Below are 247,133 nucleotides of genomic sequence, written 5' to 3'. Positions count from 1 at the left end.
CTGAAAAATGTAGAAAAGCTAAATCCTGCAGATGCAGGAAATCTGAAAAAAAACCTACAAAATGGCTAGACACTCTCAAAAATTCAGACAATCTGTATGAAGAACAACAGAGTTAACATTTCGGGTTAGTGATGTTTCAAAAGAACCAACCAACCCTCGACGGAACTTCACGATACTAATTTCTTCCAATTTGATAAACAACCTATCACTCTAACTCTCTAGTGATAATGGGAACTGCAGGTGCTGGAGAATCCAAGATAACGAAATGTGAGGCTGGATAAACACAGCAGGCCCAGCAGCATCTCAGGAGCACAAAAGCTGACGTTTCGGGCCTAGACCCTTCATGAGAGAGGGGGATGGGGTGTGGGTTCTGGAATAAATAGGAAGAGAGGGGGAGGTGGACCAAAGATGGAGAGAAAAGAAGATAGGTGGGGAGGACAGTATAGGTGGGGAGGTAGGGAGGGGATAGGTCAGTCCAGGGAAGACGGACAGGTCAAGGAGGTGGGATGAGGTTAGTAGGTAGGAGATGGAGGTGCGGCTTGGGGTGGGAGGAAGGGATGGGTGAGAGGAAGAACAGGTTAGGGAGGCAGAGACAGGTTGGACTGGTTTTGGGATGCAGTGGGTGGGAAGAGCTGGGCTGGTTGTGTGGTGCAGTGGGGGGAGGGGACGAACTGGGCTGGTTTTGGGATGCGGTGGGGGAAGGGGAGATTTTGAAGCTGGTGAAGTCCACATTGATACCATTGGGCTGCAGAGTTCCCAGTCGCAAACCATTTCCACTCCCCCTCCCATTCTTTAGATGACATGTCCATCATGGGCCTCCTGCAGTGCCACAATGATGCCACCTGAAGGTTGCAGGAACAGCAACTCATATCCCGCTTGGGAACTCTGCAGCCCAATGGTATCAATGTGGACTTCACCAGCTTCAAAATCTCCTCTTCCCCCACCGCATCCCAAAACCAGCCCAGCTCTTTCCCCCCACCCACTGCATCCCAAAACCAGTCCAACCTGTCTCTGCCTCCCTAACCTGTTCTTCCTCTCACCCATCCCTTCCTCCCACCCCAAGCCGCACCTCCATCTCCTACCTACTAACCTCATCCCACCTCCTTGACCTGTCTGTCTTCCCTGGACTGACCTATCCCCTCCCTACCTCCCCACCTATACTGTCCTCTCCACCTATCTTCTTTTCTCTCCCTCTTCGGTCCGCCTCCCCCTCTCTCCCTATTTATTCCAGTTCCCTCACCCCATCCCCCTCTCTGATGAAGGGTCTAGGCCCGAAACGTCAGCTTTTGTGCTCCTGAGATGCTGCTGGGCCTGCTGTGTTCATCCAGCCTCACATTTCGTACTCTAACTCTCTAACTCTGTTACAAGATCAAAGTTGGTAGCTACAACTTTGCTGCCACCTCCATTATATGGCCTTTTTGAAAAAATCTTTGAGGTTCATATACTGTACAATTAATGAAATGCTTGGCAGAGGAGCCAAGTTGTTCATAGCAGGGTCCAACAATCAGCAAAATCATTATGCTCATCTAAGTTGTTTTAAAGGTAGAGGTTGACCGATATAAGTTTAACAGGGCACCAAGTAGAACACTCCTGATCATTAAACAGTATCATGCAGTCTTTTACTAACCTGAAAGGGTTGGCACCATTTACATTCTCATTCAAAGGTTGAAACGTCTAATCATGGAGCACTGCACTGAAGGTTCTAAAGTGGGACTTGAACAAAAAGCCTTCCAAAAAGGCAAGGGAAACAGTACTGAAACTAAAAGCAACATTTTACTGATGTTGAAAATCTTAAATTTAAGACTGAAGGTGCTGTTACTATTTTACAAGGCAGGTTTCAGCATCATCATCAATAATAATCACATTGGCTTCCCGTATGGAGGCAACTTTCCTGAGCAAGATCCGTTCACTGGCATCCTTTGGATCAAGGAATGGGAAACACAAGAAGTGAACACTTCAGTTTATTTGTGGCAAACCCCATTTGTCAAATGGCTGGCTTTAAAATTGCAGCAAAGCGATCTTTGCCCAGTAGGTTCAGGACAAGCCAGCTCCCCTAGGCAACAAACCTCCACTGCTGAAGCCTCAGTGCAAACTCCTGATGAATTTAAGAAGAGAAACAAGATGAAAGTTTTGTGTTAAGACACTGGCAATCTTAGAGGAAATTTGACTCAGTGGGCTTGTGGAAGAGAGAGAACCAGTAGAAGCAGCTAATCAGTTGGTCTTGATCTTAGTAACAAAGTAATCCAAGAGGCTGTTGCACCAATAACTAAGGATGATAGAAGGCTGTTTGACCCATCTTAGCTAATTCCTTCTCTCTGTTTCCACACCCCCTTTATTTCTGTCTCCATTACCCAGTTGCCCAATTCTTACGTGCATGTATTGACCTTTGCAAAAGGAAATATGTCCTAAACACCATTAAATTTCAAAAATTGTGTATGATGCTGTAACACCTGTGATCTGTTTTGGTTTCAGTCTTAAAATCTTTATATGTTATACTTGTATACAGGAACTCAGAACTTTGTTGCATTGTGAGAAGTTTAAAATGTCTGTATGTGCCAGAAGGACTGTTTGTTTCCCTGTATCGCAGGAAATATACTTGTTGACCAACATTGACAAACAGTCTCAGTTCCTCACAGGGTGAATTGTTTAACAGGTACAAAGACAACTGCTGTTATTGGTGCTTCCAGGCCACCAAAGTATCAAGCTATCAGTATGGTAAAATACTGCAGATGTTGGAAATCTGATACAAATACAGAGGATGCTGGAGAAACTTAGCAGGTCTGACAACATCTGTGAGGAGCGAAATAGAGTTAACATTTTGAGTATGGTATGACTTCTTCTGAACTCAATTCTCTGTGTTTGGGACAAGCTATGATGCTGTGTATCAAAACTGCTTTGTTTCACAAGTACAAACTTTAAAATCAGGAAAACCTGTCAAGCAGTTTCTGTACCATGTTTGGGCCTCAGCTTTCTACAATTTATTTCCAAGGGGGCGAAGGCATATTGGCTAAATTTGCAGGTAACACAGAGATGGATAGGAAGGTATGTGGTGAAGAAGACTTGAGGAGCATTGAGATGGGTATAGCTAGGAGGAGTGAGTCGGCTAAAATCTGCTAGATGGAGTGTATTGTGGGAAAATGAAAATTTGGAAAGTGAAGTTGTGAATCTAAGTGCTCTGGTAGTCAGAAAACTTAGTATGCAGGTGCATCATGTAATCAAGGCTAATGAAATAAAACAAAGAATTATGGATGCTGAACATTTGAAACAATAGCAGAAAGTGCTGGAGAAACTCAGCAGGTCTGATAACATCTGTGGAGAGAAAGTAGAGTTAATGTTTTGAGTCCAGTGACCCTTCTTCAGGCCTGGCTAATGGAATGCTATTCTCTATCACAAAAGATATTAAATGTAAAACTAAGGATGTTACACTTCATTTACACCAAAGGTTAGTGAGGCAATATCTCAAATCCAGTGCACAGTTTTGATCTCCTTATTTATGAAAAATGTGAATGTTTTGGAGTACATTCAAGGTAAGTTTACAAGAATGATACTTTAATTGAGTGTGTTATTTTATGAGGATGGCCTGGGTAGACTGGGGTTGTTTCTACTGTCATCTAGAAGAATATTAGGGTGACTTGTTTGAAGTGTATAAGAATGGTCTTGACAAGGTGGACGTTGAAAGTGAGTGAGTGAGTCCAGAATTCAGGAGTACTGTTTCAAAATTAGAGGTCACCTTTCAGGATAGAGATGGGAAGGAATGGTTTCTTTCAGAGAGTTATGTGTCTTTGGAACTGTTTGGGTCAGAAGTTTTTTTCAATTTTTCAAGGCAGAGTTAGGTACACTCTTATTATGTAAGGGAATCAAAGGTTAACAGATAATTACGGGAATGTGGAATTCAGAACACAAACTCATCAGCCATGACCATATTGATTGATGGAGTAGACTCCAGGACCCAACAGTCGACCACTATTAATTCATATACTCTTATGTAAGTTCGAATTGCACTAGTTTGTGCTATTTTTTAATTGGAAAATACACTTGTTCTGAATTTAAAGCAAAGAGGACCTATAACGGGAGCCTACTAAATTTCATTTGTGAATCTCTGTTTTTCCAGGCAACAAGAACTAGTGGAACTCAATAATAATGAATTGCATGTATAAACTTTCCATCATACAATGGTCCAAAGTAAAAGCTGAGATAGAACTTTAAGGTGTTTCATTAGCCATACCAAAGCACTAGGGGGATTTAAAAAAAAGCCACCTACATACCTTCACACAATCCTTCAAATCCAGTGGTAATTAAGAGAAGCAGTTGAACAGCATAATCCTCTCATAAACCACATGTACACCAGTGTTGCGACAATCACAAAATAACAGCTTTATTGGACAGCTAGGAGCAGGAGTATGCCATTTGGCCCTTCAGTCGTTGCTATTCACTAAGATCATGACTGTCCTGGTTTGCTCTCAACTCCCTTTTCTGCCTGCACTGAAGACCAGTCAATATTTGTTTGAACATTAAAAACTATTCAACCTTACCTTAAATAAGTTCAATGGCCCAGTCTCCAATGTTTCCTCGGGAACAGAAAACAAATCAGTTCTCCTCTATCATAGAAAATCATCATCAATCTATGAATTTTAAGGTATCTCTCTTAGTTCTAGCCTGTCCCACCTGAGGAAACATCCTGCGAGCATCTACCTTATCAAATCCCCATAGTTTCAGTCAGATCACTCTCATTCATCTAAACTCTGATGGGTATATGCCCAATGTATTCAACCTTTTTTCACGGGCTAAACTCTTCAACACAGGAATAAGTGAAGTGAGCCTTCTCCAAACTGCTTCAAATGTAATTGTTTCTTTTTTCAAAGGTAACAGAAACTGTACACCATACTCTGGATATGCTCTCACCAGTACATTGTTAAGATGCAATAAATTTTCCCTATTTTTATATTCTATGCACTTTGCAATAAACATCAATGTTCTCTTTAGCTCATCAATTAGTGCTGTAACTGGATAGTAGCTTCTTGAGTTTCACAGATTAAGGTATCAAAATTCTTCTATACTTTCTTTATTAAATGATAAGATGTGTGCCACTGTCCAGGTCCATCCCACATTGACATTGAGAAGATAGTGGTAAGCCACCTCCCTGAGTCATTGTAGACCACGGGGTGTAGGTATGCTCAAGAGATTTTGGAAAGTGAGATGAACAATTTTATCCCAACAACAGTGAGGGGCAGCAATATAGTTCAACATCAGGATAGTGTCTGCTGCGGGGGTGGGGGGAGCTTGCAGGTGATGGGTTCCATTTAACAGCTGTCCTTATTCTAGATAGTAATGGTTGTGAGTTTTTTTTGAAGTGACTAAGCAGGCACCTTCAGACATTCCCCCAGATACTTTCCATATACTGCAGTTAACCTCTCCTCAGAAGCTGGAAGGTTTTTGATTGGTCACCCAGCTTCAAGAATCAATTCACAAACTTAAATTGGATGAGTAACCTGACCCCATAATTAAGTGCTCACTCTCATGAAAATCTTAACTTTAATCAGTTTCCCACTGGAGGCCTTTAGGACCTGAAAATAAACCAACTCCTATTTCTCACCCCTATGGGGAATTTCAGCTCATTATCTCAGAGTTCTATCAACCTTCAGTAAGAGTGGTATGGAATTATGATGCTAAATATTTCCTAGTTGTACAAGGTTTTAGATAAAATGACTGCCTAGAGAAAATGAGTCACTTCAGACTTTGGAGGCAAGCAATTTTTGCCCTACTGTTTCCAATGCATGTAGTGCCAGTATTCCTCAGGCTGGGCAAAATAACCTTCCCCTGCCCCAGGTTAGGTTATAAAATAATGAACATAGTGAATTAAGAGAAGAGTAAGCCATCTGGTCCTTCAAGATTGAACCGGCATTGAATAAGTTATTGCTGATCTGATTGTGGCCTCAAGGAAAACAAGTAGATGATTGATGCATGTTTCTTCCATGTCCTTCGATTTGCATTAGTTGAAATCATAAGACAATGTTACAGCTGAAGAGTACAGTTACGAAACTCACTTTTAAACTATTTAATATCCAAATTAATTTATTGAATTAAATAGAAATGACTGGGCAGGTGATGTTTTGCAGCTGTAGTATGTAGGAACTGGTGTATGCCACTGCCATCTGTGGTGGCCAAATCTGCAGCAAGTGTTGGCTGCGTGAGGAAATTCAATTCACAGGTGATGAGCTGGAGTCTGAGATTGCACCGCTGCAACATATCAGGGACTTGCAGAGTTACCAGGCTACTGTATTTCAGGAGGCAGTCACATATTTTAAATTAATTATATTAAAGTTATTCCATGATCAGATACAGAAGAGTCTGACTGGAAGTGAGGCAGGCCTGGGGATCCAGAATTTAGCTTTGCAGAAGCCTCCAGTAGGCATGAGGTTCTTACTCCCAGAGTGGGTAGGGCCACAGCCTGCACGGAGATAAAAGAATGTAGCAGCGAAAGGTAACAAAATAGTTAGGGAAATAGATACTATTCTCTGCCATAAAGACAGAGAGTCTTGAAGGTTGTGTAATCTACCTGGTGCCAGGGTTTAGGATATTTTTTCTGCGTCGGTAGAGACAAACGATAATCCAAGTGTGATAGAAAGGGTTAGAAAATATATACAGAAGGGTGCGCTGAAATTAGAACCAGATTAAGTAGTAATGGTTAAGATGTCAAAGGCTCTTCATCTGAATGCAGAAAGCATTGTTCAGGATGGCATGGTGGCTCAGTGGTTAATATGGCTGCCTACAGTGCCATGGACCTGGGTTCGATTCCAACCTTGGACAACTGGCTGTGTGGAGTTTGCACATCCGCTCTGTGTCCGTGTAGGTATCTTCTCACAGTCCAAAGATGTGCAGGTTAGGCAGACTGGCTATGCTAGATTGTCCATAGTGTCCAGGGATGTGCAAGCTAGGGGATAAGCCATGGGAAATGTAGGGTTTGAATGTGTAGTCCGCTGATACCTACAGGAAGATATGACACATCCAGAGACACTAATCGCCTCACCATACATTAAGGACATATCTGAAATGACCACCAGATTACTCCACCCCCGAGAATCACGGTAGCCCACAAACTGACAGCTGCACTATGACAGCTACTGACAAGAATAAAGGATCCGACAACCTCAACTAACAGAACCAACATTGTTTAAAAGATCACATGCAAAGACTTCCAAAAACATTACATAGGAAAAACCGGCAGGAAATTAGCCATCAGGATTCATGAATACCAACTAGTTATCAAGAGACATGACCAGCTATCACTCATTTCAATACACACGGCCAAAGAAGGATACTAATTTGACGGGGACAAGACAGCCATCCTAAGCCGAGCAAAGACGTGCATGCGATTCTTGCAGGCCTGGCACTTAAACCTGAACTCCATTAACAAACATATAGAGCTGGACCCCATATACCAACCACTAAGAAACAAATCTAGAAGTGATGCCAGCCACCCCAGCAAACTGAGGTACATAAATAGTAAGTGGGACACAACACCAACGCTTCACCGAAGGCAGACTGGCCATGTTATCTAGTATGGTGACGAGCCGTCTGCGAACAAATTTACCAGCTCAGCGAGCAAGTCAACAATTGCAGATAGCGGATGACCAAGATTGAGAACTCAATTTTCAAGAATATTCAGCATTCAAGAAAAATAAGACAGGAAGGAAAAAGAAGTGATTTATTTTTTAGTGTGGTCATGAGTAGTGACATTGATCATAATGTTGAATCAATCTGGGTGGAAACAACAAATAGAAAGGAAAAGAGCTAACAGATGGGTGCTTTCTGTAGGCGCATGAAGAGTTACATTACCGGACAAAGTATAAATCAGGAAATAGTGTAGATGTACAAAAAGGGCTGTACAACTGTCAAAGGTGATATCGGTCTTTGTTTTAACTGGACAAATCAGATTCAGAAGGATGATTGATCTTACAAAGGGGTGCCAATTTATAACAGAGATCAGAAGGAATTGCTTCTGTCAGAGTATTGTGAGCCTTTAGAACTCTTTGCCACAGAGAGATGTGGGGCAGAGTCTTTGTTTATATTTAAGGCTGAGATTAAAAAATTCTTGATCATGTTTTCATAGATCCTGTTCTTCCTAAACCCTGTACGCTTCAATATCCTAAAGCTGACATTTGGTCCTGACTTAGGAAATTAAAATACTGTGGGATACTAGAAATCTGAAACAAAAGCAGAAAATACTGGAAATATTAAGTTTGTCAGGCAGCAACTGTGGTGACAGAAAGGACAACTGGGATTTTCTGATTTCTTTTCAAAACATGGTGGCAGGTGCAATTAAACATGCAGAAAAACCCTGACCACCATAAGCAGGATAAGCTGAAATATCTTGTGCCTATCAGGCACCTAGGATGTTACTTGGCAGGTTTCTCAGCACGTCATTGACTGTCTCATCCTGCCTCAAGCTGCCCAGCATCAGTGGCCAACAGCTATTCTGTAGCACCAACTAGGGAAACCAATAGCCTAGTGGTATTAGTGCGAGACTATTAATCCAGAGACTCAGGTAATGTTCTGGGAATGCGCGTTCGAATCCTGGCACGGCAGATGGTAGAATTTGAATTCAATAAAACAAATCTGGAATTAAGAGTTCAATGATGACCATGAATCCATTGTCGTCAATTGTTGGAAAAACCTATCTGGTTCACTAATATCATTCAAGGAATGAAAGAAATCTGCCACCCCCACCTGGTCTGGCCTACATGAAACTCCAGACCCATAGCCAAGTGTCAGTTGCCACCTGAAATGGCCTAGCAAGCTATTCAACTGTACCAATGACTACAAAGTTTCAAATAAATGAAACTAGAAGGATTACCAGGCATTGACCTAGGCACCAGAAAAGAAAATGGCAGGAACAGCCCTGTGGACCCTATAAACTTCTCCTTGCTAAAACTTGGGGTTAGTGCCAAAACGGGGAGAACTGTCTCACAGACTAATCAAGCAACAGCCTGACATAAGTCATACTTACAGAATCATATCTCACAGACAATATCCCAGATACCACCATCACTATCCCTGGATATGTTCAGTCCTGCCAGCAGGACAGACCCAGCAGAGGTGGAAGCATAGTCTGTGGGGAGGGGAGGGGGTGGAGTTGCTCTGGAAGTCCTCAACATTGACTCCATGTCCCATGAAGTCTTGTGGCTTCAGGTTAAACATGGGAAAGGAAACTTCCTGCTGATTACCATGTACCATCCTCCCTCAACTGATGAATTGGTACTCTTCCATGTTGAATAACACTTGGCAAGGGAATGACAAGGGCACCAAATGTACTCTAGGTGGGGGAGTTCAATGTCTACCACCAAGACTGGCTCAGCAGCAGTACTACTGATCAAGCTGGTCATGTCCTAAAGGACACAGCTCCTCAACTGGGACTGCAGTAGGTTGTTACAAAACCAACAAGAGGGAACATCATACTTAACCTCATCATTACCAATCTGCCAGCCACAGATGCATCTGTCCATGGCAGTATTGATAAGACCAACCAGGGCACAGTCCTTGTGGAGATTAAGTCCTGCCTTCACATTGAGAATAACCTCCATCACGCTGTGTGGTACTATTGCGGTGCTAAATGGGACAAACTTCGCACAGATTTAGTAACTCAAGACTAGGCATACATGAGATACTATTGACCATCAAGAACAACAGAATTGTACTCCAGCATAATCGGTAACCTCATGGCCCACCATATCCCCCACTCAACCATTATCATCAAGCAAAGAGATCAATAGTGGTTCAGTGGAGAGTGCATGAAGGCATGTCAGGAACAGCACCAGGCATACCTGAAGATGAACTGTCAAACTGGTGAAGCTGCCAAACAGGACTACTTGCACAAACAGCAGAAGTCGCAAGTGATAGATAGAGCTACGCAACAACCCAACCAACGGATCAGATTTAAGCTCTGGTGTCACCAGCTAGGAACACATTTATCTGCAGCTTGAAGAGACCCCTAAGTCATCAGCAGCAGGGTGAGAGTCAAGCTTAGGCTTTCCTGCTCGGAATTTCTTTGGTGATTGAAGACAATGAATATTTCCCCAATGCTAAACTGCCCAGGTAACTTCCGTCCCACCACCTTCCCGAGCAGGTCTTGCAAAGATAAGATTCTGTTCAAGAGTTTCAACTGATAACCTCATTAAACCAACATATGAACGTTGTTTCTCTCTCCATATACTCTGGCCCACAGAGTATTTTTAGCATTTTCTGTTCTTATGTTATTGCTCAGTTAGGACACGTTTTGACCTAAGCTTGTGTTTCATATTGAACCTTAGCAACTAGAAAGTGGAACTGCCTTCAGTCATTGGGCAGGGCTGGACTTCATAATGTCAGTTTGAAATGTTTGTTTCTAATCTCCTGAACCATCTGCTAGCCATGATTGGGGTCACTAGGTTACAGTGATTCCCTTTGTATTTTGTGGAATTTAATTTTTTTCATCAATGTTTTGAAATTTTCTTCTATTCTGTCACTTCTCCATGACCACTAAAAGCCTATCATCTTGCTCAAGACATATGTTCTCAACATAAGTGTTTATTTGAACATCTTAAGTCAGGCTTATAAATAATATTTTACTTCTATTCAAATAAATTGCTCCTTAAGAAGAAAAATAATCTAAGAACAGTGACTGACCACCATGTTACCTTATTTAACCTTGTGTTTGTTTGAAATTGAAATCATTAATGCTCCAAAGTCACTTAATTTTGGGCATTTAAGGTAAGCCATTGAAAGGTCACAAACCAAAAGAAATCATGTTTGAGCAATCTGCTTCTTATTGTTGACTTCAGAGTGTTGATACTGTGAATGGGCTATTGTCTTCTTCATGTTTACATTCCACTCAGTGAGCCCAATCTATGGCCAGGACCAAAGTCTTTGAAATTGATTTTGAATGCATACCTCATTCACCAGGGGCTGGAAAGGAAAACAAATAAAAATACACTGATGGAGTCCTTGAATAAGACACAATGATTTGTGTCCTTTTCTCATTTGTCTGTTCTGTAGTTGTTTTCTTATTTGCAGCTGAAATGGGAGGTGAAGAATGCAGCTGGTGTCCAATGGAGTCCATAAAATTAAAGTGTTTCAAATATCTTTTATTAGTCAATTATCAGCATTGAGTTACTTAATTTTTTTTATCAGAAATGTAATAAATCTACAAGGGAGCATGTTTCATACCAACGAAATACTAATGGTTAATTTCAGTTTTAGCATGAACGTGGATATTATCTGGATTGTAGTGCAGAGATAAGGCATTGAGTAATTGATCAATTCTCAATCCTTCATCCCATAGTTACCAACTAAAACCTATCATTGTAGTTGATTTTGTACCTATTATGTATTTGCAGAGGGAGTCATACCAAATTTCTTTAAGTTGCTCCCTTGCTTTTCCATCCATGCAATCAGTAGAATTTAAATGCCATATAAATTTGGTATAAGCAGCCAAACCATCTCGAAAGCTCTCTGCATTCAATGTAAAGACTGTCCAGTCTGCACCTTACTAAAACAAACTGATAGACATGTAAGTAAAAGAGAGACAGTTCTTGGGCTTTCCATTTCTCTCTCTAGTAACAATGTGGTATTATTCAGAAATCAATCAAACATCACTTCTTTCCACAGGCAATTGCTGTGGGGAAGAAAAATTAATCTTCCAAGTCCTCCTTTGGAAAAGTAAAGGCAGTAGGCAGAGGTTTATGCATGTGGGTACCACCAGGCCACTTAAGAATATGAAGTGTGTTGCTTGGAAGGATGTGATAAAACTGTCACTGACTGTTAATGAAATCACACTAGGATGCAGAATAAATGTTCAATGGTCCTAATCACGACTGGCAATTACGGTAATGCATTGAGAACTTTCCTTTTCATCCCAGAGTCTCTTGACTATCTTGAAGGAATACTTCCACAGCTTTACAGTGTGCCACAAGGATCGATGCAGCGTTCAATGCTTTTTATCATTTATGATTTGGATGTGAATATAGGAGGAATGGTTAGTATGTTTGCAGATGACACCAAAAAAGGTGGCGTAGTGGACTGTGAAGAAGGTTATCTCAGAGTACAATGGGATCTTGATCAGATGGGTCGATAGGCCAAGGAGTGGCAGATGGAGTTTGATTTTGATAAATGTGAGGTGTTGCAATTTGTTTCGGCGAATCAGGGCAGTACCTATACACTTAATGGTAGGGTCCTGGGGAACGTTGCCGAACAAAAAGACCTTGGGGTGCAGGTTCATAATTCCTTGAAGGTGGCGTCACAGGTAGACAGAGTAGTGAAGAAGACACTTGGTACATTTGCCTTTATTGGCCGTAACATTGAATATAGAAGTTGGGATGTCATGTAGCAGCTGTACAAGAAATTGGTTAGGCCATTCTTGGAATACTGTGTTCAATTCTGGCCTCCCTGCTCTAGGAAAGATATTGTTAAACCTGAAAGGGTGCAGAAAATATTTACATGGGTTGGAGGGTTTGACTACAGGGAGTGGTTGAATAGGCTGAGATGACTTTTCCTGGAGTGTCAGAGGTTGAGAAATGGCCTTATATAGTATTATAAAATCATGAGGGGCATGGAGAGCAAATAGCCAAGATCTTTTTCCTAGAATGTGGGAGTCCAAAACAAGAAAGCATAAGTTTACAATGAGAGGGGAAAGATAGAGAAGGGACCTAAGGGGCAACTTTTTCACTCAGAGGGTGGTGCATGTATGGAAAGAGCTGCCGGAGGAAGTGGTGGTGGCTGGTACAATTACAAAATTTTAAAGGCATCTGAATGGGTACATGAATAGGAAAAGTTCAGAGCCAAATGCTGGCATGGATGAGTTAGACCAAAATGTCTGTTTCTGTGCTGTGTAACTGTATGACTAGATTTTACATGATTCCTCTCAGGTTGATTAAGTAATTATGCAACCCTGAAACCCCTTCCTTAATTTAACAGCCTCTTCACCCAAAATATCTTAATAGAATCATTGAATGATTACAGCACAGGCAAAGACAATATGGCCCATCCTCTCTTTATCAGCAACTCAGTTACTGCTACTCCCCTACTATTTTGCTGAAGATCTGGAAATATTTCCACTATTAATAATTGTTCAATTCCATTACAAAAACAGTAATTGAATTCCCTCCATCTCCGTCACATCTCAATCAGTGCCTTCCAGACCATTAACCATTTGTTTTGTAAAAATGAACATGAGACCCTCCAATTTTTTTTCTAAGTAACTTAAGTCCCTCATCCCTAGAGCCATTCTTGTAAATCTTTCCCATATCCTCACGCAAATTTGTCACATCTTTTCAAAAATGTAGTACCCAAAATTGAACACAATACTCCATTTGAGGCTGAACCAGACTTTTATAAAGGTAACTATAATGTCTTTGCTTTTGCACTCTGCCCAATTTGTAAATGATAGGATCTCACATGGCTTGTTACTCAATTTCTAAACCTGCCGTACCACCTTTAATAAACTGTACCCTCTCTGTTTCCACACCCACTTTTGAATTGTATCCCTTATTTTGTGTTACCTCTGCTTGTCCTTCCTATCAAAATGTGTCATTCACACTTCTGAACACTTTCCACATCTCTTGCTTCATCTCACCCTTGAAATCACCAAAGATATTTGGCTTCCATATCTCATCTGCTAGCCTTGCCCTTATTTAGTCGATCTTCATGCAGGACAGATTGAATGCTGATGCCTGCCAAAGGTGGGACATGAAAGGTGAATCAAACATTTAATGCTGTTAGCACCTTCAAAAAAAGGTCATGCCATTCACTGGTATTTACATGACTCAACTATGGGAGTTAATGAGTTGGCAATGCCGTGCATGTATCAGATTTATAACTAAGCGGCAAGATGTCAACAAAACACATTGTTTAATTATTCCATACAGACATAATCTTCCGTACGCTTTCCGTGTTCCCTTAGTCCATAAGGAATAACGTTCATTGATTTGAGTTTCCAACCTCCCTTGTATCAGGCCCACCATTGTCATTGGAGGAGAGGGATAATAGTGATGAAGAGGTGGAGCTAAATGGATGATAAGCGAAAAAACTTTTTTCCTCTTTTATTTGTTAGAACAATGATAATGGACAATGCCAACAGTTCAAATCTTAATAACAATCATTTGATGCTGCTGTCTGCCTTTGACTTGACTTTCTCAAACTCACTTTCTATACCTGTTACATCCTGTCTCCCAGGTACCAGCTGAGAGATCTTTGCCTGGAGGAACTTGGACATTTACAATGAAGATGGGATGTAAACTGACAGGAGAAATGAGGTTGAAGGGGGATATGTCACCTCTCCTTCAAGTGTTGAAAAGAAAGCTATCAATTTCTTTGGAGTGATGAAAGCCAGCAATCTGAACTTAGTTGGAGGGAAGCTTACTTGAGGAATACCTCACAGACAGCTTCCGAGGAAAAGTATGTGGGGCATCTGACAGTTGAAACTCGGACTTTTGCAACAACATCACTGAAGCTTTATTTTGAATGTATGAGTAGCAGGCTTCATGGAAAAGGCAACAGATCGCCAACTAAGTTGCAGTTAGGGACCAGTCAATACCTCCAACTCCACAGTTTTATAGACTAACGTATCAGTAATGTTTGATTATATTTGAGCATGATTTTGTTCTCAATTGCCTGAGAACTGCTTTGTTTGTCCCTTTAGAGACTGTTGGGCCGGTTGCACAATGCTCTGATCTATGGGTCAGACCAATGGAAAATTTCATTTGTGTTGGGATTCTATATAGCTAACATATAATCCTAATACAAGTATTTTATAAAGACAGTCATCTATTTGGGACAGGAATGTTAGTGATTCATTTCAAAGACATGTTGAAAATTGAGTTGGGTAAGAAGACAACAATTTTTTTTCAAAAGTCTTTGTGGCACCCCTGTTCAGACGGAAAAATAAAGTAGTAGCTGGCAAATTATTGTCAGTTTCCCAATATACAGAACATTCCTGACCAGTTTTGGAACATTTATTTTGGGAACAATTAATTATGTCATTCAGAGAACCAACCTGTCCCGCAGTCAAATAAGTGGAATTTTCCCATTTTCAGTTCAAGTGTTTTGTCTAGTGAGGTTCATGGTCTGCCATGGCTCAAAATGAATTTTCTCAACCACTTTACATCTGTTTAAATATGCAACTGGCTCCTTGAATGTCTTCCCTGGGGAATCATGCGGCTGGAAAAGTGGAAGTGCTTGCTACTTCTTTCAAGCCCAGGTCAGTACTGTGCCTCAAGTGGAAAAGAATACCAAGCTCCTGCTGTATGGAGGAAGCTAGTGAACTGTCACAGGATGCACCCTTTGCCGAGGAATCAAGGGTATGGGAAAAAGGCAGGAAAGTGGATTTGAAGATTATTAGATCAGCCTTGATGTCTGGTGGAGCAAACGTAATGGTCTGAATAGCCTACTTCTGCTCTTAGGCCTTGCGTTCTTACGGCTCAGAAACACAACTCATCTAAAAGATTCTGAGCAACATACCTGCTAATTTCAGTTTTGTCTGTGTGTACCTCCAAGATCTGCATATGTCAGTGACTTATGGGACTGAAAAGCTGTGAACAGCTTTGCCACAGGCGATTGCCATGTGTAGAACCCTCAGAGTTGCTATGCAGCCCCACAGCTTAGAGAGAAAATTGGTTCTGAGGACTTGATAGAAAAACTTTCAACTGTTATTGGGAAACTGAATTTTTGCCTCTGACCCAGTTAAATTCCCCCATCCACCTTTCTAAAAATTCTCAACCTGGAAATTCCACCCAATGACTGCAGTCTGCCTTAAAGGCACTGAACATTTTTTTAACATCTAAAGATCCAGGAGCTACTCTCTAATCTATTTGCTGTGTACTTGATTAATTTTGTGATAAGCCTAATGAGATTAATAAAATTGACAATGAAGTTTGTCTCACTAATATTGTCTGTCTGTGAAAGGAGCTGAACCACTTGGTGGATCATTTATCAGGATTGATTCATGTCAGAACAATGCATGTCTATTCCATGTCTATCAGTTCTGGTAGTACATATATGATGTATAAATTGGTTTTGGAAGTTAGAATTTTGGATAATGCAGTGCTTTCACATCTATTTTCTTATGGATTCAAAATAAAATGTCACTGATTGTACCAGGGAAGAAAAACAAAATGAATTGATAAATCTGAGAGCCACAACATTGACAATGGGTGTTGATTCATAGAATTCTAGCTTGTGAGGTCTAGTTTTCTCCATGAGTCACCTTACGTAATATCACTTTCCAAGTTTGATCCCATGTGCATTTTCCTTTCAAAAGACCAAGTTGCTTTAAAAAGTGCTTACGGACTCTGCTTCTGTAACAGTTGGTGCTAAAGAATGCCACATTCAAACTACCCACTGTACAAAGAATTTAGTTCCTAAGCAAAGGCATGAGTCAAGACTTGCACTTTTGCGGGGGCTGGAATTTACAACAGACAATAAATTTGCCTGATTGTATTTTCTGGTACTTCATAAGGTCTGGAAAATCTGCCTCTGAGTGGCAGTCATTTTTAAATCAAAGATATTGCATGGGAGGATGTAGTTGGTCCTAAATTCCATGAATTCTGCTTTTGCATTTGATTGAGCATTACTTGCATAAGTGCAATCACCAAAACCAGCTCATCGAAATCGAAGAATTTATTTAAGGAGAATATGCAGTCCAGAGCTTTTTCTGAAGTGATTTGATCAATTCTTGAGACCAACGGGGAATTAGTTGAAAAATTCTTCACCTCAAGAAGCCATCAGTTACATTAACTAATACCCACACAAATTGGGAGCTACTTTCTGAAGAGAGATTCTACTTGAAATCTCATTTTACTTGATGGAAGAGGAGCTACAAGGCTATACAGCATGGTAATTAATCAAGAAGCATTAAAGCATAGCTAAACTATTCCAACATTATCCATCCACAGATGTACTGATCTCATACACTTTCTGAGACCTTTCGTGTGAGCTGTGCCTCAGGAAGCTGCACTTCAATCATGAAGCTTTGAAAGTTCTCCATTGTTGCAGTGAGATCTACAATCAACAGGGACAGAGAAGGTTAGAGACAAAGAAACTGCAGATGCTGGACTCCAACATAGACATGCAGGAGGCTGGAAGAACGCAGCAAGCCAGGCAGCATCTGGAAGAAAGGAGCAGTGAATGTTTTGGGGATGACCCTTCATTTGGACTGGATGTGGGGGGAGGGGGGCCACAGATAAAGAGAGGGAGGAGGGATGGAGGTGGAATGGTGATGATTGGTGGATGCTGGTAGTAGGTACGGTTGTCCTAGATTACAAGACTAAATCAATCTCACTGCAATCGTCAGGTGTTTGGTGAAAACATGCCAGGATAACTGTGTGTAGTTCTCCTGACTTTGGCCTGGAAGTTTGTAAGTTCAAGTGCTACTCCAGTATTTGGTGATAAAAGAAAACTTGCCAGCCTGTATCAGTGTTTGTCATCAGTTCAATAAATGGGGATGGTGAGTCATGGGAATGGGGTCAGACTGTAAAACCACACATGCTGAGATGACGTGTTTCTCCTCATCAATAACCTTCCCTCCATCATAAGATCAGAACTACGGAAGTTTGCTAATGATTTCATAATGTTCAGCACCTTTCATCCCTCCTCAGGTGCTGAAGCAGCCCATGTCAAAACGCAATAGTATTCAAGCTTGGGTGGACAAGTGACAAGTAATATTCATGCCATACAAATGCCAGGCAAAGATCATCTCCAACAAGTGAGAATCTATCCATTGCTCCTTAACATTAAAAAGCATTACCATCTCTATCACTTACTATCAAAATCTTGGGGTTACCATTGACCAGAATCTGAATTTGATTAGCCACATAAATACAGTGCCTACAAGACTAGGTCAGAAGCTGGGAATACTGCAGTGAATAAGTCACCTCCTGTCTCTCCAAAACATGTCCAAATGGCCCAAGTCAGGACTGTGATAAAACACTCCTCATATACCTAATTGGCTGCATCCCCAACTGTATTCATGAAGCTTGACTCTCGCCAGATCAGATCAGCCTGATTGATTGGCACCATATCCACAAACATTTAGTCACTCCACCTCTGATACTCAGTAACAGCTGTGTGTACTATTAATAAGATGCATTGCAGAAATTTGTTTTGAAAATCCTTAGGCAGCACCTTCTAAGCCCACAATCACTTTGATCTATAAGGATAAGGGCAGAAGATACATGGGAACATCACCACCTGCAATTTCCAATCCCTGGCACTCACCATCCTGATTTGGAAATGTATCCTCATTCCTTCAGACATGATGAGCCGAGGGGCGATTTCTGTGGCACTGTGACTCTAAGACCCTCCCCTGTCATTACCACATGAACATTTGTCTCCTTTCTTTGCTATAAGTGCAGCATCATGGGACGACATACATTCCTCCTCTTGATGTGACAGATTTGGTCATGTACATGTGCCAAGAGTACACAGCTTTATTTTCACATTTTTCAAAGATTCCATCTCAACCTCATGTTGGAAATCACACATCACTAGGTTATAGACCAATGAGTATATTTTAAATCACAAGCTATCGGACCCTCGGTCCTTCTACAGGTGTTAATAGGAGAGTAGTATCAGTCACAGAATTTATAAGTAAAAGATCCAAAGATCAAAATAAGGGCATACTGAACAAACCTAAGATGCTGTTAAATTTTTATTCAGTTCAAAGGTTTTAATTGATTAATATGTGTATGTAAATCCCCGAATTCCTTTCAAGTCATCCTGAGAGAACCGAGTTTCACCCCACAATCAGACTTACCATGGACTACTCTTTAGAATCAGTCTCTTTCTTGGACAAATGCATTTCTATCAGGGACAGACACTTCAATATCTCACTCTACTGCAAGCCTATGTATAACCTCATGATGCTGCACTTCTCTAGCTTCCACCTGAAACACATTAAAACAGCCATCCCCTATGGATAAGCCCTACACATACATAGAATCTATTTGGATGAGGAGGAATGAGACGGGCACCTGAAGGTGTTGAAGGATGCTCTTCTAGGATAGAATATGATGCTCAACTCGTCGATCCAATGTACCACAGTGAGTAACCTCCTCAGAAGCAGAAACGGAATACTTCCAACAGAGTGCCCTTTGTCCTCCCGGGAGTGGAAAAACAATGCCATGTTCTTCACAGCCTTCAACACGTTATCGATGACAATGAACATCTCACCAAGATCTTCTCCACGCCTCCACGTCTTACCTTCAAACAACTACCAAACATTAAACAGACCATTGTTTGCACCAAACTGCCCTGCCTTCAGGACAACATTGACGATAACACTTCACAATCCTGTTATGGTAATCTCTGCAAGACATGTCAGATCTTCTATGCTGCAGGCAAGGATGCCATGAGGCATGGTACCTTGGCGAAACCATGCAGACACTACGACAATGGATGAATGGATACCGCACAACAATTGTCAGTCAGGGATGTTCCTTCCCAGTGGGGGAACACTTCAACGGGCAAGGATATTCAGCCTTGTATCTTTGGGTAAAAGTCCACCAAGGAGGACTTTAAGATACACAACAACACAGAGTCGCCGTGCAGAGGCTGATAGCCAAGTTCCATACCCATGATGATGGCCTCAACCAGGATAATGGGTTCATGTTGCACTGCGTGTGACCTCACCCCCCCCACCACACACACACACACACACACACACACACACACACACACACACACAATCCCCTTTCCCCCCTCCCAACACACACATGCTCTTTCTACTAAATTTGCATTTGCAAATACATTTTATTTTGTTCAAAAAGCACACAATTTATAGACAGTCAATATGGCGTTTTATACAATCCTACTTTAAAAATAAAACCAGTCTGACTCCAAACTAAAACACAAACAGATTCTAAACATCATCCCACACCTAAAGTGCATTGTCTGACTGAAAATGTCACCTCTCCTTTGCACTGATAAAACCTTTAGTTCTCTCACGACAGTGACTTGAAAGGAATTCGGGGATGTACACATACATATTAGGCAATTAAAATTTTCTAACTTATTAAAGATTTAACAGCATCTAGGTTTGTTCAGTACATACTTATTTTGATCTTTTGATCTTTTCCTTATAAATTCTGTGTTTGATACTACCACTCTCACTAATGTTAGAAGAAGGACTGAGGCTCCAAAAGCTTGTGATTTCAAATAAACCAATTGAACTATAACCTGGTGTCGTGTAATTTCTGATCTTGTCCAGCCCTGTCCAAACCTGGCACCTCCACAACCTCATGTGGGGCTGAGATTGTAGCAGACAACATTTCTATGGGATGAGGTGAAGAGCAGTCATGCCAAGGACTTGGACCCTTGGTGAGAAATCTCAGAACATTCCTTTCAACAAATGCTGACTGTGTGCAGAGATAATGGAAACTGAGATGCTGGAGAGTCCGAGATAAAAAAGTGTGGAGCTGGATGAACACAGCAGACCAAGCAGCATCTTAAGAGCACAAAAGTTGATGTTTCGGGCCTAGACACTTCATTATTTTTTCTGCTGAAGGGTCTAGGCCCAAAAGGTCAACTATTGTGCTCCTAAGATGCTGCTTGGCCTGCTGTGTTCATCCAGCTCTACACTTTTTTATTCCTGACTATGCTCAATTGGATGCAGCAGGGAATGAAGAAGGCAAATGGTACATTAGCCTTCATCTCAAGTGGATTTGAGTAAAGAGGTAAAAATGCCTTGCTGCAATTGTATAGAGGCTTAGTGAGACAGCATGCATATTATTGTGTACGGTTTGAAACTCCTTATCTCAGAAAAGTTGTACTTGTCATAGAGCACATGGAGCAAAAATACATGAGACTACGTCTTGGGATTTCGGGATCATCTTATGAGAAGAGATTGTGTAAAGTGAGCCCTTACATTATAGAATGCCCATGAAAGATGTGTCTAAGACTGGAAGGCATAAGTTTAAGGTGAGGAATAAGTGGTTTAGAGGGAATCTGAGGGAAACCTTTTCCAAGCAGTCGGTGGTAGAAATATAGAACATGCAGTTTGAGAGGATGGTGGAGGCAGGTATTCTCACAACAATTAATATGTGTCTGGATGAGCACTTAAAATCCCAGGACATTGTGGACCAAGTGCAGATAAATGGAATTAGTATTTGTTTGGTATTTGTTGGTTAGCATAGACATGGTGGGCTAGAGGGCCTGTTGCTATGCTAAATGACACTATGAGAGTTAAAGATTGAAAAGAGATCTCATTGACACCTACAAATATTTTTTCACTGGTTGTGTTAGGGTGAACATAGATATTTCCCTGAACCAGGGTATATAATCTCAGAATAAGGAGTAGGCTATTTTAGATTGAGTTAGGAGGAATTATGTCACCAAGGAGTGATGAATCTTTGGAATTCTCCACAGCAGAGACCTGTTGAAGCTCAGTCATTGAACACATTCAAGACAGAAAGCAGGAACCTAAAGCCATGAAAGAATATGAGGGTAGCATGTGAAAGTGATGATATAGTAAATCAATCATGATCTAATTGAATGGCACAGTGGGTTCAACAGGCTGAATAGACTACCTGACGCAATGTTCCCATATTATGGTCAAGAGTTTTCTCTCAACGTGTAAGGAGGTGAAATATTTGATAAACCAGGTCTGGGTTGATGCATCAGTTTTGTTTTAACAATATTCGAGAGCAGATCAAGTCTCTTCGATGCAGAAGTCAGGAGATTGAGAGTGACTTGCAAATCTGGTGCAGAATGGGCAAATAAAAGAGGAGGCATTTAGTACTCAAACCAGAGAGCAGCTGATCCTTGATGAAGTACATAACCACTGTCAGGAAGATTGTAAATACTACAGAAATTATCACTAAACCATGTCTAACACGGTTAAGAATTTTGAAGGTGCCTATTTTAGATCTCCCGCTCAATATTGTTGCAGTCATAAAGCATTTGCAAGATTGCAATTAATTTTCTAGGATATCCAAATCTTGGAAAACAATCCATAGATTCTCATGATTTACTTCGGGGCAGCATGGTGGCTCAGTGGTTAGCAATGCAGCCTTACAGCACCAGGGACCCTGGTTCAACTGTAACCTCGGGCAACTGCCTGTGTGGAGTTTGCACATTCTCCCAGTGTCTGCGTGGGTTTCCTCCGGGTGCTCTGGTTCCCTCCCACAGTCCAAAGATGTGCAGGTTAGCTGGATTGGCCATGCTAAATTGCCCATAGTGTTCAGTGGTGTGTGGGTTATAGGGGAATGGGTCTGGGTGGGATGCTTCAAAGGGCAGTGTGGACTTGTTGGGCCGAAGGGCCTGTTTCCACACTGTAGGGAATCTACTCTAATCTACTTCATGAAATGCTTTGGTCGGATCACAGAATGCCATGAAGAGTTTCTGGTATTATTCTTGACAATGTTTTTGGATATCTCTCTGAACAAGGACTGTGTTAGTAGTTCCTCAGGTAAGTCTAAAACCATTCTCTATCTCTGGGAGGATCCCTTCAGCCACAAGAATTTGGCAAATTCGGAGAATGTGTATCAGAATTGACCAAGCTATGAACTATTTTGGCATGATTTATCTACTGTCTTGAGGGTAGTTACAATTTGAGTACTGCTAAAAAAGGCACTTTTTTATAGTTTTTCATCTTGCACTCAGCAATACAAGTCACAAGAATACCAACTTAAGGGGAAAATCAACTTTTATACTGGATGAGAGGAGAATGCTGATTGGGTGGTAAGTGGTTTAATATGGTTTACTACATTATTGAAGATGGTTTACCTGAGACAGTAGTGGTGAGCTTTGCCTTGTCTGAACAGGGTATGTTTGTGCTGTGCCTAGTTTCGACTCAGGTATATTAGTGCTGCAGATTGTGCTAATTTGAGTGTGTTTGCATTGCAAAACTCGGCAATCTTAGCGCATTGCATTGTCTGAACTTGTAATTGTTAATGTTGTATGTTCCTTACACACAGGAATGTTCAAGGTCAAAAACCACACGATACCAGATGGGTCCAATAGGTTTATTTGAAAACACAAGCTTTCGGATTATAGACCCTTCATCAGGTGAAGTGAGAAAGAAGCACACAGAACATATCATTTATAAGCAAAAAATGAAAGAGTCATACAACTGATAGATTCTGTATTTCTGTGTGCTTCTTTCTCACTTCACCTCATGAAGGGGCTACGTTTCAAAAGCTTTTGTCTTCAAATAAACCTATACCTATTGGACTATAACCTGATGTCCTGTGATTTCTGACTTTGCCCAACCCAGTGCAACACCAGCACCTCCACATCATAGGAATGTTATGATTGGGTGCTTTTGAACTCAGAGATTTCATCATTTTACAATGTCAGCAAATACTGCCACAAATACATACTTTGACTGGAAGCAGAATTAAACATTTCCCCAATTAAATTGTATATTTTAATCATTATCCCCATTTTAAATCATTGCACTCAAGTGGTTTAGAAACAAATTATTATTTAATCTTTTCTGGCTCAATCAGAAAATTGAATCCTTTCGTAAAATCTGTTACAAATTGCATAATTATAGGAATCATGAAGTTCTAATTCTCTGCTATAATAGAAAACAAAGTAACAATTATGAGAAGGTTCTTTGCCAAGTTGACCGAAAACAATTTCAGCATCACTTCACAAAGGAAACAAAAAAATTACCCACACAGTTCAACTGCTACCCTGAAAAAAAAATGCCTGAGCAAAAATTGTGCAGAAAGGCATGAAGAAACTTTGACTAAATGGATAAGTATTTTAAAAAAAAACACAAGAAGGAGCATAATGAGCCTAGGCCTGTTAAAATTTCAGAATAATACATTTGTGATTAAAATACTTGACAAAGTAAACAAATGGAAAGTTGAAACCTCTGTATGCTTTCTGGACTTGAAAAAAGTTAACTGTGCAACAATTTTAATTCGTACATTAAATAAAACTATCCATCCATTTAGTAAATTATAATAATAATTTGCATATTGCCTCTTTAATTCTACCAGGATCTGTTCCATTTTAAATTTCTATTTCACTATTTTTGTTTCTTGTGAATCTGCATTACTGTTTCATCCCTAATATGAAAAGTTGCATGGACAAATATCATGTACCACAATTGATCATATCCCTAACAAAAAGATAATTTCTTGTTCTTATATTAGTTATACTATAAATTTATACAACTCAATGCAGCTGGTAAGCTCAACTTATTTCATGTCAGGATTCACCCTCTGCATAATTTAAAAGATATAAACAGGTTTTCAGTTTTTTTCTCAAAAATTCTATAGTTAGACCATAAAAGCTGCTGCAGTTAAGGTAAATCTGTTTCATGTTTCTAATTAAGACAACCAAACTGCTGCAAAGTTCATTTACAAAAACATTGATGAGGCTAACACCTGTACCATCCTTTCTAAGACAGCACAATATAATTAGTTGGTATTCTGAAGTGCAGAGAAACACGCCTGAACGCAATGCACGCATACATTATTTTTGAGTTAATTTTGGTATAATTTGGTATAATTTCTTAAGGTCTTTCTTGTCTGTGTTCTCTGACTTCACTCGTGTCAATTGGCTTTGCAGAACTGACTCTGGATCTTGACATCAATCTGTCCATACTCCAGAGTACCTGTATCTGATAATTCAATGATTTACGATAAAGGATGTGCTTACTTGATGTTTCAAAAATAATGGTTTGATTGAACAGAGCGACTGTGAATTTATGAAGGAGACTTTATGTTTGACAAACTTATTGTTTGAGTGTGTTAGAGTTTACGGGGGAGCTATTGGATTTTTGGACGATTTGATAAAGTTCCATACAAAAGACTAGCAAAAAAAAATTAAAGCACATGGAACTGTGAGTAATATACCAATATGGATTAAAAATTGCTTAACAGGCAGAATGCAAAGAATAGGAAATAAATATCATTCTTTGATTGGTGGGTTGTGCCCATAGGGTAACCCACTTGTTCCCCAGATGCACAATGTGTACAAAATTTGGAGGAAATGTGAGCTTTGAGAAGATAGCAAAGAGGATTGAAGAGGGTTTAGACTGGCTGAGTGAGCAGTCAAGAACATGGCAGAGGGAACAAAACGTTGATAGATGGGAAAGGCGCAGTCTATTTCTTAAATTGTGAGAGTTTGGAAAGTTTTGATGCCCTTGAAAGCTCAGATGCAGGTACATTGACAAATCAGAAATCAAACAATATGTCAACCTTTATTGCAAGAGGACTTCAGTCCAGGAGTAAAGGTGTTTTGCATCAGTTGTACAGACCTTTGGCGAGGCTACATCAAGAGTACTGTGTGCAATTCTAGTCCTATTGGTAAGGACGATAAAGGGAGTGCAGCAATGGTTTTCTGTGCATAACCCAGGGATAGTGGTCTGTACTATCAAGAGACATTGAAGAGAATGGGTTGGTATTGATACAAAGGACTGGTCGGCAGTTCTCTAATAATTAAAACCGTAACACCCAAGAGGCACACCTTGCTTCATAATCTGTTAAGGGAAATGTGAAAAGCAGTATACCTACCTCTTGCCTCCCAATCTGTTACAAAGGAGAGGCGAAATAAAATGAACGCCCGACAGTGACTCTATAATCAATAAGTAACAATTTATTTGTCTAACTCTAACAGTTAACAAATTAAGAGGGATGAACTTGGAGACGGAGATATTGGCTAGGGAGCAAGGTGGTGCATTGAAGTGGCAGGCAACAGGTAGTTCAGGGTCTTTTTTGCGAGCAGAATGTAGATGGTCTGCGAAGCAGTAGCCAAGCCTACATTTCATTTCCCCAATGTAGAGAAGACCACATTGTGAGCAGCGAATGCAGTAGACTAGATTCTGGGAAGTGCAGGTGAAGTGTTGCTTCACCTGGAAGGTATGTTTGGGCCCTTGGATACTGGGGAGGGAGGAGGTAAATGGGCAGGTGTTGCACCTTCGCCGGTTACAGGGGAAGGTGCCGTGACATCTGTTTACTCCTCCACAGATGCTGCCAGAACTGCTGAACTGTTCCAGCAACTTTGTTTTTGAACAAATTAACATAACTATTAACAAACTGAACAATTTCCCCTTGGCTACTAAATATCCCTGAATAAAACAAAACAAAATAAAACAAAATGTATTGGAATGCTATTCCATTGGATACAAGTACCATCTATTTAAAGCAAATTTTTAAAAAATTAAAGCATAATCTCTTGAAATTACAGTCAAGATAAGTCTTCTGAAATGTTCTGTGCCTTCTCCACTGTCCTCCAGTCAGGAATGCCATCCTCTGTTAAATTCTTGTCTCGGGGATATTAGCTAAGAGTGCCATAGTACCTTTACTTAGATGGTGCCTACCGTGAGACCTTAGAGATTTCTGTGACAGCCGATAGCTTTCTCTTTCTTTAAAGCTGATGGCTGTTGAGAGCTGTTCCCTTAACGGATGGCAGTTTGCTCTCATCTTGATTTTCAAATGGTTTCTTCTTTAATACCTTTAATACCCATTAATTGCTTACAATAGGATTGGTTCAAGGTTGTCAAAACTGTCAGATTTAAATTTAGTTGCTATTTGGTATCTAGGCTCTGGTCGAAATTAATTGGCTAAATTCAAAAACCTGTTGCCTCGGTAAAAATACTCCTTTCCCTGCTAACAGTATAGCCTTTTGATACAATGTTTTAATTTTAAGAACTCTCTGTGCATCTGCTGCTGCCCACAAGGATTTTTTAAAAATCTCCAAGCCTAAAAAAACACATCTTTTAAAGGGAGCATACACCCTTAACCATGCACCTCTAAATAAAATTCAAATGTTGAATTAATTTTACTTTTAATTCATACGTTAAATAAAACCATCCATTCATTTAATAAAATATAATAACAGTTTGCACATTGCCTCTTTAATTCTACCAGAATCTGTTATGTTTTAAATTTCATTTTTAAGAACAAATTCTAACATCCTTCCTTCCAATCCACATTACTATACCAACACCTCACCTGAAGAAAAAATGAACCATCATTATGAAAAGATGGCTTCATTTTTTCTCTAAATCTTAATGCTATTATTACAAAATACGTATGTCATTAATCTAGAGTTACACATTTCATACTAATTCTATACATATATATATAACATTGAACACAACTATGTCTATCCAATGTACACATTTTCCATGTAAACTTGCGAAAACGCGTCCCAACACCATTTTCACGACCGACAACATGTACAATCTATAAATTAAATGCTTGTAAATTAAGTCTCCAATGAAATAGTCTGGTTTTCTTGTCTTTGAATCTTTCCAAAAATACCAAAGTGTTGTGATCAGGGTACAAAACTATCCTTGATATATTGTTTGCAACATAAACATGAAAATGTTGCAAGACCAGCGCCAAACTCAAAAGCTCCTTTCCAACTGTTGAATATTTTCTCTGGTGGATATTGAGTTTCTTTGAAAAATAACTGATTGGCCTTTCAATTCCACAATCATCCTCCTGTAACAACACGGCTTCAACCCCTACATTACTTGCATAGATGGTGGCTTTAAAGGGTTTCATGAAGTTTGGTGTGGCTAAAACTGGGGCGGTGGTTAACACACCTTATAAATTCTCAAATGCCTCCTGGCATCGGTCTGTCCACCACAATTTTGTGTTCTTCTTCAACAAATCTGTCGGTGGCGCCACCAAACTACTAAAGTTTGGCACAAATTTCCTATAGAATCTGCTCAGTCCCAAAAATTGTGGCACTTCGTTCTTCAAGGATGGTCTTGGAAATTCCTCCACGGCCTTCATCTTCACTTTCCTTGGTGTCATCCTTCCACGTCCGATGTTGTATCCGAAGAATGTCACTTCCACCTTCGCAAATTCTGTCTTGGCCAAATTTATAACCAACTTTGCCTTCTGTAATGTCTCAAAGAGCTCAGTCAAATGTGATCTGTAAACGCATGGCTAAAGATCACTTAGTCATCTATATAGATGGCACAGTTAGTCAATTCTGCCGCAACTCTATTCATAAGTCTCTGAAATGTGGCTGGTACATTCTTCATTCTAAAGGACATCACTTTAAATTGATACAGCCCATTTGGGGTTACAAACTCAGAAACTTCTTTTGCTCTCTCTGACAAAAGTACTTGCCAGTAACCACAAATAAAGTCCAACTTTGTGATATAACTGGCTTGTCCAACTTTTCCACACAGTCCTCCAACCTTAGAATTGTTTATGAGTCTGATTTAGTCACTTCTGATAATCTACATAGAATTGTTGAGTACCGTTAGATTTGGAACCAACACGGCTAGTGAACTCTACTCACTTTGATTTGGCTCAATGATGCCTTCCAGGAGCATTCTTCATTCTGTACTTGTGCTGCTTTGAGAGGATTAAGCCTGTAAGGGTGATGTTTTATTAAAACAGCATTCCCTAAGTCAACCTCATGTACTAAAGTATCAGTCATCCCTGTTCTATTTCCACATATGTCCTGATAGTGCTGCAACAATCCTTTCAATTCAGTTCTCTGGTCCTGAGAGAGAGAGCTTACCATCCTATTCTATTCTTTAAGGACTTGCTCATTATTTAGTTTGTCCTGAGGCACATCAAAATCCACATCATCTGGATTTGATTTCTCACTCTGAGGGGAAGTAATTAATCCCTGATTCTTCAGTTCATTTTTGCTGTCATAGTAAGGTTTCAGCATGTTCACATGACATCTTGATAAATATTTTTCCTATCTGGCAGCTTTACCAGATAATTCACCTGACTTAACTTATCAATCTGTTAGGGAACACTAAACCTTGCTTTGAAGGGATGTCCTACCACTGGTAACAATACCAATACTTTATCCTCACAAGCAAATGCACAAATTTTAGATTTCTTATCTGCTCCCTGCTGGGCAACCTTTAAATGTTGTTTAGTTAATTCACCTAGTCTGTGTAATCTTTCTCTCAACTCAGATACATAATCCAATGGTGAGATCTCTGACTTCAGGCCTATCAAATTTTCCTTAAATAATTTTAAAGGCCCTCTTACTTTGTGTCCAAATATCAATTCAAATGGAGTAAACTGAGTCAATTCATTTGGATCATCTCTAACAGCAAATATAAGTGGGATACCTTTATCCTAAACATTTGGGTAATCCTGTCAATAAGCCCTCAGCATGATTTTTAGGGTCAAATGCCACCTTTCTAATGTTCCCTGGGATTCAGGATGGTACATACTTGAATTAAAGTGTTGGATGCTTAAACTATCCATGACCTCCTTAAACAGTTCTGATTGTTCTGATTGTTTCTCCCTGGATAATCCATATTGGGTAAAGAAAGCGAGGAACTCCTTCACAACCTTCTTTGCCTCGACACTCCATGATGGATTGCCTCTGGACTTCTGGTAGACACATCCATTGATGTTAGGAGGGGACCTAAGTAATCAGTCATAACCCACGTGAAAGGTTCTTCAAATGCGGGAATTGGCATCAAAGGCACTGGTTTTATTACTGTCTGTGGCTTTCCTACTATCTGACATGTATGACAGATACGGCAAAATTCAACCACATATTTATGTATTCCTGGCCAATCAAAATTCTTCTGTATCTTAGCCGGAGTCTTCCACACTCCTGGATATCCTAATATAGATAACTTGTGTGCTACCTGTAATACTTCTTGTCTGTATGCTCCCAGCAACACAATCTGGTGAACTTCCTGCCCATTTCTCCTCTTCATTAAGGGCTACGGGAAGAGTGCAGGTAAGTGGAGTTGAAATGCCCCTCAGCCATGATTAAATGGTGGAGTGGACTCGATGGGTCGAATGGCCTTACTTCCACTCCTATGACTTATGGTCTTATGGTCTTCATTAACCTGCCACAGTTTCCATTTCTGCCCTAGGGTTTTAGCCTTAATGTAATAACATTCTGGAATACATTCTTATTCCTTTTGCAAGTAAGCATTATGATACGCATCTTATATTGTCTCATCTTTTTGTTGTAACTCCATTAGTCTTTCAGAACTAAACACCTCTGCCTGATCCTCTACCTGCTGAAGTTCTTTCTTTATCATTTCATCAAACAGGATGTCAGTTAACAGGGCCTCAACTCCTTCATCTTTCTCTTTTGTTTTCTCTTCTTGCTTTAACTTATGGCTGTGAGATGTTGTCAACACACAGTCCAGAAAAAATCCAGGGTATTTTTCTTCTAACTCTTCAGTTCCATTGTTTTCTTTTGGCTTCTCCACTACAATGGGCATCACTCCCATCTTTGATCCAGCTAGGTCGTTTCCAAGAACAAACTGTATTCCTGGAATAGACACTCTTTGAATCACTTCTACTGTCACTTTCCTAGTCTTGGATGGACTTTCCAGCTTTATCTTACACAGAGTAACACTAAATCTCTCCATTTGTTCCACAGATTATCACTCTCTTGGGTAACATTTAAGAAGGAGTACAAATATTTTCATCTCATACAATTAGAGATGGCCCAGCTCCTGTGTCTTTCAATTTTGTAACTTCTTTACCTTCTCCTCCTGTTCTGCTAGAGTAAACCTTACCCACAGAGGTGAAATCTTTGAAGAGATCTGGCATTATCTTACATTCCATGCCATGACTAGGCTGCAGTCCTTGACATCTTTTGGGATTTCCTTCACTACCTCAACTAATCCCACTGGATTAGCCTCTTCTACCATATCCTTTTTACTCAGTGTTTCTCTTAAACCACCAGCACTGTGATGCTGTGTGTTCCCCTCTATTACAGTAGAAACTAAGGCCTTTCACCTCTTTTTCACTCTCTTGGGTTTCATTTCTCACATGTGGTAATCTGTTCCCAGTGTGATTTACTTTTTGTATTTCATTAAAGGATCTTCCCTCTCCCAATTTCTATCCCTCATGAAATGAAATTGCTGTCAGAAGCTAGATTTTAATTTCTATACTAATGCATATTTATCTGCCATTTCTGCAGCTATTGTCGCTGCTTTAACTTTCTGTTTCTCAACATTATCGTTTCTGGAAGTGAGATTTGAACTCCTCCAGCAGAATAATCTCTCTAAAATCCTCATATGCCTTTTCTATCTTTAATGCTCTCACCCATCTATCAAAGTAATGTTTAATTCTTTTGAACTCTATATAAGTCTGACCTGGTCCCTGTCTTAGATGTCTGAACTGTTGTCTATGCACTTCTGGTACCATTTCACAGGCACTCAATATAGTCTGTTTCACTCCTTCATTTTCTCTTGACACTTCCTGTCTACCAACTTGATCTGAATTAATGTTACCCATGTATCCGCTGGCCAGTTCACCTGTTTAACCAATTTGTCAAAGGAAATGAAAAAGGCTTCTACATCTTTTTCATCAAATTTTGCTAATGTTTTGGCATATTTATATATATATATCCCTATCAGGTCGTTGGCTGCAATGAATTTGCTCACCCACACTTCTATTTTGTACTTATCTTTCTGCCATTAGAAGTATTTTTGCTTCAAGTTCCAACTTCATCTTTTCCAACTTAAACATTCTTTCTTTTCTTTCTATTTCCCTTTCTAACCCCAATTGTCTTAGTTGCAATTTAATTTTTTTCTAACTCCACTGCATTTGCCTATTTCTCTGGTATACCTAAATTCTTGATTCACTCCTTTACAAATTACGCTGCCCTCTTATCCCTCATTAAGCTCAATTCTAGCCTGTTTGCTAAGTCTAACCTTCTACTGTCTTTCTCAATTTTCTTGGCAAATTTGGGAAGCATCTTCAAACCCCAGAGCCTCTTTAACAATGTTAAGAGCCATTTCCTCCATTTTTGATTTAACCAACCACAAGTAACCAAAATTAAACACATTTCCACTTTTCGCCTAAGTTTCATTTAAAGATTAAGGACATTAATCCCCAAGTCTGATTAAATCCATCCAAATCTGTTCAGATCCCATGCACAAATCAGCCAGATCCCATCTTGAGCCCCCAAATTGTTACAAAGGAGTGGTCAACACCTCTCTGGTAATTAAAACTAAAATACTCGGACAGGCTCACGTTGCCTCATAATCTGTTAAAGGAAATGTGAAAAGCGGTAGACCTGAAACTTACCTCCCAATCTGTTATAAAGGAGGGGTGAAATAAAATGAGCTCTTGACAGTCACTCTACAATCAACAAGTATTCAATTTAATTTTTTTCTAACTCCACCGCATTTGCCTATTTCTCTGGTATACCTAAATTCTTGATTAACTCTAATAGTTAACAAATTAACAGAACTACTAACAAATCAAACAATTCCCCCTTAACTACTAACTATTCCTGGTTAAAACAAAATTCAATTGGTATGCTGTTGAATAGATACAAGTCCCACTTATATAAACCAAATTAGTTCTAAAAATTAAAGCTTAACCTCTTGAAATTACAGCCAAGATAAGTCTTCTGGAATGTTCTTTGCCTTCTCCGCTGTCCTCCAGTCAGGAATGCCATTCTCCAATGAATTCTTGTGTCAGGAATATTAGCTAAGAGTGCTATAGTACCGTTATTGGGATTATGCTTACTCTGAGATCTTAGATATTTCTGTGGGAGCCATTGATTTTCTCTTTATTTAGAGTTGGTGCCTGTTGAGAGCTGTTCTCTAAACGAATGGCATTTTGCTCTCACCCTGATTTTCAAATGCCCTCTTCTTTTATATTCATGATGACCTATTAATTTCTTACAACTGGATTGACCCAGGATTGTCAAAAACATCAGATTTAAATTTAAGATAACAAAGTGTGAAGCTGGATGAACACAGCAGGCCAAGCAACATCTCAGGAGCACAAAAGCTGAGTTGCGGGCCAAGACCCTTCATCAGAGAGGGGGATGGGGTGAGGGTTCTGGAATAAATAGGGAGAGAGGGGGAGGTGGACCGAAGATGGAGAGAAAAGAAGATAGGTAGAGAGGAGACAAGAGAGTTGCAGTGGGAGAGAGATTCCCTGAGGTTGGTCTGGAGGGAGGAGGGTAACTTCTTCAGTTTAGGCATCCCTGGAAGGGGCTTCGCAGTGAGGTTAAAATTGTATCAGTGATAATGGGAACTGCAGATGCTGGAGAATCCAAGATAACAAAATGTGAAGCTGATGAACACAGCAGGCCAAGCAGTATCTCAGGAGCACAAAAAGCTGACATTTCGGGCCTAGGCCCTTCATTTGGCTAAATCTAAAAACCTATTGTCTTGGTGAAAATGTTGCTTTGCCTGCTATCAGAATAGCTTTTTTGTACATTGTTTCAACTTCAAGAATTCTCTGTCCATTTGCTGCTGCCTTCAGCCATTTTATTTTAAATCTCCAAGCCTAAAAAAGTACATCTTTCAAAGGGGCCATGCAATCTTCCTCCCCAATCATTTTACAAACAAATTCTAACATTCTGCCCTATAATACACAAGTACTATATCAACTTCACAACTGTATTCAGTGGAATTTAGAAGAATAAGAAGCAATCTAATAGAAACGTACATCATTTTTAAAGGGATAGACAGAATTAGATGCAGACAGGATGTTCCCCCTAGCTGTAGGGTCTAGAAATATGGGACACAGTCTAAGAATAAAAGGTAATTCATTTAAGACTGAGATGAGGGATCATTTCTTCACTCAGAAGCTGGTGAATCTTTGGAATTCTCTACTTATAGGGGGTTGTAGAAACTCAGTCATTGGGTAAGTTCAATACAGAGATTGATATGTTCTAGTTATTAATGACATCAGGGACATAGCAATAACACTGGAATATGGCATTGAGCTAGATGATTATCCACGATCTAGAATGACAAGGCATATTCGAGAAGCTGAAAGGCCTGCTCCTGCTTCTGTGCTCCTATGGTGCACACTTTTCTGGCTCATGGTATGTGGATTTGATTGATTACTGTGCACATGGTACAATCTGAATTTAAGAGCATCTCCTCATTGTCCTAATCTATTTACATCTTCTTGTATGTTTCCTGACAATTTTCCATGGCCCTAGTTTAACCTATCATTTTAAATTTAAAACTAGGAAGCTCTCATTTATGTAAGGTTTTTACAACCACTGGTCATTCACTGAGTATGAACCCCAGTGGTCTAATGGACAAGGTAAGCCAGGGGTTGTGGGTTCAAGTCCCACCTTGAGTGTTTGTTTTGGTTTCATTCAGTCTATTCAAGGTTGAGATCAGCAGAATTTTCCATGTGGCATGGTGGCTCACTGGTTGGCAGTGCTGCCTCACCGTGCTAGGGACCTGAGTTTGATCCCAGCTTGAGTGACAGTCCATGTGGAGTTTTAGTGTCCCCTCTGCATCTGTGTGGGTTTCTTTCAGGTGCTACGGTTTCCTCCCGCAGTCCAAAGACGTGCAGATTAAGGGGACTGGCCATCTAAATTGCCCTGTAGTGTCCAGAGATGTGCAGGCTAGGTATTTATCTATAGTTAATGTGGATTTATAGGAATACAATAAGGGGCTGGAGCTGGGGCACTGGCTGAGTGGGATGCTTTTCGGAGTGTCAGTGCAGACTCAGTGGGCTGAATGGTGTATTTTTGCAGTGTAGGGATTCTATAATTCCATTCAAGTCTTTCATCTATTAAGTACTTTTCAATTGTGGTTACTGTTGTAAGAATTGCAACATCCAGTTCATGCACAGCAAACACAAACTACACTATAATAGTAACCTAATAATTTTTTTGATAATGTTGATTGAAGAATAAATATTGGCTGGGACATTCCTGAATGTCGACTTAACCAACTGATGGGAGTTTTTTTGAGGTAGTAATAGAAACTGTGTATAAAGGGGAGTTGGTGCATGCACCCTATTCACATGCTCAAGAGTCATATGGAAGGTTATTACAGAAAATAAAAACTCATGGGATGATGGGTAATATATTAACATGGATAGGACTTTGGTGGACTAACGGGAAGCGGGGACATTAAACTGTCATTTTCAGATTGGTAGGATAGTAACTAGTAGTATGCTATACGATCAGTGCTGGGACCTCATTAGTTTACAATTTATATCTAAGACTTGGACGAAAATTGGAAGGTACAATTGACAATCTGCTTATTGTCACTAAAGGTAGGGAAGTAAATTATGCAGAAGACATTGTGATATAAATTAAATGTTTTCATATGATTTTTTCTAAGTTTGGGTTCTGATTATTGAGCTATATCCAACAGGTTTTCTGTGAATTTTTAAGGAATAGGTGGTTATTGCCTTGATAAGCAAAGATGTGGAAAGCTATTAGGAGTGCGGCTGCAGGAATATGGATTTAAGTTACATTAGATCAGCCATGATCTTATAAAATGATGGTTCATTCTTGCAGTGCCGAATGGCCTTCGCTGGTTCTTTTTCCTAAAACACTGAAATGAAAAGATCAAAAACGTTTGTGTCTAAAGACACTTGAAAATCTGGGAGCTACGTTCCCTCCCTCGCTCTGATGAAAAGCAACTGGAAGTACTTGATAAAAACCGAAAGAACTGCGGATGCTGTAAATCAGGAATAAAAACAAAGTTGCTGGAAAAGCTCAGCAAGTCTGGCAGCATCTGTGAAGGAAAAAGCACAGTGTTAACGTTTCGGGTCCGGTGAGTTCTGAGGAGGGGTCACCGGACCTGAAACATTAACCCTTTTTTTTCCTTCACAGAAGCTGCCAGACCTGCTGAGCTTTTCCAGCAACTTCTGTTGTGAAATGGATGTACTTGCTCTTTTAGTGGCGGAGGGTATTTGTGTTGAAGGTGTTGGTAGATATAGAAGGCGTCATGGAAACAAATTGAAGTTGCATGCAAGTGATAATGGGAACTGCAGATGCTGGAGAATCCAAGATAATAAAATGTGAGGCTGGATGAACACAGCAGGCCAAGCAGCATCTCAGGAGCACAAAAGCTGACTTTTCGGGCCTAGACCCTTCATCAGAGAGGGGGATGGGGTGAGGGTTCTGGAATAAATAGGGAGAGAGGGGGAGGCGGACTGAAGATGGAGAGAAAAGAAGATAGGTGGAGAGGAGAGTACAGGTGGGGAGGTAGGGAGGGGATAGGTCAGTCCAGGGAAGACGGGCAGGTCAAGGAGGTGGGATGAGGTTAGTAGGTAGGAGATGGAGGTGCGGCTTGGGGTGGGAGGAAGGCATGGGTGAGAGGAAGAACAGGTTAGGGAGGCAGAGACAAGTTGGACTGGTTTTGGGATGCAGTGGGTGGAGGGGAAGAGCTGGGCTGGTTGTGTGGTGCAGTGGGGGGAGGGGACGAACTGGGCTGGTTTTGGGATGCGGTGGGGGAAGGGGAGATTTTGAAGCTGGTGAAGTCCACATTGATACCATTGGGCTGCAGGGTTCCCAAGCGGAATATGAGTTGCTGTTCCTGCAACCTTCGGGTGGCATCATTGTGGCACTGCAGGAGGCCCATGATGGACATGTCATCTAAAGAATGGGAGGGGGAGTGGAAATGGAAATGGTTTGCGACTGGGAGGTGCAGTTGTTTATTGCGAACCGAGCGGAGGTGTTCTGCAAAGCGGTCCCCAAGCCTCCGCTTGGTTTCCCCAATGTAGAGGTAGCCACACCGGGTACGGTGGATGCAGTATACCACATTGGCAGATGTGCAGGTGAACCTCTGCTTAATGTGGAAAGTCATCTTGGGGCGTGTGATAGGGGTGAGGGAGGAGGTGTGGGGGCAAGTGTAGCATTTCCTGCGGTTGCAGGGGAAGGTGCCGGGTGTGGTGGGGTTGGAGGGCAGTGTGGAGCGAACAAGGGAGTCACGGAGAGAGTGGTCTCTCCAGAAAGCAGACAGGGGTGGGGATGGAAAAATGTCTTGGGTGGTGGGGTCGGATTGTAGATGGCGGAAGTGTCGGAGAATGATGCGTTGTATCCGGATGTTGGTGGGGTGGTGTGTGAGAACGAGGGGGCGGGGTGTGAGGGATGTGTTGCGGGAAATGCGGGCGACGCGGTCAAGGGCGTTCTCGACCACTGTGGGATGAAAGTTGCGGTCCTTGAAGAACTTAGACATCTGGGATGTGCGGGAGTGGAATGCCTCATCGTGGGAGCAGATGCGGCGGAGGCGGAGGAATTGGGAATAGGGGATGGAATTTTTGCAGGAGGGTGGGAACCTCGATTATACAGAGATTTGTTTTAAACTTCGTAACTATCTTGTGCTTAAGTTACAGGTATATTCGGATTGAAATACAGAAGAACCTCCAGGTCAATGATGCTTATCGTTCTGCCACGTGTGTTGTAGCTTTTCCTTTCCGATTTTCATCTGTCGTAATTTTTTGTTTCGATTGAAACTGCGTCATGTTAACAATCTGTTAACAGCAACTGACCCAGAGAGGCAGCCCCATGATACAAAAATAGCTCACATTAACATTGATTACAAACTCGGAATTGAACTAATGAAACGTGTAAATGAATTGTTGCTGGCTATCGAGCATGCTTTTCAAAAAAAGTTGTATTTATTTTCACTGGAAAGGCCTTTGTGACATGACAAGCCAGTCTGCTATTTTGCTCCATTGCCCTTGGGTATTAGAGACTTGGCTGTCAACACGAATTAGCAGTCAAGCGTTCAATTACAAATTATTGTTATAGTTCACAGTAGAATTTTTGTTTGTTAAATATAAACGACAAAATTACTGTTCAATTCAGCTGTTAATGAGAAGATTTAGGGAAAATATGACTTGCTAATTTCGCACCGACGGTAATTGGGTGCTAGTATTACCGTAGTTGTCGAAATTATGTTTTTATTTTTTAAAATATATTCATTGCACAATAACAACAATTTACTCGAATTATATACTTGCAAGATGCAGTAGGAATCACTGGCCACAAAAGATGACTATGTTAGATGAAACTGCAGTCAAAAAGTCACGAATAGCAGTGAAATAACACAGAGACAATAGGAACTGCAGATGCTGGAGAATCTGAGACAACACAGTGAGAAGCTGGATGAACACAGCAGCATCAGAGGAGCAGGAAAGCTTGACGTTTCGGGTCGGGAACCATCTGAAGAAGGGTCCCGACTCGAAACGTCAAACTTGCCTGCTCCTTTGATGCTGCTTCGCCTCTTCGTGAAATAACACAACCCAGCGACTTAAAATACATTCCGAATTTAGAGACGTTTAGAAATGAACCGCGGAAGGTGAGAGGAGGAAGATTTAAAACGGACCCGAGTGCCAACTATATGACTCTTAAGTGTAAACTCAGAATTTATTGCCGCGAGTTTCAACTAATTAATTACATCATCCTAAATTGACGCCCATATGCTATAACGTGGTTTGGTTTTGACAGATTTGGATTGCCAATTAAAACGCTTCCCGATCAGACTGTCACTTCTTTAGCTTCCTCCCCGGCACCGTATAAAATGAAGAGCTTTCCGCCCCCGCCCATAGTATCTCACACTGTCGCGGAATCGATGATTGACACAAAACTGAACCATTCGCAAAGCAGTGATCCACAGTGATGGTCGTCGCACACGGATTCCAGCCAATAACTTGCGCCTCTTGCAGCTTTGGGGCAAACGGTGATTGTTAAAGACCGAGAGAGAGGAAGTGATTGGCTTCAGATGGGGTGACACCAGCAAGCTGCTTCGCCCCGCCCCCATCAGGGGCGGACGTCCGCCACGCGGCCCTGCCTTCCTCGGGGCGATTGACAGCCGCCTCTCGTCCGCGCCCCCTTTGGAGGGATGCCCGCGGCCTGGACCTGGCCCCGCCCCCTCCGGAGGAACGACGCCCCTGGATAGGCCCCGCCCCCTTAGGAATGATGCCCGCAGCTCGGCCACGCCCCCCTCAGCCGCCGTGGAACCTCAGTCAGTTTAGCGCGCGTTCCAGTGAAATTTCAAGTGTGAAGTGTGAGTGCGCGCGCGGTGTGTTTACCGCTGTCGGCACCGAGGGTGCGAGTGATCTCCCCCCGGACGAACGGGGAATATTACACGGTAACAGCGGGAGGGAGAGTCCGAGCAGGTAACCGCTGTTAGCAGGCGCCTCATGCCGATATTGAGTACGGGTTGTCGGTTCTGGGACTATCGTACCGGCCGATGGGCGGGGGAGGGAGAGAAGGGGGAGCCCCCTTTACTCCTGCTGTCTGTCTCTCCCTCCCCACCAGCGCTGGCGCCATTTTGAGAGGAGAATCCTGATTTTTACTAATTTTTTTGTGGTTTTAATATTTTGTTACACTTTCCTCCTCCTTGCAACGTGTCATTAATGATGCCTTGTCTGGAATTGCTAGATAGTACAAGAGCGGAAAGAAATCCCCCTCAAGGTTGAGTGCCCGCCACCCAATTCCTCCATCTGATTTGTGTTTGCAGCAGGGATAGTGAGTTTCTTTTTAGTTGTTTTTCTTTCTGAGCGAATCTCTCTATTCCCTTTGCCACTGGCTGTGTAACGGTGTCTTGACAGCAGCGGCGTGTAAAGCATCCAGTCATTCCGCTTTTAAAGACCCGCGGCTAATATTCGCCTCGCCCACATTATCACGCAGAGATTTGTAGAACTTCATTTTTTTAAAACCCCCGTACAAAACAGACTTCATTTTATTGGGGACTTTTTGAATGAAGTTATTTCTCTGTCGTGCTTTTAAATTCCGCGATTACTGGTCAGACGCTTGCAACAGCTTACTTTGCAGTTTTACTGAAACTGAGGTTTTGTTTGCACAAGCCAAAAGATCGAAAATCCCTTTTTGACGGATAGTTAAGGTTTGATTGCTGCCATTAGGGAGAATGAGTGCAATGTGGTTTTGAAAATTGTGGATCCGATCTCTCGTTTTGCAGTCACTTGACTCGCGCGAATGTCATTTCGCTGTTCCCGAGCTGTGCTGCATGTCCATCAGTTTACATGCAGTTATTTAGCTCACGCAGCTGTTGCTTTAAGGTTTTGGGTTAGTCGTTCCATTATTGTACTGACCTAAGGAACCGCATTCATTTCTGTTTTGACACTTCTTTAAAAATGCTGAACCCACATTTTCTACCGTGAAGTTTTGCCACATTTCGCTTGCATTCTGCAGTACGCATCTGTTGTTAAAGCAGCTCACATTTTGATTTCAAGTGCAGTTTTGTCTATAAGATATGTGATTAATAAAAGATGCATTCGGCACAAGGTTATAACTTGTCTAAGTTTAGGAGTGCATAATTTGTGACTTTTTGCTACAAAAGTGATGCAAGAGTTTTTGTCGCTACTGCAGGGGTGTATAATATTCAGATCTATTTAGAGAGCCAATGTCCTGCCCCTTTTGCTTTTTCTTTCTCCGTTGGTTGCTCTTTAACAATCTCAACTTTTACTTCTGTAGAGGTCAACACAACGGTCATTTCACAATGGAAGTGAATGAAAAAGTTAGAAGATAGGGCACAAGGTTTGGTAACTTTTGAAGACTCTAGGAGTTGGAGAAAGATAAGGGCTTCGAAGAATTTCATAATGCAGATTTATGGCAGCAGAAAGTTCAAAAACTGATGTTGAAATTGAAGGCTTCGAGAATGGGAGCAAATAGTGCCCAGAAGCAATGATTAAGCAGATGGAGTATGGAGGGACCTGTGATTGAGAATACTTAAATGGCTCACTGAAGGAGTGGGCATGGAGAGAAGAACAACCACCTCTGGGTTTATTGGTAAGAGGCAATTGGTTGGGTTTCTCATTTGTCAGCCATTGTACCCTAAGCCCCCTACAGTGTTGTAAAGTTCTCATATATTCTAAATATGTGAAAAGGAGAATTGTGTAGGGAGTTGAGGAGAGTCAATTATGAATTGTTTCGTACAGGGATCAGCATGGACATGATAGACTGAAAAGCTTTCTGTATTGTAAAATTTCTATATATGTATTGCAAGTCATACAGTTTGTGTTGGGTAGACATTTGTGTGCAATTGAGCTTGAAATTTATGGCTGAGGAGGTGCCAGAAATAGTTTTTGCTACTGAATAGGGCATTGAAACTCAATCCTCAATCCTCAATGCCAAACGGCTCCATAGCATTTTTTGGGCTTTATTGGAACTGCCCAGAAGACCAAGGACAGATTTGGAGTGGGACATAGAATTTGCGGAATGCATTGGGGTGCTTGGAGTTAACTTTTGCTCACAGAAAGGAGGCATTCAGCAAAATGTTCACTTAATCTGCCTGTTATGACTGGGATGGGAGGAATGTGCTGGTTGTCAAGCTATGTTAGTGGTACCATAAGTATAAATGTGTTGGTTCCCTTTGGTACTCCTATCCAGAGTAAGAGACTTTCACCAGGTTTCTTTAATGAATTCAAAACTAGCCTGTTTAAGATACCACAAAACTAATTTCTTAAAACAAGTGGCAAAACTTGTTAACCTCAAGGCAATATTCTGGAGCTAGAACTATATATATCCCTTTCAATCCCAAAACACAAACACTCGACAGCACAACAAAGACTGCTGAGCAAAAGGAAAAAAACATTTATTGGCCTGGGGTCTGAAAATCAAAGGATGGAAATTAATGAATCCTTCTATTCCACTGGATTTTTGTGGACTGTGGAAATCTTGTAGCTGACAGCCATAGGCTAATGGAAGGTCTTCTTAAACAAAAAGCTACAATTTGGATGAAAAGCAAGCTGGTTTTGAGTGTTTGGAAGGTGGCCATAGGTTAGCTTCTCAGAGTTTACAAGGCAGTCAAATATTAAGATGTGGAAACGTTATTGAGTTCCCAATTATTTCAAGAGAGAGACTTGCAGCTCTGCAACAAGCTTTGGAAGTTTTCTTCCTTTTGACCCTGTACATGTTTGAAACAGAAACTAAACCCAAAAATAATTGCTGGACAACTGTTAGCTCAGGTGCCCATTGCCTGTTCCAAAGCTGGGTTTTGCAGAAAATAAGGGGTATTAACCCTATCTCTTAGCTTCTTAAAAGCTTTACATGGCTGTTTCTTCTGAAGTCATTTTGACTTTCTGGAAGCAGCAGGTGACCTAAAGCCACTTTAAGATGACCATATTTCTTAAAAAGGCAGGGGTTCCCCACTCTCTTGGTTTGTTTTTGAAAAATAGCCCCATTTCATCAAAGTGCCCAGGCAGTTCATTATCTTCCAGTTGTTTACATCATCCGTAGCTGTCGACATGTTGTCCCAATGTGTGTCTCTGATGCAGTGACATAACCATGTAAATCATAAGCTTTCTGAAAAGTGAATGGGGTGGGAGATCAGTGGTAAGGTATTGAATATCCTGAAACAAGATGGGGTAACGAAAATTCTGCTTAATAGCATAGCATGGAATCCTTGACTGAGGAATCAGTAAATTACCAATGATCATGTGCAATGATGAGTGGCAAGTAACATTTGTGCTGCACAAGTGCCAGGCAGTGATTATCTCCAACAAGAGAGAATCAAACTTTTGCCCCTTGACATTTAAAGGAATTTCCCTCCTTCAACATTGAGGGGTCACCATTGACCAGATAATGAACTGGACTGGTGGAATAAACATAATGAAGCAGGTTAGAAGCTAGTAATACTGCAGCAAGCAACTCAGCAAAGCCTTTTTGCTATCTAAAAGGCACACGTCAGATGTGTGATGTACATGCCCCACTTGCTTGGATGAGTGAAGTTCCAACACTAGTCAAGAGGTTTGACACTATTGAGGATAAAACAGCCTGCTGATTGGCACCATATCTACTCCCTCCACCCATACAGTTGAGGCAGTGTGCACCATCTACAAGGTACATTGTAAAAATTCAGCAAGGATGCTTAGACGTTGCCTTCTAAACCCATGATTGGTACCATTTAGAAGGACAAGAATAGCAGATACATGGGAAAACCACCATCAGCAAATTCCCCTCTAAGCCAGTCGCAAAAATCCAAGAACTTTCTCCCTAAAAGCATTGTGTGTCTACAACACCAAATGGCTTGCAGTGTTTCAAGAAAGCAGTTCACTTACTATCTTCTTGAGGGGAATTAGGGATGGGTAATAAATGCTGGCCAAGCCAGCAATGTCAACTTCCTCGAATGAATTGAGCATATGAGACAGGAACATGCGTAAGCCACTTGTCCGTTTCAAGCCTGTTCTACCATGTTACAAGATGATGGCTGATCTGACTTTAACCTCAACGCGACATTGCTGCATACCCAACATAATCGTTCATCCTCTTAGCCCAAAAGAATCTGCTTTCAAAATATTTAAGGATTCTGCATCCATTGCTTTTTGAGGAAGGGAATTCTAAAGGCACTTGATCCTCTAAGAGAAGAAGATGATTTCTATCGCTCTTATATGGGCAGTCACCTTTGTCACAAAAATTAAAAATCGCTGGAAGAGCTCAGCAGGTCTGACAGCATCTGTGAAGAGAAATCAGTCTTTATGTTTTGGGTCTGGTGACCCTTCCTCAGAACCACCTTTGTCCCCAAGTTCTAGATCCTTCCAGTATAGGAAACCGCCTTTCCATATGACTAATCAAATCCCCTCAGGATCTTATCCTTCAATTCAGTCACTTTTTTGACTCTTCTAAACTACAGAGGATACAGGCCTAGCCTTTCCTCATAAAACAGTCTGCTTATGTTTAGTTTGTAAAACCCTGTCTGAACTACTTCCAACTTATTAACATCCTTCTGTAATTATCCAAGATGACACTACAGCCAGAGTTTGTCACTGTCCATTTCTTTTCCTTTTCATTCTGTCATTTTCTTTCTTGTCCGTTCTTTCTTCTTGGCCTTGGACTCCCTGCTTTAGTGTGGGCCTGGACTCTCGGCCTGATGTGACAGCCCCTCAGTCCAGCTGGTGGTCTTTTGGCCTGGCATGCCTCAGCATGGAACTCTAGTCTTGAGGTGATTCCAGAGTGGTCTCCTGACCTTGAACCGTGGTGGCTCAGTGGCTAACACTGCTGCCAGCACCAGGGACGTGGATTCAGTATCTGCCTCTGGCAACTGTCTGTGTGGAGTTTGCACGTTCTGCTTGTGTCTGCGTGGGTTTCCTCCAGGTGTCCGGTGTCCGGTTTCCTCCCACTGTCCAAAAATGTGCAAGTTGGGTGGGTTGGCCATGCTAAATTGCCCATAAGTGTCAGGGATGTGTAGGTTAGGTTGATTAGTCATGGGAAAAATGCTAGGTTACGAAGGATAGGGTACAGGAAGTGAGTCTGGGTGGGATGTTCCTTGGAGAGTTGGTGTGGACTTGTTGGGCTGACTGTTTCCACAGTGTAGGGATTCTATGATTTGAGTACAAGTGACAGTAAAGCTAATTCAATTCAATTTAAGTACGGTCTCCAGTACTGTACATAGTACGTTAGATGCTGTCCTGCCAGTGCCTTGTACAACTGAAGCATAACCTCCCTACACTCGTATTGATTTCCTCTTGCCATAAATGGTAACATTCTATTAGCGTTCGCAATTTACCTTCCGTGCCAGCAGATTAACCTTTGTGATTTGTGTGCTAGGACATCCTGATTTCTCTGCATCTCGGAGCTTAGTATCCACTCTCAATTTCGATGATGTGTTTTTAGTTCTTTCTGCTAAAATGGATAATTTCACATTTTTCCACATTATAGTCCATTTGCAAGATTTTTGTTCGTTCCTTTCTATCTCCTCTGGCTACTTATGTCCTCTTCACAAATCATTTTCCGACCTATCTTTGTGTCATCAGCCAATTTATCAACCATACCTTTGATCCCTTCATCCAAATCCCTCATTTAGATTGTAGAGAGTTGAGGCCCCAGTGCTGACCCCTGTGACATACTGTCCGCTGAAAATGACTGTCTTATTCTACTCTTTGCTTCTTGTTGGTCAGGCAATCTTCTATTCATGCCAATGGGTTACCCCTGCACCATGAGCTTTTATTTTCCACGGTAACGTTTGATCTGACCCCTTATTAAATGGCTTCTGGGAATCTAAATGCAATACACCCAGTTTTGTTTATATACAGCATGTTACTTCAAGAATTCCAATAAGAGTTAAACATGATTTTACTTTGAAAAATGGTGGATCTGCCTGATACCTTGAATTTATTCAAGTGCTTTGTTATAATCTCTTCAATAATCGCTTCTAATGTTTTCCTTCTGACAGATTTTAAACTAGCAGGCCTGTAATTTCCTGAATAATGACATTACATCAGCTTATTTTCAATATGAAGGAACCTTCTTTGAATCCAATGTGTTTTGGAAAATTTGAACTAATTCCTAAACTATTTCACCAGTGACTTAAGACCCTAGGAAGAAATTCATCAGGACCTGGGGACTTGTCAACTTGCAGATTCAACAGTTTCTTCATACTGCTTCTTTGGTAATTATAATTTTCATGATTTCCTCCCTCTCTTTTCAATTCCTGATTTACAGCTATTTCTGGGATGCCAATTGTCTTTTCAGTGAAGACCAATGCAAAATATCTGTTCAGTTTGTCTGCCATCAGTTTATCCTTCATTACTAATTCCCAGACTCAGTTTCTGAAGGACAAACACTTGCCTTGTTAAATCTTCAAATATCTAGAACTGTTTGCTTATTTTGGCTAAAATTCTCTGGTACTCTAAATCTCCACTCATTCATCTTATGGTAATTTTTTGCTTTTATATTAAGGTTCTGTTTCATCTTTTAACCTGCCACTTGTCTTAACATAGTTAAATGTCTTTTCTGAGTTTGATATGATCTTTTCACTTTTTTCGTTAATCACAAATGACGAGTTGTTCCCTTAGAATTTTTCTTATTTATTGGGATGCATCTATTCTATGCTTTTTGCACTATTTCTTTTAAGTGTTTGCTACTGCATCTCTATTGACCTATTCCTTAACTTAAATTGCCAGTTCATCTTAGCTAATTCTGCTTTCATGACTTGATAATTGCCTTTTCTTAAATTCAAAATAATAATCTTAGACCCACACTTCTGTCCCTTTAAATTGAATGTAAAATTCAACCACATTATGTTTACTCCTACCCAGGGGCACTTTCATGGAGGTCAGTTGTTAATCCTGCTTCATTGGTCAAAACCAGGTCTAGGAGAGTCTGCTATCTGGTTGGTGTCATAATGTGCTTGTCGAAGAAATTGTCCAGAAAACAATTGGCGTGTTTTCATCAAGATTACTTTTATCCAACTGATTTTTCCAGTTTATATCTAGGTTAAAACCCTCCCATCATAATTGTTGCGTTTTTGCTTTTGATACTTTTGGCAATCTTTCAATATTTCTGCCTAGATACCATGCACTACTATGTGGTTAGTGTAAGGGGCAGCACACCGGTCATACAAGGAACCTCTTGCCTAATTCATCTCTATCCAGGCTGTTTCTAGATCTTGATTTTTTTTTAATTATACCTTCCTCTTTGTACTAATAGCTTTAATTAGCAGCCAATCCTCTGCCCTTTTCTAGCTTTCTGTCAAAAAAGATTGTCATGCTTCCTGCTTTTGAAGCAAATGTTATCAGTGGAAAGTGCTTCCATTCTGGAAAAAGGAGTGTTTAGAAATAAACAACTTGAAGGTATGGCAAGGGTGGAAATTTTGAGGCACCCTTGAAATTCCCTAGACCATGGTGGAAGCAGGAGATAACACTGACAGAGTTAATCAGAGTAATGGAAGGTGAATGCACGGAGTAAGAATAGAAAGAAAAATGTTCTAACAGCACAATGTAAAGGTAGGTATTACTTGGAAACAAACAGGTTGGTGCATTTTAAAATTACATGTACATTAAAATGATCTTACTCCTTGCAGCAATATTTTTGAGTTTTTTTTCCCTAGAGGACCACCTTCTGCTCGTTGAAAGAAATTTCCTCCGTTAATCTTGTCATGAATATCCAGTGGGGACCTTGCATTTGTGTTAATTAAAGGGGTCAGATCTAAATAGGTTACTTGCTGCTTCGACTGGGCAGGTCTGACAGCATCCATGGAGAGAAAACCGCTGACAATTTGAGTCCAGTGACCCTTTTTAAGAGCCAGCAGCAGCTAGGGAAAGGTGGTGTGTTCAAGGGTTGCTGTGGTTGAGGTCACCCTGTCTGTGTTTCGTCTGTGTTTCAGTGTAGAGGAGACCCTATTTTGAGCAGCGAAATGGAGGTACCTGTTGATCCTAGATGGATTTGAAACATTAAGGCTGAAACTTCAGGTGGAATTCACGTGGACCAAGTCTGAGCTGGAAGCGGTCATTGAGGAATGAGAATTGGTTATATTCGCTGCTCACCATGCAGTCTTCTCTGGGAGATAAAGCTTTGCGAAACACCTACATTCTGCCCATTAAAATAATCCTGAACTTCCAGTTGGCTGTTGCATTAACACCACTGTATTCCCATACAGTGTTTCTGTCTGAAACCTGCTGCAGTGAAGCTCAGTACAAGCTAGAGAGTCTATCACTTAGGTACCTGACAGCATTTAGGACTCAGCCTTAGGCAGTTTCTGAGAATGACCCGTTTTAAATTGCCCAACCCACAATCCCAGATCTTGTCATGAAACGGGTTGCTTTCATCACAGCCAAATCATTTTCACCTACTTAGTCCCCATTGTCACCTATCTAACTTCTCCTCTTCAGTTTTGCATGAACAATCCCTTTGTTTGCCTACCCTTTTTTTCTGTCACTCTGGGCTCTGTCCTCATCTATCTGCCCACTGCCTATCCCCACCAGCCCCTGACAAATTACTACCTTTCCCTAGCAGGCCCTACTTCTGAAGAAGGGTCACCTGGATTTGAAACATTTACTGTTTTCTGTCCCCAGATGCTGCCAATCTGCAATTTCTTTTTTGTTTGTTTCAGATCTCCCAGTATCTCTTTGATTTATTATACTTCCTGATTTGCCCTTTTAGGCTTCTAGTTATGTCCTAGGTCAGTCTTTTGCAAAGATTTTCTATTGCATGAATGAATTCTTTCTTTGGGAACAACTTTGTTCCACATACTGAACTATTTTTCTCTGCCTTGAAAACAGTCGCGGTGAACTGGTCAGCGTGTCTTTATGCATGTAGAGTGAGACCTGGGGAAGCTGCTAATAATATTAGAGAAAGGTGCTGCTCAGGAAGCATTAATTACCCTGAATTTCAGCAATCCTTCTCATATTCAACCTCTGACTCAATGTATACACAGCCTATGCTTCAAGAATGAAATTCACTTGCCCCAGCTCAGCTAGAGTCCCGACACTGAGTGTGAATAGTGATCCCTATGTATGTCAATATCACTACATTTCTTATCTTTTACTCCAGGAGTTGTTCTAGATTGCCAATTTCATCTGTTGCAATGTCTTCCTTTAGCTGCATCAGAAAGATATATACAAAGAGGAACATGTACATCATCCCAACTAATGAGAATAAGAGCACATACAAAACAAAAACAGAAGTCGGTCAGTTGGCTCCTTAAACCTAATTTCTCTACGTTTGAATTCCACATGGCCATCTACTCTGGATAACTGTTGCTCCCGTCAGACTTTGCTTTCATTGTAGACTTTCCCTGGGTCCACAGTGTCCAAACAGTGCCTTGGTGATCCTCATCACCAGCCTGGTGTGTTTGTCAGTATTAAAGAATACTATTCAGTGATTTCAAGACCAGAAGCTACATGTGAAACAAATGAGTGGGACAGGATGGTGTTCTTTGTTTTGTGCAAAAACCCAATACAGGTGCGGGCTGGAATTTCATGATCTGATTCTTTGTGCGCAAGCTTATTGGCAGGCTGCCCAATGTTCCTGTTGTTCTAGTGTATACCTATTAGCAGTTTTTGGTATGACGTCATAAACCCTCTGACGTCAATGTTGCCAGTTGCCATGACGCACTGTCTCCAGCTCACGATGACCAACACCTTGCCTTCCAAAACAGCACTTAGTCTATCACTTAGGTACCTGACAGCATTTAGGACTCAGCCTTAAGCTTGTCTTGGACTCTTGCATGCTGTGTGTAACTTTCTTCTGCAAGAAGATGGGAGTGTTTAGTAACAATCTTGGGAGTTGTTTTTTGAATAGATTGTCATAATGGAGGTGTGTGGAAGATGTGAGGTTGGGTAGGAGAGAGATTGAGGATTAGCAGCTGGATGATTGTTAGAAACTGATAAAGAAGTTATTGAAAATCATATGACTGTATGTGTGAGTTAACAGTAATTGAGATGAGAGATGTATTAACAACTGAGAACATGACTTTTTTTTTCCCTGAAATTAAAGCCAGATTGTCTGAGCTAAGTTCTCAGCAATGAGTTCCTCAATACATCAGCCAATGGGAAGAGATGATTGCCTGAACATAAAAAGACAATCAAGATCTCATGTCTTTGTGTACTTTCTGAACCACAGTTTTTGTAGTTTCTGGACCTCTCAGCCATTTTTTTAATCTCCAAATTTACTCTGATGTTTGCCCGAATGTAAATGTCATCCTTATTACCTGGCTTTCAAATATCATCAGAAAAACCTGGTACTATTTTATGCATAGCCAAAGCCCTGTTGCAATCAACTGAACATTTTGTTTTACCCCATCATTAAATCACCCATGTTTTCCAATTGTTTAATTTACATGGAAAGGGCAATGCAAGCCATCAAAGTTGAGGGGAATATAAGCAGGGAATTCAGAATCTCCTCCGTTCAGGGGACTGACTCCAAGCTGCCTGATCAGCCACAGACTGTACTGTGCACAAGTTAAAAAAGGGTGACTTAGTGATGGGATATTCACCTTTATGTAGTTATTTCACCATTGAATTCCCTTGAAACTCCTCCAATCCACTTTCTCAACACAGTTATTGATGACTAATGATAAAGACTGTTTGCGTTACTGAATCATAGGGTTATAGAGAATTGTTACGTTTGGGGAGGAGGCTGTGCATTTGACCTGTAATGTTTGTGTCAGTTCTTGCTGAGGATAAGTCAGGTGTTGCACCTGCCACCATTATCTTGTGATGTTGCAAATTCTTTCCCCTCGGGTGCTTACCCAATTTCCTTTAGAAAGTCACAATTCTGTTTCTTTGCAACACATTGAACATTGCATTCTTGATTCCATCTTTATTAAATAGAAGAAAAATCACATTTTTGCCAATAGTTCTTTGCCATTCACTTTACATTGGTGTTCTGATTTTCAAACTTTTTGCTGACTAGAATAGATTGCTCCTTATTACAAACACCTAATCAAGTCCAAATTGATCTCAGAAGAACAACTCTAGCTACTACCACGTAACTATCCCTCATCCATGATCTGTTCTACAGAGTCCCAAAAACCTTTATGACCTTCCCAATATGTGGTGCCTTGAATTGGATGCACTACTTGAGGCTGAACCAGTCTTTTGAAAAAGTTTGTACGTCATGTCTCCACTTATAAAGCTTCATATGTAGTTGGTGTTTTCTTCTCTTCTTTCAACTCTCTCTGCCCCCTTTTGATTTTATATATACATGCACCAGTGTTTCTGTGCTTTGGAATTGCAGCATTTATCTTTATAATACCAGTCCACGTTATTCCTACCAAAATGAGTTGCATCTTTGCATGAAATTTGTTCTGCTACATGACTGCCAATTCCATCATTCTTGTCTAGGCCTTCTTAAAATTTGTCCCTATTCTCCTTTCAGTTGACTTTGCTTCCAAGTTTTGTTTGCAACTTTTGACATTGTGCAGTGCACACCTATTTTGTGAACTCCTTAGTTCAGTCTTCAGTAGACTATCCAGCTTTCTGGACTTGTAGAGTGTTTTTAGAATATTCAATCTTTAGTCTGTAAATTATATGAATAAGTTTCCTGAAAGTTATTAAAAGCAGCTTCCATAAAGTTATACACCCTTGACCTTGCATGCCATCTCATCAGCATTCACATGTAGAGGATCATCAGCCGCCATTTCTGCCACCTCCAGTGAGATGTCACCACCAGAGACACGTTCTTCTTCACCACCCCCCCCCCCACCCGCTTCAGCCATTTGTCAGACCTGCTGAGCTTTTTGAGCAACTTCTGATTTGCAGAATACGCAGTTCTTAAGGTTTTTATTAAGTTATACACCGTTTATGGGATGACAAAACTATTGAATCCTGGAACCTAGATTTGATAAGACTCCAATGATGAATTAGCAGAGGTACCAGTGAAGCATCAAGTATGTTGAATTCACTGTATCTGTGTGCTTTATCTAGTGATAAATTCTTCAGAGATAAACTGTACTAATTCCAAGCAAGACAACTTAAATGTGCTGCAATCAGAAAATTATCCAATACTTATTTTTTCTTGTCCTTGCTCCTTTTGGCCTGTCTTTTGGTATACAGTGTGCCATTTAAAACATGCAGCTCTTTTGAAGTTAAGATTTTGGCAATCTTCTCTACTTGTCACTCATTTAGATAAATTAATCCAGAGGATTAGGCAGGGTGGACATGGTGATGGCTAGCACAAGGGGACATAGCTTTAAATTGAGGGGTGATAGATATAGGACAGATGTCAGAGGTAGCTTCTTTACTGAGAGAGTAGTAAGGGCATGGAGTGCCCTGCCTGCAACAGAAGTAGTCTCGCCAACTTTAAGGGCATTTAAGTGGTCATTGGATAAACATATGGATGATAATGGAATAGTGTAGGTTAGATGGGCTTCAGATTGGTTTCACAGGTCGGCGCAACATTGAGGGCTGAAGGGCCTGTCATGTTCTATGTTCTGTAATGTTAACAAATTACTTGCAATATGATGGCTCTCCTTTTGAGTTGTCTGCAACCTTTACGTGTGACTATACCTTCCAATCCAATCTAATGGTTGACCTATTAGATGGGGCTGTTTTCATTCTTGTTCTGTTCTTATTTATCTATTTGTAACTTAGAGTATCACTTGCAATGGCTTTTCTTCCCACTCCCGCACCACTAACTTTTGGTTCCCCACACTTTGTATTTATCCATTCTGTGGTTTTGAGTGGCGTGAGCTTTTGGGTGTTACTGATAAGCTGCAGCAAGCTATATTATTCTTTTATACATTGTCTTTGAGGTTGACTTGGTTGCCAAGACAGATTTTTCATTGCTCCGGAGAAGGACAAGGTGAGCTGCCACTTGTATGATGTAGCTATAGCCACAGTGGTGTCGGAAGGACAGTTCCAGGACGAGGATCCAGAAACCATGAATTAATGGCAATATGTTTCCAAGTCAAGATGGCATTGGTTTGGAGGGGAACTTGCAGATGGCAGTATTCCTGTGCATCTGCTAGATGGTAGGAATTGCACATTTTTAGGTACTAAAGGACACTTGGGATTTCCTATTTTGCACCAGGATGAAGAGATTGAATGCTTAAATAAGTGATTAGACTTGGCTGCTTGTAATGGATAATGTAGCATTCCTTCTATGTAACTTGTGCTGCATTGATTTAGGCAAATAGAGGGTGTTCCATCATCCTCCTGACTTGTGCTTTATAGATGGTGGACATGCTCTGGATAGCCTGGAAATGAGTTACCTACAGCAAAATTCTCAGCCTCTGTCCTACTCTTGCAGCCAAAGTATTTACATTTTGGTCTGCTTCAGTGTTTGGTCACATTGTAACATCCAGGATGACAATGGTGGTGATTTAGTGATGGTTATGTCATTTTATGCCAAAGGGAGATGTTTAGTTTTCTCTCATTGGAGATGGCCATTGCCTGGCACTTTGTGTGACATGAATGTTATTTCCTCCTCATCAGCCCAAGCTTAATTCATTTCCTGATCTGCATTTAATATCTGAGGAGTAAGGAATCCATGCTCGCCTGTTACTGCACAACTTTTTAAGTGATCTAACTGCTTGTCTGACATCTAATACTGGAAGAGCAGAAACTTCTTCTAGTGTAACGTTGGGAAGATTGAAGCCATTGTTTCAATTTCTGTTTTAAACTCCATTCTGGAGCAGGTTCTATGCCTCTATCTGGCAATTTTCTGAGACTAGACCAGGATGTTTGCAACTTTGTTGTCATGCTTAACTGTGAGCTGGGCTTCTTCGTGAAAAGCACAGTTTCCACGTCCAGAATATTGTCTAACCTTGTTCCCATCTCGGACTGAGTATTCCAGTGCACCCTTAACTGGTCTGTGTAAATATGAGGCCGCCCAAAACCTTACTGCTTTCTAATTTACTCCATGTCCGCCTTGCCTATTGTTCCTGTGCTTTTTGACGTACAAATGTACCAAAGGGTTTTGGGGAGGGCCTCGTGTAGGATTGGAGCAAGGAATGTTCTACGAACCCCACAAAGAAACAGGCATAACTGGGGTCCATGTAGGTACCCATGACCACATCCTTGATGTGACGGAAGTGAGAGGAGTTGAAGCTCACCCATTTTCTCCTACTCTTTGCTCTTACGGTCACTTATTCAGCTTTTTCTCTCTCCTGGTCTGCTACTCACCACCCCTGACTCCCACCACATGTCCCATCGTCTTATTAGGTACCCCCTTTGTATTGCACTCTCTCATGGCTTCATTGTCACCTATCCATTCACCTTGCCCTGACCCAAATTAGCATAAATGCATTTTCCTAGTTGCTAACAGCATTTAAGAGTTACCAGGCACTGCTGCCAGATCAGTTTAGTTTCTCCTGTAATTTCTGCTTTTGTTTCAGTTCTCTAGCATTTGCAAATTTTTGTTTTGCTTCAGAAAGTCATTGGTTTTGTTTCTGCCCTTTGTACCACCTAGAGGTAACTTGCATAGAATAGTCTACCTTTGGACAATGACAGTTAAATGCATAGGAATGGTTTGTTATACTTTGCTCTCTGAATTGCCAGAGGAAGTGGTGGATGCAAATACATTAACAGGTACAGTTTAAAAGACATTTGGATAAGTACATGAATAGCAAGGGTTTGGAGTGAAATGTACCAAATGCAAGCAGGTGAGACTAGTTTAGTCTGGGAACCTGGATGGTGTGGACTAGTTGAACTGACAGTTCTGTTTTTGTATGACTCTATCTAATTTAATGTGGCTCAGTCATGATTTGTTTCTTTTTTAAAAAAGCAAAGATGCTATGGGATGGTTTATTACGTTGAAGGGATCATCTAGTTATAGTTTCTTTGGGTTGAAAGGACATAACAACATAGATGACTGTTCATTGTAGCTTTGTGACATTTTCCTGTAGCAAGTGTCTCTGTTACAGTCTTGTTTTTGTTTCATTTATATTAGAGTTATAGTTAAATGTTTTAAGCTTCTCAGTTCAATGAGTTGTTTCCTACACTTTCTCTGACTTTCATGTTTATGTATTTTACATATCCAACATGTCCAAAAATATTGTTGGTATATTTCAGTTTCCAAAGAGTTGTATTTGCACTCTGTTAACTCTTTAGCTCTTCACCAATGCACCAGACCTGCTGAGATTCTTCAGCCATTGTTTTTTTTAATCTCAGACTGTCAGTAATGGCAGTATTTTGCTATCTTCATATTTCAGTAATATTGTTTAGGAATAATTGTTGTCTGAGTGTTAGTGATCGTATAGTTTACTCAATCTAGAATGAATGTTGAATAAGTGCCTCTAATTCAACCAAATGCAATTTATGTAAGTTGTAAACATAAAAGAAAACATCAGGGACTGGAGCAAACATGCTGTGTTGTTCAAACAGGCTTGGTGGTCTGTTACATCGTGTCTCTGGTAGAATGTCAGCTGTGGCTTAGTTGGCTCTGAATTGCAAGGTTCCAAGTTCAAATCCTACTCCAGGGCTTCACCATAAGGATTAGATGTGTGCTGAGCAAATGCTTCACTGGTAAAAATGCTGACTTTTGGATGAGAGATTTCTGAAGTCCTGTCCAGTGTTTGTTCCACTTTTTCCGAGGGTGGAGGTAGGTCTTACGAGGGGGCATAGTTTTGAAGTGAGGGGAGGTGGATATAGGGTATCAGATGTAAGTTCTTTACTAAGGGCGTGGAATGCATTGCTAGAGGGTAGTGAAGTCTGCCTCAGGGCATTTAAGCAGCTATTAGAAAGGCATATGGATGATAGTATAAGGTAGGGGTAGAGGTGAGATAGATCTTAGGTTTAGGGTAAAAGTTTGGCACAACATTGTGGGCCGAAAGGACTGAACTGAGCTGTACAGTTCTATGTTCTAACTGTTTAAAAAAAGAGATTGCTGCTGCTGCTTATGGGAGTGCTGTGCGGGTATTGTCTGTGCTTTGTGTGTAAGTGCTTTTGAGGTGTAGTCACTTAATTAGCTGTAAGTATGCTTTGGGGTATAAAAACAGCTCTCAATAGGTACATCTGTACATTTGGTGTAGTTAATCTCAACTTTTTAAATGTAGGCAATGTAAAGACTTGGAGGATGGCTATAGACTTATGAACCAAACAGTGCACGTTCACCTGCAAAGGAAACTAGTGCAAAGTATGCTTTGTAACCACCAAAGCTAGATGTGTCTTGAAAAGCAGGAAGCATGCCAAATTCAAAGGTGAATATGTAATAGCTAGTTGTTCTCTCAGAGCAATGATTCTCTTATTGGCTATCTTTCAAAGTTATTTAGCTACTACTTAAACTGAGTCTTAAAAATGGAGTTGTAAATTTGTTTGGAATGTGTCATTTGTCAGTGGGTCCCAGTTAACAACCTGAGCCATCTCCTGGTAAAATGTTAAAACAAAGTTGTAAAAGTTTGCCATTCAGAATAAATTCCTGAATTTAATGTAACAGAGTACAACACCTTAAACTATTGAAAGTATTGCACATATCTTTTGAGGTTGGAATTCCTTCCAAAATCCATTCTATTTTTCTGCAATTTTGTAACAGACATGCATTCAATGAATTGAGTTGAAAATACTTTGCATGTGTTATACTATATTGCAACAAACGTGGAGGCATGTTTGGAGTTACAAAATGATATTTTTCCATAGTTTTGATAAATCACTGTTTAATGTTTGATAACGCTGAAAATAGATGAAACGTACAGTTGTCTTTAACAGCTGCAAAGAGGAAGCCTCCATAATTTTTGCAAGTGTGATGTAATGTTGCTCTATTTATCAATAAATTGACTCGGTTATCAAATTGATGTCTGTGTAGTCTTGCTTATTTTAATGATGCATTGTCCGTTTCATTTCTGTCATTAAACTGGGCTATGGCTTTGCCAGAGTGAAATCACCTTCTACGTGAAGCTGTTGTTTTAGCAATCAGCATTTTATTCCCTTTATTTGAGGTAATGGTGAGTGATAATGTGATCTATTGACTCAGTCTTAGAGTATTGTTCTTGGACATGGATTTGAAACCCATCAGGGTAGATGGTGAAACTTTAATTCAGTAACAAACTGGAAAAACTAGTCAGTGGCAAGCTTTGGCTAAATAACCTGACTGTTGATTGAAGATTTTTTAAAAACATCATCTGGTTTGCTAATATCTTGTCTGGCCTACATGTGACTGCAGACCCACAACTATGTAGTTGAGTCTTAAGTACGCATTGAATGACAGTCATTGCTAGCCAATGCAGCACTGCCTACATCACATGAACAATAATTTTAAGAAATAAATTGATAATGCATCCACCAATGTTACCATATTTTTAAAGTGCTAATGCTGTTAGTTTCTGTTCCTGCTGTGGTTGTCTGCAGGAGACCATGTCACACTTCAGTATTGAACAGCTGTGTTGAAGCATATGTACAGAATATGGCATGAAAGAGTTGCATTTTTGCGTACAATGTACATCATATTCAACAACTTCCCACACATTCTATTTGTGACTAATGTACTTGATTGTCCCATTGAAAGTATAAACTGGCCATTGTGTTATTAGGGCTATTTGTCACACCCATTCAACTATATTTATGAAGTTCTGGAAAATGTACACTCTCAAACAGTGTGGAAAATCATCTTCAAACCAAATATGAGGTCAGGTGGCCCCTTCTGTTCTGCCAAGTTATGTGAAACCACAGAAGATTAGAAGCCAATTTGCTTGTCTGGAAAGAACATTAGAAGGCAAGCACAATTTTTTTGTTTTGGACATATACTTTGACACTTTCTCAATTAAAACAAGCCTTGCCTATGCATTTAACTGTCATTGTCCAAAAGTGGACTGTTCGTTGATACAAAGGGCAGAAACAAAGCCCATGACTTTCTGCAGCAAAATAAAACAAAAACCTGCAGATGCTGGAGATCTGAAACAAAAGCAGAACATGCTGGAGAAACTTGGCCAATTTGGCAACATCTGTGGCAGGAAAGCAAAGTTAGCATTTTGGGTCAGGTGACTCTTAACTACCAGCAGCTAGGAAAATGTTTATTCAGAATTTGGGTTGGGGAAAAGTGCATGGATAGGTGAAGATTGAGCCTAGAGAGAGAGAGATACAAAAAGGGGAGCTAAACAAGATGGTGGGGTGGGAGTTGGGGGGTGGTGGATAGCAGGCCAGGAGAGAGAAGCTGAATGACAGTAAGAGCAAAGAGTAGGAGAAAATGGGTGAGCTTCAACTCCTGTCACTTCCTTCAAAGATGTGGTCATGGGTGCCTGCACGGATCCCAGTTATGCTTGTTTCTTTGTGGGTTACATAGAACATTCCTAGTTCGATTCTTTTGCGGTGTCTCTCCCCAAAAGTCTCCAGTGCATTGACGTTATTTGTGCTGCTTTTCCCTCTCGTTCAGAACCAGAAAGAATTCAGTTTCCTTTCTAATTTCCATCCTGCTGTCAACTTCACCTGGTCCATCTGCAACTTCACCCATCCCTTTCTCAACATGCCTGCTTCCATTTCTGGGGATAGACAGGTGACTGATTATACAATGCAAACACACCAACTCCCCTGGTAACTTGACAATACATCCTTACACCCTGCTTTCTGTAAGGGGTCCATCCAAGTTTTCTTGTCTTCTGTCACATCTGTTCTGATGATGCCGCATTCTCAATCTTGTGCTGTCATGCTCTCAGAATAAATTAATGTCTATCATAAAACGAAGGGTGTTAGTTTATTTTGAAATTAATTGATTGTTCCTTTTTTTTGCAGCATACCTCTCATTCTCACTTCCCCTGCATCCTTTCCAACTTTCTTGGGCATCATGTCAACACAAGGCAAGAAGCCTTGTCCTTGCTCTGAGATTCCCAGCCTAACCGCCATAAACTAAAAGTTGGGCTATTTACCTGTGAGCTGTCACTGATATGTTTGCACATGAGACATTGTGATGTCAGCAGTGCATGCATGGATGTACCCCAAAGCCTGTTCCAGACATTTAACATCACCAGCTCTGTATGTGTCTGTGCAGAGGGTGGGTGGCTGTTTCGGCATTTGGAATAAGAACTTCTAAACTCTAAATAACTGTAGTAGTTGGTTCTTAATGGGTTTGCGGATGTCTTGCCCACAAAATGTAATTGCATAGAATGGATGTGTGAAGAGTGCCACTTAAATACAAAGATACACAAACAGATGAAACTCATAAGTCAATGCTTGTCCACAGCTAATTCATTGGGAGCCATTTGAGTAGACAGTGGAAAACGTATATTATGGCCATCTGACAGAAATCAAGTTCTCTTAAGGAAAATACATTTAACATACCTTTTAAGAGCAAAAAGTCAGTGAGTGTACAGATCCACAATAGCAAACAAAGGACATTACCTAAATTCTGTGAGCAGACAGAGTTGGGGTGAGCCTTTAACAAGGCCACATTTTTGCTACGTTAGTTCAACTGTGTGAAGCCTGAACCACAGTGATACAAAAGGAAATTATCAGGCTTTTATCTCAATGGAATGAGGTATCAAAAAATAATTTTTTGTTTCCTTGAAAGCCAAGAGCATGCTACCTCTTTTTGCAGCTATTTCTCCTGTGTGTGCCTGTCAATCCATGTATGTAGGTGTTGTGAAATAAATGCTTATTTGAAAAAAAAAACCTGACTGGCTGTTTTTGAGGGTCTCCATACTCAAGGAGTTAAAACACAGTTTCTTTAAAAAACATCAACTTCTGGTAAGTCAGGAGCTGGATAAAGGGATCATACCATGTCTCCCTTGTTCATTATTAGGCTGAAGAATGAAGTAGTAAGAAATTTGGTATAAATTATAAAAAGTGTTTCTAAATTAATTTCAGATGAGAAATGAAGGTGTGATAATATACCAAATATACTTAAGAAAGAATTGACCTGGAATATAAGTCCATTCCTTTTGGACCAAAAAGTCCAAATGCTTCATGTTTGTCACTTGTGCTTCTGAAATCAAGTGGGACCTGGTACATGCCTACTCATTCAAAGGCACCAATTCAACCCCTCATTGGTGTGTACAGCACCATGTACTGTCAAAGTTAGCACTTCATTGTGTGCTGCAAAGGGGAGGTGATGGCCTAGTGGTATTATCACTGGGCTGCTAATCTGGGGACATATGTTCAAATCCTGCCAAGGCATATGGTAAAATTTGAACTCGATCAAGAATTTAGAATTAAAAGTCTATTGATGACCGTGGAACTGTTGTTAATTGTCACAAAAATTCATCTGGTTCAGTAATGCCCTTTAGGGAAGGGACTGTGCCATTGTGGTCTGACCTGCATGTGATTCCAGACCCACAGCAATGTGGTTGGCTCTTAACTGCCCTTTGGCAATGAGGAATGGCCAATAAATGCTGCCTGACCAGATACTGGTGGGTTTGAGCGGTATGAATATTAACATCCTTTAATTGTGCTGTGTGCTCCAGTAAGGAAAAGCTGAATAGATGAGGGCTATTTTCCCTGGAGCGTGGGAGGCTAAGTGGGTGACCTTATAAAGGTTTATAAAATCATGTCTAGGATGGATAGGGTGAATAGACAAGGTCTTTTCCCTGGGGCAGGGGAAATGCAAAACTAGAGAGCATAGGTTTAAGGTGAGGGGGAAAGATTTAAAAGGCCTAAAGGTCAACGTTTATGTGCAGAGGGTGGTGCATGTGTTGAATGAGCTGCCGGAGGAAGTGGTGGAGGCTGGTACCATCATAACATCTTAAAAGGCATTGGGGTGGGTATATGATTAGTAAGGGTTTAGAGGGATATTGGGCAAATGCTGGAAAATGGGACTAGATGAATTTAGGATATCTGATCGACATGGATGAGTTGGATGAAGAGTTTGTTTCTGTGCTGTACAGCTCTATGACTCTACGATGCCCACGTCCCATGAATGAATTAAAAAATAAATTCTCACCAATCCCACCCTTCTGGTATGATAATATATAAAAATAAGGAACAGCAGGTACACAACCCACTTCTGTCTTGAAGTGGTTGAGATTACAGTGCAGTATTGCAAAATCTCAAGATATCAGAGAAGGCTGTTCTAGGTCAGATCTTTTAAAAGAAAACTTTCTAAAGTTTAGACAAATGCTTAAATGTACAAACAGAGGAAAGCTTAGTGTTATGATAGCTTGGAAATGAAGTTGCAAAATATGTCACTGAAAATTATCAGAATGATGTCTCTGTTTCTTATGTCATAGCCCTGAAAACAGACTTCGAAAAAAGGGCACCAATTTTATACTGCACAAGAAAAGGATGCTGATTGGCTCCATCACGAACATAGTGATGCTGCAGGAGTATTAACTGTTAATTTTAATTCTTAGACCAGGCAGGTCGATTCTGCTTGAGAATAATCTGAACCTTTGCTCTGAAACAAGCAAGAAAATTCTGCATTGCAGGTTTCAAGTCAGCCCTTGAATGTGTACCAGGCTTATGAGAGATAATTTTGTATTATAACAGAATATCAGGATTTCACCATATCTCTTCACAGCATCTCTGGATCACAAATAAAAATTCAGTAATAAAAGTACTTTTTGATTCCTTTTGCGTTAGTTTTAAGCACGTATTTGCTAGGATATTCTCCAATATTGCATTTCTGATGAGCTTTCGTACTGCCATAAGTGGGTAGTGAAATTATGGGAAAGGGTTGGTTTTAATTCCTCAATTATTTGTAGAAGTTGAACTCTTAAACTTATGGTTAAAAGTGTGGGCTCAGAGCTCTGCTTTCCATGAGTTACAGTAATTACATCTTCCATAACCTGATACTGTGAAATATATGTGTATATATATATTTGTCTGCTGAATAAAGTTGCACTGTGTTGCTTTAAATATATATGTTACACATTACTATATGTTATAACATATTTCTCATGTTCACAAAATATCGATTTACTCATTTAACGGACAAGTTCCTTTCATTTACCGTAAAGCTAGTTTTTTTTGTACTTGATTGATTTGTGTCACTCAAAGCTCAAACAAGCTATTCTAGTGTTCTTATAAATCATTGGACCATTTAGTCCATTTTAGGTTTAGTAATGTGCAATGGCCATAATGGAATTTATTTTTCTCCTCCCTTATTTCTTCTGACTTCTTGACCAGTAAATGACTGGACCTTCATGATGAGTGTAGTGAATTAGAATTTTCCCCTTAACCTTTGTTTCTCATAATTTTTATGTAGCAAATTGTTGGAAATGCAAACAGCTTGTGTGGTGACATTAATCAGGCATTTGCGAGCTTTTGAGTTATTAGCCCAATTGCCTGTCTCAGCTAGTTAAATGTATGCATAGTGAAAAGAATATAGCAAGTGACAAAAGGAAATAATGTGAATTTGAGTCAAATTAAATATGAAGGAGAAGATGAGGTGGAAAGAGTGGCTTAAGAGAAAATAAACAAATAAAAATTGCTTCTTGCCCATCGCTAAGGAAGCCAGATTCCTTGACTTTCTATGATTGCCCATAGGCAGGAAATTATAGAACAAGACCTATTCCTTTTTAACAGAAACAGAATGCATACAGGTATTATTGTACCTTTGGGAAATTGTTTTTTTGTCATTTAATACTGTCAACCCAATCCCCCATTAGCATCACTACCTAACAATACACATTAAAAATAAATACAGGCTTTACAAAATCCGAATGTGTAATATAATTAGCCTATATGATTGGTCTCAGAGGCTTTAGAAGAAACCAGTAATTAACCTAATCCTTACTTCAGCACTCTTTATGTAATGAATGTCACCATGTTGAAAGAAGAAAGTTCTAAATTCCAACCTCACCCTGTCTGTGTGACTGGTGGTGTCGAAGGTACTATAGATTAATGATCAGTTACCAGTTGATGCTATCCGGCAGATCAACTAAAAAATAAAACAGATTGTGTATATCAACAAAAGCTCTAAATATCTTTAATGTTGTGTAATCAACTCAAGCATCACAAAGCTGGTATCAAACATGCTAAAGAAGCATGACAACGTAACAAAATTATATTGGCATCCCAGTAGCCAAATGGTGTTGGCTCTTCCAGTGTTTTCCTATTGTGTAAAACTGGACAACTGTGTACATGACCCTGTACCACTGTTAATGCTGTTGTTGTTGGCAATCGATAACATTTATATCCAGTTTCACATGCCATCATGTTATATCTTTGCTTCATTTGCTTCCTGATAGTTGAACTTCTATTTACAGCAGAATTATCTTACCTTTATTTCTCTTCTTTTGGTATTTTTGACATTTCTTTCTCTGCTACTGTATTTCAATTGGAATTTTTCAAATAACCAACAAATGTTGCTTGGTAGGACACAATTTCTCCATTGGTACAAGGAGATAAGATGTCTCATCTTTTTATTTTGCACTCATGAGGACTATGACAAAAGAAACAGACTTGGGAAAAAAAGGGTACTAATTTATACTGCATGAGGAGAGGATGCTGATCGGTTGGCCCATTATTGATGTGGCGATGCAGCAGGAGCAGTTAACTGTCAATTTTATTTCGTAGATCAGACAGGTAAATTCTGATTGGCGAGTAATAACGAGTGTGTCAGAATTTGACAATGCTCATGACTTTTTTTGTATCAAAATGGTGCAATATATGTAGAAATTTGTTTTGTCTGTGCATTGTAATAATATGCTAGCTTCTAGCTTGCACAAATGCATCACTCTGCAAGCCTGACAGGTGACCTTAAATTGGATTCTGGTGTACCTCTTAGCACAGTCCAGATTATTTAATAACTGATTCCAATAAAATCTCATCTCATGGTGAATACACTTTTCTGAGACTTGCAAGCATTGCCTTGAGTATGGTCAATATGCCATCTGTTGTGAATGGTGATCTGAATGGGTTGTTTGATATAGTTTGCCAGTTATTGGGACATATTGTCTCCATGCCCAGTAACATGCTGTTACTGAAACTTGTTGTCTCATTTGTGTGCTGAATAGAGGCCTATTTGGCTAGTTGGCTGCATCATGTTAGTGTGGAAAGTCTTTGTGGATTTACACATTGTAGCAGTGTGTGACAGCTACCTTCTCCTCTTGTACATAGTTTTGAGTCACTTTTTCCTTCCACAGAGAATTATTTAACAGAATTGTCACAGTACAGAATGATGTCACTTGGCCCCTTGTGCCTGCGCCAGTTCTATTTACAAATGCCAATCTAGCTTTTTCTTCAAAACCCTGCACATCATTTTCTTTCAAATAATCATAATTGCTGGGTAATCTGAGGTAACTGGGCACCAGTCATGGCCAAAAGTAGTGGACATGGGCCTTTCATGAGTTTTTGCAGTATGTAAAGAATGTTAATTCAATTAGGTTATCTGTGATCACACAGACAAATTTGATGTTTTCGATCTTAGCATCGAGTTTCCATGATAAGTGCAAGATTTGGGCCCTATTCATAGGGTTTGCCAATAAAATTGATCTTGTAGTACATGGAACAAATGGAATTCCAATGCATACAATGAAAGTAGGCTTCCTCTATTCTCAATTCTCTATCCATGTTGATGCATTACCTTCAACATCATAGGGTCTCAATTATGACTTAACCTACTATGAAGTACCTTGTCAAAAACTTTCTGGAAGTCCAAATACAACATATAAACTGGTTCTCCACTGTCCACACTGGGAGACACTTCATCAAAAAATTCTTACAGTCAGACATGATTTCCCTTTTGTGAAGCATGCTGGCCCTGCTTGATTGGAATGCTATGTTCCAAATGAGCTGCTTTCACTTCCTTAGTAGTGAATTCCAATATTTTTTCCAATAGATATTGACTCACCAGTTACCCACATTGTGCCCCTCTATCTTTTTGAATAGGAGTGTCACATTGACAGTTTGAAAATCCTGCAGTATTTCTCCAAAATCCAAGCATATTTGGAAAATAACACCAACCAATGCAACTGTTATCTCTAGCTACTTCTTTTAGGTTCCTCAGATGCAAGGCATTAAGCCAGAGGATTTAACTGTCTTTTAGCCCCATTAATTTGTCTAATACAACTATTCAAGTAATGATACTTAATTCCTCCCCATATTCTTTAGTAGTAATGAAATTTTCACAGTATCTTCCACCATCTAGACAGATGCAAGATAGCTGTTTAGCTCTTCTTGTATTTCCTTGATTCCCATTGTTAACTTCCCAGATTAATTTTCTCAGGGACACGTGCTCTCTTTGACTTCTCGCTTCCATTTTATATGTTAAGATAACCTGTTATTGTCAGTGTTTATACAGGTAGTTCTGCTATACATCATGTTTCGTTAACGCGAATTGGCTGTAATGCAATTAATGGATAGTGAACGCTGTTTGGATAACAAACTTTCTGCTATACAGGTATAGCGATTTCTCTAGAGCGTGATTTTTTTTTAATGGCGTGATTTTCTATGGCATGAGGTCACACAAGAATGCAACTATTGCGTTACAGAAGAACTGTCTGTATTCCTTACTAGGTTCCCCTAATATCTTTTTAGTCCTACTTTGGATTTTGAATTTGTACCAGTTTTCTGAGCTATCACAGACTTTTGGTTCCTCATTTGCTTTTTCTTTCAACTTAATATTCTCCTTAACTTCCTGGATTAGCTGTGGTTGGCTTATCTCTCTAAGGATCTTTCCTCCTTACTGAAATATATTTTCCTTCCTTTCTGCCTTTCCGAAAGTTCAAATATCTTTGTGTGTTATGTTTCCAATTCTGGTCTTACAGCCATGTCTCTGTAATGGCTACGAGATCGTGTCCATTTACATCTACCTGGCTGTTAGCTCATCTACCTTATTTTTAATGCTTCATGTACTAAGACACAAAGTGTTTAGGCTTGCCATTTTGCAGTTCATGATCATCCTAACTTTTCTTTGTACTGCAGCTCTATCTGCCCTCACCTTTGATTACTCCCTCTGCTACTTTTTACATTTTACTGTTAAGTTTATTTATTGTTATCCTTGTTTCTCATCAATGTGACCTGGTGTAGGCTGTAAAACCCCCACCCCAGCCCAGCCATTCTAGTTTAAATCCACCCCAACCACATGAGCAAATACCTGCCCTGTGACAACAGTACTGGCCCTGCCCAGGTGTAACCTGTCCCAATGTCAGAGGGATCTGAAAATCTCCCCTTGCATCATCTTTCTGGCCACTTATCCATCCGATTTATATCCAGTTATTTCTACTGCGACAAGCACGTGGCACTGGTTGTAAGCCTGAGATCACTACTTTTAAGGTCCTACTTTTCAAGTTACTTCCTAACTCCCTTTGTTCTGCTTTAAGGACCTCACCCCTTTTATAACCCATGTCATTTATACGAATGCATATCATGACCATGGGTGTGTTCACTCTCCAGGATGTCCTGTAGCTGTTCTGAGACATTCTTGAGCCTAGCAGTGGGAAAGCAACAAAAGAACTGAAAGAACTGTTGATGCTGGAGATTTGAAATAAAAACATAAATTGCTGGAAAATCTCAGCAGGCCTGGCAGCACTTGTTTTGGGTCCAGTGATTCTTCTTCAGCCCAGAATGAGGAGACATTGTTCTGAGAAAAGTGAATGTGGAATTAGCAGTGCACACGGTTTGGCCATGATCTTACTGAATGGCTTGAAGAGTCAAGTGACCTAGTTATGTTCCAAATTTGAATGTTTGAGTTTGGGTATCACAGAGGAACCTGAAAGTATGCTGGATGTGGCTGGAGATACAATGTAAATTTCATTTCCTTGTAGAAAATACCTTTTTGTTGATCAGAAATTGACAATATAGTAGTCTTTAACAGTCGGACAAAGAGGGTAGTTTAAATAAATAAATAAATAGCATTGTTTTGGGCAATTAGAAACTGGCACACCTAGGTACATCTGTCAGTTGTAGGAGTCGTATTCTGTTTTTCTTACACGGTTTATTTAACATGTTTGTGGTAATACGCTATAGGAAGGATTAAATTAGTGCCAGTTAATAAATCTGTTGTACTTGTGTACTACTCCTCTCCTGAAACCTCTACCACCAATGATATATTGCAATTCGAAATTAATTCTCTACTAATTAGAGGAGAAAAATTAATAATTTTGCTAGCAGAGGTTTTTCTTTATTGTATGGTATAAGAATAATCATAAGACAGCTATTAGCTAATTTTAAAAGAAATAAGGGGTGGCATTCCCAACTTTGCTTTGGTGACAGCCTCCCCAACCTCACCACCATATTCTTAACAGTCTGATTGAAATTCATGACAGCAGCGCTGCAACTAGCTGAGAGAGACATGGCATAGACTTTGGACTTGACTGTCTGTGCAAAATCATAGAATGTTGAGGTGTGCTTCAACATATAAAGACAACACTGACCTTTTTCTGTGGACTAGATGTCACGTATCAAACCTTTTAAAACAGTACATTGTGACCCTGCATTGAACTATTTCTAATACATTTCCCTCCCTTGCTCCTAAGATTTTGTTGTTTAGTTATTTTTATTACATTTGTTTTAGAACATTTGGAACAGAAAATAGGCTGTTTCCTTATTTTAACATCTAATCATACACTGTTATGTGAAATTCGTTTTATTTGACCAACAGTGTTTACATAGAGCAACAATCTTAAAACTAATGTGCCTCACACATCTTGATTCTGTTATTTCAAAGCTCCCTTTGCTTTTTCTCCATCCTGAGCAAATTTAATTCATGCAAAATTTAGCTCATATCCCAGATTGCACTAAGTGATGCCAGTGTATCACCCATCCTTCCTGGCCTACATTGGCTTCCGGTCCCCAAAGCCTCGAGGTTTAAGATTCTCAAATTTGTGTGTACAGCTTTTATTAGCCTCAAATCTCTGTCCTATTGCTAGTCCTCCATGCCTCTGAGTCTGATCACTTGTGCAGTTCAATTGTCAGCAAATATGCATTTGGAGGTCTAGGTTCTAAGGAGCAATGTATTCACAAATATAAAATAACTCATGCCCAGTGTTTTTTATATATCTGTATAGAAAAACATCTTATGACAAATACTTTTATTCTTGTGTAATTGGTATGTCATTTGATTTTTGAAAGTAATTTGCCTAAACATTTGTTATCCAAAGGTTTGAAATAAACATAGCAAAACACTTCCTACAAAAGAAAAATCAGAGGAAATATTGATATGTAAACTTGAAATTTGAGCACTACTATGTACAACTACGCAATGCAAACTTTAGTCATTAGTAAAATACTACCCGGTTGTGATGTTTTATATTATTGACTCATGCTATCCACAAACATTTAATACAAACAAAAATTTCACTTGGACACCAGACTTAGTTAAACTACTTTCTCGGTTGCCAAATAAAATTGGATGAATATCACTTGTTTGAAGAAATATTTTTGCACCACGTACACTTGCCATCGTCATGTGATCTTGGATTTATTGGCTTTCAGTTTAGAGGTTAAAAACCCTTGAGGCCTGCCCATAGAACAGATCTACTGAGTTTTTCAGCAATTTCCGTTTTTGTTTCTGATTTCCAGCATCTACACTTCTTTGGGTTTTTACCTCTGTCACCAGTTTGTTTTTGTTATTTTTCTAGGTTACCGAGCAACTTGCATCTCTGTTGTTGTTTCACAGAGGAAAATGTCCAAAGGTGCTTCAGAAGCATGTGAGAAATAGGGGTGGACAGTAGTGGGAGTGGCAGGAAAAAAATCCTGGATGTGAGTTTGCTCGCTGAGTTCGAAGGTTAGTTTTCAGACGTTTCGTCACCATTCTAGGTAACATCATCAGCGAGCCTCCGATGAAGCGCTGGTGTTATGTCCCGCTTTCTATTTATCTGTTTAGGTTTCCTTGGGTTGGTGATGTCATTTTCTGTTTATTTTCTCAGAGGATGGTAGATTGATTTGGATCCAGTGTGTTTGTTGATGGAGCTCCGGTTGGAATGCCATGCTTCTAGGAATTCTCGTGCGTGTCTCTGTTTGGCTTGTCCTAGGATGGATGTGTTGTCCCAATCAAAGTGGTGTCCTCCCTCATCTGTATGTAAGGATACTAATGATAGTGGGTCATGCCTACCTAGAATGGTGACGAAACGTCTGAAAACTAACCTTCCAGCTCAGCGAGCAAACTCACATCCAGAAACTCAACCTGTGCTACAAATCTTCTCAAAACTTGCTAGGAAAAAATCCTATTTATAGGAAGGAATATGAGGAAGCGAGAGGTGGAATTGAATAAGGGCCTTGGTAAGAGCAAGGGGAGAAAACCTTAATCATGGAGTGTAAAGTACTAAAGACCTAACCTAATATTGGAGCAAAGGAAGAGGAAATGCTGCAAAGATCAGAATTAAAACAGCTGAGTACTTGGGGTAGGGTATTGTTGAACTAGATGAGATTAAAGATGGTAGTTGTTGGGAAATCTAAAAATATTAAGTGTTAAGTGTAATGTTACCAAGATGGAAGTTGGCAGTCTTGATGATTTTGGGGCCTGAAGCGCAAGTCAATCAAATAAAGCAGAAAGGTTGCTAACTGTATAGTCCGACTGGAGGCAGTCACTGTGGAGCTAAATGGCAAGGAATAGAGTTTGTGATAACCTAAAGACAATGTCCTCTGTCTTTTCAGTGTTTACAGATAGATAAAATTCTTAAAGGTGATTTTAAAAGATACCGAAGAGGTGGAACTAATTTATTACTTAAGTCAACATCAGTGTCTTTGGAAACAAAAATGTAAGTTGCTGGAAAAGCTCGGTTGGTCTGCCAGTGTCTGTGAACAGAAATCAGAGTTAACGTTTCGGGTCGAGTTAACTTCTACCCGACCTGAAATGTTAACAATATAGCCTTATATATTGCAATCTTGACCATGATTTCAGGAGACCTATTCTTCAAAGATGTGATTGGCTCTTTGGTGAACTTTTCAGGGGACAGACACAGTTTCAATTTATCTTGCAGCACTCTGTCTTATAAAGAAGCTGTCAAATGTCTGAATTTGAGCTTGAATCGGAGTGAGATGAGGGTTCTGTGCGCCCAATGCTGATATCTTAGTGAATATTCAAATGAATATACTTATTGACATTGGTATTGATGTTTATTGAAATTGCCAATTAAATTAAGCAAAACTTTAAAGGATTTTTGGACTATCTTTAGAATATTATCTGAGCCATATGCACATTGGTATAGGGCAAGTAAGATGAGAGAAATGAATGTGTGGCTGAAAGACTGGTTCAGTAAAAGGGGATTTCTCCTTTCGTCCCAGTATTGGGGAAAATGGGGGGCGGGTATATATGGGGTGGTCTATACCTGGAGCTGGTATTCTAGCGAGCTACAACACTAAGAAGGCTTGCAAATTAAATACATTGTGTCAAGGGATAAAATTCGTGAAGATAGAATAAGTCAAAAAAGAGAGACAAGGAGGACACAAAGCATGTTAATGTAGGGAATAATAGACTGTGTCAAATCTAAGATTAAATCAACAGATAAGGCTAGAGGCAACAAAATAATAAAATGACGAATCTGAATGCATGTAGCATTGATACAAAGCACGTGAATTGTAGTGCACATAGAAATAAATCAGTAAGATCTGATTGCCTTTAAAGAGATATAGCTGGAGGATGGCGTGGATTGGGACCTGAATATTAAAGAACACAATATTCAGGATGGATCGGGACCTAGGAAAAGGTGTAGGTGTAGCTGTGTTCATCAATGATGGTAGCAATGTAATAGAGGCAAATGACCCAAGTTCAGCACATTGTGTAGAGGCAGTTTGGTTCGAGGTGAGAAAAGATAAATGCAGTAAATAACTTGTAGAGTAGTGTGCAAGCACATGATAGGGTTGCGTGTAATGGAAGAAATAACGGGGGCTTGCAGGCAATACTTTGATTATTTCTTGGGCATAGACCTCAGAAGTCCATGTGCAGCAGCAACTTCTGAAATTGGAAGTCATTGCATTGGTACACTGCACAGCATGGGCAGACCCTTGCAACTGTACAGCCTACAGGGTACATTACTTGTCAGAATGCCACAGTGGTAATCGTGGGAGATTTTAATCTCCATGTATGTTAGAAAGTCAAATGGACAGAGATAATCTTGAGGGAAAAATTAATATTTTCAGGATTGCTTCTTAGAATATTACAGTATTCTGGAACCAACCAGGCAACAGACTATGCTAGACCTGGTTTTGTGTTTTGAGATCAGTTTGCTCAATCCTAGGAATGAAGATACCCTTTGGGAGCAGCAATCGTAACATGGTTGCATTTTACATCGTTTGAGGGAGGGAAGAGTGAGTCTAGGATTGGTATTTTAAACTTGAATAAAGCCAGTTATGAAGATATGAAAGTGATCTGGTGAATTGCGCAATGGGATAGGTCAGTAGAAATGTAGTGGCTGACGTAAGACCATAAGACATAGGAGTGGAAGTAAGGCCATTTGGCCCATCAAGTCCACTCTGCCATTAAAATCATGGCTGATGGGCATTTCAGCTCCACTTCCCTGCACATTCCCCGTAGCCCTTGATTCCTTCTGAGATCAAGAATTTGTCGATCTCTGCCTTGAAGGCATCCAACGTCCTGGCTTCCACTGCACTCCGTGGCAATGAATTCCACAAGCCCACCACTCTCTGGCTGAAGAAATGTCATCTCATTTCAGTTTTAAATTTACCTCCTCTAATTTTAAGGCTGTGCCCACGGGTTCTAGTCTCCCCGCCTAACGGAAACAACTTCCTAGCGTCCACCCCTTCTAAACCATACATTATCTTCTAAGTTTCTATTAGATCTTCCCCCAACCTTCTAAACTCTAATGAGTACAATCTCAGGATCCTTAGCCGTTCATCATACGTTAAACCTACCATTCCAGGCATCATCTGTGTGAATCTCCACTGGACATACTCCAGGACTGGTATGTCCTTCCTGAGGTGTGGGGCCCAAAATTGGACACAGTATTCTAAATGGGGCCTAACTAGAGCTTTATAAAGCCTCAGAAACACGTCGCTGCTTTTATATACGAACCCTCTTGAGATAAACGACAACATTACATTTGCTTTCTTAATTACGGACTCTACCTGCAAGTTAACCTTTAGAGACTCCTGGACCAACACTTCCAGATCCCTTTGTATTTCTGCTTTGCGAATTTTCTCACATAGAACATAGAACATAGAACAGTACAGCACAGAACAGGCCCTTCAGCCCACAATGTTGTGCCGACCATTGATCCTCATGTATGCACCCTCAAATTTCTGTGACCATATACATGTCTAGCAGTCTCTTAAATGACCCCAATGACCTTGCTTCCACAACTGCTGCTGGCAACGCATTCCATGCTCTCTCAACTCTCTGCGTAAAGAACCTGCCTCTGACATCCCCTCTATACTTTCCACCAACCAGCTTAAAACTATGACCCCTCGTGCTAGCCATTTCTGCCCTGGGAAATAGTCTCTGGCTGTCAACTCTATCTATGTCTCTCATTATCTTGTATACCTCAATTAGGTCCCCTCTCCTCCTTTTCTCCAATGAAAAGAGACCGAGCTCAGTCAACCTCTCTTCATAAGATAAGCCCTCCAGTCCAGGCAGCATCCTGGTAAACCTCCTCTGAACCCTCTCCAAAGCATCCACATCTTTCCTATAATAGGGTGACCAGAACTGGACGCAGTATTCCAAGTGCGGTCTAACCAAAGTTTTATAGAGCTGCAACAAGATCTCACGACTCTTAAACTCAATCCCCCTGTTAATGAAAGCCAAAACACCATATGCTTTCTTAACAACCCTGTCCACTTGGGTGGCCATTTTAAGGGATCTATGTATCTGCACACCAAGATCCCTCTGTTCCTCCACGCTGCCAAGAATCCTATCCTTAATCCTGTACTCAGCTTTCAAATTCGACCTTCCAAAATGCATCACCTCGCATTTATCCAGGTTGAACTCCATCTGCCACCTCTCAGCCCATCTCTGCATCCTGTCAATGTCCCGCTGCAGCCTACAACAGCCCTCTACACTGTCAACGACACCTCCGAACTTTGTGTCGTCTGCAAACTTGCTGACCCATCCTTCAATTCCCTCGTCCAAGTCATTAATAAAAATTACAAACAGTAGAGGCCCAAGGACAGAGCCCTGTGGAACTCCACTCACCACTGACTTCCAGGCAGAATATTTTCCTTCATGTAACAATGTTTCAGACAATGCAGTATTATGATGGATTAGAACCCTAGTCCATTTGTGGACACTTCTTATAAAACTTTTAATTCCAAAATATCTCCCTTTTAAAAGGAGAACAACCACAGAAAAATTACAGGTTTAAATCCAGTGACTATCTGGTGAAGTCCTGTGTGAAGCCAATGGAACGTCACACATGTAACTTGTCAGGGCAACATTAAATAGGGTAAGACTTGACAAGAAGAGAAAATGATAGCGCTGACTATCAGTCCACTCTTGATGGAAACTCACCATCTTGCAGACATGTGTGTTTTACCGTTCAGAAATATCCAAGGACATGGATTAAAAAGCCAGTTTCAACCCCAATGGAGTGGACTAGTAGGATTGAACGCGTTCATATGGACCAGCCTGCTTTGGGGCATTAGCACATTTATTAAGGTCACAGTGAAAGAACAATTCCCAGTTACCTTTTGTGTTGCAGCTAAAACTGTCTCTAACTCAGTCCTGTAAACCAGTTAAAAAGCATACAGGACAACATAGGACTGTCTCACCCATACTTGAAATCAATCGTGACCAAAAAGTATCAGTGACAAAATTTCACCCAAATGCAAAACTAAGGATTGTGAAGTGAGCTGCTCACCTATGAATGTTAATGCTACTGATAACATCCCCTGCAAAAGCCATAGTGTTCGACTGTCTGGTTTTTGTGAACAACTCGGAGATGGATCCATTTATCTCTCTTTTTTTAAATTTTATTTTCTTAGGCTCACTTTTTGTTTTTAATCTTTGCATATGTACTGTTAGTATTTCTTCTTGTATGTGGCATTTGTTATCTCACCCTTTTTGTTAATTCAAGAAAGCATGGTTAAATTAGCTTCTTTAAAAATGAGAGTTCGTTTGGACCTGAAAAATAGGTGACACCAAATGACTTTTTAAAAAATATACAAGTTAACCTTGTTGCAACTGACCAAGGGGATAAGTGATTAAAGAAGAGGAACCCGTTCATTCCTCCTTACTGGAGAGCTTAACAGTTCTGAGATTGACCCATAATAAACTGGAGAACCTTGTTTGGGACCTGCTTGCAACAAAAAAATTCCGATAAGAAAGAAAAGTTTCACGGGGAAGAGTTGCCATCTGTGGTTGTCTAAAAATGTTAAGGCTAACATCAGACTTAAACAAAAAACACAATTGTGCAAAGAAGTTGACAGGTCCAAAGATTGGACAAATCATTTTTTAAAAAAATAGCAAAATTGAAAGGTTAATACAGAAGGGAAAATTAAAGTAAAACAGTAAAAATTTCTATAAATTTCAAAATGTGTTAACGAAGTGAGTGTTGATCCTAATAAAGATGAATCTAGGGAATTCAAAATGGAAAATAAGGACATGGCGGATGAATTGAACTGATTTCAATGACAGAGGATGTAAGCTATTACCTGGAATAGCTGCAGATCAAGAAATTGAAGGGAGGAGAAAATTCAAGAAAATTATAATCACCGGGTGAGTGGTACTGAGAAAATCATTAGAGCTGTGGACTGCTAAATTTATAGGTCTGAATGGACTTCCACTGACTGTCTTAAAGGAAATGGCTAGTGAGATAGTTGATGAATTGGTTTTAATTTGCCAAAATTTGCTTGAATTGGAAAATGTTTCACTGGATTGTACAATGGTAGCTCTAATTGCTTTACTCTAAAAGGAAGATGATGGAAAGCTACAGGCCAACAGTTTCAATAATAATAATTTTATAGGGAGCATATTAGAAGTTTTTAATAAAGGCAATTAGCAGGGAGAAGCTCAAATCAATCCCCATCATGAGTTTGTCAGCGAGAAATCATGTTTAACTAAGTTATTGAAGCTTTTTGAATGCTGTGGATAAATTACTTCTATTTCTAGAAGGAATAGGAATGGGTGCCATGTCAAAGTTGATTGCAGAAAATAAAAGCTCATGTTGTAAGAGGTAACATATTGACATGGATAGAAAATTGTTTCCTGTAAGCAAGCCAAAATGTGCATGTGAATGGATTATTTTCTGGTTGGAAAGATGTTATCTTGACTGCTGGTGTGCTGCATGGATCAGTGCCGTGACCTCTTTATTCATTCACGGGATGAGGGACATCACTGGCTTGGCAGCATTTTTATTGCTCATCCCTAATTGCCCAGAGGGCAGTTCAAAGTCAACCACATTGCTGTGGGTCTGGAGCCACATGTAGGCCAGGCCAGGCCAGGTATGGCTGGCAGTTTCCTTCCCTAAAGGGCATTAGTGAACTAGATGGGTTTTCTTTAACAGTCAACAATGGATTCACAGCCATCGTTAGATTCTTAATCCCAGATATATATTTATTTAATTCAATTTTCAAGATCTGCCCTGGTGGGATTCGAACTTGGCTCCCCAGAATGCTATCTGGGTCTCTGGATTAACAGTCCAGTGATAATACCTTTAGGCCATCACCTCCCCTCTCTCTTTAGAATTGTGTTAAAGGTCAAAAGGTATTTTGCTAAGTTTGCTGATGAGACAATGATGACTCAAGAATAAAATTCTATCTTTGCTGGAAGAATTAAAGACAAATTATAGCTCAGTGTTGAAAAATTTGCAGAGATGCTAAGGGATAAGGACCTTGTGGTAAATGAATTGCAAAAAGTCTATCATGCAAATATGGCAAGTAACTTAGAAAACTAATAGAATGTAATTGTTAATTGAGAATGAAATTGAACTCAAAAATAAGCAAATTATGCTTCAGCTCTGCAGGATGTTGGTGAGACTTGATTTGGAGCACTGGTTTCTTTATTCAAGGAAAGACATAGAATGCATTGGAGTTTACGAGATTAAAAACTGGTTGTCATGGTAGAATCATAGAATCCCTACAGTGTGGAAGCAGACCATTCAGCCCATCGGGTCTACACCAACCAGCATCCCACCCAAACCCCTTATCTATCCCTGCATTTCCCATGGTCGATCCACCTAATGTGCACACCTTTAGAAGGGAAACTGGAGCACCTGGAGGAAACCCACACAGACACGATGAGAAAGTGCAGACTCGACACAGCCACCCAAGGGTGGAATCAAACCTGAGTCTCCGGTGCTATGAGGCATCAATACTAACAACTAGTGACCGTGCCACCACGGAAGAAGTTGAACATGCTCAGCTTGTATCAACTAGAATTTAGAATAATAAGACATGATTTAGTTGAAACACAAGTCCCTGAGAGTACTTGACAATGAGCATACAGAAAGAAAGTTTCCTCATGAAGGAGATGATAAAACTAGGGATTGCTGTTAAACATAAGGATTGCCCATTTAAATGAACGATGAGATTTTTCTGGCATTAGTGTCGAATTCTAACTTATAGATACCATACACCTTGTACTTAAAGTTAACAAGACTAATTGATGTCGGGCATAATTCAGTTAATTATACTGAGATGTATAAGGGTTCTTCGAATGTCAAACATATTTAAACAGGTTGGTCAAGGACTATTAGGATGAAGAATTTTTGTTTGTTTAAATTCTGTTTTGGTTTTTTTGTAAAAGAGGAAGTAAAATTTATATGAAGAGCCAGACAGAAAGAGGCAAGGAATGTTTTTGAATGGAGAAAAGCAATAAATATACTCCTCCAAAGTATTTTGGTCTGAAAGAATACCTCACAAGTAGGCTTGGAGATGAGCATCGCAGATGATTGGTCTTTGCAGCTGTGCTGCCACTACCTTTCAAAGAAATGTCTTTTTAATCTTTTAAGGCTGAGGTAGATAGATTTTTGATAATCAGGGAGGGAGTGGGCTGTAAATGTTTATTAGAGTAGGCAGGTATGTGGAATAATCAGATCAGCAAAAATTTTACAGAATGACGAAACAGACTCTACCTCTAGTTTGGCATCGAATATATTCAGTGATCCAGACAACAGACACGAGAACAAGGGCAGCAGTTACCTGCAAGTTTCTGTCCAAGCCACTCAACATTCTGACTTGGAAATATATTGCTTTTGTGCCTTTGGGTCAAAATCCTGAAACACACTCCCTCATGACTTTGTGGGTCTACTTACAGTGCATAGATCTAGTGGTTCAAGAAGACAGCTCATCACCAACTTCTCAAAGGCAACTAGGAGCAGGCAATTAATGATTGAACAGCTAGCAATGCTCACAACCTATAAGTGAATAATTTTTGAAAAGATCCCACTGCTGTCTATGGAACAGAATTCCAAACATTATGACCTCGAAGAAATTCCTGTTTATCGTGGTTTTGAATGTGATATCACTCATTTTGAAACGGTTAGAAATAGTTGTTGAAAATAGTTAGAAATTTCTAACCTGCGTATGTCATACCTTTTGTGAGATGAAATACAGTGATCTGATGTGATCACTAGAACATAGCAGTAGCTAAATTATAAAAGCAATGTAAGAGACATTCAAATGTCTCTGGATCCCTTTAAATGTGTTGCATTTGGCGCACAACTGGTTACAGTAGTTGCTGAATCTCTGAATACACATTATGATGACAGGCAATAAAGTGGGATTAAGGCCACCATGGTATGAACTATGAGCTATGATTGAATTGATGGGCCAAGAGCCCTACTCTTATATTTTATTTCATTACTTATGCCCCAAGTTGCAAACAGAGGTTGGAACTGCGCATAATGAGACACCAGGCAACAGTAGGCTTCTCACAGAGCATTGGTCATGTGGCTGCTAGCTTGTTGAACAGCTAGATTGCATTCATGGTCTGTTGCAGAGGACCAAGATGAGCATTTTCATCAGCAGTCTTCAATAAAAGCTGATCGATTATAAACGGTATCACTCTTCCTTATGGGCTACCAATGCTAAGCAACACAACGGACTCTGACTAAAATGTGGTTGAGGGGTTTATTTGTAGCCGAGAGCCCTCCTTTCAAGCATAAAAGTGGTGGTTAACTTCATGAGCACTCTTGTGATTCCTGCCCACCATGGGATATCTGTGTACCAATGTAATTACTTTCATTGAAGCTCTAGCAGCTCCCGCTGAAACACAAGGTGATGTGGTAGAAGCTCAAGCTGAGTTCACTTCCAAACATAGATTGAATTCATGCAAGCTGAAATAGGATATAATGGGCAAGAGACCTTGCAGGATATCAGCGTGTTCTGGGAATTTGTGTAATATTACAAGGATTGCTGAAGTTTTATTGTGGGAAACTACAATGGAATTCTGTTAGAATTCTGTGAGGAGGTAATGAGCAGATTAGACCATAGAGATCCGATGGATGTTGTCTATCGTCTTTTTTGTTCATTTGTGGGATGTGGGCATCACTAGCTGGCCAGCATGTATTGTCCATCGCTGATTGCCCTTGAGAAGGTGATGGTGAGCTGTGTTCTTGAACCGCTGCAGCCCACCAGTTGTAGGTTGACCCACAATGCCATTAGGAAGTGAATTCCAGGATTTTGACTGAAAAACAGCGAAGGCATATCCATGTAATTCCAAGTCAGGATAGTTAATGTCTTGGAGGGGAACCTGGAGGTGGTGGTGTTTTCATATGTCTGCTGTCCTTATTCTTCTAGCTTGAAGTAGTGGTTGGTTTGGAAGGTGCTGTTTGAGGATGTTTGGTAAGTTTCTGCAGTGCACCTTGTAGTTAGTACACACTGCTGCTACTGATTGTTAGTGGTGGAGAGAGTGGATGCTCGTGGATGTATTGCCAATCAAGTGGGCTGCTTTGTCCTGGATGGTGTCACGCTTCTTGAGTGTTGTTGGGGTTGCACTCATCCAGGCAAGTTGGAAGTATTCTGTCACACTCCTGACTTGTGCATTGTAGATGGTGGACAGGCTTTGAGGAGTTAGGAAATGAGTTACTTGCCACAATATTCCTAGCTTGTCACCTGCTTTTGTAGCCACTATATCTATGTGGAGCCTGGATATAGTCCAGATCTTGTTGCATTTGAACGTGGTCTGTTTCAGTATCTGAGGAGCCACGAATGGTGTTGAACATTGTACAATTATAAGTGAACATCCCCACTTCTGACCAGAGGATGGAAGGAAGGTTATTGATGAAGATGGTTAGGCCGAGGACACTGCCCTGAGGAACTCCTGCAGAAATGTATTGGAGCGAAATGACTGTCCTCCAACAACCATGATCACCTCCCTATGTGTCAGGTATGACTCTAGCCACTGGAGAGTTTGCCCCCGATACCCATTGATTCCAGTTTTGCCTATGCTCTACATTGCCACACTCGGTCAAATGCGGCCTTGATATCAAGGGCTGTCACTTCACCTCACCTCCGGAATTCGGCTTTTTTGCCCATGCTTGAACCAAGGCTGTAAATGAGGTCAGGAACTGAGTGGCCCTGGCAGAACCCAAACGGAGGGTCACCTGAGCAGGTTATTGCTGAGCAGGTGCTGCTTGGTAGCACTATTGACAACACTTTCCATCACTTTACTAATGATTGAGAATAGACTGATAGGGTGGTAGTTGGCTGGGTTGGATTTGTCCTGCATTTTAAGTACAGGACATAGCTGGGCAATTTTCCACATTGCCGGGTAGGTACCAATGTTGTAGCTGTACTGGAGCAGCTTTGCTAAGGAACAGGAAGTTCAGGAGCACAAGTCTTCAGCACTGTTACCGAATGTTGTCAGGGCCCATAGCCTTTGCAGTAACCAGTGTTACCAACTATTTCTTGATATCATGTGGAGTGAATCAAATTGGCTGAAGACTGGTATCTGTGATGCTGGGGACCACTGGAGGAGGCTGAGATGGATCATCCACTCAGCACTTCTGGCTGAAGATTGCTGTGAATGCTTCAGCCTTATCTTTTGTGCTGATGTGCTGGGCTCTTCCATCATTTGAGGGTGGGGATCTTTGTGGAGCTTCCTCCAGTGAGTTATTTAAATGTCTAGTACCATTCATGACTGGATGTGGCCGGACTGCAGAGCTTAGATCTGATCCGTTGGTTGTGGGATTGCTTAGCTCTGTCTATCACTTGCTGCTTATACTGTTTGGTGTGCAGGTAGTCCTGTTTTCTGGTTTCACCAGGTTGATACCTCATCAGGTATGCCTGGTGCTGTTCCTGGCATGCCCTCCTGCACTCTCCACTGAACCAGGGTTGATCTCTCAGTGTGATGATAATGGTCAAGTAGGGGAGTTGATGCTGGGCCATGATGTTACAGATTGTGCTGTAGTCTAATCCTGCTTTTGATGGTCCACAGCACCTCATGGATGCCAGTCTTGAGTTGCTAGATCCGTACAAAATGCATCCCACTTCGCACGGTGATAGTGCCACACAACACAATACAGGCTATTTTCCGTGTGAAGGCTGGGCTTCATCTCTGCAAGGATTGTGCGGTGGTCACTTTTACTGATAGTGTCATGGAGGTACATCTGCATCTGGCAGATTGGTAAGAATGAGGTAGAGTGTGTTTTTCCCCTCTTGTTCGTTCCTTCACCACCAGTCTAGCATTTATGTCCTTTAGGATCTGACCAACTCAATCAGTCATACTGCTGCAGAACAACTCCCCGACCCAGAGCGTTTTGTGCCCTTGTCAGCCTCAGTGCTTCCTCCAAGTTTTGAGTACTGACTCACCAGCTCAGGGAGGATGGTATACGGTAATCAGCAGGTTTCCTTGCCCACGTTTAACTGACTGTATACCACTGTGACGCCCCCTCTGCTGGGTCTGTTGTGCTGGTGAGACAGGACATATCCAGGGATGCTGTTGGTGGTGTCTGGGACCTTGTTTGTAAAGTAAAGTGCTGAGAATATGACTATGTCAGGCTGTTGCTTAACTAGTCGGTGACACAGCACTCCCAATTTTGGCATTAATCCCCAGATGTTAGTGAAGAGGACTTTGCAGGGTCAGTAGAGCTGTTTTTGCTATTCTGTTTTCTGGTGCCGTGGTTGGTGCCAGGTGATCTGTCTGGTTTCATTTCTTTGAGACTTCGCAAGTGATTTGGTACAACTGAGTAACTTGCTAGGCCAGTTCAGAGGGAAGTTGAGTGTCAACGACATTGCTGCAGGTCTGAACTCACATGTAGGCCAGACCACGTAAGGATGGCAGATTTCCTTCCTTGAAGGACATCAGTGCGCCAGATGAGTTTTTCCAACAATTGGTGGTGATTTCATGGTGATCAGTAAATTCTTAATTCCAGGCTCTTTTAAATTATTGAATTCAAATTTCACCAGCTGCCATGGTGGGACTCGAACCCGGGTCCCTAGAACATTAACTGGGTTTCTGAATTCATAGTCTAGCAATAATATTGCTCAGCCATCGCGTACCCTTCTAGAAGGCCTTTGACAAGGTGCCGCACAGGAAGCTGCTGAGTAAAATAAGAGCCCATGTTGTTAGAGACAAAATACTGGCATGGATAGAGGATTGGCTGTCTGGCAGAAAGCAGAGAATGGGCTTAAAAGGGTCTTTCTCAGGATGGCAGCTGGTGGCTAGTCATCTTCCACAAGGGTCAGTGTTGGGACCACAACTTTTCACTTTATATGTTAATGATCTAGATGGAGAAACTGAGGGCTTTCTGGCTAAGTTTGCAGACGATACAAAGATAGGTAAAGGGACTGGTAGTATTGGGGATCCTGGGAGGCTGCAGAAGGATTTAGAGGAGTTTTGGAGAGTGGGCAAAGAAGTGGCAAATGGAATACAATGTGAGAAAGTATGAGGTCATCCAATGGAAACTTAAAGAATACTGAATGGCCTGGACAGAGTGGACTTTCGGAAGGGGTTTCCATTAGTAGAAGTGACTAGGACCCGAAGGCACAGCCTTATAGTAAAGGCAAGACCCTTTAGAGTAGAGATGAGGAGAAACTTCTTCAGCCAGCGAGTGGTGAATCTATGGAATTCACTGCCACAAAAGGCTGTGGAAGCCAGGCCATTGAGTACATTTAAGACAGAAATAGGTTTTTGATGATCAAGGCGATCAAGGGTTATGGGGAGAAAGCAGAATGGGGTTGAGAAACAAAGCAGCCATGATTGATGGACCAAATGGCCTAATTTCTGCTCATGTGTCTTGTGGTCTTTCATAGAGCATGAATCTGTCTGTTTCTCTGAAGGACAGCATTCCCTCTCCTGTCAATTAGGCAACGAGCCCAGACTACAGCCCAGTGCTGAGGTGGGACAACTGTTCTTTCTAGTCCCAGAGTTTTGTGAAGTCAGCTTCTATGGTCATTAGATGGTACCTTGGTTTCCATTGACCCTGCTGCAGCAGTTGGAAGCCAGGCTTGAACTCTGTGCATGAATGATTTGTTCTGTAACAACAAGTAGATTTGATTTATAAATTTGGAATGCTTATTTTATGTTGTCTTTTATTTCTGTTTTGTGGCTAAAATAGCACTGTAGTCAGTGATAGCTGAAAGATGAGCTACGTGAAGATTAGTTCTTTAGTGTTGAAGTGGCCAGAAAGGGATGGGCCAACTTGCTAAGTTTTCTCCCTTTTATTCTCTATCTTTTATATTCCTGCTGTTAAACTACTTGCTGTATTAGGGTAAGCAATGGATGTATCCTCAGGACTAGTTTGTACAGAATACAGAAGACCATGATTAATTTTGACACTTGCTTTGTTGTGTACTGCGGGCTCTAAGAACAGTCCAGGCAGCAGAAGCGCACTTTCAGCATACCAGTGAAACCTGGTTCATATGGAAACATCCTTACATTGTGTGCATATTGAAGGCAAATGGTTTGGCTATTAGTGGTCAACTGTGTATTCGGTGGATAGTATTTATTATCCGTTATCCATCATTTGGTTTGCTAATATAGTGAGTGACATTGACGTAATGAACTATTGCAGAATGAAGACATCTTTACTGCTTCTGTATAATCACATGTCAGGTACGTGTGGAGGAAATATAATCATTCAGTTGTGGTATGGGGCAGAGTTGGTGCCCTGCACTCCTGGCAAAGCTGCCTGCTTGCTTTGCTTTCAGTCTGGTTATAAGGGATGAAATGTGCTTAGCTTTCAGTGTGTAGAGAATGCCACTAACCTCCTTTGGGCAACAGTAAACAGCAAACTAGAAGATATTGCGGTTATCTTCAGCTCCAACCTGGGAGAAATCAAACACACAAATGTTCATGGTCGTGATAACCTGGTTGGCTGTTAGCAATACCATCTTTGCCCTGCTCAAAAGTTGCAGTTGTGATAACAGTCAGTGGTAGATCTCTGGGAGGGATTCTTTGCTGAAATAAAGATCTGTTTTGCACAGTTTCCTTAGACCCAGAAATGAGAATTGTTCCCCGAGTACCCTAGGCAGGCATGGGTTCCTGTTTAAACTTTTTCCTGAGCTCGCCTGCTCTGTACCTGTACTTTGACTATGTTGTCTTGTTCTGTGTGATGCTTGTTAGTTCTCCGCATTTCATCCCCTTGCCATTCTCTTTGGTTGAGTGTAGCCTACTTCTTCAAGCATGTGATACTCTTTTTTTAAACTTTTGTGCAATTATGCATGTGGTATCTTAGGGTGATGACTTGTGCATAACCTTCATGTTAACTTCTAGGTTGCCATGCTGCTTAGAACAAATATTTGCCATATTCCAAAGTGAATATCTACTGGTGCCCCACTGTGTTTTGGAGCAAACAGTTTGTTCAGAAACCTGAAATCGGCACATATCCCATTAGTACTTCACTCTCTAATTTTTTTGCAAGTTGAAATGTTTCATAGACAGTATCAACACTGTGAAAGCAATCAAAAGAAGTCAACTCTCAAATACCCATTTGGGTTATTCATGTTTAAACTGTGCTTATGGGAATGGGAGTCTTGTCTGCAATTGAACAAATGTTTAAATACATTAAGTTAAGAGACAGGGTTAGCAAGTTGTAAATATCTAATTCTTATGGTTTATATGTAACTTTTAGAATGGGGAAATCAAGTATTAACTGCAGGGGGCTGGGAAAAGAGATAACACAGTGGAACTGGTGGAACACAGCAGGCCAGGCAGCACCAGAGGAGCGAAAATGCAGAAAAAACCCGAAACATCAGCATTCTGGCTCCTCTGATGCTTCCTGGCCTGCTGTGTTCCTCCAGCTCAGCGCTGTTATCTCTGAGTACAACACCGGCAATTTTTACTATCTCTGAGGGGGCTGCGAAAAGCCCAGTTTAAACAGCTAAACATCTAATGTGAATGCAACTCAGACAAGCTTGGAGTTTAGTGCAAGGTTAGCTTTTGTTGAATCAGGAGATTAACAGCTCGTAAGGTAATATCATAAGGGGGACATAGTGGTGTACTAGTAATTTTGCTTAACTAGTAACCCAGGGGACCATACCAATGTTCAGTAGAGACTGGTTCAGTTCCATCTCAACCCGTAAATGAATCTGGGATATAACTGATGCCATTTTCTTCAAGGCACTGCTGCTCATTTCCTTCTTACATATTGAGGAGAATAAAGCAGCTGCACACTTTGCTTCATTGCTGGCATTCCCCAGCTGCAAAGATCAGATCGACTGAACCACAATTTTATGAGAGTCCCGTCACCTACCTGCAGAGTTCACCAACAGAAAAGATCTCCATTTCATCAATGTTCACGTTGTATGACTGTCAATGAAAGTTTCTGAGTGCTTCTTTAAATACGTAAAAAAGGAGAGGCTGAAGTGAACATAGTCCCCTTAGAGAGAGAGGCTGTGGAAATTTTGGAGAACCAGAGAATGGCAGAAGAATTGAATAAATATTTTGCATCAGCCTTGATAGAGGACAGTGGCATTCCAAAAAATCAAGGGGCAAAAAGTGAGGAGAATATAGATACTTATTCCTCAAGAAACAATGAATTTATGAGGGAAGCTAATAGAGCTGTAAGGCTGATGTCCCTGGACCTCCTTTGAGCCAAAGCAAATAGTAATAGAGATAGTGGATGTACTGGTAGTTACTTTCCAAGAATCCTTAGATTCTATGAAGTCCCAGACAGCTGGAAAGCTGCTAATGTAATCCCAAAAGGAGGAGACAAGAGAAAGGGTAACTTTAAGGATGTCTTTGGTGCAGACAAAAATGGGTGAATGACAATGATCTTTGGAAGTTTGTAGATGAGGATCAGGACATTGACCAGGAAGACTATCCAAGAAAGGATGATTGAGAGATGCATTCTTGAGTCCAGGGAGAACCTAATTGAACCACTTTCAGAATTAATAAACTGGGGTTGGACCTTATGAAAACCAAAACAATTGTGGATGCTTTTAATCAGGAACAAAAACAGAAGTTGCTGGAAAAGCTCAGCAGGTCTGACAGCGTCTGTGAAGAAATATCGGAGTTAGCATTTTGGGTCTGGTGACCCTTCCTCAGAAACCAGTTAACTCTGATTTTTCTTCGCACATACTGCCAGACCTGAGTTTTTCCAGCTACTTCTGTTTTTGTTCTTGGATTTGACTTTATTTAATATTCAATTGGTAATCTGGCAAGCAGTGTGAAGGATATTTGGATCTTACAGATTTTTACAGTCTTTAATCTATAATGTGATTGGCTCATTATTCATCTGACTGTACAATTCATTTCTTCGGGTGATCTCATTTTCATGTAACTACATGTTAATAAAAACAAAACTGCAGATGCTGGAAATCTGAAATAAAAGAAACAAAGTGCTGGAGAAACCTGGCTTGTCTGGGACGACCTGTCGATCTGCACATGTGTCCTCCTGACATTTATAGGAAAAGTAGTAGCCAGTGAACAAGACACCAACATTGCACAGAACTAAGATTATATCACGGTTAACTCTTCATATCCAAGTATGTGTAACAAAATGCCTCATGAAAATCGGGCTTGGCAGGATCCTGAGAAATCTCCTTTTGACTCTTCCGTCATTGATGGACCTTCAGTGCATGTGAGAGATGTTGCTTTGACAGACACAAACGCTGTGAAGGAGAGTAAACATGTGCTGCCCATTGCACACATCCATCTTGAATGGCAGTGTACTCCCTTGAAGATATAAAGATGATATAGAGAGCCTTTCCATGCAGAAACTTGTGGAATCATCACTGATTTCATGCTCCAACTCACCAGATGGGTGGGAGATATACAATGATCTGTGCACATTGCATTTAATCCCAGTAGTGTCCATTTCAAGAACACAACCTTACCGGCAATCCTTGATGTCAAGGACAGTGGTATTTGAGACTATCTGCTGTTAAGGATTTTGGTGTTTGAGAAAAATGAGCAGAGTTTGGCCATTGCACCTCTCTTCATTTTGGGATGTCTGAAGAGGTTTCTCATATATCTCCTAACCAGATCTGAAAGGGAATTCTTTTACTACAGCAGACATTTTAACAGTGCAAGTGAACATACTTTCAAAAGTGAAAGGTTATGTCTGTGTACAATGTTTCACCCATGCCACCTCTCTGCCCTCAATTACTTCTGTTCTTCCTCTGCCACTGTCTAAGTGCAGTTCTGACTTCTCTATCTCTCAATCCAGCCTACTGAGTACTTTGACAAACCTGCCTGATTGTTTGTATGCATTTTGATAAGGCCAGTAATGCTCAAGAATGGGGAACGGTCTCCTACGTGTGGCTTAGCAAGTGCCTAGTATATGGCAGTCCACTAATTGCCAGAGACCCGCAGAGTTACTTCCTTATTTGGGTGTTTGGATTTCTTTTTAATGGTTAAGTGAACTTCAAAGTTGTCCTGTAATGTCTTATCAGTATTGATTTGAGTAGTGGCCTTCGCAATCAATATACTTACAGCAGCTGTTCACTGCATACAAAGTCTCTCGTGCTGTGGTGTTTTGGAAGGAATGATTTCAGAAGTGTATCTGACCTTGAGTAGCACCTATAGTGCCCAAAGATCAGATGCTAATGATCTCAATCTTGCATGGTGTAACTTTAGGGAGAACAGTATGGAGGGGAAAGCAATGGAATGGAAATTCAGAGCAAGGTAGGTGATGGGAGATTGCTTTTGAATAAAGGGACACTGTCTCTTTTATTTTCATATCAGACCTTGTCATGATTTTATAATTATATTATCTGCTTTTCTTTCTTTTAAAAAATATCTCTTGAAAACGGCCGAGGACTAAAATGATGGTCCCCTGGAACTCTGTAATTGTCTGTTTCTGATTTACTTAAACTAGATAAACAGATGTGCTGATATGATATCTCAGCATCAACTGCAAAGAAAGCCATTTAGCATTTCTGATTAATCCTTAGACAACACAATGAGCTGAGAGAATTCGAAGCTTCTGAAATGAAAACAAAAACACACACTGGAAAGATCCCATAGGGAATTTCAGCACTATTGAGTTTGCATTTTTGAAAGAATGATTCATCAACGTTAACATAGCAGCCATCTTAAGTGTTTGTCATGAAAAGCAAGATGAGATGTTGTGTAAAATAAATACCTCCAGCCCCCACCTTGAAAGAAAAACTTGAAAGACATCCTGGAGAAGAGACTTTCACTCAAAAAGGGCTGAACCAAAGGGTGTATTTCAAAAATTAACCACAATTCTGTTGAAAGGATCCAGGTAATGTACAAGTACCATAACTACATAAGTAATAAAAAACAAGCAAACTTTGCGTCTACATCTCTGACCAAGCCTGCTCTACCTTTGCAGTCCACCAGTACCAGCGACCTATAACTATTTGCCTGTCGAAACTGTTGCATCTGCTGAATCTAACTAAGTTTCGATTCCTTCACCTTGGATAGAGAAGCCTACAAGCAACTGACAAGGCTGCAATGATGCAGACTGATCTTGCTTTCATCTTTTTAAGTATAGTTTATCTATATGTCCTTATTTGTATCTGTGTCTTTTCATTATAGCTGTTACTTTTTAATTCAATAACCGTGGACTGTTAGCTTGTTGAAGGCTGCTTTGTTAATGGTTATTTTTAAATTGGAATATTTTAAAAACAAAAGGCAGCTGAATGAGCTATGCAAATTCACAGTCCCATCCGTTGAACATGCCTATTGTGGTGATGACAGTCCAATTTTCCCATTTAAAAAGGACACCCAAATCCTTGGATTCTGAGTCCTACTTCCCGTATTTCCCATAATATTTTTACTTTGTGATCAATAATCATATTAAAATTCAGAGAATAGTTTTAGAACACAAGGAGGCCATCTGATGCAGTGTATCTGTGCCATATGTATGCAACAGCAACTGGTTTAATGCCACTATCTACCTTTTCCCAGTATCTCTGAAAATCATCTCTCTCCAGATTTTTAACTATTTTTTGTAAGCTATGAATCTGTTTCCACCACATTTTAGGCAGTACATCTTACATCCTAACCATGTGCCCTTTTTAAAAAAAAAAGTTTGTCTTCCTGATGCTTCTAATTCATTTGCCAACTATGTGGGGTTTGTGACTCCTCTGATACTTGACCTTAATGTCATTTGAGTAGTTTTACTGGCTTACTTTCTAGATTATTAAATTCCTGTACTTTTTATTCAGCATAAATACGTTTGTCAACGATGTGCTAAGTTCCACTATTTTACTCTGTTCGTGTGGATCACTGTTTTCCAAATGTTGCTCTTAATTCAAGTCATATATTTGCTGTGCTGCCTTTGCAAAACTAAGCTGAGCTTCATTTCTTGATTGAATAACAATGTTTTTTTTATTGTGTCGAAAGCTGTTCTTAAAACCTCTCAGCGGTCAGTTATAACTGTGCATTTCTGACATGACAGGAGAAACTTCAATAATGTCTGGGGGCCTTAACTAATTTAGGTCAACAGACATTATGTGCTGGATGTTCACAAAAATGGTTGAGTTGAATCTCTCCAGTCATGGTCCCTGAATCTGAAGCTCATGCTCCTAAATTCCCAGTTCCAACTTTATTGCTGCACTAGATTTTTGTTTTGTAATATCTTTTCAACACAAGCATGAAAGTACAGAGAGCCTTTTATGGTTTGAAACCCTTATCTGGAATTCTTAAACAGTCTTAAAATTCTTTTAATTCAATTAGCATTGATGACCTGAGTGAATAATGTGCAGTGAAGTTTCATTTGCATGACTGCCAAATTTGAATTAGAATTCACCATTATAATTCTGTTTTTTGTAAACTTTCCATTAATTCCTGTTCAACTTGCAATGTTTCCTCTTTATTTTGTATTAAAATGGAAGAGGTATCACTGATGCAATAGCCTTTAAAAATTAAGCCAATACCATATTATGGTACGTAAAGAAGATTGCAAAAATACAGACTGCGGCAGTTCAAGTAGGTTCATGATGTCAGGGTGAGTATGGATGGGCAGTAAATGTTGGTGGCACCCACTTCTTTCAAATGAATAAAATATGTTATATAACCAAACATTTGCTGTCAAATACAGCTTTGTTAATCGTCATTTTCTCTGCTTGTTCAGACTGCTTTGAAGCAGCAACTATAAGTATTTGTCAGCTGTAGCCTATGAAGTATGTAACCTTTCAAAAATCTTTACCAAAGGCTAGTTGTTCAAGAATTGAAGCAGATTATGTATGGTTTTTTTTGTGTATTGCTCTGCATTCAGTCTTTACATTGGATCAGAACAAATGGTATTTAATCTGTAGGTGTAATACAATTCCTTACTACTCCCAGTCCTCAATGAATTCTTGGTTTCCTGCCAGATTGTTCTTCTGGCATGAAGTTTTATCGCAAGATGATGGAAAAATAGATTTTTGTTTTGGAAAAGAGTGAACTTTTCTAAAATCAAATCTTTTACTAACAAGTTTAACAAGCAGATATATTTAGAAATCGTAATGTATTTTTGAAGTTTATTATTCAACCAAGGAATGAAGCTCAACTTACTCCTGCAAAGGCAGCACAGCAAATAAGCGTCTAAACAGTGACCAATGTGAGCAGGGTAAAATATTGCAAGTCAGCAAGTCATCGACAAATGTATCCATGCAGAAGTAAAATAAACAGGAATTGAATAATCTGCAACTTGTTTGACAATAGTTATTCATTTATTGTGAGTTGGAACATGTGGCCAAACCAGATGCATACCTTATTTATTTTAAAGCAGCAGAGTCTGTTAACAGTTTAAAATTGGAGATGAAGTGTCAGATGTTTGGCAAGTGTGGAACATTTGCTGATTAGTAATTTTGAAGTTGTAGCCTAACTTTTCATTTTTTTAATCAAAATTGCTATTAACACTGTCCTAATTTTGGAACATAAAGATTTACAGTACATTCTTCTGATTTTTTTCGATGCACGAAACATACATTTCAAAATTGTTTGCAGGAATCTGTTTGTTTTCGATATGTGTGATAATCAGTTGAGAAAGAAAAGTGAATGCATTAGTGGTGATGTTGAGGTTCAGCCATCCTAACAACCTGCTGAAAGATCTGATAATTAAATCTTTATTCGACTTTGAGGAGAAATTGGAGGCAGGCAACAATTGGCGTGGGACCCACTTCAGCACAAAGTAACACCATCTTGTGAGAATTCAGTGGTGAGAGTGATAGAGCATGAGATGTGGTGGGAGGCGGGTACAATAGCAGAGATTGAGTGTGAAGCATCAGAGAGATCATGGCAGCACTTGGTGATGGAGTGGAGAAGGACATTGACCTTCTTTCTGTATTAATGTACGTACCACAAGAAGGCTGAGCCTGCTTTACCCTCCTTGTATTTATATTTTCAATTCCTCTCAATAAATGGGTAGCATCTATTAGTCTTTTTATTCACTTGATGCGTGTCTCGTGAATCATAGAGCATCTAGATGCCTCTTTGATATTCTGCAGTTGTTCTCTGTTTAAACGATATTTCCCTGAAAAATTGAATCATTTCACATTTTCCTACATTGTACTTTGTCTGCCATATTTTTAATATTCACTGAATGACGCCCGATCGGTTATGTCATCTTGACAGTCTACTTTCCTAATTATCATTGTGTCATCTGCAAATTTAGCCACCGTGCCTGGGTTCCCCTCATCTCAGTCACTGATATAAATTACAGTCGGTTGAAGGCCCACTACAGGACCCTGCCAATCTGAAAAAGAGCCATATAAGTATAGTCTGCTTTCTGTTATCCTCAGTCTTCTGTCCATGTTATGTGTTGGTTTCTACACCATGTGCATTTTATTTTGCATAATAATGTGTTATGTGGCATGTGTCATATTCCTTCTGGAATTCTGAATAGACTTATCTTTCAGTAACTTTTAATAAGTGGCAAAGCACTTCCTGAAAACTGATTTGGTGCTATTTGGTTCACGATTTTAACATTGAGTTTATTTGCATTTCTCCCTTGGAGCAGACAAATTTCAGATTGTGTGGCAACAGCTTAGTTTGTCACTCAGCTTTTTTCAGGATTGTTTCATGAATCAGTAGGTAGAATTAAACAAAAAAAAACTCCGTGTTTTGAGTTGATTTTATAAAGGCAAGAAGAGCTATTATTTGATACGTACTTTTAATAAAGTGCACCTGATCATAAGTATGATCTTCATCTGCCATGCATGGGGCAGCATAATTTGGGGCTTAAATTGCAGTTCTTACTACATCTGAAAACCTGACATGATGCAACTGGACAGCCCTATGTATAGTATCTTAAATACTGGAGACAAAGCTGCAGAAATTGCATTATTTGTATCAGTTGGTTCTTTTATAACACTGATTCATTTTGATCCTGTGTTCGATCCCTCACTACCATGTATGAGATGATATCTGTACAGACTTGGGTAAATAGGATGTCAAGCTTTTTCAACTATCGTATATGGTCATTGTTTCTTTTATCAGGTTTTCCTGGAGTTGAAGGTTAATGTTGTGAATATGAAACTTGCTTGTTTGGGATAAAGTAAAAATAGAAAGGAAAGCTGTCAAAACAAATAGCAAAAAAAGTGCCTGTGTTTTGTTGGAATGTACGTTGTACCTTTTAGCTCAGAAGGCAGTACATTTCTTGTATTGAAATTATGCCTGTGGCATTGGAACAACAAAGCTACATCAACATTACCAAAAGCATCATATGTTCCACACTTCTAATAAATATTTGTTCTTGAATTTTCAAATATGACTTGGGAAACTTGCCACTAGTTCCTAAATGCATAGCTTCAGAGAAAGTCTGGCTTTAGATATTGTTCACCAATTGCTGGACAATGCATAAAAAGAGACTGAGTGACAACCTTTTCATGAAGAGCGGCATGTTGGTCATGACTAATACCAGAATCATGTGTACATCAGGACTGTATTTGGTGTCACCAAATACTAAACTATTGGCCCCAAAACATAGGAATCCTTGTAGACTCTTCCAATGTCCTCTGAAAGAGAATAATGGAAGGAATGCAACACAGTTAACATTTTATACCCTCCATGTTACGCAATGAGGATAATCAGAAGAAAGTGAAAATATTTTTCTGAAGGATACTGTGAAGTCTCTTCACTTAAACCAAAAATTGTCAACAAATTTACTTTGTAAAATTAGCAACTGATTATGATGGAAAGGTATCCTCACTCTGCATGCACAAGTATGGTTCCAGCTGTTTTCATTAGGCCTTTTCTTTCTTCAAAAAAGTGTTCAGTTTATAATTGAACTATCACTTTCCTGATGGTCAGCTATACTTATTCTCTGGTCAATTTATCCAACATAACAATGTTTGAATTCTCACTCTGAACTCATGAGTTGAACATATTGATTTCTCGAGTATTTTCTGTCTCTTTCTATAATTACACTGAACGGAATTATGTTGTAGTCATAAATAGATAGTCTGCAAGTTTAGGACTCTCAACTTGACTGACTTCGTTTTGGAGAACCAGAAGGGTCTAGACCCAAAACGTCAGCTTTCCTGCTGTATTCATCCAGCCGTACACCTTGTTATCCCAACACTGCTTCCTTCCTTGTTAAGCTGGAGATAAATTCAGTGGGTCTGATTTTAATTCTGTTTACGTGGATGGATTTTCAATGGTTAAGTTTTTATGTCACCACTTCAGTCATGTGTGTTCATCCAGCACCTCCCTTTTTCAAATAGTCAGCATCCAGCTTTAGTTTTGACATGCCAGTTGTTTGAAGGAATTTTATTATAGGGCTTCCTCTCAGCCTCTGTCCTCCAGAGAATACTGGTGTCTGCTCAGAAGATTACATTTCAGTCAGGTGTTCAGAAAGGAGTAAGCAACCTAATGTAAATCACGTGACCCCTGTTGGAGATACTGAGTTCCTTTTTTTTAATTGGCATTGAGGGACATGAAGGAAAGACATGCAAGGAGGAGTGAATATTCAGGTCAGCACTAATCTAAGTGAATTGTGGATCAGACTCAAGAAGCTTAATGGTCACCTACTATTCCTGTGTATCTGTAAAACTTAACATTAAAAATGAGACTTTTCTTTAAAGAATTTATTCAACGTGTCGCAAAACCCTGTGTGCGGTGCAAGTAATTATCATTTGCTATTAATATATAACAGTTTTAGGTTGCATTTGTGTCGCACCTTTAATAAATGTTCTAAGACAGATTTGGCCTGGCGTCAAACAAAATATGATTTGAGTTATGCAAAGAAAATTATGACAGGTGAGCAAAAGCATTATAAGGATGATTTCCTTTTTTAAAAAAAAAGGATCATGGTGAGGTTTAATGAAGGAATTCCAGAACCTCAGCTGCTCAAAACGCTACCACTAAAGGTAACCAATGAAAATTGGATTGTAGAAGAAGCCTAAAGTGGGAGAGCTTAAGGTTTTGGAGTGTTTGGAGATTAGATATGGGAAAGAGTGAAGCCAGGATTTGGAACAAAGGATTGTGATGATACTATGTTCTGGATGTAAGTTTTCTCGCTGAGCTGGAAGGTTTGTTCCCAGACACTTTGTCACCATTCTAGGTAACATCAACAGTGAGCCTCCGATGAAGCGCTGGTGTTTATGTCCCGCTTTCTATTTGTGTGTTTAGGTTTCCTTGGGTTGGTGATGTCATTTCCTGTGTTGATGTCATTTCCTGCATTGGTGATGTCATTTCCGGTTCTTTTTCTCAGAGGGTGGTAGATGGGCTCCAAATCAATGTGTTTGTTGATGGAGTTCCGGTTGGAATGCCATGCTGCTAGGAATTCTCGTGCGTGTCTCTGTTTGGCCTGTCCTAGGATAGATGTGTTGTCCCAATCAAGGTGGTGTCCTTCCTCAGCATGGCATTCCAACCGGAACTCCATCAACAAAGACATTGATTTGGAGCCCATCTACCACCCTCTGAGAAAAAGAACAGGAAATGACATCACCAACACAGGAAATAATATCAATACAGGAAATGACATCACCAACCCAAGGAAACCTAAACACATAAATAGAAAGCGGGACATAACACCAGCGCTTCACTGGAGGCTCACTGATGTTACCCAGAATGGTGATGAAACGTCTGGGAACGAACCTTCCTGCTCAGTGGACCAGCTTACATCCAGAACACAATAAAGACCCACTCTTTTGTGGACCGAGAAGTGGAGAGCATGACTGTGTTGGATGTGGAAGGAACACGTCGGGTTGGCTGTGCACACTTGCAACTGGTGGATCTTAATGCTGGCTTCGGCCTAACGCTGGTTCAGGGGAGCAGCCAACCTGCGACGTTGGCTGCGGCAAGTGCTCGTGCCTCAGGTCAGGGGGTCCGGAACACCATCCGTGTTTCAGTAAAGAAGGTGGATGAAGGTGCACCTGTGGACCGCACCTTCTTCGTGAAGAGGGTCCTGTTGGACTGTTGTGGGTTTGCTGCTGCGGGCATTTACTGCCTGCAGGATTTCCCTGGAGGAGGTTTTTACGATGTAACCTTCAGGAGTGCCAAGTTTTGCGAGCGCTTCCTGGAGGTTTTGAAGGAGAAAGGAGGTGAGGGCCCCCTCTCTGTATTGACCGCTGTCCCGCTGTTTGTGATGCCAGCGCAGAGGAGCCGTATGGTGACTGTGCACATGTACAACCCGCATGTGCCGGCAGTTGATGGCCTGAACTTCCTTGGAAGGTATGTGAAGGTGGAAGGGGACCTAACTGACATCATGGACCCTTTTGGCATCTGGACCAGTAAGAGGCAGGTCAAGGTGATGCTGAGGATGGGCTCGGACGGGAACATTGTACACCCACCGTCCAGCTTCGTGATCGGCGGGAGCAAGGGCTACCTGACCTACGCAGGGCAACCTAAAGTCTGCCATGCCTGTGGTAGGCCAGGTCATGTGGCGGCCGACTGCAAAGCCACCATCTGCAGGAACTGCATGGAGGAGGGACACCTTGCAAAGGATTGCCCACAAGAAAAAAGCTGCAACCTTTGCGGGGAAGCGGGCCACCTCTATAGGGCATCCTCGCGCCGGGGGACCATCTACGCCCAAGTCGCCGGCAGAGGAAATGCGGGGTAAGTCCCCCCCAGAGGAGAGGAAGGCACCAGGGCCCTGCAAGGACCCCCCATAATGTGCAGGAGGGCCAGGTTGTGCAGGAGGGCCCAGCCCCGTAGGATGGACCCGAGGCCAGCAAAGCGCCCCTGCAGGCTTCGCTCCCCCCGACAACCCAGAGTCGATGGAGGCGGCGACAGGTGATCCAGGGGAGTGGACGACAGTCCGGAAAGTGAGGAGGAAGGCGTGCCAGCGGGCCCAGGAACCACAACCATTAGGCGGGAAGAGGCAGCTACAGGGGGGCTATAAGAGCTCCTCTGATGAGGGAGATTCGGAGGAGGCCCGCCCAATGCAGAAGCTAAAGGTCTCAAGGGAGAAGGAAAGCAGCACCCCGCTTCCAGGTGATGGGAGGCATCCTGAGGCTCCCTCCGACCCCCAGCCATGCGCCACTGGGGCCCTGGAGGGCTCCCCGGAACTTCCAGGTGGGAAGGAGGAAACAGCGCGTCCCCAGCCTGACCCAGAGCCGGACTCTCCTGCCTCCGTACCCCCAACGGGGGGATGCTACCCGGAAGGCAGCACAGACGGTTTCCTGAGCCCGGAGAGCATCCAGCAGTTAGGCCGGGCAATGGGCACAAAGGGACAGATGGAGGGGCTGGACCTTGGACTTTGGGAGGGTACTGCGGTCACTGCCCACAATGGGGGTATGAGTTGCGAGCATTAATGTGCGCAGTGTCAAGTCCACCGCAAGATGTGTGTCCACGTTGGCCTATCTGACCACTGCCAAGGCGGACCTCCTGTTTCTGCAGGAGTGCGGGATACCGCACCTCGCAGGTACGGGAAATGGCCCGGCACCTGGACCTGTGGGCCTTCGATCTGGTTGGGGGGGTAACGACTGTCGCTCCTCGGGCCTGGCTATTCTGCTGCGGAGGCACAACTTCACCATCTCTCAAGTTCATGAGGTGGTGGGGGGTGGGGGGGGGGGGGGGGGGCGCCTCCTAGTAGCTGACGTCACCTACAGGAACGCTCCCCTGAGGCTGATCAACATGTACGCCCCAGCGGTACGGAGTGAGCGGTTGGCCATCCTGCAGCGGCTTCCACCCCTGCTGGCTACTTCCAGGCCGGTCATCCTAGGCGGAGACTTCAACTGCATCATCGATGCAGATGGAAGATCCGGCGTGGGGACAGCGGGTGGGGGGAGTCAACTGGATGTCACGTCCAGATTCCTGATGGGCACGGTGAAGAACGCCAAGCTGCTCGACGTCTTCGGCACCCCTGCAGACGGAGCACAGCGGAGATACACCAGGTCGCGGCCAGACGGGTCTATCCGCTCAAGGATAGACTTCCTGTTTGTGTCACGGACGTTCTCGGTCAGGTCCACCGGCGTCGAGCCGGTGTTATTCTCCGACCACTGCCTCCTGCTGGCCGACTGTCACTTACAGGACAACCAGCAGGCCGGCACGGGGACGTGAATGCTCAACACGACTCTGTTGACCCCAGCGAACGTCGAGGAGCTTAAGAGGGAGTACGCCGGTTGGAGAACCGTGAAACCCCTCTTTGAGTCTCCGGGCGACTGGTGGGAGATGGTGAAGGAGATCTTCAAGAGGCTCTTCGTCCTCAAGGGTGTTCGGAAGGCGAGAGAGAGGCGGGGAAAGCTGTCGTGACTCCAGAAAAGGGTGCAGAACCTGCTGTTTCTGCAATTGATGGGGGTCGATGTCACGGAGGACTTCCACGAGGTGAGGGGCTAGCAAGCCTCGCTCTTCGCCGCGGAGGCCTCCAGGATAATCTTCCGGTCCAGGGTCCGCTACGTGGAGCAGGAAGAGACGTGCTCGCGTTCCTTCTTTCAGAAGGCGCACAAAGAGACCTCTGTGCTTAGCTGGCTGAAGGAGGACGACGGCTCGGTGACGTCGTCTCGGCCCGACGTTTTGAGGATCAGCAGATCCTTCTATGCCAGACTGTACGACGCGAAGCCCACGGACAGCACGGACTCCGAGTCGTTCCTGTTGTCTATCACGGAGGTCTTAGACGACGGCATGAGGGAGTGGCTGGACCAGCCGATATCCCTGGACGAGCTGACCAGAGCCCTCAAGTCCTTGGAGAGGAATAAGACTCCCGGGAGCGACGGCTTACCGGTCAAGCTGTATTCCGCTCTGTGGGACCTGGTCGGCCAGGACCTGCTGGAGGTGTACGATAGTGCGCTTCGGGCAGGGGAAATGTGCAAGTCCATGAGGAAGGGCATCATCACCCTCATTTTACAAGAGGAAGGGGGAGAGGGAAGAAATTAAGACTTGGCGCCCCATTTCACTATTGAACGTGGACTACAAAATCCTGGCCAAGGTCATAGCCAACCGGGTCAGGTCTGTCCTGGAGCGGGTGATTCACCCTGACCAAACCTGTGCTGTGCTGGGCAGGAAGATCGCTGAGAGCCTTGCGCTCATCAGGGGTTTACGATCGCCTACGTGCAGGACAGGCGGGTGGCCACCTGCCTAGTCAGCCGGGACCAGGAGGAGGCCTTCGACAGGGTCTCTCATGCTTACATGAGGGACGTCCTCTCCAAATTGGGGTTCGGGGAGGGCATCTGCAATTGGATCCGGCTGCTCTACACCAACATCGTTAGCGCAGTCTCGATCAACAGGTGGGAATTGGACAGTTTTCTCGTCAGATCTGGAGTCAGGCAGGGCTGCCCGCTCTCTCCTGCCTTATTCGTGTGCTCTGTGGAGCCCTTCACCACATCCATCAGGAAGGACGTGAGCCTGAAGGGCATGACTATCCCAGGCAGCGGAAGCCTTCAGGTCAAGACCTCCCTGTACATGGACGACGTCGCTGTCTTCTGCAACGATCGTCGGTCGGTGGGTAGGCTGTTGGACATCTGCGGCCAGTTTGAACTGGCCTCAGGTGCCAAAGTCAATAGGGGTAAGAGCGAGGCCATGTTCTTTGGGAACTGGGACGACCACTCCTTCATCCCCTTCACCGTCAGGACAGACTACCTGAAGGTGCTGGTTGTTTGGTTCGGTGGAGCTGGGGCGTGCACTAAGACTTGGGAGGAGCGTATCACCAAACTGAAGCAGAAGCTGGCAGGTGGACGCTCCGGTCCCCCTCCATCGCGGGTAAGAACCTGATGGTCAGGTGCGAGGGACTTTCGGTACTGTTGTATGTGGCGCAGGCCTTGCCTATTACCTGGGCCTGTGCCGCTGCGGTCACCCTGGCCATCTTCCACTTCATTTGGGGGGTCGAGGATGGACTGGGTCTGCAGGAACACCATGTACAAAGACCTGGAAAATGGGGAAAGGGCGTACCGAACGCCACCCTCGCCCTGATGGCTACCTTTGTGTGCCGCTGCATCAAGCTGTGCATAGATCCTCAGTACGCAAACACCAAGTGTCACTACTTACTGAGGGTTCTACCTGTCCCCAGTGTTGCGAAGGCTGGGCCTGGCCTCGTTGCCGCGGAACGCTCCGAGTAGTTGAACGTCCCGTACCACCTGTCCTTCGTGAGAAATTTTTGAAGGGAAACACCTTTGACTACAAGGCCGTCAGGCAGTGGTCAGCACGTAGTATCCTCGAGACCCTTCAGGAAAAGGAGAGGGTGGATCCCGTCGTGTGGTTCCCCATGCAGACTGCCAAAGTTGTTTGGCAGAATGCCTCATCACCAGAACTTTCAAACAAGCACAAGGACATTGCTTGGCTGGCGGTGAGAGTGGCTCTGCCAGTGAGATCCTTTATGCATGCCCGGAATCTCTGCGCCACCGCACGCTGCCCTCGAGGTGGCTGCGGGGGGGAGGAGACTGTCGATCACCTCCTTCCGGAGTGTGCCTATGCGCAGGAGGTCTGGAGGGGGATGCAGTGGTGTTTGTCGAGGTTCATCCCGAGCAGCTCCATGACGCGGGACTCCGTGCTGTATGGGCTGTTTCCCGGGACGCACACCGAGACCAACATCAACTGCGCCTGGAGGACCATCAACGCGGTGAACGACGTTCTTTGGTCTGCCAGCGAAAAGAACTGACCCCGACCGAGAGTTGCAGACTGGCGCACTCCAAGGTCCAGGACTATGTGCTGAGGGACACGCTAAAGCTTGGGGCAGCCACTGCCAAGGCGCGGTGGGGAAAGACCACCGTATGAAACCCCTCGTCCAGAATAGAAAAAAGGGCCCTATCTGGTTTCTGGGCCCAGCTGGCGCCTTCCCCAACTGGTCAGGGGGCCAATTGGGACACTGCGGGTTGACTACTGCCGGGGTATTTTCTTTGCTTTGTTTTTTTTTCTTTGTTTTTGTTTTCCTTCAGTTGGTGTACGTACCCCCTGCGTAACCCAGAGCGGCTTGCATGACTGGGTAGGTGTATAAATATGTTATATATTTTGTACATCTTATGAATAAAGTGTATTTTTTCAAATAAAAAAAGTGACAAAACGTCTGAAAACTAACCTTCCAGCTCAGCGAGCAAACTTACATTCAGAACCTCAACCTGAGCTATAAATCTTCTCAACTCGCTAGATGATACTGTGTCTTTAAGGCTTTAAGAGGTGTATTTTTTCCTTTCTTTGGAAGAGAAGTTTTCACCCACATTTGTTGCCCTGTCTTTTCCAAGCCAATAAAGTAAACAGTTTGTGAAGCGTTGGTTTTTTTTTAAGTTGGAAATATAGAAGCAGCAAGAATAGGTGGTGTCCAGCTTTCATTGAACCAAGGTTTTAGTTTAGTTTTCAGCCTTTTGAAGTTTTGAAATTGGCTGTAGAAGCTCTCGCTCTCGCTCCCACTCACCACCACCACCACCACCCAACCCCCCCCCACCCGTTTCTCCTCTCGCGCTCATCCTTAATCTCTGTCTTGCTCGCCTTCCCTGAATTATATCTGTGTTACAGCTAATAGTGTGGGCCCCCTTTCCGGGGCCATTACTTTGCCCGGGATGTGGTTACAGGATGTTACTATATTGGAAAAGTTGTTGAGTAATTAAGTAATGTATTATTCTGTTAAATTTTCCGGTAGAGTTAAAATTTATACCAATTTTTTTTTCTTTTGCTTTGTATTTAACAGAGGGTAAGAATAAAATATGTTTTGCTTTAGTGTGACCAATCAAATTACATCTGAAACACAGCTCTTTAGACTTGCCTTTAAATAAGATATTTGTTAAGTCTGGGCTGTCTCCTTGACATATGTGCAGGGGCATTTGGTCTGGCCCAAACAGAATGTTAGTTAAAAAATTGAGGTATTTCTGAACCAAGAGACAGTACGGATCAAATACCACATTTTGGTCATCGATGAAGGGTCTAGGCCCGAAACGTCAGCTTTTGTGCTCAAAGATGCTGCTTGGCCTGCTGTGTTCATCCAGCTTCACACTTTGTTATCTTGGATTCTCCAGCATCTGCAGTTCCCATTATCTCTTACCACATTTTGGTGTTGGGTGATCAGTACTATGTACAAGTTGGGGGTTAGCTAGCTCAGTTGGCTGGACATTTGATTTGCAATACAGATAGGTATGCCAACAGCATGGTTTTAGTTTCCACACCAGCTCAGTTTGCCATAAAGGATTCTCATTCTCAACATCTCCCCTCACCTGAAGCATGGTGAACCTCAAGTTAAACCACCAGCAATCATCTCCAATTGGAGAGCAGTCCTATGGTCTGGTAAAGCTATGGTAACCAGATAGAAAGTCGGAAGCTTGTCTAGGATCTGTGGGATTAGTGTAGTTAGATTTGTGCAGACTCTGTGGGCTGGAAGGCCTCTTGAGTGTCGGTTATCTCTTGTGTCTCTGTCCGCAACTAAGATATGGATGAAAGTTTCAGCAGCCGATGTGCTGACATAAAGGTGGTGACATGAAATTGTTTTCTGATCATTCATCTACTCCATCATATGTCCACCTCCACAATAACAATGCCAAAGTGACATAGGACACCAAGGATATGAACAGTCGAGATCAACCTTAGTTAGTGACTGGAGAACAGAGTTTGGGGACTGAAGATACAGGGTTCTTTCTTAATGTTTACAAAGTGTTATAATTTATTTACTTTATCAAAAACAGGCCAGAGATTCATGTGCCATGTTACTATTTATGCTCCACATGAACATTCACTTGCCCATCTACCTGTAACCTCATCAATATATTCTTTGATTTTTCTCTCCCTCATACATTTTATCTACCTTTCCCTCATGCTGCTGCTCTCATTACTTGTGGTGACAAGTTTGATATTAACCTCTGGCTGAAGAAAGGAATTTTCCATGATTTCCCTTTTGAATTTATTAATTTTCAGAGTAAAAATAGGGATTTGCAGCTATCAAAAGCTTTGATAATCTTAAAGACGTATTTAGGATCACCCTTCTGTTTTAAGAGAAGAGTCCCAGTCTGTGTAGCTTAAATCTCTTTCACTGGACTTTCACTGTTGCTAGCTTTTCATTATCTAAAACAAAATACACTTTGACTTCTCCAGACCAGAAATCCATTGCTTGTAACTCCAGTTTCTAGACATTTTTTGAACAGGCCCAAAACTCCATTGATGTTGACATCATTTCAAACATAAAAGACAAATGGTTTGGATAAGTGAAATAATTTTATTTCTGCTTTCGTCATATTTCAATCTGTTGGTTTTTTTGGTTCACACTTGAGGTTAGGTATTTTAACGTCATTCTGTAATTTAGAAAATTCAAAATCCTCAGATAACTTGGTCCCAAGCGCTTTGAATTGGAGAGGTTACAGTGTACTCTAATCTATCCTTTCATGGCCCATAATAGATGACCTCACACTTGTCTGCACCATCTGCCACAGTTCTGCTATGCACTTGATCAATCATGCACATTGTAAATTTACATCCTGTCTATGCAACTTATTATGCCACCAATCTTTGTCATTGACAAACTTGGCTGTTTGAGTTTCTGTTGTACTATTCAAAGTATTAAACTAAGGGATATTCTTGTAGACAAAAGTCAAAAGACCAAGTAGTACACTGTTTAAATTGCTAACCGTTGCATAATAAGTTAACCAAGTATGCTCTGGGGTAGGTATAAAAGTTCCCCAGACACTTCTTTTAAGGAAGACCTGGGGAATTATGCTCCCCCCCGCTGATATTTATCATGGAATCAGCATTATTAAAATAGATGATGTGGTTTTTACTGTAATGCTGTTGTGGGAAATTACTCTACCTACATTGGGTATAGATTTTCTTATTTTACAATAATGACTATGCTTTAAGTATTTTATTGTCTGTAAGACACTTCAAAGTGCCTTGAGCTTGTGAAAAACACCCTGTAACTGTATGTCTGTTTTCATACTGTTGTTTCAAATTATGGTTGATTCATCTCTGAGCTCCACTTACCTGGCTTTGTTCTTTGTCCCTTAATACCCAAATGAATGAAAATCTATTAATCCCTGTCATAGTTATTGAGTCCTACAGCACAGAAACAGACGTCTCGGTCCAACTTTTTAATGCTGACTCAGACATCCTAAACTGAACTGGTCCTATTTGCCTGTGTTTGGCCCCTATCCCTCTAAACCTTTCCTATTCACGTACTCATCAAAATGTCTTCTAAATGATGTAATTGTACCTGCTTCTACCACTTCCTCTGTCATCTCATTCCATTTATGCATACCATCTGTGTGAAAAGGCTGCCACACAAGTTCGTTTTAAATCTTCCCCCCCCACCCCCACCCCACCAACCTTAAACTTATGTCCTCTGATTTTAGACTCCCCTACCTTTGGAAAAATACCTTGGCTATTCACCTTATCTGTGTCCCTCATGATATTATAAACCTGTATAATCTGTATCACCCTTCAACTTCCAGTCCTGCAGGAAATCACATCCTAGTATATCCGGCTTCTTTTTTACTTGAGCCTTCCAGTCCCAACAGCATCCTTAAAAATCTTTTTTCTGCACCCTTTCTAGTTCAGTAATATGCTTCCTATAGCAGGACAATCGGAATTGTACACAGTATACTAAAAGTGGCCTCACCAATGTCTTGTATACCGCAACATAAAGTCCCAACTCCTATCCTCAGTGCAGTGACCAATGAAGGCAAATGTGCCAAATACAACCTTCACACTTTCAAGGAACTATGAACCTGTATTCCTCGGTCCCTCAGTTCAATAATACTTCCCAGGGCCCTGCAACTAACTGGTTTGTCTTACTAAAATGCAACATGGTGCATTTATCTAAATTAAACTCCATCTGCCACTTCTCAGCCCATTGGCTTATCTGAGAAAGATCTCATTGTACTCTTAGCCTTCTTCGCTGTCCACTATACCACCAATTTTGATGTCATTCTCAATCTTACTATCTCCTATATGCTCATCCTCTGCAACCTCCTCTATTGTCATTCAAATTATTGAATTAAATGATGAACAACAGTTGACCCAGCATCTACAGCATTTTTAGGGAAAGAGTTCCAATTTCCCATTTTTTTAAAAAAAACCTTGTAGATTATAGTATCTGTATCATGTGCCTTTAATGAAGTGTATTATTTTCAACTTTTATAAGGTACACTAACAGTACTTCATATAAATTTGCTCTTTCACCAAAATTATATGTTGTTGGAAAACATGTAGACTAGGTTCCAGGTCCATTGTTGCCTGAGAGAAATATCTCAGGACCAGATTAGAGCCCCACTTAATCCGAATGTTGTTATTACTATATGTAATTCAAACTGAAAATGGTGGTAAAATTCAGCAGGTCACGTGACCGTATTGCAGAGAAACAGCGTTGAAACACATTAAACAGCATCAGATTGCTATGGTTTCATGATAGGTATACACTAAACTTTGCAAAATTTTCAACAATGACGTGTAACCAACCCAACAAGATGGTCTCATGGACCAGATTCAGAAAAATCTAGGAGTGTGTGAAGGAGGCCTAGGGAAGACTGGTCTCTCGTGTGCTCAGAATCAGTGAATACATCTTCAAGTAGCATGTTCTACACACCAAACTTCAATTTCGCAACAGTAATCCCTGGCATACAGGATTTGCCCCAAATTTTATGTACTTACTGCATCCGCAGTCACTTGTCAACCCTTCAAGCTGTATACCAACCTTACTTACTGCTGCACGTATCTAAGCTATTCTTGTATGTTAGGCACATAACTCAAATGGAGTACTACGCAATTAATGTCATTGCTCCCAGGACAAGGCTGTATTCATAGAAAAGAACAGATCAGAACTAAAATAAGCTTGCTCCTGAGCCTTATGGAGCCATATCACAGCATTGGCTGTGACAGTGCACGTGGCTATCCTATGGCACTAAGAGCTTTCAGGGTGATAGTAACTTCTTGCTTTATGCACTGTTTCAACTTCCAACTTGCTCATCTTGCTGATGCTTTAACCAAGGATCTTTTGCTTCCAATTCCTTCCACGTCCCATAGCATTACAGCCTGCTGTTTTGCTGCTTTTAATCACCTAAGAACCTCTGCTTGGCCAACCCCACCAACACAAGGAGGAGTAAAGAGAAATAACAGCAATGATGAAGAGGCCCAGCATCTTATCTGGCACACAGAGCCATCAGATCATATTTTGGCTCTGCAGGTTTCTTTTGGGGCTAGAGTAATAGTTGTTAGCCATTTGGGATTACATGGCCTGCACTAGGCCAAGTTTAAAGGGTGTTTCATTTGCCAGCTCAGTAAAAGACAATAACACTAGCAAGTATGTGACTCATTGGCTGGTTTACCACATGATCTGTTGTCCTGTCAAGGAGCATGGAGGGAGGAGTCTTGCTTCAACTTGGCAGGGAATACCATTTGGTATTTCATCTCTCTCTGCCTTCTGATCTTTCTCATTGCCATCTTACAGACTCAGTGTCCAAATATACCTGTCCCTATCCCTACTGCACTCTTTGTGGACTGGTCCTTTCCTATGCAGAGGAAGCACATTCCATAACACAAACAAGAACACATTGCAGCATCTCCAAAACATTTGAGTTATTACAGATACTTGTAAAAAAAAAGTTAATTAAAATTACTGTTAAAAATTATGTTTTGAGATTAATTTCTCTGAGACTGAGGTGATAACCTTACAATAGCACCTCAGATGCTGTTGTACTTTTCTATCTTTAGTATGGTCTCTATCATCGCAAAGAGATTGCATGACCTCTGGAGAATAGACAGTGCCTCTTTCTGGTGGGTAGACAGTGTAGTGTAAGGACTTTCTGCTGTTTTCATGCTTGTCAGATAGGAAAAGATCCCAAGAACCTTGCTAATATTGCACTTTAGTCTTTTGTGATGTTTTACAAAAAGAAATACCATTTTTTTCAATTACCCCAGTGCCTATATATGAAATCCAGCTTCACTGATGCTTGAGCTAGTACTCCAGGTATATGATAATGCAAGAAAAAGAGATTTTTCAAGTGAAAGTGAAAATTCCATGGCATGTTCAAAGAAAAACAGTTCTCCTAGATTGCTGGCTGGTATTTATCTGTCAACATAAATCTCTAAGCTTACTGCTTGTGAACTTGCTCTTTGTGTAGTTTTGCTATATGCAAATTGACTTTTCCTGAATTGCAGCAGTAGTTTTGTTTCTAAAGCACTTGTGAATGCCTGGACATATGAAAGTCACTGTATAATTGCAAGTTTCTTCATATTTACAAAGGAAATTGAAGATTTCTGTGTTGGTAAATGATTTATCTGTATTCAAGTACTGAAACTGAGGCATAATTGCTTTTGAAGCCTTCATTGGCATAGGAAATTATCGGCAGGTTTCTATTTTTTGTCAATACCAGCTGCAATATTGCAAATATTGTCTAATTTCTCAGCTGAAAGTTCCACTTTTAATAAAGGCAGTATGTTCAACTAGACGAGGGTATTGGTATGACTTCATGTCAGCCGAATGCAATTCTGTCAACTTCGGTATTTGTGCGTTTGAAATGTGAAATACAGGCAAGTTCAGTTTAAAGAATAGAGCAGTGTCAGAAAACTGAGCTAACAGGTCAGCCAATTGAAATGAACATTTGAGCAAAGATTCCTTTAACTGCTGCTTAGTTTCCCAGATACGGAAAGACTGTGACTACTTCACAATCAGAAACACATGCTTAGTCGAAGGAGGTTTCAAGGGAAGTTATTTGTTAGCAATACAGAAATCATTGTTATATAATGGCAAATAAGGTATGCTGTTACAAGCAAAAACAGCCAAATTATTTTGGAAGCTAATGATAATACAGCAATAACTTTTGAAGTTGACTTGAATACTGCCTGAGATGAAAATGCAATCTTTTACACTTTCTGCAAGTTAAAATTTTCAGATAATCTCTACAGACCAATGTAGTATTTTGAAGATGATATTTGTACACATTTTTTATGTGAGCACATTTAAATTGCCTTGCCACCATATATTGTTGATCAACTCCAAAATACATTATTGGCAAATCCTAAACCAGGAATACAATTGGAAACCTTTCACTGTTACTGCACATTACTGGATTAAAATCCTGGAACTCCCTTCTTGACAGCATTGTGAGTACATTTTCACCCCAAGGACAACAGCAATTCGCAAAGTAGTTCATCACCACCTCTAGGGCAATGAAAGATGAGAAATAAAATGCCATCCTAGCCGGTGATGCCCACTTCCCATGAACATTTAAGAAAAATCAAATGCTGTGATTTTTAAAATTGATACTTCAGTCAAGTTGTTCAACAGTTTTTTGTAGGTTTAAGAAAAATTATTTCCGTTACCTAACCGCCTAAAGATAGTTTCTAACATAATGAACCAGATTTTGCTGTCAAATTTAATGAGGCTGCTTGTGCTCCCCACTTTAATACATAAGCTGTCAGAGAAATGCAGAATACTAATGTTCAAAAGTTGCTTCTGAGGAAGTCCAAATGCAAAACAGATTCTACTGTGTAGGTCTTTTGATTTTAGACCAAATTACAGACCTCCACCTCCAGTGTCTACCTAGTCTCCTGAAGTTTGGGATAGGATGGATAATATTCAACAAAATAACTTGCGTTTGTTTTACAAACTTGCAGCCTTTCCCTGCAGCTCAAACCATCTAATCCCAGCAACAGTCTTGTAAATCTCTTCTGAACCTTTTCGCATTTAACAACATCCTTCCTATAGAAGGACGGCCAGAATTGTATGCGGTATTCTAAAAGTGGCCTCACCAACGTCTTGCACAGTGTAACATGATGTCCCAAAACCTCAATACACTGACCAATAAAAGCAAGTGTGCCAAACACCTTTTTCACCAGCCTGTCTACCTGTGACTCCAATTTCAAGGAACTGTGCACCTGCACCCCTACGTCTTGGTTCAGCAACATTCCCTAGGGCCTACTGTTAACCGTGTAAGTCCTGCCCTGATTTGCCTTACCAAATTGCAACACCTCACATTTGTCTAAATTAAACTCTTTCTGCCACTCCTTGGCCCATCGACCCAACTGATCAAGGTCCCATTGTATTTTGTGCTCCCTGGATGCTGCTTGGCCTGCTGTGTTCATCCAGCTCCACACTTTGTTATAACCTTCTTCATTGTTCATGACACCACCAAGTTTGGTGCCATCTGCAAAATTACTAACCGTATCTCTAATCACATCCAAATCTTTTATGTAAATGATGAGAAGTAGTGGACTCAACACTGATCATTGCAACAAACCACTTGTCACAGGCCTCCAGTCCAAAAAAAACCCCTCTACCGCCATCCTTTCTAACTTACCTTCGAGCTAATTTTATGTCCAATTGGCCAGCTCCTCTGGATTCTGTGATCAAACCTTACTAACCAGTCTACCGTATGGAACCTTGTTGAATGCCTTGCTGAGGTCCATATAGACAACTTCTACTGCTCTGCCTTAATCAATTTTTTTGAGTATTTTGAATAAGTCACAATGTTAGTGAGACATGATATCCCAGGCACACAACCATTCTGACTATTCCTTACCTTTCCAAATCCTGTAAATCCTGTTCCTCAGAATCCCCTCCAATAATTTAGCCACCACTGATGTCAGGCTCACTGATCTATAGTTCTCTAGCTTTCCTTATTACCTTTTAAAAATAATAGTACCACATCAGCCGTCGTCTATTCTTCTGGCACCTCATGTGGCTGTTGCTGATACAGATGTCTGTACAAGGGGCCCACTGATCTTGTCCATAGCTTCCTACAAAGTTCTGGGATATGCCTGATTGGGTCCCAGGGATTTATCTACCTTTTGTGTTTTCAGACCTCCAGCACCACTACCTGTAATATGGACAAGTTGCAAGACATCAAGCTTTCCAAATGACAGTTGTACGTAGAAGTAGATATTAAGTGGAAAGTCTAAATGTTTGGTCAAATGTATATCTTTAAGGAGAGGAAGGAACGGAAGTTAGTATTTAAGATCAAAGTAGTTAAAGACACAATCATAAATGGTGAGGTGAAACCAGAAGAAGAGACCAGAGTTGGTGGAATGCAGAATTCTTGAATTTTCTTTGTCTTTTGTTGAAGTAAAATTAATTTTACTTCAGCAATGAATGTTTTCCTTGCCCTGCAGCAGTGCAGGTGAAAAGGGAATCTGAAACCGGTATATAAGATTGGGGTACAAAGTTAAGGTGGATAGGATGACATTTCTTTTCTTAGTAGAGGGATGAATACCAGGGGGCATAGATTTAAGGCAATTGGTACAAGACTAAGGAGAATTGTGAAAAACATTTTCAGCCAATGTAGGGTGGGAGTCTGTTACTCACTGCCTGAAAGAGTGGTTGGGTCATTAACATTTAAGCAGTATTTAGATATTAACTTGCATCATCGCAGCCTCTGGAACAATGCACTAAGTGCTGAAAATTGGGATTAGTGTAGTCAGATATTTGTAAACCATCATGGATGCCATAAGCCGACCAGCCAAATAGAAATTCCGTAATAAAAATGCTGTAAACATCTGAGTGTCTGTGAATGAAAGTTGAAATGTAATGTTGTGGTAAAAAGATTGCCAAGTACCTTATTGTACTTGTACAATAAGTTCATACTTCACTGAAATGCAGCGAATGAGAGAAAGAAGCCAAAAAGAACACTGATGAGTCTTTTACATAGATTCTCAGCAATGCTGGATTCATTCTCTGATATTCTTTTGTTTCTGGTTTAAAGATTAAGTACAATTATACTTTTTGTTTCCTTTATAACTGAACATTTCATGACTGCCATTGAAAACATTCTGAATTTTCATTAGGTTTTGGGGATGCCCAGGTGAATGGATGTTCCAAATTCAAAGCATCTTTGTAGTGAACTACTCATATTTTTGCTGAACTGTGAATGTGGCTCATAATACATTTTATATAACTTGTATTTTAACTGCTAGCCATTGGTGAATAAGTTGAATTTTCTGTGGAAAAAAAATGAAGAACAGCTGTTATTTTAACTTGGCCAAGGCATCTGCCTGGAATTTATTTATTTCTGAGGAAGGCCCTTCCCCTCTTTATTTTGGCTTCATGAATAGTTAAGAATTTTTCCTTTTTGGCCAATTAAACGCTGATAACAGGGAAACAAATGAAAATTGTTCAGATAATTGAGCTCAAGTTTAATATCTTTTCAGATTTTAACCCCAAAGTATTGGACTTTTACCTGTTGTTGAGGGTACTTAAATATGCAATATATTTTTGAAAAAGTATAGGGATGTAGACTTGCAATTAACTTTAGACTAAGACCCAGCTTGATGGCCTGGTGCAGGATAATCAGGTTGTCTTTGTCCAGGCCTTATTGTTCATTGGGAACTCCTTTCAGCACTGTCTGATTCTTCCTTTCTCATTTCGTTGCCAAATCCCAGAAGTCTTGCTCCATTGCTACCAGGCATTGCTGCTTTCTTCTAGTCCCTAAAGTTCTCAGGCAAGGTGTACCATTGCCCAGAGAAGGCAGATTCCAACACTCGTTAGTGCAATATGCTCTCTTAAGGTAATATGCCAAATGATACCCTGTAATTTAATGTCTTAACTTGTCGGTATATATTCTGACGCTATGACCATACAATGACACATGATATCTCCTAAAAATGCATAAACTTTGACATGTAACTGTAATGATATACATATTCTGTCAGTTTCAGAAGCCAGGAATTGTGCCGGGGACAGTATGAATCAAAAGTGGGGAAACAGCCTATGAAGCAAAAGTCATTAATCCTGGATAAGTAGTAAGAAAAGATGAAGCTGTATTCTAGTCCTAGGCCAGATAATGACGCATGCACGTCAAACCTTATTTTCAAATTTCTGTTGTTAAACTTTCATTAAAAAGCGTACTTCTTTTGATCGATTTCAGCTGCTAGGGCAAATGGTTCCATTTCATCTAGCACTACATGATTTTTAAAAAAATTACCATCATCTTCAAGGATATCTGCTGTCAATCCTCTGCCTGGGCTAATATTCCTCTTATTTCAAATGTGCCTGTCATGTCCATGCTATCTGTTGCCTTTCCATATTTACACTTCTCCAAACAGTGGACTGTTTCACATAAAAGCGTGGAATAATATTCTCATGACAATGGTATATCATTTCTTCTTGATCTTTGAGCAACCATTGACACAATTGGTCAAATTTCTCCCCTGTTTAACTCATTAGGACTTGTCTAAAAGCAGCAATAGAATCTGCAATAACAATTATGGTCCAACAACTCTCTAGTCTAGAATATTCCATCTTTGCGCTCTTCATCATAACACATCATGGTGACATCATTTGAAATCATGAGATCAGCTTCCACATGTTTGTTGGTTATATGTAGTTTTAGTCCTTTGCAATCTCAGTCCTGTCCATTTTGTCATGTTGATTATTTTTTCCAACATGTAGCTGTAACTGTGGTTCAGTTTGCTCTACCTAAATATTAGACATGTCTCGAATTTCTTTAGCTGAACTGTGATCATCTTTGGTTCCTCCTACAGACTGCATACCCAACTAGATTCACCTTCCTTGGATACTCTCTAGGCTGAACAATGCAGCTGAAGTCTTTAACATCTTGTTGAAAACTGAGCTTAATATGGATCATCAACAGCACTGAAGTTTTGGTTTCATATCTGTCGCTATTTTAAGGATACGTAACATTGAAATCCTTGCACTTTTGTCACCTTCACACTTGATTAATTGCGTATACTCCAGGCCAACTTGCTATATATTATTGCATTAGCCATAAAATTTACCTCATTCAAAACCTTGCTGTTACTACCCTATTCTATGTTAGGTCGCTGATCACCTTTGAATCAGTTCTTGTTGACTTATATTTAAAGTTTAGATGTTCAAATGTTCATGCTGTGTTCAAATCCCTCACTACCCTATTTGTGCATCTTCCTGTAGTCCTGCAACTTTAGCGCTCTCTCTCTCTGTGTCTGTCTGTCTCTCTCTCTCTCTCTCTCTCTCTCACACAGACACCCACTATCTTGTTTGCCTTTGTTGTCTGTCTGCAACTTTAGCTTGATGATGTGGAGTCGTCTGTCTCTCTCCCTCTCTCTCTCTCTCTCTCTCTCTCTCACCCACTATCTTGCCTGCCTTTGTTGTCTGTTGCTTTAAGGTGACCTAAAGTAATTCATAATCAATTACTGCATTCAAAGTGTAGTGATGAGATGAAAAAAGTTCTCACACCTCATGAAATATGACTTGCTAGTTAAGACAAAGTAGACTTAAGCTTGCTGAAAGTGTGCTGTTTGGAATCTTCCTAAAGAAGGTGAACTTTTAATTTTAATAGAATAGTATTAATTACATTCCTCCTGTGAACAAAAGTACAAAGCTTTTATTATATACTGTTCTGAAGTGAAACAAAACAGAACTCGGCTCTATTTGGCCAATGCTGCGTTCTTGGGTGGAGTTGCTTATTCAGTAAATTGTTGAGGGAAATAATGTGTCATTTTAATGAGTTTTGATAGTAACTTTGTTTCAATTTGCAGAACAAGCAAACTTGGTCAAATTCTTTAGAATCAAGAGCAAACTAAGCTGTTTAAAATTGTGAAACTTTGTAAAGCAAAAGCATGATCCTTAGGGCCAATCTGTTGCAAAGTTTATTTTTCTGCCTCTGTCCATTCTGCAATTTTTTTTTGTCTGTTATACTGTTGCTATAGTTTTTGTTGGTATCCATATTTACTGTCCCTCTTTTGCAAAAGCGGATTTGAAGGCATGAGTGTATTTTAATTACTGGACTTGAGCTTGTCAGTAGTAGGAGATCCTAATTGCATTTGACATGTTTAGAATAAAACATACAAAAAAAACACAAGATCTGCAGGATATGAGGCCTGCTAGTCAACGAAAGCTTAGTGTTTGTGGTTGTGTAGCTGTGATGGGGAGGGGTTCCCACTCGTAGTGTCGTGTTCGAATTATATTTATTGTTCTGGCACTGAGAGTTTTCTGTATTGACTAATTTCTTAGAATTGAAGGACCTTTTCATTTAAAAGTTATATTTGTGGATGTAGATCATGTTCTATAGGTTGAAAAATTAGGCTGGATTTAGCTAGAAATGGGAAGGAGCTATCGGGTCTACTTTGAATCCCACACCTTTTATTTGGAAGAGGTGGTTATGAGACGAATGTCCACTTTTTTTTCCTGCCAGTCCATTTAGAGTCAATTGTGATTGCAAAAAAAGTCAGAGAAAATATAACTTTTTAGCCTCACGCAAGCAGCCATTGCTGAAGTTGTTATTCACCCTTGGGAGACGTGTGCATCACGCTGAAGCTGCCTACTGCATCGGGGCCTAGAGTTCAGGTATTCAGGGCAGAATAGAAACTCCACTTAACTGATGCTGACTTGGATCTCTCGTTTTAGGTTTTAAGGGTAAGGAAGGTGATTACCTTTTTGAAAGGTGCAGGAAGAGAACCCTTCATATGGCAGCCTCAACTCTGTTTGGCATTGTCTCCTTCTGCCTCTGCATCCTCCTGCCCCTCTTCCTCTAAACACCACCTTCACAAATGATGTGCTGTTTCCTCTTGGAGATTATATTTCATTCACTGTTGGGATGTGGTCAGCATTTATTGCGTGTCTCTAATTGCCCTTGAGAAGGTAATGGTAGGCTGCAGCCTTGAATTGCTACAGTCCATCTGGTGTGAGTTAAGCCCACAATGCCATTAAGTGGGGGGTTTAGAACTTTGACCCTGTGACACTGAAGAAATGCTGTGATTTGGAAATATCTTGATCAGTAGAGGAACCAAGGGTTATAGGGAAAAGGCAGGAAGTGGATTTGAGGATGATCAGTTCAGCAATGGTCTCATTGAATGGCAGAGAGTGACCTGATGGGCTGAGTGGCCTACTTCTATGCCTATGTATTGTGGCCTTGTGGAGGGGAACGTGCAGTTAGCAATGTTCTCATGTATCTGCTGCCTTTGTCCTCTAGATGATTGTGTTTGTGGTTTTGGAAGTGCTGTTTTAGGAGCGTTGATGAATTTCTGAAGTGTATTTTGTAGATGGTTAACACTGCCTCTATTGAGCATTCGGTGGTGGAGGACTTAGTGTTTGTGGTTGTGGTGCCAACCAAGAAGACTGCTTTGAACTGGATGTGTTCGACCTCTTGAATGGCACTCTTTCAAACAAGTGGGGAGTTTCCATCACGTTCCTAACTTATGTCTTGTCGATTGTAAACAAGCTTTGGAGAATTGGGAGATGCAAGATTCCCAGCCTCTGAGCTTCTGTTGAATCCACAGTATTTATATAGCTAGTCTAGTTTAGTTTCTGATCAATGGTAACCCCAGTATGTTGTGTGGTCAATCCCACCTCTGATCTTAGGATGGAAGGAAGGTCATCAACAAAGCAGCTGAAGATGTTTGGACCTTAGACAGCATCCTAAGGAACTCCTACAGAGATGTCCTGGAGCTAAGATACCTGAGATCCAACCACCACAACTGCCTTTGACTGTGCAAGGGTTCCCACTGATTTTAGCTTTGCTAGAATTCTTCAATGCCACACTTAATCAAATGTGGCTTTGATATCAAGGGCAGATACTTTCACCTCGTGGCTGAAATTCACCTCCTTTGACTATGATTGGACCAAGGGTATAATGAGGTCAGGACATGAGGGCCTTGGAGGTTTACTGACTGAGCATCAATGAGCAGGTTATTGCTAAGCGAGTGCAGTTTGATAGCACTTGATGACATTTTCCATCATTTCATCTTGGCACAAGGTCAGTATCACTCTCGAGATCAATATTTTGTGCTGCAGCTAACCACAATGATCCAAACTTTTGAGGAATGTTACCTGACTGGTCCAAGCAATTGCATCTTCAGAACGTTGATGCCCCTCTTAGTGGCTATTGTCCTCAGCAGGCAGCTTTAAAAGACAGTCTTCATTGGGTATTCTTCACCCACTAAGATCTGTCTGCTCAGTTTAGTGGTTGGAGTGAAGATCTAAGTCATCGTGGACTGATGGAGGTGTCCTGGACCTGCTGTTGTGGTCGCAGGTCATTTGGAATGAAAATACTTCCTATTGTTAGGTCACATAGTGCCTTGATGGATCTAAGACTGCAATTGATTATACTGTGACACTAAGGTGAAATCCAATGCGCTTTATCTCTGAGAGGTTGTGTCCCTCATTAAGCAAATGTGCTGTTCGGTTCTGACACAGAAAGCATCAGTAACAGTGATTTGCACTGATGCATTCATTTCTCAGATGCTATTAAGATCTGCAGCTAATTTTGAGAATGACCCAGAAGAGATGAATTACTGTTCCATATTTACTTTAGTTACTGGCAGAGCAATCATGCAATGTTGTGAGATATGAGATCTTTGGTGACAAGAACACATATCTGTGATGAACAAACATACAAAGCCCCTATATGGCACAGTGGTAGTCTCCCTACCTCAAATCTCAGTTGATCCAAATGTTTGTCAAAATATACCAGAACTAGTTCTTTGGAAATTTCTACAAATATTTGCCATTTGGCCCCTTGAGCTTGCTGTGCAATTTAATAAGATCATGATTGACCAGTTGTGATTCAAATCCACATTTTATCCTACCCTGATTAACATTTCATGCCCTGACTTGTCATGGGTCTATCTGTCTCTGCCATAAATAAGGTTAAAACTGATTCCACTAGCTTTTCAGGTAGAGTTCCATATGACTCTCTGTGAGAATATAAAACAACTTTCTTTCATAGGAGAAATTGAGTTGTTTTTGCTCTGGTGGGTGTGGGCTGGCGTTGGTCAGGGTGTGGAATGGAGGATTGTGTCTGATAGTGGGAGGGAAATCCATTTGGGGTTGTAGAGTCTTGTCTGATGGTGGTGGAGGGCAGGCCGACTTGTCTGATCTGGTGAGTGGCGGAATGTTGAGTCGGTTTCAGTCCGGAAAAGTGGGTTTATTGTGTGTAATTGGATCCGATAGACAGTGGAGGCAATTGTCATAACTTTCATTGGAGGTGGATCCTCAGGAGTGGGATGGAGGTGGGAGGGTATGGAGCTGCTGTGGTTTTGGGACAGTATCTGGGTGTTTATGGTGTCAGTGAGAGCTGCAATTATATGTGTGTGTGAGAGGTAAATAGAGTTCTAGTTACTCCTGCATAAGACTATTTATTTAACAGGAGATAATGGCATAATGGTAATAACTAGGCTAGTGCTTCAGAACTCTAGACTAATGTTCTGGTTTGAGTCCCAACAAGGCAGATGAATTCAATAAAAACCTTCTCTAATCGTCACCATATAATCACTGTTAAAAATCATTTGGTTCACTGATGTTCTTAGGGAAGGAAATCCGTTGTACACGCCCAATTTAGTCTACATGTGACTCCAAATCCACAGCAATGTGGTTGATTCTTAACTGTCCTTTGGGCAATTAAAAATGGGCAATTAATGTTGGCCTAGCCAGTGATGCGCACACTCCATGAATGAATAACAAATGTCTAACTTTTCCTGAGTGGCTTTTTTAATTAATTTCATCGGAACACTTCAAATTCTTGATTTAAGTGGACACGTTTGCAGGCTCTAGGTGTAGCGGAATTGTACAGCAATAAAATCTGTTTTCCTCACAATTCCTATGATGGGGATTACGGGGATTCCACAGGGTACTCAGATGCAACTCACATCAACACTGGAATAATGAATGTCTTTCTGGCCGGCCGATAATCTGGGCCACTGTCTTGGTTGTTCCTGTTCCTGGATGTGTTGTCATAGCCCACTGAGTGTTACTCAGTTGTCCCTGATGCAGTAGTTGCATCCGTTACCAGGAAAGCATTTAAGTGAGCTGTAAATGTTTTCCAATGCTTAAACAATTTTACAGTTAACTTATGACTAGCCTCTGAAATGACCTAGCTAGTTGTTCTGTGGGTAATTAAGTATAGGCAATAGAATAGTGTTCACAAATAGGAATAAAATAAAATCTGCCATAGTGCTCAGCAGCTCATTTCAACATATGTAAGATGTAAAACCCATTTGGGCTGCAGCTCTGTCATTAAAACAGATAGTCATTAAAAAAAGTTCTCTGGTCTGTAATCCACTGCGTTCCAAGAATGAAGAAATCTCAATCTAGTAATTTGAATGATAGTTCATCTCAGTACGAGCACTGCCACAGCACTGTAAGTTTACATTGAACATTGTATTCCATCAGATATGGTGATAAATCTTCCCCCCTCAGTTGGATGATGAAAGATCTAAGTGTGTTGTTTGAAGAAAAGCAGGTAAGTTCAAGTGTTTTAGTCAATGTCTTTTTATTCCTTGCCTAGCAACTACAGTAGAAGATCCGGTGTTTATTTCATTGCTGTTGGTGATAGATTGGAGTGTGCAAAGTAATTGCTGTATTTCTTAAAAAGTGACGGTTACAACATTTAAAATCTTTTTTTGGCTATAAAATGCTTTGGTTCTTTATTAAATTGGAAAGGGTGCTTTTTGTGTGCATGTTCTTTCTGTATTCCTATTACGTTGGATTGCCTGGGCAATGACCACCTACTGAAGTAAATTTACTTTTGAGTAATAGTTAAACAGTCTGATTGCTTTTGCAGAATTTCACAGGAATTTGTGTTAGCAAATGCAGTTTTTCTCACATTAACTGTCATTGTTTCAATACGCACAACTGTAAATTGTATCAAAAATCTCCTGAATGTCTCGTATACAATCCCATTAAAAGATTTGCTCCTTTCATTTCTGCTATATTTAGTAAAAGAAAAAGTATAAAAAATGAGATATTGATTTTACTTCAAATAACTTCATTTGCTGTGCACATTCTCAACTCCAGGTAGCAGGGATAGGTATTTTCTAATCAACCTGTTAGGAGATGTTTTCGCACAACTCTGGAGCAGGTGGAATGGGAATCCATGCTTCCTGGCAGAGCTAGGGACACTATCAAATGAGGTTTAAATAAAGCCGCCCATTTAAGTAGCCAGCTATTTTTTTGAACTGTGCATGTGCAAAGCATGGCCCTGGACTACAGCTGATTGAAAATCAGAAATTACATGTTTTGATATGAGAATTCAAATTTTGGGAGATTTCTGACATTTATGGCACAGCAGCAATCGTTTCTGTATCAGCAAAATTCTTGGTTTTTATGTATGTTTAGCAACAGTATTGAGAGATGTGTTTTATTCACAGTTGTGAAGCATAAAAACTTGATAATAGGGCCTCCATCATGTGAAGCTCGAGGGAAATTTTACCAGACAATTTATTTCATTCTGGTTTAAAGATTCAAATGATTATTCAAAATGCACATAAAACTTCCTTTTTGGCTGCTGTCATAACCATGGATCCTAATCAAAGATCATCCATGGACATATTGAAGTTTTAAGTCCCAACATTTGCTTTTTATAAAAGGGATGAATGCAGCTCCAGGTATAAATCCCGTGACTGCCTGGGGAAGAACTTCGGATTGTCATGCTTACAGGTATCAATAAAGATTGAAAGAGAGAAATATGCTACAAATTGAACTGTGATCTACTGTAAGCATCATGCTTAGGGCGGCATGGTGAGGGCCAGTATGTCCGGGAGTATCTTGAGTTTGAAAATAAGAATGAAAGCTGAGATCTCGGGAAAGCTGTAAGTTGGTTGGTTGGTGAGTTACACTGTGTGCAAAGTGCTAGAACATAGAAAAGAGGAACATTTTAAAACAATTTTAAACAACCTATCTTTGAATTAATTGATATGATTAGAAAGGAGGTAAGAAACTAGAAATTCTGTTACTCATAAATTTTAAGATTTATTGGATTACTAAGGTTTAAATTAGTGCCTAGTGAGAAGAAGCATTAAGGTAATTCAGTAGTTAGGAAAATAATTAAGGGCTCAATGTAGATAGCGAGGCAGTTGATTTGTTGTGACTGCAGACCAAGAGAATTCCCGGATGTCCTTGTGGCCCAAGGCAAAAGTGTCTGCAGTAAGCTTAGCTTAGAGTTTATGAACTGCAGACTCTGCAGCACATTGGCGGGTGTGTGGAGAAGAGAAGAGTTAGCAGAACACTTTTTGTTCCGGAAGACACTTGCATTTCATTCTGTAGGATTTTCTGATTTGGTCAGTGGCAGCAATGGGATGCTGTGACTATGAGGCAGGCACAGGGAACCCATTGAGGAGAAGCCTTGGCCTTTGCACTTGTCCAGTGGGTTTGTTGTTGCGGCTTGTGTGGATGAAAGATGTCTGAATGATGGACGGGAAAACTGGCCATGATGCAGGAAATCATTCAAATGTGGAGGATTAATAGCCATGTCAGAGGAATTGGCACGCTGTTTGCAGCTGGGAGTTAGAGGACAGACAGCTGTGATGTCTGCTCTGTGTCGAGGTTCATAGCATCTACTCTGGGCTGAAGAGAAACCTGCAATGGAATGGGGAGGATCTAATGATCATGGTTCAGTGGTGCACTAACGACATAGGTAGAACTATGGTAGAAATTCTGCTGAAGCTGTAGCTGAGGGCCAAAATACAAAGCAGAATCTCAAAAAATAATTGTCTCAGTATTTAATGCCTGATTCAGGAGCAAGTTAAATCAGATTAGAGTGTTAAATCCTGTGGACAAAATGGGTTTTGATTCATGGGGCACTGGCACCAGTAATCTAGAAAGTGGGAGCTGTATGTTTGGACGGTCTTTATCTGAACCATGTGGTGAGCTATATAAACGGGAGTGGTAGAGGCGCCTTTGAACTAGATGTTGAGGGCCAGGAATTGTGCCTGAGAAGATGTGATAAGGCTAAAGGTTACAATTATAATAAAAAGACAGAACTGAAACTCTGTATCTGAATGCAAATAACATTTACAACAGAAAGGTGAATGGACGGCACAAAACAAGTGTGTGCTTGGGTAGTCATAATGAGACATGATTGCAAGTGGACAAAGACAGCGACTTGATTATCCAAGAGTACACGAGATTTAGGAAGTACTGAAAGCTAGAATAACATGGAGGAATAAATCTGTTAATTATGGATGACATTGATAGGGTGGATGCTGAGATGATATTTCTCTGTGTGGGAGGGACCAGTATGAGGTAAAACAGTTTAGGCGTAAAGGATCTCCCAGTAATGGTGGAGTGAGGCAAAATATTTTTGACAATTGAATCTTTTGAACTTTCTTCCCTAGAGAGCAGTGGAGGCTGAGACGTGGGATATGCTTTAAGAGAGCGCGATTTTTGAATAACAAGAGAATCAATGGTTCAGTGTAGGTGGGAATTTGAAGTTGAGGCCTCATTCAGATCAGCTATCATCTTATTTAGTGGCAGACCAAGCTGAAGTGAATAAAAGACCTACTTCTTTATTTATGTGTTTGTATGTATGTTCATATAAATGAAGGAGATTGGTTACCAAACTAAACAAAGGCTCAAAATGTATTCAAACATTTTACCCTTCACTGATTGATGTGTTTAGCCATTATCCTCAGGATGTTCATTTTTTAAAGTTCTTTAATCTTTCATTTGCCTGTATAGAAAGATTGCATGTTCCTTCTAAGTAGCCTAAGGTTTTATAGAACAAGATGAGAATTACGTTTTGAACCGGCAGTTGAGGCCTGCCTATTATGTTAAAGTTGCATTGTGTTTGCTGCCACCTACAGTGAAATTTCAGAGAACATCAGCTCAAAGCATTGTACTGTTAGACAGAAATCTTACAGTATAATGGCTTTGAATATCAGGTAAATCGATGAAAGAGTGGAGGCTAGTGGCTGATTTTCAGCCAATGAACAACCTTGTGAAATGGTGACTTTTGAATTTTTTGGAAGCATACCAATATAATCAGAGTTATATAATGATGCAATGTATATAAACTATTTCATGAGCCAAACAGCAGATCCAGCAAAATGTGTAGAATTACTGTCAATCTTTTTTTTCTAAAGTTGCCCAGTTTCCTATTGCAGTGTGATAGAACCGAGGATAACAAGGTTCTTGGTGACATGCCCAGTTGCTGAAGTTTCTCAGATATAGCTGGGAGAGAACAGTTTTTCATAATTGCCAAACTAGCATATGGGATATTCGTGTGTATGCTCTTGTGTTGCATCATGCAGACATCTTGATCACAGATGGTTCACAATGCCCTGAGAGGCCATGCCTGGCTTGGAAGGCAGCTTACTGCTACCTTCTCAAGAGCAGCTAGGGATGGGCAATAAATGGTGGTGAGCCAGCTATACCCACATCTCACAAGTGAATATATTTTTTTAAAAGTGAAATGTGTGGCCACAATGATGGAAATCTCATTTGGCAGTGAACAGTTTAGAGAAGTCAGTGGAGAATAAGCTAGTAATTTTAAATTGATTCATTGAACTGAGACTTCACACGACTTTATTTGTTTTGTTTTCTTTGCCTGTGATTTGTTCCAGCTGGGATTGCTACATTGTATGACTTCACTGGGAAAACCATTTTGTTTTGCAATGTGCGGTGTTACTTTTAATGTATAGCCACTATTTAAACTTCAAATTAAAACTGAAGACTATTGTAAATATTAAAGAATCTTCGAATAATGATGTTTGAGATCTTGTTCTTACTTAAGTAGATCAAATTTGAGTCGTAATTTTACATAATCTTGCTTCAAATGTTGTGTGAAATAATATTTTCTTTGAATTTCAGTTTAAGCTTTGATCATGACGACCCAAAGTGGATCTTTAACTGAAGTTAAGGAAGAGCCAGAGCAAATCGAAGAAGATCATTTTGAAGCTTCGGATTCTCAAGAACCTGTCAACTTAAATCAAGAACAACGGAATGATGTCAAAGGAGTTGAAAAGCCAGATTCCATGGAGCAACTTCTGAAAGAACAGGAAATAAATTCTCCGACTTCACATGCAAGTGCCCAAGCTAGCCCTTCTAGCAGTGACAAAAAGGAGCAGACAGTCGGTAAAGGGCTGTCACGATTTTTACCTGGATGGCTTAAAAAGCAAAAGTCACTATCCCCCGTAGAAACAACAGAAGACAAGGAAGCTGAGAAGGACATTCCTCAAGCTGAGGACATACATCCAGTTGAGGAAGTACAGCCAGAGCCGATATGTACTTCATCAGAGCAGGAAGTAAAGAAAGAGGAGAAGGTGGAAGAAGAGGCTAGGAAAGATGAAATAGGGGAGCAACTTTCAATGAATTCTGCAGAGTTAGAGGTATAGTAAATTCTGTATTGTGCATTTTTAACTTTACTCCAGATTTTAATGTAGCAATTTAAAGTAATACATAATTTAGTGTGTTAAAATACTTTTGAATGAAATACAAAAGTCCTACAACAAGATAATTTATTATGATTATTCAATTTCTGAAGTTACTCAATCTAATGTAAATTGAGGAAAACGGCAACATTTGTAAATGTCAGATAAGAACACAAATGCCGGATACGCAGGATACACTTATTTGTTCTCTGTATAATCTAAAATGTGTGCAAGAAAATATTTTTCCAGACCATTTAAAACCAATTTGTAATATTAGAGCATATAATAAGCCTAAGAGCAACTTTGTTTCTACTTAAAATTTAAAAAGTATTTAGATGTACACTTGTGATACCAAGGTTATGGGCCAAGTGCTGAAAAATGGAATTAGAATAGTTGGGCGGTTGGCTTTGAGAAGCAAAGATTTTAGGCCACAGGAAGGATGTTGTGAAACTTGAAAGGGTTCAGAAAAGATGTACAAGGATGTTGCCAGGGTTGGAGGTTTTGAGTTATAGGGAGTGGCTGAATAAACTGGGGCTAGTTTCCCTTGAGCATTGGAGGTTGAGAGGTGACCTTAGAGGTTTATAAAATCATGAGGAGCATGGATCGAGTGAATAGCCAAGGTCTGTTTTGCAGGGTTGGGGAGTCCAAAACTAGAGGGGATAGGTTTAAGGTGAGAGGGGACAGATTTAAAAGGGACCTTTTTCACTTAGAGGGTGGTACATGTGTGGAATGAGCTGCCCGAGGAAGTGGTGGAGGCTGGTACAATTAAACATTTAAAAGGCATCTGAATGGGTATATGAAGAGAAAGCATTCAGAGGGACATGAGCCAAATGCTAGCGAATGGGACTAGATTTATTTAGGATGTCTGGTTGGCATAGACCAGATGGACTGAAGGGTCTGTTTCTATGCAGTACGACTATAACTCTATGATGAGCCAAATCGGAAAATCAGAACAGTAATACCTCTGTTTGACAACGGATGGTGTAAAACAGGTAACCTAAAGTGAACAGAGGAAAATAGATGAAGGAAACTTAGAGGCACAGTGGTAGATATTTAAGATATTTCATGACTCTCAGCAAAGGTTTCTTGCATTAGAAACAACAACTCCAGGAAAAGAGTACACCAGTCACGGATACAAAGAAATTTAGGAATGGAATTGAATTGAAAGGAAACACCTCACGTCCGTCACCGGGCAAATGCTAGAATCCATTATTAGTGAGATAGCACCTGGCTGTTTGGAAATCAAAATGATTCTGTAGAAGTGAAATCTTTCAGGCAAATTCCAGAGAAGTGCAAAAGTAGTCAGGTGATGATAGTAGAGGATTTCAACTGCCCCAGCATTAGCTTTTTAAGCCAGTATGTAGAAGGCCATACAAGGGAGGGTGCAGCCTTGAACTAAAGTTTAGCTAATGAAACCAGGCACGTGGTTGAAATATCAATGGGGGATTGGGGGATGCATTTTGCAGACTGTGATCATAACTTCATTAAATTCCAAGATAGTAAGAACTGCTGATGCTGGAGTCTGAGATAACACTGTGTAGAGCTGGAGGAATACAGCAGGCCAGGCATCATCAGAGGAGCAGAAAAGTTGACATTTCAGGATGGGACCCTTCTTCAGAAATGGGTGGATCAGTGGATTGCTCTCCCACTGCAACCCTCTGGTAATCTCTTTGGCCCTGAAACTCTTCGAACCCCTTTCTGAGAAAGGGTCCCGACCTGAAACATCAGCTTTCCTGCTCCTCTGATGCTGCCCGGCCTGCTGCGCTCTTCCAGCTCAACACTTTATGAAATTCAAAATTGTTATGGAAAACGACAAAGATTGGCCTGAAATCCAAGTTCTAAACTGGAGGAAAGGCTGATTTTTAATAAGATTAGGTATGATTTTTCCAGAATGGACCGGAAACAAATATTGAGAAATCTGTGTCAGAGAGATGGGACACTTTCAAGAAGCAAGTATAGGGGGTATAGGGCCAATATGTTCCAATAAGGACCAAGGATAGAACCAACAAACCCTCTGAACCCTAGATATCAAGAAATGTGCAGGATTTGATAAAGAAATAAAGGGAAGCTTATAGGAGATACCAAGGGCTCAAAACAGTAGGGGAGTGCAAATGTGCAAGGGGAAATCTAAAAAGGGAATCACCAAGTTAAAAACAGGCATGAAAAAAATATTGACAACTAAAATAAAGGAACGTGCTTGAATATTTTGCAAGTACCTTCAGGATAACAAGGGAAACAGTAGGGTCCTTTAAGGACCACTGTTGTACTGGTAGTTCTGCTATAACGTGTGTTTTGTTAGTGCAAATTGGCTGTAACGCGGTTGATGAATAGTGGCTGCTGTTTGAATAATGTGAACTTTCTGCTGTACAGGTACAGCGATTTTCCCCATAAACATGATTTTCTGTAGCACGAGGTCACACAAGAACGCAGCTGTGGCATTATAGAAGAACTACCTGTAATTTGTATATTGAGCTAGAGGCTGGAGGTATGGTTAAAATGAATACTTTGTCCCAGTGTTCACAAATGAGAAGGATGACAAGAGTACAGAAATTGGGAAGAAGGACTATGAGAAACTTAAAGAAGTTAGCATAGGCAGAGAGGAGATTCTGAGTGGTCTGGCATACTTGAAAGTAGATAAATCTCCAGGGCTATATAAACTCTATCCCAGACTGTTGAGTGAGGCATGGGAGGAAATAACAGGGATATGAGTAATAATTTTTCAATTCCTCCCTGGACACTGAAGGACTGGAAGACTGCCAATGTGGTACTCACCAAAATTTGATGGCGTAAAAATAAGTAAGAAAGTATGTTGTCAAGAAGGTATCAAATATAAACGGATTTAGATTAAGTGAGTGAGGATAAATTTGTTTTCTGCAGTATAATCTGTGAAAATTTGAATACCTACTTTGACTGGAAGTATAAGAATGTATTATTTAAATAGAGAGAAACTTCAGAACTACTTCCTGCAGTGAATTGTTGAGTTAAGTAAGAAAAGTTGAGCAAGTTGGGCCAATGCTATTGGGGAATGCAAGAACAGTATACTTCCTGAAACATAGAAAGTCTTCGCAAGACTGATGGATGTTGAGAGGCTACTTCCCCTTGTGGGGGAGTTCTGAACTAGGAGCCTTTCATTTGAGAGGGTGATTACAATTTTTTTTGAGAGTTTTTAGTCAGTGGAATTCTCCTACGCAGAGAGCAGTAGAGGCATAACCATTTAGTACAATTGAGACCAAGTTAGGGAAGTTTTTGGTTGACAGTTAATCCAGGGTTGTGTGTAGCAGACACCCAAGTAGAACTGAGGTCAAAATCAGATCAACCATGATCTTATTGAATGATAAGCAGACTAGAGAGGCTGAATGGTCTACTGCTAATTCCTGAAATACATCATTGTTCCCCAACCCCACATGACTGCCCATTTCTATCTCCTTCCCAAAATCCACAAATCTGACTGCTCCAGCCAACACATTGTCCCTGCCTGCTCCTGCCAAAAGGACTGCTCTCTAGTTTTGGACTCCCTGACCCTGTGGAAAAGACCTTGGTTATTCACCCTATGCATGCCCCACGTGATTTTTATAAACCCCTGTAAGGTCACCTATTAATCTCCGACACTCCAGGGAAAATAGACCCAGTCTGTCCAGCCTCTCCCTTTAGCTCAAATCCTCCAACCCTTGCAACGTCCTTGTAAATCTTTCCAAACTTTTTCAAGTTTCACAACATCCTTCCTACAACAGAAAGACCAGAATTGCACATAGTATTCCAAAAATGGCCAAACCCATGTCCTGCACAATCGCAACATGACCTCCCCAACTCTTGTACTCAATACACTGACCAATAAAAGCAAATGTACCAAATAACCTAGATACCACTCCCAGGCTGTTCTGTTGTAGGAGTGGAAATAATACTCAAACTGCTTTGTTCTGTGGGTCTACTCTTCTGAAGCTGATAATCTATACCTGAGCATTTTAGTTTTGCAATTATATCGAAGCAATTTCAAATCTATTCTACAACAGGACTGGGAAATTGATGCATTGTCGCAATGTTATTGAACCAGAACCCGAAGTTATTATTCTGAGAACATGGATTTGAATCTCAGTGGCAGTTGGTAAAATGTGAATTCAATAAAAATCTTTATCAACCTGCTTTTTACCATCTCCCCAAAACAAGACCAGTCTGGCAGACCCATTGTTTCAGCCTGTTCCAAACACAACGGAATTTGTTCCTTCCTATCATAACTATTTTATCTCACCTTGTATGGTCTCTTCCCATTTACAATTGAGATTCTTTGGGTGCTTTATGCTGGCTGTACATTTCAGATACTTGCCTCTAGTCAGCTCGTCTTCATCAGGAATGCGCAATCCCTCTACACACCCACCCCACACCATATGGGCTGACGTTTCTCCACTTCTCGTTTAATAGGAGATCTGAATAGACCCCGTCCACCAGCAATCTCGGTTGCCTGGCTGATCTCATTCTCACTCTGCAAAACTTTTCCTTTAACCTGTATCATTTCCCCCAAGTCAGACTTGTGGTTATTGATACCCAGGTGGATTTGTGAAATATTTATTGGTTTAGTCCTACTTGGGACCCCCTCTCACAGCTCTTTCTTCAGTACGTCAATAACATCCTTGACCATCCATCCTTCTCCCTCACAAAATTGGAAAAATTAATCAGTTTTGCCTCCAATTTCCATCCTTTACTCACCTTCATATGGTCCATCTCTAACTCTCCAATTCTCTTCCTGGACTTCACTGCTTTCATTTCTGGTAACAGGCTCTCCGCCAACATCCACTACAAACCCACTGCTTTCCAGTTACCTTGGTGACAGTTCCTCGTACCCAGCTTCCGATAAGGATGTCATTCGACTCTCCCAATTCCTCAGTCTCTATCATGTTAGTTCCATTGTACCACCTCCACGGGGATACTTCCAACATGTTTTCCTGTTTCCTCAACCAAAGAACCTCCATGCTGTGGTTGATAGTGTTTCCACTGCAGCCCTGCTCAAAACAATGCAGGTTTGTCTAGATATTCTAGCAAATTCTAGACAGTACTCAGGTTTCTCCTGTCAAGTTCTTTTTCTAGTATTTTCCACTACCAGTTTCGGTTTTCCCCAGTTTTCCCCTTTATTCACTCATAAGCTGAAGTGATTTCAGCAAATAATGACAGTTCACTTGACAGTCCAATGGTCAACAGTCTTGGTGTATTGAGGGACAATAAGAGACGAAATCTTTGGATTCCTGTCCAGCTACAGGGGGGGAAAAAAACTTCAGAACTTGGAATGGAAATCAGAATTAGAACTTCCTTCTTAAATTCAGTGCGGAAGTGAGATTAGTTTAATATGTCTAATTTAGAATTCAATGCCACAAGAAAGTTATAAAACCAACTGACTCTGAGATTTTCATGCCAGCCTCACAGATGTAGTCTTTTCTTCAGTTTATCCATTTTCCAGCTCACACTCAATCAGATTGTCTTCCTGTGCTTAAACATGATTGATCTAAAATGGTAGAATATGTCTTTGACCACCTGTACTCAGTGTTGAGTGAAATCAATAAGTAAAACAATCTGTTTTACCGTCTCTCAACTGCTCTCATCTCATTAAAACTATGTACGAAGTTGTTTTTCTGGAAATCTTAAATTGTCCATGTGTGTTTCAATTCAGGTAACCACTTCATAAAAACGAAGATTTAATTGTTACAACCAGCGGACAACAATGGATAAATCAGGCATCACCTCTGGCTATAGAAATAAAATATAACAACGCTGTAGATTTGTACTCCTGAATGAGTTAAGCTGCCAACCAATCTGTTCTGAGATAGTAAATCATTGACACTGTCCATTGCATCCCTGCAAACAAAAAGTCAATGAAATCCAAACTGTCTAATTAATGTTCCTTCAGTCATAGAATCATTTAGCACGGAATCAGACCCTTTGGTCCAACCAGTCCATACTGAACATAATCCCAAACTAACCTAGTCCCACCAGCCTGCCCCTGGCCCATATCCCTCCAAACCTTTCCTATACATGTACTTACCCAAATGTCTTTTAGAAGTAATTGTACCTGCATCCATCACTTCCTTGGGAAGTTCATTCCACATGTGAACCACCTGCAAAAAATTTGCCCTTCATGTCTTTTTGAAAATCTCTTTCTTCTCATGTGAAATGTGCCCCCCTAGTCTTGAAATCCCCCATCTTAAGGAAAAGACAATTACTATTAACTCTATCTATACTCCTCATTATCTTATAAACTTGTTTAAGGTCGCATCTCAACCTCCTATGCTCCAGTTAAGTGTCTCAGCCTGTTCAGCCTTTCTCTATAACTCAAACCTTCTGTACCAGCAACATCCTGGTAAATCTGTTTTGAACTCTCTCCACCTTAATAATATCCTTTGTATAATTGGGCAACCAGAAATGGACACTGCATTCCAGAAGAGGCCTCACCAATGTCCTGTACAATCTCAATATGACTTCCCATTTCGATACTCAAAGGACTGAGCAACGAAGGCAAAATCATCAGCAAAATGATGGCGGGAGTCACTGGCAATGCTAACAAGTGACACTGGTAAAGGAATAATCTAGTGACCGACACTCAGTTTGGATGCCATCAGGGCCACTGTGCTTCTTATCTCATTACAGCCGACATTTAAACTTGGACAGAAGACCTTCACAGATGAAGTTACAGTGGTTATCCTCGACGTAAAAGTATAATTTAACAGAGCAAACCATTAGGCAGACATCATCTTCAGCTGCTTCCTAAATTACCTTCCCTCCATCATAAGGTCATAGTTGGGGATGTTCGCTCATGATTGCATTGTGTTCAGCACCGCTTGCAATTGCTCAGATACAGAAGGTTTGGGTGGCCAAAAAACAAGTAAGATGCATGCCACACAAGTGGCAAGCAATAACCATCCCCAATACAGGAGAATCTAAATGTTACCCCTTGATGCTCAATGTTATTGCTGTTGCTGAATCCATCAACATCAGCATCCTGTGGGTCACTATTAATCAGAAACTAAACTGGAGCATCTATTTAACTATTGTGGTTACAAGAGTAGGTCAGAAACTGAGAATTCCGCAATAAGTAACTCATCTCCTGTCTTCCCACTGCATGTATACCATCACCAAAGGCACAAGTCTTGAGTATGATGGAATAGTCTCCACTTTTGTTTGGATAAGTGCTGCTTCAACAGCACTTGAAGCTTGACACCATCCAGGCCAAAGCAGGTTGGTTGATTGACGCCATAATCACCACCTTCAACATTTCATCCCTTAACCATCAATACACAGCGGCAGCAGTTTGTACCTTTGAAAGGATGCACTGCAGTCACTCAACAAGGCCCCTTTGCCAGTGTAAAGAGCACATCGCCATTTTTATGAATTTTTGATTCTAGACTGAAATGTGAAAAAAGGTTGCTTTGAAAGGTAAAGATTGCTGAAGGATCACTGCACTTTACAAAAGTAAGTTATCTGACACCCATTGCAAGTGTCCTTTGCACAGATGTCGTTTCAAGCAATGGGGAACACTCACGTATGGAACAGCTACCAGGGGTGTATGTACGTATGGAGATTTGATTGGCAAAAAATGGAAAATTAGTCTGTGTACTGGTCACCAGTTATTGAGGATAAAGGACTCCTGCCTGCCAACAACTGTATGATTTGCTCCTGAGTAGCAGAACAGTTTGGGGTCTCAGCGTTTGGCCAGAATGAAATGGATTTCAGGAAGGGGAGGAACTGTGTTTCAGTTCTGCAATAAAAAGCACCTCAAACCTGAAGACAGCCAGTTTACTTCCTCATATTAATTGCTGTAAGCTGAGACTTTTTAAAGTGTAAACTAGTCACCTTCTGCCTGTTGCAATCAAATAAAAGCGTTCGGAAAAATAACAATATAGAAACAGCATTCTGTTCTGCAAAAGGATCATCTTGGCCAACCACTGGTCTTTCCTCCACTCATAACACCCATGTTTCTCTTGTGCCTGTACATGGATGTAGAGGGTTTTTTTCCAAGTGGGTTAAAGCTTTAACTAGTACAGTTATATATTGACCATTCATAATTGTTTATCTGTAGTTACAACCTATTTGTTTGTAATAATTGGTCTTTTTTTAAGTACAGAAATTTGGCCTGTGTTTTGTTTCAACCTGGCATTGGTAAATTGGAGAATTGTTTTTAAATTCATTAATTTTGTGTATGCGCCATGACTAGCAGAACTTGATTTCTATCATGTTAATCCAGCTAGGCATAACAGGCAGGACCTTCCAAACCCATGGATTCTTCCACCCAAAAGGCCAAGGATAACAGGAGCACCACCTGCAATTTCCCCTCAAAATCTCACAGACTTGTAACTATATTGAGATTCCTTCACTGTTTCTGGTTTAAAATCCTTTAAGTTCTCTTCCCAACAACATGTGGGTATCCTGATGTTCCAATATCTGCAGCAATTCAAGAAGATTCCTCATTGTCACCATTGACGGCAACTGAAGGTTCAGCCATACAAGATGTAATCTTCACATTCTGCTCATCTCCATTCTCTCCATCATAACCAATTCCAGATGAGAAAAGTTTCCCATCTCTGCTCTTTATTTAAGCCATCTGCTGCTCAAACCATAATTTATAATATCTCGAGACTTCAATGTTTTCCTGGCTAACCTATCATTCTCTGTCATCCTCAACTGATCCAAACCTCTGCCGATCTTATCCCATTCTTGATCAAGAGCAATTCATTCAACCTGTTCAGTTCCTAACTCCACAGCAACTCAAATTTTAAATTGTCTTTTTCTCCTAAATTCCCACACAGATCATCCCCTCCCCATTTTGCCCTATGTCTATAACAGATTCTCTTCCTGACTTTGGCTCTTGGCAGGCTTCACTTTCACTTTGCCCCAACACTAACCGTCCATGCCTTATGCACTGCAATTTTCTGAGTCACAATGTCATTATGATACAGAGGGAGACTGTTCAGTCCATACTGCCTGTGACAGTCTTTTGTATAGCACAGCAGTGGATCCTGTTTTCCCCCTCTCCTTGCAGCTGTTCAAGTTTTTTCTTTTAAGAGGAAATTAAATTTCCTTTTGAAAATACTGATTGTCGCTAAAGCCTTCCATCTATTTGCTTCTCAAAGACTCATCTTTCAGTCACGGTTACACTTTCAGCAAGAGCAGAGATTGATTGCCTTGAGCTGTTCCAACGTGAATCACTCCAGTTGCAATTAAGAGATTTACCAAAACGAAGTGGGCTGTTTGCTGGGACCCATTAGTAAGCAATGATCCTATAATGCTCAACAATGCCTCGTCATTTCGGGATAATTCAACACCATTTGCAAATTTCTTTGATTCTGACAGCTTTTACAAAAACAGGCATTGAACTGTCAATCTTCTAACAGGTGTAATCTGCAAGACACCATCCACAAATCAGAGTTCACTGTCAAACAATAAGCATTCCCATTTTATAGCCTATAAAATGTTGCACCTCTTTACATTAGTATTTATGTGAATAGTCTGACAAGTGAATGAATGAGGCCTTAGACAAAGTGTCATTTTTCAGGAACACTCGAACTCCTTCATATTTAATAATTTCTCCAAAACTTGTTAAAATGAACTTTTTTTTTACAATTCCATGGTACTGAAACAAGCATAAAACTACTGCCCAAGTCTGATAATCAGCTGACAAATACCACTGAGAAGACTGACGTAGGAATTAAACAGTGCCAGATTTGAAATTGTCATGGTGAGCCAAAGGACCTGTTTCTATTATGTGTGACTCTGTAGCCACTATAACCTCTTGAAACAAACATAAGGGAATGAAGTGCCCAGTGGTAGAGGGGGTTTGGAAACTGTTAACCCAAAGTTTCTGGTTTGTTCCAGTAAATTTAACAGCTGCTAGTGTTTTAATAACACCTTTGACATGGTGAATGCAAGATTGCCATTTGTATTTAAAGCTGACTTGGGCATAGCAAGCACAATCTTGAAATTTATTAATACACAAGTAGCCAGAATTGTGAGACGACTTCACAAATACATAGGTACTTCAGGAATATGCGCAGACAAATGAAAGATGCACCATAGCAAAGATAAACTTGAGGTAACACATTTTGTGAAGAAAAAATAAAGGACAGATGTTTACTCACAGATGTTGCTATAGAGCAGGTACATCTAGAGGTTTGAATATATAATTCCTTTTGAAATGCAGGTGCAGTTAGATCGAACCATTTAAAAGCAAGGACGAACATCATTTTGGCTTCCATTGGGAAAGTATTTTGTTAGTCATATAGAACATAGAACAATACAGCACAGAACAGGCCCTTTGGCCCTCGATGTTGCACCGAACTCTGAACTAATCTCAGCTCCTCCCCCTACACTATCCCATCATTATCCATATGCTTGCCCAAGGACTGTTTAAATGCCCCTGATGTGGCTGAGTTAACTACATTGGCAGGCAGGGCGTTCCACGCCCTTACCACTCTCTGAATAAAGATCCTGCCTCTGACATCTGTCTTAAATCTATCACCCCTCAATTTGTAGCTGTGCCCCCTTGTACAAGTAAAGTCATCATCCTCGGAAAAAGACTCTCACTGTCCACCCTATCTAATCCTTTGATCATCTTGTATGTCTCTATTAAGTCCCCTCTTAGCCTCCTTCCCTCCAATGAAAACAGACCCAAGTCCCTCAGCCTTTCTTCATAGGGCCTGTGCTCCAGACAGGCAACATTCTGGTAAATCTCCTCTGCACCTTTTCCAATGCTTCCACATCCTTCCTGTGATGGGCCAACCAGAACTGCACGCAATATTCCAAATGAGACTGCACTAGCGTTTTGTACAGTTTCAGCATGACATCATGGCTCTGGAACTCAATCCCTCTACCAATAAAACCTAACACAATGTAAGCCGCCTTAACAGCGCTATCAACCTAAGTGGCAACTTTCAGGGATCGATGTACATGGACACCAAGATCCCTCTGCACATCCACACCACCACGAATCTTTCCATTGATCCAGTATTCTGCCTTCCTATTATTCCATCCAAAGTGAATCACCTCACATTTATCTATATTAAACTCCATTTGCCACCTTTCAGCCCAATTCTGCAGTTTATCCAAGTCTCCCTGCAACCTGCAACATTCTTCCACACTGTCCACCTCTCCACCGACTTTAGTGTCATCTGCAAACTTACTAACTCATCCACTTTTATGCCTGCGTCCAAGTCATTTATAAAAATGACAAACAGCAGTGGTCCCAAAACAGATCCTTGAGGCACACCACTGGTAACCGGACTCCAGGCTGAATATTTTCCATCAACCACCACTCGTTGCCATCTTACAGAAAGCCAGTTTTTAATCCAAACTGCTCAATCTTCCTCAATCCCGTGCCTCTGTATTTTCTCCAATAACCTACCATGTGGAACCTTACCAAAGGCTTTACTGAAGTCCATGTACACTACGTCAACTGCCCTTCTCTCATCCACATGCTTGGTCACCTTCTCAAAAAACTGAGGTTTGTGAGACACAACCTGCCCTTGACGAATCCATGCTGACTATCTCCAATTAAATTGTTGCTTGCTAGATGATTATAAATCCTATCTCTCATAATCCTTTCCAAAATTTTTCCTACAACAGACGTAAGGCTCACAGGTCTATAATTACCTGGGTCATCCTTACTGCCCTTCTTGAACAAGGGCACAACATTTGCAATCCTCCAGTCCTCTGGTACTAAACTTGTATACAACGAGGGCTCAAGGATCAAGGCCAAAGGCTCTGCCACCACCTCCCTAGCTTCCCAGACAATCCTCAGAAAAATCCCATCTGGCCCAGGGGATTTACCTACCTTCACACCTTCTAGAATTGATAACACCTCCTCCTTTCTAACCTTAATCCTTTCAATTCTAGTAGCCCGTAACTCAGTAATCTCCTCTACAATATTCTCCTGTTCCTCAGTGAAAACAGATGAGAAATAATCATTCAGCACCTCTCCAATCTCCACAGGTTCCACACACAATTTCCCACTTATGTCTTTGATTGGCTATCAACATCATACAAAAAATGAATATTCATGATGAGAAACTGAGGATTTGAAATATTTTCATGTTTCAAGTTATCCCCCAAATCAGAGAATTCTATTTTTTTTCTCAGTATTGGTTGCCTTAACTTGTAGCTGTATAATTAAATCTTGTGCCCAGGCATACCTGTTTTATCATCTTTTGAAGGCATAATACCTCTTTGGATCAAAAATTAATGCTTTGTTGACAGATTTATCTGAAGTCTCAAGGCTTTTCTTTTTAGCCATTGACTAAATAGGACCGACTTCAAAGGTAGACTTTTTCCCAGATAAGGACTACTGGCAGATACCAAAACTGCAAAATAGCCCAATTCACTGCTGTCCATGTGCATGTCCAGCAGTTGCTTAAATGTCACTAATGACTCTGCTTCCACGACTACCACTGGTAAACTATTCCATGCGCTCACAACTTTCTGGGTGAAGAACCTCCCTCTGACATCTCCTCTATACCTTCCTCCTAACACCTTAAAACTATGACTCCTTGTGGCAGTCAGTCCTGCCCTGGGGAAAAGTCTCTGGCTATCGACTCTATCCATGCCTCTCATTACCTTGTACACATCGATCAGGCCACCTCTCTTCCTCCTTCTCTCCAGAGGGAAAAGTCTGAGCTCAGTCAACCTCTCCTCGTGAGACAAACCCCCCAGTCCAGGCAGCATCCTGGTAAAGCTCCTTTGCACCCTCTCCAAAGCCTCCACATCTTTCCTATAATAGGGCGACCAGAACTGGACACAATATTCCAAGTGTGGTCTCACCAGGGTTTTGTGGAGCTGCAGCATAACCTCGCGGCTCTTAAACTCGATCCCCCTGTTAATGAAAGCCAAAACACCATATGCTTTCTTAATAACCTTGTCCACTTGGGTGGCAACTTTGAGGGAGCTATGCACTTGAACACCAAGATCCCACTGCCGAGAATCCTACCTTTAACCCTATATTCAGCATTTAAATTCGACCTTCCAAAGTGCATCATTTTGCATTTATCCAGGTTGAACTCCATCTGCCGTTTCTCAGCCCAGCTCTGCATACTGTCAAAGTCTCGCTGAAGTCTGCAATAGCCCTTGATACAAATACAGCACCTCCAGCCTTTGTGTCATTAGCAAACATACTAACCCACCCCTCAACCTCCTCATTCAAGTCATTTATAAAAACTACAAAGAGCCGAGGCCCAACAACAGAGCCCTGCGGGACACCACTCAGCACTGACCTCCAGGCAGAATACGTACCATCTACAACCGCTCTCTCTGCTTCCTGTCAGCCAACCAATTCTGAATCCAGACAGCCAAATCACCCTGTATCCCATACCTCCTGACTTTATGAATGAGCCTGCCATGGGGAACCTTATCAAATGCCTTGCTGAAGTCCATGTACACAACATCCACTGCTTGACCCTCGTCAACCTATCTCATGACCTCCTCAAAGAATTCAATAAGATTTGTAAGGTATGACCTGCCCCTCACAAAGCCATGCTGACTCCCTTTAATCACTCTATGCTTTTCCAAATAGTCATAAATCCTATCCGTCAGAATTCTTTCCAAAACCTTGCTGATCACAGACGTAAGACTGACTGGTCTGTAATTTCCAGGGATTTCCCTATTCCCTTTCTTGAAAAGAGGAACAACATTTGCCTCCCTCCAATCCTTCGGTACGACTCCCCTGGAGAGTGAGGAAGCATAAATCTTTGCCAGAGGCTTAGCAACCTCCTTTCTCGCTTCCTGGAGCAACCTGGGATAAATCTGGTCTGATCCTGGGGACTTATCAATCTTAATGTTTGCCAAAATTTCCAGCACATCAACTTCCTCAATCTTGATCTGTTCAAGCCTGTTTTCCTGCTCCTCAAAGTTATCATTCACAACAAGGTCCCTTTCCTTAATAAAAACCGAAGCAAAAAACTCATTTAGGGCTTCCCCTATCTGCTGAGACTCCACGCACAAGTTCCCTACACTATCCTTGATCAGCCCTACCTTCTTCCTGATCATTCTGTAATTCCTCATGTATGAGTAAAATGTCTTCGGGTTCTCCCTAATGCTTCCTGCCAAGCCTTTATCGCGCCCCCTCCTGGCCGCCCTCAGTTCACTTTTGAGCTCCTTTCGAGCAAGCCTGTAATCCTGTAAAGCTGTGCTAGACCCTTGCTTCCTCCACCTTACGTAAGCTGCCTTTTTCTTTTTGACGAGAAGCACCTCTGTTCTCATCATCCAAGGCTCCTTAATCTTACCCCTTCTTACCTGTCTCAGGAACAAATTTATGCATCACTCGCAACAACTGCTTGTTAAACAGCCCCCACATGTCTGTTGTGCCCTTTCTGTGGAGCAATTGCTCCCAATCTGTACTTCCCAACTCCTGCCTGATAGTGTCATAGTTTCCTTTTCCCCAGTTATGGGATGCGGTAGGGGGAGGGGAGATTTTGAAGCTTGTGAAGTCAACATTGATACCATTTGGCTGCAGTGTTCCCAAGCGGAAAATGAATAGCTGTTCTTGCAACCTTTGGATAGCATTGTTGTGGCACTGCAGAAGGCCCAGAATGGACATGTCTGAGGAATGGGAATTGGAGTTGAAATGGTTCGCAACTGGGAGGTGCAGTTGTTTAGTGCGAACTGAGCGCAGATGTTCTGCACAGCGGTCCCCAAGCCTCCGCTTGGTTTCCCCGATGTAGAGGAGGCCACAACGGAAATAGCGGATTTGGCATGCCACGTTAGCAGATGTGCAGGTGAACATCTGCTTGATGTGCAAAGTCGTCTTGGGGTCTGGGATGGGGATGAGGGGTGAGGTGCAGGGGCAGGGGCAGATGTAGCACTACCTGCGGTTGCAGGGAAAAGTGCCAGGTTTAGTGGGGCTGGATGGGACTGTGGAGTGGACAAGGGAGTCATGGAGAGAGTGGTCCCTCCGGAAAGCAAATAAGGGTGGATGGGTCTTTGGTCATGGGGTCGGATTGCAGGTGGCAGAAGTGTCGGAGGATGACGCATTGTATCCGGAGGTTGGTGGGGTGGCACGTGAGGATGAGGGGGATTCTCTTTTGGTTGTTATTGCGGGGAGGGGGTGTGTGGGATGAGTTGCGGGAAATGCGGGTGACACGGTCGAAGGCATTCTCAACCACTGAGGGGGGGAAGTTGCGGTCCTTGAAAACAAGGACATCTGAGATGTACGGGAGTGGAATACCTAATGCTGGGAGCAGATGCGGTGGACGAGAAGGAATTAGGAATAGGTGATGGAATTTTTGCGGGACGATGGGTGGGAGGAGGTGTATTCTAGGTAGCTGTGGGAGTCGGTGATGTTGAAATGGATATTGGTTTCCAGGTGGATGCCAGAGAAGGAGACAGAGGTCCAGGAAGGAGAGAGGGGTATTAGAGATGGTCCAGGTGAACTTAAGGTTGGCGTGGAAGGTGTTGGTGAAGTGGACGAACTCTTCAAGCTCCTCATGGAAGCACGAGGCAACGCCGATGCAGTCATCAATTTAATGGGGGAAGAGGCTGGGTTTAGCGCCAGTGTAGTTACAGAAGAGGAATTGTTCCATGTAACCTATGAAGAGGCAGGCATAGCTTGAGCCCATCCGGGTACCCATGGCCACCTCTTTGTAGGAAGTGGGAGGGATTGAAAGAGAAGTTGTTGAGGGTGAGAAAGAGTTTGGCCCCCTTGCCGTGCCTCTCCCTCCCCCTCACTGTGTCTCTGTCTACAGATGCTGTCAGACCTACTAAGTTTTTTCAGCACTTGATTCTATTTCAGAATTATGGATCTTGTACAAAATACAAATGAGTGCTTGAGCACCTCCATCAACACAATCATCACATTGCAGGATTAAATCACAAATCATGAACTTCTGAACAGAAATAATCTACTCATCATTGAATGAATTCTTTGTTATAAAGTTGTCAGTTTTCAATGAACTGTTTTCTGGAGAGAGACACAGATACACCTTGTAGATACTTCAAAGACCAACTAAAATAGCAGCATCTTTGGCTGAGGTTAGAAACCTAGATGCGGGAAGCTCCCAGTTGAGCTGTTTGTTGTTCTGCTGACGTTTCATTACCCTGCTGGGCAACATCATCAATGTGGCCTCCGATGAAGTGTTGGTATCTTTTTGCCCGCCTGGTTTTTAAACTTGAGTCCTTTGAGCTGGATTACCTCACTTCCGGTTTTCCTTCGCAGTGGAGAGTATGTGGAGTCGAGTTCTATGAGTTTGTTGATGGCTTTCTTCATGGAGTATCAGGCTTCTAGGAACTCACATGTCTCTCTCTGCTTTGCTTGTCCCAAGATTTTGATATTGTCCGAATCGAATTGGTGGCTGTCCTTGGATAAGTTTTCTGTAGTTTTTTAGGGTCCTGGGCAGAGCAGTTACCAGACCAAACCGTGATATATCTGGATAGAATGCTTTTTATAGTGCAACTATAAGCAGGAATTCCTGTTTCCCAATTGTTATTTTTGTTCGTTAATTCATGGAGTGTGGGTGTCTCTGGCTAGGTCAGCATTTCTGGTTCATTACTAATTGCCCTGAAGTAGCTGGTGAGTTGTCTGCATGAACTATTGTTGTCTTTGGCATACAGAGGCACCCAGATCCAGAATGTTGACCCAGTGGCAGACTTCCGACTCTGCAAATTAGAATTTACAACTTTTAGACACCAAGGATCATGCCAATTCTTGTAAAGTCCTTACTTTCACCAGCAAAGAATCTTCCATCATCATCAATTGAAAATTCATTATTAAGTTGGTTTGGACCTTTACCGGTATAAGATGATCAATCAACATTCTACAATACATTGCTGGACTTATACTTTGTGCTTAAAGTTTATTTTTGTGTATTATTAGTTAATACCTATGATGTTGCATAAGGGGAGCCAGAACAAAGTTTATTGGTACGCTGTGGTGGAGGGGTGGGGAAAAGTGGCTGGTAAGACAAAACCAGTCACAAGCTGAAGGGGCTGATGTGGAACAAGAGGAGGAGTGGAGAGGGAGTAGCAGGAGATGAAGAATATGAAATACTCAGGCCCATTTTATGATGAGAGGAAGGAAAAGATGGGAAAGTTGGATAGGAAGTGAAGTAGAAGTGGTGAAGCAAGAGGAAGTAGTAGTGAAAATAGTGATGGCTTCTTGAACTGTGTGGTGGCACTGGCATGAAGCCAGTTATCATTATTGATAGGAAGAGGCAGCTGAGCTGGACCTTGTCCTCTTTCTATTTCCATGAGGGTTTTGTTCAGTTTTCGGTGCCAGAACACACTCTGCCATTTCGTTGGAAATTATTTTAGTACCCTGACCCCTGATTTCCCCTCTTCCCAATAGGAAAGTTGAGAGTAAAGTTAGATTGTGGTGTTTTTATATGCACTATTCTAAATATCTTGCATATCTGTGTTTTAAAGAAAACAAATGGTTTTCACGTTTGGGGTGAAGCTGCTAATTGTGCAGGGTGAATGAAGGGTTAGCGAAAGTCAGTGAGATTGAAGAGCAGGTAGACAAGTGCAGTGATTTGATTTGTTATTGTCACATGTGGCTAGTTTTGCATGCAGCACGTGAAGACCATACCACACAAAGTACATTAGGGTAGTAGAACAGAGCGAGGAGTACAATGTTACTGCTGCAGAGAAGGTGCACAAAAATGACGTCAGCATTAAATTTGAAATTTGAGAACCCGTTAGAAGTCTAATAACAGCAGGGAAGAAGCTGTTCTTGAATCACTTCCTATCCAACTTTCCCATCTTTTCCTTCCTCTCATCATAAAATGGGCCTGAGTATTTCATATTCTTCATCTCCTGCTACTCCCTCTCCACTCCTCCTCTTGTTCCACATCAGCCCCTTCAGCTTGTGACTGGTTTTGTCTTACCAGCCACTTTTCCCCACCCCTCCACCACAGCGTACCCATAAACTTTGTTCTGGCTCCCCTTGTGCAACATCATAGGTATTAACTAATAATACACACTTGAATTCTTGATATGTGTGTTTAAGCTTTTGTATCTCCTGCCTGATGGAAGAGTTTGGAAGAAATTATAACTGGGGTGGGAGGGGTCTTTGATTACGTTGACTGCCTTTCCAGCACGCAACAGGAAGCGCAGATAGAGTCCGTAGATCAAAGGTCAGCTTGCATGATGAACTGGGGCCTGCATACACCACCTTATGTAGTTTCTTACGGTCCAGGAGAAAGCAGTTACCCTACCAAGTTGTGATGTATCTGGATAGAATGCTTTCTATAGTGCAACTATAAAAATTGGTAAGAGTCTTTACCAATGTGCTGAATTCCCTTAACCTCCTGAGGAAGAGAAGGTGTTGTTGTGCTTTATTGATTTTCAGATCAGTGTGGGTGTACCAGGACAGATTGTTGATGATCATCATCCCTCGGAACATGACACTATCGACCATCTCCACATCGGCCCCATCGATGTAGATAGCATGAGTGGAGGAATGAACAGAGACATAGAAGTGATCAAGACTGAGTGCGTGAATAGGGTTGAAGGGAGCATTAAGATTGAGCAGATAAAGATCAGAGATTCTTTCAGATGAACCCTACTGGGGAAGCAATGGCCTAGTGGTATTATCCCTGACCTGTTAATCCAGAAACCCAGATAAGGGGTCTGAATCCTGTCACAGCAGATTGTGGAATTTGATTTCAAGCACAAAATAACTGGAATTACGTGTCTAATGATGACTATGAATTCATTGTCGATTTGATGGAAAACCCAAATTATTCACTAATGTCCATTAGGGAAGGAGACTACCGTTCTTACCTGGCCTGGCCTACGCGTGACTCCAGACCCATAGCAAAGTGATTCTGAAATGCCCTCTGGACCATTAGGATGGACAATAAAATGCTGCCCAGCCAGCAATGCCTTCATCCTGTGGATGAATAAAGGAAAAGTAAAGATGAGAGACAAGCAGTTACAGAGGAGATTGGGAACAAACTAGCCTAAAATGTATGAAGGTAGCTCAGGTGATTAAATTTTGAATCCACTTAAAATAGAAATGAAAACAAAGCAAATTAAAGTTACAAATTAGGATCTCATCTGAATTTGCCAGATATTGGAGCTCAACAAAATCTACCCTGCAGCATGAGCTTGAGCAACAGATTTTGGCACTCTCCTTGCAGGAACTAGTGTGACAAAAAGAAATTTGTTAATTTTTTTGACATGTTATATGCTTGAAATATGGCATTGCTCTCAAGAACTCTAATAATTTCTTTCTATTGTAAGATGTGGATTTGTGTGACATTGCATTCAGTAAGAATCTCTTAGTCACTTGTAACATTGTAATAGTACAATTGGTGGTGCATGGTCAGAAAACCCACTTCTCTGCCTCATCATAAAAATAAATTATCAATTGATATCAATTGCAAACTTTGTGGATTAACTTGGATTGCTGTTTTGCTGCCAGTAGGATTTACAGTGGAATTGGTGGACTCTGTATAATCACAGGAATAGAAAATATGAATATTTTAGTTCTGAAGCATAAAATAGTGACTGTTAAATAACGGGTATTTTGAAATTAACTGACTTAAAGATGAATCATATTTTGTAATCACTGAAATATATTAAACTTAAATCTACTTTTCCAGCCAGTTAAAGAGGAGACGATTGTAGAATCGTTGGAAAAAGATGCAAGTGTGAATAATGCAGATGTGATAACAGAAAAGAAAAAGGAGGAAAGTGACAAAGGTGAAGAACTTCAGAAAGATGAAGATACAAGCAAAAGGTCCCCTCTGAAAATTCCCAAAAAAGTCAAGATTGTGCAATGCAAAGTCTTAATGTTGGATGGTTCAGAATCCAGCTATGAAATTGAGGTAAGGGTTAATGATAACATGACAGTAGTTTCATGATTATTAATGACAGTATATGTACTTAATTTGGATGCCACTGGACTTATAGCAGAGAGTATACCTCCAAAATCATAAATTATTTAATATGTTCACTTCCTGGTCATCCTAGAATGTGAACAACAACATATTGAAGTGTTTAGATAAGAACTCTTGTTCCTCATTCAGTTGAAGTGGACATGGAGCAAGAAAGATTGAGCACTTAAGAGGGTGTCCTGAAACATGGCAGTCTTTGACCATTCACAATAAAAATAAAGAATATATGTGTATGAAGGAGATTGACGATGTAGAAGGCAGAGAGGGGCATAAGATCGTTGGTAAAGGGTGCTGAGACAGCTGCAGATGATGCTACAGGTGAGCTGTTGATGTAGGTGATTGGTTTGGAATTGTAAAGGGGTGACTCAGACTCCAAATATTCATCTTTAGGTTTTGTTATTTGAATAGTTGCTTGCCGTCACTGAAGTGCATTTGAATTTGAGTTAGATGAAAGAACTTGTGGCTAGGAACATTTACATGTTAATGAATATAATGTTCTTTACATGACTACGAATTGAACTGTATTGCAATTTTCCCATCTTGATCATGCCCTGGTCAACTGTGTCCTGACTGAGGAAATAATGGCACACATGTGCTTTACATTTCATCATCAATCCAATATTGAGAAATATAATTTGTCACATATCCTCTAGTCTCCTCTTTAAGCAGGATGAGAGCATGACTGTTCATTGTTCCAGCAGGTTACTTTGCTTAAGGAGCTGAAATATTGGAAAAAAAACTGATTACTAAGTTGAGGTTATCAAACAAGCAAAGTACTATAGATACTGGAGATCTAAAATTAAAACAAGTGGTGCTGGAGAAACTCAGCAGGTCTGCCAATATTTATGGAGAGAGAAACAAAGTTAACACATGACTAACTCTCTTGTTGACTGAACCAGGTGTGGTTCCCTTGGGTGTATTTAGAAGTGTCATTTCGAACTTGAAACTTTTCACTGATTTAATTTTTCAAGTTAATACTCATTAATTGCTCATATATCAACCATATTTTACATCAGATGTTGATTTTGATTTCTATTTTGTGGCACTGATACAGAGAAAGTTTTGCTATCTCAGAATATTCCAAGAGTTTCATTGCAGTTTGCAAATTTGACAGAAGATTTTTGAGCTTTGAAGTCTACTTGGAAGAGAGTTAAAAAATGCACCTGCAAGGAAACACACCAGGGACAGAGTGGGTCTAAACAGAGAGTAAGGCTCAGAGCTACAATCAACTGAAAGAATTGCCTTACAGGGAAACACACTGGGGACTGGCCAGGATATAAACAGAGAGCATGGTTCATGACTACATGCTCGTGGGAGAGAGTGGAATTGCAGGAAAGACAGGACAGAAGGTGTAAACAGAGAACTGCTAATGCTACAGCTCCAGGTTTCAAACCAGGTTTGAAAAAGATCAAGTTGGGATATCACAGTAAAGTTATGAGCTGATTGGTTGCTGAGTATCTAGTGAGTGTGTTTGCTAAGAGCTAGATTCATTAGAGCTCCATTTTTTTCATTTCTTTTTATTCCAGTCTCCAGTACAAGATAAGTTAAAGGTAATCAGGCTGAGTCAACATGGATTCATGAAAGGGAAATCATGTTCAACCAATCTGTTGGAATTCTTTGAGGACTATCATTTGTTGCAGATACAAGGAAGCCATTGACTGTACTGGACTTAGATTTTTGCCTGTTTTGCTTCCTTTCAGAATTATCATTATGTCCCATCGCATACTTAGATATTGTAAAAATAATTTAATCTGGCTGAGATTGGCATGAAGGAGTCTTCTTCTCAATCTCTCCCCTTGCCTGAGGTGAGGTGATCCCTCAAGTTAAACCACCTGTCATCTCTCTCTAATGACAGCACACCCTTGTGGTGCAGTAGGACTATGGCAACTTTACCTTGTGTAAATTAGCAGCTACAGGAATATTTTAAAGTTAAGCACATGTTGTGTTTTGCCTACAAAATAATAACTTGCAATAAACTATATATACTGAACTTACTATATATTTAGCATATTAATTATGCAAAGGCAAACATTTAACAGGACATTGAATGCACACTAATCACCAAAATTAGATTGCAATATTCTGAGAAAATCCCAACAAATTGTTCATAAATGTAAGTAAATTACATCACAGTTGCTTCAGTTTTGATCAACAATGTAGTTAACAATAGTTTCATAGAAGAGTTGTATGCTTTTGTAGCATGTTGTATTAATAGGCTGTGATGTTGATTTCTCGGAATTATAACATTAGCTATGATGTGTAATTGGTTTGTTGAAATTCAATCTGTGCAATTAGATGACATAAACAAGTTTGGAACAACATACCAATACAAACTTTCAATAAAGGCAATGCAGTCATTAGTTTTTAAATCCTGGATTCATAATGGTTTATAATTTTAGTAGGAGTTTTTTTTAAATGCTTACTAGCATTAGATATCATGCTGAATTGAATAAAAGGCCTTTGTGTATTGAAATTTACGTGTAAAGATCTTCTGGAATCGATTCCAAAAAGTAGGATCAGTGAACCTTATACAGATAGCATGTTTTTTTAAACCTTTGTTTGAAGGCAGCTGATAATACAAGGAACAGACTCTGCTGAACATTAAATAAGGATCATTCAATGTGGAAGGAATGCATTAACAGTTATGACATTTTTGCAGTTTGGTGGGCAGAAGAAACCGTGTAACTCCTGGTGGAATGTAGCCAGACTGAACTGTTGTGTGGGATACATACTTCAAGCTGGTCTTGCATCGTACTTGTCAGATTCAGTGGTTGTGGGTGCCATTTAGAACAGGAAGTGAGGATGAGATGGCCCAGCCCTAACGTGGTTGTTTGGGTGCAATTTAAGTCCCTATATATGTTAAATAAGTTAAATTTATATTGCATCTTGAATGAAGTAAAACGCAAGGAATTTGACAATATGCTTTCATATTTTATTTCACATAGTTTGAAGATTGGAGATGGTCAAAGATATTGCTATCAATTTTACTATTTAACAATGAAAAGTTAAACCTTTGCCTCATACTGAGTTCTTAAATTCACATCAGTGTTATCCTGAAGATAGGTTGCTGACAGTTTCATGCAGTGAGGCATCACAATCAATGCCAAGTCAGAATAATATGTTTTAAGTTGCACAAATATCCTTGAAATTTTTTACAATGACTGTATATCTCAATTATTTGTCACAAATGACTCGTTTTCTGCTCTTCCAAATTCAGTAATGATCATTACACCATCTTGTAAAGATTTGTTTCTTGTTCCCAGCTCCTAACTTTATTCACTTTGAAATCTATCTGCTGTTGCTTGGATCACTTGTTTAATTCAGTCATTTTAAGTTTGTCGATCCTGTTTTCACATTTATTGGAGAGTTGGTCATTGGTAATTAAAACAAAGCTGGCATAATTAGACCTCTTTTAACAGATTTTCTTCCCTAAGGACACTTGTGAACTAGATGGGCTTTTACAACAATTGTTGGTAGTTCAATGATCCCCTCATTGAGACCAGCTTTATGTTCCAAATTTTATTTACAGAATTCAAATTCTAATAGTTGCCATGTCCCCAGAGCATTAACCTCTGCCTCTGGAATACTACTGTTGTGACATTGTCACTATGTCAGCATCATCCCACATACTCCCTCATCTAGGAATAAAGCATCCATTGAAAGATTATTTTCAAATTTCTCTCTTTACTCCTGTTCCTCTCTCTCTTCTTTCAGCATGCATCCTTGGATTTGCTTGCAGAACTCCTTTTTTGTTTTGACGTTGGACAATACAGACGTAAATATAGCTTTTGGAGCTTTGTTTCTGAAAGGCTTGTCTTTCATTTGGAGTTTCAGGAGCATTGCTATGAGTGTTTATGTAATTATGAATAGAACGGTGAGACAATGTAGAATTTGTAACCTAACTGCTGATGTTTTAGAAGGATCCACTTAAATGCAGCATTTGCTTTGTGTTATGGAAGAGGAGCTTAAGTGGCTAATTCTTTCACATTGGATTATGAATTTTGGTCTCCTAAGACTTGTACATTCTTTAATATTATTTTCAAGATAGTATCAGATCTTTTGAAAATTTCAGCAAGCAACCGAACTCTTTCAAATCTGAGGAAAGCTAATTGATAACACTAATCTCATAAGCAGGATCGACTGGAACCAATATATTGACTTTTATGAAACTCTGGTTAGACCACGACTAGGGTATCGCATCCAGTTTAGGGCACAGCACTTTAGGGCTGAAGTAAGGGTTTTCAAGATGGTGTAAAGAAAATTTTCTAGAATACTTTCAGGAATGAGAATTTTAACTACAAGATTAGGTTGGAGAAGCTGGGTTTTTTTTCTGCTTGAGGGGCAATGTCACAGAATCACAGGAAAATGTTCAGCCCAACATGCTTGCATTCAATCATTAGGTGAATATCATTACCTACTGCCAATCATGTCTTCCTTTCTCCAATACTCTTGCACAAATAAACGCCCACAGTCCTCTCGAATACGTGAATTGAACCTGCGGCTGTCACCTATCCAGACACTGCATTCCATTTATTTTTTGCAGAGGTAAAACATATTTTCTTCGCTTCATCCTTGCTTCAGTTGCAGGTCTCTTTGAACCTATGCTGTTTTTATTCTTGTTCCTTTTGTGAAACTCTACCCAGCCCACTCATGATTTTGTAAACCTCTGTCAGATCTCCCCCTAACCTCCTTTTCTCCAAGGACAACAGCCCCAACCTCTTCAACTGACCCTCATAATTGAAGTTCCTCATCCCTGAAACCATTCTTGGAAACTGCTTCCACACTCCCTCCAATGCGTTCACATCCTTTCCATAATATGATACCCACAACTGTACACAATACTGCAGCTGAGGTTTAACAAGTGTCTAGAACATAGAACATAGAACGGAGAACAGCACAGGCCCTTCAGCCCACGGTGTTGTGCTGACCATCGATCCTCATGTATGCACCCTCAAATTTCTGTGACCATATGCATGTCCAGCACTCACTTAAATGTCCCCAATGACCTTGGTTCCACAACTACTGCTGGCAACGCATTCCATGCTCTCTCACCTCTCTGTGTAAAGAACCCGCCTCTGACATCCCCTCTATACTTTCCTCCAACCAGCTTAAAACTATGACCCCTCGTGTTAGCCATTTCTGCCCTGGGAAATAGTCTCTGGCTATCAACTCTATCTATGTCTCTCATTATCTTGTATACCTCAATTAGGTCCCCTATCCTCCTCCTTTTCTCCAATGAAAAAAGTCCGAGCTCAGTCAACCTCACTTCATAAGATAAGCCCTTCAGTCCAGGCAGCATCCTGGTAAACCACCTCTGAACCCTCTCCAAAGCAACCACATCTTTCCTATAATAGGGCGACCAGAACTGGACGCAGTATTCCAAGTGCGGTCTAACCAAAGTTTTATAGAGCTGCAACAAGATCTCACGACTCTTAAACTCAATCCCCCTGCTAATGAAAGCCAAGACACCATATGCTTTCTTAACAACCCTGTCCACTTGGGTGGCCATTTTAAGGGATCTATGTATCTGCACACCAAGATCCCTCTGTTCCTCCACGCTGCCAAGAATCCTATCCTTAATCCTATACTCAGCTTTCAAATTCGACCTTCCAAGATGCATCACCTCGCATTTATCCAGGTTGAACTCCATCTGCCACCTCTCGGCCCATCTCTGCATCCTGTCAATGTCCCGCTGCAGCCTCCAACAGCCCTCTATACTGTCAACGACACCTCCAACCTTCGTGTCGTCTGCAAACTTGCTGACTGATCCTTCAATCCCTCATCCAAGTCATTAATAAAAATTTCAAATAGTAGAGGCCCAAGGACAGAGCCCTGTGGAACACCACTCACCACTGACTTCCAGGCAGAATATTTTCCTTCTACTACCACTTGCTGTCTTCTGTTGGCCAGCCAATTCTGTATCCAGACAGCTAAGTTCCCCTGTATTCCATTCCTCCTGACCTTCTGAATGAGCCTACCATGGGCAACCTTATCAAATGCCTTGCTGAAGTCCATATACACCACATCCACAGCTCGACCCTCATCAACTTTTCTAGTCACATTCTCAAAGAACTCGATAAGGTTTGTGAGGCATGATCTGCCCCTCACAAAGCCGTGTTGACTGCATTTAATCAAGCCATGCTCTTCCAGATGGTCATAAATCCTATCCCTCAGAATCCTTTCTAAAACCTTGCAGACGACAGACGTGTGACTTACTGGTCTGTAATTGCTGGGGATTTCCCTATATCCTTCCTTGAAGAGAGGAATTACATTTGCCTCTCTCCAGTCCTCAGGTATCACTCCAGTGGAGAGCGAAGATACAAAGATCTTCGCAAGTGGCGAAGCAATTGCATTTCTCGTTTCCCAAAGCAGCCGAGGACAAATCTGGTCTGGGCCTGGCGACTTGTCAATCTTAATGTTTGACAAAATTTTCAGCACATCAGCTTCCTCTATCTCTATCCATTGCAGCATGCACACCTGCTCTTCAAAGGTTTCATTCACTACAAAGTTCATTTCTTTTGTAAATACAGAAGCAAAAAACTCATTTAGGGCTTCCCCTACCTCCTCAGACTCCACACACAAGTTCCCTATGCTATCCCTGATCGGCCCTACTCTTTCTTTGACCATTCTCTTATTCCTCACATAAGTGTAAAATGCCTTTGTGTTCTCCCTAATCCGTTCTGCCGGGCCTTTCTCGTGCCCCCTCTTGGCTCTCCTCAGACCATTTTTGAAATCCTTCCTCGCCTGCCTGTAATTCTCTAGAGCTGAGCTTGACCCTAGCTTCCTCCACCTTATGTAAGCTACCTTCTTCCTTTTGACGAGAAGCTCCCCCGCTCTCATCATCCCAGGTTCCTTTATCTTACCTGTCTCAGAGGGACATATTTATTCATCACTCGCAACAACTGTTCCTTAAGCAGTCTCCGTATGTCTATAGTGCCTTTACCATGGAACAATTGCTCCCAGTCCATGCTTCCTAACTCATGTCTAATTGCATCATAGTTTCCTCTTCCCCAATTAAATATCCTCCCATTTTGCCGAATCCTTTCCTTCTCCATAGCTATGTAGAATGTGAGGCAGTTATGGTCACTATCACCAAAATGCTCTCCCACCGCAAGATCTGATACCTGCCCCGGCTCGTTTCTGAGCACCAAGTCTAGAATGGCCTCTCCCCTCGTCGGCCTGTCAACATACTGAGTTAGGAAACCCTCCTGAACACACCTTACAAAAACAGCTCCATTCAAATCTTCTGCTCGAAGGAGGTTCCAATCAATATTGGGAAAGTTAAAGTCACCCATTACAACAGCCCTACTATGTCCACACTTCTCCAAAATCTGCCGACCTATGCTTTCTTCAATCTCCCTGCTGCTATTGGGGTGCCTGTAGTAAACCCCTAACGAGGTGACTACTCCCTTGCTGTTCCTAATTTCCACCCATACTGACTCGGTAGGCTCACAATGGAAGGTTCTGTAGCTGTGATACCCTCTCTGATTAGTAGTGCTACACCCCCTCCTCTTTTTCCCCCCCTCCCTATTCTTTTTAAATGCTCTAAACCCTGGAACATCCAGCAACCATTCATGCCCCTGAGAAACCCATGTCTCTGTTATGGCCACAACATCATAGCACCAGGGATAATGGGAACTGCAGATGCTGGAGAATTCCAAGATAATAAAATGTGAGGCTGGATGAACACAACAGGCCAAGCAGCATCTCAGGAGCACAAAAGCTGACGTTTCGGGCCTGGACCCTTCATCAGAGAGTGGGAACTGGAATAAATAGGGAGAGAGGGGGAGGCGGACCGAAGATGGAGAGTAAAGAAGATAGGTGGAGAGAGTAAAGGTGGGGAGGTAGGGAGGGGATAGGTCAGTCCAGGGAAGACGGACAGGTCAAGGAGGTGGGATGAGGTTAGTAGGTAGATGGGGGTGCGGCTTGGGGTGGGAGGAAGGGATGGGTGAGAGGAAGAACCGGTTAGGGAGGCAGAGACAGGTTGGACTGGCTTTGGGATGCAGTGGGTGGAGGGGAAGAGCTGGGCTGGTTGTGTGGTGCAGTGGGGGGAGGGGACAAACTGGGCTGGTTCAGGGATGCAATAGGGGAAGGGGAGATTTTGAAACTGGTGAAGTCCACATTGATACCATTCGGCTGCAGGGTTCCCAGGCGGAATATGAGTTGCTGTTCCTGCAACCTTCGGGTGGCATCATTGTGGCAGTGCAGGAGGCCCATGATGGACATGTCATCTAGAGAATGGGAGGGGGAGTGGAAATGGTTTGCGACTGGGAGGTGCAGTTGTTTGTTGCAAACTGAGCGGAGGTATTCTGCAAAGTGGTCTCCAAGCCTCCGCTTGGTTTCCCCAATGTAGAGGAAGCTGCACCGGGTACAGTGGATGCAGTATACCACATTGGCAGATGTGCAGGTGAACCTCTGCTTAATGTGGAATGTCATCTTGGGGCCTGGGATGGGGTGAGGGAGGAGGTGTGGGGGCAAGTGTAGCATTTCCTGCGGTTGCAAAGGAAGGTGCCGGGTGTGGTGGGGTTGGAGGGCAGTGTGGAGCGAACAAGGGAGTCACGGAGAGAGTGGTCTCTCCGGAAAGTAGACAGGGGTGGGGATGGAAGCCGAGGCCAGACGCCAACTCTCCGACACCACCTCCTACCGCCCCCTCGATCATGACCCCACACCCGAGCACCAAACCATCATCTCCAACACCATTCACGACCTCATCACCTCAGGGGACCTCCTACCCACAGCCTCCAACCTCATTGTTCCCCAACCCCGCACGGCCCCTTTCTATCTCCTTCCCAAAATCCACAAACCTGCCTGCCCTGGTCGACCCATCATCTCAGCCTGCTCCTGCCCCACCGAACTCATCTCCACCTATCTGGACTCCATTTTCTCCCTTTTGGTCCAGGAACTCCCCACCTACGTCCGTGACACCACCCACGCCCTCCACCTCCTCCAGGACTTCCAATTCCCTGGCCCCCAACACCTCATATTCACCATGAACGTCCAGTCCCTATACACCTGCATTCCGCATGCACATGGCCTCAAGGCCCTCCGCTTCTTCCTGTCCCGCAGACCCGACCAGTCCCCCTCCACCGACACTCTCATCCGCCTAGCTGAACTCGTCCTCACCCTCAACGACTTCTCTTTTGACTCCTCCCACTTCCTACAGACTAAGGGGGTGGCCATGGGCACCCGCATGGGCCCCAGCTATGCCTGCCTCTTTGTAGGTTACGTGGAACAGTCCCTCTTCCGCACCTACACAGGCCCCAAACCCCACCTCTTCCTCCGGTACGTTGATGAGTGTATCGGCGCCGCCTCTTGCTCCCCAGAGGAGCTCGAACAGTTCATCCACTTCACCAACACCTTCCACCCCAATTTTCAGTTCACCTGGGCCATCTCCAGCACATCCCTCACCTTCCTGGACCTCTCAGTCTCCATCTCAGGCAACCAGCTTGTAACTGATGTCCATTTCAAGCCCACCGACTCCCACAGCTACCTAGAATACACCTCCTCCCACCCACCCTCCTGCAAAAATTCCATCCCCTATTCCCAATTCCTCCGCCTCCGCCGCATCTGCTCCCACGATAAGACATTCCACTCCCGCACATCCCAGATGTCCAAGTTCTTTAAGGACCACAACTTTCCCCCCACAGTGATGGAGAATGCCCTTGACCGCGTCTCCCGTATTTCCCGCAACACATCCCTCACACCCCGCCCCCGCCACAACCGCCCTAAGAGGATCCCCCTCGTTCTCACATACCACCCTACCAACCTCCGGATACAACGCATCATCCTCCGACACTTTCGCCATTTACAATCCGACCCCACCACCCAGGACATTTTTCCATCCCCACCCCTGTCTGCTTTCTGGAGAGACCGCTCTCTCCGTGACTCCCTTGTTCGCTCCACACTGCCCTCCAACCCCACCACACCCGGCACCTTCCTCTGCAACCGCAGGAAATGCTACACTTGCCCCCACACCTCCTCCCTCACCCCTATCCCAGGCCCCAAGATGACATTCCACATTAAGCAGAGGTTCACCTGCACATCTGCCAACGTGGTATACTGCATCCACTGTACCCAGTGCGGCTCCCTCTACATTGGGGAAACCAAGCGGAGGCTTGGAGACCACTTTGCAGAACACCTCCGCTCAGCTCGCAACAAACAACTGCACCTCCCAGTCGCAAACCATTTCCACTCCCCCTCCCATTCTCTAGATGACATGTCCATCATGGGCCTCCTGCCGTGCCACAATGATGCCACCCAAAGGTTGCAGGAACAGCAACTCATATTCCGCCTGGGAACCCTGCAGCCATATGGTATCAATGTGGACTTCACCAGTTTCAAAATCTCCCCTTCCCCTACTGCATCCCTAAACCAGCCCAGTTCGTCCCCTCCCCCCACTGCACCACACAACCAGCCCAGCTCTTCCCCCCCCCCCCCACCCTCTGCATCCCAAAACCAGTCCAACCTGCCTCTGCCTCCCTAACCAGTTCTTCCTCTCACCCATCCCTTCCTCCCACCCCAAGCCGAACCCCCATCTACCTACTAACCTCATCCCACCTCCTTGACCTGTCCGTCTTCCCTAGACTGACCTATCCCCTCCCTACCTCCCCACCTATATTCTCTCCACCTATCTTCTTTACTCTCCATCTTCGGTCTGCCTCCCCCTCTCTCCCTATTTATTCCAGTTTCCTCTCCCCATCCCCCTCTCTGATGAAGGGTCCAGGCCCGAAACGTCAGCTTTTGTGCTCCTGAGATGCTGCTTGGCCTGCTGTGTTCATCCAGCCTCACATTTTATTATCATAGCACCAGGTACTGATCCATGCTCTAAGTTCATCACTTTTATTCCTGATACTCCTTGTGTTAAAGCAAACACATTTTAACTGATCCCTTGGTTCCTTCCCAGGAAAATCCTTCCCACTAGCTGGTCTACCTCTTGCTATTGCCTCACCTGCATCAACTCTCACCTCTGGTATACAGCTCAGGTTCCCACCCCCCTGCCATACTGGTTTAAACCCTCTCGAACTACTCGAGCAAACCTTCCACCCAGGACATTGGTCCCCTTCCAGTTCAGATGCAACCCGTCCTTCTTGTACAGGTCCCACCTTCCCCAGAAGGCATCCCAATTATCTACATATCTGAAGCCTTCCCTCCTACACCAGCTGCGCAGCCACGTGTTAAGCTGCGCTCGCTATCTCGTGGCACCGGTAAGTAAACCAGAGAACACTACTCTGTTTGTCCTGCTTTGCAGTTTCCATCCTAACTCCCTGAAATCACTTTTTATATCCTCAATCCTTTTTCTGGCTATATCATTAGTGCCAATATGTAACACGATTTCTGGCTGTTCGCCCTCCTCTTTTAGAACCTTATACACCCGATCGGAGATGTCCCGGACCCTGGCACCAGGGAGGAAACATACCTTCCAGGAATCCCGATCCTGACCACAAAATCTCCTGTCGATTCCCCTAACTATCGTGTCCCCTACCCACGAGTACTTTTCTATTCTGCCCCCTTCCCTTCTTTGCCACAGTGTCAGGCTCAGTGCCAGAGAACTGACTACTATGGCTTTCCTCTGGTAGGTCATCCCCCCCCCCCCCCCCCCCCCCCCCCCCAGCAATATCCAAAACTCTATACTTATTGCTGAGAGGAATGCCCACAGGGGATCTCTGCACTGTCTGTCTGTCCCCTTTCCTCCCCCTAACTGTAACCCATCTATCCTTGTCCTGAGCCTTAGGAGTGACCAACTCCCGGTAACTCCTCTCCATTACCCCCTCTGCCTCCCGAATAATCCGTAGTTCATCCAGCTCCAGCTCCATTTCCCTAACACGGTTTTCAAGGAGCTGGAGTTGGGTGCACTTCCCGCAGATGTAGCCAGCGGAGACGTGTGCCATGTCTCCCACCTGCCACATTCTGCAGCAGGAGCAAGAAACTGCCCTAGCATCCATACCCCACTTATCTGAACACCCACTCAGTACTAAAGTAGAAAGCTTAGTTCAAGTTGCTACAAAATTAATAACAAAGTTGTATTCAATAGAGAAAGTTTAGAATGACCCTTACTTTATTAACTAGGTTAGAGGAGGAGGGCGGGTGGGAGACACTACAGTTGTAGAGTCTCGGGTTTAGCCGCCTTGCTGATATATATGGTCACTGCTTTCCTTCCCGGCTGTCCCTCTGGTCCTCATCACTTCCTCCGCTGCTCCCGCTCCCTCTGTGAAAGAGAAAAACACCGCTGCCCGCTACCAGTAAGTAATTTTAAAAAGCAACCTTACCTTAGCTGCAGTCTTCTGGGTTCGTCTTACCTCCGCTGCTGCTCGCACTCAAAATGGCCGTTGGCGTTGAAGGGTGTGTATTTATACTCACTGCTTTCCTTCCTGGCTGCCCCTCTGGTCCTCGTCACTACCTCCGCTGCTCCCGCTCCTTCTGTGAAAGAGAAAAACACCGCTGCCCGCTACCGGTAAGTAATTTTAAATTTTCACATTACCACCTTGTTCTTGTTCTTTATGCCCTGATTAATAAAAGTGAGGATGTTGTGTGCTTTACTTCGTGCTTTCTATCTGATCTGCCATGTTCGATGATCTATGCACACAGACAGTCAGGCCCCTCTGATCCTGCAGTCCCTTAGGATTGTGCTCCCTATTTTATGTTGTCTTTTAGGGCTGTTCCTATCAAAATACATTACCTCACATTTCTCTGCATTGGAACACTCATCTATCCGCTCTACCAACTTGTCTATGTTCTTATGGAATTCTACATTTTCCCTTTGCAGTTTACAGTTCTTTCAAGTTTTGTGTTAAAGGCAAACTTTGAAATTGCCCCCTGCACACCAAAATCTAGATTGTTAATATATCTCAATAATGACCCCGGGGAGTGCCACTACAAAACTTTCACCAGCCTGAAAAACACCTATTGACCATTGTACCCTGATTCCTATCACTAAGCCAATTTTCTATCCATGTCACTGCTGAACCTTTTATTCCATGAGCTATCCTTTTCCTCACAAATCTGTTGTGATGTTGTATCAAACAGCTTCTGAAAGTCCATGTACGTCACATCATCAGTTTTACCATCAGAGTCTTTCTCTTACCTCTTCAAAAACTCCAGGTTAGTTAGACATTATTTTCCCTTTAGAAATTCTCGCTGACTCTTCTTAGCCACCCAACTTTTCTCAAGTAACTTTTAATTCTATACTGAATAATTGCCTCTAGAAGTTTCCCCATTGTTGAGGTTAAATCAACTGGTCTGTAATTGGTAGCCTTATCCTTACAACTTTTCTTAAAGAAGAACACCATGTTTGCAATTTTCCAGTCTTCTGGACCTCCTCAGAGTTTTGGTAGGAATGAGATATTATGGCCCCTGCTCCTGCAGTATTTCCTCTCTCTTCCTTCAAATTTGAGTCTTAGGTAAGAGACCAAAGGAGGTTTGCAATTAGGATCTAATCAGTGGGGTGGAGGTAGATATTCATGTTGTTAAAAAGACTGGAAACTGTTGAAATTGTGGAGAATTTGGGAAATGACCAGATAAGATGAGGAAAAATATGGTTAAGATAGGATACATCAGTTTTATGGGGTAAAGACATAATTGGAGTGAGCCAGGCCAGTTCTATTTATGGATTCTGGGAAGTGTGCAGTGTGATGTAGCTGAAGTTGGAGTCTGTGGAGAGAAAATTATTAAGTGTTTAAACTGTGACTCTACCTCCTATGGCAGGTTGTAATCCTGGAATAATGGAACATGGTGTCAGAGAAGTGTTCAGCCTCCACAGCTTGGATGTCAGTTCAATAAATAGCACCATACCTATTAATGGGTTAAGTGCTAATGGGCTATATTTAATAGTCCTGTACTGGTCACATCCACTGGCTGGAGTGATGAGCCTGCCTTGGTCATTACTAGCTGTACACCTGCCTGGTCATTGCTTGTGTGCTAGGTTTGTGTGGAGTGGATGTCTTGCCTCTGACAATTACTAATCAATCCAAGCCTGATAGCTCTCCGGTTCTACCTCTGCTACCAAGACCAGTGGCTACTGTCGGTGCTGCAGTAGGGCCCAGCATGCAGAGCAACCGTAGGTCTTTGAAGCTCTCATAAGTGGGGCACGTAGGCCTGGGCCATTAAAGCTGGCCTTGGTGTGGATGGAAGTTTCATTTTAATGTATTGCCTTTCCATGGGGTAGCCCTTGCATTTTGAAAGAACCTTCCATTGGATGAAGTGTGTCCGAGTAACTCTCCAAGGATCTGGCAGATCTTCTAAGGTATACTTGGTGATTTGCCCACTTACCTAGGTGCTGTTAGAATAGCAGTGACAGGCCTCAGTCCCTCTCAGGATGGTAAGACCAGGCTGGACTCTTCCCTTCCTTGACTTAATTGCAAGGAGTCAGCCAAGCAAATGAATTTACCAACCTGAGCTTCCGGACCCGTTTAACAGCTATCCACAGCTCCCAGCTGACTCAGTTAGGACATCAAAATCTACCCAATGTGTGGGTTGGATCTGAGAGAATGGAGTACTGAAGGGTAGGTTGGAATGAGCAAATAGAATAGAAAAATTATGATGATAGATGTCACACTGTTAGCTTCCAACAAGAAATCTTGCAGTTAAGAAGTCAGCAGTAGTCTAAGTGAATTGAGAATTCTGAAGAATTAAGAGTCCACTGTGTGGGAGAAGATCTCTGACCAATATAGCAGGCTGGCACCGAATGGACAGGAGCAGAGCCTGATGCCATGCTCCATTCATCGAGGCAGTGAAGGGATGAAGCTGGATTTAAGAAAAGAACTGTCTGTTTTGGGATCATAGAAGAAAGAGCGACTGAGAACATTTGAAGGAGAAATGGGTACAGTTGAAACTGATGGGTATGATGGATCTGGAGGTGTGGTCAGATGCAAGATTTCAGAAATTTGGTAACAAGATAAATCAGTTACTTGTAAAGTGTTAATTGTTAGCAGGTGTCTCACTTCTCAGCATCACTGGGAAGGCCTTCATTAGAAAAACACTTAAAAGACTCCGTTACTTATGCACCAATTATATCCAGAAGCACAGTGCGATTTCCGTGCCCACAAATATAAAGAACTATCGTCCTCTTCAGGTAAATGTGCTAAACAAAATATACACCTTTAACCCCTTAGCAGTGCAGAATGCCGCAAGATTTTCAGGAAAAGTGGCTAATCATCAAAGCTCTTAATTCTCTTTTTCCTCCTGTGATGACATCAATTATATGATAATAGTTTGACAACATCACTTGTAACAATTTCAGAGTGACGAATTGAGTGAATCAGAGCTACCTCCAAGCCTCCATTTTCTTTGATATAATTCCACCTCATGTTCCTGAATTTTACCTTCGCTGTCAATATGGAAGGTATTTAGATGCATAAAGAGTAGGTGGCAAGCTTAATAATTTGTTCAGGCAGTCAGTGATAACAAAATGGCAACATGTTTTGATCAGAGAGCTCCTCTGTGGTACTGATACATGTTAGTTGCTGTCATGAAAGTTCGGGTACAGCCAATTATGCATACTGTCTACCTTGGCTGTAACTTGTTTCACTTGACTGTAGGCATCAAGACAGCTGTCATCGTGATTAGTGTGTGCCCGACACTCAGCCTCAAGGATACTTGCTTGTGTGACTTGACATCAACATCAACACTCTCACTTCGGAGACACTAGCTGACAGAGAAGAAGGCGATGTCATTGTCATATGGCCCTATGTATGCAACCAAGGTGATCACTGTCCACTTGGCAGCAGTGTCAACACAAAAATACCCATCAATAATGATATCTCATAATCATTTTATGTTGGCATATGTGATAGAAACTGTGTGTCTTTGGTTAATATCTTTAGAAAACAGCAAAAGTGTATCATATGGAGCTATGCCAATACAATTGATTGGAATGTAGGAATTAGGAGGGGAGTAGGCAGTTCGTGGTTGATCTTATCCTGGCCTCAATTCCACTTTCCTGCCTGCTCCCCATCACCCTTTATTCCATTTTTCATTGGAAACGGCTTACTACTTTATTGAATCCGTTGGATAACCTTAACTAGGTAGATGGATGCTGACAATTATGATTGCAGTTGCAAAAGTGATTTTATTTGCATTGTTATATTAATTTGATACAAGGGGTTGTTGAAAATACTTTTTTTCTTAAAATTGAAGTGTCTGTAACCATTTGTATCATTTGGCACATAGATTTCCTTACTGAGTTTTATATATTTGCTAAAGTTTATAATTTTGTATAGTCACCTTCTACAAACAAGTTTCAGTTTGTAACTAAAACAGAATGCTAGAAATAGTCAGAAGTCAAACAGAATCTGTCGAGAGGGGAGCAAAATTAATTTTTAAGTTCCTAGGCTTTTGTCAGAACTGCTAGATGTGTGCAGCTTTTAAAACAGGGGAAAAAGTAAAAAATATTCAAGGTGCAAGGTAGGACAGAAAAAATAAATAAAGGAATGATGATGAAAGACAAAAGGTGACTGGACGGCAGTGGAATGAAAGATGGGTCTAGTAGAGGTTTAAGCTGTTATTGATTCATTCTGCTTTTTGCCTTGCTCTGTCATTTTCATCACTGAAGCACTGCTTTCTGCACCTGCCCAGAGATTTTGCTTTTATTCGCTCTGTATTTGCTTAAAATTAGCTTTGTTAATCCATATTTATTGGGAAATTTCAGATGATTTTAAATTGTTGCCAATTGCTTTGTGCTAAAATAAAAACATGAAATGCTGACAGTGGCCAGATAATATCAAAGTCATGTTTCAGGTTGATGAAAAGTCATCAACACTATTACCTTGTCGAACAGCCAGACAAGAAATTAGGGATAGCATATGGAAAAGCAGCAAATTGGAAGAAGTACAGATGAATGAATGGTTTGTATTGGCAAAATGACTTTTTTTTGAAGGATACAGAAATTAATTGGAGTAAACAAATTTGCATTCGCTAATACTATTCAGCACCATTTTCTCAAAACCTTCTCGATTATTAAGCATAAATGATGAGCTTAATATAAAAATAAACTAGTTACTCTGCTGTTCAACTATTTTTAATGACATTTTGCTGGTTATGCAAATATGTTCCTTTTACATAAAACATTATTTTTGAATTTCTAGTATGTATTTTTCATATTAATTTTAAAATCTAAACTTGAGTGTGACTTCTGTTTGTCAGAAACGTGCCAAAGGCCAAGTACTGTTTGACAAGGTGTGTGAGCAGATCAACCTGTTGGAACGGGATTATTTTGGGCTCACGTTTCAGGATGCTGCAGATGAAAAGGTAAGATCAAAAGTTTCAGTGAAACTATTAATAGCCTTTTTTGAAGTGAATAGTTAAAATAGGAGGATTTCTAAATACAAATATAATTCACACCAGCCAATGATGACAATTAACTAAAAACTTCATTAAAAGCATTTATTTGCACCTTTTCCTTTCAATTTATCGTTTTGGAACATAGAATTTATTGCTGTAATTTGGAAACACATTTTCAGTACCCAGAGATAGAGCAAAGAGTGTCCTTAGAGTTTTACAGGGTATAAAACTACCCGATAAAGGGAAATCAAGCACATTACATCAGATACAACATTTTATCATGAAATGTCTAACTAATACGGATGTGTGATAGAAGTTCTCCAGGAAATTATGATGTCTTAACAGTTTTATAATGGGTAAAGACAAGGAATGCTAGCCTAGCTCATCTATTAAGAAAATAATCTGTTCCCTTATCACTCTAGTTGTTTAAATGATTCCAAATCTTACTGCACCCTATCTGATGTATACTGCTGTATAATAAGCCAATGCCATTCACTAGAGCAGCAGCCTGCTTATTTATTATGCATTCTTCAATCTATTGGTATTTAGTTTTATGTCACAGTTACTTGTTGTAACATAACACAATGGAATGTGGTTGGTTTGAATTATAATAAATACCCATGCACAAAAGTCAGAGGCTTTATTTAGGCACACAGACAAACCTCTAACATTGAGCATTTTTCATTTTTTATGATTTAGTCAATATAACTGCATTATGCTTGATTATTTCAAAATAGGAGTCCATCTGCGGTATTACTCAATATATATTGCTGCAACCAGGTGAGAACGAATGAACTAGCTTCTTTGTTCAACTTTCTCAGTTGGTCACAAGGTTGAATATTTAAGATCTTCTTGCACAGTTATACATCTCTCCATTTAAATATGCTAAATATATTTGCCATGAGAACTAAGGAGTTGACCTACACTGTTTCTTCAATCAAAGAAAGAGACACCTTATGAGCCCAAAGCAAAATACAGATACTACCAAGTAGGAGTAGCACAATGGTTATGTTGCTGGACTAGTATCTCTGAACCCTAAGCTAAATTTCAGGGGGTGTGGGCTTGAATCTCACCAAGACAGATTGTAAAATTTAAGTTCAGTTCAAAAATATGGAATTGAAACTGGTCTGATAGTGACCATTTAACTGTCCTTTATTATCATAAAAATCCCACCCTTGTTCATGACTATCTTTTAAGGAAGGAAGTCTGTGGTTGAATCTTAACTGTCATGTGGGCAATTAGGGATCGACAATAAATGCTAGCCTAGCCAGTGACTCCCACAAGAAAATAAAACAAAGTCTTCATGTAGTCACTTGGCCCACACATACATGTGCACATTGGTACAAAGTTACAGGTGGAATGGTGTCTGGTACAAAGGAGGATAAAATAATGTGCCATTTAGAGTACTTTGGTTGACTTCAAAGTGTCAGCTTTTAACCTGAGGTGAGTGTTGCTTGGCTAGTTTCTCGGATGCAGTCAGTTATAGTGAATAATACCGGAATTGAACATTTTCAATTTCTTGATTGTCTTTGTCTTTGTGGCTTTTTATGCGGGAATCAGGGGGCTTTAAAGTTCAGAAAGGAAACGCTGGAGATAATATCTTCTCTTCAATTATCTGCCACAATTCTCCCAGAACTTCCTTGAAATATTGGCTCCAATGTGTATTTCTAAGAGCTTCCTTAAGTAGGTCTGTCTGTGACAGTTTTTTTTCCCCCTAAAATTCACGTGTGGTCCACGGGTGTTGGTGGCTAGGGCAAGGTTTTTGCCTATCCCTAACTGCCCCTGAGAAAGTGTTGGTGTACTGCCATTTTGAACCGCTGCCATCCATCTACTTTAGGTAGATCTGAAATGTCATTAGGGAGGCTATTCCAGCTTTTGAACCAGTGGTAGTGAACGAATGGCAATATGTTTGCAAGTCAGGATGATGAGTGACGTGGAGGGGAGCTTGAAGCTAGTGGTGTTGCTCCTGTGTATCACATGTCCTTGTCCTTCTAGATGGAAGTGGTAGTGGGTTTGAAAGGTGTTGTTTTAAGGATTTTGGTGAATTCCTGCATTGCACCTTGTAGATCATATGCATTGCTGTCAAAGAATGTTAGTGGAGCCACTAAATGCTTGTGGACGTGGTGCCAAATAGGTAGCTGCTTCATCCTGGGCAGCGTCAAGTTGGAGTGTTTTTGGAATCGTGATATGACAGTTGTGCCATGTCCAGTAATATGCAAATTTTAACATCTTCCTGAGACTGTGATTGGCCTTAGTGAAACACTGAAGTATCCTAATGTAAGCTTTGACTGAATAGTTGGGGCATTGGATCAAATTTGGGGAAATATGGTAGATAAAAGAATAGAGATGGGCATGAGAGACTGTTGCTGATGTGGGAAATGATAAACAGAAGACTATGACAGGATTTGGTAGCGAGTACAAAACTAATAGTAACTCAGCCAATAAAGCTAGAGATTATAAATATAATAAAATGATAAAACAAAATGTTAGATACAAGTAACCATTGTAGTAAGATGGTATATAAAGGAAGGAATAATGGAAGCTTGTCAGGAAGGTCCAGTGATAATCATGGTTGATTTTAATTTACATATCGACTGGAAGAATCATTTGGGTAAAAGTCACCTGGTTGGGTTCATAGAATGTTTTTAGGATAGTTTGTTCTGCATGTTCTGGAGTGAACTAGGGAGCAGGATATAGAAGGTCTGATATTGTGCAATGATGTAGGATTCTATAATGTTATCACAGAGATCATAATATAGCTGAACTTTGCATTGTTTGTAAGAGAGAAGAGTTATCCAAGGCTCAAATAAGTACAGTTAAAGAAAACCCAAAAACAAGGTTGGCTAAAATGAACTGGTAAATGGGGAGGTGACAGTCTAGTGGTATTATCGTTGGACTATTAATCCAGAGACCCGGGTAATGTTGTGGGTTCTGGGTTTGAATTCCAGTGTGGCAGGTGGTAGAATTTGAATTCAATGAAAATCTGGAAGTAACAGTCTAATGATGACCGCAAAACTACCATCCCTACTTGGTCTGGCCTATATTGTCTCCAGACCCACTCTTAAGTACCTTCTGGGCAATTAGAGGTGAACAATTAATGCTGGCCTAGCCAGCGACATCCACATCCCGTGAATAAATTTCTTAAACAATGAGGTTATGGTCATTAAAGATGAAATGGCAAACAGTCAGAGATGTTTCAGAATACACAGAATAGATACCTTCCAATGAGAGAGAAAAATTCCCAGGCATGGATTCACCATCTGTGTTTAACTGAAAGACGATAGAGATACTATCTGACTTGAAGAAAGATAAAGATATAGTTAAGCAGACTTGGGTGGTATGTCAGAAGATTGAACAGAATAACAGCATGAATGACTAAAAAAAATAATAGTGGTAGAAATTAGAAAGCTCCCTAGAAATATAAAAATGGATGGAAAGAATTTGTAATGGGTATTTTAAAAAAAAGTTAACATAATGAGCATTGATCCTATAGAAAGTGAGTGAAGAGAAGTAATGAAAAATAAGAAGACAGTAGATGAGTAGAGCATGTATTTAGCATCAGCCTTCACTATTAAAGATACAAGTAACATTTCAGAAATAACTGTTAATCAGGAAAAAGAAGAGAGGGAAGTTCTTGCTTCCATGTTAAATTCCTACATTCTGTGAAAATGCAGCAGTATTGGAACATACAGTGTGATAGATTCTCAGTTCTGTATTGTGATATTGAATTACGTTTTTTGAATGAGCAAAACTATCTCTTGTATAGAGTCTTTAGGTGTACAGAGACAACATAGTTTTTAAAAGAGGAAGTGCCTTTAACATATTTATTAGTTCTTTGAGAAAGGAGCCTTCCCTCAACCTAATGAATTTTGGAAAATTAAATCTAATTCATCAACTATTTCACTGGTTACTTCTTTTAAGATTCGAGGATGGGTAGCATGGTGGCTCATTGGTTAGCACTGCTGTCCCACAGCGCTAGGGACCTGAGCTCAATAACTCTGTGTGGAGTTTGCACATTCTCCCCATATCTGTGTGGATTTCTCCCAGGTGCTCCGGTTTCTTCCCACAGTCCAAAGATGTGCAGGTTAGTTGGATTAGCCATGCTAAATTACCCATAGTCCCCAGGGATGTGTCGGTTAGGTGGATTAACCATGGGAAATGCAGGATTACAGGGGTAAGGTAGGGGTCGGAGGGTTAGTGTGGACTCAGTTGGCTGAATGGCCTAATTCCATGCTGTAGAGATTTTGTGATGAAATCCATCAGGACTTTGTGGACTTGTCATCTCCCAATTGTAGCAGTTCGTCCGTAATACTTCCTTAGTAATTGTAAATTTTTGGATTTCCTCCTTTCCTTTCAATTCCTGATTACAGCTAATTATGCAGCTACTTATATCCTCTATGGTGAAGACCAACAAACAATGACTGTATAATTTATCTGCCATCTCTTTATCCTCCGTTACTAATTCTCCATGTTCCTTTTCTCTTGGAACAACATTTACATTGTTAACTCTTTTTTTTTTAAATATTCAAAGAACTTTTTACTATCTGTTTTTAAATTTTTAGCTAACTCATAGTCTGATAATATAATTTCTTCCTCTTTTTTGTAATTATTTTGTTTTTTGTTATATTTTGTTCAACCTTCTGTTCTGCCACCCACCTTTGTGCAACTGGATGTCTTTTCTTTGAGTTTGATATTATCTTTGAAATTTGTAGTTAGCCACTAGCGATGAGCCTGTCCATTTAAAATGTTTCTTCATTGTTGGAGAGTTATCTATTGTGTGCTTTCCGGAATATGCCCTTAAATGTTTGTTACTGCAGTTCTATTGGTCAGTCCCTTAAATGAAATTACCAGTTCACCTTCACTAACTCTGCTTTCATATCTCATAGTTGCCTTTTGTTAACTTCAAAAAGTATTCACAGACCCCCAGTTTTCTCCTTTGAATTTTACATTCACTTTAATCATATTATGGCCTCTGCTACCTAAGGCACTTTCACACTGAGATCAATCCTATCTTGTTGGTTCAAACCAGGTGTTCTATAGCCTGCTTTTTGGTTGGTGCCATAGTCATTCGAGAATCAATACATTTTAATAACAATTGATAATAATGGTCATAATTATTGAGACTTTTTTATATCCCAGATTTATTAATTGAATTTAAATTCTGCCATTTCTTGTGCTGAATTTTGAATCTGAACCTGAATCTGCAGAACACAAGCCTTACACTTTGATTATTGGTCCAGTGTTATTACCACAATGCCAGAATTTCTTTCATGATGGATGAAACAAAAGTTTTGATATATTTCCAAAATGCACTACAGACATTTGCTAAAAGCCCGTGTCCTTTTGGGATTGGAAAGTGCTAAGCATAGCATATACATGGGAACAATCCCACCTTCAAGTCCCACTGCAGGCCACTCATAATCCTGACTTGGAAATATATCACTATTCCTTCACTCACTGAGTCAAAATCCTCGAATTCCTTCCCTAAAAGGTTTTTGTCTACCTATAGCATCTGGTCTGCAGTGGCTCAAGAAGGTAGCTCCCTACCACCTTCCCATGGCAGCTAGGGACAGATAATAAATCCTGGCCAGCCAGAGACGCCCACGCCCCAGGAATGAATAACAAAAACCTGTTCAGACGTGTTATGACATACCCCTGGAGTGGATGGGCACAATGAAATTGCAACCCAGTAGCTTTCAACAAAAGGTTTAAGTTGATTATTTTTGGTGGATCCCAAAAGTCTTCAGTTGTGAACCCTGGTCTATACTATTCACATCAATTAATCACCTAAAATATTATTGAATTCCACTTCTTCCTTAACCCTACTTTTGAAATCTTCAGTTTAAGCCCATCCCAAATTTCACTATCTCCCACTTTACCTTTTTTTTTGTAGTTATCTCTGCAGTTGCTGACAATAGGCTCATGGTTGATCAAATATGTGATCTTAAAATTCTCAAACATGTTTTCAAATCTGTCTTTGACCTTGCTCCTTCAAGTCTGTGTAACCTCCTCAGTCCTACAATCCTAACATTTGTCCTGCTCCAACTCTGGTCCCTTGTGCCTTTGCAATATTGGATGGATCAAGCCATAATGTGCTGATGTCTTAAACTTTAGAATTTTCACCCTTTTTGTTGCTGCTTCTCTACTTCTGATTTCTCCTTTAGGACCCTATCTAAAATATACTTTAATTATACTTTGACCATTTTTCCTAATCTTGCTTTAAGTGGCCCAGTGTCAAACTTTGCACTTTGGGATTGTTTCTGCATTAACAATATTATGCAAATATAAATAATGATATTTGTGAATCACACATTCTTTTCAGTCTCAGTAAACAAGTTTCTTCTGAATTGTTTGGTAAACATTGTAGTAATATTTGTTGCAGCTCTTGAAAAGTTTGTAGATAGACAGATAATCATCCAAAACTAAACGAGAACAATATGACAAAAATCTGAAAATATCGTACTGCATTTTCTATTATTTGTGATGTTGTTGAGAGATAGAAATATCAAAGTGCGGTGGGTGTAAATAATTTCAAACAGTTTCAAAGTTGGCAACTGACTGAAATTTTACTGCAACCCATTTCAAAATCAGAAAGAAAATGCGTGCTGGCTATCTCTTTATGATATCTTAAGATTTGCTTTCCTATATTGTAGGCGTTGCAAGAATTTTGCTGTATAATTCCAAAATATTTGTCTTGCTTGCACTAATTCCCAATCTATGGACACTTTTGTTATTGCTGTTGGCACAAATTGAATATGTTTTTTTTCTGCTTCCTCCCCTGCTGCGCTTGTTGATATTTCCATGTTCGAATGTTACAAGTCTTTGACCTCCACTGTGTGCTTTGCTGAATGCTTAATGATTTGTTCTTACTGTTGCTCAGTTATCACAGCCAACATTTATCTGCCAGCTGTTCTCGGCTGCAGCTGGATAATTTGTGAGCTGCATACCAACAACCCTTTGGTTTATTTCATAAGGCTGGTCTCTATAACGGTGCAGCAGTGGGACTATCATAGTTGATCCCATGAGAAAACAGTGTTATGAATTATTCTGCTTTGGCCATTGTCACTGCTAATTATCTTGATATGAGTTTGTCAGGTTTGGGATTAAGTAAGCAATAAAGTGTTTTCTGTGATGGAAGCTAAGCACTCCAAATCTGTTAACAGATCTATGTTGAAAATGTTTCGGAGCTCTTGCACAGCATAAGTTAATAACCAACATATTAGTGGTGTGAACTTTCACTTTTGGTGTGTGTTTAGTGGAGCGAAAGATGCATGTAATTGAATGACACTAATTAAAATGAATAGAGCAGTTGTTTGTAAATTATTTTTATACAGGCATTTCTGTCACAGATTATATGTGAACCTTTTTTAGTTCTGCTGTAAAGATGTATACTTGAATCGTCCATTATGCAGTAGCTTTAGAATTATTGTATTAATTGTATTAGGTGCAAGACATTTTGTGTGTTCTTGAGTAGCCAATGAGATGATTATGCTCAAATTTTCCCGGAACTAAGCCCTTGGAGTAGAATTTCTGCATGTTTATTAATGTTAATACACTTCAAATAAAATTAGCCAGATCAGCACAAAAACTGAGAAATTTTAAAACGAGTTGAATTATGCACAAAACTACTTCATTGAAAGTTGTGTGTTCACATCAGGTTCCATCCACTAATTCCATGCTCCAAGTTGAGTCATAGAGTTATGAAAAGTCATAGAGTTTTACAGCACAGGAAGACGTTCATTATGTTTGCACTGATTATCAAGCATCTCTTCATTTGAATCCTATTTCCAGCACTTGGCCTAAAGCCTTTTATGCTATGGTGTTTCAATGGTCACTTAAATAATTCTTAAATGTCTTAAAGGTTCCTGCCTCTGCCACTTTGACACTCTTTCAGGTAGTGAGTTCCAAATAGCACAACCCTCTTTGAGTGGAAGGGAGAACCGCCTGCTCCTTACCCTAAGGCTGTGTCCCCAGTTACTGATTCCTTGACCAAAGGGGAAAGCCTTTCCTTATGTTTATGCCCCTCCAAACTTTGTATACCTCAATCAGTGTCATTTCCCCACCCCCAAAGCAGTGTTCGTTGCTCGAAGGAAAACAAAACCTCAGGCTATCTGTTTTCTCTTCATTGATGATGCACTCCAGCAGAGGTGTCATCTGCAGTCCCTCTCTCTTCATACTGTAACAGCCAGAATTGTATGCAGTACTCCACCTGTTGCCCAACAAGCATTTCGTACAGTTCTAGCATAACCTCCCTGTTCTTGCATTCAATACCCTGACCAACAAAGGCAAATATCCCATATGCCGCCTTAACCAATTTATCTACTGCCCTGCTGCCTTCAGTGATCTATTGACATCTACTCCAAGATCCCTTTGATACTTTGAATTTCTTAGAGTCTTTCAGAAGATTGTAAGCACTAGCATTGCAATAGTTCAGAAAGATTCCAAGAATTATGTTCATTTTATTTGCTGCAGAAGTACCTTTTGAGATTTCACGCATCAAAAAATATTGATTTTACTTTAAGATTGATAGGTATGTACCATTAAACTATGAAACAGTTTGGTTTAGGTTTACAATGTAATTTTCAATCTGGTTACTTGGAGTGAAGGAATGGATTCAACGTTTTTATTTTGTTGATATGCCCATTTTCAGCTATACAAATAAAGCTATACCATGTGGCCATTCTCAAATACATCAAAAGATTGACTACTGTGTGAAAAATATAAACAAGTGTGTTCTATTGCACATGCTAATTGCAGTAGTTTATGGATGCTTTAACATTTTTTAATTATGCATTTTAGCTTCAATGGAATTGTGAACTGAAATGCAATTAACACATTTCAACCTCAATTTTTCCAATCCATAGCAGGATTTCAAGCCTCTAGAATTTAAAATTATTGGGTGGGAGAACAGTGACTCATATTTCAATAAAATGTAATTGATGTGTGATATTTGAACATTGATAAATTAACTAGAGTGTAATCATGGATTGTTATTTAGTCCTGGCTCAGGTCTATGTAAGTTATTATAAGATAGTGAAATAATATTGGCTAACGAGGAGCTGCTGAAGATAGTCATGTTAGAACCATTTCAAAGTGATGAAAAAAGCTATGCATAAAATCATCACACAGTTTAAGAGTATTCAGTTTTTTAAGCATGTCAAACATTGATAAGCTGTTAGAATTTAACAAGTGGAACATGTTAACACAGCAAACATTGCAAAAATTGATGAGAGTGCCAAGCAAAGATTGAAAATTGGGCTGTATGCATCTGGGAAATTTTACTTTTCTAGGTCTGATAATTATGACACATGTATCACTTCTTTTCCACATTCCTCATGTAGCATAAGTTGCTGTTCCCTTTGAAATTCTGTGTTCTTGTGACTGACCCGATGAGTAATGCTTTTACAGCATGTCTCTCTTTTCATAAATGCGCACACTTCGTATGACCAAGAGATTATATGTCCACTTACTTAGTTCTAATACACAACTCTACCTTTTTTAGAATTGGCTGGACCCAGCAAAAGACATAAAGAAGCAAATTCGAAGTAAGTGCATTATTGGTTAAACAATAGTGTATTTAGGACAATTGAAGTTTAATTTTGGTATATATATAAAATAATTGATCTTTATGCTGTGTGTATAATCCTAATGAATACTTTTAGAAGCTATAATTAGAGGAAAAGATCAACAGACAGTTGGAGAGATTTGAGCTTGTTAAGTAGAGCCAGCCTGACTGATATAATTGAATTTATTTTTGATGAACCAACAGATAACCTATTTGAGGGGAAAGGCTAGTTAAACAAATTGAGGCTCATGGAATAAGGGATCAGTGCAAGCTCTGCGACTTGGAAAAGGCAGGACAGTGGGATAGTTCAGTTGCACATCCAGAGAGCTGGTATGGACATGACAAACTGAATGGCCTCTATTTGTGTTCTGAACATTAGGTGAATCTATGGTTTGAAAAATAAAATTATTTTGGAACATTAGACAGAAAGTGACAAGTTGTGGTTAAACGTGGTTGTTTTACAGACTGGTGAATGGGAGAGTATGGCGTTCTGTCCTGATGTACTGGGGTTCCTAATTTTTAAAGATATATGTATTCTTGTTTAACTTCAATTTTGAAATTCGACATAAAGTTTTGAAAATTTGCTAATTATAGAAAGATTGGAAGTGTGGCAGATGGTGAGGATGATGTCATTCAAATGCACCTCTACAGAGGCTTGCAGAACGGGCAGACAAGTTGCAGGTGGGATTTAATTGATAAATGTGAAGTGATGAATTTTGGCGGAAGAGGTAAGGAGAGCCACCATACAGTACATGCCACAGTTCTGAATTGTTGGCAGGGCCACAGAGGTTCATGTACTATATCTTTAAAAGTGGCATGATATATTGAAAGAGTCATAAGCTAGATATTTAGCATCTTGGACTTCACAAATAAAGACATTGAGTACACAAGAATGGGGTTATGTATGCTGAGCCCTTAGAAAGCACTGGCTAGGCCATAATTGATTAATTTCATTAAGTTCTGATCAGAAATTAGGAAAGGTCAGTTCAATAAAGTACCACACATTAGACAACTTAAAAACATAAGAGCCCGTGGTTTTGGATGCTGTATATTAACCTGGAGAGGGGTTTGGCTAACTAATAGAAGAGAGAGAGTGGGTGTGACGGGGGTGAGTGTTCAGGATGGCAACCTGTACATACTGGTGTGCCACATGATCAGTGCTGGGGGCATAGTATTTAAATATATGTAATGACTTAAATAAGGAAAAATAATGTATGATAGCCTCATTTACAGAAGACACAAAAATACCCTGCAACCAAGCGATGAGGATGACAGTCTGCAGAGAATTACAGACAGATGAAGTGAGTGGAAAAGTCTTGGTAGATAAAATACAAAATGGGAAAACATGAGGTTCTGCACTTTGACAGGAAGACTATAGGAGCTAAATATCATTTAAATGAAGAAACACTACAGAAAGCTACAAAACAGAGGATTTTGAGAGTCCACATTGATGAATCTCAAAAAAGCTACCATTCAAGTACAGCGGATAAAAGAGAAAACAAATGTTGGCCTTTATTTCAAAGGGAATGGAGTATAAAATTAGGGAGAATTTTATTAAAACTTTGTAAGGAAGTTTAGACCAAAGCTTGAATTTTATGAACTGTCTTGGGTCCCTTATCTAAGGAAAGATCTCTGGACTGCACATTATGCCGGGATAAAGTTTACTAGGTTAATATCAGGTATGAAAGGTCTGTCTTATGAGGAATGGTTGAGTAGTTTGGACTTGTACTTGTTGAAATAAAGAAAAATGAGAGGCATTCTTGTTGAAACATAGGGGATTTTTTTAGGGACTTGACAGGGTAGGTGCAGAAAGGTTGTTTCCCCCTGCTGAAAGCCTAGGACCAGAAGGCGTAATGTCAGAATGAGGAGTTTCAGATTTAAGACAGAAATGTGGAGGAATGTCTTCTTTGAGGGTTGTGAATCTATGGAATTATTTACCACGGAGGGATTTTGAGGCTGGGACATAAGTATATTCATAACTGAGATAGACAGACAGATTTTTAATCAGTATGGGAACAAAGGTTACAGGGAAAAGGCTGGAAGATGGAGTTAAACATTTTCACATCAGCCATGAGGGTCCTATCAAGGATTTAGAACAGATTAACCCAAAATAACTCCAGGGATTACGGACCTTAGCTGCAACATTAGGTTAGCGGCCCATGGCGGTGGTTCTTGGAGCAAATAATGTTGATGGGGAGATTTGATTGTTATACAAGATTATGACAAGTTCAGCTAAGGGAAGAAAGAAAGCTGTTCGCCTTAGTACAAGTACTGCAGGACAGACTTAAGTTTTGGACAAGAGATGTGGAGGGATGTGAGAAAGGAAGTTGTTGTACTGAGGATGTTCATGTCATAGGCTTGCTCCCTATGAGACTGGTCTACTAGACATCACAGAACCATAGAATCCCTACAATATGGAAGCAGGCCATTCAGCCCATCGTGTCCACACCAACCTTCCAAAGACCATCCCACAAGAGCACTATTGCCTATCCAATCCCTGTATATCCATGATTTCAAAAAGAAATTTGCTGTCAACCTGGAATTAAGCCTGCCGAGCTACAGAAACAAAATGGGACTGACTGGATTGCTGTACAAAAAAAACCTGCATGTTATCAATAGATCTATGCTTGTCATGACCTTTATAGCTTTGATTTGCTACATGGCTTAATACAATTTGTTTTTAATTGCAGATTGTCCTTGGCAGTTTTCTTTTAATGTGAAATTCTATCCTCCCGATCCTTCGCAATTGACTGAAGACATCACAAGGTATAAATGCTTTAAATTAGTTGAACAGGTTCTTGTGAAAATATTTTCAGTGTATAATCTTCTAAAGTTTCAATCTGAAATTCAACATAAAAAGGAAAGTAGACTATTGTATTATATATAATGTTGTCCGTATGCATTACGACAATGTAGTTTGCACTTCTGTTAATGAATTCCAAACAAAAACCTAAAGTTGAAACTAAAAATTAATTCAAATCCTATGGGGGAGAAAAGACAAGTTAATATCTCAGTATAAAACTAACACTGCAATTGCATTATCTGCTTTTCCTCTTTATGAACTCCAAGACAACCTTTTCATATAGTTTGAGCATTTTGTTTAAGTTCAGGCAGCTCTATTTTCTTTAGTAAGAATTAATAACTCAAATATAATGTGGGTGGGAAATATGGCTATTCCTGGACTTGCAAACTGACTAATTGTGAGATCAATTGTGCAGTTCCCTAAATGAACAATATGGTTCTTGCATTATAAGTCTGTCTCCTAGCGTTTTGGTGGAAAACCTTATGCAAAATGGTCAACGCTATCGTGTGATGACGGAGAATTAGAGAAAGTTGAAGGTTTACAAAATGGAAAGGTGGTGACTATGGAGAACTTCAAGTATTGAATTGCTAATTAGTATATGTGAAGTAAATGTAGGTTCTTGTTTCAGTTTGTTAAGAAAGTGGATCCTCTAAGCACGAATCAGTACATATGGAAAGTAATCTTGGAAAAGATTGGGGAAAATATATTTTCCAAAAAAGTATAATTTTAAAACAAGTTATTTAAGCAATTTCAAAGCAATTATGTTCTTTTTTTTGAAGGGAGAGATGAGGTTTATTTGGCAACATATATACTTTTCATCAGACTTTCCTTTGATTCTGGATTTAAATTTAATGGAGAAAACTCATGGTACAAAATTGATTTCATTCAGCAAGTGTAACAGATTCAATATGAATCTAAATGCTACAATGGTTGGTAGGGCCTTAGAGAATTAATGGACAAAAAGTAAGTAATAGAAGTCGTAAGTTTTCAAACTGGGATTCCGAGGTGGTCCCAAGGCACTCAGTATGGCACATGTGCGTTTGCTGGAAGCCATGCCTTTTAAAACGCAGGGATATAGATAGAAAAAGCATGGACAGAGACTGCCTGTTTCACTTCAACAAAATAGATGACTGTCATTTTCTGGTTCATTTCTCAGGGCACTGATTGACTTGTCCAATCAGTGCCAATCTGCCATGTTTAAAACTTTAACGATGTTAACTGTCAGCCACCATTAACTGGTGCATTTTCCATGGCAATACTTTTAGCAATCAAAGTCTGCTTGCTAAATAATCAGCATTCTCTTCTCACCCAATGTAAATGTTGTTTTCTGTTTACTTTTGATGTTTTTTGTGAATTGTCCTATGAATGTACGTTGAACAGCTACAACAAAATGTGATTTTTCAGCATAAATCAGTGACAAAGCCAAGAATTGATATGAGATAATGTGTGTAAACTTTGATTTGTTTAAATAAGTAGCATTGTGTAATTTTACTGACTATTTTTAATGGAAATAGTTCAGATGAGAAACTTGTGTTTGGCTATTTGTGATGTCCCACATACCAGAAGCATTCACTGGTTAGATCTTCTTGCGGAATGGCAGATTTAAAATCCTTGAAATTAAGATTCACTTAATTTTGCTTTAGAAGCTGGTCTGAATAGTCTGTCTTTATTACTGTACTAGTTTGGTTCAGTATCATGATGCCTTAGCTGAAGTCTTATTCTGATTGGTTTTTAGAATAACTAAATAATTCATTTGTTATTAGTTATGTTTACGAAGGCACAGTAATTAAATCAGTAGGATGAGACCTAGTTTATATTATGCTGAAGAGGATAGTTATTTTGAACTCTAAATTCACTATCTTCTCTCCAACTTACTGCAGATATTACTTATGCCTTCAACTTCGTCAAGATATCATAAGTGGTCGTTTGCCATGTTCTTTTGTCACTCATGCTCTTCTGGGTTCTTGCACATTGCAAGCAGAACTTGGGGACTATGATGCAGATGAACATAAAACCGGCTATGTCTCAGAATTACAGTTTGCGCCATGCCAGACAAAAGAATTGGAAGAGAAAATCTGTGAACTGCATAAAACTCACAGGTAGTAGTTGGTTATTTCTTCTTCATCTCTCATGTGCATCTATTTATCAGATCTTGTTAACAAATTAGACACTTGTAGGGAATTGGCACTGTAACATGTAAATGAAGATAGACTACTTGATTAAAGTACATGATTTTCTGGTCTTTTTGAATAGTACTGTACTTAGAATCTAATAGCACTGTTGAATAAATTAACTGTTAAAATACTCCAGTTCGGTTGTTGAGATTTTAATTTGGTTTTAGATTAATGAGAAGTGAAATATTGCAGCCATTTGGTACAGAGCTAGGTCCCACAAACCACATAAAACTGAGCGTAGAAACATTAAAATTAGGAGCAGGAGTAGACAATTTGATCTGTTCTGCCTGCTCTGCCATTCAATGTGATCATGGCTGATCTGATTGCAGTCTCAACTTATCATTCCCAGTTGCAGCTGGTGTCCTTTGGTTCCCTCGTTAGTCGGGAACCTACCTCTGCCTTAAAAGTATTCATTGACTCTACCTTTGCCTCACTCCGGGTAGGACAGTTCCAAAGAAATGTTCATTTTCATCTTAAATGGGAGACTCCTTATTTTTAAACTCTGTTCTGTGGCCATAGTATGTTCTACAGAATTCTCCTCAGGATGACTGATCACTTAATCTTTTTCTTTTGTTTTTGAGCTTAGCCATCTTACGGCTGGAATGATGTGGAAGTGCTGAGGTTGGACTGGGGTGGACAAAGTCAGAAGTCATACAACACCAGCTTATAGTCCAACAGGGTTATCTGAAATTACACAAGCTTTTGGAGCACAGCCGCTTCATCAGGTGCAGTGACAGAGCAGAGCACGCAGACCCAGAGTTTATGGGCAGAGAGATCAAAAGATCATACAACTGGTGTGAGTGGAGTGTCAGATGATAAGTCTGTGCAGGTGACCCAGGAGTGGTAGATGGTGAGTTAAGTGTCAATAACCAGCGAAGGAATGACCTATAATCCGATTAAATGAGACAGGGAAATAATTACAGAAAATTAAGAACGGGAAGGTGCTGGAGACAAACTAAATGACTGGCTGGAATGCCAGGTATCTCTGCTGTTTGGAATGATTTTCATAATGGTTTATGTGTCCACCTGTAAGTAGACTTTGTTGATTCCTTCATCTGATAGGTAACGTTTCTGACTATTTTTTCAATACATAACAAATTAGCCTAGATTTAGGAAAACTTTTGATAAAGATCAGCTCACAAGGTTAGTAAACAAAGTAAAAGTGTATTGGAAGACAGGTAAGATCTGAGAATAGTTTGAAGATTGGCTAATGGGCAAAAAACAGAGCACAAGAACAGATGGGATAGTCTCTTGTTAGCAGACTGTGACAAGTGGTGTGCTACAAGGGTCAGTGCTTGGGCCCCAACTGTTCACAAACTTTTATCAGTGGGAGTCAGTAACGTATCTCAAGTTTGCCGCTGATACAGAACTTACGTTATGAGGTGGAAACAAAGAGGCGTCGGGGATTCAGACAGTTTGAGCAAATGAGCAAGAGCATTGCAGATGGAATATTATGTGGCGTAAGTGTGAGTTTATCCAGTTTGGTAAGAGGAACAAAAGATCAGGGCATTTCTGAAATGTTGCGAGATTGGTGAATGTTGAAAGGGACCTTGGTGTTCATAAGTTAGAAAGCCAGCATGCAAATGAAGCAAGTAATTTGCAAGACAAATGGTCGTAAGCTAGAGGTTTTAAGTATAGGAGCAAAGGTGTTTTGCTTGAATTGTGTAGAATGTGCCAGGTATACTGTATGCAGTCCTAACCCTCTTGCAAAAGGGAACTTGCCAGTGCAGCAGAAGCTCACCATCTATCTGTTCTATCTGGAGAGCTCAAGGAGACTGGGTCTGTATTATCTTGAGTTTAGAAGGATGAGTGGCAATCTCATGGAAACGTGGAATATTCTTCAAGGACCAGACCGTGTAGATGCAGAAAGAAGGTTTCTCCTGTCTGAGTTCTAGAACCATGGTACATTGTCATGGAATAAGAGGAAGACTGTTGAAATACCGAGGAGGAACTTTGTCACTCAGCATGGTGAATTTTTGGAAATCTGTACCTAGAGGGCTGTGGGAGCTTAATCATGAAGTAAGATCAAGAGAAAAATTATTAATTTCCAGTTGCTAGTGACATCAAGGGTTATGTGGATGGAGTAGGAATATGACATCAAGTAGATGATTAGCAAAGATCTAGAATGGCAGAGCAGACTTGAGAGGCTGAATGGCTGAATTTCTGCTTCAATGCAGTTTTCTATCTAATTTTCTCGCTGGCTGGGCAGGCCTCCAAACATAGTGCACGGTAGCCACTTCCTAACCGGGAAGTTATCGCCATGATTGGTGTGCACAACTTAGAGGGAGCATTGCTTCTATGTTCCAAAGAGGATTGGACTGCGAGTTTTAACAGAGATAATGGGAACTGCAGATGCTGGAGAATCCAAGATAATAAAATGTGAGGCTGGATGAACACAGCAGGCCAAGCAGCGTCTCAGGAGCACAAAAGCTGACGTTTCGGGCCTAGACCCCTCATCAGAGAGGGAGATGGGGTGAGGGTTCTGGAATAACTAGGGAGAGAGGGGGAGGCGGACCGAAGATGGAGAGAAAAGAAGATAGGTGGAGAGAGGTGGGGAGGTAGGGAGGGGATAGGTCAGTCCAGGGAAGATGGACAGGTCAAGGAGGTGGGATGAGGTTAGTAGGTAGGAGATGGGGGTGCGGCTTGGGGTGGGAGGAAGGGATGGGTGAGAGGAAGAACAGGTTAGGGAGGCAGAGGCAGGTTGGACTGGTTTTGGGATGCAGTGGGTGGAGGGGAAGAGCTGGGCTGGTTGTGTGGTGCAGTGGGGAGAGGGGACGAACTGGGCTGGTTTAGGGATGCGGTGGGGGAAGGGGAGATTTTGAAGCTGGTGAAGTCCACATTGATACCATTAGGCTGCAGGGTTCCCAGGAGGAATATGAGTTGCTGTTCCTGCAACCTTCGGGTGGCATCATTGTGGCACTGCAGGAGGCCGATGATGGACATGTCATCTAAAGAATGGGAAGGGGAGTGGAAATGGTTTGCGACTGGGAGGTGCCGACGCTGACGGAACCCCGCCCACGGCCGACGACCTCACCGCTCCGCCCACAACCCCCACAGCCAGCAACCCCAGAGGAGACAGCCACACTGAACCCTGCCGCATCTTCACCATCCCCCCCAGACCTCCCACTGACTGAGGACGAACGGTCAGTCCTTAGTAAGGGGCTCACCTTTGTCCCCCTACAACCACACATCAACGAATACCAGTCACGATTGGACATAGAGCAATTTTTCCGCCGCTTTCGCCTCCATGCCTGCTTCTTCAACCGGGAGCCTAACCCTCCCTCCACTGACCCCTTCACCCGCTTCCAACACAAGTCCTCCTCCTGGACACCACCCCCAGGCCTCCTACCCTCCCTCGACCTCTTCATCTCCAACTGCCGTCAAGACGTTAACCGCCTCAACCTCTCCACCCCTCTCACCCACTCCAACCTCTCCCCTGCAGAACGGGCAGCCCTCCACTCCCTCCGCTCCAACCCCAACCTCACCATCAAACCCGCAGACAAGGGTGGCGCATTGGTAGTATAGCGCACTGACCTCTACGTCGCCGAGGACAGACGCCAACTTTCTGACACCACCTCCTACCGCCCCCTCGATCATGACCCCACACCCGAGCACCAAACCATCATCTCCAACACCATTCATGACCTCATCACCTCAGGGGACCTCCCACCCACAGCCTCCAACCTCATTGTTCTCCAACCCCGCACGGCCCGTTTCTATCTCCTTCCCAAAATCCACAAACCTGCCTGCCCTGGTCGACCCATCATCTCAGCCTGCTCCTGCCCCACCGAACTCATCTCCACCTATCTGGACTCCATTTTCTCCCCTTTGGTCCAGGAACTCACTACCTACATCCGTGACACCACCCACGCCCTCCACCTCCTCCAGAACTTCCAATTCCCTGGCCCTCAACACCTCATCTTCCCCATGGACGTCCAGTCCCTATACATCTGCATTCCACATGCAGATGGCCTCAAGGCCCTCCGCTTCTTCCTGTCCCGCAGACCCGACCAGTCCCCCTCCACCGACACCCTCGTCCGACTAGCCGAACTCGTCCTCACCCTCAACAACTTCTCTTTTGACTCCTCCCACTTCCTACAGACTAAGGGGGTGGCCATGGGCACCCGCATGGGCCCCAGCTATGCCTGCCTCTTTGTAGGTTACGTGGAACAGTCCCTCTTCCGCACCGACGCAGGCCCCAAACCCCACCTCTTCCTCCGGTACATTGATGACTGTATTGGCGCTGCCTCTTGCTCCCCAGAGGAGCTCGAACAGTTCATCCACTTCACCAACACCTTCCACCCCAACCTTCAGTTCACCTGGGCCATCTCCAGCACATCCCTCACCTTCCTGGATCTCTGTCTCCATCTCAGGCAACCAGCTTGTAACTGATGTCCATTTCAAGCCCACCGACTCCCACAGCTACCTAGAATACACCTCCTCCCACCCACCCTCCTGCAAAAATTCCATCCCCGATTCCCAATTCCTCCGCCTCCACGGCATCTGCTCCCACGATAAGACATTCCACTCCCGCACATCCCAGATGTCCAAGTTCTTCAAGGACCGCAACTTTCCCCCCACAGTGATTGACCACGCCCTTGACCGCGTCTCCCGTATTTCCCGCAACACATCCCTCACACCCCGCCCCCGCCACAACCGCCCAAAGAGGATCCCCCTCGTTCTCACACACCACCCCACCAACCTCTGGATACAACGCATAATCCTCCGACACTTCCGCCATCTACAATCCAACCCCACCACCCAAGACATTTTTCCATCCCCACCCCTGTCTGCTTTCCGGAGAGACCACTCTCTCCGTGAATCCCTTGTTCGCTCCACACTGCCCTCCAACCCCACCACACCGGGCACTTTCCCCTGCAACCGCAGGAAATGCTACACTTGCCCCCACACCTCCTCCCTCACCCCTATCCCAGGCCCCAAGATGACATTCCACATTACGCAGAGGTTCACCTGCACATCTGCCAATGTGGTATACTGCATCCACTGTACCCGGTGTGGCTTCCTCTACATTTGGGAAACCAAGCGGAGGCTTGGGGACCGCTTTGCAGAACACCTCCGCTCGGTTCGCAACAAACAACTGCACCTCCCAGTCGCAAACCATTTCCACTCCCCCTCCCATTCTCTTGATGACATGTCCATCATGGGCCTCCTGCAGTGCCACAATGATGCCACCCGAAGGTTGCAGGAACAGCAACTCATATTCCGCTTGGGAACCCTGCAGCCTAATGGTATCAATGTGGACTTCACCAGCTTCAAAATCTCCCCTTCCCCCACCGCATCCCAAAACCAGCCGGGTTGGTCCCCTCCCCCCACTGCACCACACAACCAGCCCAGCTCTTCCCCCCCCCCCCCCACCCTCCACCCACTGCATCCCAAAACCAGTCCAACCTGTCTCTGCCTCCCTAACCTGTTGTTCCTCTCACCCATCCCTTCCTCCCACCCCAAGCCGTACCCCCATCTCCTACCTACTAACCTCATCCCACCTCCTTGACCTGTCCATCTTCCCTGGACTGACCTATCCCCTCCCTACCTCCCCACCTATACTCTCTCCACCTATCTTCTTTTCTCTCCATCTTCGGTCCGCCTCCCCCTCTCTCCCTAGTTATTCCAGAACCCTCACCCCATCCCCCTCTCTGGTGAAGGGTCTAGGCCCGAAACGTCAGCTTTTGTGCTCCTGAGATGCTGCTTGGCCTGCTGTGTTCATCCAGCCTCACATTTTATTATCTACGAGTTTTAACCACGGTTTTCTGACTCAACTTGGAGTACAAGCCCTGAGGCAAATGCAAATTTTATACAGCATTTCTCAGATGGTGCATTACAGTTTTTTGTAAGTGAGCAGAAGTACCCCAAGATGGAATGTTTAAACATTTCACATTTCCTTTTTGATGATTTTTCAGATTTTATGTAGAATTACGACAAATACATAAACATTAGATGATCAGACTAGCTATGTGTTTATATTCTATGAGTCTCCTTATCTTCAGTCTAATTCATCTGAACCTTTCACATTACCATCTCATTTTTTTTATTTAACATGCCCCTCTATTTTCTTTTCAAAACTATCTTAAGTTATTTGCCTAACTATTTCGGTGGTAGTGAGATCCACATTTGAAACTACAAATAAAGGACTTTGTAAGTTCTGCTCCAATCAAAACGTAATTTTGATATTCATTGTCCTTTGTTTTGGATCCTCTGTTGTGGAAACATTCCACAATCCTTCTGTTCAATCCGTTCATAATGTTAAAGATTTCACTCTTATCACCTCAGCATCTTATTTCTACAGGAATATAATACCCTGTCCTGTTCAAATTTTTCAAGAACAGTTATCTCTCAATTCTGGAACTATTGGTGTAAAATCCTATGAACTTCCTCTGGTACTTTTATATTGATGTTACATTATGAAGACTGGACAATGTGCTATGTTGTCTGAGCTACATGACTTTAAACTTTTCAATACTCTTGAACAAATTTCATTTGTGAGCTTTGAAACATAATGCTGTAGATAATTTTCCTTATCCATGCAGCCTCTGTGCCAATGAGATTTTTTTTGTAGTCCTACCAGAGCCTGAAGAAAGTATGCAATGCTTCCTTTAGAATGTTATTTCTTTTTAAAAAATGGGCATCTTGTATGGCGTCATTGCCTGCTGTCATGTTGTATTTCCTGGATGATTCCCGTGGCTGTGTTGCTCGCAGAAAGTAGTGGATGTCTTCATGAAGAAACGTTTGAATTTGCTATTCATTAAATCTGAATTGGAAAGTGAGTGTTTGCAACCTTTTCAACCACAGGAGTGGTCTATCCTTAAGTGATACCTTTATAAGAGAGGAATCCTGAATGACTGACTATATTTTGCCTCCCTAAACCAAGTACTGAAGCCAGTCCTAGCACCTTATCCATTATCGCCACCAGCAATGTAACTTAGTTTATATGGTTTGGCTGTTTGTTACCTTATCCAGATGAGCCCTTTAAGACTTAATCCTAATTGGCATTTGATGATATATGCTAGTTTTACCGACAACATCCACAACCTTTGATCAAAATTAAAATGTTCTGCATTGTTCAATATTTTGAAAATGTTTTGCTAGGATTGGCTGTGATATCTAATCAGTTTTCAATAACTTCAGGTGACATAACCTATGGGGCTGTGGACTCGGAGCTGAAAGGTGGGATTGAGTCTGATGGCTGTTCTATTTTTCCCTTGTATACATGTAAATATACATAAATAAAATTATGAAAAGGTATTCTAAGTAGTAAGGGAGCCAAAGGTACGTCTAAAGAATTGCAGTTTGTAAAAGAGGAGTCAGAGGGATGGGATTCAGTATGGGTAATTTGTAGTGCAGTAGAAAACTATGAGATCTAAGAGCAAAATTAAGCCATTCAGCCCTTCAAGTATACTCTGCCATTTGATCATGGCTATGTTTCTCAACCCCATTCTACTAGCTCCTTCTCATGACCCTTGATTTCCTTAGTAATCAAGAACCTATCTACCTGTTTCTTAACTACACTCATTGACTTGGCCTCCTCAGCATTCTGCGGCACGGAGTTCTGGTGGCAACACCATCCTCAGAGGCGAGTTCTGGCCCATTGTTACTCAGTGTTAAAAACATGATACTTGATTGCAGTCCAGAAGGTGCCATAAAATAGACGTCTATAAGATATAGAAGCAGATTTAGGCCATTTGATGCATCAACTCTACTCTGCCATTCGTTAATAGCCATGTTTCACTTTTGGATTTGCACGTTTAACTGTGCATTTGCAAACTTTAGATGTTACGGTCTTCCTCCTAACCTCGATTCTAAGGGTCATCCCTTCATTCTGAGGCTGTGCCTTTGAGTCCTAGTCTCTCCAACTAGTAGAAGCATCTTCTCTATGTCTACTCTACCCATGTCTCTTCAGTATTTTGTAAGTTTCAATGAGATCTCCACTGATCCTTCTAAACTCCATTGATTACAGAACTGGTATCCTCATCGGCTCCCGATATGATGTCCTTCATCCCCAGGATCATTCATGTAAATGTACAATGAATCCCCTCCAAATCCAGCACATTCGTCCTTAGATATGGGGCCCAAAATTAGTTTCACTATTCCAAATGCAACGTGACCAGTGCCTTAAACAGCCTGAACAGTGCATCTCTGCTCTTGTATTCTAGCCTTCTCAAAATGAATGCTAACACTGCCTTTTCCTTCCCAACTGCCAACTGAACCTGCAAGTTAATCTTGAGAGAATTCTGAACAAAGACTCTTAAATCCCTTTGAACTTCAGATTTCTGAAGCCTTTCCGGCCTTTCCCTATTTAGAAAACAGTCAATTCCTCTACCTGACGAAGTACATAACATACATTCCCATGTTACATTCCATCCACCACTTTTTTGCCCACTGTCCTGGCCTGTCTCAGTCCTTCTGCAGCCTTCCCACTCCCTCAACACTTCCTGTCCCCCCACCTATCTTTGTGTCATCTACGAACTTTGGAACAATGCTGTCAGTTCCTTCGTTCAAATCATTAGTGCAGTTGTCCCAACACTCACTATTGCAGACCTCCACTAGTCACTGGCTGCCATCCTGAAAAAGACTCGTTCATCCCCACTTTCTGCCTTCTGCCAGTCAACTAATCCTCTACTCATGCCAGTACCATGTCCCTAACACCATGGGCTATTATTTTATTTAGCAGCCACCATGTCAAAGGCCTTATGGAAATTGAAGTAAATCACTTCAAATGGTTATCCGTCGTCTAACTTGCTCGTTACCTGCTCAAAGAATTCTTCCTCTACATTGGGGAAACCAAGCAGAGGCTTGGAGACTGCTTTGCAGAACACCTCCGCTCGGTTCGCAACAAACAACTGCACCTCCCAGTCGCAAACCATTTCCACTCCCCCTCCCATTCTCTAGATGACATGTCCGTCATGGGCCTCCTGCAGTGCCACAATGATGCCACCCGAAGGTTGCAGGAACAGCAACTCATATTCCGCCTGGGAACCCTGCAGCCTAATGGTATCAATGTGGACTTCACCAGTTTCAAAATCTCCCCTTCCCCTACTGCATCCCTAAACCAGCCCAGTTCGTCCCCTCCCCCCACTGCACCACACAACCAGCCCAGCTCTTCTCTCCCCCCCCCCCCCCCCCCCCCCACCCACCCACTGCATCCCAAAACCAGTCCAACCTGTCTCTGCCTCCCTAACCGGTTCTTCCTCTCACCCATCCCTTCCTCCCACCCCAAGCCGCACCCCCATCTACCTACTAACCTCATCCCACCTCCCTGACCTGTCCGTCTTCCCTGGACTGACCTATCCCCTCCCTACCTCCCCACCTATACTCTCTCCACCTATCTTCTTTTCTCTCCATCTTCGGTCCGCCTCCCCCTCTCTCCCTATTTATTCCAGTTCCCTCTCCCCATCCCCCTCTCTGATGAAGGGTCTAGGCCCGAAACGTCAGCTTTTGTGCTCCTGAGATGCTGCTTGGCCTGCTGTGTTCATCCAGCCTCACATTTTATTATCAAAGAATTCTAACAGGTTTGGCAGGCATGACCTTCTTTGAAGCTGACAAATTACAGTCATGGGATTAATCTAGAACTTGAAGCGATTCAAATGCAGAATCATTAGAGCTTTTATTAAGAGAGCTTTGGCAGCCTAGTTAAAGGAGCAAAAATTTTTAATTAGAATTCTACAAAGAGTGAAATGATTGTGGATAAGGGACGACAAACTGAAGGAAAAATGCCCAAAACAGCTTTTAAAAAGATAAATTTTTAACATAGGTATTTCTTTGCCTTACTGAAGAAATTTGACATTTCACAAATATAAAATAAACTTTTCAGGACCCATGAGGCAATTCAATATTTATGAATCGAGTTATTGAGACATAGGTTTATTATAGTATGAGGCCAGAGTGAGGCCACTTGGCCTATCTAGTTCATGTCGGCTTTGTATAGAGCATTCCGATCAGTCTCATTTCAATGCTGTGTCTCCCATTGCTCCACAAGTTTATTAGAGAATTAGAATTAGGGCACAGGCCTTAGAGAACGTTAACCACTTCTAGTACCTCAGGAGCTATTGATTAAAGAGACCAAGCATTGACTCCAATATACTAGTGCAGCCTTCAGCTCCCTGATGAAAAGGGTGTTCGAGGACAACATCAGATCCTACACCATGGTCATGATTCATAGAGCTCTGGTCGTTCCTGCCCTCCTATCTGACTGTGTGACATGGACTGTCTATAGCAGACACCTCAAGGCGCTCGCGCTGAAGCTGTACCTGCTGCCTGCGCATGATCCTGTGAATCTACTGAAGAAAGATGTGCCAACACCAGTGTCCTCACCAGCACCAGACCACCCTCGATTGGCTACTATGGGCTGGGCACATAGTCTGCGTGACCGACACAAGACTCAAAAGCACATGCTGTACTTTCAGCTTTGAAATGACAGGTGATCCCCAGGTGGTCAGAGGAAGTGCTTCTGTCACACTCTGAAGGCCTCAATGCAAAGACACTGACCCAAGAGCCGTCAAAGTGGAGGAGGAGCATCTGGGAAGGCATTAAGTGCCTCGAGACATGCCTTTGGGTAAAAAGTGGAAGCCAGATGTCAACAGTGAAAGGAACGCATCCCTTCCTGCAACCATCTTCTGTCATGTTTACATTGCCTGCAGAAGTCACATCAGTCTGTACAGCCATTTGTGGACTAACCCTGAGGGTGGAAGAGAGTTATCACTGTCTGTGAGGGACTGCCAATAACCAAGTTATTTCATTCAAGCATCCATCTGATTTCCTTTTGAAATCAATGTTTCTGATCCACCAATGTCATCAGAAGCTAGTTCCCACTCATTATTATTTGCAAAGTAAAAACGTAATGCCTGATTAAAAGCCTGCAGGTATTTCAACAGCACACCCCATGGAGAAGCAAATAGTATGGTGGAATCACAGACAGCACTTTTGGATTTGCATGTTTAACCGTGCTTTTGCAAACTCCAGATGTTGCTGTTTGTTTCAAAGTTTTAAGAGTAACAAATGCTGCCAGTTTCACAATTATTATCATGGAGGCACACACCTGCAACTTTCCATAATTGTGAAACAGGAATAGGACATTGAAACCCTCAAAGCTTTTCTTTCATGAAATTACATCAAGGCTAATCTATAATTTAACTCAATTTTCCATTTGTTTATCTACATTCTTTGATACGTTAACCTGAATAAAAGAAGTAAATCTCCATTTCACATTTTTAATTGACCCAATGTCCACAGCCTCTTGATCTGTCTCCCGTTCCCATTCACAGAAACTACTATGTTTCCTAACTGTTACCTGCCTAGTTTGTATAACTCTATTTCGTTTTCAAAGTTGTTAAAAATATATGTTTCTCAATATTGAACCCAGGCGTCTTAAATTACCCAGATTGTAATCATAGTGCAGAAAGAGGTCAATGACATGTTGTACCAGCCCAAATACTAACTCCTCAAGTTGGTATTTTAAAAAATACTGCAAATAATTTCAGAAACAGTCTGAGCTTTTTCAGTAGCCTTCATAATTTAAATTTCAAATTGATCACTTAATCTTGAACCGTTATGATTATACATTTAACTTCCTTGTTTCTCTGTCAGGGGTTTAACTCCAGCCCAGGCTGATGCTCAATTTCTGGAAAATGCCAAGATGCTTTCCATGTATGGAGTTGACTTGCATCATGCTAAGGTAATAGCTTTCTCCTTATTCACTGGTGTGGTGGAAAATGACGGTGAAATCTTGTTGACAAGTATGAACGTCAGTTCAAGATTATTCTACAGATCATTTTTGAAGAATTACTGGAAGACATTGTCAATCTCAGGATTAGTAAAATTCTTGAAAGAGCAAGATTTAAGAGGAGAATTCCACCTCCCAGGAAGCTATTGATAATTTCATTAACGATTTGTACAGATTAGTGAAGAAATACAACTAGGGTGACCTCAAGTCACAATTGTTGTAGGAAATGTGGAGCAAATTAAGCTCCCAGGCTCCATTTTCAAGCAACTCTGTCCAATTGTCTGGACAGCAACCCAATTTACTCTCTATAAATAAAATTCCAGCTGTAAAGCTGTAGAACAATGTAGAGATTAGGAAACACATGCCTGAATTGTTAACTAAATTGCCTAGCTGAGAGAGTTTTATCTACAGTGTTATTTAAGTAATTGGCTTCTCAACTTGCATTAATATAGGACTGCACAAAATTTTAACTGAAACAGACACTTAATTCCTTATGCTGAAGTTATTGTAGAATTCCCTTATGCAATTTACTGGCAATTAATTTTATTTTTACATACGTGGCTACTGTGTTTAATTTCAAGATTAATTAGACACCCACAGGAGAACCGTGAGTGCTTTTGTCATTACATGACATTCTAAAGTGTATGATCTGCCCCAGTCTCAATTTGGCCTTGTTAATCACACTTCAGCTGTAGAAAGAAAATCCATTCCCTCACGAAACAAGACGACCTCTGGATCCTAGATAATAAAATGTGAGGCTGGATGAACACAGCAGGCCCAGCAGCATCTCGGGAGCACAAAAGCTGACGTTTTGGGCCTAGACCCTTCATCAGAGAGGGGGATGGGGTGAGGGTTCTGGAATAAATAGGGAGAGAGGGGGAGGCGGACCGAAGATGGAGAGAAAAGAAGATAGGTGGAGAGGAGAGTATAGGTAGGGAGGTAGGGGGCGGATAGGTCAGTCCAGGGAAGACAGACAGGTCAAGGAGGTGGGATGAGGTTAGTAGGTGGGAGATGGCGGTGCGGCTTGGGGTGGGAGGAAGGCTTGGGTGAGAGGAAGAACAGCTTAGGGAGGCAGAGACAGGTTGGACTGGTTTTGGATGCAGTGGGTGGAGGGGAAGAGCTGGGCTGGTTGTGTGGTGCAGTGGGGGGAGGGGACGAACTGGGCTGGTTTAAGGATGCGGTGGGGGAAGGGGAGATTTTGAAGCTGGTGAAGTCCACATTGATGCCATTGGGTGACCTCTGGATCCAGCTCATTGTGCACACTTAACTCGGATCAGCAATGAAGTGTGAGGATGTTTTAGTTTATTTATGGATGTGAGTGTAATTTGTAAGGCTACTGAATATTCCATGCTATGTTTTCATGTTAGGATGGGTATGCATTGCAGCGGAACGTGTATTTGGCGGTGTTCCTAAGCACTTCTACTCCTGTCCTTCTAAGTGCTGAGATTGCAGATTTGCAAGTTGCTGATGGAGGAACCTTGAGGTGTTGCTGCAGTGCCATCTTGTAAATGATGCAATCTGCTGCCATGCCAAGAATTGAAAAATAAACATTTAATGTGTTGGATGCGGCGCCAATCAAATACTTTGGACTCTACGGTATTGAACAGTTCCATCTGTTACATCCTTCTCTCAGACATAAATAAGTCAATCACCAGAAGAAGAAAACATATAGAAGCTGAATTAGGCCGTTCAGCCCATCAGTCTGCTCTGCTGTTCAGTTATGGCTGATATTTTTCTCAACCCTACCCTCTTACCTTCTCCCTGGAACCTTTGATCCCCTATCTATCTATCTGTCATAAATACACTTAATGACTTGACCTCCATGGCTTTCTATTGTAAAGAACTCAACAAACTCAGCACCCTGTGGCCGAAGGAATTCCTCCTCATTTCAGTTTCAAAGGAACATCACTCTGAAGTGGTGCCCTCAGGTCCTATTCTCTCCTACAAGCGGAAACATCTTCTCCATATCCACTCTATCTCGGTCTCTCAATGTCCTGTGAAGTTCAATATGTCCCCTCATCCTTCTAAATCAAACAAGTATACACACACACAGTCCTCAACCACTCCTCATATGGCCAAGCTCTTTTTCCCAGGACGATTCTTGTAAATCTTCTTTGAACCCCCTTCAAGGCCAGCACATCCATCTTAGATATGGGGCCCAGAACTTTTCACAATATTCCAAATGTGGTCTGACCAGAGTTTTATTCAGCCTCAACAATATGTCTCTGCTGTTGTATTCTAGCCCTCTTGAAATGAGTGCTAATGTTGTATTTGCCTTCCTAACTGCCAACTGAGCCTGCATGTTAACCTTAAGACAATTCTGAGCTAGGACTCCCACGACCTTTAGTGTTTCAGATTTCCAAAGTGCTTTCCCATTTAAAAAAATACTTCACATCTCTCTTTTTCCTACCAAAGTGCATAACGTCCTCCATTCTCACGTCATATTCCATCTGCCACTGCTTTGCCTGCTCTCCTACTCTGTCCACATTCTTCTGCAGCCTTTTACCACCTCAACATTATCTGTCCCTCCAGCTATCCTTGTGTCAACTATAAACTTAGTAATAATGCCCTCAATTCCTTTGTCCAGATCATTAATGAATAATGTGAGCACAGTCGGTTCTGCTTTAACAAGTGTTGGCTAACGACGCATATTGGCTCAAACGTAACTGCAGAATAAGGAAACGCTATTTCTACAACATGATCTGGTGTTGGATATAACACGATTCCATTGTTGGACGGAGTTCAAGATTCTCCTCATTCCTGGATAATGCACCAAGCCGTCCTCTCACCATTGGTGAACTTTATGAAAACAAAGAACTCCTTTTACCCCCAAATACATGGGCCAGGGTGCAATAGCTGCTTTTTAAAGCTTATTGTTTAAGGCACACATTTAAGAGGCTGATTGCAGTCACTGAGGGGGATAAGGACCATGTTCTTCAAGTTTAGAAGAGCTTTCACATCAAGAATGCAATAGACATTTATTATGGAGGCCTAGGGTCATGTTAGTAAGGACTGCTTCTGTGGAGTTTAGCGGAATCTTTTCCCAGATTTTTTTTCAAGCTTTTAGAGGCTTTGATCTGTAAGAGGAGCTCCCAAGAATCGAAGAACATTGTGTTGACCTTGCAAAGCGAGTTGAATTTGAAGAAGTGAAAAGTGAGGATGTTGAAGAGCTGCTTGCATCCCACTGTGAAGACTTGTCTCTACAGCTGATCTACAACTTGTCGCTGAGGGGGAAGTGGAAGCTAGAGAGGAAGCAGTAATCCAGGATGCAGCACCATGAGAGTTTTCCACTTTGTTTTTTTCATCTATCCTGAGGGAAATTGAGAAGCAGTTGCAGCTCTCAATTGAAAAGTTGTCTTAGAGGACAACGATTACAATACTGAACACAGCGGGTAGCAGTTCATGGAATAAGATCTTATTTGGCACCCTAGGAACAACTTCATGAAAGAAGGAAAAGGGCAAAGCAGCAAAAACTGGATGTGTTTTTTTAAGACAACCCTGGAAATAGTCAGAAGACAGTGAACCACAGCCATCCACTTCTGGTTTAACTATCTTTCACCCTAACCTTGCAACCACAGCTGCACCTGAAGGTGGTGGTGATGATAATGACCCTCAGCCCCTGCAGTAAGAACAGAGCAACCTTAAAACCTCCTCCCCTATCAAGTTGTCATGATGACAGTTTTTCAAGGGAAGGTGTTAAATTTACTTTTATTTCATTATTAGGTATGAATTAAACATTTATTCAAACTGTGTTGTCCTTTGTGTAGACTTTTGAGGTTTTTTGGTTGTCTGCCCCTAACCCTGCTTTTCCCATAGGCCATGTTATTTCTATAGCATAAGTTTCTATAACTTAAAGTTGCATTCCTGCGCAACAATTGCATTATAGCAGAACTGACTGTAATTGTGGTTCCGACACTGACCCCTCCACTAGTTACTGACTGCTATCTACAAAACATTATTTTATCCCTGCTGTCTATCTTCTGCCACCCCTCTTTCTATGCCGGTATCTTGCCCTAACACCATGGACTCTTATTTAGCAGCCTCCTGGGTGGTACCTTGTCAAAGGCCTTGCGGAAATCCAAATAGATCGCATTCACTGGCTCTCCTTTGTCTAATTTGCTTGTTAACTCCACAAAGAATTCTAACAGACTTTGTCAGGCATGACCTCCCCTTGGCAAAGCCATGCTGACTTGGGAACAAATCCAAAGTTGCTTGAAAAGTTCAAGTCTGGCAGCATCTGTGGAGGAGAAAACAGAGTTAATGTTTCAGGTCTGGTGACCCTTCCTCAGAACATGCTGACTCAGCTCTGTTTTAATGATGCACTTCCAAGTACTCTGCAATCTCATCCTTAATGATCTTGAATCTTTCCAATGAGCGAGGTTAGACTATCCAAGCTATAATTTTCTGCCCTTTGGCTCCGTCCCTCATTTAATGGAAGTGTTGCATTAGCTATTTTCCAGTCCTCTTGGACCCTCCCTGACTCCATTGATTCCTGAAAGATTATCACCAATGCCTCCACAGTCTCCTCAGCTGTCTCCTTCAGAAGATTTGGATGTAGTCCAACCAATCTGGGTGATCTTTCCACCTTCAGACCTTTCAGCTTCCCCAGCATCATCTCCTTAGTGATGACCACTACTCTCACCTCCAGCCCCGACCCTAGGATTGGTGAAATTGAAATAGCCTGTGCAATTTATTTGATGATTGTGATGCCAAAACAGACAAGGCTGTGAGTAAAATGCTTGAAAATGGAATTGGACTAGCCTTATGCATTTTTTTTTGTTAAGAACTTAATTCCCACTTGAATGCCTTAATTAAACCTGTTTCTACCACTCAGGCAATGCATTCTAGATTTTAACCAGTTGCAATGCAGAAGTTTCTTCGAAGGTCTTCTTTTTTTTTAACAATTACCTTAAGTCTTTGTCCTCTGATTCTCAATCTTTTCACAAATCTTTCCACAATGTTGTGCCGACCTTTTACCCTAATCCTAAGGACTATCTAACGTCCACCACTATCTTATACTATCACCCATAAAGAGTATCGTTCCAACTTCTGTAATCAGTCTGCAATCCTTTTTATGTCATTGGAATTCCTTATTCAGGGGAACCATTCCCATGAATCTAACCTGGACAGAGCTTAGCCCCTTGATTATTTTGGAGTTGGATTAATCCAGGTGTGGTCGACAGTATTCCATTGCATGGTCTTCAGTTAGTTGGTTTGCAATGCAGAGTGAAGCCAACAGCTTGGGTTCAATTCCTGCACTGTTTGAGGTTACCATGAAGGACCCTCCTTGCTAACCACCACCAGTTGTATCTGTCTCTGATGAGAGAGCAGCCTTATAGTCTGAAATCACAAAGGCCACTTTTATTCCGTTGCACTTCTGACTAGTCCTGTGTAAATGGTGGATGGGTTTTGCGGAATCAGGTGATGAGTTACACTGTCAATATTTATGTAGCTGGTCCAGTTATGTTTTTGGTCATTGACATCTCTAGGATAATGGTGAGCTACTGGGTGAAAGTGATGCTATTGAATATCAAGTGGAGATTCTCCCTCGTTGGAGCCAATAAAGGTGGAGCTGGAAAAGCACAGCAGGTCAGACAGCATCCACGCAGTGGGGAAGTCAGTGTTTTGGGCCGAGTCTAGCTCCCAGCATCTGCAGTCTTTACTGTCTCCGTCTCCCTGTTGGAGGTGGTCACTACCTGGCAACTTGGTTATGTTTGGAATTCTGTTTGCTTTGTTTATTGGAACTTAACAGTAGTCAGGCTTAGTAAATAGCAAACCAAATAAAACTCCTCAATCCCTTTGTGCTTTCATTCACGGGTATGTTAACAGCATGAAGCTACCTGCCTTGTCAGTTCGTTTCTTCCTCCGTGCACGGTTTCTTTGTCCATGCTAAATACAGTATACAAATATTCTATGTAATTATGTTTCTTTAATTTACAAGCTGCTCAGAATCAATTGCTCGTGCCTGTTGTGTTTATAAAGTTAACTATTTAATGTTGATTGAACTTTTGGTTTTGCCTATCCATAGTTCACTTGTGAGTTTAACATGTTGAAAAAGATAGGGATATTAGATCTGTCATAATCTTCCTCTTCTGTTTTATTAAGTTTTAAGTCAATCCAAATTAAATGGATTGCATTCTTTTGCATGCTATTTATAGCACAATTCCTGTTGTTGTCTTCCCAATTTTATGTACGATATTAGCCTATTTCTGTCCACATGTATTCAGAGTCATACAGTAATATAGCATGAAAATAGGCCCTTTGGCCCAAACTGGTCCAAGCTGACCATGGTGCCCAATCAGCCAGTTCGAATAGCCCACATTTGGTCCATATCCCTCTCAACCCTTCCCAGCCATGTATCTATGGCAGTATTTTTAAAAATGTTACTATTGTACCAACCTCAACCACGTTCTCTGACAGACCGTTCCACATATGCACCACTCTCTGAGAAGAAGTTGCCCCTCAGGTCCTCCTCAAATCTTTCGCCTCTCACCATAAACCTATGCCTTCAAGTTTTCAATTCCCCAGCCCTGAGAAAAAGATTATATGCATTCATCCTACCTATATCTGTCGTGATTTTATACAACTCAATAAGGTCACCCCTAATTGTCCTACATTCCAAGGAATAAAGTCCTATCCTCACCAAGCTGTCCCTATAACTCAGGCCTACTAGTCCTGGCAACATACTCATAAGTCGTCTTTGCACACTACAGTTTAACTATATCTTTTCTGTAACAGCGTGACCAAAACTGTATACAGTACTCCATGTATAGCCTGATCAATGTCTTGTACAACTGTAACATAACATCCCAACTCCTATACTCAGTGCCTGAACTGACGAAGGTCATCGTGCTAAATGCCTTCTTCACCACCCTGCCCATCTGTGACGCCGCTTTCAACGAACTATGTACTTTTACTCCTAGGTCCCTCTGTTCCACAACACTCCTCAGGACCTTACCATTTACTGTATAAGTCCTATCTTAGTTTGTCTTTCCAAAATGCAACACTCCTCACTTATCTGTACTGAATTGCATTTGCCACTTCTCAGCCCACTTCCCCATCTGATCAAGAGCCCTCTATAATTTTTGATAACGTTCCTCACACTCAATGATACCTCCTAATTTTGTATCATCCTCAAACTTACAAAACGCCCTGTACGTTCACATCCAGATTGTTTGTGTAAGCAGCAAATAACAAAGGTCCCAGTAATGACCCCTGTGGCACACCACTAGTCACAGGCCTCCAGTCCGAGAAATAACCTTCAGCCTTCAATCACCTTCTGCTTCCTACCATTGAACCAATTTTGAATCCAATTAGCTAGCTCTCCTTTGATCCCATGCAATCATGTACTAACTCACAAATATTTCTTGAGGTACTGGAATAAATATCCATTTAACACTGGTGAGTTAGTTGGAGCCTGAGTAACCTTTCTAGGGTTTTCATCCCACTTATTTCTGCTTACATTCTATATCTGACACATTTTTGCTTATACTAAGTCAAGATGTGCATTACCTGTTCTGAGTTACTAATTAATGATCACTATACATTGCTCAAAGCCCTAATTAAGTATTCACAGTACATATCTGTTTGTTTTTGTTTTCATAAAGTGTTCAACAGTGCTACTGTTGGAGGTGAAAATTCAGTTTCAGCCAAATTTATTTTTGTTATTATGACATTCTTGGAGTGTTACAGTATGGATTTCAGAAGTTACACTGAATCTCGTTAGTAAAGACAGACTGTTGTTACTGAAACACTATTATCAAAGGACAGGTGGAGCAGATTTACAAATGACTTTTTTCATGCTTACCTGATAATTAAAACAAAAGGATGAGGCAAAGGTTGCAAGTACATTTGCATTACAAACATTGCAATGGATCCAGTAATGTTACTGGAATTCTTGCTACGGTGCATTTAATTTCGCAAAATGTATGAAGTCAGATGAATTTGGAAATTCTTGTTTAAATATGATAGCATAAATATGTAAGCATATTTATTTACATTCACAAATTGTTAGCAGTTTAGCAGATATCACCATTAAAGCATATTACAAATTCATCCATATTCAGTGATTGAAGATATATTTGTCCTCGGGCACTTAAACAACTACTGGCAAACCTGCCTTTTTTAGTACCACATGAGTAGACATCAAGCATGAGTTGGTAGCTTTGTTAATTGTTTAGTTTGTCTCCATTCACTTTAAGTGGCTCAATTTTTCTTTGATCCTGTATAACACATCTTTCATTTCTTTATACAATTCAATTGTTTGAATAAAGCTGGACCATTAATGTGAGACCTGATATACAGTTTCTTTTTTTTCAAATAACACAGCCATGGTGTTATGCGTTGTTTAGATATTTGTGCCAGATATGCCAGAAAACAAATTGATGGCAAAAGTATCAAAGGTAATATGAGGGAAAGTGATTTTTACACAGCAGGTTGTTAGGATCTGGACGTCCCTGGCTAAGAGTTGGTGAAAGCAGATTCAGATATTGTTTCCAAATGGGATTTGGATAATAATCTAGAAGAAAGAAAATACAAGACTTAAGTGAGAAGGCCAGGGAATGACCCTAGCTGAATAGCTCTTTCGAAGAACCAGCAAGCTGAGCCAAATGACCGCCTCCTGTACTGTACAGTAACCATCCTATAATTAATTTTGTATTTTGCAATTTGATTAACTTAATAAGTAAAGCTGATGTGACAAAGCTGACAGAGTAGGCATTGGCAATAAGAAATGTTCTCATCTAGTAAAGTCCAGAAGGATGCTTGACACCTAATGCAAAGAGAGAAGAGTTAATTAATAATATGTTAAGGGCCAATTGGTAAGAGCTGTATTTATAAAATTGGCAAGCATAGTTATTGGAGTCTGTGTTGTAAGAGCTAGAGATTAAATTCTAACTAGACATGTATATGACTAGACTCTATTAATATTGGTAGCAGAAGATGGTTAGCTGTTTGTAAGTCAAGAATTGAAAACTCAGCAGTCTTCTAACCAAGAGTACTTTGGAGAAAACTGTAGGAAAATGGCTGAATCTTAGCGGAAAGTGTCAAGGTGTTGATTAGCCTTCTCTGCTTTCTGAAAAATGAGCTTCATTATTTGTGCATAAACAACGTAACCATGTGGACCATGGTTACTGCCCTTCCAAAGAAGAAACATGGAAAGGCTTTCCCTTTTTTTGTTTTGATGCCGATGTCGATACCAGGATAAATAGCAGTTTTTTTTGGAATTGACAGTTGATCATTTGAACACAGACAAAGATTTAGGTATAGTAACTGAACTGGAGAAAATGATCAAAAAGGTGATTTTTGAACTGCTCTAGAAGCATTGTCAAATTTAGATCAAATGAAGGTTAGATAGAAGACAAAATGGAAATCCGTACTAATATATACAAGATTCCAGAAATTCCAGCTGGAAATTCATCAACCTGTGCTGGCATTTAATTCATTGAGACTATGCACAAGTATCAAGTATAGACACATTTCTAGTTTTGATGGTAGTTAAATTTGGAGATAGCCACACGCTGCTTTTACAAATGCTGGAAGCATTAAGAAATTCTTTGGAAAGCACTCATGGAATCATGGAGTCATACAGCATGGAAACAGACCCTTCAGTCCAACTCATCCCATGCCAACCAGAAATCTCAATCTGACCTAGTCCCATTTGCAAGCATTTGGCTCATATCCTTGTAAGCATTTTCTAATCCTAAATCTAGCCAGATGCCTTTTCGATGTTTTAATTGTACCTGCCTCCACCATTTCCTATGGCAGCTCGTTCCATACTCGCACCACTCTCTGTGTGGAAAAAGTTACCCCTCGGGTCCTTTTATAAGTCTTTTCCCTTTCAGCTTAAACCAATACCCTATAGTTTTAATGATGCAACTAGGACAATCTGTCATAATAGAGAAAATGGAGGACACAATGTTAGAAGAATGCTCGTAGGAGGGTCAGTGTGGATTCAGTAGGCCAAATGGCCTGCTTCCGCATTGTCGAGATTCTAAGAATTATTCCACACCTTTAAATCCAGTATAAAACAAGAACTTTAAATTAAATAAAGACGGAAATGCTTTTGACAGTTTTGAAGAGCAAGATAAAAAGGAATTGAAAATGAGTGAACACCAGAAATGTACAAGGTGTGGTTAGTTGATGTTTAAGGTGTAATTAAAAAATATCATTATGCCATGATTTGGCTAAAACAGTATACTAGCATTTCCATTTACACAACATAAAGCAGAGGATTTCAAGGAAGAAAATGGAAATATCGATCAAAGGGAAGCATTTGTATTGATCACAAGAAGTTTCAGTCCAGTGATGAATATGTTGTAGGCAGAATCCTTCAGCTGTGACATTGTTCAGCAGATGAACACTGACCATATGTGGAATAAACTGGCTAAATGCTACTTGGACTCTGAATAATAAGGATTGGAACAAAGTTATGGAATTTGACAGTTCCAGGTCCAGGACCAGTTTAGCACACTGAAATCTTTAAAAAGAATAGTCAGTTCTTGTAAAATATGTTGAGAGAATTATTTTGTCAGTGTGGATGCAGATTGTTAATTTCAGATGTAATTGTTATTAAGTAGGCAACTAATGAAGAAATTACAGATGAAATGGATGTGAAAAATAATGCTGGTGTATTTGGAAAACTTGTGAAGTTGCTATTTCCACAATTGAGTCACTAATGTATTTCAATATTGGAATATAACCACTCCAGTATATTTAAAAAAAAAACAAATGTTCTTGATATCAGGGGTGAGGAGCTTAGAATAAAAAGACAGTTGTGTTAAAATAGCATAGGCTATTTGCCCACCCACCCTACAAAGTTAAAAATGTTAGTGAAGTATGCAGAAATAAGGGATGAGAAATACAGTAAGCTTATGCAAGGGATGTGATAAATGTTAGATTTGCAAGAAAAAGGACACCGTCACAGCCGATGGGAGTCATGGATTTAAAGGAATGGAATAATTCATAGAATCCCTACAATGCGGAAGCAGGCTGTTAGACTTATTGGGTCCACACTGACCGTCTGACGAGCATCCCACTCATCCCACTTGGTGCTGTGAGGCAGCTATGCTAACGACTGAGCCACCATGCTGCCCCAAAATAAGAGTATTTTCATTTTATATTTAGTGTGTATGGCTACTAAATTTAGGGAGTCAAAAATAGCAAAGTTAATGTTTCACGTGACCATTCTTCGTTTGAATCACAAGATTTGTTTTCAAAAGCTTCCAGTGATTTGCCGTAGAACTACAGCATTATGGGGCGGCCTCTCTCCTCTCTTCCCATGCCTGAAACTCTAGCTTGCAACCTTTTCTCATGCCCAATCCTCTGATCTCCAGCCTCTTCCCATACCTGACTCAATCTCTCATCACTTCTTTGTCCTAACCTGTGTTCCCTTTTGAAATTCAGATCGGATTCAAATTTAGAACTCAAATGTCGTGTCCCCTGTCGTGCAAAATTGCTCAACTGAAGCTGTTCTGGTCCAGATTTTTTCTTTTTTCTGTAATGACTGCATCTGAAATGAGTGCTCTTGTTGCTTATGTCTGTAGACCTTGCCCAAGCAGAGATTCAGGAAAAGGACAGAGTGAACGGCAGTAATTTAAAAAATGCACGGATCTTCAAAGAAATGCAGGCTCGGGAGATGAGAAGGGTAAGAGAGTGAGGTTAGAAGCTGGAGGTTCAGAGAGTAAGTTTGAACGTGAAGGGAATAAGTTTTCAGCAACCTGGAGAATCAGACCGTGGAAGGTTTGGGAAGCAGGATTGATGATGAACAGAAGGTATTGTAATTTTTCCTTTTTTATAAAACGACAAGTAGTGAAGCTAATTCATTTACCAATGTAGGAATTTTGAAATAGACTGGCAAGGGGATTGGAATCTAAAATGGTGCTCAGATTCCAGAGAAGGATGTTGAACTCACAGAAATGTTGATGGTTTGAATGCGCAAAGTGAAGAAAATGGATATGATTTCATTGCCATTACAGGAAAGGTGACAGAGATTAGAAACTGAATATCCATAAATAGTGAATTTTTTTGGAGAGATGAGTGAAAAGAAACATAATGTTAAGCAACACTCCTAAGAAAGGATGATTTTAGTTTATTTGTAAGATAATCTCTGCTATGAAAAGATCAAAATGTAGGGCATTTTCTCCCAGCAATTACATGACTTGGATATTGGTTTCAATGGCTAGATGAGAATCTCGCTTGTAAGTGGTGACAGCCTGATTTGCAAACATTGACATATTATTTAATCCTGCCTCATTTATATCCAGGTTGCTACTCTCCCAGGAATCAATGTGAAACTATATGGTGAAAGTCAAGTGCTTATCCAACAGCTGCAGCTCACTGATGCTTCCTCTACATCTTGTCCGTTTTCTGAAGAAGGGTCCAGACCCAAAATGTCAGCCTTCCTGCTCCTCTGATGCTGCCTGGCCTGCTGTGTTCATCCAGCTCCACACTGTGTTATCTCTGACTTCAGCATCGGCAGTTCTTACTGTCTCATGTTGTCCAACGTTCCCCAACATCACAGGGCACGTTGGATGGACAACTCCTCCCTGGATCCTCCATCCCAAGAAGTCACTATCCACAAAGCATCAGCCGTACCACATCATCATGGTATATTTGGGAGTGATTTGTAATACAATCCAAAAATTTGGAGCTCAAAGCTTGCATTTCCACCCAGGCTTACATTATCAGTAAAATTAGATATGTTAGCAGAATAAAACAAAGAAGTATAGATGCTAGAAATTTAAAACAAAAACAGAAAGTGCTGGAGAAACTCAGCAGGTCTGGAACATCTGTGGAGAGAAAAACAATTAATGCCTTGAGTCCAGTGACCTTTTATCAGAACATTGTTAATGTAGAATGTAAATAGCTGAGGCCACCAAAACTGATCTTCGTAGCGTACCACTAGTAGCCTGCTAACTTGAAATGATCAATTTCTAATTTATCCCTACCGTCTGCTATTTTACGTTATGATCTCTTTGAATGGCAGAGCAGACCCAATTGGCCAACTGGCCAATCTCTGCTCCTTTGTCTTATGATTTTATATGCCTGCCAGTTATCCAGTAATGAGCCATATAAAGGACACATAAAGTTAATTGTTCCCTATTTTGGAAACTTTTGCATTACTTGTGAGTTAGTTATCTGCTACTTCACCTTGAAGTTAGTTTTAGTGTTTTCAAGAATTAGCAATGCCATGTTGATATTTTTAAAACATTTTTTGTTACTTTTTAAACAGGATTCGGAAGGCGTGGATATTATGTTGGGCATATGTGCAAATGGCCTGCTGATCTACAAGGATCGCCTCCGAATTAACCGTTTTGCTTGGCCAAAAATTCTTAAAATTTCCTATAAACGAAGCAATTTTTATATTAAAATTCGACCTGGAGAGGTAAGGCTTTATCAAAATGCCATTTGTCTGTATATTTAGAGTTAACTTTAACTTAGTTAAGAAAACAAGGTGCAAATTAAAAGCTGAAAACAATTTGAAAAAGCTTAACATTTGTGTTCCATGCTATTAGGCTTTAACATTTGTGTGTTCTGATTTTTTTTTAAAAATGCTTCATAGAATGTTTGAAATGCACAGGGAACTGACGAAAGAAAAGTGGTTGGCAAGGTGATCTTCAGTTTCCCCAGTGTGGCGAAGAGTGCCCTACAACAGTAGGCAAGATGTATTAGAGTACAAGAAAAGCTTGTAATTTCGATCTCACCTGGAATTGGAATGTGTCAAAGTGTTGTACATCCTGCTACTGCATAGGAAATCGGATGATAAGGTAGACAAAGGCATTGTAGAGGCTTTTCAAATGCACGTGGAGGTATAGCCATATTTGTTGTAGATTATTTGTGAAATATGAAAGGCGATAATGAAAATGAGTTCGAGAGAACTCTGTAACTGATTAAGATGGGATGGGCTAAGAACAGAGGCTGAGAATTGAAAGTCAAGGGTCCGCTTGACTCCTGTGGAGGGCAAGTTTTCAGGGGAGCAGACATTTCAGGAAATACATTGACAAAAGAGGAGATCAATCCTGTAAATGTAACAAAGATGAATGGAGCTTTCTGTGTGAAAATGCAGTGGGCAGAACCTTAATCCAAATAGTTCTGAAAGCAGATTCCTATGGAAAGCCCATTTCTTAATAGAGGGAGAGTCAAGTCCAGAAAGAGAAAGTCAGAGATGATCTATGAGGAATGGAGGGAAATTAGAAGTCTAGTAAATTAAACCATCTGGATCAAAGTGAGAGCTTGAAGTTGGATGTAAATAATTCAGTGTCTTTATAGAGAACTTGGAAAGAACCAAAGTAAAGAATCTGGCGACGATTTGGATGGAAGTGGCTTTATAGTTGGCAGGAACTGATTTTGTTTTAAGATGGGGTTATGTCTATTTTGAAATTTGATGGAATTGAGAAATGAAACCCATTCTGGATGTGAGTTTGCTCGCTGAGCTGGAGGGTTAGTTTTCAGACGTTTCGTCACCATGCTAGGTAACGTCATCAGTGAGCCTCCGACGAAGCGCTGGTGTTATGTCGCGCTTTCTACTTATCTCGTTAGGTTTCCTTGGGTTGGTAATGTCATTTCCTGTTCTTTTTCTCAGGGGATGGTAGATTGGCTCCAAATCAATGTGTTTGTTGATGGAGTTCTGGTTGGAATGCCATGCTTCTAGGAATTCTCATGCATGTCTCTGTTTGGCTTGTCCTAGGATGGATGTGTTGTCCCAATCAAAGTGGTGTCCTTCCTTATCTGTATGTAACGATACGAGTGATAGTGGGTCATGTCGTTTTGTGCCTAGTTGATGTTCATGTATCCTGGTGGCTAGCTTTCTGCTAGGGAGAATTAGGAGGATTGGGACAACACATCCATCCTGGGACAAGCCAGAGACATGCATGAGAATTCCTAGAAGCATGGTATTCCAACCGGAACTCCATCAACAAACACATTGATTTGGAGCCAATCTACCACCCCCTGAGAAAAAGAACAGGAAATGACATCACCAACCCAAGGAAACCTAACCAGATAAATAGAAAGCGGGACATAACACCAGCGCTTCGTCGGAGGCTCACTGATGATGTTACCTAGAATGGTGACGAAACGTCTGAAAACTAACCCTCCAGCTCAGCGAGCAAACTCACATCCAGAACCTCAACCTGAGCTACAAATCTTCTCAAAACTAGCATGAAACCCATTTGCAATGTCAATTAGTATGGAACTTAAACTTAAAATAACAGGAAATGAATTCAAAAGCAAAATATTGTGGATGCTGAAACTCTGAAAAGAAAATGCTGGAAGTAAGTCAAGCAACATTTGAGAAGAGAGAAACCTCGTCAACAGCTTGATAGTCTCAGCGACGTCATTGCCAAAGTTACATCACCAGGCAGAGTATGCCTCAATAACAGGGCTTCCTTGAAACCAGTCACTGGTTGGGGGAAGCAGAGCCGTGCAAGCGGGATCTGACGATTGGGTGGGATTATTGCACCTGCAGCATTATTGCTGTGGGATGGCCATTACCAATAGGTGGCACCCCTTGTCTGGTTTGGAGTGTGCATCAAATTCTGGCTCTAAATGAACAAAAGCAGAAATTGCTGGAGAAACTCGGCCAGTCTGGCAATATCTGTGAAAAGAAAACAGTTAACATTTCAAGTCCAATGTCCCTTCTACCAGAAGAGGTGGTGGAGATAGGGACATTGAAGACATGTACGGGGCACCTAGATGGGTATGTGAATGGGGAGGGATTAGACGGATACTGATCGAAAAATGGCAGCTTTGTGTTTAAATTAATTAGGGCATGATAGTCGGCAGAGGCTTGGAGGGACGAGGGGCCTGTTCCTGTGCTGTACTTTTGCATTTGTTCTTCAGAACTGATAGCATCTAAGAAAAGGTAGTAATTATGCTAATAAGAAGGTTTGGGGGTTGTGAGAAGGAAACTGGAGGAACAGCACCTCATATTCCACCTGGGAACTCTACAACCTACTGGTCTCAATGTGGACTTTACGAGCTTCAAAATCTCCCCACCCCGACCCCCTACTCACACACACCTTTACTGGCTTCATCTCCGTCTTCTCTCCATCTATCTGCTCCACTATCCACCTTCTATCATTGCCTCCCCCTCTCTCTATTTATTTCCAAGCCCCCTTCCCCTCCCCCATTTCTGAAGAAGGGTCCAGACCCAAAACGTCAGCTTTCCTGATCCTCTGATGCTGCCTGGCCTGATGTGTTCATTCAGCTCCACACCTTGGTATCTCAGACTCCACAATCAGCAGTTCCTGAGAGGAAGCTCAGAGAAAGAGAGAAATAAAGAATAGGAAGACAAGAGGGTTGTTGATACTAAGCCAAGGAAGAAAAGAAGCTAAATAGATGATAATGGGATCAGTGCAGAATTGGAAATGGGCTGGCTATTCTAAAAGCAACCCATTTCATGAAGAGTCACCTGGATTCAAAATGTTAACTCTATTTGCTTTTCGCAGATGCTGCCAGACCTTCTGTGTTTCTGCAGCAATTTCTGAATATTGTTTTTGTTTCCAATTGCCTGTATCTGCAGGTCTTTGTTTTATTAAATTCTGGTCTCTGTTGTATTGATAAGTATGAGTGAATCAGATTCTCCAGCCATTTGATTTGAGTGCTTCAGCATGCCAACTTGGCAGTCTTCCCATTGCAGCACGTTGTTATATCTTGCATGAATCCTGAAGTCTGATCTTAAAACAGTTTTCAAAAATTACAGCATGACCTTGTTGTAACCTGTTTTGTCAAACAGCAAAGATCTTGCGTCAGCATTGTCAGTTAACGTATTGACCGCTGCATAACCAGAGCAAACGGCTGCAGGGATGTATGTGCTACTTGTACCAAGACAGATATTGACGACTGCTGAACTATTCATCATATAGTCTTGCCTATTAATTCCATCCACCTGCCTCTTAAACAACCGTTGAAACACTGCAGCAAGAAAATTTACATTGAATATCTTCAGTATCCCATGAAGACAGATCTTCTTAGCTGGTACTTCGTCTGCAGTCTCATTAATCCCAGCAGATAGCTGCGATGTGTCCACGCTGCCTGGTCCACTCTGAAGTTCATGGTTCACATCAAATCAAACATTTTTGGCTTCTATACCTGGAAATACAGAGATTGGCTTGTGATAGAGGCGTTAATCGAACATAGGCGCAGGGTGTTCACACACTGGAAGCATCACCACACTGCACGCTCTATAAACAGCACTACAACAAACGGCTGGATATCTTGTGAACAAATGGATGGAAAGAGTGCGGGAGAGACAAGTGCTTGTTGACATCCATGACGTGCGTTGGTATTTCATCACTGTTAAGATTATCTACACCTCAAATATTCAAGGGGTGCTCCTTGCCAAGGACAAAGGACAGAGGCACTCACTGCCTACTAGAATGAACGTTTCTAAGAGTACCCCAACTGAGATTATTTCTTGACTTGAGCATTCTCACTGCATCCCCAAGGGCACTATCCAGCTTGAACAGAGTGCAATGGAGTTTGAACTCAGATTCTGTGCTTGAGTAGTATCCGGAAAGGCAGGAAACTCTGTAGAAACCCTTGGACTGCATACCAGGCAACGATATGACCTGATTGATTGGCAGAGCAGGCTTGAGGCACCAATTAGCCTACTCATGCTTTGAATTCTTATGTCCATCTACCAGCACTATCCAGCCTTGAATAAAAGCCATTCATTAGTTGAAAAACAACAAGGCCTATGGAGTAGATGAATCTAGTAAATTTCTGAATTTCAGTTGATAGCAAAAGCTCCATATTCCTTACCTGGGAAGCGAAGCTGTTGCCATGAGATCTTGAGCCATAATAATCATGGTCATCTCCGAACGATACGTTAAATCTGATGTTAAAAACCTGGGAGTCTCCCTAATTTTTTTTTGCATTAGGGAACAGCATTGCAAGAATCCTTCAAGATTCTAAATCCAAGGAGCAATATGACCATTGTACGTAACTTTTTGACCTCATGAAAGCCTTTGACTCTGTGATTCATGAGAGTCTATGCAGTGTCTTCCTCAAATTTGCTTGTATTCCAAAGCCTGTCACCATCATTTTTTAATGATATGATGACATGCAAATCTGATCCTTACAACTGGTCCATTTCAGTTGTCAAGTGCAGCTGTGTCAAACCTTAATTCCAACTGTTTCACCATAGTGCTTCAGTGCACCTCCAGCAGGTTCCCCTCAGTTATGGAGATATGCAGACAGATGTGAAATTATTCAATCTTTGTTGCCTCCATTCCACAGCTAAGATCACTCCACCCTCTGTACTGAAGCTTGAGGACAATGCTTCTGTATATGCCATAGTTTCGAGTTATTGTTGAATTTTTCACTGTGATGTTAAAGAAGATGGTTCTTAATTTAAACATCAAAACAATGAAGATCCTTTTGAACTTCTACTCCTTGAGCATAACATTACTCTGCTCATCGAGTAAGATCCAAAGTGAAAATGTGAACCACATTGCACATTTGCTAAATAATTCTAAGTGTGCAAAGAATTATATTAACAATCAAATTAGGACTATCAGTTAGACTTGCAGTGTAGTGCATTTATGTGCCGGGAGCTACATATATAATACAGAAAAGTCTGTTGTTTGTAGGCAGAAAATATAAACATACAGCATCTGTTTCAACTCAACATCTAGTTACCTCACACGTTGTTAAGTGTCTACAGAATGCACATGGTTAGCCATATCTGAGTGCACAGAACTAGAGTGGAACCAAGACTTCTTTGGCCCTAAGGGACTGTTCAAATCATCCTGTTTTACACATGAAAAAGTTGAAATTTAATTGCTTTTTGTTCTTATGTTTTAGAAACATAGAAAGATGAGTGTTTCATTTGTGGGTTAGCAAAGAGTCCGTTTTTTTAAAAAGAAGCTTTTATTTTTAAACAACTGTGCAAGAAATTATTTCTTGTAAAAACAAATGCTTTTTATTTTATTTGGAGCTCCCTTTAACATTTAGAAATTTATGATTACATTCCTTTCTAGACAGAGCAGTTTGAAAGCACTATTGGTTTCAAGTTGCCTAATCACCGAGCAGCAAAGCGATTGTGGAAGGTTTGTGTGGAGCATCATGCTTTCTTTAGGTAAGGCTATTCTGTATTTGTTGGATTAGCCAAAGTTAATAATGATAATTTTAATAATTCAAATGTAGGCAGTCCTAATATACGTGTATATATGGCATTAATCGAAAATGATCCTTTATTAATGAATTCACAATTCCTCCCTTTGCTTTCATTTTTTTCTGATTTTACAGTTTCCAGAGTACATCTTTATCCACAACCCTTTGTAAATTGCTTTTTGCATAGATCTATACGATAAAGAGGGGTAAAGAAGTTGTATATTTGTAAAATGAAGTACTCGCCACAAAAAATTCATGCCTGATGTGGATAGTTTCTAAAGGAAGCAAAATGAATTACAGAAGGAAAAAAGAACAAAAGAGAAGTACGGTGCAGGAATAGGCTCTTCGGCCCTCCAAGCCTGTGCCGATGATCATGTCCTGACTAAACTTTAAAAAAAAGCCTTCTACCCTTATTTGGCCTGTACCCCTCTATTCCCTCCCTATTCATGTAACCATCCAGATGCCTCTTAAATGTCACTAACATGCCTGCTTCCACCACCACCTCTGGCAGTGCATTCCAGGCTTCTACCACTCTCTGCTTGAAAAACTTTACATATATGTTCATACTCAAAAGTGGGAGATTTCATTTAGTTGGCAAAAATGTGGTGGACTGCAAAAGCTCCCGATGACATTCCTTATCAAATTCCTTAAATTTAGAGGATGTCGGTACCTATCTCTTAAAGTTGCTTCCTAAATTTGAACTAATACGTGGAAATGTTGTAATAGTATGTAAATAGTGCAAAGTATTTAATTCTGAATGTATAAAACATTTGAAATCATTGTTTTCAGGCTGCTATCCCCTGAACAAACTCCAAAAAGCAAGTTCTTGACTTTAGGTTCAAAGTTCCGTTATAGTGGCCGCACACAGGCTCAAACACGGGAGGCCAGTACTCTCATAGACAGGCCCGCACCGTATTTTGAGCGTACTTCGAGTAAGCGACTTTCCAGAAGTCTTGATGGAGGTAGGTGGCTCATGAATTACAATAAACCATCAAACTTTAATCTGTCCTTAGAAGAAAAATCTAGAGAAATCACTTCCTCCTAAATAACCTCCAACACACCTTTTGCTAAAAATAATTTTAGATTCAAATGTCTACTGTCTTCAATTTTTTTTTCTCCAGGTCATATGCAGTTAAATCATCCATCAGGCCAGAAATGGGCATTACTTTGTATTAAATTGACTTGTAGAAGACTATCCCCACAAGCACTACTGATGGAGCATGCAACAATATCTAGATTTTGTTTCCAGACTGAGAGTTATGGCATTGTTCTGACTTGATTTTTGACTCTAGTTCTTTTTCCTGGGTGTAACTTTTCTCCTGGACACAATGTTTTAAACAAAAAAATCAGATGGTGAAATATGTCCATTTTCCTCACTTTTTTTTAAAGCTTGCACTATATCAACTGTTGATGTCAGAAATTATTTCCTTTCTCAGCACTGATCTCTTTTTTGGATAAGATATAACAGATGACCTGCAATGTAAGAACGACTTCTGGACTTGCATGTGTGTAATTAACCATAGTCCACAATAGACTTTGAATACCTCTATTTACTTGAGAGGCAGAATTGGTTTTGTGTAGCTTGATGAGCACCATTCCATTAACTTGGGGAAAGGACAGGATGCAAGCCTCTGTGAATTGCTACAAGAAGAATTGGGATTGAACCCACATTGCTGCTTTCTGCGTTGTGTTCTAATTGAACTAATGATTGAGTTTAAGCAAAAGGGTTTCTTTTCTTTGACAGCCCCAATAGATGGCATTAATGAGGTGGGCCTGCTGCAAGATTCCTCTTCTCTAAATGTTCCTCAGAGTTCAACAGCAGAAGTGACTGCCACTAAAGTTGGTGAAATTAAAGTAGAAGCAACTGATGAAAAGAAAGAAACAAAAGGCAAAACCACACCTTCAAGAGAATCACAACTAGAAATGCCTATGGAAATGAAGGTATTGTGCATTTTTATTTGAAATTTTAGGCAACCAGTTTTTTTGTCTTAGTGCGCAATAGTAATTGTAATACGTACCATGTGTAAGATACAGGGCATAGTTTTCCCACCCACTTCAAGTATCAAAGTATTTTTGGGAAAAGGTGTAGAAAGAATTGTTGTAGAATCTAGCCGTGTGTAACACATTTTGTCAAAGGCTTTGGCTGTGACTGTCATTCCTTGTAGCTTACGCCATGATTAAATCAATACTATGTTCTTACGTTTTCTATGGAGAAAAACATTCATGGTGTTTCTTAATTGATTCTTATTTCAAGATATTACCTGCTTTTAAATTTCTTAAAACCAGAAAGTGGCCTTTATCGGATGTGCTGACTTTTCCAACTCTGAAGTTTCTAACTCTGGGATATGTTAATTCATTGTTGAGGTCAAAATTAATAAGAATGAATGTAATTGTTGAAAAGTTAGGGGCTTCTATGGTTCAGTGTTAAGGTATATTGGAAAGTCTGGATGCAGCAAAAAAAAAGGAAATTTGGGCAGTCAGAACACACTTATGAAGAAACTACAATATCGTATTTTCTCTATTTTAATTTAATGTCACATAAATTAGCTGTGTTCTCTCATCAGCGCAATGTTTTGATATTTGTTGAGCTTGGATAATCCTGATGTTGCGTGGGAATCATTCATGAAACAGCAAAACTATTTTGAATTATATTTCAAGGATCACTATTAAACGCTCTGTATTCTTAATAGCTAAAGTTAATGTGATGTGTAAGAGTGTAAAGGACCATGACTTCTAAAATGTAGCTGGGCTATTTGTAGAAAAAAAACTTAGCAATTTTACTGTTGATGAACTATTTTCTCATGTTTTGAATTTTGAGGCATTTAGGGATTGGCAATAAAGACTGGCTCAGCCAGCAATGCCCACATCCCTTGAATAAATGAAAAGGAAAATGATAAAAGAAAAGAACTGGATAGTTACTAAGCTTAAAGTATATTAATCATTATGCAAAATATGTATGGTGTTTGCCTGTTTTTCCTTGTTGTGTTTACCCTATCCATCTTGCAAGGGCTGAAGTTGTCTGCATCCATTTGTTTGAATTTGTGTCACATCTTGAGTGACTTTCTGACTAATATTGTTTCTCTCTTCTTTTTTGTTTCCTTCTGTTCTCTCTGTACTTTCTGCAACATAAATATGTGTCCATTGGGTTTAATTTAGTTCCATAACACACATGCCCCATCTCTTATCTCTTTTAGCAATTCCTCCTGTTTAAATCTCTTTCCCATCCCTGAGACAGATGTTCTCTCTGATATTTCAGAGGGTGGTGATTTTTCAATTGATGAATTAGACAAAGAATGTATGGTTGAATCCATTTCTTTCAATCATAGTCTAAATGTAACAACTCCAGAGCATGAAGCAGCATTATTAACTAAGCCTCATCAACCTGATTCTGTATTGACCACACCTGTTCAATGTAATAATCTTGTACAACAGGATTTGAAGGAAATAGAAGTTAATGCTAATCCTGTAAGAAAGACATTGACTTTTGCATTTTTAAATCTTTACAAGTTTTTTCCTTGTAAATTACCTTCATTGCTTGATGAGGATGGATATATAAGCTTTCCCAGCCTTCCTGATGACTGCTCAGCTTTGATTCCACCAAGCTTTCAAAAGTACATTCCTATTACTTCGCCATCACTTATTCCTTCAATCATCGTTATCTTTGCGCTGCTTTTGTCTGCATCCCAGTCTGTCCCATTTTCACTCACCCTTTCCCTTCCTCTTGCTCTGTCACTCTGCTACCTGGAGCCTAAGGCGACTACATTATATGCCTCTTATGACAATGACCTGAATGAGAAAGCAGAGGAAGAGGAGGTGTGTAAATTTGTCGCTAAATGTGTGGCATTTGAAAATAGATTTTTTTGTGGGTGGATAGTTTTAAAAACATTAAAATTGGCAGAAACCAAGAATATTAATATTCTGACTACTGTTGAATCTTGAACCGTTTGTCTGAATGTCCAGCCTACTATTGTCCACTCTAATCACTGCAAATTTCTGTTTCAATCTTGAACCATCTGGACACACACTCTCTTGTATTGTGGCATGAATCCTACTAATTTAGAAGCAGAGATGTTCAAACCCACTGTTGCCATGTCATTTGCAGTTGATTTCCATTTTATTACCCTCAAACTGCACTTGAATGGATGTATTTGAGTTAATGAAATTTCAGGATCACTATCTTTTTTTCCCCAAGTACTTTACTTTATCAAGAAATAATTTTGCAGTAGCTGCAAGACAGGTGGCACTGTTCCACTTCAAAATAGGTGAATTTGTGCTGGAAACACACTATACAATTACTTCCAGCTCTTCCACCAAGCCTTCTCTTCTCCATTCAGTTTCAACAATTTGGTTGCTTGTTTGAAACATGGCAACCAACCAAATGGACCAAAGTAAGTGTTTAGGATTCCATTATACCTACTGAAGACATGACTGAGGTACTGAAGATGTTGCACGCCTATATCAAGCAAAGTGACATCACAAGGGACTGCCTTCAAACATTAATTCCCTGGTCCACACTTTCCCAGTAAATAAGCACTGAATGTATTTGTTGACAAAAAGGAATGCTTTTAACTATTTAATTATAAAAGGCATTGAGCAAACCACATCTAAAGTACTGTATAAAGATTTGTTCTCTGGTTCAGAAGGGTATGTTTGTAATTTAAAAGGTTCAGTGAAGGTTCACTAAGCTGATTTCTAGGATGACGGAGTTGCATTTTGTGGAAAGGTAAACTCATTGGAGTTTTAAAAAAAAAAGTAATCTTAATATAAGATTGAGTGATCTGAACACTTTAGATACTAAGAGGGTATTTCCCCTCGTAGAACTAGAAAAAATGGTTTAAAAATGCGATTTTACCCTTAAAGAAGCAAAGTGAAATTTCTTCTTTATAGAGTCTTTCAATTTCCCAATGCCTGGTATGTGCTAGCACTCGTTAGTTGTAGGACCTATGTCGCAGTCTTCTCATAGGCGGATGGTAGGCTGTGTGTGTGAGCTCCATTCATGGTTCCAATACTGTAGCCAGGTGGAAGACCAGAAAGACGAGTCCCAACAGTTCCACCTAGCACTGCCTAGGTATTTTGACAGTTGTAAAGACTGCTCAACATGCTGGTGCCCATGAAATTAATTCAGCAGGTAGAAACTGGTAGTTCCGTCTCCAGAAAGATTATTTGCTGTTTCAGGTCCTAACTGTATAAATTGGTTGTCTACCTCTGACTATCAGGCAACACTCCACTTCCCAGGTTGCAACAGGAAGGTTTCCCAGCAAAGGAATGCATTAAGGAGCCAAACCTATTGGGCCTGTCTCTATGTCATTGTCTTTCCATCCTGACCCTCCATCACTCCTAAGCCGACACCAGAGGGTTGGGCAAACAGTGCATAGCTTCAGTTTCCCAAACTTTAAGCATGAAATGATAGACCGTAGAAACGGTACGTCTAATAAATCATACAGTTAATTAATGTAAATTTGCATAGAGCATATGTTGATGCCCGAAATCACTTTCTTTTCTAGTCTTATTATTATGATCTTGTATATGAGCACATCTGCAGCAGAAATTTTCAAAGAGCAATTATGGAAAGTTAAAGTGGAATAGGGCAAAAATACGTTGGAAGTATAGAGGTAGCTGAAGTATACCAACTGTGGTTGATATATTATTTGTCTGAAATAGTTGCTATTTTTCGTTAACTACCTTTTTAAAATAACAAATAAATAATTCATATTTTCTTTTGCAATTTGCTGAATATATTCAGTCGGAGCAAGAAGAAGAAAGAATGCAGCATCAAAAGGTTGATTCAGTTCAAAATGCATTCTTTTCCATTTCAGTTATAGGTTTTAGTGCTTTAGAATGTCATATGGGATGTGGTGGTATGCTTTCTCTATTCTTTGATTTTTTTTTGTCCCCCCCTAACTTTTACTTTATTTTAGTGCCTGCATGTTTCATGTGAGTTTATTTATTTTTTATGTTGGAATTTTCTTCCTTTTTCTTTCTCAATTTTACAGAATAAATCATTGAGCATAGAAGGAGAAAATATTTATATCAGACATAGCAATTTAATGTTGGAGGTTTGTATAAAATCTAAGTACATAGACGGGCTGATGATTTGTGCTGGATGATTTTTTCACTAGCAGCCTGTTGCAATGGATTTTGCATGGGATGCATGGGAATGCAAAATAGAATGCACGCTTCACATCCCAAAGTTGTATTTTTCAAATTTTGCGCTGTGATGGATTAGCTTGGTCTATTAGCATGCAATATCAACCACTTGCCAGGTAGAAACAAAAATATTTTCACTGCAGTTACCTCAAGATGAATGAGCACATTTACTAACCAGGACTGGTAACTGGACTAATTGACTATTCAGAAATAATTTTGAAATTTGATTATAAATGTATAATCTATACTAAAATCAAACAAACCGCAGGGTTTCACACTTAGTGTGCAATTACATATGCTTTGCCTCACTGAATATCTAATTTTAAATCTTGAAAGGAATTTGTTATTTACTTTTGTTCTTTAACTAAAACTTGCATCAACTTTATCTTTAGCATAGTTTCTAAAATTTACAAGTGGCAGAGGCCTAATTCTGTCAATCGTGATTCTTTTTTAAACAAAGATACACCTGAAATGATCTTTGTTTCATTGAAATGAATAATTCATGTTCCAAATTGCTAATGTGTTCAACGCACTCTCTAAATTGTACTAGTGAAAAATAGGCATCACTAGGCAAGTAATATCTGGTATTAAAGCTGGCCTTTTATATGTAACTTTTAAGCTATTGAGGTTTACAATAAATAAACAAGCCAATTTTCTTCAATCAGTAAGGAACAGATTTTCAGTGAGCCTAGGCATTCCTGTGTATTACTCATTTTTTTGACTAATTTAGTTTTCATCTATTGTGTCTCATTCTAATTGTATACATGTGTGGAAATTAGGACCTTGATAAGACGCAGGAGGATCTATTGAAACATCAAGCTAGCATTAGCGAACTAAAACGCAGTTTCATGGAATCCACACCTGAACCGCGTCCAAATGAATGGGAAAATCGACTAACCAAACCCTTATCACTGCAAACAGAAGGGGTATGTGTCAGAAGCAGAATCTTAGGATAAAATTGAAAGCTTAATCCAACATGGTGGATGTTTGTGTTTGTGCAGCTTGTAATGCTTTCATACATATTAGAAAAATATTTGCAGTGCTAATTTGGATTAACATCTTTGTGTTTGAGCAAATTATGATATTGGCAACCGACCAATCATTCCTAATTTTTCCTCATGGTACATAATTGCGTTTTTCTACATTGAAATCTAAACAGTTATTTTAAGCTCACTACTTTATTTGCAATAACAAATAGTTTTAAAGAACATGCAAAAGAAACACCTACAAATTAACATTCCTGCTTTCATTTTAAAATGTAAATCTGTCATGTAACATTGTCAAAAGAATTATGAGATACAGTATTGTGCAGGATTTATCTTGCTCAATTACAATAATTCAGGAGAGATTTCCGGCTTGGACTTCGGCTAGTAATTGTAGGAAACTTAAACACAGTTTCATCATGGGCAGACTAATGTGATGTCAGATGCAATTTAGAAGAGGTTTGCCAATTCTACCTCCAGCAACTCCATGCTAATTAGGTGTTCTGCATGATGAGCATGTAAGAATTTTTCCAACCTAGTGTTATGTCTCCTGTAAAATGTGTACATTTGATTCTTTTTGTAAATCTTCATGATCTGTCACTATTCCTTGCTGTATTACTGTATAACTCTAAGACTATCATTTCTTGTGTTGGTGTACGATTTAGTCAATGCAAACAAACATTTAAAGTTAAATAGCAATTTGTCCTCATTAAAGACGAAGGGTATTAGTATTTGGAAATAGAGCAATTCTCCTTGGATTAACTATTAACTACTAAGCAACTGCCAATTCAGGAGTAGCATGCAGCTACAGAACGAACTTCTTTCTGACTTGTTTCAGCCTTGTATCAACACCTCTGTCCCACACTTACATGCTGTTTCATTTCTCTCTCTCTCTCTCTCTCTCTCTCTCTCTCTCTCCCTCTCTCCCCACCAACTGTCCTTATGGTTTCTCTGGTATTATGATTGTGAAGTTAGCAGTCAAGCTGACTAAGAACTAGATTATATTTTTTTGATATTGTTCAGACTGTCAGTGAGCAAGGGGTTCTTTATTTGTGTGGGTGAGATTCAACCTTCAGAGGTCAAGGGTGTTTTGCTAACACAACACACAACCCAGGTCCAGTAAGCAATTCTTAAAATTGTTCAGTTAATTTTATGAACCACTTAAAAGCTTTTTATTATTTTGTTATACTTCAGCTCTGGTTTTAATTTTTCCTTTTCCACCTCTGGCTTTGTTGCTTTGGAAGAATCTTAATCCAGATATTGTCTGGCCAGTTTCTGACATTTGTTCATACCAATAGTTAGCATCTTTATATAAATAATGTATTGACTTGGTGCAAACAATGTTTATTGGGGTATGTTTGTAGATTTTCTGAGTTGCATATTTCTTTGCAAAATTGCTAACTTATTATTTTCCAAAATGTTCATAATTTTGCTTGGAATCCGAGTCATTTTCAGCATGCCTATTAGAACATTGGTATTAAGTGAAATAAATAGCAGGTGTTAAATTCCATGTTGTATTGAAATGCCTGTTTAATAACAATTCTGTGAACTCTAAAGCATTCAGCAGCAAAACACCACATTTATAATTCTAAAATTCTATTGTGTGGATTGAGGATTTGCTATTCTTAAAATATGTTTGAGACAGAATAGTCATTGTCCTAAAACCTATTTACTTATTACGTTTAGAAGAGTGCATGGATATTAAAATATGGTATGTGTATATGCTGTAAAAGAAAACCTGCATGTTTTGTTACTTACAACCAATAATATATAGACTCGTGATATGGTGTAACTTCTGTCTGTCTTTTTTTCTTCTGTAAGACTGTTATCTTTGTTAATCTTTATTCTCAATTTTCTAACTGCGTAGAGCTTAGAAGAGGAGATAACATCGCTTTTACTTAGTAAAGAGAGCTTCTCACCAGGCTTGATGACTTCCTTCTCGTCTGCTATTTCTCAGGCATCAGAGGGTGCTGGGTTGAAAGAAAAAGCTGCTGCTGAATCTGTTTCTCTCATATGCTCCAAGCAGTTGTCTGAGGTGCTTTTAGAATGGAATTTATGATTGGTAGTTATAAAAGTCACAGTATGTCTGACATGTTATTATGATTTGTGTGTTTCGTTCCGGTCATTATTTGTATATCCTGTTGTATTTTTATGCATTTTTTAAAAAACAAATTGCTCTGCTTTCATGTTGTGTGTAACTGTATGGGAATCTTTCAGTTTTGCATTCTGTATATATGTAGATGGGGAGTACTTTTCAGCAGTTTCATCTGTCATAATTGATTTCTTTCCATCAATTAATGGTAAAGACTACTCATTATCTGTTGTTGTGACTGCTTACTGTTCTCCAGGATCATGCTTCAAGAACAGAAGGGTTTCCAGCAGGAGCCAAAGATATTGGCAAGGTGGTTTTTACTAAGTAATTCCACCAGAACATAGCCACTGTAACATCACTAACCATTTATTGTTTTGGTTTCAGTGATCATCCCTTTAAGCTTGCATGGTTGTATTTCGTGCTTCTTGCCTCATCTTTTTTTTCATTCATTTCCTTATGTAGAGCTCAGATGAGAAACAGAAATCCGAGACGGAGGAGCAGGCAGAGGTTGTAGTGGAAGAAACAATAGTGATTGAAGAGGTAAAGAGAGCACCTGGCCATTCAAAAATAAAACTTGAAAAAGCTGTTGAAAGTAGCACAGTTGTGCCCACCTGTAAGGTGCCGTCAAAAGAGGGTCATGCCTCATCCTCCGATAGTCATAGTGAGAGTGAGGAAGAGGCAGAATACCACCCACAGACCAAGGAAGGAGAAAATGTAAAGAGAGAAAAAAATGAATTTAAGACATTAACAACAGTAGGGATGGAATCCAAGGTTTCGGTCACAGAATTTGACAAAGTACGTTTTCCTATGGTACATAAAATGCAGGATGTCCCGGAAGAAAGTTTGCAAAATGGAGAACTTCAGGAAGCAAAGCAACAGCAAGAAGACACAAGACCCAAGCTAAATGGAGATGTTTCGTATGTTGATAGTGATGTTGTGCCAGAAGTTATATGTTGCTCAGAGGTAAATGTTCACGACAATTGAGTTAGAAGTAAATGTTCATGTCTGGAGTCCTATCCAGTGCATAACTGTCTCTTTCTTGGCCTGTTATCTGGATTTTTGGAGCAATCTCAGTTCACTCAGATTCAACAAGTTTCTTCTCTTCCCCAAAACAGACGAGTAGTTATCAGCCGACCCTCTGCCTGCTTCAGTCTTGATTTCTGGCTGCCTTGCTTGCACTGGAGGTCTGAGCAGCCACTAAATCATATTTTGTGATGTTGTTTTTATTTTAGTTAAAAGTTTAATGTTTGTGTCCTGGTGTCATGCTGCCTGTCTAAAAATAAATGTCTTTAATTTTTCCATTATCCCATTTAAGATTTGAATATTTTCCATTCTTTTAGTTTCACTTTATTCTTTATATTGGTTTTCAGTAAAATCTGTTTGTAGTTAATTCTCCAACTTACTTATGGTTTTTACTTATTTAACTTTCTTGTTAATAGCCTCCTGTGGTAAAGACAGAAATGGTGACAATCGCTGATACAGCGAGTCCTGACAAGACTGAAATTGCAACTAAAGAAGTTCCAATTGTTCAGACAGAGACTAAAACCATTACGTATGAAGCTGCCCAGGTAGACTAATCTTCCTAACAAAGTAATGAAGTTTCATTTATCATTGTTGTCTTAACAGTGAGAATTTCCATTATTTGTATACCATGTAAATTATAATTGACTATTTTTATATTTATAATTTTCCAGAAGTTCCCTCCATAATTTTTAAAGTTGTAAAACTGTTTTGTTAACCCATAGCATTTTGAAAAGTAATATTTTAAAATTTATTGCCATTGAAATGTAAAGTAGGTTCTGATTTATGTTATCACTGTCCCTGGTGTGTTGTATATTGATCCTTTCTCAATAGAAGGAATAGAGATGATCTTTGCCCACCTGTCTTTGTAATGACTTGCTGGAGAGACATTTGGGTAAAGATAAGCTCTCCAATTGGTTCACAAAGCAGATCACCATCTTGTCAAGGGCAGTTAGAGGCAGGCAATAAATGCTAGCCAACTAGTGACGTCCATATCTTATGAATGAATTGAAAAAATTTGATGACAGTCGTGCATTCTCCACTTGAACATTCAGATATATTTGCTGTCAGTGTGCTGCACTTTGTCAACATGTGCATCTCCTCAGTTCAAAGTGACATTCAGAATTTTGATCTGTGTCCTAAAACATTGCACCTATATAATTGTATCCATTCATGTTGTATAATGAATTTTAACATACAATAATGCTTTCCATTGTAGGTAAGTACCCTGACACAGTAAGTCTGTATTGTAAATCCATCAAATGTGCATTTAAGTAAGTGGGATTTGAAGCATTCTTATTTTCTAGAGATGGAATCATTACAACTCGGAAATAATATTCAATTTATGCTGCACTTCAACTTCAGCTGGTTGTCTGAAAGATCAAGGACACACCACTTGATATATTAATATATGTATCCATTATTAGTTCCCTCTGCAATGTTATTTATTTATTCAATACTCAGGTGACAAACCAGATGTTAATAGCTTGAAGACCATGTTAGTTGATGATTTCTGTTATTGTTTAGCTCCATCGAGCAATTGTCTTAAAATGTTTTTGTCTGAAGTTTTTTTTAAACTCTGCTTTTGATTTAACAGATTTATCAATGTAGAGTGTGTATTCTGTTTACCCTACCGCACGATAATGTTGTTTCTGGCAAACTGATTGGACTTCCTTATTTTGTTGTATTTTAAGGGTGATGGCAGTGGAGACAATGAGCCTGGTGTCCTGATGAGTGCTCAAACTATAACTTCTGAATCTATTTGTACAACAATGACCACCCAGATTACCAAGGTGTGCAATAGATAGTAGACCTTCACATCAGAGTTTGGCCTGGACAATACAATAAGTATAATTTTGTTTGCATGCTATCATTGAAATTTACTGCTGAATTTAAACTCCTTCACTTTCCAACTCCCATCTTATCTTGCTAACAAAATCTTTACAATTGTTGCCAGCATCGCAGTTCAATTATAATGATTTACTTTGACTGCAGCAAGTGAACCATCACTTGTCATTATAATCAATTGGAAATCCTATCATTGGATGATATACATTTAGAAGAAAATATATCAGTTATTATGAATTTCTAATGTAGTTAATATTTTACCATAATAAACTAAAAGCAACTTTATTTGAAATACCAAACAGTAAGCTACTAGTTCTCTAAATTACAGAAAAGCTCCCTACTTTAATTTTTCAACATCTATCCACTATCAGCATCCTGGAGGTTACCAACGATCAGAAACTGAACTGAACTAACCATATAAATAGAGTGACTACAACAGTAGATGAGAGGGTAGGAATACTGCAGCGAATAACTTACCTTCTGACTCCCCAAAACGAAAAAACACAAGCCAGGAGTATAACTGAATACATCCTACTTGCCTTGATGAGGGTAGCTGCAACAACATTTGAGAACCTCGACACCATCCAAAGTGACGCAGCTCACTTGATTAGTGTCACCTCCACAAACATTCAGTCACTCCACCACTGATGTTCAGGTGGCAGAACTGTACACGGTTAAAAAGATGAACTGTAGAATTTCATCAAAGCTCTTTCGACAGCACCTTCCAAACTCTTGACCATTACCGTCTGGATGATCAAAGTAGCAGATACCTGAAAAAACCACTACCTGCAAGTTCTCTTTCAGGCCACTCACTTTCATTTCTTGAAAGTATATTGCTGTTCTTTGTGTTGTTGGGTTAAAATCCTGGAATTTCTCCTGAACAACATTGTAGGTATACCTATGACACAGTAGATACAGTGGGTTTAAGAAAGCAGCGCACCACCTTCTCAAGGGCAATTGGAAATGGGCAGTTTGGTATGTCCATATCCAATGAGTGAATTTAAAAAGAATGCTGTATGTTTGGGAACTCATCTTGGCAGCAAATATGATACCAATGCCTTGTCCAACTTCAGATGATTCCTGGAAAGGAAATTAAGTCAGTAGCTAGGAAACAGAATTGTATGAGAATCAAAAACATTACTTCTGTCCTTCCTGAAAGGAAGTTTTGTTCACCCTAATGCTGGTCATGAAATAAATTGGCAGAAAATGTAGCAACAGTGGAGGAATTAAGAGTTGGTGGTGAAGTAGAGCTGGGTGTTGTCAGTATATGTATGAAAACAATTGTTGTATTTTAAGATTTTATTTACCAAGTGTGGTAGTGAAATGAGAACTAAGAAGGGCCAAAGATATAGCTAGAAGAGAAAGCTGAGGTCATGATGCAGCAGCTGGAAGATCTAACAACATAAGAAGTATCAGAAGACGATTGTATTGGCCTGAGTGCCTGCACTACTAATGCAGTATGATCATGTCTGATCATTAGTCTGAACTTCTCATCCCCCTCCCTTTGATTGCTTGAGGCACTCAATCTCTCTGTCTGAGCCTCTAATGATGGAGCAACCTCTACCCACTCTGGAAGGATTTCGTGGATTCACATCTTTGAGTGAAGGAAATTGCTCTCCTTGGTTGTAAAAGATAAATCCCTTACCAGAGACTGTGCCTCAAGGTTCAAGATGCCCCTCCTCTCTGACATAAATGGCCAGCCTCTTATTGTTAAGCAGTGACATCTAGCTCTACTTTTTCCTACAAGACGAAATACCTTCTCCATATACACATGCGTCAAGAACACTCAGAATCTAATCTTTTAATTAAGTTCTCTCTTGTACATCTAAATTCTCGTAGATACTTGAATAGCTTGTCTAAGCTTTCCTCCTAAGACAACCTGCCCATTGCAGATATATACCTACTAAACCTTCTCTGAACTACACTCCCATCCTTCCTTAAATAAGGCGATCAATAATATATACAGTACTCCAAATACTACCAGTTGCAGTATCCCTGAAGTATAACTTACCTACGTTTTTATTCCTTTATCAATAAATGATAGCAAAGTGTTTTCATTCCCAATTACTTGCAATATCTACATCCTAACCTTTTGCGATTCATGTGGCAGTTTTACTATTTGTTTCTGCCTCTTTATACATCTATCTCTCTGTCTCGCTTACTCAAACCCTTTCACATCCCTGCATCTCCAGTGAATGGGTAGGCACTGTTTCATTACTGAAAGCAAAATCCAGCCAACTGAAACTGCCTACAAAAGTGACTTTAATGATTAGTTTGATTTCTTTTTCCATGATTAAATGATATAATGCTGACATAGTCTTAACTTGTACTCAGACTGTGAAAGGTGGAGTCTCTGAAACAAGAATTGAAAAGCGAATTGTAATCACAGGGGATACAGACATTGACCATGATCAGGTCAGTTTTATTTTACCTTTTTATATGTATTTTGCAAATTAGCTTGAGTATTTCAAACATTTTTGAATAACCTAACAGTGGATCAGTAGTCGGTTGCAAGTAGAATAAAAGTCTTGAATATATGGGAGCAAATTAATGTTGACTAATTTTAATGTAGAATTTTGAGCTTTTTGATGGAATTTTCAATATTTGCAGTCCTAGATACTTTTGAATTTTCTGCACTTAAAATTTTTATTTGTGAAATATTTAAGTGGGTTAAGCAAGTAATGCAATATCTTCTCATCTCAACTTTAGCGTTCACTTCGGATTATTTGTGAGATTAGTGGGAAGATTCCATAATTTTGGAGTCATTCATGTTGATGTCAATACTTATTGCATGTAATTCTGTGCCAAAGCATTAAAGAGTAAATAAACTTAACTCCATATAGTCTCAGTCAGTACTATTAAAGTGAAAAAATAAACACTTGTGTCTTTGAGCCAGTGAGGACTTTTGAGCTATAATAAACCACCTTCAGGTCAGCGCATCTAGATTTGTTCTGGTATTCCACATAAAGTTTTAAAGCAAAACACCTACTTTTAATACTATAAAAACCTGAACGTTGTCTGAGTTGATCAACTTTTGACTCTGCATTTTGGATCTGCATCAGTAGTTGGATCTATATAATGCTTGTAATCTCAGTGAATACTTGTTTTACCCCGTTGTTTTCTCTACAGCTGCTGAAATCTGAGATAATAAGATTTCCAATTGCCACAACTTAATTTTCCTGCATTAGTTAATTGAATAGAACTGTTCTTATAGAGTCATATAGTGCGGAAACAGACACTTCGGTCCAACTCGGCCATGCCAACCGGGTTTCCAAACTAAACTAATCCCGTTTCCCTCATTTGGCCCATATCCCTCTGAGCTTTTCCTATTCGTGTACCTGTGAAACATCTAAATACTACTAAAGTGTTGTGAAGCTTTCTGCCTCTACCACCGTATAAGTAGTGAATTCCCGCCACCCTCTGGGCGAAAAGAATCTTTCTTACACCCCCCTCTAAATCTCCTGAACCCTGCATTAAATCTATGCTTACTGTTTGTTGATCCCTGCTTCAAGGGAAAAGCATTCATTTCTATAGTAAAGCATTGTTCAGGACTGACACTAAACATGAAACTTGATGCAACATTTCCTGCTAAGGTTCACGTATCCCTGATCCATTGCAACCAGAGAGTCTCCTCCTGTTACTTGCCTTGCTGACCCTGCAGCATTATTTCTGCCGTCTTTTAGAGCGTCCATCCTTTTTCCCCTTTTGGCTGTGGCTTAGCTGATAAGTCATTCATATCTAAATCACAAGTTCTGGTCCTGCTCCAGAGTTTCAGCAAAAAAAAAGTCATATCCTGACAATTACTTGCAGTGTTAAGGAAGCACTGCCCTGTTCGAGACAAACAGTCTTTCAGATGAAGTGTTAAATTCAAGCCCTATCTGCCCACTCAGACTGATGTTAAAGATCCTACAAGCGTATGTTGAAGAGAGGAGGGTAGTTATTCCTGGTGTCCTGACCAATACTTACCCCTCAATCAACATTACAATAACTATCTGATCACCACCTAATTAAAAAGATTATTGCTGTTTGTAAGAGTTTTTGAAAGTAACTTACTGTCATGTTTCCTACATTACATAGTGACCACATTTCAAAAAAGTTGCTTGATTAGCTATAAAACACTTTGCAAGGTCAAGTAGTGAAAATACAGTATAAATACTATTTATCATTAACATTCTGCCCCACAGTAAAATCATCTGAAATGTCACATCAACTTTCATGTATGCTATAAATCCTCAACAATGCTTTACTACCGAAATGAACTTTTCCCCTTGATGCAGGGATCAATGAACACTGAGCATAAATTTAAAGTCAGGGACAGGAGATTTACAGGGATGTAAGGAAGATTCTTTTCACCCAGAGGATGGTGAGAATCTGTAACTCACTGGGAATCCGTAATGGTGGTGGAGGAAGAAACCTTCATAACGTTTAAGAAGCATTTAGATGTGAACTTGCAAAGCTAAGGCATACAAAGCTGTGAGCCATGTGCTGGAAATTCAGATTAAAACAGGTAAACACTTTTTTTTGAGATAACAAGGTGTAGAGCTGGATGAACACGGCAGGCTAAGCAGCATCAGAGGAGCGAGAAAGCTGACATTTTGGGTTTAGACCCTTCTTCAGAATTTTCTCTACACCTTGTTATCATCGATTCTCCAGTATCGGCAGTTCCTACTAACCCGGGTACTTATTTTTGACCAGTTCAGATTTGAAGGGATAAAAGGTGTCTTTCTGCGCTGTTGCCCTCTGTGCTCATTGAGTTGAAGTGCATGCCTACTGTTTATCGATCCCTGCATCATGAGGAAATGTTTGTTCCTGAAGCAAAGTGTTGTTGAGCATTGGCAACATATGTGTGAAACTTAATGTGATATTTTTAGATAATTTTATTGAGGGGCAGAACGTTGATGATAAATAGTACTTAAGCAGTATTTTCACAACTACTTGACCTCACAAAGTTGGGTAGACTTCTGTCACTATGAATACCAATGGCCTCCTTTTCGTTAGTCAGACTTTTATATGCTGACTTTTCCTCCAATTAAGCAATGGAAAATGAATATTTTTTAAGCCACTTCAAGAAACCCTTTCTCTTTTACCAATTCCAATACATCTCGTCCAGCCCTCAGTTCAGGCTGAACCAAACTTGCCACAGCTGCATCATCCAATTTTACCATGACCTACCTGAGAACGTTTAACCACATGACCTACTAGCAGGTAGGCCATTCATCCCATCAGGCCTGCTCCACAAGTCCCAGATTCCATCTGAAATGTCATCTGCTGCCTCCCATCAGTGAACAACAACCCCTCACCCCTAATTGTGCTGAAAGTTTCAACTATGCCTTCATTAGGAGATAGCAGGAACTGCACATGCTGGAAAATCTGAGATAACAAGGTGTAGAGCTGGATGAACACAGCAGGCCAAGCAGCATCAGAGGAGCAGGAAGGCTTCAAAGTGTCTAGGCCCAAAACGTCAACCTTCCTGCTCTTCTGCTTGACCGACTGTGTTCATCCAGCTCTACACCTTGTTATCTCTCTATGCTGTTATTAGCATTGGACCTTGTATTCTGGCTGGCCTTCTACTTTCTATCCTTCATACGCTTGACTTCATCTAAAACTCTGCAAGCCTAATTCAACCTTCTACATACTGCATAGCCACCTAATATTTTCATCCCCTTTTGAAATCCCTCCAAGGTCTCACCTCTTCCCATGCCCCTCATCTCATGCTGCCTTACAACACCTCAGACATCTGCAGATCTCCAGTTCTGATCATCCGTGCATCCTGATTTTAAATGTTCCACCATTCATGGCTGTGACTAAGGTGCTAAATTTTGGAATTTCCTCCCTCAATTTCTCTGCCTATCTACTGCTTCAACATTTTTACAGATGACTACTAAAGACTACGCCATTGACCAAACATCTGCTCATCTGATCTACTATGCATCTCCTTAAGATATGGATCTGAGGAACCACTTTGAAAGCAGTCCAGCCTAACCTCTCTGGTCCATGTTTCTGAACATGGAACATGATTTTTAATGAGCGCATCACTGGGCCAAGCCTATGTCTTTTCAGGAATCTTATGACCCCAGGTTATAGTCTAGAGGTTTATTTGAAATCTCAAGCTTTTGGAGAGTAATCCCTTCGTCACTTCAAATGATGAAGGGGCTATGCTCCGAAAGCTTGTGATAGACCAACAGATTTATTTGAAATAGCCTGGTGTTGAGATTCCTGACCTTGTCCACCCCCTGTTGAACAATGGCTCGTCCGCATCATGTTTTATCATGAAGTGTGAAGAAACCTGTTGCAACACTCCGGTTGGTCGAGAAACATGTTCTGATCGGGGCAGCCACATAGTTTTTTAAATGGATATTTGTGCCATAACTGATTTATGAAAGATATTTTTATTTGGAAATTTCAATTATTTCATTCTCCGTGAGTAGTTTTTACATTTCTTTTTACGATTTTAAGATCTTTCTTGCAAGATTAAATTGTATATTATATTTCTTTTACCATATAAATGTTGTAAGTTTAACTTACTTTAATAATGCCATTGTTTATTGCATATTTTGGCTTGTCTTCTTTCCCCAATGCCATTGTTATTGTTTTGTAATTCTGGGTAGGCCTTGGCCCAGGCAATAAAAGAAGCCAAAGAACAGCACCCAGACATGTCTGTCACCAGGGTAGTGGTACATAAAGAAACAGAGCTCACTGAGGATGGGGATGAATGAGTTAAGGTAAGGGAATGCAACATCTACTGAGATAGCAAACTTAATGAGAGCAGATGCCATGTTCCGTGCAATATGCCTTTCTTTTCTAGACAGACTTTCTTTTTCTATGTAGGGAAGTATGCATGTTATGAGCATGCTTTTATCCTTAACTGCTTACTAGCCAGCAATGCCTGGCTGTGATTTCACTTTTTTCTTTGAGTGTTTTGACTGATCAAAGTCATAATACTGCAGTTGGCTTTAATATGCTGTGAATGGTTGAATCGAAGTTATATCAAACTAAACATAGCAATCAGCTAGGTCTCGATAAATATTCCAAAACTAAATACATATTACAGAAACATTAGAATTACTGGTCATAAATTTGGCTAACACAATTCTATACGTGTATGTAATCTGAAAGATCAGAAGTATATTGTTACCGGAAATGCAGTAGAGAATAGCAACCAGGATTTTGTCAGAACTCTCAAATTGTTACAGCATTTTAACAAACCAGAAAGTTCAGCATTTTAGCTAGCTAAATCAGTGCATTCACCAAAATTGGCTCAATTTCCATTCTATTAGCTTCCCTCCTGCAATTATTATTCTAGTTAAATGAGAAATACTGCAGTATGTGTTTAATGAGTTACTGTTACATTAAATTTCATATTTAGGTTGCTTTCTGTTTTTGCAATTCATTACAAAATTCTTTGCCTTCCTGTAAATGCTTTAATATTTTTTGCAGAACATCTGTCATTAGAAATGTGTTTAAGTCACAGTAATATCATAGATGAATAGAGTTCTCAGACAGGTGCTGTATCTCAGAATTTTTTTAAAAAAAACACTCAAACTATCACCCTATAGCAAACTACAGAAAATTGTAATAGAGATTTCATGCTTTTTTTAAAACTGGATTTTCTCAAAAGCTTCCTTTTGTAAATAACTTATTGCTATGCAAACGTCTCTTTCTATAGCAGATTGATTACAAATGTGAGATACTGCTACTATTGATTATGTTAATAATGTCGACCAAAAATGCTGTGTTTTAAGGAAGTATGGCTTTCAAGAAAACTATTGATAATGTAAAATCTTAAAGTGAAATGTGTTGATTGTATGGCAAGTGAACAGATTATATATTGAAGTGGCAACAGAATTATTGCTAGTAGAAGAACAACAACTTTTTGGTGTCACCTAGGTTTCATTTAAGAAATATTTGCAGTTTACTGAGAACCTCCTCAGTGGAACCACTGGTAATATTGAAACGTTTAACTGAAGTCAATTGAAAATAGGAGTAAGGACGTAATTTCTCAAAATAATTAGAAATACACAAAATTACAATTGCTGTGAAATTTATAAGAAGTTTTGATAACGGGTGTATAAAATAATTTCCATGGTACACCAAGTATTGCAATTTTGCAATAGTACATAGAGTCAAAGCAATTCAATATAGCTGACATTTAAATTAGTGAGAAACAGAACGCATAGAGGATTCTGGGAAGTATTTGTGTAGCCTGATATGGTTTAGTTGGAAGAAGTGGCAGCAAGGCTTTTCATGCTACACTACTTTCAAAGTCGGTTTGGGAATCTATGTATCATGTAAAAGCTGGAAGAACTATTCTGAGGAAGAGTCACCAGACTCAAAATATTATCTCTGATTTCCCTTCACAGATGCTGCGAGACTTGCTGAACTTTTCCAGCAATTTCTGTTCTTGTATCATATAAAAGACTGATCCTGTTAGACAGTAATATATTTTGTACATTGAAGAGAGCGTTTCAAATCTCCAGGGCTTTGGGATTACTTCTTGGACAAAAGGAATCTATATTCCTGATAGGCTTACCTAATTCAACTAAGTTAATCTAAGTTAGAGGTAGATCAATGGGGCAAATCTAAGCAGTAAGCTCAAGAGTAGAACATGGAGCAAATGAGAGAAGTTAAAGAAAAGCATGGACAAGGAAAGAATGAGAAGTAGGCAAAGATTATCAGATAAATCAGAAAATTGGGAAAGCTTTAAATGCCAACAAAAGATGCTCAAAGTAAAGTGGGGAAAATAAACTGACAGCAAACTAGCAAGTAACATAAAAACAAACAGTAAGAACTTTTAAAAAGCAGACAAGGGGAAACAATGAACATGGGACCCATACAGATTGAGTGGAGGAAAAAATAACACGGAACCAGAAAATGGCGGCAGAGTTGAGCAATTACTTTGCATCAGTTTTTACAGTAGAAGGCTGTAATGGCATTCCAAAAATACTCAAGTTAGGGGGTAAAGAAGCAAATATCATACAACATCTGTCAGCACAGAGAAAGCACTATGGGGAAAAAATAGGGAAGAAAAGGGTTAATAAATCCCCTGGACCTACTGGAATGCATTCTAGGATTTTAGAGGACGTGGCTACAGAGATAATGGATGTACTGGTTGTAATCTTATAATTATGAGAGATTTTGCATCTTGACAGAGGGAATAGAGGTGCTGAATGTTATTTAAACAGGGAAAGAGTGTGGCAAGCTGCAACTCAATGTGATTTCGAGTCCTAGTGCATGAATCACAAAAATGTTGGCATCCACGTTCAGCATCTAATAAGGAACACAAAAGGAATGTCAGCCTCCTTTTCAAGGGGAATGGAGTATAATAGTAGTGAAGTCTTGCTAAGACCATACAGCGCTACAGTTAGACCACAGCTGGAATACACTGAATAGCTTTTGACCCCTTATCTAAAACTATACAGTACTGACTTTGGAAGCAGTCCAGAGAAGGTTCACTAGATCGATCTCAGGAATGGATGAATTTTCTTGCATATGTTGTGCTTCTTTGCATTGGAATTTAGAAGAATGCAAAGAGACAAGGTTGAAACATGCACAATTCTTAGTGACCTTGACAGGATAGATGCAGACAGGTATTTTGTCTGTGGGAGAGTCTAGGACCAGAGGGCATAATCTCAGAGTAAGCAGTTGCCCATTTAGTACAGAGATGAGGAATTCCTTTCTCTACAGGTAGTCAGTTTGTGGAAATCTTTACTACAGAGTGCTGTCATGTCATTATGTGTATTCAAGGCTGTGAGGGGTAGTCAGATTTTTAATCAGTAAGGGAATCAAGGATTATGGGGAAAAGGCAGGAAAGTGGAGTTGAGGGTCATCAGATCAGCCATGATCTCTTTTAAACAGTGGAGTGAACCCAATGGATTGATTGACCTACTTCTGCTCCGACATCTTATGATCTTGTCAGTATCTTTTGATTTATCATTTCTGTGTACATTTGTTAATTTCAAAGGTTTCAGCACTGAGTTTTATTTTAAATCTTAAAGCAGAAGTTACATACATTGGAGTGGTTATAACTTTTAGCTGTTTCTGTTTAATATTTAATAAAAAATCAGCAGCCCTAGGCTACATGCTGAAGGTATATCATTATACCCTACTCATTTAGTAGTCATTTCTGTATTTTTCTTTTGAATCTGGCAGATATCAGGAGCAAGTACAGAAATGTGCTTTCACTGAACAACAGTGAATGTTGATCTTTTCAGTTTTTGTAGGCTATCTTAGATGCCAAACCACTAATATTGTGTTCTTTACTTCCAGAAATGAATATTGCTTGAAAATAAATGACGATCTTTACCATCAGAGTGACCACTGCCAAGAATAATAATGCAAAATTTCCTCAGAGCATTAGCAAATAACATCCTATGTAAAAGTTGCACGTAGTGTGAATATTTGAAGATGCCAGCAGCCTTCTAAAAAGCAGAATTGGAGTTAGTTACTTAAAATCATTAGTTTGTAATTTGATCATTTACTCTTTAGTAATTTGATGGCTTATTAATCTACCACTTCTGTATACCCTTAGAATTTAATAACTGCAAGTATATAATAGAAAAATGGCTGAAAGTAGATTTCTTTTTAGAAGAGTTTTGTACAGGATGTCATGACTAACTTAGAGTAAGTGGCTCACTTTCAAAAACCGAATAAGTATGTGTAAACCTGTTGTTGCAGAAACATTTTTTAGCATGATCAAGTAGTTACCAAATATTGTGGAAAAGGGAAATATGGAAGGACTTTGTTCAAACTTTTCCAATGTCACTTCAAACTCTTAACATGTTCTGTTCAAAAGAATTACGTCTGTTTATAAAGAATCTCCTAGCCTACCTATTACTGAAAAAAATTAAAGGGGACCTAATGTTAAACAAGTATCATTCCATTAAAAAATAAATCACTATATTGCATTTACTATATAATATTTTTTTAAGTCATCCATGGAACTGGGAGATCCATATTGGAAAAAGATACTTTTCTATTTACTTATCAGCTCTATAACATAACTGGTTGGCAGCTTAAAGTTTAATGCTTTTAAATCATTTTTTCTCAATTGAAAAAAAATCACTATATTAAATGCATTTCTATAAATTCCTTTACATTGATCTTGATACGAAAACATGATCTTTAAAGTTAATAGGCAAATTGTATTGCATTTTGGATGGCTTTGTCTAATGTTTGAGGGAGGTTTTGAAAAAATAATCTGTTTGATATTTAATCTTTCCTGTAGATATTATTGCAGAACCTTTTCTTTAGCATTTGTTTGAAATCTTTACTTAATCTTGATGACTGTCATGTGCTTTTGATCAATATATAGAGATAAACAAGCAAAATAATATTTTAGTAGCTTCAAAGTTGTGTTGAATGATATTCTTGCTCTGTGTAACGCTGTTGAAAATAAATTTCATTAAAATATAATGTTCTGACTACTCTGTTTTCCTATGCTCGATTCTGTTGTTGAACTCCTTAAATGGTACAATGGCACTAATGATTTGAGGGAACCGAAGTTTTCATGGCTCATAATGGACAATCTTTTCAATTGCTATATGTGCCTGTTTTGCTACAAAAATAAATTTAACATGAGTCATTTATTTTAAAAATTTCAAATGTCGTTCTTTGCTCGATTCCCAGTGCTACTGACAGCCCCTCTCTGCCTGACACGCTGTTCCACTTTCTCTTTTAATGAACTACGGTGCAATAAATTTTGCATATCCTAAGCCTTGATGCTGCATGACACAGTGCATCATTTAAGGAATAAGAGAGAACTGCATTGTGGCTTTGAAGATATTGAAAAGTAAGAGGGACAATAAAGTGCAATACAAACAACAAAAGAATTCATTAAATTATGTGGACACCTCATGGAGGAAAATGTCACAATCTTGGGAGAGAGTTGGAGAAAAATCAAAGTAGTCAAAGATCGCAAAACATGATACAATTTTTGAAAAAGCAAAGGAAGTTACATGAAGAGATATATTGTTTGGGAAAACCATTGATTGCCTCCATCATAATTGTGTTTTAAAAACTGTTGTCACAAATTGATCTGTCTGATACACTGTAATAATGCCTAATAAGAACTACTCTAAATGCTTCAAGCATTTACTTTTTAAAAGTTGTAACTAAATTAATCAGTATATTAATAAAGTAAACACAACAATATTAGAAAATCAAACTTCGAGTCCAGATGACTTCTTAGAAACACTTTTATACAAATTAAAATGGATAAATTGTTGAACTTTTAACTTATTGTTCATGTAAGTTTCAATTACATCATGATCTCTAGAGGTTGGACAATTGTAAAGTATACTGTAATGATTCAGAATGATTTGATTACTACATTCATTAAACAAAATGTTCATAATTTTTTAAAAAATTAAATGTTAAAACTTTTTAAAACACTACTTTCCTGCAAGGTCTCCCCCATCCTTAGGCCTGGGAGGATTTAGTCCTTTAGATCTTCGATCATGAATTCATGATGAGGAAAATGCCATGTCCGCAAGGTTTTGGTACTGGTAAGCCAGTTTCTTTTTCTTCAGATTTGGGTCATCCTGCCAGGCAGAAACAGTATTGCACTTGCTAGATTTCAAGTTGTTGATAACCTCACGATTTTTATCAAATCAGTCCTGATGCTTCCTGACAGACAATCCAAGTGTTTCTTTGCAAAGATGATAACTGGCTTAAGGACATCCTAAGGACTGTGGACACATTTTCTATCCTTGATTGAGGCTTGGTAGTTTTTTATTCTGAAGATATTATTGAAATTGGTTGTTTTTTTTATTGGACCCTTCAGCACGTTGACATAAATCTTTCATTGACATCTGCTATGTCTGTCGTTTACGGACTAGTTTGATGGACATGATTGAATTAATAAGTCGTGGCTTGACAAAGGCCTTTGCCTCTGTAAACTGTGCAAAACCCTGGAAGATTCTGAAATGCGGATATCCTCAAATTCTTCTTCTGCTTCATGATGATATGGAAGTGGTGATTTTTTAACAATGGGTCCCATTACAGACCTAGTTCCAAATTAAGCCAGGATCATTCTCTATCTGACCAACTATAATATCCCAGCTGGACTGCAGCTTATTTACCAAATAAACAGTTAACTATTAAATCTCAGAGGACTCCAATCAAAAGCTGAGACCACCTCAACTTCAGCTGTTGAATACAGTGATGATACTGCAGTTAGTGACAAGTCAGAAACTGAATTTTGGAGAATCGTTAATGTACTGAGGCATGAGAGACGATTGGGTTCACAGTCAATACTGGGAAGACCAGAATTCTTCATCAGCAAGTTCCAAATGTTCACACGTCCGCTCCATTGACTAGGATTCATGATCAGTGCCTGGAAAGTGTGGAACACTTTCTAGTATTTTGCAGGCTGTCTTTTGCAAATCGCAAGTATTAATAGTGAAATTTAACATTGCCTGAAATATGCTGGTGCAGCTTTTGGTGGTCGGAAGAAGCGGATGTGTGTCAACTGTAATACCAAAACTGAAACCAAGCTCATGGTTTTCCATTCATTCATGATCCCTTGCTTACAGTATAGCCCCTAAAACATAGATAATATACAGGAGGCTTCTCAAAATACTAACCATCAATCCATCAAAGTCTACAGCAGAAGATCCGACATATCAAATGGGAGGATGCAAGCATTGAGGCTGTGATAATTTGCCATCAACTTCATGGGGCTAGTAGTATTTTGATTTTTGTTTATTGAAGTAACATGTACAACTGTGATAGTACATTAAGTTCTATTATGACAGCAGTCTACTGATTGAAATAAGTCTCTCTTTGCTGAAATTTAGGTACTACATATTATATTTCGTATTCTATATTCAGTTGAATGGTGATGAGTGTGTTTCTTGAAGTTGTCTTTAATGTCTTTAGAAACTTCATTCACTGCCAGCTGGTTGTTCACTGTTGAGAAAACAGACAGATCATGAAAAAAAGATTAGTTTGTTGACAAAAGCATGATTTGTAAGTTTCCTGACAAGATCAAACTGAAACTATTTACGCACAAGTTAAAACATGAAACTGCCATTTCTAGTCATTGTTCTTTTTTGTTAGTAGTAAATAGTGTGGTGAGAGTTACATCAGCTTTAAACTGATGATGCGTTTAACTCCCTTTCATCCATTAAGAGATGTCTGATGCTCTATTCAAGATTGCATACTTCTGAATTGGCCCTGACAGTCAGGTACGTAAATATTCACTCTTGAACCATACTTAAGCTTCCCCAGGTACAAGATGTTATTAACTGCACGTATATGGCTGTCAAGACTCCCAAAGGGCCAGTCAATGACCTTCAACAATAGGAAGGGCTTCCATTTCCATGATCTGTGACCACTGAAAGTGAGTCCTTCAGGTATATGCACCGTTCCCAAGAAACAGACGTGATGCCTAAGCAATTAGTCTGACATCCTGAGATAACAAGGTGTAGAGCTGGATGAACACAGCAGGCCAAGCAGCATCAGAGGAGCAGGAAAGCTGACATTTCGGGCCTAGACCCTTCAGAAGATTCTCCACCATCTGCAGTTCCTACTAAGTCTGACATCCTCACAGCTTTGCCGGTTTCCCACATGCCTTCAGGGTGATTCTAGGGGAAGAGGCATTCCAAAGACGACTCATTCTAGCAGAGGAGTGTAACAGTATGGATGCATCTGATCACCCAGTTAGTGGGTCATGTAATGCCAAAGTTGAGTTCCAGATCAATCCAACAGAGTAATCTGTATACCCTTGTAATGGTCTTGTGCATATGGTAGTTTGCTGTGTTCTGGACAATTTAACAGTAGAGAACTGATGGCGGGTGGGGTCCTGACATCATTGACCAGGATCAGCAGGAGATTGAGCAAGACGCACAGGATGAGGAACCACCTTCATTGTATGTGCGGGGAGTTGAGACACACAACAGGGGTTTAGGACAATCCTGTACCCAGTTCCTGTGACAGTGGCCTTTCAAAAGCACAATAAAGACTCCCCTTTTTGCCATCCTGCTGCACCTCCTCATGTCACGTTTCATTGCCTACTGCCAAGCACACAGTGTGTACTGACAAAGTTTAGGGACTGGCCAGATGTAGCCTACCTCAGTATGAGAGGACCATTAAGAGAACAAGAATGTAGATGAGATTTAATAAGGCAACATGAAATGCGGGGATGACCAGCAGGTAACATGCTAACATTTGCTTATTGCTGTTTAAATATAAAGCTTTAATATGTACAAAGTCTATATAACCCATGAACCCTAAGCATATCTGCATGCTCTCCATAACTCACTTATGAGTGTTCCTACACAGTGCCACCTGTGTAGCCAAAGTGGAAGCAGTTCTGCTCTGTGGCTATGCTCTCGTTCCCCGAGGCTTAGAGAGTCCCAGCATACTGAGGGGCAACCACAAATACAAGCAGAACCGACTTATGTCAACTTGGAGATTCGGGGTGCTGGGGCTACTGACAAAGAGCCAGACAAACTGCTAGAGTGCCCTGAGAGGAACCCCCAGAAGCAGGAACCAGAAGGGTTTCTGAAAACCTCCTAACTGAGCTGAGAAAGACAAGAACCTGATGAAAACTCCCAAAACTTTGTGCCCACCCCCCCCCCCCACCTAATGGCATGGCTGCATTGACCTCATGGATAAGGTGATGTGACACAAGATTGTGTACACCTCCCATATCCATTGGCAAGAGCTGGCCATCAATGATAGTCACTGTTACTTCAATAGAAGAAGTTTATGTGCACTGAGCTGAGATAGAGCAACTTATGACTTGAAAGGATTCCTCCCATCATCCACACAAGAATGCACATGGCCACAGGCAGTTTTACCACATGCTACTGCCTTCTTTTGTCATCATAGCACTTTCTATGTTACCCAATGACACTTTAGAATCACACCATCAGCCTAGGCCTGCTACCTCTTTGACTGTCAGTGGTCTTGGCTCTTATCACTTCCATCAGGTGCAACTGTGATGGACTCACTGTCTTATGCCCTGCAATCTAAATATGATTGGACACGCCACTGCAGAAGTATCTGACTGGTAGGAGATGTGCAGGGAATTGGTATAGTAGTACACCACCTGAGAATCTGCCATTCTTCTACTCCGGTAAATTAATGGCCTGTGCATTATTTAAGATGGTCAAGACTTCTCTGTGAGAACATAAGCACAACTCATCCTGACTCTAACGAATGTGGAATTCACTGTTCTGTAATGGCCATATGAGTATTGTGACACAGAACCATCCTTGTACTCTGCACAAGTTTAGTCCTTCTCTTGGTTTGACCGTGGCAATCGTTTGACTGGCCTGTGACCCATCTGTTTTCCTTCCTCCGGATCAGGGTGTTAATTTCAGAGACATTTCTTTATTGATCTGTACCCATTTCCCCTACAAACAGTAGGAAGAGCCCAGTTAGCTTCTCCACAAATTCTAGTGCAACTGTTATCCTAGTGGCAGCCCATTGGTTCAGGAAGCAGCTTACAACGTTTGTTCCATTCCTCTGCGCAGCAACTTCTTCCCAGCAAAGACCAACAAGTAATCAAATGCAGTGATTCTTCTGAAAGGTTGTTACTGCTTTGGTCAGTGAACTGGTTGGTGACTCCTAACCCTTAGAATGCACACTTTTGTGTTGCCACATGCAAGACCCAAACAGGAAGACGGTGCACAAAATTCATTTTCACTGCAAATAGGATGTTATTGACACTATGTAACACCACACCAGGATAAATGTGTAACCCCATGGCCGTTGAATTCCTTTGTAATCTCTATGCACTCCTTGTTTGGTTAGGCTAGTTTGTCTCCTCTTGCTGTTCCTTAGAAAGAGGACCCTCCTGTCTTTTCCATGCAGACTGGAGGTGAATTTGAAGGGTGGAATCTGTGGCCACACAGCATTTTCCTTTGCTATGGATGCAACAGGCTCATCTCTCTACTTTTTGCATCTTGTGCTCTGGTAGATTATCTCTGAGGTAAACAATTCTAAGAAAACCATTTTCAAACAGGGCTGTGACAGTCCTTTAATGTAGTGCCAGCACCTTCCTCTGAATCAGCTAATGCTGCCATCTGAGTCTTATTGCCCACCCCCAATCTTCAGTGGACGGGTCCCTCCCCCATTAATTATAGCCAACTCCTATGTGATTGGGAATCAGTGAACTGCATGATGCTTAAGCCATAGCCACTTCTAGATTCGTTGCAATGACCTGAGACATCTGAGCACAATCAAACCCTTGGTCTCCTGGTAGTATATCTAAGTAGGACTGCACCATGAAGTGAAGCCATTGAAAGGTTGGTAGGCAAACCACATACTGTGATGTCCATTCCACTCTACTATCAAACCTTTGGCTGCAGATTTTGTTTTAGAAAGCTTTTAGTGTTTCTAAGAAATTATTAGTTGAATTACTCATTTCAGTGTCCGAAGTATAATAAAGTTCATGTACCTTCCAGCTGAATAATATCTTAAAATGTTGCGTGTAGAGATTATGCATATTAATTCTTACAGATCAGCTTCAAGACTAGAACAAGTTTTATATTCTAATATTAACTATGATAATAGCATCTGAGAAGTTAACAATATGCTGTGTTCTTTTTCATGGGTGCATTAAATGAAAAATAGATTATTAATATACATACCGTCCATTAGTTTCAATCTGAGGTACGCTATTATCAGCAACAAGAGCAGAAAAACTGGAATAAATATTCCAAATACAAGAAACCACTGTGGCAGAGCTTGAAGTACCTCCACAAATGCTGAGTATCTGTACACCATGATATAGTTTTCAGTTTTCAGTTGCAGTCACTAAATCCTTTTGCTTCAATCAAATATCAAAGTTCACTTTTTGAACTTTGGTCTGTTTGAGTAAGCTTGTGATTTGTAAACTAGTTTAGAACTTTATTCTCCGTGATAGGCCTCAATGAATAGGTTAGCTCGGCTATACAAATAAGAACACTGTTTCTAAATTTACTGTCCATACTCCTCATGATTTTTGAATCCCACTATTAAATCTCCTCTCAACTTTCCCTTCACCAAAGAAAACAGCCCCAAATTCATTCAAATAACTTATATTCCTATTTCTGGAATTATTCTCATGAATCTTTTCTGCATCTCACGAATGTCTTCACATCACATCTGAGCTATTGCTGCCAATAAGTTTTATTTAATTTGTCTGCATTGTTCTTAACAAAATCAATCACCCCATACTTCCCTGCATTAAATTTTAGCTGCCATTTGTCTATGCATTTCAGGAGCCAGTCCAGATTATTTTGAAGTTGAACACGGTTTTTGTCACAATTCATAAATTTTAAGTTGTTACAAATTTTGAGCCATGCATAAATTTTGCAAAAGCTTGCAAAAGACAGACAGTCATCGACTCTTCAGAAACCTGAGCTTTATATGCTTTGGCAAATCAACTGAAAAAAATAAAACTAAATAGAGACAGTGCCTTGAGGAACCATGTTAAAAATCAAATTGAGCAAAGAAACTTAATAAATTTAAAATAAAGTTTAATTCTGAGCAGCGATAATACATTCCCACACCCCTGCAATGCACAGTGTTTGTGGAAGATCTCATATATGCCAATACACATTTTTAGTTTCCTCTTCAGGGCCACCCAAACATAGACAAGACCACAGAAGAGGCATAGTCATGTCTTAACAACTACTCCCACAGTCGTCTGCTTAGACCTGTTATTGGCTGCCTTGGCCAGATACAGAAGCAGAACCACAAGGGGATCCTTCAACTTGCCTGCCCTCATACACGCCAGAGAGCCAAGGATTCAGAATGTGAGGCTGAAGTGAAACCAACTGGAGAACCAGCAGCAGTCCATACAACTAACGTTTGAGTAAACTGTAGCAGACTATTACTCAACTTATTTGCTCCTTAGCTTTCAGAATGAGTGTCTTGTGCTATTTGTATAACACCTTTGGCTGCTTCAAGATCAAGGGTTATTCTTTTGCAAGCCTACTTCATGTAATTAATTGAATAGCCTGTCCAATATGTATTCCTATTTTCCGAGATAGTTGAAAAATACATTGTTTTGTGACTACATTATGCAGGCTACAGCTGCAAGAATAAATTATCAAAACAAAACCCTGCACAATAAGGAAAGAAGATGAGACAAAACTAATGAATCGTTATGAAGGTACATAATTGGATAATTCCATGAAAAAATTAATGACAACCCTGGAGCATGTTACTCAATCAAAAGATTTTGTCATCTATCGATTAGTTATCTTTGAACACAGGAACAGCATTATTACTGCCATCTCATCGGGATTAACTGTCATTTTTGAAGAAATTACCTATGAAACAAATGTCAGACTTACACGTCTTTGAGTAGTAGTTGTGCATGAAGCATAAAGATGTTTCACAGAATTTCTCATCAGGCTAGGAATTATATAATCATTGTTTATTCCACTTGAGACAAAGTGATCTGTGGACTGAGGATTGTCCCCACTCTCTATTGTCTGGGAGATCAGTGCCTGAATCCTCTCTAGGCATTTTCTTCCAGTTTCAGAAGAAACCCTCCCTCTCCGCTCAAACAAACCATGATATTATGGACATGATTTTCACTGCTTGTCAACACCAACCACTCTACCTGGCCTTCGTCAACTTGGCCAAGGCTTTTGACTCAGTTGACCAGAAAGTGCTATGGAGGATCCTGTCAAAAGCCAGATCTCCTGAAAAGTTTGTCAGCATCCCTTGTCTCCTCCATGACCAGATGCCAGCGACAGTCCTCACTGACAGTAATATGACAGAATCCTTTGAGGTGAAAACAGGGTCAAGTAGGAATGCGTCATCACCCCCATCTTTGGCACCATCATCCTTCACCTTCTCAAGAAGAAGTTTCCCAGTGGTGTGGACGTTGTCTACAGGATGGATAGAAAACTTTTCAAACTCAACCGGTTGAAATTCAAGAAGGAAATAACACAACACCAACCTCACTCATGGAACTTGTTTGTGAATGACAATGTCACCTCTGCTCTCTCGAAAGAGAATCTTCAAACTTAATTTTATGTCTTTGTGCAAATGTATCAAAAATTGGTCTGAGCTTCAACCTCAAGAAAACACACATCATCCCAGGTCAAGTTCCAGCCCATTCCTCCATTAAGAATCAACAGAGAAATCTTCCCAAACACTGATCATCTCCCTTACTTGGCAAACTACCTCTCATCTAAGGCTGACATCAATGAAGAGATTGAACACTGCATCCAATGTGTGAACACCACCTTTGAACAGCTGAGGATGAAAATCTTCAATGATAGTGACATCCATGCTCTTAGCAAGATCCTTGCGTATAAGGCAGTCATCCTCCTGATTCTATAGTTCCAAAACTTGGACTAAATACAGATGCCACCTCAAGACCCTTGAGGGCTGTGTGTGAATCCTATAGGCAAGGAGACCACACTCCACAAGGCCATATAAAATTTGAGCTGGAGTCAAGACCCAATGTTTATTGTTGCAATGGCCTTAACCTGCAGTGCATAGTCAGGGATTTATGAGGTAGATGTAAATGTTGTTGCAGGGCATAAGGAAGATCTCTTTAAAGTGTCATGATTTCAGGTTATGTAAATGAGAAATGAACACTGCAGCTGTCAGAGTTAATGAAGCACCACCTTGATGATTCATAGAATCTGTATAGTTTGAAAGTACAGACCATTTGGCCCATCATGTCCACACCATGCTTCTGAAGACCATTTCACCCAGACCCAGCAGCCCCCTGCCCCCTTCCCTGCTCCTATAACCCTGCATTTTTTCCATGGCCAAGCTGCCTAATGTGCACATCTTTGAACTGTGGGAGGAAACTGGAGAGGAAACCCACACAGACATGTGGAGAATGTACAAGCTCCACACAATCACCCTGCGGGTGGAATCAAGCCCGGATCCCTGGCGCTATAAGGCAGCAGTGCTAGTCACCAACCTCTGTGCTGCCCATCCATCTACTCAACAACTTTGAGTGACAGACCATCTAATTCAGCAGAGAAACAAATCTGATCTGTACTGTCAAGTGTATTTTGTTGATGGTTGACAACTGCTGCCAACATCATTAGAAACATTTGGCTGAGCTTCAAAAATTCCAAAAAATACTTAATTTATCCAGGGTTGTGGCATACACATCATGATTGACAGTTTAAAAGGCTCTTAAAGAATTAATTATTAATGTTGTTATGATTGATGAAGTTTTTTTGTATATAACAGATTGACTACATGAGGGGATATTAAGATCGTTGAACAGTTTTCATGAATGAGAGGTTTTTTTCTGCATTATTTATGTGCTTTACTTGCTTGTTAGTGTAACTACCTTTCATATCCACTTGGCCATGGGCATGCCATACAAACAGAGAAGGTGGCATGTAAGTATGCAATAGAATGATTGTGGCATGAGGGTGCATAGGGAGTAGATGGGAGCTGGCGATAAACAAGGTGAGGGGTAAGGGTGTAATGATTTTTAGAACAACTAAATCAAATTTTCTTCTAACCAACTCGGGTAGGGAAATTCAAAACTAGGGAGCATAATTTTAAGGTGAGAAGAGAAAGATTTAAAAGGGATCTGAGGGGCAACAATTTTGCACGGAGGGTGGTTTGTATATGAAACAAGCTGCTAGAGGAAATAGTAGATGCAGATACAGTTATAGCATTTAAAAGTTGCTTGGACAGGTACGTGAACAGGAAAGGTTTAGAGAGATAGGGGCCAAATGGAACTAGACTAGTTTGGGAACTGATCGGCATGGATGAGTTGGAACTGAAGGTTCTGTATCGGTGTGATATGTCTCTTTAAGAAAGGCACATAGGACAAAGCTAGAGGTGCATTTTAAGGTCTTTAGCAGCTTGGAGATCAGGAAGGGAAGTGGAATGTGAGGAAGATTAGCTCTAAGAATGTTACCGTCGCCAAAGCTTTCACTCACATTGTAGTCAATGGCAATGGTTATGGTTGCTCCAATGATGTCGACCACCATCTTTCTTTATCAGGTGTGAATGGACAATCTTGCCTGTCACCCGTTGTTATCTGTAGCTGTGAATGGTTGCTTTTTAAAAGTTCATTCATGGGATGTGGATATTACTGGCTAAGTCAGCAGTTATGGTACGTTGCTATTTGTTCTTGAAAGGTGTTGGTAAGGTATTTAGTAGAAACTTGACTTAAAAAGGAACAAAAATGCCAGTTCATCAGCCTTCCTGCCTCTCTGATGCTACTTGGCCTGCTGTGTTCATCCAGCTCTAGACCTTGTTATCACAGATTCTCCAGCATCGGCAGTTCCTACTGTCTCTGAACCAGTTCATCATTCCTTGATATAGAGTTTTCTGGCAGAATAGAGAGGGGAACAAAAAGGATGACATGCAGCATTGTTCTTTAAGGAATCAATTACAACTGAGAAGGGTGATTATTACAAATTAAGCATCAAATTCAATCATATAGTTTGAGTTCATAAAGAAAGGCAAACCATTTGCCAAGCGTGTACCAATAGATACCCAATTAGTTGATGGAAGATACAAGAGCAAATATGTAGGCAGCTTTTTGAGTGCAGAAACAATAGGACAGAAATTATCAGGGACTTCAACTACTGTATTTTCAACTGGACTGTGAACAGGGTGAAAATAACAGAGGGCACAAAATCCTTAAACTGTGCTCAAATATTTTTAAATGGCACGTAACAAGCCTAATAAGACGGGGTGTAATTATAGATTTAGCCTTAGGCAATGAAACTGGGAAAGTAGATGAAGCAGCAGTTGGTGACAATTTTGGAGGTAATGCCTACTGTGATTTAGATTTAGCATCATTATGGAAATAGATCAAATAGGATAAAAGAAGACCTGAATGGGAAACTCGCAGGTGATTGGCAATGTAGATGATAGAGAAGATAGCTATCAATTCCAACATTGTATCAATGGGTAGTTTGAGTGGATGTAAATGTCACAAATGGAATTCACTATGGAAATCTGTGAGGGAATGCATTTGGGGAGGATTGAAAAAAAGAAGGGGGCATTTCTGGAGTTTGTGTTCTTCCTGTGTCTGTAAGAGTTCTCTCTCGGTGCTCTGGTTTTCTCCCAAAGATGTGCAGGTTTTATGTATTGGGGATGCTAAATTGTCCATAATGTCCAGTGATATGTAGGCTTGGTACATTAGCCGGGATAAATGCAGGGTTCCAGGGATAGGCTAGGGGCTGGGTCTGGGAGGGGGGAATGCTCTTTGGAGGGTTGGTGTAAATTCGATGGGCCGAATGGCCTCTTTCCGTACTGTAAGGATTATGATTCTAGGATTCTGATACTAATTCTTATTAAGGAGGAAGGCACTAATATGCTGGATAGGTTAGTAAATAAAATATTTGAAGTTCTTCCCTTCATTGTATGAAGTATGGAATGCAAAAGCAAGGATGTAAAGTTGGAATTACATTAGACACTGGAAAGGTCACAGCTGGAGTTTACCCATAATTCCAGTCACTGCATCATAGAAAGGGCAATATAGTTGCTGTAGAGTAAATATGGAAGCGATTTAGAAGAATATTGCAGGGCTTGAAAATTGGAGCTATGAGGAAAGCTTGGATAGGCTAGGGTTATTTTCTTTAGACCAGATCTGATTGAGGTGTGACTTAATTGAGGTGTAGAAAATAATAAGGGCCAACTTAGATCTGACCAGTTTCTCTGAGCAGGGCGGTCAATTACCAGATTTAAGGTGATTGGTAGAAGGTTTCAATGGGACATGAGGGGGAAAATGCTTTTGCCCAGAGAGTAGTGGTGTCTGGAATTCAGCACCATATTTGGTGGTGGAGGCAGAAACTATCACTTGTTTAAAATGTACCAGGATCTGTACCTGAAATGCTGTAACCTGCAAAGCAGGTGCTGGAAGGTGGGGTTACAATGTGTGACTTCTTTTCTCTCAGCCCGAACAGACATGAATGGCCTCTTGCTGTGCCAAAACTTTCTACTCGTTCTACAGTTCTTTTCCTGCAGGAAGGAAGGGAGAGTGCAGTGCAATTTGTTTGGATGATGTGGTTGTCAAGGTGTGTATCACCAATGGAAGTAAGTTCTAAATCTCTCTTTTATTCCTAACGTGAAGGATTTCATCTTCAGCTTTATTACTCACATCTTCACTATGATGTTTTTCTTGCTTTCTGGCTCAGCACAGCTATTGTGCCTCCTGCTCGATTAATATTAAGCATTGTTTAAATATTAAACCAGGCAAGTTGACTCTTATTGGGCAGGATTTTGACCTGAGAAATGAGCCAGCAAATGAATTCCACCTAGTTTGCTGAGTTGAAATTGATGCAATATGTGTCCAGGTCTACCTTAAGCAAATTTGAGAACTTTCAGACTCCTGAGCTTTTTTTATGTATTTGCTTTATTTGGGACTTACTAGCTGGGCCAACAGTTATTGTCCATCCCTAGTTGCCTTGTAGAAGGTTGTAGTGTGCTGCATTCCTGAACTGCTGCAGTACATGGAGCTTGGGTACACCCACAGTGCAATTATTAAGGGAGCTGCAGGATTTTGGCAGAGCAACTGTGAAGGACTGGCTATAAAGTTTCACATCAACACAGTATATGGCTTGCAAATGGCTCTATTCTGTGATATCAAGGTGTAGAGCTGGATGAACACAGCAGGCCAAGCAGCATCTTAGGAGCAGGAAAGCTGACATTTTGGGCCTAGGCCCTTCTTCAGAAATGAGGGAGGGGAAGCGGGTTCTGAAATAAATAGGGAGAGAAGGGGAGGCAGATCAAAGATGGATAGGGGAGAAGATAGGTGGAGAAGAGGCAGACAAGTCAAAGAGGCAGGAATGGAGCCAGTAAAGGTGAGTGTGGGTGGGGAGGTAGGGAGAGGATAGGTCAGCCCAGGGAGGATGGACAGGTCAAGGGGGGGTGGGATGAGGCTAGTAGGTAGGAAATGAAGGTGTGGCTTGAGGTGGGAGGAGGGATAGGTGAGAGAAAGAACAGGTTAGGCAGGCGGGAACGAGCTGGGCTGGTTTTGGGATGCAGTAGGGGGAGGGGAGATTTTGAATCTTGTGAAATCCACAGTGCTATCACTGGGCTGCAGGGTTCCCAAGCGGAATATGAGTTGCTGTTCCTGCAACCTTCGGGCGGCATCGTTGTGGCACTGCAGGAGGCCCAGGATTGGAATAGATGTTATAAAGCAGAATGCACCTATTAATACTGATTGACAGTTAACCACCAAGCATTGTTTAAATTTCAAACTAGTCAAGTTCATTCTGATTGGACAGGTCACTGGCCTGAGAAATGAACCAGCGAATGGCTGTTGCCTAATTTGTTTAGTTGAATAAGTTGTAATTTATATCCATGTTCTTTCTATTAACTTATGAAACAACACACTGCAAACTTTGGCAATCCTAAATTGGTTATCTGTGTAACCTTTACACACTCAGGATTATCTATCAAATTTATCACATCAGAATCACATCTGATGTCATAAACTGTCTTGTGGGTTTTTAAAGCACAGGCTGGTTGGGTACAGTTCACAACAAACAACATACTGAGCGTTTGTATGAGGTATGTCTCCAATCAGTGGCATTACTTGGCTGGTGGTGAGAGGGGCTTGGCCAGTGAGATTGTTTATGCAAGCCCGGGGTCTCTGCGCTACCGCACGCTGCCTTCGATGTGGCTGCGGAGGGGGGAGTGGTGTGTGGGGGAGCGAGACTGTCAATTACCTCCTTTCGGAGTGTGCCTATGCGCAGGAGGTCTGGAGGGGAATACAGTGGTATTTGTCGAGGTTCGCCCCGAGCAGCTCCATGACATGGGACTCCGTGCTGTATGGGCTGTTTCCCGGGACGCACAAGGAGACCAACATCAACTGCGCCTGGAGGACCATCAATACGGTGAAAGGCGCTCTTTGGTCTGCCCACAACTTGCTGGTCTGCCAGCTGAAAGAACTGACCCCGACCGAGTGTTGCAGACTGGCGCACTCCAAGGTCCAAGACTACGTGCTGAGGGACACGCTAAAGCTTGGGGAAGCTGCCGCCAAGGCGCAGTGGGGAAAGACCACAATATGAGACCCCTCGGCCAGAATGTAGCAGGGGCCCTATTCGGTAACTGGGCCCAGCTGGCGCCTTTCCCAACTGGTCAGGGGGCCAACGGGGACTGTGCAGAGAGACAACTGCCGGGGCTTTTCTTTGTTTTTGCTTTTTTCTTTTAGTTGGTGTATGTACCCCCAGGGTAACCTGGAATGGCTAGCATGACCGGGTAGGTGTGTAAATACGTTTATTTTTTGTATATTCTATGAATAAAGTATTTTTTAAAATAAAAAAAGTCTCCAATCAGTGGAGATCTCCCCCGATTCCCATTGACTCCAGTTTTGCTTGGGCTCCTTGATCCTACACTCAATCACATGCTTAATGTGAAGGGCAGTTTACTCTCACCTCACCTCTGGAATTCTGCTCTTTTAACTGTTTTGACCAAAGCTGTAATAAGGGAAGGAGGTGAGTGGCTTGAAAAAATTGTGCATCATTGAGCATGTTGTTGTTGAGCAGCTGTTGTTTGATAGCACTATTGTTGCCCCTCATCCGTTATTGGTTGATGACTGAGGGTAGACTAATAACGTACTAACTGTCAGGGTTGGATTTGTCCAGCTATTTTTGGACAGGGCTTAACCTAGTTAATTTTCCCCATTACCAGGCACATGCTGATGTTGTAGCTTTAAAACTAGCTTCATATCTGCCATAACGTAGACATAGAACATAGTGCGACCTGAAATTTTATCATTTCTTTCTCTCCTATATGCCGCTGGGTATCACCAGCTTTTCACAAGTTTAGCACTTTAACTGGAAGTAGGGCATTTAGTTGATTGCTGACTAACCTGTTAATGATAATGCCGAATTTTCTGGCTCTGAGATAGGGAACTGGTGTTCTGTGACATGGATCTTGCTGAAATACAATGGATTTCTCCTGCTTACTCAGGAAAATAACTCACCTGACAATTTGCAACCAGCAATTTCTGTCATTTCCATAGCTGTGCCTTCACCACAGGTATTCTTCCATATCAGCTTATTGCTTTTGAGTAAACTGAAGTGTAATGTTCTTTAAACTGACTATGAATAACTCTCTTATGCAAACTTCTAAGCTTGCATCATGTCCAAGTAATAAGTGATCTTGAATTCAAGAATGTAGTCTGCATCCATCTTATTTGGAAATTGCTTATTGCGGAATTCACTCAGTGCTAACTGTCCCAAATTATGAGTACTGAATCCTGTTGATTTCAATATAGTCATAGAATTATATCTGCTGAGAAACTACCTCAAAAGCATCTGACACCATCATGTCGAGGAAAATATTTGCTTTATTATTATCTCCTACTGTATTCACTTTTGGTTAAATTTTCCATATTCATTTTTTATATTTGTTCATGGGATGTGGAAGTCAGTGGCTAGCACAGCATTTATTGGCAATCCTAATTAAGAGAATTAATTAAGACTCTACCACCCTTACAGGACTCAGTTGTAGGCCAGACAAGGTAAGTATGGCTTATTTCCTTTAATAAAGAACATTAGTCAACTGGATTTTTTTTAGAAAAACAACAGTAGTTATATGATTTCTGTAACTGGCACATAGGAAGATGGTTGTGGTTGTTAGAGGTCAGTTGGTTTAGCGTCAGCTCATTTTTGAAGGAGTTCCTCAGAGTAATGCCCTAGGCCCTATCATCTTTAGCTGCTCTGCCAATGACTTTCCCTCCATCATAAGGTCAGAAGTGGGGGTGTTCACCGATGATTGTTCAGCACTGTTTGCAGTTATTCAGATACTGAAGCTGTCCTTGTTCAAATGCATCAAGATTTGGATAATATCCAGATTTGGGCTGACAAATGGCAAATAACAGCCACACCACACAAATGCCAGGCAGTGACCATCATCAATAAGAGACAATCTAACCATCATCCCTTGACATTCATTAGTGTTACCATCATTGAATTCTGCCAGTTACCATTGACCAGAAACTCAACTGGACCTTCCATATAAACACAGTGGCTACAAGAACATGTCAGAGACTAGGAATGCTGTGGTGAGTAACTCCCCTCTCGATGCCCCAAAACCTCTCCACCATCTACAAGCCAAAAATCCAGGAGTACAATGGAAATATTCCTCACATGCCTGGATGGGTACAGCTCCAATAACACACAAGAAGTTTGACACCATTCAGCACAAATTAACCCACTTGATTGGCACCATATCCACAGACATGCACCACCACCACCGACATTCAGTAACAGCAGTGTTTACTACTGCTGAGGCCCTGCAGAAATTCACCAAAGATCCTGAGACAGTCCCTTCCAAACATATGACCACTTCCATCTGGAACAGTGAGGGCAGCAGATATATGGGAACACTTGCACCTGCAAGTCCTCTCCAAGCCACTCACCATTCTGACTTGGAAATGTATTGCCATTCCCTCACTCTGACTAGGTCAAATTCCGAAACTCCATCCCTAACAGCATTGTGGGTCAACCTACAGCACATGAACAGCAGCAGTTCCAGAAATCAGCCACTTTCTCAAGGACAGCTAGGGCTGGGTGATAGATTCTGGCCAGCCAGCGATGCCCATTTGCCACACGTGAATTTAATAAAAAGCTTGCTCTTTATTCCATAGCTTTATAGAATTCAAATTTCACCATCTGCCAAGGTAAGATCTGAAAGCAACCCTCAGAACATTATGGGTCACTCGACTCAAAACATTAATTCTGATTTCTTTCCACAGATACTGCTAGACCTGCTGAGCTTTTCCAGCATTTTCTGTTTTTGTCTCCAAAAGCATTAGCTTGGGTTCTCAATTACTAGAACAGTGACACTACCATTAGGATTACTATCTCTCCACCTGTACTTACACCAGCCCTATTTATTCAAGTTAAATAGATTGTTCCAAAAACTTAAGACAGCCCAGTGGATAGTTGTCCTGCTACTGGGTAAGCGGACCCCAGAGTCAAATCCCACACCAGGAATATTTAGTCGTATTTGTCATAAGGAGGTTCTTCAGCCAGACGGTGGTGAATCTGTGGAGCTCATTGCTGCAAAAGGCTGTGGAGGCCAAGTCATTGTATTTTGGACAGTTAGGTTCTTGATTAGTAAGGGAATCTAGGGCAATGGGGAGAAGGCAGGAGAATGGGGTTGATATATCATATCAGCATATAAACATAAGCTATGATTGAATAGCAGAGCAGACTTGATGGGCTGAATGGTCGAATTCTACTCCTATATCTTATAGAAAGAACCCAGACACCAATGCAGCCAAAGAGCATGCCGGTCACTAGCTTAGGTAAATGAGAAGTATTAGTAACTGGAAAGGCATCTGGCAAGCCATGCACCAAGTCCAACAGATGCTGACTGATGTAAAGGGTAATTAGTCAGCATTATGGTGGCCCCATGAAACATGTGAAAATTCAAATAGAACGATTACAATGTACTGCACTGGCCACTAGGTGATGTGCAAGAGCTGCTCAGAATGATTGCAATGATCTGAAAACTTGCTCCAATTCAATAACTCAATGCCTAAAGAATTATAGTTTCAAATATTCTTGTGTTACAATGGGAATGAAAATGGCTGTAGGCCTCACAGTCATATTTATGAAATAACATTTGTTACTGCTGTTCAGATGCTTAACAAACCATTTAATATACTATAACATGGGTAAAGAGTAGTGTGGCTCTTGCAGCTGCACCTGAGATTGCAGGCTTGCTTCTAGAAATGTGACATGAAAATACAGAAATGATGTTAACAATGGATTTAGATTTACTTCTAGATTTCATATCATTATTGCATTTCAGTAGTATAAAACTTTTATTTTGATTCACTTTTAGTTCTTTTATACTCAAAAACATAAAAGAAACCCAAAAAGTACACTGAGATAACAAGGTGTTGAGCTGGATGAACACAGCAGGACAAGCAGCATCAGAGGAGCAGGAAAGCTGACGTTTTGGACCTAAACCCTCTTCAGAAAAATTCTTCTGAAGAAGGGCCTCGGTCCGAAATGTCAGCCTTCCTGCTCCTCTGATGCTGCTTGTCCTGCTGTGTTCATCCAGCTCAACACCTTGTTATCTCAGATTCTCCAGCATCTGCAGTTTCTGCTATCCCAAAAAGTACACACATGATATTATTTCAAATGGAGTTGTGATAACGGACCTTTTGGACTACCCATTCCTTTTACTCTAAAATTATAAACGAAGAAGGACAATTTTTTAAAAAATGGATTTGTGTTTACAGTGCTTTTGGAGAGACCCACACATGCATAGTTCTGGAGTGAGTTTTTATATCAGAAAATCGAAAGCTGTCTGCTTGATCACTTGAGTTTTTTTTATTTGATTGTTCAGCTAAATAGTTAATTTTATTTAAGATTTAAATGTATTTTTATTTCTCATTTTTTACACGCTTAATATTAATTCTTTGGGCACAGAAGGTGGTTTATTTTCTGTATAAGGTGCTGTTGTAAGCTGCTTCCTTTTAGGCTAAATGACATTGAGGGCATACCAGACACACACATGGATGACTAGTAGATTTAGAGAAGTGATACAAAGCAGGCTCAGTCAGATAGATGGGTGACTGTCAGGTCAGGTAACAACGTGGTTTAGAAGTCTCCTGTGGCTATTACTCTCTCAAACATATACTCAGTTTTGGATACTGTTGAAAAGGATAGTCTCTAAGAGGAAAATAGAAGAGGCAGTCAGATCTTGGGCACTAAGAATGAATCCATGTTAGACGAAGTTTGACAAAATTCAAAACAACAATTGTTATGGGGGACTTGGGCACAGATTGGAGATTCTGTGGCAGTGAGCCTGAATCTAGGATGCTATCTAGCTTCTCTGGTGGCAGGATTAAGGATGTCTCAAAACGTTTGAAATATGTTCTTAAAGGTGTGTGAGAAACGGGAAGTTATGAGACACATTAGTCGGAATGCCATAGTTAGGGAAAAGATTAAGGCTATACAGAGTGAACGTAAGTGGTTAAACAGAAGCAATAGTAAGAATACAAAGTGTGGAGCTGGATGAACACAGCAGGCCAAGCAGCACAAAAGCTGACATTTCGGGCCTAGACCCTTCATCAGAGAGTCTTCATCAGCCCTTCATCAGACCTCTCAGATGAAGGGTCTAGGCCCGAAACATCAGCTTTTGTGCTCCTGAGATGCTGTTTTGGCCTGCTGTGTTCATCCAGCTCCACACTTTGTTATCTTGGATTCTCCAGCATCTGCAGTTCCCATTATCTCTATCTCAAAAGCAATAGTCTCTGGTTTACTCCGAGTGCCAAGCTCGAATGAGGGAAAGAATAAAAGGATTAAAGAGATAAATCAATGGCTGAAGAGGTGGTGTAATGTTCAGAGATTCAGGCTCTTACGTCATTGGGATTTTTTCTGGGACAGAAAACATCTGTTCAAAAAGGGTCACCGGGCCCGAAATGTTAACTCTATTTTCTTCTCCACAGATGCTGCCAGACCTGCTGAGCTTTTCCAGCAAATTTATTTTTGTACCTGTTCAAAACGGATGGGTTTCACCAATACTGGAAAGGCACCAATATCCCTCGAGTAATAAAACAGGACAAGTGACTTTTCGGGCGTGTTTAAACTAATTCAGCAGGCGGATGGGAACCTGAATTGTAGCTCCAGTGTACAGGAGGTTGAGAGCAGTGACGTCATGAATAAGATTTCAAGGTCACAGGAGTGTACCTGCAGGCAGGAAGGTGGTTTGAAGCATGTCTACTTCAACGCCAGGAGCATCTGGAATAAGGTGGGTGAACTTGCAGCGTGCGTTGGTACCTGGGACCTTCTTGTTGTGGCCATTTCGGAGACATGGATAGATCAGGGACATGAATGGTTGTTGCAGGTTCCGGGATTTAGATGTTTCAGTAGGATCAGTGAAGGTGGTAAAAAGGGGTGGGGGGGGGGTGTGGTGTGACACTGTTAGCCAAGGACAGTATTACATTGGCAGAAAGGATGTTTGATGAGGACTCGTCTATTGAGTAGTATGGGCTGAGGTTAGAAACAGGAAAGGAGAGGTCACCCTGTTGGCAGTTTGCTACAGGCCTCCGAAAAGTTCCAGAGATGTAGAGGAAAGAGCGAAGGTAACAGGGTAGTTGTTATTGGGGCTTTAACTTTCCAAATATTGACTGGAAAACCTATAGTTTGAGTACTTTAGATGGGTCAGTTTTTGTCTAATGTGTACAGGAGGGTTTCCTGACACAGTATATAGATAGGTCAACAAGACGTGAGGCCACTTTGGATTTGGTACTGAGTAATGAACCAGGCCAGGTGTTAGATTTGGAGGTAGGTGAACACTTTGGTGATAGTGGCCACAATTCAGTTATGTTTACTTTAGCGAC

At 40.7% G+C, this 247,133-nt stretch overlaps 1 protein-coding gene across 19 annotated transcripts; it reads left to right on the top strand.

Moving 5' to 3' along the window:
• The first annotated feature begins 38,608 nt into the window (after window positions 1-38,608).
• Window positions 38,609-226,936, top strand: epb41l2 (erythrocyte membrane protein band 4.1 like 2). Of its 19 annotated transcripts, none has more exons than XM_048530478.2 (23): window positions 38,609-38,798; window positions 119,702-120,219; window positions 139,824-140,048; window positions 157,254-157,358; window positions 166,894-166,936; window positions 169,647-169,722; window positions 171,640-171,858; window positions 183,532-183,619; window positions 196,899-197,051; window positions 202,651-202,748; window positions 203,573-203,745; window positions 204,528-204,724; window positions 205,940-206,596; window positions 208,527-208,562; window positions 209,710-209,856; window positions 211,781-211,948; window positions 212,468-212,545; window positions 212,831-212,968; window positions 213,445-213,573; window positions 214,720-214,818; window positions 217,208-217,288; window positions 221,482-221,595; window positions 225,140-226,936. In XM_048530478.2, exons 2-22 carry the CDS (start codon window positions 119,716-119,718, stop codon window positions 221,587-221,589), a joined length of 3,522 nt encoding a protein of 1,173 aa, XP_048386435.1. In that variant the 5' UTR covers window positions 38,609-38,798; window positions 119,702-119,715; the 3' UTR covers window positions 221,590-221,595; window positions 225,140-226,936. The 19 variants fall into 19 exon arrangements, with proteins under 19 accessions (XP_048386435.1, XP_048386433.1, XP_048386436.1 ...); XM_048530476.2 differs by adding an exon at window positions 115,286-115,355 and having other exon boundaries at window positions 212,468-212,968; XM_048530479.2 differs by lacking the exon at window positions 212,831-212,968.
• The last annotated feature ends 20,197 nt before the right edge of the window (window positions 226,937-247,133 follow it).

Source organism: Stegostoma tigrinum, chromosome 4 (genome assembly GCF_030684315.1).
Source record: "Stegostoma tigrinum isolate sSteTig4 chromosome 4, sSteTig4.hap1, whole genome shotgun sequence".
Lineage (NCBI taxonomy): Eukaryota > Metazoa > Chordata > Chondrichthyes > Orectolobiformes > Stegostomatidae > Stegostoma > Stegostoma tigrinum.
This window is presented reverse-complemented; position numbering and strand designations above follow the sequence as displayed.

Excerpts from the sequence above, each read along its gene's own strand:
- epb41l2 (XM_048530475.2), top strand. The coding sequence starts at position 119,716 with ATGACGACCCAAAGTGGATCTTTAACTGAAGTTAAGGAAGAGCCAGAG. Across the intron at positions 171,859-183,531 it reads GAACTGCATAAAACTCACAG|GGGTTTAACTCCAGCCCAGG; the intron begins GTAGTAGTTGGT and ends TTTCTCTGTCAG. Across the intron at positions 203,746-204,527 it reads TTCCAGAAGTCTTGATGGAG|CCCCAATAGATGGCATTAAT; the intron begins GTAGGTGGCTCA and ends TTTCTTTGACAG.